This window comes from Lactuca serriola, chromosome 4 (assembly GCF_051521515.1).
Source record: "Lactuca serriola cultivar US96UC23 chromosome 4, Lser_US96UC23_V15, whole genome shotgun sequence".
Taxonomy (NCBI): domain Eukaryota; kingdom Viridiplantae; phylum Streptophyta; class Magnoliopsida; order Asterales; family Asteraceae; genus Lactuca; species Lactuca serriola.
In genome coordinates this window covers 346,997,472-347,285,829 of record NC_136411.1, presented here as the reverse complement: position 1 = coordinate 347,285,829, position 288,358 = coordinate 346,997,472, and the positions used below count along the sequence as shown (strand labels likewise).

The 288,358-nt window shown below is 37.6% G+C and overlaps 1 protein-coding gene and 1 non-coding gene across 2 annotated transcripts; one reads left to right on the top strand and one right to left on the bottom strand.

Annotated features, from left to right (window-relative positions):
* Positions 1-23,865: 23,865 nt before the first annotated feature.
* LOC145103421 (small nucleolar RNA R71) lies at positions 23,866-23,972 on the bottom strand. The gene has a single exon (XR_013706514.1). It is a non-coding gene; the product is annotated as a small nucleolar RNA R71 (small nucleolar RNA).
* A 126,607-nt stretch (positions 23,973-150,579) lies between these two features.
* On the top strand, positions 150,580-151,988 carry LOC145099659 (uncharacterized). The gene is made up of 3 exons (XM_079037193.1): positions 150,580-150,771; positions 150,858-151,032; positions 151,213-151,988. The coding sequence occupies exons 1-3, from the start codon at positions 150,580-150,582 to the stop codon at positions 151,986-151,988; spliced, it is 1,143 nt and encodes a 380-aa protein (XP_078893319.1).
* The last annotated feature ends 136,370 nt before the right edge of the window (positions 151,989-288,358 follow it).

Here is a 288,358-nt window from a genome sequence, read left to right as displayed (position 1 = left end):
CAAGAAGCGTCAAGTATAATTGAAAATTTAAAGTAACTAAACACTTATAAATTCCCAAATCTTAGTTACTTAGGAAAATGTAAATATGGGGCTAACCCATGAAATTACGCTTTGCACCTTGTTAAGTCGTTAGTGGAGCGTATGTGGTTAACCGACACACTAATTTGGACTGACAGTGCGTGGCAAAGGGTACCTTGATGTTAATCATAGATCAATGGAGCGTGTGTGGTTAACCGGCACATTGATTAGGTGGTTGTAACATTGGGTGTACCAAGCTAATTTGCATGGTTATTCACACCTAGTTTGTGATTCTCGGCATCCCAGTCACAAAATTGAAGGGAACAATCGATATTTAAACATGCCATTATGTTGTTCAATGAATCTCAAAGGAGAGTTTCAATTCACTTAAAACCTAAAATTCTTTTTCGTTTTTCGTGGTGGAAATTGGTAAATTGTCATTTACCTAACTTCAAATATTTTGCAGTTTAGATTACCGCATCCCTCTTCCAATTTGTAAAATATTGTGTGGGGTTCTAGCCTTAATATTTCATTTGGGTGTTATATTAAGGACTTAAATCAACTAAGTTTAATTTCTCCCATCGTATATGTGTAGTTCAGACAACTATGGTCTTCCCAAATCCTATGGAACATGCTTTCCTCTTGAAGATAGTGTCCCGCGGTTGGATCTTGGAAGTCATACTTCACTTCCTACACCTACTCCAATCAGTGTTATTCTCCTTAACCCAAAAGTTCAAAGGCTTGAAAAATTCAAGGTCACTCAAGCACTACTTGCAATGAAACATCAAGATGGAAGTCCGTTGTGTACTCACGTCTTGGAGATGAAGTCACATATTGACAGGATGAGAATATTGGGTGTCGTTGTCTTGAGAAAGTTAGTTGTTGACTGGGTTCTTCAATCACTTCCTGAGTCATATAGTGAGTTCATTAATGACTACTATGTGACAGACCACGACATTACCCTTGTTGATCTTACCTATTTGCTTGTTGCTACTGAATTAGCAGTGATTTGGCCCAATGGAAAACAAATTTGATTGGAAGATCTACTCCCCAAACTTCTATGGACATTGACAATCGAAACATTGAAAGTCCAGAAAAGATTTCTCTTTCTAAGGGAAAGAGAAACGCTAAGTCTGAGATTGTCACACCCTCGGACCAGACGGAGGAAACGTCCGGAGGCAGGTGACTTCATTGTGTAGTATCATAACAATTGAATATACATTAAACCGATCAATCCAAACATCATACATTGAGATAACAAACTTACATTGTTTACGTATTGTATTTGTTCTTCGAGTTACACAAAATATACATAAGTAGAAAACTTCAACTACAGCTAACTAGTCCTGCATCCGCGTCCCTTGTTATCTGCATACTAGATCCCTGAGAATACAAGTCGTTTTGAAAAGCGCCAATTAAAAAGTTGGTGAGTTTATAAGCATTTTTGTATAAAATTGTTTACACTTGTTTATATCATTCTCATTTTACTTTCAGAAAATCCGATATTTTCTATGAAATTGTTTGAAGTCTTTCCTTGAAAATCATGGTTATATGTGTCCATGACATTACTTTTGTTCATTGCTTATAAGGATTGATTTTGAAAAGTGTGATTTGTAAAAGCGAGTTGTGTCTGAGAATAGTTCTTTTGAATAGTAACAATCAATCGGTTCAAGAAAAATCCCTTATTTTCAAAAAGGAAATATGGTTGAAAATCTTGTTCCTCTTATCGAGTAAAATTGAGTGTGTGTTCTAGTTTATCATTATCGAAAATCGTAGGAAATCGTTTTCTCCATAAAATCCAGTATTTTCTGCTATAAAATATTCATAAGTTCTAGGTTATCGTTATCGAAATCGTTGAAAATCGTTTTCTCCAGAAAATCCTATATGTTCTGCTATAAAATGTTCGTAAGTTCTAGCTCCATCCATGCATATGTGTGGGTTAGTTTATCGTTATCAAAACCGTTTAAAAACGTTTTCGATAGACTCCTGTGCTTTTTAATTTGTAAAAATAGCAGTATTACGACTCTATACTTGTTAGCAGAAAGAATCAACATGGCAATTGCGGATATTCTACGCGATAAAAAAGGATAGTCAACACAACAAATGCGGACCATCACCTATCACGTGTATAACAGTCAACACAATGTGCCAAAGTTTATTTATGAGGAGTGCCTATTTTGTCGTTCCTTAGGCGCCCTCGGTTTGGAAAAGGCATTTGTCACCCTAGACTGGCATGTCTAGCTGTAGCGAACAACGAAGGTGCGGAGTGTCAACCCCGAATAGATGTATACACAAATTCTCGCTCTCCCTCCAGGAGACTCTGGCTATAACTCCTTACAGGACATAGACGTACACTAATATTTTTATATTTAGGTATTTTTGATATTTGTCTGACTTGAATATTAACAACCTTTTAAGCAATCGTTGGAGATCCATTATTTGTTAGATAAATAATGAAATTCGTACTCATTGAATAGGAATATCGTTCTCGTTCCATATCATTGATTGTGCTCGTTAACTGTGTGTTCATGTTCGTTCCTTTTCGTTTATTGAAAAACAAGTCATTTTAGTCAAGAGAAAAGTGTCAAGTTATATGTTGTATAAATTTATAACAGCCGGTTGTGACACACATTTTCTGTTTTATGACATATAGAACACTACTTATGTTGTTGGAGGTTTTACGACAGCGGTTTGTGACAAGGAAATATTTCTGTCATAAGGGCTCTATTTGTGTAATTTCTTGACGCAAACTTTTATGTTGAATATTTATAAAATACTCCCTGATAGTTTGCAAAATAGTCACAAAGTTTCTATTTTCAAAAAATCACTAGAAATGGTGTCCACTTAGTAAGGTCCCTTTTTATAACTTTTATCTATAGACATGAAAGCATAGATAAAGGGGTTAAGTTGGACACACTCAATAGTTGGGAGGCTCTTTTACACAAAGTATCCTCTATTCTTTATGAAACTGAGAAATCCTACGTTCATGATTATATTACTAAAATATTAATTTAATAATATTTCACACACACATACCAACATACGTATGTATGCAATCATTTAAGAGTTTAGGCAAGATTTGACTTGTACTCTCCCCCAAAAACATTAAAACATTGAAAAAGGTGGGGTATGAAGCTCACCTTAGTTGACTTGCTGGGTGATTTGTAGAGTTGAGGAGGAGTTTCCAAGTTCCAACACTTGAGAGTTTCTTTGAACTTAAAAATATCCTAAGAATTTTTGTGTAAATGTAATGAAATCTTCGAATAATGTGAAGAATTGTTGTTCAAAGAGGATAAGAATACTCACCAAAGAAATTTGGGAATTTCCTTTGAAGAGAAGAACTTGAAACTTCAAGGAGTTGAGAGCACTCTTAGAAGTTTGCTTGCTGGAGGTGAAAATGAGAAGTGTGAAAGTGGAAGAAGAGGAGTTCACGTATTCTAAGTGGAGGGATATGAGTGATATGACACTCGCTTGGAGGAATGGTGTACAAGACTTATATCCATGGGTATTTTTGTGTTTAACTGGGATTTGCTTGGGAAATGAGGAATTTCATCAAATCACAAAGTCAATCCCTTTGTCCTTTTCTTGATTTAGGATAAGGTTTCCTAAATCCCAAACATTTATTTTTATGAAAAATATGCTTAAAATAATTAATTTTAGCATAAATAAGGGTTTTAGGGGTCTCAGACTCAGTTAAGAAAAACACGAGTTTGGTGGGATTCCCGACCTCAAAATACCTTAAAATGATAAAAGATCCGAAATGGTCCAAAATCCGGAGTCATAAGGTGAAATTCAGAGTCATATGACGAATTTCGAAGTTGTAGATCAAATTCCAGAGGGGAGGGTACATCCTGCGAGGGTCCGAAGTGGTTGGCATGGAGGTTCTGGAGGCGTTGAACGAGTTCTGGAGGGGGTTCTCAGTTCCGGAGTCGGGTGTGAAATTGGCCGGTCCGGTCCGAGGATGCGAAGGCTAGCTAGGCAATTCCGAACTTAGGCTTAAGCGGAGCTTACACCATCCGGAATCACTTTAGAGGTTCCAAAGTAGCGAGTCCTCTTGGTTCCTTAGGAGGCATTACGGACCAAGAGGGTTCCGGACCAAGAGAGTCCCTTTTGGGGTTTCCTCTTCAGGTTTTGAGCTGTTTTCAACTGAGGAAGGTACTTAGGGAGATTTGAGAGAGATTTGAGATACGTGGAGAGATTTGGGAGAGATTTCACATACTTGGAGAGATTTGAGAGAGATTCACTATACTTGGAGAGATTTTGCATACTTAGAGAGATTTGGGAGAGATTTCACATAGTTGGAGAGATTTGGGAGAGATTCACTATACTTGGAGAGATTTGGGAGAGATTCACTATACTTGGTGAGATTTCACATACTTAGAGAGATTTGGGAGAGATTCACTATACTTGGAGAGATTTCACATACTTAGAGAGATTTGGGAGAGATTTGATATACTTGGAGAGATTTGGGAGAGATTCACTATACTTGGAGAGATTTGGTAGAGATTCACTATACTTGGAGAGATTTCGCATACTTAGAGAGATTTAAGAGAGATTTCACATACTTTGAGAGATTTGCATTTTAACACTATTCGGCTCCTTAGGAACTCATATTGAACAATTAGGTTTGTTAGCACAAGTCTCATAATAGTCCTTGCTTACTTGAGGACAAAATATCCTTAGCCAAAAAGGCTAATTGTGACATCATCCCCCCGTTAGAGGGAATTTTATCCTGAAATTCTTTCGAAAGATAGGGTCATAAAAGCGGAAATAGGTGAGAGTACTTTTGAGTTATTTGGCCTTTATGTTCCCCGGTGAATACCGACTCAAGCCTAGCGTTCCCTTGAACTTTCACCATTGGGATCTAGCTTTGTTTTGTATGCTTAACTTTTCTATCCATAATCACGATAGGTTGATAATTTTTTTTTGGAGGTTCTAGTCCACTAAACCTTGTCTAGTGGGACTGGGAGGGTTTTGTCTAATAGACACTTCCTAGGTTCGACACATGGAACACAGGACGTACGTCACTAATCTTGGAGGGTAATTAGAGTTTGTAGGCTACCGGACCGATCTGTGCGAGGATCTCAAATGGTCTGGTGCGTCGGGGAGTTAGTTTAGTTTCCTTTCAAATCAAGTCATCCTTCCCTTAGGAAAGATCTGTAAAAATACCTTGATCCCTTACTTGGGATTCCAAGGCTTTAACATGTTATAGCTCTTTTTGTCGGCGTTACGATGTTTGGGGTCATGTTCGGGTTTTGCCTATTCTTTTTGTGGTTTCTCGAATAACCTTGGGTCTTAGTGAGTGTGCTATTGGGCGCTTGTCCTCTTGTCAGTTAGGTGTCTCTCACCTCAGCCCAACAAAGGATGCTCTACATTTTCGGCCACGCGGGGCCTCGAAGGATACAACTCCCATGATCGGGTGGCAGTTGTTGGTATATGAGTACTCGTGTAGAGGCAGGTGAGTATCTCAAAATTTTCAATGCCCATTACATATGTTTCTCTTCGGGGTGCAGATTCTTGTTTACGTCGTTCTTGTCAAGTGGGATTTCTAGGGCTTCGGTGGTTCGACACTTATGATTGTTGAATACATGTGATGTAAATTGTCTGAAACTAGGTTCTTAGGGCAATTAGAGGCTATGGGTTATCAGGCCCTTTATTGGCGAGGTCTTTTGAATGGTCTTTTAGGGATCGAGATCTTGGTGCCTTAGAAGTAGAGTTTTCTAGGCCTTAAGAGTTGGTACTAGAGTCACCAAGGTTAAGTTTGTGTGATATAGCTGACCTCATAAGTCTTTGATTATCTTGGGAGTTTTCCACCTATGGTTTTGGTTGGTCGACCTTTGCTAGCTCCTTGCTGTTGGTTGAACATGTCTCCGATTCGGGGTAGGGAGTATCGATCCTTGAGGATGGGTTTTGTTTGGCTTAATCTTAGTCAGTGGTGCTTATGGTAATTTTGTCTTTCTCCCCTTATGAGTTGGACAGGTGCTTCCTGTGGTTAGGGACTGGGTCTGATGTTTCCTTTACATAATATGCCGATCTTATGATCAGGAACTATTTGATCTTGTGACCGTGCTAAGTGGTATCGGGTGTTTGGTCATTGAGGTGGTTCCAGGAGTCAGGGTGATTCTATCTCTTCGTAGCACATGGTTGAGGTTTTCTAAGAGATTTTGGGAATCTCTAGAGCTATGTTGAAAGCCTTTTGGATTCCTTTTTATTCCTTTTTCTCCTTGATTTTCAATCTTTTCTGGGTCTAGGGAAGGGCGTGGTATTTCTTACGCCAAAACTTAGGCGTCTGGTTGATAGGGATTTCGTCGTTATCGACTGAAAGAGTTTTGTTATTCGGTTGAGTAAGATGAAAGTCTTTTTGCAGAGCTCGAAGTTTATAAGGTGAGAATCAAGCCTATCTGTGTCAACTGATGACATTGGAATCCTTGTTGTTACATCGATTTGAGGAGGATTGGTTGTTAGGAATGATAGGGTGTTTTATGTTCTTGTTCTTACCGTTGCTAGTTTCATTTTCGTTGTTACCATTGGGTCTATCTCGTTTTTGCTTGTTAGTTGTTTTCGAGTTCGTATTATTATCGTTGCTTGTTTTTTTTTCACTGTTCCCATTGGGTCTATCTCGTTTCCGCTTGTTAGGTGTTCTAGTATTCGTGTTTTTGTCGTTGCTAGTTTCATTTTCGTTGTTACCATCGGGTCTATCTTGTTTCTTCTTGTAAGGTGTTCTAGTGTTCGTGTTCTTATCGTTGCTAGTTTCGTTTTCGCTGTCACCATTCGGTCCATCTTGTTTCTTCTTGTTCAGTGTTCTTGGCAACACGAGGGTGTTGTTATAAGGCAAGGGAATTCGCAATCCGAATTCTGCTAGGTCCTTCCACTATAGATGGATGTGACCTAACCGCACATACTTAGGATTTTTAAAGGTAACTGACTGTGGGGTTCTGTCCTAATTAACATTCAGACCAGGGACAGGAAAATGATGTGGGATCTCACGTTCTTAATTTATGGAATCCTAACTATATATGATATTAACGTTCTAATGGAACCATTCATGGTCCATTAGTAAGGATTCTCTAGCTTCTCCGTGATTTACAGTATTTGCTCTAACAAGAAAATAGCTTTTGGATTATACTTTTAATTGAAAAAAAACTTTTGTGATAGTTCGATGCTTAAGTTTATCGTGGAACATACCAAAAGCTGCGGTAGGGTTCCTTGTCGTAAACTCCTGTCTAATTGTCGACTCCTTCGTTATTCATCTCTGTTTGGCAATCTCTCTTTAGATGTCCTGTTGCACCGCACTTGTGACAAGCTGGACTTACTTCTGGGTTGAGAGTTGGGGTGACCATGGGGCCGGGGCCCTACAGTAGTAGGAGGTGTGTCCCATCTTATTTCACCTTTTGCAACATGTCTGGCAGGCTCCCCAACGATGGTATTTGCACTTGTTGCAAGGTGGATTGTTCCCAAGGTATGATTGTCTTGATGTGGGAGGAGTAGGGTTAGTAGGGGTAGGGAATAGTCCCACTTGTGGCCTTTTAGTAAGCCTCTAAGTCGAACTACCTCCTTTTTTGTTTCCGAACATTCGTTTTTTGTTCTTAGGTTTAGGTTTTTTAGTGCATGGGTGAGTTGTTCTTCGTTGGTTTCCTTGGTTGTTGTTACGGTTGAAGTCACCGACACTGATTCCAACTTCACTTGTGTCGTTGGCATTGAAGTATGCCATGACGGCTGCCACAACCGCTGTTATAGTGGCTTGGAAAGTGGCGGAGTCTATTCGTAGCACTGGCGCATGGTCGGGGTACTCGTTACCTTCATGAGAAGACATAACTCTATTGCACACGAAAAGTGAGCTTGTGAGTGCTCGTAGTTAGTTTCAAGTGAGTTTTCTCGTATATTCTTAAGGTACTGGTGTTAATCGGGTCAACGTGCATCCCCATGATGCACTTATGGTAGAGAGTGGAAACATGTATTGCCTGACGTAAGGTCCATCAAAATAGCATATAGCTAGCAATATGGTTAACGGATTCGGTTGTATGGATTCTTGGGGGACGTACTCGTCTTGGCTTACTATTACTTGTTGTGATTAAGTGCATTATGGACCTAGGGCGAGTAGTGTGGTGATCCACTTTTGGCACACAAAGTGCTTGGCCATTTCACTTATATTAAGGGTGCCCTTTTGTGTTCCTTACGCTGCAAAGGTTGTCCCAGCCTCCATTGCTATGAGTTGTGGTCTCCAAATGATCATTTCCTCTTTTAAAGAGTGTACATGGTCTTCATAGTTTTTCGGTCCTACTGGTGGGTTTCGTAAGGCATTTAGAATGGTGTTCTTGTTACTTGTGGGGGATCGAATTTACACTGTTGCACACTGGGCTTTGCTTATGGTCTTCATTACTCCATGACAGAGAGTTGGAAACCGGGAGTTAATTCAGGTTGCTTGTGGTCTAGACAGAGGTGATTCCTGATTCGTAAGGGTGTTGGCTATCAGAGTTCGGTCCACGTTGATTGTGGATCAGATTGTCTTTTGCGGAGATGCGCCCTGAGCTAGGTTGGGTGGTTACAGATCCGATAAAAGAAAGATGAAAGGGTCTCGGGTCTACTCTCATTTGGGTAAAGCTCATCAAGGGTTTCCTTCGTGCTTTTATCCTTGTCGGGTTCTTAGTTGGAATCCTCCCTTTCATGGTTCATCTCTTGGTATTCGTTAGGATCCATTTCTGGATTTTCCTCTTGGACTTCATTCGGTCTCTCCTTGCCATAACCGCAATTCACCATGATAGGGTAGTAGAAGTCTTGGCAAGGAAATTCAATTACATCTTTGGTGCAAGATTCGCAGCTCGAGATATACGGAGATAGTTTAGGTGTGAGGGGTTTATAGTATCCTAAAATACTCCTATAGTATTTTAAACTTGATGTTCGAATTCTATTATTCTCTTGTGTGCATAGTTGTTAGGTTTTATGTTTGTTGCAACACCACCATCACTCCCAAGCACATGTTGGTCATATCTCAAATAAATATAGTTTATCAGGCTATATTGATCCCAGATATGATTACATAACTGCCCAGGTTTGACTGTAGTGTTCAACCTTTAGTTACTTTTGGTTTCTTCTCGTTATGATATTGGATTAGTAATTATGTATACTTTTATAAAATACTTATCTTCTTAAAGTATACTTTTAGGCAGAGTTTGTTTTTCCCCATTGTATTTATAGTTTTATATCTCGTATGGCTAGATCTACCAGTTCACTATAAACAATGCTCTGATACCAGTCTGTCACACCCCCGGACCAGACGGCAGAAACGTCTGGAGGTGGGTGACTTCATTGTGCAGTATCATAACAATTGAATATACATGAAACCGAGCAATCCAAACATCATACATTGAGATAATAAACTTACATTGTTTACGTACTGTATTTGTTCTTCGAGTTAGACAAAAGATACATAAGTAGAAAACTTCAACTACAGCTAATTAGTCATGCATCTGCGTCCCTTGTTACCTGCTTACTAGATCCCTAAGAATACAAGTCGTTTTGAAAAGCGTCAACTAAAAGGTTGGTGAGTTCATAAGCATTTTTGTATAAAATCGTTTACACTTGTTTAGAATCGTTCTCATTGTACTTTCAAAAAATCCGATATTTTCTATGAAATCGTTTGAAGTCTTGCATTGAAGATCATGGATATATGTGCATGACATTACCTTTGTTCATTCCTTATAAGGAGTGATTTTCTAAAGTAGTGTGATTTGTAAAAGCGAGCTGTGTCCGAAAATAGTTCTTTTGAATACTAACAATCAACCGTTTCAAGAAAAATCCCTTATTTTCAAAAAGTAAATATGGTTGAAAATCTTGTTCCTCTTATCGAGTAAAATTTAGTGTGTGTGCTAGTTTATCGTTATCAAAAATCGTTTTCTCGAGAAAATCCTATATTTTCTGCTATAAAATATTCATAAGTTCTAGGTTATCGTTATCGAAATCGTAGAAAATCATTTTCTCCAGAAAATCCTATATTTTCTGCTATAAAATGTTCGTAAGTTCTAGTTCCATCCATGTATATGTGTGGGTTAATTTATCGTTATCAAAACTGTTTACAAACATTTTCCATAGAGTCCTATGCTTTTTAATTTGTAAAAATGGTTGTATTACAACTCTATACTTGTTAGGAGAAAGAATCAACATGGCAATTGCAGACACTCTACGCGATGAAAAAGGACAATCAACACAACAAATGCGGACCATCACCTATCACGTGTAGGACAGTCAGCACAACGTGCCAAAGTTTATTTATGAAGTTTTCCTTACAAAAATTTCTAGTTAATATAACATATTCGAGTGAGTCGTTATAACCATACTAATCTAACGGAGTTTGTCACCCTAGACTGGCCTTTCTAGCTGTAGCGAACAGTAAAGGTTCGGGGTGTCAACCCCGTATAAATCTATACACAAATTCTCGTTCTCCCTCCAGGAAACTGTCACACCTCAAAACCGTGAACGACAGAATACGTTCCGGGGTGGAGGACATCATGTACAGTATCATAACAATGGATAATAGTAAAGACAAGCAACAACATCCATTGCATTAATATAATAATTATAATACAAGCGTGTTTTGTATAGTTTGTTAGACACCAAAAGTATAATAAATAAATAAAAAAAAAGATGAGTCTTGTATGTGCTCCATCTTCTCAAAAGTTGTATCTGTACCTATCTACTGAAGACCTGAGAATACAAGTTATTTTGAAACCGAGTATCAGCATAAAGCTGGTGACTTCATAATTATTTAGTGTCATTGCTTGTATAAAAGTGTTTACAATCACGTAATATAATAGCTGTCATCGATGTTTGAAAATAGTATGTAAATGTTTTCCCAGTGAAACTATCAGTATGAAAATATAGTTTTAGACTTCATTCATGTAATGTAATTGGGAAAATAATGATTTACCCCAGCACTGTCATAGCCAACTGAATGTAATAAAAATCCAGGCTCCAGGTAGTATTAAATGTACAATACACCTCGGGGAGTCTGTTTCGCCTTTAATTTTTAAGGTGTTAATTAAAGGTCCGAATGTGAACTCGTATGTAACCATGCTGATTGACGATCGAATAAATGATGACCCTCCAGGTCACACGTAGTATGGTGACATTTTTTCACCCCTGGGCCTAGTCGGCTCGGACTGTAGCTCGCAATCGGGATGTTGGAGTGTCTGTCCCGTATAGATCTATACACATAATGCCCGCTCTCCCACCAAGAGACTCCGGTTACAAGTTGATAGCACAGTGAAGTGTCGTATCGACAAGTACTATGTCACATTCTGTTTTAGTATATTCTCTTGTATTAGTGTATAAGGTACTTTCTGGTATAATGTATAGAGTGTTCTCTTGTATAGTATATAGTATTCTCTTTGCATAGTATTTAGCATGTATTGACTCGTAACTGTACAAACTATCGTAAGTGTCATGGTAATAGCAGTAATGAGCGGTAATCCTTAACTATACCTATTATAGCTAAATAGAAATGTGAATTGCGTGCCTTTGATACACAAAGGTATTGAACCGAGGTGAAGACTTTTATATCCAACACAAATATACATAATATATAACTAAGAATTCAACGACAGTCGGACAGATAACAATATGCCCTAAGTCCACATCAAACAAGAACAGGAAGTAAGGTGAGATATCAGTACTAAGTGCTTCAAGTCTTACTTATATAAATATATTGGTGTAGATATGGTTTGGGAACAAAAGCAGTTTAAAAGAGTTCGAAAATAGTTTTATAACAATTTAACATGAAAAATGAGTTCGATAAACATTTAAAGCAGTTTTGTTGGCAAAGCAGTTAAAAGTATTGAAAATCCTCTTGGTTGCAAGTTATAAATCAAATGTGATTGATAATATAACTTGTTTATTTCACCTTGTATTCCCCTTAGTAAGACATTTAAAAACATTTAAAAGGTTGATTAAGGGGTATGAACTCACATATAGTGAGTAACTCGAATGAAAGATCACTATAGGATTGTTGGGTGTCAAATGGAGTCTTGAGCGCAAGTGAATCCTTTTTAACATATAATTACATATATGTGAATACATTAGTAGTTATCACCACTATTGATGATAGGGACATGTACTAAGGACATAAAACACTTAGAATTAATTGTTATCAACTCATACGGTTGCACATAAGGAGTGTATAGCGCTATATTGGAGTGTAAGGCCACAAAAGCATGGCTTTTGTATGTGTGCGGCCAGAGTGTGTGGCCAAATGTGTGTGCGGCCGCACACTCACTATGGAGTGTGTCAAAATCGTGGTTGCAAGCCTTTGGGACGTTCTAGTGAAGGTGTTTGGACCATTGCTTGGCTGGATTGGAAGTTTGAGGCCATTTTCGACCCTAAAAAAGGGTGTGTGCGGTTGCACATGTTGTGTGCAGCCGTACACACTCCTACAAACTTGACCAAATCGATTTTCCAAGGCTTTGTGATGATTTTAAGAAGGTGTTTTGGTCGATGTTAAGCTTGAGTGAGTGTATAAGCCCATTTTAGGGACAAAAGATGTGTGTGCGGTCACACATGATGCATGTGTGGCCGTACACACATGAAGATCATCTAAAATGATGATTTCATGGATCAAACTCAAGGCAAAGGCTTTCCAACGTGTTTTAGTAAAAGTTTAAGGGTGTTTACTTACTTGTTTTGATGATTGGAGAGGAAAACTTGAAGAACTCTTGAGAGAGAATGTTCCAACTTGTAGGAGCGTGAAAAAGGGTGTAAGGTTGACTTAGGTCCTTTATATAGGCTGGAGTGTGAGGCTAAGGGGGGTGTGCGGTTGGCTGTATGCGGTTAGTTGGCCGCACACTCGGGTTTGCAGCCGCACACACCTTGTTGGGTGTCTTTGGCCCGATTTTGTTATGCTACACACGTTCTCACCCTTCCTAAGACTTATATCTAGGTTATACTAAGCCTCAAGCACCCAAATAGACCCAAAACTTTATTATAAAATAGCAAAACGAGGCTATCTTTAATAAAAATTGAAGAATGCACAAGTTAGAAATTTTGGGATCATCCCCCCGTTTGAGGGAATTTCGTCCCGAAATTAGAGTTCTAGCAGCTAAGTTAATACAAATAACTAAGTAAAAAGATGAGGATATTTAAGTTTCATTTGGTCCTCGCGCTCCCAAGTGAACTCCGGTCCTCGCTTGGCGTTCCAGCGAACCTTCACTATCGGGATACAACTTTGTTTCGTTTGCTTGACCTCTCAGTCCATGATCTCTAATGGTTCCTCCACAAAATTAAGACTCTCGTTGATCTCGATCTCATCGAGCGGGTTTCCAAGAGTCTCGTCGGATAGACACTTTTTCAAGTTCGAGACGTGGAAAGTAGAATGTACGTTACTAAGCTCGTGCAGTAGATTTAGTTTGTAAGATATGGGGCCGATTCTAGCGAGAATCTCAAAAGGCCCTATGTATCTTGGGTTCAGCTTTCCATGCTTTCCGAAGCGTATCAAGCCCTTCCAGGGTGAGACTTTCAAATGGACTCGGTCTCCCACCTAAAATTCCAAAGGTTTCCTCCGTTTGTCTACGTAGCTTTTCTGTCGGTTTCTAGAGGCTTTCAATCGTTCACGAATCTGAACGATCTTCTCTGTCGTTTCCCAATTGATTATCGAACCTGTGAGAGTGCTGTCAGGAACTCGTCCTTTAGCTAATTGAGTGTCACCCACCTCATCCCAGCACAGAGGGGATCCGCACTTTCGGCCATTGAGTGCTTCAAATGGATTAGCCTTGATGTTCGTGTGATAACTGTTGTTGTAAGAGAATTCGACAAGGGGTAAATGGGTATCCCATGCCTTTCCAAAGTTGATCACACAGGCTCGCAGCATATCTTCCAAAGTTTGGATAGTCCTCTCACTTTTTCCGTCGGTTTGTGGGTGGTAGGCTGTACTCATGTCCTGCCTCGTTCCTAAGGAGCTTTGTAGTGACTGCCAGAACCTCGAAGTGAATCTACTATCTCTATCGGAGATAATAGATATAGGGACACCATGCAGTCGTACGATCTCCCTAACGTATATTCTTGTAAGCTTCTCCATCATATTCGGTTTCTTTGATGGGCAGGAAGTGTGCGGACTTGGTCAATCTGTCGACGATGACCCATATGGTATCAAGTCCACCCGTTGTCTTGGGTAGATTGGTTATCAAAATCCATAGTGATCCGCTCCCACATCCATTCAGGTATCTCCAGTTGCTGGAGTAGAACTGATGGTTTCTGGTATTCGACCTTGACCTTGGCGCAAGTAACGCATTTACTCACGAAGGTAGCGATCTCTGCTTTCATGTTAGGCCACGAGTATGATTTGTTGAGATCCAGATACATCTTATCTGAACCTGGGTGGACGGAATATCGAGTGTTGTGCACTTCCTTCATGACCAAGTCTCTGAAGCCACAGTGTCGTGGCGTCTAGATCCGGGTCATGAGATATAAGGCTCCGTCACCTTTAACTTCTAGGTTCTTATCCATACCTCGCAGGGATTCTCTCGCTACATTTTCGGGTTTCAAAGCTTCGAGATGAGCCTCCTTAGTTTGTGCAGATAGATGCGAGTGGATAGTGATTGTTAATGACTTGACTTTTCGACCAACATATACTTTCCGACTTAGGGCGTCTGCTACCACGTTCGCTTTACCCGGATGATAACGAATTTCACATTCGTAGTCATTGAGTAGCTCGACCCCACCGTCGCTGTCTCATGTTGAGCTCTTTTTGGTTGAATATGTGTTGGAGGCTTTTGTGGTTGGTGTATATTGTGCTCTTCGTACCGTACAGGTAGTGTCTCCAGATCTTTCGGGCGAACACAAACGCTCCTAATTTGAGATCTTGTGTGGTGTAGTTGACCTTGCGTGCCTTTAGTTGTCTTAAGGCATAGACGATGACCTTACCTCGTTGCATCAGAACACAGCCGAGCCCTTGGTTGGATGCATCATAGTATACCACGAAGTCGTCTATCCCTTTGGGGAGGGATAGTATCAGTGCGGTGCATCAGGCTCGCTTCAAGGTTTGAAATACCTTCTCTTGTTTCTCTCCCCAGTCAAAACCCATGCCTTTCTGGGTCAATGTTGTAAGGGGTTTCGCGATTCAAGAGAATTTCTGTATGAACCTGTGATAGTAGCCAGCGAGGCCTAGAAATTGACGAATTTTTGTAGGCATCTTTGGTGCTGACTAGTTGTCAATAGCTTTAATCTTGGATGGATCCATGTGGATTCCTTCTTCGCTAACCATGTATCCGAAGAATTCGACTCTTCGGATCCAAAATTCGCACTTAGAGAACTTCGCGTATAGCTTCTCCGATCGTAGGGTTTCCAGGACTTGTCGTAGATGATCGCTATGCTCCTCCTTACTTCGAGAGTAGATAAGTATGTCATCAATGAAGACGATGACGAACTGATCGAAGTAGGGACGGCACACCCTATACATTAAGTCCACGAATATTGCGGGTGCGTTGGTCAGTCCGAACGGCATCACTATGAACTCGTAGTGTCCGTAACGAGTTCGGAAGGCTGTTTTTAGGACATCCTCCTCAAGCACTCATAACTGGTGATACCCGGATCTTAGATCAATCTTGGAAAAGTAACTTGCCCCTTGCAGTTGGTTGAATAAATCGTCTATGCGAGGAAGAGGGTAACGATTTTTGACCGTCAGCTTGTTGAGTTCTCAATAATCGATGCACATACGGAACGATCCGTCTTTCTTCTTTACGAAGAAGACCGGTTCTCCCCAGGGTGAGAAGCTTGGTATTATAAAGCCCTTGCAGATCAGCTCGTTAAGTTGACCCAACAGTTCTTGCGTCTCAGCAGGCGCTAGACGATAGGGCGATTTGGCTACGGGGGTAGCTCTTGGAATTAAGTCGATCCTGAACTCGACCTGACGTTGGGGAGGTAAACCTGGTAGCTCTTCCGGAAAGACGTCGGGGAAGTCGCGTACTATGGGGAAGTCTTTTAGGTCTTTTGTTTTCCGGCTCGTATCGACGATGTGTGCAAGGAATGCACGATATTCCTTACGCATGTACTTCTGGGCTTGAATACTTGAGATGATACGAAAACTCATACTAGGTTTGTCTCCGTAGATTTTCAAGGTTTTGTTATTCGGTAGGTTTAGACGGATGGCTTTGTCGAAGCACATGATATCGGCATGATGGAGGCTCAACCAGCCCATGCCCACGATGACATCGAAACTCTTGATCGATACTAGTATGAGGTCTATTGGGAATGAGTGATGATCTAGTGTGAGGATACAACCTATGTAGATCTCGTTAGAACTCTCTGTCTTTCCATTATCCATTTCTATGACAAAGGTTTCTTTTAATGGTTGTAGGGATTGTTTAAGTAAGTGTTTTAAGTTTTGGTTTACGAAGCTTCTTTCTACCGTAATATCGAATAGGATGAAAGCATAAGAGTTATCATGAATGAACGTACCCATGACTACTGTGGGGTCTACTACTGCTTCATTGTGGCCAATAGCAAGTACTCTCCCTGCTCCTCCCGTATTCCCAGCTTTCAGAAAGTTTCTTTTGAAGAGCCCTGTCTTGCCACAACCATAGCAGGCTTGGCTCACTCTGGTGCTGGGAACTTGATTGATGGGTTTGGGCTGAGATCTGCAAAACCGGACGGTATGGCCCTTCGGGTCGCAGTTATTGCAGTGCATTTCACGGCAAGGGCCGTTATGATGGAAGGAGCACTTGGTGCACTTGGGTAGGATTCCAGCATATGTTTTTACTGGTATAGGGGCAGCAGGAGTAGTGGCAGCATGGACAGCGACCGTCTGTTGGTTCAGGGAAGAGGATTTAGTTGACTTGCCCATCTTTTGGTCCCATCGCTTCCTCTTGTTGTTGGATATCTTGGTTGGTGCAGTGGCAAACATTATGGTTGTTGATGGAGTGGAAGGAACTTCATGATCAATCAACCTCTGGGCCAATTCCTTGGCACTGTCAAAGGTCGTAGGGTGTGATGCTAAAATATTCCCTCGATACGGGGGCACTAAACCACAGATGTATAGTTCAATTTTCTTGCTCTCAGTAGGGACCATGTTAGGAAATAGAGTTACCAGGTCGCAGAACCTGGCTATATAAGTCATTATGTCGGTCCCCTTCATCTTGAGGTTCCAAAGTTCCTCCTCAAGTTTCTGAATTTCACCTCTAGGGCAGTACTCCCTTGTTAGAAGGTCCTTCAGTGTGTCCCAGTCCATGGCGTTGGCTGTTACTAAAGAGAGTGACTTGACATGGCCATTCGATGATGTCAGAGCCCTTTCAGTGAAGGTGCAAGCATCGAACTTAATCTTTCTTTCCTCGGGGCACGAGCACATCTCGAAGATGGCTTCAGTTCTTTCAATCCATTGGGAAAGTGCAATGATCCCTCCGCTCCCATTGAAGAATGTTGGTTTGCAGTTCATGAAATCCTTATATGTACACCCTTGTGTACGTGTGTGGATTTCACCATGTCTAGAGTTGGTGCCCATTACAGCTCCACTTGCATCACCAGAATTTATTTGGGCCATAGTTGCGGTCACAGTTGCGGTTACAGCTACCTGAAACATCACCGCATCGAACTGGGAGGAGGAGGGGGTGGCGGTGGAGTTTGAGTTGCAAGTCTGCCCCTAGTCGGACGAGGACGAGGCGGCATCCTTTACTGAAAATTTATGAAAAGTGATGATAACAGTAAGAATCGACTAAAAGTATGATGAGAGTGTTTCATGGACTAAATCGCCATAGTCCAATTGTCAGATAGATTCATAACACAGAGTAGAGAAACATAAGAGTATAGACTTTTCCAACAAGTTAGATAATTGCCAATATTACTGGTATTACTGATGTAAATAAGTTCGGGAAAAACGACCTAACAGTAGGTCTTACATTAAACCATAAGGAAAATGTTGACAGATTAGAAGTCTAGTTAGAGTACTTTCAAGTTTAGGAATGTTTACAGACAAGTGCTCTAAGAAGAATAGAAAAGAAAAGGCTATTCCATAAACAAAAGAGAAAGATGAGTTGACATCTTCTACTGGCGACGGGTATCTCTTGGGCGAACCCTAAGATCAGCAAGTTGGCGTACAACTTCCTGAAGATGTCATTCATGAGCCCTCTAACGCACTCAGAGTTCACTGACTTCGGCTCGGGAAGCATCTAGTTGTTGCTACAGAGCCTCGTTGGTCCTCCTAGTCCTATCCATGGCTTCTTCCAGTTGGCGGATACGGACAATATTAAGGTTAGAGTTGGCATCAATTTCCACGACTATACCGATGGCTGCATGACTTTGTTCAACGTTCCTAGCAATCCTACGGACCATGAAGGGTAGGGCTCGATCAGCCGAGCCACCCTCGCTTATGTTGTAGAAGCTTCGGTCTCCGTTGAAAGTTAAAGGCTGACCCTGTTCATCGCTCCATCGATTCAAGATTGTAGTGGGACCTTGAAATGTTGGACGGGGGTTGGGGTTTGGAGCTAGTGGGGGTAGGTTGTTGACTTCCGGTTCAGAGTCGGAGCTATCCAAAAGACCTTCTGCACGGTGATCATCCAAAGGGATCGGGTGATCATCTTCTGACTCTTCATCGAGCCATCCTCCAATGCCTTGGTTTGGATAGTATGGATGCCGGGAAGGTGGAAGCCAGCCATGCTATCTATGTGAGAATGGGGAAAGAAAAGTTAACAGACATACTAATCTAATATACTTATAAATGATCGTTATTATTCGACCCAATACTTGCATAATGCATACCAATTACATGTAACCGAGATAGGATAGACCTTCGAATAAGTGACCCTAACTCTAAATCCACAACCAAACAAGGAACGGGAAGTAAAGAAAAGATCACAGATTCTAAGTCTATAGCGTCTTAATCACATGTAACCGTAGAGTATCGACTTAGCAACTATTGCTCTACTAGCAGCGACCCTTTTTGTTCTCACATATGTAAATCACAGAAATGCAGAATACTCCTATAGTATTCTTGTTCTAATGTTCTTGTAGTAGTGTTGGTAAGTTTTTAGACTTGTTGCAACACCACAACCACTCTTAGGCACATGCTAGTCGCTCCTAGAAAAATGTAGTTGATCAGGCTACTTCCACTTAGATTTGACTATATGTCTCTAAGTCTAATTGTGCTATTCAACAATCTTAATACTTTTGTTCTGTTCTAATATGATGCTGACCCTTTGTATGAATGGATGTATATATGTACTTAGTTAAATATTTTATTATTTAAAAGCATATATTCTTGGTCAGAGTGGTTTAATCCTGATGTGTTTATAGTTCATATATCTTTTATGGGTTGATATACTTGATTCACTATAAACAATGTTCTGATACCAATCTGTCACACCCCAAAACCGAGAATGGCGGAATAAGTTATGGGGTGGAGGACGTCATGTACAGTATCATAACAATGCATAATAGTAAAGACAAGCAACAACATCCATTGCATTAATATAATAATTGTAATACAAGCGTCTTCTATACAGTTTGTTAGACACCAAAAGTATAATCAAAATAAAAGATGAGTCTTGTATGTGATCCATCTTCTCAGAAGTTGTATCTATACCTGTCTACTGAAGACCTGAGAATACTAGTTATTTTGAAAACGAGTATCAGCATAAAGCTGGTGAGTTCATAAGTATTTAGTGTCATTGCTTGTATAAAGTGTTTACAATCATGTAATATAATAGCTGTCATCGATGTTTAAAAATAGTATGATCCCTAGAAAATCCTATATTTTCCTGTAAAAGTAGTCTTCTACCAAGACCCGGTTAACTGTATGTTTGATCCTTTGAAAATGTAAAAGTTTTCCCAGTGAAACTATCCATATGAAAATATAGTTTTAGACTTCATTCATGTAAAGTAATTAGGAAAATAATGATTTACCCTAGCAGTGTCACTGCCGGCTGAATGTAATAAAAATGCAGACTCCAGGTAGTATTAAATGTATAATACACCTTGGGGAGTCTGTTTCGCCTTTAATTTTTAATGTGTTAATTAAAGGTCCAAATGTGAACTTGTATGTAACCATGCTGATTGACGATCAAATAACTGATGACCCTATAGGTCACACGTAGTATGGTGACATTCTGTCACCCTTGGGCCTAGTCGGCTCAGACTGTAGCTAGCAGTCGGGACGTGGGAGTGTCTGTCCTGTATAGATGTATACACATAATGTCCGCTCTCCCTACAGGAGACTCTGGTTACAAGGTGATAGCACAGTGAAGTGTCGTATCGAGAAGTAGTATGTCACATTCTGTTATAGTATATTTTCTTGTAATGGTGTATAAGGTACTTTCTGGTATAATGTATAGAGTGTTCTCTTGTATAGTATATAGTATTCTCTTTGCATAGTATTTTGCATGTATTGACTCGTAACTGTACAAACTATCGTAAGTGTCATGGAAATAGCAGTAATGAGCGGTAATCCTTAACTATACCTATTATGGTTAAATAGAAATGTTAATTGCATGCCCTCTATACACAAATGTATTGAATCGAAGTGAAGACTTTTATATCCAACACAAATATATAATAATATATAACTGTGAATTCAACGACAGTCGGACAGATAACAATATGCCCTAAGTCCACATCAAACAAGAACAGGAAGTAAGGTGAGCTATCAGTCCTAAGTCCTTCAAGTCTTACTTATATAAATATATTGGTGTAGATATGGGTTGGGAACAAAAGTAGTTTAAAAGAGTTCGGAAATAGTTTTATAACAATTCAATATGAAAAATGCGTTCGATAAACATTTAAAGCAGTTTTGTTGGCAAAGCAGTTAAAAGTATAGAAAATCCTCTTGGTTGCAAGTTATAAATCACATGTGATTGATACTATAACTTGTTTGATTCAACTTGTATGCCCTTCCCCCCCAATAAAACATTTAAAAACATTTAAAATGTTGATTAAGGGGTATGAACTCACCTGTAGTGAGTAACTCGAATGAAAGATCGCTATAGGATTTTTGGGTGTCTAATGGAGTCTTGAGCGCAAGTGAATCCTTTTTAACATATAATTACATATATGTGAATACATTAGTAGTTATCACCACTAATGATGATAGGGACATCTACTAAAGACATAAAACACTTAGAATTAAGTGTTATCAACTCAAACGGTTGAACATAAGGATTGTATAGCCCTATATTGGTGTGTAAGGCCACAAAAGCATGGCTTTTGTGTGTGTGCGGCCAGAGTGTGCGGCCAAATGCATGTGCAGCCGCACACTCACTACGGAGTGTCAAAATCGTGGTTCCAAGACTTTGGGACGTTCTAGTGAAGGTGTTTGGACCATTGCTTGGCCGGATTGGAAGTTTGAGGCCATTGTGGACCCTAAAAAGGGTGTGTGCGGTTGCACATGGTGTGTGCGGCCGTAAACACTCCTACAAACTTGACCAAATCGATTTTCCAAGGCTTTGTGATGATTCTAAGAAGGTGTTTTGGTCGATGTTAATCTCGAGTGAGTGTGTAAGCGCATTATAGTGCCAAAAGATGTGTGTGCGGTCACACATGATGCATGTGCGGCCGTACACACATGAAGATCATCTAAAATGATGATTTCATGGATCAAACTCGAGGCAAAGGCTTTCCAACATGTTTTAGTAAAGATTTAAGGGTGTGATATTGCCATATTTATACCTATTTTTAGGCAATATTTAAGTACATTTTTATTAATAAGTTGATAATATGTTTAGAATAATGGTACTTATGACTTTAAATTGTTATTTTCAGTCAATTAAAAGGATTTTCGAAGAGAGGGACCAAAAGTGACAATATGGAGAACATGGGAGACTTGAAAGACAAGAAAAGAATAAATCCACGATAGATACTAAATTCACAACGTGGCAAAGTCAGCCACGACGTGGCATGAGTGTTCTAGAAGATAGACACCGCGATGCGGAGGATTCCTTGCACGGTACGGATAGCTTGAAGCCCACGACGTGGCGCGGGTTTTTGGAGCTTACTTAAGTTATCCCGATTATTACGAAAAAGAGAACCTTTTGGCTGAAGGAAAGAGTTCCAGGAAACGAGTCAGAGCGAAAGAAGGGTTCTGGAAGAATGTTTTCAACACCAAAAAGAATAAAGGTTTATATTTTAGTTAATTAAGAACATGTCTTTTATTACTTTAAGTTGTGTTGGTTTATTAGTTGCTAGGATGAGCAGCTGAATCTAGCTACTCTTGTTTAGCTAGATGAAGCTTCAAACTTCTAAATAGTTCAACGTTTATGGATTAAGTTTAGTTGGTAAAAATTGCTTGTGTTTGATTTGTATAACCTAGCATGCTATTGTTTGCTTCTCTAATTGCTTGATTGCATGTTCTTTGTAGCTTAGTGACCAGTAACTGCATGAATTTGTTTACCTAATGATTTAGTGAACATTAAATTGTTAGATCTAGTATTGACCAATCTTAGTTAGTAATTTGAATAATTAAGCTTAGTTGTGCTAGAGAACGTGTATTGTGACCATAATTGCCTTTATACAACAAATCTTACGTAGTATATTTACATTCATAATTAGTTATGTGTTTAATTATGTGTGAACATACATGGTTTGACATGAATTAGTTAATTATTGGTAAGTTAGAACTAAATTACTAATATAACTAAAAACCAACTTAATAATCCGTAATCATTAGCTAGCCACAAGGAAGAAGTGGATTCAAACTAAAACAAGAGTGTGTTTTTACTTATTAAATTTGATTTAAGTTCATCTGATCTTGTAAAATCAGATAAAACCCTTTTAAACTTGTTAATAATTAGGTTAATTTAATAGTAAGTAAATTAATTAGAAACACCGTTCCCTGTGATCGACACCCGACTTACCCAAACTATATTGTAATCTGACAAGGTACACTGCCTATAAGTGCATAGATAGTTAAGTTTGTTAGGTTATAAATATTAAAATTACTTAGTACTTTTGTGCACATCAAGTTTTTGGCGCCGTTGCCGAGGAACGTCTTAGTTTTTCTTAGTTTTTACCTTATTTATTTGCATTAAATTAATCGATCCTTCTTGTGGAGCAAAAACCACAAAAAGTTAATTTTTCAGCAAAATAAATTTTTTTCTGTCAGTCACAGAGTCCACGACGTGGCGATATATCTGCCACGACCTGGACTATTAAAAAACGAAATTTTTAGTTGTTAGTTAGTTTTTCTTATTTTAGTTCAGTTTTACGTTTTTAGTCTAGCAAGTTGCAGGAGTTCATGACCAGAAGCTCAAACACACCCTTTGTGCCACCACTTGAAGATCCCGAGTCCGCAATTCACAAGAAAAAGACGCCCTTACAAGAACTGAAGTCACCTTTTTCTAGGAAGTCGGGAAAGAAGATCGGAGAGTCAAGTTCATCCTCGAGGCACAAGAGCAATCTTGAGCAATTGGATCATACGCCCGTCCAAACCGAGTCCGAAAGCGATACCGAGCCGAAATTTGAAGAGCACACAAGCGAACCCGAGAACGAGCCAAGGAACGAGATGGCAACAATTGAAGAGATGTCCATGGGAGCTTACAAGAAGCGGATCCGAGAAGATGTGGGTCCCGATTTTGTCCAACCCGCAATACCTGCCACTGCCACATTCGAGTTGAAGGGGCACATATTGACTGCACTGAAGGACATCCCATTCTTTGGGAAAGATCATGAGGATGCTTTTAAGCATCTAGATGAAGTCAACGACATTGCGGATTACTTTAATGTCCCAAATGTCAACAAAACACAGTCTTGCTTAGAATGCTTCCCATCACTTTCAAAGGAGCTGCTAAGGAGTGGTTAAAAGCACTCCCACTGGGTACAATTACCACTTGGGCTCAAATGCGTGAGCAATTCCTAGACCAGTTTTGCCTGCCATCCAAGATAGCCAAACTCAAGAAGGCAATAGCCAACTTTTAGCAACAGTCGGGGGCGTCATTATACGAAGCATGGGAGCGGTACAAGGGCTTGCTCAGAAATTGCCCTCAGCATGACCTAAATGTGCAGCAAGATATGTCAATCTTTTATGATGGGGTCAACGTTATGACAAGACAACTCCTTGATTCTCAAGGACCTTTAACAAAGAAAAATCCAAGGGAGGTCAAGGAGCTAATTGAAGAATTCGTGAAGCACTCTCGTGAATACCACAACCCTAGGCAAGATGGAATCAAAGGCGGTGGAGGAGCCCAAACTGAAGAAATAGCAGTTGTCATGGCCATGCTGAATAATATGGATCGAAGAATAACTCAAATGGACCAGTCGATACATGTCATAAGAGTGGGTTGCGAGAGATATAGTGGTCCACACTTGACCAAGGACTGCAATGTGGATGACTTTGGGAACAAAAAAGCTCAAGTGTGCTACTCTAGTGGGGATGAGTTTGATGAGGACTGGAGGAAACCGAAGAAGGAGTGGTTGCCATATGAAGAGTATAAGAAGAAAAAAGAAGAGAAGTATAGGCAGACAGGTCGAGGCTTTTATCAGAAGGAGCAGCCACCAGCCGAGAAGAAACCCAACCTAGAGACCATTTTGATGAAATTTATGGAAGCTTCGGAAAAGAGACACGATGCCACTGATTCTGCTATTATGGAAAAACAAACTCTGATAATGAATCAGCAAGCCTCCATCCATAACCTTGAAGAACAATTTGGTCAACTAGCCACTCTAGTTCAAGAATAATTGTCCCCGAAGAATCCCAAAGTAAAGGCCCAATCTCATGTAATGGTCATCGATACTGAAGAAGATGCAATCTCTAATTTCCTGGAGGCATTGGAAGAAGAACCACAACAGCCCGATCCAAAACCCAAAAAGTCAAAGTTCAAAAGTGGAAAAGTTGTTGAAACAGCTTCGCCACGACGTGGCGCATGCCTGATCAAAAATTCTTTGAACCTGTTCAAGCTTATCAGCCACCTTTGCCATTTCCAACCTGAGCTACACTTAGTCTGCTGGAGAAGGAGCATATAGAGTTTGCAAAGCATGTGAAGGGGATCCCGATTAATACTCCCTTTGTCGAGTCCTTATCCAGAACTCCCGAGAATCAGAAATTACTGCAAGATTTCATAGACACTCGAAGGCAATTAAAGAAGCAGTCAAAAGTGGTTCTAAGTGAACAAACCTCAAAAGCCGTGTTGAGAGAGACACCAGAAAAGATGGGGGAACCTGGACGCCTCACTCTTCCGTGAAAATTTGGAAATAAAATGAAGGTTAATGCTTTAGCCGATTCTGTGGCTAGCATTAATTTGATGCCTTTTTCATTTTATAAAAAATTGGAGATCCAGTAGATGAAGGCTACAAAATTGAAGATTCACATGGCGAATCGTTCAGTGACACAACCCCGAGGCATCGTGGAGGATATTTTGGTGAAAATTGGAAAATTTTGTTTTTCCAATAGACTTTGTAGTTTTGGATATGAAGGAAGATCCCGATGTTCCAATAATCCTTGGTCGTCCATTGCTTAACACTGTTGGAGCTCTGGCTGATATTCGCGAGTCTAAGCTCACTTGGAGGTTTGGAGATGAACAAGAAGTTTTTGGAATACAAGATGACTTCCAAAAGGATCAGGTTCAAGAAGAAGTGTTCACAATTAATGAAGATAATGGACTAGAAGAACTGGAAAAGCTTATGGAAGAAGAGATCAAGGCAGTTCATCAAGTCAAAAGAACAAAACCAAGGGCATCTGTTCCATATTTGATTGAAGTCATAGCTTACAAGATTCCACCTTCTTGGGTGAGCAAAGAGGATGAGGAGATGAAAAGTGATGAAGAGAATGTCACTTCAAGTGTGACAAAGCCGGTGGTGAAAGAGGAGGAGGATGTTATGAAGTGCAAGGAACAAACCAAGGGCACAAAATGCAAGCTTGAAGAAGAGGGAAAAGCTAAAAAGGAGAATTCAAAGAAGGCATATAAAAGGCGAGTTCAACCTTACAAGAGGCGATTCAAGGAAAAAAGATCTTGGTGGTGGACTCTCCAGAAGATTCAACATAGAAGGCACGGAGTCCAGCTCAAGACTCCAAGAAAAAGAAGCGATTCTCGGGAGGCAACCCGAGCTTGGTTTGCATTTTCTTTTCCTTCTTTTAGCTTTTAATTAGGATAGATATAAACTCATCATCAAATAACTGATACTTAGTAAAGAATTAGCTGTGGGGAATTTTAATTAATAAATGAGATACAAAGTAATTAGTTAAAATGTGAGATTTTATAAAATTTTGCAATCAGGCAGTTTCCACGACGTGGACTGATATAGCCACGTCGTGGTAAAAAATGAAAACACGGGACCAGATGAAAGTTTCAAAGTCCACGACGTGGGCATAGCCAGCCACGACGTGGCCTTTAAAATGTCAGGGGGGGCCATTTCCTTAAAACCCTTTGACCAATAATCCCCATTCCCATTTGATACTGCCGCACGAACGGGAACCAAATACCCCACAACCAATTTCTTAATCTACTTCCAATTTCCTTGCAAGTTCTTGTCAATTAACTCTACTTGGTATGTGTTCTATTCATTAATGTAGTTAGTTCTTACAATTTTAAATTTTTATGGTTAGGGTTTATTTGATTCACGAAATTGGTTGAAACTAGTTGTTGATTCTAAGTTGTATGTCCCTTAAATGTCCATAGGAAGAAACCGGAAGCACTAATTTTGGTAGAAATTGCATACAAAATGACCGATCCATAACTAGGGTCCGATTTCGGTGCATGACGTGGCGAGCCTGGCCACGTCGTGACTTCTAGCAAACAGATTAATATGTTTTAATGTTTTAGATGTTTGCTGCTTTGGTTTGATTGTGTATGCAGAAATGGGACCACGAAGAACTATTCCAAAGGAGGAAAACCCGATTGATGTGGCGAGCATACATCCCTTATATCAGTTTCCTCAAAACATTCCCCGACCATTGTTAACTACTTACGAGAATCGGCTGGGATGGCTGTACAATAGGGAATTTGCGACAACCCCAATTATCGATTGGAGATGGCTTGGTGGTGTGGGAATGGTTGCTGAGTTGGCACACTATTGGTCGAAAACATAAGAAGGGGACCAATTTTCTTTCACTTGTCATGGGTGGAGGAATTTGTTTGCCATCCAAGAACCCGTATACCGGGAATTATCGGTGGAGGTTTTCTCTACTGTATGCTTCAAGGAACGCACCATTGATTTTACCTACAACCGGGTACTTGTGTTTCGTTTGGGTGGTGTTTATAGAGAGTGTAGTCTTCGGGAATTCGCTTGGCGTATGGGGCTTTATACCGAAGTGGAGACTCAATCTCCGTTTTTCACACCGTTCTTGCTTGGATGTGTTCGGGATTTTAATCCCGGTGTTATGGATGTTCAGTTCTGGCGGGGCATTTCTAGCCATGAGTACAACACTCGTTACTCGAGTGAGTCCCAAATTCGGAATCCTGTTTTCCGATTTTTACATCGCCTGATCATTTTTTCAATAAATCACAAGCATCATGGTGATAAATTCCCCATTCAGAATTTGTTTTATTTATGGACTCTTATTACCCTGGGAGTTTGCTGTGATTTACCGTATATGTTGGCGAGGTTCATGGGGAAGATAGCGAACAATTCTAGGCCCGAGAGTCCGATTACGGGTGGGCATTTGGTTACTCGCCTTGCTAGGTCATATCATATTTTGACCCATGACTTTGTGAGGAATCTTACTCGATTCCCGGGCACTGATTTGACCATTCAAGTCTTGGGAGTTATACAGGCTGTAGTCAATGTTGGGGGTCGTTTTGTTATTCTGCCAATAGATGACGAGCAAGAGGAGGCGCAGCCAGGGCAGCAACCACCAGCCAGACCGCGGCGTCGGAATGTGCGAGCTAGAGGTGAGGTCAAGAGAGAGTGTGCTGCTTCACAGTATGTACAGGGAGTTCCCACCGACCCTTTTCAGAGTCGGGTGGGAACTTATTTGGATAATCTCCGAGGGCCTGCCATTTATCATACCCAGCTTACTGAGGGTATTTATTCGCATTTGGGTGTGACCCGACCACCTTCTATGCCTCCACAGTATCCTTATTTTCCGACATGGGAGGAGCTTTGGCGTCCGCAGAATGACGGGGCAGGACCAAGTGGAGCGCAGGACCAAGGAGATGACGATTGATTTTCTTTTTATTTTGTTTTGTTTTAAGTAGGTTTTTTTTATGTTTGAAGCTGGTTTGTAATGTAAAACTTTCTTGAACTATGATGTTACTCTTTTATTTCTTTTGGGTTGTTCCATTTTTCAGATTAGCATTGGAATTCTAAGGAGCATATAAGGTTAACTCTAGAGTCGTGTTTGTCGAGTCAAGGAAGCTTAGAGTCGTGAGTTGGAACCCACAATTCAAGATAAGTGTGGGGTACGTTAGTTAGAGAGAGGTTATAGTTGGGAAGTATATTTACATAGAAGCGTCTTAAACAATTTAGAAATTGGTCAAGTTGCTAGAGTGTATGAAAGAAATAAGGAATTTTCTGCTGATATCCAATTTCCACGACGTGGGAGCCTTACGCCACGTCGTGGCGCTCATGAACTTTGAAGAAACAGAGCAGCCTGTTGTTCACGCTTTTATCTCATATCACGACATGGCCAGATACCTGCCACAACGTGTCTCAGTTTATCCTTGCCCACATTTCTACATACTAACACCCGCTTAGAAGAATTAAAGTTCTGAGTCATGTTCGTGGTTTATTTACATATTCACCCAGTTCTATACCGAGTTTCTATTTTTGGAGGTCCATATTCAAGACACACATTCTCCACACTTTTGGAGATGCTCACGCTACTATCCCAGGGTTGTCTGTTCCTTTTTTCTCCCTTTTCTTTAATTTTGATTTGTTTTTATGAATACAATGAGGGCATTGTATGAAATAAGTGTGGGGTAGGGGTAGAAAAAGTAAATTGCTAGATAATCATAGAATTTGATAGTAAAAAAATTGAAAATTTGGAAATTGAAATTTTTAATAATTGAATCTAGTGATAATAATTTGAATTATAATTGCTAGTGTTATGTGGGATGATCCGATGAAAGTTCAAATGTTTAGTTCAGCCAATACACGTTATAGTGCATTTGTGGCCTCCCTTATTTTAGTGAAATCATGGAACAAAAACATAACCCCTCTTGGTTTGAGGGATGCAATATGTTTAGCAGCCTAAACCTGAAATGTATCCAGGAAAATTATTATCATTAACCGATAAAGGTTGAGGTTGACCGCCTCTGCTTAAGCATGTAGGTTTTGAGTGAAAAAAGTGAGGTACATGTAAAAAAAATAAAAATAATAATAAAAAAATAGAGAATTACGAGTAAAGTTTGAAGAATTTTGGAGCAAATAAAGTGAAGATTAAAAGATCAAAATTCCAAGAAATTCAAAAAGTTGAAGGTACCATAAATCAAATCAAATAAGGTGGTGAATTCAAAGAAATCAAAGATCAAACGTTAAAGAAGTGAAGAATTCCAAAAGAGCTCCATAGTGGTATCAATGATTGTAATTCTAGATTATGTATGCTTAGGTTGCTCAACTAAAAATACCTTGAGGATAAGGAGGTTTTCTACGGATGGGTTCGATGGGTTGCATAAAATGAGCATTGTTCGGAAAAAGTGGGCGAGTGTTTATGAAGATTGTGAGTATTTAAAGTATGGGGGGGTACTTTAGGAAAATTTTAGACACAAATGCATGCATTGAGGTCTTGGCATAATGGCTAAGCTAGAGTCGGATTGTTCTATGTGGTGTTAGTAATTAGAAGTTAAGTTAAAATTTGCTTAAGGGCAAGAAAAGCCTAAGTGTGGGGTATTTTGATATTGCCATATTTATATCTATTTTTAGGCAATATTTAAGTACATTTTTATTAATAAGTTGATAATATGTTTAGAATAATGGTACTTATGACTTTAAATTGTTATTTTCAGTCAATTAAAAAAGGATTTTTGAAGAGAGGGACCAAAAGTGACAATATGGAGAACATGGGAGACTTGAAAGACAAGAAAAGAATAAATCCACGATAGATATTGAATTCACGACGTGGCAAAGTCGGCCATGACGTGGCATGAGTGTTCTAGAAGATAGACATCGCGATGCGGAGGATTCCTTGCACGGTACGGATAGCTTGAAGCCCACGACGTGGTCTGGATAGCCACGACGTGGCGCGGGTTGTTGGAGCTTATTTAAGTTCTCCTGATTATTACGAAAAAGAGAACCTTTTGGCTGAAGGAAAGAGTTCCAGGAAACAATTCAGAGCGAAAGAAGGGTTCTGGAAGAATGTTTTCAACACCAAAAAGAATAAAGGTTTATATTTTAGTTAATTAAGAACATGTCTTTTATTACTTTAAGTTGTGTTGGTTTATTAGTTGCTAGGATGAGCAGCTGAATCTAGCTACTCTTGTTTAGCTAGATGAAGCTTCAAACTTCTGAATAGTTTAATGTTTATGGATTAAGTTTAGTTGGTAAAATTGCTTGTGTTTGATTTGTATAACCTAGCATGCTATTGTTTGCTTCTCTAATTGCTTGATTGCATGTTCTTTGTAGCTTAGTGACTAGTAACTACATGAATTTGTTTACCTAATGATAAAGTGAACATTAAATTGTTAGAGCTAGGATTGACCAATCTTAGTTAGTAATTAGAATAATTAAGCTTAGCTGTGCTAGAGAACGTGTATTGTGACCATAATTGCCTTTATACAACAAATCTTACATAGTAGATTTACATTCATAATTAGTTATGTGTTTAATTATGTGTGAACATACATGGTTTGACATGAATTAGTTAATTATTGGTAAGTTAGAACTAAATTACTAATATAACTAAAAACCAACTTAATAATCCGTAATCATCAGCTAGCCATAAGGAAGAAGTGGATTCAAACTAAAACAAGAATGTGTTTTTACTTATTGAATTTGATTTAAGTTCATCTGATCTTGTAAAATCAGATAAAACCCTTTTAAACTTGTTAATAATTAGGTTAATTTAATAGTAACTAAATTAATTAGAAACACCGTTCCCTGTGATCGACACCTGACTTACCCAAACTATACTGTAATCTAACTAGGTACACTGCCTATAAGTGCATAGATATTTAAGTTTGTTAGGTTATAAATATTAAAATTAGTGAGTACTTTTGTGCACATCAGGGTGTTTACTTACTTGTTTTCATGATTGGAGAGGAAAACTTGAAGAACTCTTGAAAGAGAACGTTCCAACTTGTAGGAGTGTGAAAAAGGGTGTAAGTTTGACTTAGGTCATTTATATAGGCTGGAGTGTGAGGCTAAGGGGGGTGTGCGGTTGGCTGTGTGCGGCTGGCTAGCCGCACACACCTTGTTGGGTGTGTTTGGCCCGATTTTGTGATGCTACACACGTTCTCACCCTTCCTAAGACTTATATCTAGGTTATACTAAGCCTCAAGCACCCAAATATACCCAAAATTTTATTATAAAATAGCAAAACGAGGCTATCTTTAATAAAAATCAAAGAATGCACAAGTTAGAAATTCTGGGTTGTCACAGAAACTCTGGCTATAACTCCTTACAGGACTTAGACCTAGACTAATATTTTTATATTTATGTACTTTTGAGATTTGTCTGACTAGAATATTAACGACCTTTTGAGAAATCGTTAGAGATCCATTATTTGTTAGATAAATAATGAAATTTGTACTCATTGAATAGAAATATCGTTCTCATTCCATATCGTTGATTGTTCTCGTTAACTGGGTGTTCGTGTTCGTTCCTTTCGTTTATTGAAATAACAAGTCATTTTAGTCAAGAGAAAAGTGTCAAGTTATAATTTATATAAATTTATAACTGCCGGTTATGACACACATTTTTTGTTTTATGACATATAGAACACTACTTATGTTGTTGGAGGTTTTACGACAGCGGTTTATGACATGCAAATATTTCTGTCATAATGTCTCTATTTGTGTAATTTCTTAACGCAAACTTTTATGTTGAATATTTATAACATACTTCCTGATAGTTTTGCAAAATAGTCATAAAGTTTCTATTTTCGAAAAATTACTAGAAATGGTGTCCACTTATTAAGGTCCATTTTTATAACTTTTATCTTTAGACATGAAAGCATAGATAAAGGGGTTAACTTGGACACACTCAATAGTTGGTGTTGGGTCAAAAATATGCTTTATACTTTGCTTTTCTGGGCAATTGTGTTTTTCTGTAATATTTTATGACTTTACGGTTAGGTTTATGGTCAGGGAGGTGTTTACGGCCGGCCGTAAACCCATTCACGGCCCATGTTCACCAAGCCCGTGTTTCTTATGTTTAAATATAGGTGTTAGGGTGTGAGGAATAGATTGATGAATGTGAGAAGAGAGAAGAAGAGAGCATTCTATATGTGTGAATCTTGTGTAAGGAACTTAATTCATATCATCAATACATTCAAGATTCATATTCTTCATCTTCTTTTTCTCTTGTATTTGATCTGACATCATTCGTTTGATTGGGATTCTGCACCATCAAACGGATCTGATTGATACACAAGTATTTTGGGGACTTACAATTGGTATCACAGCTTGGATTGTATCAGTCAATTTTGTCAGATCTGGAGCTTATTTGATCTTATTTTCGAAAGTTTTTTGCGTTTTTGGATAGATCTCTGAAAAATAAGGGGGGGTTTGTTCTTCGCGTTTTTCATAAAAAGGGTTTTTGATCGAGTTTTGGAGCAAAAATGGGCAAAAATCGTTGTTTTTGGTCGTAACCAGCGAGGGGGTGGCGGAGTTTATGGCCAACAGCTAGGGTTTCCGAAGTTTGCGGCCCGAGTTTGCAGTCCTCGGAGCTTGCAGTCCAAGATTACGACCCTTCGGCTTACGGTCCGAGGCCTCGGAGGTTACGGTCGTCGGTGAGCTTACGGTGCTAGAGTTTGCGGTCAGCAACGTGTTCGAGTGAGTCCGAAGTTCACGGCCAGCAGGAGTCCTCGCAAGCAATAGCCTCGACTTCGCATATCAAAAATAGGAAACGAATTAGGGGTGTCGGGGTTCGAACTCGAGACCTCTGATTCTTCAACCCAGCGCCTTAACCAACTCCTTTAGCTAGCTGGATGATAAATCCCTTCGTTTTTTAATTCAAAAGGTGTTCTTCTCTCGGTTCCACTTTCGCATTTTTGTGAATTTCAGCCCAAAATTCAAATTCTTTTAGTTTTAAATTCATTTTTCATCCAATATATAAAAAAAACAAATAATAATAATAAATTAAAAAAATAATAAGAATAATATATATATATATATATATATATATATATATATATATATATATATATATAGTTTTTTATTTTTGACTTTTATTTTTGATTTTTTTTCTTTTCTTAAATTTTGTCTTTGACTTCCAAGTTTGACTTTTGACTTTAAACTTTGAGTTTTTCGTTTAACTTTTAAATTTTCAAATTTAACTTTTAAGTTTGACTTTTCAAATTTGACTTTTCAGTTTGACTTTTTAAATTTGACTTTTTAAATTTGACTTTTAAGGTTGACTTTTGACGTTTATAGTCAAAGGGAATTTTTAATTTTTAGTTTGACGTTTAAGTTTTATTTTAGCTTCTAGCTGTGCTTTTAATGACTTTTAAGGTCAACGAGGGAAATAAAGACATGAAAGAGAGTTGTCAGTAGATGTTAAGGCATAACTTCAACATGTTCAATTATATCCCTGGAGAAACCCTAGAAGCTCAGTTGCAGCGATTTACTAGACTTACTACTGAGATGAATACATATGGGATCTTCTTGACTAAAGCTGAGATAAACAAAAGGCTGCTAAATTCACTTCCGAAGTCGTGGGATATGAACGTGGTTGTTATCAAGAAGACAAAAGATCTCAATCGTCTTAGTCTTGCTGTTGTTATTGAAGAACTTGACGTTTTGAAGTGTGGAAATACAATGAGTTCCATAAATGAAGTTTCATGTTCTCAATCATGTGAAGTTTCATGTACACTATCTAGTGAAGATACGATTAAATTTCTTCGGGAAAAAATTGATTTATTAAAAAGGGAAGTTGAGGACCTGAGATATGAAGGATATCAACTCAGGAAAGGACAGAAACCCCTGAAGGTTGAATTAGAAGAAAAAACCAAAGACTTTAGGAAGCTTCAGGAAGAGTATAGCAACAAGTGTGAAAATTATGACTATATTAAGAGACAACTTGCTGCTGTAACTGAAGAACTTGACACTTTGAAAATTAAGTGTTGAAAAACGGATGTTAGTTTCAAAAATTATACTGCGTCAAGTCAGACAGTCGAGTCCTTATTTGAAACCTAATTAAAATTGAAAGATAATAAAAACAAGGGTATAGGGTATGATAGTGTTCCTCAACCTTTCAATCATAACTACACATCCATCCCTATGACACAAGATGTAATTGACAAGGAGGCACATCTTCAATATGGCAAACCAGCTGGATTTGTGTCAGGAGGTATTCAGGTAGAAAATACTAATATTTTTACTTCATATGGAGGTAAAGTAGCAGAGGATGAGAACAAGGAGAACACCATTGAAAAAACTAACATCTCCTTGAGCTCTGAATCTGTTACTTCGAACTCAGCTGCTTCTGATCAACCTGCTGTTGAGAAATACAGGCCACCAATTCCAGTGAAACAGAGTGCCTGTCGCAAGTGTGCATGTGGGAACAATAAGAGACAATTAAGGCAAAGATACGCCACCAGGGGCGGGAAGAAATAGCTTCACAGTGAAGATAAAGACTTGTTTTCACTGTGGAACACCTGGACACATTGCCAGAAATTGTCCTAATCGCGCATACGTTCCTTACTACGCACAAGGATGGCAAAACGCGCCAAGTGGGAGATACTTCAAACGAAACCCTTCCAGGTCACGTTCAGACAATGGTGACTGGAACGCGCAGAAGGCCAAGAATCAAACCCACAAGGCCAAGAATCCGAATCCCAAGGGCAAGAAGGAAATGTCGGCCAAGAAGCCCAATCCAAGAGATGCTCCAGTGAAACAAAGACCGGTTAGGTCAAAGTCATCTCAACGGCCGACATCAAGATCAAAAGCAAGTGACGAGGCACCCATCTGATCCAACAAGAAATGGGTTAAACCCGACTACAAATGCGTACCAAACGTTCAATCTCCTAAATCAATTAATGATTCTAATATTTCTACATCTTCTGATTCGTGATAAGCAGGATATGTCATGGGAGAGAGTATCGTGTGTTGATAACAAAGGTCAACCCAGTTTCAAAATGGACCGGGTTCTAAAGACCAACTGATCTTGCTCTGTGTCGGAGCAGCTGTGGAGGCATATCATCAGGCTTCGATTTGTTGATAGTGGTTGTTCCAGGCACTTGATAGAAGGCATCTCTCAAATGTACAACATTCAGAACTTTGTTTGAGAGCATGTGTCCTTTGGGGGAAAGGAAGAAAGGAAGGGATCACACATCGGGTTAGTGCTTAATGACATGAAGAATTTTCGGATCTGTTCTGAGATTATGCGTGCTGTTCTCAGACCTTCTGAATGTAGATTCAATCGGTGAATTACGGTTTGCGTTTTCTTCTCTATACTCCTGAGTTTATCTTAAACTGATTCTTTTCAAAGATGATTTTTCATTTTCTTATAGTTTTTCGTTAGTAGGTAATGAGTTGGGAAGTAATATCAAGAATGTGATAATGGGCAGTCTAAAACATGCGTAAAGGACTGAATCTGAACTGTCTAGACTCTGTGTTCAATGTGATGGTAGTCACGAAGGATTTGACGGTGTGGATTAAGATATGATTGTTTGGACTGACCATACGGCGCTCGGGTAGATTGAGCAGTGAGATAAACACGAGAACCTACAGGATACACTAAATTAATATGCATCTAGAACTATGGTTCGACTTTCCCTTGATATACGGACTTATGTCCTTAATTTTTCTTCTGATAGGGCGACTGGGGGATTCTGATAAAATAGGTCTGTAGGAAATTGTTTTCTTGCTTTCTATCTATCAGTCATATGTTGCTTCCTCTGCGTGATTGGAAGAGGTCCGACCTGGACTGTAACATATGCAACTCTATTTCTACGCACCTCTTTATCTATGAAATTCTTTCTGTCTGTTATCCATATGCTGTCCCCTCTGCATGATCGGAAGATCCGACCTGGGACACAACATATGCAACATTCTACCTCTCAATCCCTCTATCCTAGTTAGCCATATGTTGTCCCCTATGAGTGATTGAAATACATCCGACCTGGGACACAACATATGCATATATCTCTAAATCTGACTTCCTCCTTAATAATTGTTTACTCACCTAAAGTAAGGAGTCCTTAGGAAGTTCTTGAAAACAAGGGTATATCGGGAAGTGGGGAACACATTCTAGTGCAACTAAAATTGAACTATTTAAGAGGTTGCCTGTAGATCTCGCTGCTTGATTTAAGTAGACAACAATACCCATGGTCGTCGTCATCTAAATGGTTTATTTAGAGAAGTTTGTCGATACTCTTCGTGTTTAAGTGGATCACAATACTGGCAATTGACCAGATCTATTCATGAAATTGAAGGTACTAATAAACAAGTTCAGGCTGTCTCACAACTTTGATCCCAAATATTTTTGTTTCTGTTAAATTTGTTCATAGTTTTCCTTTATGCACAAATTTAGGGGGAGAATTTAAAATAAATAAAATAAAAAACAACAACAACAACAAAATCAAACAAAAATCAGTAAATTCAATTCAAAATAAAAAAAATAGTGTTATATTCTGTTTTATTTCTTGTCAAGAAAATCAAAAATCCAAAAATATTTTTTTGGATTTAATTTGTGTGCTAAATTTTCTTTTAGTTTTGTTTTGTCTTGAAAAGTGAATTCAGGTGAAGATGAAACACATGGAGTTTGTGTTGAAGATTTCTGAGCCATGGCTTCATCCGTGATCATCGAAGAATTCTCATTCGAAGGAGCAAGAAATGAAGATTATTCTGTCCACATTCAATCTTTCAACCCCAGAAGCAAGGTGATGCTGAAATTGAAGATTATGTGACAGATTGCATTGAAGCCTCCTCAATCAGTCTGCTGCTATTGTTGTACCTGCTAAAGTGATCCAGAAGATTTGTTCTCTCTGATGTTCTCTCTGAATATTCTCAAGCTGAAAGCGCTATCTTTCAAGAATCAGTACATCAAGCCTCCTCACCCAATGTGCGTTCAAAGTTAAATCTTGAAGAAAAGTACAAGTGCTCAAAATGAAGTCATTCATTGAAGATTCATATGTTCATCTTGATGCTCTGTAGAAATTGAAGATAAATGTTGAAGCTAAGCTCTCGATGAAGATTGACAAGAAAAATCAGCTACTTTTTAGGGAGCGTGTTGGGTCAATTAAGAAAAGAAAGCTATAAACCAAGGGGGAGATTGTTGGGTCAAAAAATATGGTTTAAACTTTGCTTTTCTGGGCAATTGTGTTTTTCTATAATATTTTATGATTTTACAGTCAGGTTTACGGCCAGGGAGGTGTTTACGGCCATAAAACTTGTTTACGGCCCAGCCGTAAACCCATTCACGGCCCATGTTCGCCAAGCACATGTTTCTTATGTATAAATATAGGTGTTAGGGTGTGAGGAATATATTGATGAACTTGAGAAGAGAGAAGAAGAGAGCATTTTGTGTGTGTGAATCTTGTGTAAGGAACTTAATTCATATCATCAATACATTCAAGATTCATATTCTTCTTCTTCTTTTTCTTCTTCTCTTCTATTTGATCTGACATCATCCGTTTGATTGGGATTCTGCACCATCAAACGGATCTGATTAATACACAAGCATTTTGGGGACTTATAGTTGGGAGGCTCTTTTGCACAAAGTATCCTCTGTTCTTTATGAATTGAGAAATCCTACATTCATGAGTATATTACAAAAATATTAATTTAATAATATTTCACACGCACATACCAACATATGTATATAAGCAATCATTTAAGAGTTTAGGCAAGATTTGACTTGTACTCTCCCCCAAAAACATTAAAACATTGAAAAAGGTGGGGTATGAAGCTCACCTTAGTTGACTTGCTCAGTGATTTGTAGAGCTGAGGAGGAGTTTCCAAGCTCCAACACTTGAGAGTTTCTTTGAACTTAAAAATATCCTAAGAATTTTTGTGTAAATATAATGAAATCTAAGAATAATGTGAAGAATTGTTGTTCAAAGAGGATAAGAATACTCACCAAAAAAATTTGGGAATTTCCTTTGAAGAGAAGAACTTGAAACTTCAAGGAGTTGAGAGCACTCTTAGAAGTTTGCTGGAGGTGAAAATGAGAAGTGTGAAAGGGGAAGAAGAGGAGTTCACGTATTCTAAGTGGAGGGATATGAGTGATATGACACTTGCTTGGAGGACTGGTGTACAAGACTTATATCCACGGGTATTTTTGTGTTTAGCTGGGATTTGCTTTGGAAATGAGGAATTTCATCAAATCACAAAGTCAATACCTTTGTCCTTTTCTTGATTTAGGATAAGGTTTTCCTAAATCCCAAACATTTATTTTTATGAAAAATATGCTTAAAATAATTAATTTTAGCATAAAATAAGGGTTTTAGGGGTCTCAGTTAAATAAAAACACGAGTTTGCTGGGATTCCCGACCTCAAAATACCTTAAAATGATAAAGAGATACGAAATGGTCCAAAATCCGAAGTCATAAGGTGAAATCGGGAGTCAAATGATGAAATCTGAAGCTGTAGATCAAATTTCTGAGGGGAGGTACATCCTGCGAGGGTCCGAAGTGGTTGGCAAGGAGGTTCCGGAGGCGCTGAACGAGTTCCGGAGGCGGGTGCGAAATTGGCCGGTCCGGGCCGAGGATGCGAGGGCTAGCTAGGCAATTCCAAAGTCCGCCTTAAGCGGAGCTTACACCATCCGGAGTCACCTTAGAGGTTCCGAAGTAGCGAGTCCTCTTAGTTCCTTAGGAAGCATTCCGGACCAAGAGGGTTTCGGACCAAGAGGTTCCGGACCAAGAGGGTCCATTTTGGGGTTTCCTCTTCCGGTTTTGAATTGTTTTCGACTGAAGAAGGTACTTCGGGAGAATTGAGAGAGATTTGAGATACGTGGAGAGATTTCACATACTTGGAGAGATTTGGGACAGACTCACTATACTTGGAGAAATTTCACATACTTAGAGAGATTTGGGAGAGATTTCACATACTTGGAGAGAATTGGGAGAGATTCACTATACTTGGAGAGATTTGGAAAAGATTCACTATACTTAGAGAGATTTCGCATACATAGAGAGATTTGGGAGAGATTTCACATACTTGGAGAGATTTGGGAGAGATTCACTATACTTGGAGAGATGTGGGAAAGATTCACTATACTTGGAGAGATTTCGCATACTCAGAGAGATTTGGGAGATATTTCACATACTTGGAGAAATTTGGGAGAGATTTCACATACTTGGAGAGATTTAAGAGAGATTCACTATACTTAAAGAGATTTCAGATACTTAGAGAGATTTGGGAGAGATTCACTATTATTGGAGAGATTTGCATTCTAACACTATACGGCTCCTTAGGAACTCATATTGAGCACTTAGGTGTGTTAGCACAAGTCTCACAATAGTCCTAGCTTACTTGAGGATGAAATTTTGTTAGCCAAAAAGGCTAGTTGTAACAGAGATTATCCCGTGTACCATTCCCAAAGAGTCTATATGTTTTTATTGCCAAGAGAATGGGCATTGGTTGCAAAGCTGCCCTGACTACCTGAAAGATCTGAAAATAGGTAGAATCAAAAAGTTTGAATCTGCTTCAGGTAAGTTTAATGCCCAACTCTATTAAGTTCCTAATTGTTGATTCTTAATACATGATGTTACAAGGTTGCATTTTGATATTTTGTAGGATCATGCAAAGGGAAGGAAGCTTAAAGGAAAAGTATGCTGAATTTGATCGCGAAGATGGATTTCAATCACACGGTTCGAAGATCGGATTTTTGAGTTGCTGCTTAGGAGTTATGATAGATTTCTAGGAAACATGCAATAACATAGTTTTCATTTGTAATTACATTGTAAGGAAAAGTTTTTTCCGCATTTTATAAATAAATAAAATTTTGTTTTTTATTTTTTATCTCCTTACAACGGTATTAGTCAACATTGATGTTTGCGTGTTTCTATGTTAGCAATATGGAGTTGATTCTTTCATTTGTGGTAGTGTCAAAATTTACCAAATAAGGAAAGATTCTCATCATCAAGTTTCGATTGGACGGAAACTTGGAATCATGCAAGTTGTATTGTATGATGAATGAGAATTTTCATCTTTGGTAAATTAAGACTGATTCCTTATTCACATGTATATGTGAGTCAAGTGAAGGACTAGGGGATCGGGTACACTGGGTGTATGCTGGTCAGGATTCACCACAAGGATTGATAAGACTATTCGTCATGATTTACTAAAGTTTAGTGAACATGGTTATGGTTACAAGTTTAAGTATAATTCTGAAATATTGGAAAAGGTTCAATGTATGGCAGAACAAATGAGAAGAATCAAATTAGGCCGAAAGATAAAGGTGTCTCCAATCTGGAAGGATGGAAGAGTACTTTAGTATCATGTTTTATGATCATCTTAATGATTATGGAAAAACAATATCACAATTGATCCACTAAAGACATCTTAGTGCATTTGTATGGCTAAGAAGAGGAATCGCGAATTGTTGAAATGGTTAAATCCGGAAGATGAGTCATACTTTGCTCCCAAAACAAGTCTTAGAGTCTACTCCAAGATTGTAACCTTGAGTAACATAGTCTTAAGAAAGGTTTAAAACACTTATCAAATGTAGAGTAAAAGTTGTCCACTCTTGTACATTTGAAATTGGTGTGTTGTGATGTGTGAAGTGTTTGTCTTTATAAGAATCCACACTAACTCTTGAATATTTGTTTTATCAAGGAATGATTCACAAAAAGAGAATCTTATATGTCAAGAGGGCAGTGGGAGTCTTAAATATCTTGGAAAAGCTTCAAGAACTAATCAAGAATAAAACCTATTGTTTGTCACTAGCACACGACTTGAGGTTTATAACCTATCGTGTTGACAAATTCTTGTTTCTGTGCCCATTCCAGTTAAAGTTGACTATGCATGTGATATCTATGAGTTCTTAGTTGTTTTCATAACTACTTGGAAGAAATGGTAGGCCTTTGAGCTGCCAAGTGGCAAGAAATTAAGATTGAACAAGTTCAGTCCATATGAGTTTAGATTTGTCACTAATGTTGTCTTATGATTATGGTTATGACAAACTCACATGGATAGGAACACATACACCATAAAATCTATGTGTCATAAGGTTTCTCTCCGATTCATAAAAATGATGGTGAGGAAACGCTTTCACTAAGTAGATTTTAAGGAGATAGCAGTTGTGATATTTTCATTCTCAGATTTGATTATGATTACGACATCCCTTTTCATAATTCGAATTGTGAGGAATGGCATAAAGTCTAAACGTTAGAGACTTATTGCTATATGTTGGGATTAGGATGTTGCGTCGTGGGCTCGTTTCTTGTTAGCCCAGTTTTGTAACCGGTTTGGGCCTGTCCAACCGTCTATTATTTTATTCTAGGGTTTTAGTATTTAAGGTGCATGCATGCATCCTTAGTAGGTAACTCTTTTATTATTCTGATCATAGTATTGTAAACCCTAGCTCGCCACTATAGTGGAAGTTCTTAATCGAGCTCTGTTGAGGCGTGAATACATTTGAATCGTCAACATTATATTGATTCTATCTTGTGTTTATTGTCTTGTTCGATTTAGTTGTTTGTTCTTCATTGATTTACCAGTAAAAGATCTAAACAATCTAGAGATTATATCTCATAAATTGGTATCAGAGCAGGAGGCTATGTAATTCATACACATCTCTTCTATTAAAGAAGTTATTAGGGTTTTCCGCATTGATTGATATTAATTGAGCCGTCATTCCTCATTGGCGTATCTCATTAATTGTTGATCTTGCGCTAACAATAAATTACATGTCTGAACTTCAGCAGGTTATCGATCAAACATTATCACAATGTCTATGGATGATTCACAATCTAATCCGATCAATATCTCTAATAGTATTGGATTGACAACAAGGATTCCAATCTTGTATACCCAGGATTATGAAGTCTGGACGCACCACATCGAAGATTATGTAATTAGTTTAGAAGATAATGGGTACTTCATTTTGGAAGCAATCATAGTTGGTCCGTTTGCTCACTCAAAAACTTCAAAATTTGTCAAAACTCAAAAGGAGTACAATCAGCTCGTGAATGATGTGAAAGACATTCCTCAAGACGAGAAAGAGAAGTTTCAGTGCAACATTAAAGCTCTAAGAATGATTAGGTTTGGTTTAAATTCAGACACATTTTGATTGGTGAGTTCATGTGCTACAACGAAGGAGATATGAGATAGGCTAAAGGAATTATATTCTACTGATGAAGATCTGGAGCATTCGATTCATTCTCTATTACTTTCTGAATTTAGTGACTTCAAACAGAAAGAGAAACTTATTCAGGCGCTTGATCGGTTCAGTCATCTTCTTAGTAAGATGATAAAGCATGGGATTGAAAGGAATGTTATTGAGCAGAAGGTTACGTTCATGAATGGTCTTAGACCCGAATGGAAGGCAGTTGTGTGTACAGTGAAGGCACATGAACAATTCATATCCTATTCTCTAGCGAAGATAGTGGGAATTCTGAAGTCTCATGAAAGTGTTGTGTCAAAGGAAACGAATGTGGTTTCCAGCTTGGGTTCGTTAGCTCTAATTTCCAAGGGAAAAAGTGCAGCTGAAGAAGAAGAAGAATTAGATCTTGCTAACTATGATCTAACTGGTGAAGAATATGCTTTGATGGTTTCCAATCCGAGAAAGTTTATCAAAAGGAGGTTCCCTGCCAACAAGAACCGAAACTGGCAGGGAAGTTATAGTTTCGAAAAAGTGAAGGAGGAACCGAAGATGGTTTCTAAGACTGGAGAATCTAAGAAGGAGACAAAGATTGGTGGCGACTCATGTTTTGATTGCCATTACTGTGGAGGCAAGAACCATTTTGCCAAAGATTACATCCTGAAGAAGACATCAAGAAGGGTTGATGAAGATGATGAAGAAGCGAACCTCCTGAGAAAATTAGAGGAGATCGAGAAAAAGAAATCAACAACTAACAATAATACCATGAATGCTTTAATTTTGCAGGGTACCAGTGTTGATGATGAGTTTGGTGGAGTTTAGGTATGGTCCACAGATTCAGAGGACGAAGAACTTAGAAAGCCCACTCATGGCAAGGCTCTGCTGTTGAAAGAAGAAATGTTGAGGGAAGATGTGTGATGGTGATGGATGGTGTGTCACAGATGCGAGGATACACAATAGATGGTAGACTGAATGATGAGAAGGAGCGAGAGGACAGATGTTTCGCTGCGAAACCTATTAGTGCACAGATCAAAGATTGTGATGAGTTGATCAAGAAGGTACATAATATTCTCATTTCTCTGAAAACACCCATTACAAACTATGAAAAGGAACTAAATGGATTAAAACCTAAATTTTCTAATTTAAGTAGTAGTCTTACTCAAACTCGTGTCACAAACTCTAACCTGACTAATCAAATTAGCACGGTATCGTCGAATAGTGAGGAGAGGAGAATCTGGATTGAGCAAAAGGAGAAGGAATTAATTAGGTCTAGGGATGAGTCTATCTATTTGCAACGAGACAATATTAAGCTTTTAAAACAATGAAATTTTTTTTGTTTGATTGCTAAAAGACTATATTTTAATATCACTCAGTTACATCTCAATTGTGAAATAGGAAAGAAGATATATCGCATGATTTTGCCCTCCCTTGAGTTAAAGGAGGATGAAGTCGATGCCGAAGCTTACAACTGTGAAAATGTTGTATCCTATGATGAAATATCTCCTGCCTACAAAATTGGTCTTGAGTAAATAGAGTCCTACATAAAGTCAAAAGACCATAAGGACATGCTCAAAAATCTGTTAGATGAAAACGACAAACTAAAACTGAGAACCGAAACTGTACAAAAATTTGACTCGTTGAATGCCAAGTTAAGTTAAGAAAATAAAATTGATGTTGAAAATGCATCTGAACCTAATGAGGATGATAACATGACTAAAATATCTATAGAGGTTGAGGTGGACTGTTCTGAATTTGTCAAGAGCGAACCCGAAACAAATAAAAATCTCATTTCTGAAAACTCTGTTGAGTTCGCATGCTCATCAATAGACAAGACTAAATTCCTCAAAGCAAAAGTTGTTGTATATCAAAAGGTTCAAACCACTCCAAGTCAAGTTTACACAGTTCAAGGAGTCACACCGCAACAAACAGCCGAACTAACAGCATTTATAGAAGAAGACAATGTTGATGGGTGTGATGAGTTTTTCTTGTCAGCACCGATAGATAACGCCGATGAAACAGAAGGTCTATCTCAGAAAACATCATGGAGAGTAAAGAGTAGGTATGTGGCAAAACCACTTAATGAACCTACACGATATGATATGCAAAGCACAAGCGCTACCAAAATATCTTCAGGTGAACCATTCATGGCATCTAGTGAGACATGTTCGTTAAAGAGCGAAAGTCATGCTCAAGTACCGAAGAAAAAGGCCAACATTCACAAAAATCCAAAACAAGTGGCAGAACGAAAGCACCAACGTAACCTGAGATACAATAAGAATCTCACAGAAAGAAAACACTTTTGGCGACACCAGAATCCTCATTACGTTAGGTATGAAAAAACAAATAAGTCACAAGGAGAAACAAGAGCCAATTCCACTTCACAAAATCAGTCTCCCTTACATTGCAAGAACAACCAAAACAAGGATTTCAATTACTGTCATGAAAACAACCAAAGGCATGCATTCAATTCACAAAGTCACAACATCCGAAAGGAACGTTTCGGTCATTAGGCGATAAACAATCGAACGAATGGGTTCACTCCCCAAAGTAAAATAGACCGAAAGGGCAACTTCGGTCCCCGCGGCAACAACAGCCGAAAGGGGAGTTTCGGTCCTCAACATATAACCAGCCGAAAGAGGAGTTTCGTTCCTCAACATACAAGCAACCGAAAGTACAGGTTCGGTCCCAAGTCCACTTGTTAGAAGAACCGAAGGGAAGACAGTTTTCATTCTCAACCAAGGAAAAGCGATAGTCAATAGTCTAACCTTGCTTCTAAACCTCTTTCTTCTCATTCTCATTCTCATTCTCATTCTAATTCTCATTCATCTAAAGATTCAAAAGGGAAAGGAAAGCTTTTTCCAGAGGACGAAAGACGCCCGAAAGAGACCCAAAAGTATGCAGTCGTTAAAACCACAAATCCAACTTCTAAATCAAATGAATCCAAGTAAAATAAAATCAAAGTGTTTACCATAAAAAAAAGTTGAAACAACACTAATAAATCGAACTTATCTAGTTTATGTTTCTCTTACTATTCCATGTCCTGTAAAAAGGCTCACAAGGACCCAAGAAGCTTTGGATCCTAAATTTGCTTGATATTTTGCAGGTTATTCGTGACGAGCAGTTCGGCGAAGAATGGTACATTGACAGTGGTTGCTCGCGTCCATTGACAGGAAGAAGGGAAGAACTGAGAGAGTTTCGGTCCCTCAGGGATGCTGGAACGGTGAAATATGGAAATAATTCGTTTGGAATAATCAAAGGCTAAAGTATGATTAAAAATGATGATTTCTTGATAAGAAAGGTAGCATACATTAAAGGTTTGCAGCACAACCTCATCAGTGTCTCACAACTGGTGGTTGGTACCGGATTGAAAGTCTCCTTTGACGACGAAGGCTCAGAAATTGTTGAAAAGAAGTCAAATAATATTCTGTTGAAGTCGAAGAGAAAGGGAGAAATGTTCCCTCTAAATTTCAATCCAATTCGAGGGAAACCAACTATCTGCCTGCTAACGAAGGCACACTCAGACGAACGCTGGTTATGGCATCGTACGCTCTCACATCTCAATTTCAAAGATATCAACAAGTTGGTGCTTGGAGATCACGTTCGAGGCCTTCCAGTTCTCAAATTTCACAAAGAACATCTGTGTACAGCTTGTGAAATAAGAAAGCAAAATAGAAAAAGTCATCCTTCTATAATCAACACAATGGTGATAGAACCACTAGAGCTACTACACATCAATCTATGTGGACCTTCCTTAATCGAAAGCATTGGTGGAAACAAGTATATACTTGTTATTGTAGACGATTTCTCTCGTTTCACATGGGTATTTTTCTTGAAGCAAAAATCAGAGGCCACTCCCAAGCTCAAACTCTTTACACAGAAAGTAAAGGTTTAACTACGAAAAGTGTTTCGTAATGTGAGAAGCGACGATGGCTTGCAATTCAAGAAAACGGATTTTGAAGACTTTCTAGCAGAGCAGGGAACAACTCACAACTTTTCTGCTCTATATACTCCACAACATAATGGAATTGTTGAAAGGCGAAATCGTTCTCTGTGCGAAGCGGCCCGAACTACGCTGAACTTCGCTTCCTTGCCTTTGTATTTTTGGGCTGATGCTATTGCTACTGCTTGCTACACGTTGAATAGATCGTATCTGAACAAGCGCTTCTCAATCACTCCTTATGAGATCTTGAACAACCGGAAGCCAAATGTGAAGTTCTTTCACGTGTTCGGTTCAAGATGCTTCATTTTCAACTCAAGGGAGAACCGAAACAAGTTTGATGCAAAGGCCGATGAAGGGATCTTTTTGGGCTACTCCCTGAACTCAAAGGCGTATAGTGTTCTGAATAAATGTTCAAAGAAGATTGATGAAACATACTATGTCACTTTCGACGACAACTATGTCAAGAAGTTGAAGGTAACCGAAGGTGCGATGCAAGAAATCTTTCCAAAGTCCGGTCAAGTAACGGTGCCGATTTCAAATCTTTTCGAGCAATACATGCTGCTTTTCGATGAACCAGAGAGTGCTTTTAATTCTGAATCCACGGCTAAAGATAACCAGCTCGACAATCTGAACCGAATCATTGACGATGCTGCAAAGAAGATGGCAGAAGAACAACCGAAAGCAGCCGAAGAGCCTGACTCAAGCAAACCTGCCAGTGATAGTCCTTATATCCAGGGGAGGGTTCGTCTCCTCCAACTAATCAAGATTCATCTTTCCAGGGGGAGAATCCATCATTATTATCATCAAGTTCAACCGAAAGTCCAAACGAAGGGGAGTGTTCTGATCCAGATATTGAACTCATATCATCATTCGAGGGGGAGAATACAAATACTAATGATGATGATACTCTATCAGAAATTGAAGAAGAAATAAATGCAGAACTGGATCCCTCTTGTGATCCAAATTACCCTCCTTTCATCAAATGGACCAAAGATCATCCTAAAAGTCAAATTATTGGAGAAACATCTGAAAAGGTCTTAACTCGATCACAGCTGAAAGCGAAACAAGCTGCAATATTCTTTCGAGTAGAATTTTGCATGTTCAACTCCTTCGTCTCCAAAGTTGAACCGAGGACGGTGAATAAACCTCTTGATCATTACGATTGGGTTCAATCCATGCAAGATGAGCTGAACGAGTTTGAGAGAAACAAAGTTTGGTGACTCATTCCAACTCCAAAGGATGCTTCGGTTGTCGGTCTCAAGTGGGTTTTCAGGAATAAAAAGGACAAGGAAGGAAACGTGATTCGCAATAAGGATCAGTTGGTTGTGAAAGGCTACTGTCAAGAAGAAGGCATCGATTATGAAGAGTCCTTCGCTCCAGTTGCAAGATTAGAATCGATTCGAATCTTTCTTGCTTATGCTGCACACAAGAATTTTGAAGTATATCAAATGGACGTGAAGTGCACACTTCTCAATGTAGAACTTGAAGAAACGGTATATGTAGAGCAACCGCTAGGCTTCGTGAATGATAAGTATCCAGATCACTACTACATTCTGGACAAGGCAGTATATGGCCTGAAACAGGCTCCCAAAGCATGGTATGAAACCCTTACTCGATTCTTAAAAATGTCCAAATTTAAACAAGGTTCGGTTGACCCAACCTTCTTTCGTAAGAAAGAGGGTAACCACCTTTTGATAGTCCAAATTTATGTTGATGGTATCATCTTCGGCTCCACAATCCCAGCCTCATAGCTGAATTCAGGAAGTTTATGGAAACTAAATTTGAGATGAGCTCAATGGGTCCGATTAACTTTTTCCTTGGCTTGAATATTAGACAGGGACCGAAGGCATTTTTATCAATCAGGAAGCGTACACAAAGACATTACTTACCAGGTTTGGGATGTTGGGCGACTCAAAGGTGAAGGTTCCTATGGCGTTTGGCACCAAGCTGACACCATCATTGGAGAAACCGGTTGCTGACTTGACACTTCATCGTTAGATGATTGGGTCACTGATGTATCTTACACCAGCAGGCCATATATTATGTTCTCAGTCTGCTATTGTGCTCGATTCCAAGCTAACCCATGCGAACCTCACATGCTGGCAGTGAAGAACATCTTTCTCTATCTGAAGCGAACCACCTCTCTCGGTCTATGGTATCCAGCTAACATAGGATTTTTTGTCCAAGCATTCTTAGATGCTGACCTAGGAGTTGTGGATTGGATCATAAAATCAGTACTGGAGGATGACAATTTCTAGATGGCAAATTAGTAAGTTGGCAATCAAAGAAACAAACCTGTGTTTCTCTCCCCACAGCCGAAGCTGAATACATAGTCGCAAGATCATGCACATATCAAGTCGTTTGGATACAAATTCAACTTAGAGACTATGGGCTGAACATGAAGAAAATCCCACTATATTGCGGCTCAGAAAGTGCAATTAGGATTTGTCATAACCCAGTGCAACACTCAAAGACAAAGCACATAGCACTGCGGTATCCTTTTTATCAAAGATCATGTGGAAGATGGTAACATAGAGATTCATTACGTTAGAACCACTGATCAATTAGCAGACATCTTTACGAAGGCTTTACCTGAACCTAGTTTCAATAAGATCCTACATGGCCTAGGAATGATGGAAGCTGAATTTGTACCAAAATCGCCTTCGCTTCATTAAAGGCTGGAAGCGGAATAGAGCGAACGCTCGGTCTATTTCGGGTTCAGTTCACACGGGAACCGAAATGAACCGAACGCTCGGTCTATTTCGGGTTCGGTCCTACTGAACTCGGTTGGCTTTATTTTTCTCAAAGGAAATTTGGTTGTATTCTTTTGTGCACTCTTTTACATACTCATTTTTATGTTTTTCATTTCATTTTTTTTGTTTTCATAAAATCCAAAAATAATTTTCTTTTTGTTTTATTTTTTTTCTTTAGAAAATTTTCACAAAATACAAAAATATTTTTCATTTTATTTCACTTTTCTCATGTTTTTCTATGTATACAAGTTACTCTTGATGATGATGTTGACGAAGGTATAAAATACTTTTCTATGTCTTAGTTAAGTGTCCCTGGAAGCATGCTGCTGCATGTCGACCGAAGCCTCTATATTTTGAATGAAGCCTTCATGATGTGATATATACAAATCATGTTTTCCCAATTAGGCTGTTAAAATTCACTCTAATCATGAGCTATCTTACTCTTCTCATATTGAGCTTAGAGTTTTCTACTTTGTCCTTTTTTTATAGTAGAGGTGTATTCGGTTCCTTAACTATCTACAACATTTTTCTCCATCTCACTTCATATCATTCAAGTAACCCTTGAGACTCTCAGCAATTGCCACTGAGGTTTATGGTTACAAAATTTCCGTGTTTATGATCTTAGTCTCATGTTACTACGTACTAAGTGAAACCCAAAATTCAATACCCAAAATAAATTGACGTTGCACAATTACTATGTTCTAGCTTTCACCAATGAATTAACAAAATTACTCTATATGGTCTTACCTTGAAATCTCTTTTCATTTTGAACGATCCTTTTGAAAATGTCTATCACCAAGACTTTTCTTCCCCAAGGATACAGTTTTAATTTTTATTTGAGATTTCTTATTGCTTTTTCAACAATTCACTGAACACATGTCAAACCTACTTGTTCAATAGGCCACATTGGTCTCATAAGTACTTCATTCTCTTTCGGTCTTATATCAAGAACCGAAACTTTAATTGAAGCTAAAGCCTCCCTTCCAAACCTTATATATAAAAGATGCCTTTCATTGCTTCTTAAAAAGCACTTGATCGTATTTTAACGGGAAACCTCATAGACACTTTGAAGTCTGTCTTGACTTGAAAGGAAGAGATCCATGCCCAGGATCCACTGCTTTATGTCTTAATCGACATCGCAATATCCCACAAAGTTTGATTTATTTCTCTATCATTCACACTCTATGCACGAAAATCTTTGATTTTCCAAAAATCCGATTCTACTTTGTATAAGCTATTTTTCGTATAGCTTGGGCTCTAAAAGTGTTATGGTGGTTCTCAAACGAAATAATCAGGTTGACAAAGTTTCATGTTATTTATGTTGGTGACGTTTCAGATAAAGCAAAAAGGGGTGCGTCAGCAGTTATCCAAAAGTTTGGCGATTTGAAAAAGGCGATTTATATGGAAAGGCGCGTAAAAATGAAACGTTTTCTCTCTCATGTGTAATCATCAGGGTTGCCAACTGTTTAATCCCCACTGCATCAGGAACCGCTTCACAAAAGACAAGATTTTTGGTGTATTTTTCACTCACTACTCTCACGTATAAAAGGTTTCTTCCAATCAACTTTACTCTTTTACCGCTCTCAAATCTTCTAAAGCAACAGACGATTTCTTTCACTGTTCATCATCTTCTTCTCAAGCTACATCAATGGCGGAATCCTCTTCTGTTCAAGACACCTCTGTACACTCCACTTTTTGACCATCAAGCCTCAACAAAACCTCTTGGTTGACCTTACACCGTTCACCTATGAACCCTACATGCTGCAGGTTGTGGAATGCCTCAGATACTCTCCTCTTGTCGACGCTTTCTCAAAAGTGGAAGTGGATCCCATGTCCTATCTCTCTCATATCTACTCAACTACCCACTATGACAAAGTTGCGGAGAGAATCCACTTCAACATTCACAACGAGAAGCCCTCGATTTCCAAAAATTGATTTTGCACACTGCTACGTCTTGCTCATGAACCCACCATGGTAAACCCTGATTTAATCACAACTGGTCAACTGTTCTCAATGTTCTATAACATGGGGTACACTGAAACCCTAACCACAGTGACGAACTTCAAGAAATCATGCCTTCCCCTACAATGGAACGGCCTCTTCACTCTCTTGTTCAAAGGTCTCTTAGAACGCAATGTTGGATCAGACGGGGCGAGTAAATCGTTCATGACTATCCTTTATGGGTTGTACAATGGGGTGCAACTTGACTATGGTTTGATCCTATGGCAACTGCTTGTTCAAAGCTTAACCTCCTCTTCTTGCCATTCTGAAGTCTCGTGTGGAAGGTTCTGGTGTATTGTCATGAAGTGGGCGATGGATCGTTTTCATGTCACAATCATGGTGGACTCGCTTCTCTCCTCCATCGCAACATTCCATACAACGAAGATTATTGTCACTGATCCGTCAAAATTTTCATTTATTGGATCAATTCTGGCATCCATGTATGCTTGTGTGCCTGAGGTCAGTCAGGTCATTCAAGAGTACAAGAAGCTTCCTTCTTCGGGTCCAAGGGAACTCACACCTGCTATGATTCGCTCCATAGAGGACGCAAACAAGCAAACAAAGAGGGGAAAGAGACAAGAAAAGCAAAAAGAAGCAAGGGTTACCAAAGAAGCTAGGATGCAACCTACTCCAACCACATCTGAGAGCCCGAAGGCTTATCCTTCAATCTTCCAACGACTCAGACTCTGAGTATCTTCCTACAGGCCATAAACAACCTACTCCAACCGCATCTGAGAGCGAAAGCTCTGATGATGAGGTTTTGGTTCGTGGTGATACCCCACCTAGATCGCCTACACCTGAGGTACCCGTTCGCTCCCCGGTACCTTCTTCACCACCTGCTTCCATTCCTATTTCCTTACCTCCCACCTTCTCAGTTATCACATCACAACCCACTTCTACCATTCCCATCCCCACTCCTCTCTTTTCTGAAGCCACAACAACAACCACCACTAGAGTTCAAACCAATGTATCTGATACGGGGGTTCGGTCTTCAGTCCCTGAAACAACCAAACCGCTATCTCCCATACCTTCAACTGAAACCAATACTGTCCTTGGTGGAGAAGAAATGGAATTTGACTCTTTCTACTACAGCCCCTACCGAGTTCAAATTGATGAAGATGATGATGCTCCTGTTACCAAAAAGCACATCAAGGAGCTGAATGACAAACTCGACAATCTCCTGGTCTCTTCCTCCACTCACCATCCCTACTCTGAAGCTGCTATTCAGAGCATGGTTGACACTTTTGTCAAAGCTCATGACACATCTATTTCTAAAGCCACAGCTGCCATTACCGACTCAACCAAAGTTTATACAGATGCGACCGAAAAAGTCGATAAACTAATTCAAGACGCTAATATTTTTCTTGAGTCCTTACAGGGAGCAGCTGAGTTGAACACTTCTAAAGTGACCAACTCAATTACCAAACTCGAAGAAGCCTTTTCTGTTGAGAAGCAACACTTTGCCACTCTTCGCCAGGACATTCAAAAAGATAATGCTGACCTTTTATCCTATCTCACTGAATGTTTCATAAAACTTCAAGTTGATCTCGCCATGGATAACTCACTCATGGATGAACTTGCTCTCAAGACTACTCATCTTAAAACCAAAAATCTCCAACTTTCTCAGGTGAACAACGAGGTCAATCAACTTCGCTCTGAAAGGGTTGTCGTCAAAAGCTATGTCTCAGACGTATACGCCATTTTATCGAACGTCTTGGAGGCTTACGATCCTATCCTGACCATCTCGGTTAGACGCCATCTTGCTGAAAAATTTTGTCTTTCCCTTGGGATGTTGAGTCGCATCGAAGGTGTTTCTGAGACTGTGGTACCTCCGAAACATGGGGGAGAAGGACTAACATCTTCGTCTCAACCTCATCCTACTACCCAGCCGGAACAATAGAAGACTAAGCATGTTTCGGGTTCGGGCCTTAAGGATAAAGACAAGGTTAATGTGGATGACATGAGGAAGAGGAGACAATAGTTGAAGCTCTGAAGCGAAAGGAAAGGGAAAGGGAAATCGATCTCAATGCCAAGATTGTAAAGGAAGCTGAAGAGAATGAAAGAAGATCAAAGGAGGCTCATGATCTCCTAGAAAGCAAGAAAGCCCTATTTCCTTTCTGGACTCTAGAGAATCTAATCAAAGAAGCCATTGAATCTCCTAGCACTCATTGGCTTGAGCCGGTAGTGTCTTTGGATTGTGAAAACACATGGGACTCTCAGTTTGATATGCCTATCACCTGGAAGGCATTTTTTTTTCACTGCTTTCTTCCTATCGCAGAAGTACCACATCCAGACCCGAAGGTTGATCGTGAGCTAATAGACTACTATTTGGAGTTTGCTCAACCTCAATATCTCACTTGGAGCGTTCAAAAAATAGTTACAGTTCGGGTCCTTAAGCCTCAAGCAGCAGGTAAATTCATAAATGTCAAATTCAAGGCTACGAGTCGTTCGGCCATGTCTGAGCATACCTTCTCCCTTGCTGATCTACCTAATCTCAATCCTCATGAGTGGATTGTTCTGCACAACATTTTTCTCTTCAACCCAGTTTAGTATGAACCAATAATTGATCATCTGAAAAGATTGTTAGTCTGCTACATTCTGGAGGTAGCTAAGATGGATCAAGAGGTCGCTTCGGTTCTCAGAAAGAAGCCTACCACTTTGTCGGTTGGTTCTGCATGTGATGTCAACAAGATGAAAATGGGAAAGATTGACCCGGTCTTAAACTCTGCGATGTTCACCAAGCAGGATGGTAAGAAATGCCTTTTCTCTCTAACTCATAAACATCTCTTTACTACTTCGTGATTGGAGTATGTTCTGGGAATCATTCACAGATGTAAGCAAAATAGTGAAAGCGATAAGAAGTAATTCACATATATGATAAGATGGTATATCCACTTTCGCCATGTTCTTCTTGTTGTGATTCCATGCTTGTTCAAGGTAGTGAAGCGAGCAGCTGTCAATCTACCGAAGTGAAGGTCTCGCCCCAATTGACGCAAAAGGGGAGATTGTTGGGATTAGGATGTTGCGTCTTGGGCTCGTTTCTTGTTAGCCCAATTTTGTAACCGGTTTGGGCCTGTCCAACCGTCTATTATTTTATTCTAGGGTTTTAGTATTTAAGGTGCATGCATGCATCCTTAGGAGGTAACTCTTTTATTATTCTGATCATAGTATTATAAACCCTAGCTCGCCTCTACAGTGGAAGTTCTTAATCGAGCTCTGCTGAGGCGTGACTACATTTGAATCATCAACATTATATTGATTCTATCTTGTGTTCATTGTCTTGTTTGATTTAGTTGTTTTTTCTTCATTGATTCACCTGTAAAAGATCTAAACGATCTAGAGATTATATCTCATCACTATAATTCCTTAAATTGTTTAAACACACATGTGAGTTATCTAAGGAAAGGTGTATCATTTTGAGAAAGCCTAGATAAAGTCTTAGCAAAGCATCTCGTTTCAGAAATATGAACTTTGGTAATGAAAGTCACTAAGTATTGATTTCTAGAAGTCCAACTGATTTCTGAATACATGTGAAAGCTAGTGGGAGCATAAGTGTTATGCTCATAAAGATAATAATTATTATGCTAGTGGGAGCATAATTATTATGGAAAGTGTTGCAAATTGGCAATGTCAATTATAGAAAACATAAGTTTCAAATCGCAAAGTTTCAGGGTTTGAAAAGTTGTTTTGCTATAATTAAGGCAGAGGAATTTATACTTCATTTCAAATCTAAAAGCTTAGATTGTGAGATTTTAATCAAATTTAGTCAAATATATATGAATGTTATGTTGGAATGGTTCAACATAAGGGAATTCTATATATGGAAATGTTAATTGCATTCTCAAAATTTGATTATGATTATGACATCCTTTTTTATAATCAAAATTATGAGAACATGGCAAGTAGAAATATTATAGCAAAAGACTGATCAAGTATCATGTCTTTATGTTAGACATTGTGAATCATATCACATATGCTTTGGGTATAGGATCGATTGCATATGCTATAATATTCTTGTTTTCTAATTTTCTGAATGCCTAAGGCATTTAGAAAGGAAAAGGAACAAGAACCGGATATGAATAAAGTGGTTAAAAATTATTAAGTACAATCTAAGGTTCGCCAAAGATTGGTCTCTTAAGGATAGTTGGAAGTATAGTAATGGAGGGACCATATTCACATTATTATGAATAGACATGAGTCTATTAATAATGAGTTTTCCTATGGCAAATATGGAATGTTTCCATATTGGGAGTTGAAGAATAGATGAGAAAGTTAGAAACTTTTATGCAAGAAGGATGTTCAAAGGAATGTACTATGAATTTGAGACTTCATTTCCATGGAATTGTCTTGCAACAATCTCCAAGGGAATATTACAAAAGAATCATTGCATGATAGTTTAGGATCTAACACTTTCTAGCAGTGACAAAGAATTTGGAATTCTTACACTTGTAATAAGGATTTGGAATTTTGAAATAAGCATCATTGAAATGTTCTTCAATTGATCTATTTCACAAATTAAGGACCATAGACAAACATAGTGTGCATGCTTGGTGCATGGCGTAACTATCATTTAGACAAACATAGTGTGCATGCTTGGAGCATGGCATAACTATTGTTTTAATTCAAGTGTTAAGTTGATTATTCGAAACATTATATAATGAATAATGTGTAACATCCCAAAATTTAAGCCCAAAAATTTCATTTTTGATTAATTAATTCATAAAACATTCATGAGGAAATATTGTCTAAACACGTCATCTCAAAACCAAGTATCATGTCTGAAACCCACAACCATGAATAAATGACATATCAGAGTGCAATCCCAGAAAACACTGTGTGGAAATCATATGTGAGTGCGTGTGATGCCATGCTATGCCGCCGGCTCCTTCCCCTTGGATGAAGAGGTACCTGAAACCAAAAAAATTGGCACCGTAAGCACAAAGCTTAGTGAGTTCCCCCATCATACCACATACCATACAATACCATCAGTATCTTTCAACCGGGAATCCTCATCGATATCTTTCAACCGGTAATCATCATCGGTATCTTTCAACCGGTAATCATCATCGGTATCTTTCAACCGGTAACTGGGGACTATTCCACCCCCTACCACTAGCATACAATCGCAAGATATAAGCACGCATTCAGACATATCCGGGTACTGACCTACCCCTTGGTCCTACGGACCACTATCAGGGAATCTATCCCTACCATGCAACATATCATAGAGATACAACACATAACCAAACGCATACCAAACCAAGATAGATTATCACAAAGACAATTATCTTATAAATACTCCTCAATGGTGGGTCGGCATTGTGGCCTTAGACCCACCCCTACTGGAAGGTAACTCACCTCGTAGCTGCTGAACTGTGCGGGAATCCTCTGACTGCTGCCACTGCTGCTCCAGAAATCCTCCGGCTAAAATTCCCACAAAGCACTTAGTTAGAAACGGACATCTACCCTTTGGGTAAAATGACCATTTTATCCCTTGACCGAGTCAAAGTCAAAGTCAACTTTTCAGTTAACCTAACTCGCCAAGTTGACTCGTCAACTCGCCGAGTCCCTATCCTTCCATCAGACCTCACAACCGTCTCTACTCGTCGAGTTAGGGGATGACTCGACGAGTTTTCCTTCCAGAAGAATAACGACTGAATCCTAGACCGACTCGCCGAGTTGTATGAACAACACGTCGAGTTCATAATCAACTGATACTCATGTCCTGCCCTGACTCGCCAAGTTGTATGAACAACTCGTCGAGTTACTCATCATCCTATGGACACGTTCTGTCCTCGACTCGCCAAGTTGATGAAAAACTCACTGAGTTCCAAGGAGATTGCCTTGGACTCGCCGAGTCCGTTCATGCACTTGCCGAGTACCATGAATTCCCAAAACACTTTCCTTAGTCCAGAACGTTGGGTCACTCCCTGGGACTCGCTAAAACCCTTCCACACTCAACTAGTCCTTACGACCTCCACTGATATGGGACCAAAACTCTTGGACTCGCCGAGTCCAGGAATGGACTCGTCGAGTCTAACATATTCCTTACTAAGAACCTTGATTTCTGATGTACAACACTTAACCAAATGATAGATCCAGGCCCCTAAACTCTATCTAGCACGTAAAGTTACAGACTTTACGTGCATGCATGGGACATTAGAGCTTAAAAGGCTCTAGAATGGTTCTTTTGTTGCATGGGGTGTTCCTTGGTGCAAAAAGCAACCTAGATCTGACTTTTGGCTCATAAAATGACATACTACAGAAGCCCAAACCCCCAACTATGTTTGCAACCATGGTTGGCCACCAAAAATGGCTCATAAAAGCCCTAAATCACCCCAAAGAGGGATCTAACAAAAGAATGAGTAAGGTTCAGACTGTATACCTTCCAAATACTGCAAATGATGAACCAAACTCGAATCCTTCAGTCCCCTCTTGATCCTTCTATGCTCTTCCTTCTTCCTTGAGACCAAAACTCACAAGAATCACTCAAAAAGCCTTAGATCTTCACAAAAACGGCTAGGGTTTGCTATGAGGAGTGTTTGGGAGCATAAAGGGAAAAGGAGGTTGCATAAGGTCGCTTAAATAGGGTGCAAACCCCTGGATTAGGGTTTTGTCCAAACAGCGGCTACTTGCCGAGTCCGGGACTCGACTCGCCGAGTCCGCCACTTAAATCTCGCGCCTCATCCCGCTTCTACTCGGCGAGTTAGTCCTTCGACTCGCCGAGTCCAAGGCCAAAAATGAAAAAATAAGGAAGATTTGATAACAGAACACATACCTAGAACCAGGTGCTACATAATGAGTAATCAATATTACTCAAAAGGTTTTGGGCCATATAGGAATAATATTATTCTTGTGTTTCACTTTGCATGTTTGACTTCCCGAATAATTAGGTTATTCAAACCATCCACAGTCGATCATACTTTGGAAGTAGGTATTGACGCAAGACTGTCATGAATGGGTCTATAGTTTGTCTAGGACAAAGTGGTTGTAGTGTTCATGAGTGCTCCTGGAATAAGATTCAAGTATTGGATTCAACCCACGCTCATTTGAATCACTTCATGGATTTTATCAAGAGTGATCGTTAGACGATAATATCTTATATTCTTGAAACGGAGAGATGTGAGTTGTAGTTGCGAGTCGGTTGCACATTGACATATGTAAACGCACCAGTAACATGGATGTTATAAAACATATTGTTGTGTGTAATTTGGTGAGTAAATATAAGCAAACATTTGAGTCAAAGTTTATCCATTCCTGATACCTTTGTATAGATAAAAGCGATATCTGTGGGCCCCTCGATGATTTAGTGATGACATCAGGCCTGGACTGATTTGATTTGTTCAATTAGTCAGTCATCATAAATCGGAAATCAGGAAACAACAGATGGACAGAGAGAATGATTATAATCCATGTCTCAATCTATATGATATCAAGAATGGATGAATATATGATCCCTTATCTAATGGTCACATCATTGACTAGGTCAGAGTTCGACAACGGCTTTTAAGAGCTACGATTGGTAGTCGAGTTGCGGAGCCGTACTTGCAATAATAGTTATTAGAATTATATAAGTGGGAGACTGTTGGATTAGTGTCTAAGTCCATAACTATAATTGGTATGTACTTGACCCGAGAGTAGCATGGTCCATTTGGGTTGCATATCATCAGGACAATTTGATTGGATGGACTTTTGAGAAGAAGTTATTTATGGTTTATTAATATATTATAAGTTCTAATATATTGATATGAAATCATATTGTTTAATTAGTATTGATCAAGAATTAATTTGGAATTAATTTTGTGATCAATAGAGACTAATTAAATATAAGGGGTTGATTTGGTAAATCATTCATTCTTATAAAGTGGGCTTATGATCCATAGTTCTTCATGTTGGGCTAAACCCATGTGGTAACCCATGGAAACTCTATGGAGGTTTTAACCCATGGAAGATGAGGGATATGGAATGTCATTAGGGTTTACATGGTGCAACCCTAGTTTGCCACACTATATAAGAGACCCTAAGGCTACCAAAATTGTCACTTAAGTGGAATACTAGAGGGCTAGCCGATTTGTGTGTGCAAGAAATTTTTTCTCAAGTTATCCTTTGTTCTAGATGTGTTGTGATTCCATTTGAGGCATTTATATTATTGATGCTAAGCTCTTAAAGGATAAAGGTTCAAGGTTTCCAGCAAGCTACAAGAAAAGGTATGTTATCTAACTTGTTTTATTACCCAAGTATCAAGTTTTGTATGCTAGTTACGGTAATACCTTGGAAAGTTCAAGGTTGCATGTATAATAGAGAAAGCATAGATCCAAGGTATTTAGGGTTGCATGTACACCTTAGGAGTGTTAGAATGCTCAAAATCTTTCACATGCTACTATCTGGTCAAGTAAATACCAATTATAGTTATGGACTTAGACACTAAATCCAACAGAAGATCAACATTGGGGATGGGTACGCATTTCACAAAGAAATATTTTTCTTTCCAGGCACCATCGTTATTTTAGTTTTCTTTCAAAATGAGATTTGTTTTGTTGGATTTAACTTGAGAAAAGAAACGGAAAGATCCAAAAGTTGAAAGATCATGGATATGGGCTAGCTCATACAAACCCATGTTAAGATCCATGGATTGATTCAACAAATCAATATAGAAAAGAATCCTATGGATTACAGGCATAGTTTGGATCAAAGGAATTTTGGTGACCTCAAAGAATTTAGAAATGACACCAGAAAAAGGGTAAATCAGGCCTAAAGAAAAAAGTAACTTGAGACAACAATCTCAAGTAGGAGAAATGAAATACGATTGAAACAAAGCGTCAAAAGGATTGATGATGGTGCCAATGGGAAAAGCCCTGTTTGCTTTTAAGGATCCGATGTCATCATCGTTAACGGAACAAGTTTCTTCATAAGCCAAGATTTTCTATCAATAAATCCTCTTCAGAGGGACCGAGGATACTTGCGCGAGAACGGAATATCTTTTTTTCCGTGATCGGTCAAAAGGAAACAAGAAAAATAAGAGACAATAAGGCAAAAGATTTACCTTGGGCATGACTGATAACATTTGAGAGATGAGGTAGGAGAAGTAAAAATGGATCAAGAACCATATGCCCTATTTATTCGGGTCACAAAGGAGAGAGAAGTGATTTGACAGATAATCATGCCTAAGTAAATAGATAGAATTCTATCCATTAGAATTTTAATTTAATAATCTTTATCTCAATTTAATTAAATTATAGTCTTTAAATATTCGAAATTAATTCAAATATTTTGTTGGTATAATTTTGGGGCAAGTATTAGGGGTCAAGATCCTTAACATATTCAAGATCTTGAATCTTAAAGCAATGTCAGGATTCTGAAAGTATATATTAATGCGTCGGGATCGTTACCATCACTAGTATTATTTCCTAAGGAGATTAACAAATATATTTTCTTGTTTGTTATACACATGTGTAGAAATAGTCAACACATGTCGCATTTACGTTTAAGAATCATTCCAATCAAAGCTTAAAAAACGGATTCACCAAGTCAAGGGAACGTGAAAGGGCTTGTTTAACTGGATCCCGAGAATATCGGACATCTAGTTAGATATCCTAGGCCATAAATACACATGTATGAAACACACAACAGACACTTTGAGAGCTATTAAATCACTTCTACTCATACTTTCAAATACATTTTTGTATGTTACACTACACTTCAAAAGATTAAACTAGACAAGTGATCATTATCACCACCCAATGTTTTATGTCGGAGATCCTAACATGGATCAAGGTCTTTCCTTGTAAGATCACTTGTATCACTTTCATTTCGTATTCACATTCATACTAATTGCCACACCACAGTCTCTTATACAATTTGTTTAATATTCCATCGATCATTTTTTGACCAAAACAATTATCACCTCCTAATGGTTTATACCGGAGATCCTATCAAGGATCAATGGCTTTCCTTGTAAGATCACTTGTTTCATTTTAACTTTATTTTACACTCATATTGATTACAACACCACAATCTCTCATACAATTTGGTTGATACTTCATTTATTATTTTTCGACCAAAAAAGTATCCATGGAGAAAGTCACTCTAACATTCTTACACAACGATGAAAATTTGAAATAGAACATCATCAACATCAAATATAACCCTTTTTGTGGCCCATCTTTAACTTGAAGATCAAATCCCAACAAAAGAGGGACATGGAAACATAAAAATAGGTGAAGAGTTCATTAGCAATGGCATAGTCACTCCAAAATTGGAGCAATCTATCTAGAGGCTTGACAACAGTACCGATAAAACATAGATGTAATAAGGTGGATAGATTATTTACGTGATTCATGTGAGATCATAGGATCATGGCCATCGAATGTGTCAAGAAAAATCCACGAGATGGAGATTGGAATGCAAATTAATAGCAACGAGATTATGATATTGCATGTGTAGACGCCGATTTTTTTACGTTATCTTGCTCCAAAAGCTTGCTTACATAAAGTTTTCAACCCTCCAACAAATCCTGATTATTATGTTTAATAAGAATAAATTATACAAAAATCACTAAAAAATTCGCTATTTACACTCTTTTTTTTCAATTAAATCATCATATTTTATTTTACTTTTTTATTTTGGTACTCAGAAAATAATGTCCCCATTCCCTTTGAAACATATTATTTTGAACGATAAACTTGAACAATGCGTTTGAAAATTACCAAAAAGGCGTTTCATAAAACCTATTAATAATTTAAACACAGTTATATGAAAGATTGATAAAAGGAAAAAACATAATATAAAAGTTAGAAAAGAACTTATAAACAAAGAGCGGCAGCATTCTAAGGTTTGGTACCCTGGAATATGCTTCGTAACAACTTGAAGATGACACTTCTAATTACCAATAAAATATTTTATGTGATAATTATAACAATAGTCATTTTATAATGCGAAATTAACAAATTGATAATTGTTTTAGGAAATTATAAAAATAGCTATCAGATTTAAAACTAGATCAATTTCGAAACACCATTTTTGAATACAAAATTACAAATATTACGTTAGATTTTACAAATATTTGTGAAATTATATAAATTCAAAATAGATTATCTTTGTGAAAACATGAATACTTCTGTTTCGGTTAAGAACTCACTTCCCATGTTTAGCCCTCAATATGGTGTCGTGAATATTTTCCACCACAATGCCTTGTTATATGAAAATTGTTGGTTTGTTTTTCAAAGGGATAGAGTTTAGTTATTGATTTTATGTGTGTCTCTATGTCCTCTTTTCTCACCTCCCTTAGAGCCTATTGAAGAAAAATTCGAGACTGCCCTAAGCCCTACAGTTCCTTCGCTTACCGCCTAAGATGAATCTATTGCCTCCCCTCCCTCCACGAGTAGATATTTAGTATTGAATAGTATCAAACCCGCAATAGTCAAGAAGAAAAACTCAGGACTAGGAAAGAAAGGCAGAGACAGGGAAAGCTAGGGTGATTGCCCTATAGATGATTTCCTTTTTACGTCCCCATGCCCCCACACACAACTTGTTTAAACTGTATAGATTCAATCTTTATGACCGGTTATTTGAGGTAAGTCGAAAAAATGACTTGATAAGGTAATGTATTTCTCATTTTATCCACATTTATTCCTTCATTTTTTTTGCTCATTTAGTTCTTTATATTTTTTTGTTACAAAATAACTCATTTTTGTTTTTGTACACATTCAATTCTTATAACTGATTTTTTTTTATTTTTCTCATTACATCCTATATGGAACAATCATTAATGATGTGTTCGAGGTTGTTGATACGTTTGGCCACCACAGCCTCAGCTGCTTGGTTTCTTAGGTTTTGTGGTTTGTCTTACTTCTTGTGCTCTGAACATCATAACTTCTTCATACGATATCAGATTTTAACGATCTTTATATCCATGTGTTCGTATTTAAGTCTACTACAGTTTTCGTTTAAATTACTCTCGTTAAACTGTAATTTACTTTTAATAAAACTGCGAAAATAGTCTGTGCGGTATGCATTTATGCGGGTTGTGATCCAAACCACAACTTTTGAATGATTGTGCTTTTGACCATGTTTATATGTGGATTTGGTCTCCGTTCAACTTAAAATGACTACTATTCCCTTTTAATTTGTTTTTCCTATTTTCTTAAATAACTTTATCTTTTATTTTAATATTATTGTTATAATAAATAAAATGGGGCTCACCACCACCCAAACACCCCAATCCCAGTTCATTGAGTCATTTCCCTTTTCCTCTTTCGATTATCACCAACATAAGCCACTGCCACCACTTTCTTTGGTCACCATCAATTGTACCCCTCTTCGTCTCACTTTCTCAGGTTCGGAAGATTGAATAGCATGTATTTAATTTCACATTTCCTTCTTCTTCGGCATACGTCTCTTCTTCCAAATCAACCCAAAGATCTTGTACAGTTACAACTAAAAAGAACTCAAAAATCCAGTCAATCTTTAAATACGGTCTTTGCAATGGTTAATTTTACAATTTATTTTCCCCTAATTTATGTTTGTTTAACCCCACCTTTACATCACTCTGAAACCTAGAAAATCACTTTTTTAATCATCATCTGGTGAGAAAGAGACGTGCAAATTAGTTCTGAGGGGGTGGGTTGAAGTGATGCACATGTAGCCATGTTCCTTGATTATATTTCAAACATGTGATCGAAGGTTAGGGTTAAGAGATGCACCATAGCAAGAAAAAAATTATATCATCGTGTTTTCTACTACCGAACTCTGGAGGACCAAGACTTGAAACTCTCTTTTGAAGTCCTTAAAAGAATCTTTGTTGATTATCTATTCCCCACATCTTGCTAGCTTTTTGGTACAGGGACATGAGGAGCTCACTCAGGGAAGAAACAATTCAATGTTGTGTTTTCTTCCTGATAAGTCTTTTTCATAGTTTTTGTTAAATCAAGCATCACCAGATGTCACTCATAGCAAACAAGAAGCATAATGAGAAACAACATGTACAATTTGACAATGATATGAATGAATGTAAAGAGTCATTGAGATCCATGTTCTTAGAAATGGGCCTAACCTTCATCAATCAGTTAATCAAAACCTTCATTTGAGCTCTACGTTTACAAAGCCTTCTTATATTCTTACTATGATGGGTGAGCACAATGATGAATTAGATGTCTCTCCTATTAAAGTCATCAAAACTCTAGATAAGTTGAAGAGGTATTATCAATTTAAAATGTACACAAATTTGGTGTTGTAATTTTTCTTCATGTTCGATTTCTAGGAGGGAAGAGATTACATGACGAAGAAGGGAAAAGGGAAGAAGATGAAATAGGTTTGTTGTGGTGGTGGGCGCAATTGAATTAATAATTAAAAGGGTGGGAGTAGGTGGAGGGATTTTATTTTATTTTTGTATTAATGAAAATGATAAACAAATTAAAAGAAAAAAGAAAAAGAAATTAAAAGGGAAAACTAGATATTTCAACTTTTGTAGGGACCTAAATGAGTCAAATCGTCGAGTTCAAGGAAGAACTCAATGAGTCGGAGCGGGCTCCGTGTGGAAGAGTAAGTGACCGACTCGACGAGTCGACGAGTGGACTCGGCGAGATTGGTCTGGGTTGGGAAACCCTAATTTTGGGACTTAGTACCCTATTTAAGCGTCTTATTCTCTTCCCTAGGGTTCATTTACAGCCTCTCTCGTCCAGAATCCAAAACCCTAGCCACCCAACTCCATTGTTGAGCTAGTTCTTGCCTTGAGAGTGAATTGAAGCTTGGAGAAGGAAGAAGGACCTTGGTAGTGCAAGAAGAAGCTATCGATCCAGAGTTGGGGTACCATTTCAGACCATTTAGAGGTAAAAAGCTTATACCTTGACTGTTAATCATCTAAATCCCATTTCATGACCTAGACCTTCTTTCTAGCTTAGATTAAGTGTTTTGGCTTCTTAACACCATACATGCACATAAAGTTAGCAACTTTACGTGCAATGCTAGCATAAGGAGTCCAGATCTATGAGTTGGGGTATGGAGATGGACTGGAATCGGCAGAATAGAGATGTCACAAGATGGACTCGGCGAGTCAGTTCATGGACTCGACGAGTCGGGTCGCAAACCCAAACCCTTCTGTTTATAAGTCGGATCAATGAGTGGGGTTAGGGAGGATTCAGTCAGTCATGACTGATAATGGTCATGAAGATCCTAGCACTCGACGAGTTAAATGAGGAACACGGCGAGTCCAAGACAATCTTCTTAGTTATGAAGATGAACTCGACGAGTTGTTCAAACAACTCAGCGAGTCAAAGCCTAGACTTTCAAACGATGATGATGAACTCGACGAGTTCGAAGATGAACTCGGCGAGTCGGTTGAAGATGGTCCCAAAGTGTTAGTTGAAGGAGAACCCGTCAAGTTATTGCCAAACTCAACGAGTAGAGCCGGGGTTGTTTTGGAGATAGAGGGGCATGGACTCGGCGAGTTGGTAGAACAACCCTGCGAGTCAGGTCAACTGGAAAGTTGACTTTGACCAGGACCTTGACCAAAGTTGACTTAGTTGACCTCTGGAGGACATTTTAGGCTAAGTTCTATTATTTGGTGTTGGTAGCTCGGAGAGTTAGGAGAGCAGTGCTTCAGAGAATAGTCGAATAGCAGCGAGAGGATTATTAGCAAAGTTCAGCAGTAGAGGTGAGTTTTCCTTCCAATAGGAACGGGTCTACGGCCACAATGTCGGCCCGTTTAGAGAGCAGTAGTTTCGGACTTTGGTCCGATGCAGTAGTTCAGTATGCTTGATGTCTTTGTGATTCAGGCATGTTTATGTGTTAGTTAGTCCGGGCCTCAGTCCGATGTAGTATGCATTATATGTGCTTATGTTATATGCTATGATCATGTTATGTTATGTTCAGTTAGTCCAGACTTCGGTTCGATGCAGGGGTCAAGGCCCCAGTTAGTCCGGACATCGGTTCGATGCAGGGGGCAAGGCCCCAGATAGTCTGAACTTCGGTCCAATGCAGGGGGCAAGGCCCAAGTTAGTCCGGAATTCGGTCCGATGCAGGGGCAAGGCCCCAGTTAGTCCGGACTTCGGTCTGATGCAGTGGGCAAGGCTCAAGTTAGTCCGAATATTGGTCCAATGCAGGGGCAAGGCCCCGTTTAGTCCGAACCTCGGTCCGATGTAGTAGGCAAGGCCCAGTATGTGATTTATGATGGGTTTTAAGCAATACATCATTCCAATGGTGTACATGCAAACCCTAATAGTTTTTGGATCTAGTTTGTCTAATGAACATGCAATTGAATATCCAAAGCTATATACCCTAGATCTAGCATACAATTAATCATATTATCATAAAATAGGGTTTAGATCTTACCTTTTATTGTTATATAGCAATAACAATCAATCCTTGGCTTCAGAAAGCTTAATGCCTCAAATGTTGCACCTCTAATGGAGTTACAAACACCAAGAGCAACATGGATGAAGAGGAGAAGAGAGTAGGCAACCAAAAAAACGTCTACAAACCCTAGAGGGAGTCTTAGCCACGTTTTTGGGGCAATAGGGTTCCTTTATATATGTAGGCTATTAGGGTTTTCAACTAGGAAACCCTAATCTGATTGCTTAAGCCCTAAGCAGCCCATGGATTCCTTTAACATATCCCTTGGACGATTTCTAATGGGCATCCCTATAGAATTCGTCCAACCTATATATTATTAAGTAATCCATAGCCCAATTGTAATTATCTCATAATTACAAATCCAGTCCCCTAAGTTTAATTAATCTCTTTTAGCCACAAAATTAATTCTTGACTAATATTAATTACACAATATGATTTCTCCTTTAATATATTATTCTTATAATATATTAATAAATCATAATTAAACCTTTCTCTCCTTAATTCATCCTACATATTGTTATGGTGAAGGCAACCCAAAAGGATCATGCTCACAATCGGGTCAAGTACATACCAAAATAATTATGGACTTAGACACTAATCCAACAGTCTCCCACTTGGATAAGTCTAATAACTATTCTGTGTATAACTTCAGATCCTGATTAGCAATCGTAGCTTTCAAAAGCCGCTGTCAACTCTGATCTTATCAGAAGTGTGTCCTTTGATAAGGGATTATATATTCCTCCATTCTTGATATCGTATAGACATGAATTTTAATCATTCTCTCTATACGATTTCCCGACTTCCGATTTATGACGACTGACAACAGACTATAATTGAACACATCAACTTAGTCTCGGCTTGGCCAAGCGCTTATGTTCCATCACAAAATCATCGAGCGGCCCAAAGATATCGCTTTTATCCCACTTTGGGTAAAAGGAATGCATAAAATTTGACTCAAATGCTCGCTTGCATTCACTCATCGAATCACACACAACAATAAGTTTTATGACACCAAGTTACTGGTGCATTTACTTATTATCAATGTGCAACCGACCAGCAAATAACAACTCACACATCTTGGTTTTAAGAATATACAATATTATCAACTCACAATCACTCGTGATGGAATCCATGAAGTGATTCTTGTGAGCGTGGGTTTAATCCAATGCTCAAAATCATATTCATAAGCACTCATGAACGTTGCAGCAAACCTTTGCTATGTCTAATACACTTTAGACAATCTACAAACCAATTCCTGACAGTCTTCATTCATACCTACTTCCAACATATGAACGACTGTGGACCATTGGAATAATTTGATTATTCTGAAATAATTAATTATTCATGAAGTCAAAACATGCAAAGTAAAACACAAGAATAATACTAATCCTATATGGTCCCAAACCATTGAGTATAAATAAAACACCTTTTATTCATCACCATATTGATTACTGATTATTTGTTGTTTCTATTAATTAACTTATTACTTGAATTATTACTACACTTGTCCCATGCTCTCAGCATGCACACAATGTTTACCTACGATCCTTACTTTGTGAAATAGAACAAATGAACACGTTTCCAATCATACTCATTTCACAACTTCCAATCCTTATCACAAGTGTAAGAGTATCAAATTCTTGCCACTTATAGAATATGCTAGATTCTAACATTTTATGCAATGATCCTTTCGCAATGTCATAGCACAAAAGTCACAAAGACTATTTCCAATGAATTTACAAAGTCCTCTATTGGAGATTGTTACAAGACAATTCCATAGACGTGATGTCTCTCACTTAAAGTACATTCCTTTGAACATCCTTTTGCATAAAATTTTCTAATCCAGACATAGACTCTCAATATCCAACTCCCAATATGGAAAAATTTCCATATTTTCCATATGACAACTCATTTACAATAGAATCTTATCTATTCATAATAATGTCGATATGGTCCATCCAATACCATATTTTCAACTAGTCACAAGCAACCAATCTTCAGCGAACTTTGGATCGTCCTTCGATAATTGTTTAATTATTTTAGTCAAAACCGGTTCTAGTCCTTTTTCCCTCTTAATGTGCTAGACATTTGGAAAATTTTATAATGGTAAAATATTATAGCATTTGCAATCAATCCTATACCCGAAGCGTATGGGACACGATGCATACTGTCTTGCATAAAGATGTGATACTTTATCAATCTTATGCCATAATATTTTATGTGTCACGTTCTCACAATTCGAACTATGAAGAAGGATGTCATAATCATAATCGAAATTTGAGAACACACTATGTATCCTTGACTAAATTTATTAAAATTTCTCAATCTAAGCTTTAGATTTTGAAACGAAGTACAATATTCTCTCCCTTAATTATAGCAAAACAACTTTTCAACCCTTACGACTTTGCAAAGTATAACTCTTGTTTTCTATAATTAATATTGCTAACTTGCAATACTTGCCTTAATAATCATACAAGCATAACATTTATGCTCCCACTATCATGATGATCATTATCATATAAGCATAACACTTATGTTCCCACTAGCTTTGACATGTTTTTAGAAAACAACTGAACTTCCAGAAAACAATACCTATTGAATTTCTTAAGTTCATATTTCTAATACCTAATGCTTTGATAATCCTTTATCTAAGCTTCTTAAACTTATACACCTTTCCCTTAGATAGCTCATATGTGTGTCTAAACAATTCAGACTAATTGCCAAATCTCACAATTCGAATTATGGAAAGGGATACCGTAACCATAATTGAATTCGAGAATACCATTTTTCACAATTACTATTTTCTTAAAATCTCTCTTAGTGAAAGGATTTCCTCACAGTCATTTTCATGAAGGAGGTAATCTTATGACACTTAGATTTTATGTTGTATGAGTTCCTATCCATGTGAATTTGTCAAAACCAATGTTTGCGACAAATCCAAACTCATGTGGACTGAACCTTCTCAATCTTGATCTCTTGCCTTATGGTAACACGGGTGCCCACCATGTCTTCCAAGTAGTTAAGCAGCTCACCCTTTCCTATCAATGTACTTTTCATTGATCAAGGTGCTTGCCTTTTATGCGTTCAAATGAGAACTCATAGAACCCACATGCATAATTAACTCAATTGGAATGACACAGAAACAAAATAACGTCAACACGATAGGTTATAAACCTTAAGTCGTGTGCTAGTGATGATCGATAAGGTTTATTCTTGATTTGTTTTGAAACCTTTCAAGACCATTAAGACTCCCACTGACTCCATGACATATAATATTCTCTTTTCAATAAACATTTCTCGACAAATAAATATTCAAGAGGTAGTGTAGCTTTTATCAAGACAAAACACTTCACAAAATTGGTCCTAGTCGGTCTTTGTCTTATCCAAGACATCACAACTTTCCAATTTCAAATGTGCAAGAATAATAAAACCTTTTCCAAATTCCACATTTGATGAATTTTATTAACCTTCTTAAGACTTGTCACTCAATGTCACAATCTTAACTCTCAGACTTATTTTTGGAACGAAGTATGATTGACTTCTTGATTTAACCATTTCTTCAATTCTCGATTCCTCTTCTCAGACATACAATTATACTAAGGCTCACTTAGAGGATCAATTGAGATATGGTTCTTAATCATTAAGACCTATTATAAAACATAATAAAAGGTACTCTCCCTTATTCTTAGAATAGAGAAACTTTTATCTTTCTGCCTACTTGATTCTTCTTATTCATTCTGCTATTGATTGAAACTCTTTTAATCAACTTAGAATTACACTTAATCTTATAAGTATAATCATATTCACTAAACTTTAGTAAATCATGACGAATATCTCTGTCACTCTTGTGGTAGACTTGATCAACATACGACCTAGTGTACTCGATGTCCTAGTCTTTCAATTGACACTTTGTCAAAGAATTAGTCTAAATTTCCAAAATGTGAAAGTTTTTTCATTCATCATACAATACTCGTTGCATGATTCCATGTTTCTGTCCAATTGAAAATTGGGCGATGAGAAACTCTCCCTATTTGGTAAATTCTCGACATTTCCACAAATAACATAATTAAGAATCAAATCCATTATTGCAAATAATAGAACCATTCAAACATCAATTTTTCATACACACCATTGCAAGGATAAATAAATCAAAATTTATTTTATTGTGGAAAAATTTGTCATTACAATGCAATTCAATTGAAAACTATGTAATACATATTTCTTAGCAATCTATTCTAACTCCAAGTAGTAGCTCAAGAATCCAATCTTCAAGCAATGCGATCGAAATCCATTTCTTCACGATTAGATTCCGCTCACTTCTTCCCTTAAGCTTCCTCTCTTTTCTTCGATCCTACAAAACATCAAAATGTAATCTTATCACATCATGTATTAAGAATCTAGAATAGGAACTTAAAAGAGTTAGTTACTGGATTTTACCTGAAGTAGAGCCATACGTCTTGACTCTCCCATCTCTTAGATCTCTCAAGTAGTTAGGGTAGCTTCATCTCCAATGCCCCTTTTCTTGGCAATAAAAGCATATGGACTCCTTTGGCACAACACATCGGACAATCATAGACTTAGTTCTTTCTAGACTTCTGATGTCCATTGCAGTTTGGGAGTTTGACTTACCAGACAAATTTGCTTGACCAGCACGCCAAATCATTTCTGATTCAGCAGCTATAAGCAAATAGGTGAGATCAATGAGGTTCACGTCGTGATCCATCATATAGTACTCTCTAATGAACTCCCTATATGATTCAGGAAGTGACTAAAGAACCCAGTCAATAGCCAACTCTCCTAAAATCTCGACACCCAACATCCTTAACCTATCAATGTGTGACTTCATCTCTAAGACGTGTGCACACACAGGTTTCCCATCTTCGTGCTTAATTTCCAACAGGGCTTGAGTGAGCTTGAACTTTTCAAGCCTTTGAACTTGTGGGGTAAGGAGAACAATTGGAGGATTTGAAGCATGATCTCTTGTTCCTCGATCGAATCGTGGAATATCATCTTCATGTGGAAAGCTTGTTCCACGGAATTTGGGAAGACCATAGTTATCATACTTTGACATCTACAAAATGGGAGAAAAATCAAGTTAAGTTGATTAGAATCCTTGATGTGACACCCAAATGAAACATCGAGGCTAGGATTCAACACAATACTCTATAACCTAGAAGAGGGATGTCGTAATCTAGTTGCAGAATATTTGAAGGTAGGTAAATGACGATTTACCAATGTCCACCATGAAAAACGGAAAAAGGAAACTTAAGTTTCAAATGTATTGAAAACTCCTAGATCTTTTGAGATTCATTGAACTTTTCAATGGTATGTTTAAATCTCGATACGCCCTTCAATTTGTGACTGGGATGCCGAGGATCACAAAATAGGGTGTGAATAACCATACAAACTTACATGGTGCCCCCAATGTTACAGTCACCTATTCGATGTACCGGTTAACCACACACGCTCCACCGAACTATAACAAACAATGAGTCACCCTTTGCTACCTTTGCTTAGAACCATTTAGTGTGCCGGTTAACCACACATGCTCCACTAACCTCTTTGCAAGGGCACAAAGTGTAATTTCATGGACTTGCATCAATTCACTTTTGCCTAAAGTAACTAAGATTGGGGATTTTGTAAAACATTTAGTTACTTTATACTTCATTATACTTTTAATGGAAAGCGCTTTTGTCCTATCCTACGCATTCGGCTAACGACCCTCCACTAGTCAAGAGTGCGGTGGGTAAGAGTGGATACCCATTCAATCGCCATTTTATAGGCAATTTCCTTAAACACCCCTTATAGACCAGCTTCGTGAATGAGGCCTACTAACGGTAAGACTGACACTTTACTCATACATATATAATACTAGACATTTAATGTTATATATAGTATAGGGTGTATTTTACACTTTTAAAATACTAGGTTGTCTAATTTAATAAATTATACTTTTAATTTAATTAAATGTAAACCAAAACTTTATGGGTTTATTAAATCTCTTTTAACTATAGACTTTAATTAATTAATAAAACCGTAAGGGTGTAATTTGAACTTTTCAAAATACTAGGGTTTTAGAATTTAACATTTTCAAAATTAAACTTTTAATTAACTTTTAAATTCCAAAACTTGAGGGCAAGTTTTGAAACATTTCAAAACATCAGGGTTTAACTTATTTAAATTTCAAAAATAAAACTTTTAAGTTAAATTTAAACTATAAAACCTAAAGGGAGTAATTTGAAACTTTTCCAAACTTTATCAAGAATATTCTAGATCACAAAATTCAAATAAGACAATTAACAATTAATTGGTGGTTATCTAATTTGACCTAGTCGAAATTCTTGCAAGATAATTCATCAAATAACTCAAATAATTATATATTATCTTATACGGCAACAAATATTTGATTAATTGGTAATTATCTTTTATTTTGGTAAGGATATTCACCCAAAATCAATAAAAATCGGATTTTATTCATCAAAAACGTTTTTGGTAATAATCTTAAGCCAAAATAGCACAAAATCCCGAAATTAACTCTTTCTGATGAGTTGACTCCTCGAGTCAGGCATGGACTCGTCGAGTTCACCATGGACTTGGGGAGTTGAACCATGGACTCGGCGAGTCCAGCCCTCAGAAACCCTAATTTTCGATTTTTAAGCAAGAATAATCCATAACAGCATCAAATACATCAAACAAACAGCCTTGGATCTGATACCACTGATGGGTTTTGAGCAATACATCATTCGTATGGTGTACATGCAAACCCTAATAGCTTTTGGATCTAGTTTGTCTAATGAACATGCAATTGAATATCCAAAGCTATAAACCCTAGATCTAGCATACAATTAATCATATTAACATAAAATAGGGTTTAGATCTTACCTTTGATTGTTATATAGCAATAACAATCAATCCTTAGCTTTAGAAAGCTTAGTGCCTCAAATGTTGCACCTCTAATGGAGTCACAAACACCAAGAGCAACTTGGATGAAGAGGAGAAGAGAGGAGGCAGGCAAAAAAATGTCTACAAACCCTAGAGGGAGTCTTAGCCACGTTTTTGGGGCAATAGGGTTCCTTTATATAGGTAGGCTATTAGGGTTTTCAACTAGGAAACCCTAATCTAACTGCTTAAGCCCTAAGCAGCCCATGGATTCCTTTAACATATCCCTTGGACGATTTCTAATGGGCTTCCCCATAGAATTCGTCCAAACTATATATTATTAAGTAATCCATAGCCCAATTGTAATTAGCTCATAATTACAAATCCAGTCCCCTAAGTTTAATTAATCTCTTTTAGCTTCAAAATTAATTCTTAATTAATTCTTGACTAATATTAATTAATCAATATGATTTCTCCTTTAATATATTATTCTTATAATATATTAATAAATCATAATTAAACCTTTCTCTCCTTAATTCATCCTACATATTGCTATGGTGAAGGCAACCCAAAAGGATCATGCTCATAATCGGGTCAAGTATGTAGGGTCCGATGGGTCTTGCGTCTTGGGCTCGTTCTTTAGTCCATTTTTGTCTCCGGATTGGGCCTGTCCATCCGTGAGTTATTTCTAGGGTTTAGTATTTATAGATGCTTGCATGCATCTTAGCACGTAAGATTTGGAAGTCAATTATTTCATAGAGATTATCATCTTTATCGTTTGTAACCCTAATAGCCTCTACAACGGAAGTTCTTTGTCGAGCTCTGCTGAGGCTTGAATCTATTGAATCATTCGACACATTTTGATTCATTCTTGTGCTTGATATTTCTGTTTAACGTTTCTGTGATTAACCTATTCAAAGATCTAAATGATCAAAGAGTTTCTTAACTCTTCAATTGGTATCGGAGCAGGAGACTGTTGAATTCATACACATCTCTTCTGTGAAAGAAGTGATTAGGGTTTATTCCGCATTCATTGATATTTATTGAGCTGTCACTCCATTATTGACGTATCTCATTATTTAATCATCTTGCCCTAATATTATGTATTACAAGTCTGATCTTATAACAGGTTAAATGATCAAGCATGGACGATTCTCAATCTAATCCTATTAACATCTCAAACAGTATAGGATCTACAACCAATATTCTAATTCTCTACACCCAAGATTACGAGGTATGGACGCACCATTTTGAAGACTACGTCATTGGATCTGAAGATAATGGGTATCTGATATTGGAAGCTATTGTATTTGGCCCATTTGCTCATTCAGGAACATCTACAATCATTAAAACTCAAAAGGAGTACAATGATTTTTTGAAAGACGTGAGAGATGTTGCTCAGGACGAAAAGGAGAAGTTTCAATGCAACATTAAGGCATTGAGACTAATTCGATTCACTCTTCAATCTGACACGTTTAGATTGGTGAGTTCTTGTAGTACAGCAAAGGAAATATGGGATTGGCTGCGAGAGCTGTATTCCACATATGAAGATCTGGAGCACTCAATTCAGACTTTGCTTCTATCTGAATTTGGAGAATTCAAGCAGAATCCTGATGAAGTCGTTACGCAGACATTTGATCGCTTCAATCATCTTCTCAGCAAGATGATCAAACATGATATTGAAAGAAAGCTCATCGAATAGAAGGTCACTTTTCTGAATGGCCTAAGATCTGAATGGAGAGCTGTTGTGTCAACGGTTAAAGCACACGAGCAGTTCAAATCGTACTCGCTGGCAAAACTGGTGGAGATTCTGAAATCCCAGGAAAAGACAGTGCTACAAGAGAAAAGCGTGGTTTCAAATCTGCGGTCTCTGGCGCTTCTGTCCAAAGGCAAGAGTGTAGAAGAAAACGAAGAGGATCTAAATCTAGGAGATCACGATCTGACAGCCGAAGACTATGCTATGATGGTGTCAAATCCCAGAAGGTTCATCAAGAAAAAGTTTCCTACCAAAAAAAATCGTAATTGGCAGGGAAGCTACAGTTCTGAAAAGGTGAAAGATGAACCGAAGGTTGAGGAATCAAAAAAAGAAGCGAAGGGTGAAGCTGACTCTGGTGTCAGTTGCTTCTACTGTGGTGGGAAGAATCACTACGCAAAAGATTGCGTGCTGAAGAAGATGGCAGAGAAAGATGAAGAAGCAAGTCTTATGAAAAGACTGGAAGAGATAAAAAGGAAGAAAGCTGCTACTAATCCCTCTATGAATGCTCTTATTGTGCAGGGTTCGGTAGATGATGATGAGTTCGGTGGCGTGCAGGTGTGGTCGACTGACTCAGAAGATGAAATGAGAAAGCCTTCTCATGGAAAGGCTTATGTTGCAAAAAGTGGTGAAACTAATGGAAGATGTCTTATGGTGACCGATGTATCTCAGATGAGGGGATACAACATTGATGGTGGAAATGAAAAGGCCAAGGAGCGAGAGGACTTATGCTTTACAGCGAAACCTCTTAGTGTGCAGATCAGTGAACTTGATGAACTGATCAAGAAGGTACAGTCTATTTTTGTTTCATTTAAAATTCCAAAAAAATCATATGAAAAGGAATTAAATAACTTGAATTCGAGAATTTCAAATCTAGATAGTTGTTTAACGCAAACACGGGTCACAAATTCTAATCTAACTGACCAAATACGCAGGGTGTCATCCAAGAGTGAGGAGCGAAGGATGTGGATAGAGCAGAAAGAGTTGGAGCTGATTAAGTCTAGGGATGAAAGCATTTATTTGCAAAGAGACAATCTCAAATTGTTAAAACAAAGGAATGTTTTTTGTTTGATTGCCAAAAGGCTTTATGCTAACATTACTCAACTGCATCTAAATTGTGAAATAGGGCAGAAGATACATCGCATGATTTTACCCTTCCTTGAGTTTAAGGATGATGAAATTGAAGCCGAAGCATACAACTGTGAAAGTGTTGTATCTTCTGATGATGTTAATCCCACTTACATGTATGGTCTGCTCAAAATCGAATCCTTTATAAAGTCCAAGGACCATAAGGACATGCTTAAAAATCTTTTGGATGAAAATGATAAGTTGAAACTCAGGACCGAAACCATACAAAAATTCGATTCATTGAGTACCAATTTGAGTTCAGAAAATAAAATTGATGTTGAAAATGCATCTGAACTTAATGAGGGCGATGCTATGAGTGAAATTTCTGTAGATGATGAAGTTGACTGTTCCGAGTTCGTCAGGAGCGAAGCTGAAAACCACAAAAATCTAATTTCTGAAAATTCTGTGGAATTCGCTCGTTTGTCCAAAACTAAGTCCCCAATCCTTAAAGAAAAGGTCGTCGTGTTTCAGAAGGTTATAAGAACTCCCAATCAGGTGTATAAGGTCACAGGAGTAACCGAACATCAGACAGCCGAACCTACTGCCACAGTGAACAAAGATAATGCAGATGGCTGTGATGAGTTTTTCTAGTCAGCACCGATAGACAACGCAGACGAAATAGTTGGTCTGTCAGAGCGAACAACATGGAAGGCCAAATGTAGATATGTGCCCGAACCTCTGAATAAGCCTACCAACTTTGACGTACCAAGTTCCAGTGGCACAAAAGAGATTCCAGTGGAAGAAGTCACCTCAACAAGTGAAACATCTTCCATGAAAAGTGTACCTGTTGCTACGAAACTAAAGCAAAAGGTAAATATCCACAGACAACCGAAACAGGTGAGAAACCAAAAGCATCAAAGAAACTTGAGATACAAGAAAAATCTCTCAGAGCGAAAGCAGTTTTGGCGGTCCCAAAATCCTCACTACACTCACTTTGACAAAAATTCTATGTCAAAAGGAGAAGAAAACAAGAGTCAAAGGAACTTTGAATCTCCGATTCAAAAGAACCAGAGGAAGGCTTTCAGACCACAGGAAGAACAGAACCGAAAGGATAGGTTCGGTCCCGAACGCAACAATAACCGAAAAGCTAGTTTCGGTCCGCCAAACAACAACAAGCAAAGGCCAGATTTCAGCCCGTCAAGCTATTACAACAAAAAAAAACCAGTTTCAGGCCATCCACCTACAACACCAGAAAATCCAACTTTGGTTCATCATCAAACAGCAACCGAAGGTCCAGGTTCGGTCCCTCAAATGACCACAACCGAAAGAGTCATTTCGAACCTCAAGTCAGAAAAGATTCTCATTCTAATTTCTTTTCCTCTGATTCTTCTCGTTCTCAATCTTCTACTAAGCCCAATTCTGTTCCTGCACAAAATTCAAGATCATCAAAGGATTTGAAAGGAAAAAGGAAGTTTTCCTCAGCTAAGGAAGACCGAAAGCAAGCTAAAAGCCAAACACCAGAATCTGAATCTAAAACAACTGCAACTAATTCAGATAAAATCAAAGTGTTTACTATTAAAAGAAAAGATGAAACAACCTTAATAAAACGAACATATCGCGTTGATGTTTCTCTTACTATTCCTGTTTCTGTGAAAGGCTCACGTGGACCCAAGAAACTTTGGGCTCCTAAATCTGCTTGAATTTGCAGGTTATAAGTGATGAGCAGTTTGATGAAGAATGGTACATAGACAGTGGCTGCTCACGTCACATGACAGGAAGGAAGGAAGAGCTAAGGGAGTTTCGGTCACTTCAAAATGGTGGCAATGTCAAGTTCGGTAACAACTCTTTTGGAACAATAAAGGGTTATGGGATGATAACCAATGGAGAGTTCACAATAAGGAAGGTGGCGTATGTAGAAGGGTTGCAGCATAATCTCATAAGTGTATCTCAACTGGTGGGAGGTACCGGTCTCAAAGTCTCGTTCGACAACGAAGGTTTAGAAATTATAGAGAAGAAAACCAACAAAGTAATTCTCAAGTCAGATCGAAAAGGTGAAATGTTCCCTATAAATCTCAGACCAATCAAAGGGAATCCAGCCATATGTCTTTTGTCCAAAGCTCATTCAGACGAAAGTTGGTTGTGGCACTGAAGGCTTTCACATCTCAACTTCAAAGACATCAACAAGCTTGTCACCGGCGGTCATGTTCGAGGTCTTCCCTTGCTTAAGTTTGATCGAGAACACTTATGTGCTGCATGTGAAATGGGCAAACAGAGTCGTCAAATTCACCCAACCATCATAAACACCAAGGTTATTGAACCACTTGAGTTGCTTCACATCGACTTATATGGTCCGTCATCAATCGAGAGCATTGGCGGTAACAAGTATATTCTTGTTATTGTTGATGATTTCTCACGCTTTACTTGGGTGTTCTTTATAAAGACTGAAGATCTTTATCAAGCAAGTTGAAGTACAACTGAGGAAAGTTGTTCGAAACATCAGGAGCGATAATGGACTAGAATTCAAGAACAAAGACTTTGAGGATTTCTTGACTGAAAAAGGCACCAGTCATAATTTCTCAGCCCCTTATACACCTCAACAAAACGGAATTGTCGAAAGGCGAAACCGCTCCCTGTGCGAGGCGGCCCGAACTATGCTAAGTTTTGCTTCTCTTCCCTTATATTTATGGGTTGATGTTATTGCTGCAACATGTTTTACACAGAATAGGTCTTATCTCAACAAGCGTTTTTCTCTCACTCCTTATGAGATCATCAACAACAGGAAGCCGAATGTTAAGTTCTTTCACGTGTTCGGTTCCAGGTGTTTTATCTTCAACTCCAAAGAACATCGCAACAAGTTTGATGTCAAAGCTGATGAAGGAATCTTTCTAGGATATTCTCTTACCTCAAAGGCATACAGGGTTTTAAATAAACGTTCTAAAAGAATTGAAGAAACCTATTATGAGACGTTCGATGACAATTACGTCAAGAAGCTAAAGTCTACTGAAGAAACAATTGGAGAGATTTTCTCTCAAACAGGTCAAGTCACAGCCTCGATTGCTAATTTATTTGACCAGTTCGTAGACTTATTTGATGAACCTGAGAAAGCCACTCTCTCGGAAGCCAAGGCAGCAGACAACAAAATCAATCATCTGAAGCAAATTATCGAAGATGCAGCCAAACAAATGGGAGAAGGAGAACCAGTTCGAAACGAACCTCCTTAGAGCGGCACTTCGGTTGAGGGGGAGAATCAATTCTCTTCAAAACAACAGGACTCACATATTCAGGGGGAGAATCTGATCTTTGAAACACCCGAAAGTCCTGTAGCACCCGAAAGACCAACTACACCCGAAAGTTTTGTAGCACCCAAAGGTCCAAATCAACCTGAAGGTCCAAATGATTCATCATCTATCGGGGGGGGGGGGGGGGGGGAGAATTCTGACATGCTCTATGACGATGATACTCAATCAGAATTAGAAGAAATGGTAAATGCTGAACTGGATCCATCCTATGATCCAAGTTATCCTCCACTCACCAAATGGACCAGAGATCATCCTCCATCCCAAATAGTGGGTGACGCATCAGAGAAAGTTCTAACTCGCTCACAACTGAAGGCGAAACAAACTGCTTTACTCTCCAAAGTAGAGTTCTGCATGTTTAATTCCTTCGTGTCCAAAATTGAGCCAAAGACCATCAATATTGCTCTCGATCATTCTGATTGGGTTCAAGCAATGCAAGATGAACTCAATGAGTTTGAAAGAAATAAGGTCTGGCGTCTCATTCCAACACCGAAAGATGCCTCAGTTGTTGGTCTCAAATGGGTATTCAGAAACAAAATGGATAAGGAGGGTAATGTGATTCGAAATAAGGCTCGTCTTGTGGTAAAAGGATACTACCAGGAAGAAGGAATTGATTACGAAGAAACATTTGCTCCGGTAGCAAGGCTGGAATTTGTTCGAATATTTCTTGCCTATGCTGCACACAAAAACTTCGGAGGTCTACCAAATGGATGTGAAGTGTGCTTTTCTGAATGGAGAACTTGAAGAAACGGTTTACGTGGAGCAACCTCCTGGTTTCGTGAATGAAAAGCATCCAAATCACTGCTATATCCTAGATAAGGCAGTTTATGGTCTGAAACAAGCACCTAGGGCATGGTATGAAATGCTAACTAAGTTTTTAAAGATGTCTAAATTCAAACAAGGTTCGGTTGACCCAACCTTCTTTCATAAAAAGGAAGGTAACCACCTTATGATAGTTCAGATCTATGTCGATGATATCATCTTTGGCTCAACGAATCCTAGCTTAACAGTTGAATTCAGAAAGTTGATGGAGACAAAATTTGAAATGAGCTCAATGGGTCCAATTAACTTTTTCCTTGGTTTAAATATTAAACAGGGACCCGAAGGCATCTTTATTAACCAGGAAGCATATACCAAGACTCTTCTTGCTAAATTCGGCATGATGGGAGATTCAAAGGTCAAAATCCCTATGGCGTTCGGTACCAAGCTCACACCATCCTTGGAAAAACCGGCAGTTGACATAACGTTATACCGCCAAATGATTGGTTCCCTGATGTACCTCACAGCTAGCAGGCCTGATATAATGTTTTCTGTGTGCTATTGTTCCAGGTTTCAAGCGAATCCTCGTGAACCACACATGCTGGCAGTGAAAAATATACTCCGGTATTTGAAGCGAACTACCTCTCTCGGTCTCTGGTATCCCTCAAACTCAGGTTTCTTTTTTCAAGCCTACCCAGATGCAGACCTTGGAGGATGTGGTTTAGACAGGAAAAGCACTACAGGAGGCTGTCAATTCCTCGACGGGAAGTTGGTGAGCTAGCAATCTAAGAAACAAACATGTGTTTCTCTGTCTACAGCCGAAGCAGAGTACATTGCAGCCGCTTCTTGCACATCTCAAGTGATTTGGATCCAAAGCTAACTCTGGGATTATGGACTCAATATGAAAAAGATCCCACTATATTGTGACTCAGAAAGTGCAATTAGGATCTGTCATAGCCCAGTGCAACATTCCAAAACCAAACATATTGCATTGAGGTATCACTTCATTAAGGATCATGTGGAAGACGGAAACGTAGATATTCACTTTGTTCGAACCACTGATCAACTGGCTGACATCTTCACCAAAGCCCTTCCTAAAGCAAGTTTTAATAAAATTCTACAAGGACTAGGTATGATGGAATCGGAGTCAGTACCAAAAACACCTTCTCAATACTAAAAGTTGGAAGCGAAATAAACCGAACGTTCGGTCTATTTCGGGTTTGGTTCGCATGGATACCGAAATGAACCGAGCGCTCGGGTTCGGTCCTATTGAACTTGCATTCGCTTATCTCTAAAAGGTAGTTTCTTTGGTTGTAAACTATTTGTACACTTATTTTCCAAAATTTTTTTATTTCAAACATTTTTTTAAAACCGAAATGAACCGAGCGTTTGGTCCATTTCGGGTTCGGTTCCGAAATTTTTGTTTGTTTTGTTTTTGTTTTTATTTGATGTTTTTGTTTTTCTTTGAATCAAAATTTCATAAACTCCAAAAATATATATTTTTTTTGTTATCTTTACTTCTGTTCGTATTTACCGTTTGTGGATGATCGATGGGGCAGGTATCATTCTCTCACCTTTTACTAGCTAAGTGTCCTTAGAAGAATGTTGTTGCATGTTGTCCAAAGCCTCAACTGATTCTGAATAAAGCCTTACTTACTTGGTATATACAAACCTTGTCTTCCCAATTAGGCTATTATATTTATTCTAATCATGAGCTACCTTACTCTTTTCTCATATGAGATAAGAGTTTTCTGCTTGGTCACTCCTTTTATAGCAGAGGTACTTTGGTTTCTTTACACCATCTCAAATATTTTTCTCCATCATATTCGCTTCATACAAGTAACCCTTGAGACTCTCAGAAATTACCACTAAGGTTTATGGTTACACTATTTCTGTGTTTATGATCTTAGCTTCGTGCCACTACGTGCTAAGTGAAACCCACAATTCAATACCTACTATGCATTGACGGTGAACAATTAAATTTGCTCTAGTTTTCACTCATGAATTAACGAATTCACCCAAGTGGTTGTACCATGAAATCTCTAATTTTTCTTTTTGTGTGATTCTTATGAAATTGTTAAATACCATAACATTTCTTCCCCTAGAATCCAATTTTCATTTTTTTTGAGATTTCACCTAAAAGTACTTTCAACATGTCACTTCAATATTCTCCAAATCTACTTGTTCAACAGACCACATTGGTCTCACAAGTACTTCAGTCGATTTCTGTCTTATGTCAAGATCAGGAATTCTAAACTGAAGCGACAGCCTCCCAACTTAGCCTTATTAAAAGATTCCTTTCAACACTTCTTAATTAGTGCTTGATCGTAATTCAACGGGAAACCACACAAACACTTTAAGGTCTCTCTTGACTTTGAAGGAAGAGATTCGTGCCCGGGATCCACGGTTTCGTGTCTTTATTGACATCACAATTACCCACATATGTGTTGCTTTATTTCTTTCTCTTTGACACTCTATGCACGAAAATCTTTTTGTTTTTCCATAAATCTGGTTTCGTTAATTATAAGCAATTTTTTTAGCTCCGGGATTTAATGTTATAAACGAGATGTGGTTGTTACTGCTACATGTGCTTACCTTTATCTATGAAGACAACTCATATTAAAAGGATAAGTTGCTGACTCAGCCGAAAGTCTAATCGTTTTAGTATTTCAAACGGCGCTTGATGGGAAGGCGTGTGAATCGGAATCATTTTAGTATTTCAAACGGCGCTTGATGGGAAGGCGTGTGAAACGGAAGAGTTTTTCTCTCTCCTGCATAATCATAGGGGTTCTAAACTGTCACGCGTCAATCACCTAAGGAAACGCTTTGTTTTTTTTTAAGAAGATTTGGGGGCAAATTCTTCTCTCTTCTACCCATGGTATAAAGGGTACATCCTAAAGTCTTTTACCTCTTTACTGCACCAAATATTCAAAGAGCAAGAAATGATCACTTTCTCCCACTGTTCATCATCTTCCCCAAAAACTACTCTTCAATGGCGGACTCCTCTTCAGTTCATGCTACCTCCCACATTCTGCCTATCCGCCCTCAACAAAGCCTGATCATCGATCTCACTCCACAAGTCTACGATGCTTTCATATTCCCAATCGTGGAGTGTCTCAAGCACTCTCCACTGGCTCCAGCACTAACCAAGGTCGAACTCGTTCCAATGGAGTGTCTATCACAGATCTTCTCAACTGCTCACTATGACAAGTTTGTCGATCGAATTTTCTTCGACATTCTTGATACCAAGACCTCCATCTCCAAACAGCGATTTTGTTCGCTTCTAGGGTTTAAACCTGATGAGTCTAGGGTTAACCCTGAATCTATTCATGTGGGACAGTTGTTCTCCATGTTTTACAACATGGGTTACACCGAGATTCTTACCACTGTTACAAAGTTCAAGAAATCATGTTTGCCTTCTTAGTGGAATGGCTTCTTCACTGTGTTATTCAAAGGACTATCAGAACGAAGTGCAGGTTCCGATGGGGCGAGCCGTCTGTTTATGACAATTCTCTATGGGCTATACCACGACATCAATCTCGATTATGGATCGGTTTTATGGCAGCTGCTGATTCAAAGCCTTGTGTCTACTTCTCGCCATTCTGAGATCTCCTACGCTAGATTCTGGATGCTGGTCACAAAGTGGGCAATGGACAAGTATCATGTCCCTGTCGTTGCTGATTCTCCACTTTCCACGATTAGAAATTTCCACACAACGAAGATCATAGTGTCTGATTCCTACAAATTTCAGTTTGTTGGCTCAATCCCTGAGTCAATGTATGCGTGTGTTCCAAAGGACAGTCGCATCATCAGAACTTACAAGGAGTTCCTTCGTTCAGGCCCTAGAGATCTCACTCCTGAGATGATTCAATCGATCCACGACGCTGACAGGCCTGCTCCCAGGGGAAAGAAACAAGACAAGGGGAAAGAGAAGAAAGTTGTCAAAGGAGCGAAAGGTCCTTCTCCGAAGAAGCGAAAACCTTCCAAGGCGGCTCAATCACCTCCACCAAAGAAGAAGAAGACTCAGCCCAGGCGTAAACTGATTCTTGCTTCTTCCTCCAGTGAATCAGAGGATGAGAGTTCAGACTCAGAAGCGTCACTTCGAGGTAATACTCCTCCACGTTCGCCTTCCCCTGAGGTACCTATTCCATATAAACCTATCTCTCCTCCCCCAAATCTCTATCTCTATTTCCATTCCCCCCATAACCTCCACTACTCAAATTCCACCCACCTCTATCCCTATACCACCTCCTATTTTAACAGAACCCACCACAACAACCACCACTGGCGTACGAACCAACGTATCTGATACGGGGGCTCCTACTTCAGCACCAGAACCCACTCCCACTACAGAACACACTTCAATACCCGAACCTACTCCCACAGCTGAACCTTCACCTTCGCCTTCATCTCCCAATCACTCAGCTGATGACGAGACTTTTCTTGGAGGGGAAGACATGACGTTTGACTCGGTCTACTATAGTTCGTATCAAGTTCAAAGTGATGATGACGATGATGCTACAGTCACCAAGAAGCATCTCAAGGAACTTCATGAGAAAATCGATAGTCTCATCGCCTCCTCCTCCTCTTCCTCTCGGTCCACTATCTCAGAGGATGATATTCAGGGGCTACTTCATACATTCACCAAGGCTCATGAAGCCTCCATTAACTCTGCCACTGCCGCTATCGACGCCTCTACCAAGGCGTGTGCTGCTGCGACCGAAAAAGTCGAAAAACTATTTGTTGATGCTAATTCTCTTTTGCAGTCTTTACAGGGAGCCGCTGATTCCAATGCAGTGAAGCTTGACTCTCTTGTCGAGAAGTTGGCCACTTCATTTGCCTCCGAACTTCAGTCCTTTGCCAGTCTTCGTCAGTCTCTCAACGATGAAAATAAATCATTCCAGGCGACTGTTGAGGAGCGCTTGACAAAGCTGCAAGAAGATCTCGCTTCAGAGAACTCGGTGATGGATGCTCTTACTCGCAAGACTACTTCTCTCAAGGTCAAGAGTCTTCATCTTTTCCAATCAGAGAAGGAAGTTGCATCTCTCCGATTTGAGTGTGCGGTTATCTCATCGTGTGTTTCGGATGTCCACGCTGCCCTCTCCAACATCATCGAAGCACGTGATCCTATCCTGAACTACACTGTGAGGCGCACTATAGCTGAGAAGCTTGCTCCTGCCCTTTCCCTACTAAGCAAACTTGAAGGGCTTCTTGAGTTTGTGGCCCATCCGAAACAAGGGGGAGAAGATATGTCTCAACCGCCTCCTACTGCCACATCAATTAAAGCAACCGAATCTCCTCTAGCAGGTCAAGCCTCAGGTTCGGGTGTTAAAGACAAAGGGAAGAAGATTGCTGAAGACAGTGATGATGACAAAGAGAGCATCGTTGATCTCTTGAAGAAACAAGGCCGGGAAAAGGATGCTGACATGACCGCTCGCGTTGCCAGAGAGGCCGAGGCGAACGAACGAAAAATAAAGGAGGCTCATGATCTTCTTGAGAGTAGAAAAACTCTATTTCCTCCGTTGACTCTCGAGAAACTTATCAAAGAAGCAATTGAAACTCCTAGCATCCTGTGGCTCGAACCAGTTTTCCTTGGATCGGATCAATTCCGTCGACTCTCAGTTCGATATGCCACTAACCCGAAAGGCCTTCATTTTCCATGTTTTAGATCATGTTGCTGATGTCCCTCATCGTCACCCAAAGGCTGATAGGGAGCTTGTTGAATTCTATCTGAGGTCTGCTTAACCTCAGTATCAGACATGGAGTGCTCAGAAGATAATCAACGTTCGGGTCCTCAAACCGTTTCATGATGGGAATTTCACAAACGTTCGGTTCAAAGTGCTGAGGGGTTCTGCTAAAACTGAACATGCCATATCACTTGCTGATCTTCCCAACCTGAATCCACATGATTGGATTATTTTGCATAACATCCTCCTCACCAACGAAGCTGAGTATGGGCCAATCATCGATCACTTCAAAAGGATGCTTGTATGCTACATCATGGAGGTTGCCAAGATGGATCAGGAGATCGCAAGTATCTTCAAGAAAAAGCCTACCATCTCTACTGTTGGTTCTGCAAGTGATTTAAATATGATGCAAATGGGAAGAATCGACCCGAAGTGGAACTCTGTCATGTTCACAAGGAACGAAGGCCAAGAAAATGCCTGTTCGCCTTGGCAGATAAGCACCTATACACCACTACGTGCTTGGAACATGTTCTGGGGATCATTCATCGATGCAAGCAGAATTCAGCAGATGACAAAAAGTATTTTGACGACATGATCCAGTGGTACATTCGCTTCAAACAGACCATCCTTACTCTCATTCCACGTCTGTTTGAAACCACAAAGAAAGTTCCTGCAGCAAGACCCAGCAAGCCAAAGTAGAAGTCTCGCTCCAATTGATGCAAAGGGGGAGATTGTAGGGTCCGATGGGTGTTGCGTCTTGGGCTCGTTCTTTAGTCCATTTTTGTCTCTGGATTGGGCCTGTCCATCCGTGAGTTATTTCTAGGGTTTAGTATTTATAGATGCTTGCATGCATCTTAGTACGTAAGATTTGGAAGTCAATGATTTCATAGAGATTATCATCTTTATCGTTTGTAACCCTAATAGCCTCTACAGCGGAAGTTCTTTGTCGAGCTCTGCTGAGACTTGAATCTATTGAATCGTTCAACATATTTTGATTCATTCTTGTGCTTGATATTTCTATTTAACGTTTCTGTGATTAACCTGTTCAAAGATCTAAACGATCAAAGAGTTTCTTAACTCTTCAAAGTACATACCAAAATAATTATGGACTTAGACACTAATCCAACAATTTATATCTTATTGTATGGTATGTGGTAGTTTGGGGGAGCTCGCTAAGTTTCGTACTTATAGTTTTCAGTTTTGGTTTCAGGTACTTCCGGTAGCGGAGGGAAGAGCTCGGGATGATCGCATGACACACACCATAGTTAGTCAGCCTGGGATGTTTTACTCTGGTAATAAGAACATGTTTTGAATTAACACTCTGATTTTATGTTAAGAATTATGTTATGGATTGACAATTGTGGTTAAGTAACGTTTTAAAAGTGAAATTTTAGTTGTGATTTTTGGGTAGTTACAGACCTAATCCACATTTAAACATGCTCAAAAGGACCACCAATCCAAAAAAGTTATGCTTTGACCAAAACCCAGAAAAATACATACCACAAGGATTATTTTTGTAGTTTTTTCTATATTTTTACTTCCAGTCTTTATATACATGTGTTCTTTATGAATGTATATATGAAAGTTTTTTTTTAAATCATAAGTAAAAATATATTACTAAAGCAACATGAGATTTACTTGTTACACTGGTCTTTTTTTCGAGCATGGTATACATTAAGTCGAATTACCTATTAACCCAACATAGTAAAAGCATGAAAGCACAACGTATATTCAAGGGTCAGAACTTGTGCCCATAAAGTATTTAGTTTCCATTGGATGAGGGATAAACACTTTTTAGCAACATACTTAACTTTTTTGTTGTTCATGTACAAATGTCATTCACAACTTGAAGATAAGCAAATTGCCCATATCAAAAACATGCAAGAAGCAAGGGCAAAACCGTCCACCAGGGCCAAAAATCTCACCAACAGCTAGAAGAAAGCAAGAGCAAAGAATGAAATGCATCCTATGAACTATTAAGCAGTATCTCGAGATTTATAAAAATTGTCATCAACATAAGCATCCAAGAGCAGGAAGACTTTTGCTGATGGTTTGAATAATTTAGGTTCAATGTTGATTTTCATAGTTAGACGTAGCACCATGTACTTGAAACGTTCAACATACCAATATTTTCATGAATTTGAAATCAAAAGCTCATGAAAATTGGCGGAAAAATAAGAAACAATGAAAAATGGAATTTTTTTTTTATTTTTATGTTTTCCTTTGCCTTTTCACATTTATCAAATAACACGGACAACAAAGTATAAGAAATAATTTCAAACCTAAATTAAATCTTTCTCATCAGTTTTCTATCCTTCGACTCACAACCCATAAAAACTTACTCCGGTTTTCAACGATGAATTAGACCAGGAAAATTACTATGGATTGTGTACAAATCATCAAGAATATGAAGGGAGATATATGGGAATGGAGCCGATATAAGTGCCTCAAAATTGGGATTTCAAATTCGAACTTCACTGGCCTATTCAGTTGGCAGAAAGTGAGCAATCTAGTTTCAACTTATCTATTAATAATATTTATCTTTTCCTCCTTGACGTTTTGATTTTTGTTTACCGGATTCATTGCATAAAAGGTTAGTACATATTGCATTATGTGTTGTACCTCTTAAAATTCAGCATATATATATATATATATATATATATATATATATATATATATATATATATATATATATATATATATAGAGAGAGAGAGAGAGAGAGAGAGAGAGAGAGAGAGTGTGTGTGTGTGTAAGATGTGAGGGTCGTTTTCTAATTAGGTTCAAAGGAGTAGTGCATGTGGGTGATGCATTTGACTCATGCGTCTCAGTGATGCATTTGAGTCATGCATTTGGTTCATGCACTTCTATCGAGTCGGTAATTTCTGTCCATCATTTTTTTCTGTCATTTATGGTGTCGGACTCCTACTCTAAGCATTCTCCCTACGTCCATCGTCACTCGTGTTTTGGAGGATGTCGCATATGTTATTCTGCTGTTTCAGGCTTGTTACAGCTTGCTTTGTTTGTATGTTAGCTCTAATTTTCTTCTTTGTGTTGTTTCCTGCTTGATGTGTAGCACTTTGTTCAGCTTCTGGCTGACTTTTATTTATTCTATTATTGACTGTTTTGCTGTTAAGAAAAACGTATTTTTTCTTTTTATTTTTATTTCAATTACGTAAATAACTTTACTGCTTCTTTGGTCGAGTGGATCATAAATCTCCCTGTGATCCCTGTATTATGTAACTGTTGCGGACTACCATCTTACTAGTCTTTATTTAATAAAATCCTTTATTGATTATTTAAAAAATTTAAAAACTAAAATTGCATTTTAATAAAATATGATCTTAACCAGAATATAACAAAACATAATAGATTATTAAAAGGTACATAGATAATACATTTTTCCATAGAGTCGACATAGATAATATATTACAATTTTTTTTTTTACGTTGAGTAAAAAATTATTTTAATATTTTGATAAATGAAGTACTATTTAATTAATTACAGGCTGGAGTGAAAGAGAAGGAAGGAGCGAATGATGAGACCTCCAATAGGACGACCAACCTTGTCGTTATTTGCCATATCATCTTCATTTTATTTGCATGCGTTCCTTCATTTGTTCTTGTTTTTTATATATATTAAAATAAATTAAATACAATCATTGTCTTAGTTTTAGAGTAGTATGATTATACAAGTGACGAAAATGATTTACCGACTCGATTACACTATATATGAAATTAATTATACGGTTTCCCTATCGTACTTTTATTAGATTTTCATAATATAAAATAAGATTGTATTTGACTTAGGCTTAACAAACAATCCCTTTAGTTAGAGTTAGAAACTAAACAACTAGCTTATTTTTTGATATTTTTACAGGCTGTTTGGTAAGATCTGAATTTTTAAAAGGTCTGAATTTCTAAGAAAATTTGAATTTTTAAGGTCTGAATTTTTAACATGCTCTTTTGTTGCAATCTTTGAATTGTTGTACTGAATTATAAAATAACCATTTTACTCTTCTATATCATATATGTTAGGTTCTTGGTTTACTTTTCCCTCTAACAAACTACTATTGAAATTTCTAGATTTCAATATAAATAAAAAAATAAAAAGTTACAGATAAACTAATTTAATAGAAACAAAAAATACGACCACTATTTTCAACCCAAACTAAGAGCTCGACCAGTCAAGCACAAATCTTCAATCATAAGCATCCACAAAACCGAGTTTCTCTCGGGTATTTTAACAACCAATTGGTGTGCATAAAACAACAAATCCATTTATGTCATCTTCATGAATTTACATTTCCATATTCCAATCAAACGATCTCTGTATGAGTTTTAATTCAAAATCAAAAGGATTCCTGCAAGCAGTATCTATTAACCAGTTGACCACGCATGCAAAATCAAGAAATTTACACTTTAAATCAGTTAAAAGTAATTCATATCGATTCCAGCAAATATCAATTCCAGAAAACATTGCTTCCAAAAGACATCAATCCTAGAAAAAAAAAAGATTCCGACAAAGGAAAAAAAAACGATTCCTGCGAGCAGTATCTGTTAACCTATTCACGAAGTTGGAGTGCATCTTTGTCAGCCGGTGGCGGAGGGGAAGTCTGAGGCGACGTCGTTGGCAGAGGCAGAGGCAGTGGTCGACAGGTTGCAGATGGATGGCGGAGGGTTGAAATCGAAGATGCAGTGGGAGGGAGGCGTCGAAGAGAAGCGGGAAAGGAGAACTATCAGGGTGAATGTGGAATAGATATTTTCTTTTCATTTCCAGAGGCGCCTCTACATCTTAAAAATTAAGAGGTTGCCTCTTAATTTTGCAATTAAGAGACTACCAAACAAGGCCTTAGAGATGTAACAGAGGCAAACTGGATGAGGATTGCATCCCCCACACCCACCTCCAAAATTTCCCACTCCCCTGTCCCTGCTTCCGCCCCTGCCTCTCAAATTTCCAGCCTCCCCACCGCGTTCCCACACTCGAATCCCTTGATTTCTCACCGCCCCCTCCCCGATTGATTTTGAGATTTTTTTTATTGGACTAAATAAAGAAATTATTTTTTTGGGTTAAAGATAATTATTTATAATATAATTTTACACGTTAAAAACAGAAATATTATGATATCTCAAAAACGTTATACTAACAAATTAAAAACATAATTTTTTATTGATTTTTAGAAGTTCAAAATCATTGTTGTAATTTATTATATTTATATAATTAATATATACAAATAAATAATATATTAACAGGGCCCTCATGGGGGTTCTGGACGGGACTACGTATCCCCGCCCCCGTCCCCAATATTAAAATGGGGGTTAACATTGCCCCCGCATCCGCCCTTAGACCTAATTATTTTTACAAATATCCCTTATATGGGATAGGGGTCTTACGGGTTCGAGGTTCTACGAGACTTTTTGACATCTCTAAATATTTTTTTAGATTTTCTGGTTTGAATATTTTAAAATAATTTATGAGCTGGTTTTTAAAAAAAAAAAATTTAACTATTTGAAAAGTCTCTCTCTCTCTCTCTCTCTCTCTCTCTCTATATATATATATATATATATATATATATATATATATATATATATATATATGTGTGTGTGTGTGTGTGTGTGTGTATGTGTGTCTTTGTGTGTGTATATATATATATATATATATATATATATATATATATATATATATATATATATATATATAGTTAGGTTCAAATGTTTCTAACAAGTATTGTGTGCACATATGCACCAATCATAATTTAGCACAAATTCAATTTTTAAATAAATCAATAAGGGTAAATTAGTAATGTTGCATGTATATTAAATAAATTCCAAAATTAAAATCAAATCAAATCCTTATAAAATTGCAATCACTCTTAAAACCCTACAAAAAACCACCGATCGTCGCCACTTCTTCCCCTTCGTTGCCAGAAACATTAACCAAACTCAAATTGGGTTTTCACGCGCAACAGTCGATTTATCTATATAATACAATAATCACAGATGCAAGAACTCCTTTTTGCTTGCCCATAACCACATTCGTCGAGTAGTCATCCACTTCCCATCAAACTCAGATCCGCCGCCTCCATCAAAAGGTACAAACTTTTATTTACAATTTATATAAGATCTTAGTTTACAACCCAATTAACTAATCCCATTCGTCTCAATTAGCTACAATAATATATGGCAGTATCGGTATGATGTTACGTAATCTCAACCTGGAAACGGTCGAATCTTTAACGGAGGATTTTGATCCGACTACTGTGATCAGTAACCCTCTGTCGCCAATTGCTGATGATGCTTCCCACATAAACGGTGTAATTTTTCTGTCTTCTAACCGTTCGATGAAATGCCTATAAGACCCCATCTTTTTTTCATTGCAGTTTTAGGATTACATTCTATTAGAATAAATTATGAAGTTGAGAATAGTCATTTGACTTGATTAAGTTGTTCTATTATTTCAAATGGCATAAAATAAGTTTACATTTTACTATATTATAGGAAATTGCACGTTATCACACTGCGAATGGATCTTACTGATGGGTAAGCCATCCTGTCTTCCCTTTTATGGAGTTAATAAAATAGATGAATTAGAAATAGAATGTTGGTTTCTTTTTCATTTTAACTATAGTGGTTATGAGCTGGAGATGGAGGCTGAAGCTAAAGATTCTGAAGATGAAGCAGGAGGCATTTTAACTACAGTTGTATATTCTTGATAATACAAATTCTTTAAGAATATTTAAAACTATTCTGCAAGAATAGTTTATTTTGTAAGAATATTATTGTTGTATTCTGATAGAATTTTAGTTAATTATTTGTATGTTTAACGTGCAGTTGTTACAAGTATATCACTACAAATTACTTGGCAATGAATTTCTGATGGAAATGGCTTGAAGAATGGCTTGAAGACTTGATGGGAAAGGCTTGAAGAATGAATTAAAGAATGATCACACTCATTGTTTAAGAATGTTGTTATTTTTTAAGAATTATACTTGTTATTCTTTCAGAATGTTTTGTTATTATTCAATGAATCACAATCATACAATGTAATTATTTGGTATATTATTAGTTCAAGAATCGATTTTGTGTATTCTTTCAAAATGTATTTACTAGTTTATGGTTGGCATTATGTCATTCTGAGAAAATAAAACCGAAAAATATATTTACTAGTTTATAGTTAAAATTCTATAATTCTGACAGAATAAAATCGGATTTTTAATTTTAAATATTTAGATTTTTAAAAATAAAGGAATTAATTATCCCTAAAAATCTGAAAATTTCTTTTTTTTTAATATAGATTAATTGACTAAAATGTCCTTATGCTCAAATTTATGTGATTATATGATACATGTTATCCTATTCTACTATCATAGACCCTTAGATCATGACATTTGATTATATTTCATCCAATGGTCCAGATCTATGCATTCTGGCACACAATAGTTAGTAGAAACAAAATAACCTAACCATATATATATATATATATATATATATATATATATATATATATATATATATATATATATATATATATATATATATATATATATGTGAGAAAATTACAAAAATAACCAATTTCCTTAATTACTTTGCAGAAAATAGTCCAAAAAAAAACCATCATTACAAAAATAACTATACAAATCGCAGATGGATTAAGACCATCTGCGATTTCGCCCATTCATATGTGAAGGTACAAGTCGGTGAAGCATGGACGTGCATTAGGAGTTGTACATTCATAGATGGGTTTTTTTAGTTTTTATTTTTTTTTCCGATATAAATACCCTCACCATCACACTAAAATCGCAGGTGAACTAACTTAGTTCATCAACGATTTCCTCTACAATTCATCTGCGATTTCACACAATTTTAATTTTTTTTACTACGAAATTGATAAGGTTTGACTACAAAACAACCATATTATATATACAATTTTACAAAAAAAATTATCACTTTAGTTGTTATCTCTTTGGAAATTTTGTTTAAAACTTCTCTAATAAAATGAATAAATATTTGGTTTGCGTTGTAACCGGTGGGAGGTGGGAAGTTGTGGAAACAAATCTTGAATAAGTATGAGGGAGGTATTTCTGAATTCGCTTTGATATTTTCCGAGTATATTAGTTATAGTGATTTTATATCTTTGGTGAAAATGAAAACCGGTTTGTTAGATAAATATAAAATTAGTCTTCATTTCCATCATCTTGAATTGAATCATTATATAACCATAGTTGAGGACAATGATATTAGAATGTTGATCAACATAACCAAATCGGTTGGAGGAAGGGTTATGAAAGTGTTTGTGGTGGCTAATGAAGGTGATGCGGTTACGGAGGGTGACAAGAGTGGAAATGAGTCGGTTGCTAACTTATGCAGCGATAAAGGGTGCAACAATCCAATAGGTAGTTTCAAGACTCCTAGTGTACCTCAGTTTTAGAGTGTTGCTGAAAATGTTAATGTGAGGTATTTACATATTCACTATGTGGATCCTAAAAATTACAAGTAAGTTGGTGATGATGATGTTGGTACATATCTTAATGGCGTGGGTGGTTGTTATGTTGACGTTCCCCAACAAGAAGTTAAAGTTATGAATATGGTTGGAGTAGATAATAGTATAAAGAAAATTTAGAAAGATGAAAATCTACATGGTTACTCGGATTTTGTTGATGTTGCAGATGTAGTTTTAGATATAACCGAATTAGAAAGCAATTTTGATGGAGATGAGCTGGGTGATGAACGTAAAGACAAGTTTCCCGATAACCTTTTTTTATGCTATGCGCCATCTACCAACATGTCCAGTTGATGTTAATGAATATATGCCATCACAGATGGTAGACGTCAATCAAAAGATTGATTGTCTCTTTATATATAATAACAAAGACCTTCTAAAACGACGATTGGGAAAAAAATGTCTTTAAGAAGGTTTTCAAACGAACACAAGTAGATCGACCAAATCAAGGTATGAGGTTATGTGTGTTGAGAAAAATTGTTCTTGGTTACTAAGAGCAAAAGGAATTACAAATTTTGGAAGACTTTTCCAAGTGAATAAATTTGTTGACGTACACATGTTCTTCAATATGTTGCAACCTAATCATCGACAAGCAAACAAACATGTTTTTGGTGAATATATTGTTGATGTTTTGGTTGAAGATTATAGTAGAGTATATCAGGGACAAGATATTGTTAATGATATGAATGCTCAATTGAAAATCAGTATCTTATACCATCAGGATTGGTGTGCGAAACAATATGCATTGTTGTAGTTAAGGGGTAAGAAAGAATATTCTTTTAGCAAACGTTTGACTTATTTCCACAATTTTGTCAAACATAATCCCGTCACGGTGACACATATTCAAACAGATGGTGTTGATCGTTTTAAGTTCTTGTATGTTGCACCTGGTTGCTCGGTTCGTATTACTATAATTTATTGGTATTTTTTTTATTTTGATGTACTTAACTATAATTAGTATATTTGGATAGATATACAATGTATTGTAGGTACGCTCTTTTGTCAATAGTTGTAAGCCGACCCATGTAGTAGATGGAGCCCACCTACAAGGTGAGTTCAAAGGTACCATGTTACTAGCAGTTACTAAGGACGTACAAAACCAAATATTACTGGTTGCATAAGGTATATGCAAAAAAGAGCGTATAGATTCTTGGACATAGGCAATATGGAGGATCTTACAATTATATCTGATAGGTCTCCATCTATAGTGACATTTTTTGCCAACATTTCTCCTCACGCTCATCACGGAATATGTGGTGTTCATTTGTATTTCAACATAGTAGCTAGATACAGGAAGAGTAAGACAATTAAATGAATTTTTTTAAGAGGTTTGTAGAGCCTATAAAGTTGATGGTTTTAATATGGCCATGGACCTTAAGAAAAAGACAAAAGAACTAGTATGAGAATACTTACAAATTATAAATCTTGAAACTTCGTCTATGGCACATTTTAGAGGCGCCCGATACAATCTTATGTCGTCCAACAGTGCGGAGTCTATAAATGCATTATGTAGACATGCACATAAAGTGTTGATACTGATGTTGATTGACTTTTTTCGTGCAACAATGCGACAATGGTGGTTTCGAAGACGTAACTTTGAAGGTAGTAAGTTGTAATATTAATGTTTATGTTAAATGTTATTGATCTTAACTGTGTAATATTATCTATTCTTTTAGCGGAAGCAACAACAACACTCACCCCTTGGGCCGATGTTATTGTAAAACAAAATAAAATACTTTTAGTAATTGGTATGTTCTCATGATCTCAAGTAAGAAATGTGATATCAAAAAGGGGGGACAAAACATCATTGTTGATTTCCAACAAATGACATGTACATGTAGTCATTGGCAACTTGACAATATACCTTGTGGTCATGTCGTAAGTGTGCTAACAGTCAACAATTACCAATACTACTCGATGTATGCATTAAAAGCATACCATACCAAAACATTAAGGAAAACATATGAGGAATCAGTGAACCCTTTTACAAGGCCATCTGAATGGGAGATCCCCAATGGTTTGATGACTATTAGGAAACCTATAATGGATAAGTGTCAGCCAGGTAGGCCAAGAAACACATAACACATTCCATCCCAAGGCGAGGGTCCAATAAGAAAAAAATGTTCTAGATGCGGTCAAGCAGGACATACAAGAAACAATTGTTCTGGAAGGGCATCCGACAGTGGAGCAGGTCGCACGAGAATTCCTACTATGGATACAAAAATTAGTATTAGGGCTTCTGTGAGTTGTTCACAGAGCTATAACGCCAATTACGATCTAAAACTACCTTAAATTTAAGAGTTGTTAATATATTATGTATGGTAATGTTTTTATTAATTTTCTAAGATGTTGTTCTTATGCTTTTATAATTCAATTTAGTTTGAACATAATAAGAGCAATTGAAGTTTCTGTACATGAGTTTTAAAAATACTTAGAAATTAACAATAAAAAAACATATTAATCTAAAATAAAATACATATAGCAAACCCAAGACATGATAATCTTACAACAATTTTTTAACTAATTATTAACCATAGGGAACTGAAATGGGTACTTCTCTTTCTCTGTTGGTATATACTCATCCCTAATTCTCATTTTATCTTCGAAACAATCCTTTTGCACCCTAAGATGTATCTGATGGGTTTTGGTCATAAGAGCATCCTATGTGCTCATACAAACCCTAATGCTTGGATCTAGGTTTCTCTATTGTACATGCAATTTATCCAAGACTATAAAACCTAGATCTAGCATATGATAATCAATATAACATATAATTAGGGTTTAGATCATACCTTGATTGTTATGTATCAATAACAATCTCAAATCCTCCTTGTAATGACTTTAGAAAGCTTAGAGTCACAAATGTCACTCCTCTAATGGTTCACAAACACCAAGAGCAAGAGGATGAAGAAGAGAAGAGAAGGAGGCTGCCCAAAACGTGTGGAAACCCTAGAAGGAAGCTTGTCCACGTTTTTGAGGCATAAGGGCTCTATATATAGTGAGGCCATTAGGGTTATCTAACAAGGAAACCCTAATTTGGATGCTTAAGCCCTAAGCAACCCATGGACTCCTTTCCTTAAAGGCCTTGGACGATTTCTAATGGGTTTCTTCATAGAATTGGTCCAACCTTATAATATAAGGCAATCCATAGCCCAATTGCAATTATCTTATAATTACAATTCCAGTCCCTTAAGTTTAATTAATCTCTTTTAGCCACAAAATTAATTATCAATTAATTCTTGACTAATATTAATTAAACAATATGATTTCTCCTTTAATATATTATTCCCATAATATATTAATAAATCATATTTAATCCTTTCTCTGCATAATTCATCCTATCAAGTTGCTTTGGTGAAGGCAACCCAAAAGGACCATGCACCATCGGGTCAAGTACATACCAAAATAGTTATGGACTTAGACACTAATCCAACAGTCTTCCACTTGGATTAGTCTAATAACTATTTTGCGTATGACTTTAGATCATGATCTGCAATCGTAGCTTTCCAAAGCCGCTGTCAACTCTGATCCTATCAGATACGCGTTTCCTTTAGATAAGGGATCATATATTCCTCCATTCTAGATACGTATAAGACATGATTTCTAATCATTCTCTCTGTACCATTTCTTGACTTCCGATTTATGACGACTGACTAATTGAACAAATCAAATTAGCCCTAGCCCGGCCGAGCATTTACGTTAGTCATCACTAAATCATCGAGGGGACCAAAGATATCGCTTTTATCCTACTTTGGATAAAAGGAACGGATAAACTTTGATTCAATGCTCGCTTGCACTTACTCACCGAATCACACACAACAATATGTTTTATAACACCCAGTTACTGGTGTGTTTACATATTATCAATGTGTAAGCAATTCGCAAGATACAACTCACACATCTCAGTTTCAAGAATATAAGATGTTATCATATCACCAATCACTTGTGATACAATTCATGGAGTGATCCAAGTGTGCGTGGGTTTAATCCAATGCTCAAATCATATTCATAGGCACTCATGAACGTTGTAGCAAACATTTGCTTATATCTAAAGCTCTTTAGACAATCCACACACCAATTCACGATAGTCTCTATTCATACCTACTTCCAACATACGAACGACTGTGACCCGTTCGAATAATTTGATTGTACTAAACCAATTAAATTATTCACGAAGTCAAAACATGCAAAGTGAAACACAAGAATAATACTAATCCCATATGGCCTCAAACCTTTGAGCATAAATAAAACACCTTTTATTTATCACCATATCGATTACTCATTATTTGTTGTTTCGGGTAATCAAGTTCTTACTTGAATTATTACACTTGTCCCATGCTCTTATCATGCACACAATGTTTACTTATGGTTCTTACTTTATGAAATAAATCAAATGAACACATTTCCAATCATACTCATTTCATAACTCCAAATCCTTTTTCATAAGTGACATAATATCAAATTCTTGCCAGTTATAGAATATGTTAGATTCTGTCATTTTATGCAATGATCCTTTCGTAATGTCATAACACAAAAAGTCACAATGACTATTTCCAATGATATTACAAAGTCCTCTATCGGAGATTGTTACAATACAATTCCTTAGATATGATGTCTCTAACTCAAAGTACATTCCTTTGAACATCCTTTTGCCTAAAATTTCTAATCTAGACATAGACTCTTAACATCTAACTCCCAACATGGAAACCTTTCCATATTTGCCATATGACAAATCATTATCAATAGAATCTTATCCATTCATAATAATGTCGATATGGTCCATCCAATACTATACTTCCAACTACCCACAAGCGACCAATCATCGGCGAACTTTGGATTTTCCTTTGATAGTTGTTTAATTATCTTAGTCAAAACCGATTCTTGTCCTTTTTTCTTCTAAATGCGCTAGACATTTGGAAAAATTTTAGAATGGTCAAATATTATAGCATTTGCAATCAATCCTATACCTGAAGCGTATGGGACACGATGCATAATGTCTTACATAAAGGTTTGATACTTTATCAATCTTCTGCCATAATATTTTATGTGCTATGTTCTCAAAATTCGAACTATGAAGAGGAATGCCGTAATCATAATCGATTTTTTTAAGAACGCACTATGTTTCCTTGACTAAGTTATTAATATTCCACAATCTAAGCCTTTAGATTTGAAATGAAGCATAATATTCTCTCCCTTAATTATATCAAAACAAATTTACAACCCTTACGACTTTGCACGGTGTAACTCTTGTTTTTCTATAATTAATATTGCTAACTTGCAATACTTGCCTTAATAATCATACAATCATAACATTTATGCTCCCACTATCATGATGATTATTATAAACATAACACTTATGCTCCCACTAGCTTTGACATGAATTCAGAAACCAGCTTAACTTCCAAAAAAACAATACTTGTTGAATTCCTTAAGTTCATGTTTCTAATACCTAATGCTTTGATAATCCTTTATCAAGGCTTCTTGAACTTATACACCTTTGTCTTGGATAGCTTATATGTGTGTCTAACCAATTCAGACTAATTGTCAAATCTCACAATTCGAATCATGGAAAGGGATACCGTAACCATAATCAAATTTGAGAATGCAATTTTACAATTGCTATCTTTTTAAAATCTCTCTTAGTGAAAGCATTTTCTCACAGTCATTTTCATGAAGGAAAAAATCTTATGACACTTAGATTTTAATGGTGTATGTGTTCCTATGCATGTGAATTTGTCAAAACCAAGGTTTACGACAACTTCAAACTCATATGGACCGAACTTTCTTGATCTCGATTTCTTGCCTTATGGTAGCACAGCTGCCCACCATGTCTTCCAAGTAGTTAAGCAGCTCACCTTTTCCTATCAATGTACTTTTCATTGATCAAGGTGTCTGCCTTTTATGTGTTCAAATGAGAACTCATAGAACTCACATGCATAATTAACTTAATTGGAATGGCATAGAAACAAAATACTGTCAACACGATAGGTTGTAAACCTCAACTTGTGTGCTAGTGATGATCGATAAGGTTTATTTTGATTTCCTCTTGAAACCTTTCAAGACCATTAAGACTCCCACTGACTCCTTGACATATAATATTCTCTTGTCAATAAACATTTCTTGACAAACAAATATTCAAGAGTTAGTGTAGTTTTTATCAAAACACTTCATAAATTGGTCCTAGTTGGTCTTTGTCTTATCCAAGACATAACAACTTTCCACATTTGATGAATGTTATAAACCTTCTTAATACTTATCACTCAATTTCACAATCATAACTCTAAGGTTGTGTTTGTTTTTTTAAAAAAAACTCTTCTAACCTCTTAGTGCTGCGCGGCGCAGCACACGCGCAACACTTTTAAGCTCGCAGCAATTTGTTTTTTAAAAGGCTTCAGGCTTAAAAACCTCTTCCCGTCCTCTGCCCTAAACAGCATTGGGTTTACCTCTTATCACCGCTTCTAACCTAATCTAAACAAAAAAAAAAAAAATCGGCCAGCCGCATCCTCACGAGTTCGCTCTCCAGTCTCCATCGGCCAAGAACGGAAGAATGGAAGAACCAATCGGTAGTCGCTTGTTGCCACACACCTATCGCCGCCGTCACTCGCCGCTGCCGCTGCCGCTCGCCGCTCGTCTTCTCTGCTGCCAGTCGACCGCCGCTCAATAGGTTAGGGTTTTTTTTGCTTTTTTTTTTTTTATTTCGATTTGAGTATAAACATAATCCAAATATATGAATTGTGGAGAAGCATGGCTACGATTCCACTGTATGTTGAAATATTAAGCAGATTGATTTTTTTTTAACTTAATCCAAGTATTTGAACTTCAGTGAATGATTTTGGTGTCTTCTTTTAGATTAAAACAGTGAATGATTTTGGTGTAATTTACTGATATAAATTGATATGTTTGGTTATTTGATTGAAGTTTTAGCTATTATTTGCAAAAGAAATAAAAGTAGCAATTTGATTTGTCAATTGTGCAAACGAGTATTGTTTAGGATGAGATTGTTCTCTGCTTTATGAAGTGTACTTCTTTTAGATTAAAAAATACACTGCATACCTATTTCCTAAGGATCCACTAAATTAATGCTTTCAAAACAAGAAAAAAAGTATATATTTCTTGGTGTCGGATTTGAATATATATTTGTATGTTGATTTATGATTTATGATATAATGCTTTCAAATATGTTCCTCCTGTTTTTATTGTCAAAATTATGTTTTGGTTTATGAATTTTTGTGGTGGATTTGTATGAATGTTTGATAAAATCATAAATCTTTGTGGAAATCATAAATTTATATGTTGAATTCATAAACTTATATGCAAGTTTGTGCTTAGATCGTTGTTGGGATTTTTTAAACTTCTTTGTTGAATTGTTATCACGTGTATTTTTTGAATGAAGATTATGTTTATGCTTATATGCAAGTATGTGCTTAAATCGTTGAATATGCTAAACTTCTTTGTTGAATTGTTCTCACATGTATTTTTTGAATGAAGATTATGTTTATGCTTATATGCAAGTATGTGCTTAAATCGTTGAATATGCTAAAATTATTTGTTGAATTGTATCACTTGTATTTATTAAATGAAAATTATGTTTATGTTTATATGCAAGTTTGTGCTTAAATTGTTGTTTAATCTTTGTTGCTAAAGTATGTATTATATATATATATATATATATATATATATATATATATATATATATATATATATATATATATATTGTTATTAGCAATGGGAGATAAACATATATGGACCAATGAGCAAACAAAATTCTTATTGCTCACTTGTATTGAAGAAGTACAAACCGTTGGTAGAAAAGGTTTGAGTTTGTACAAACAATCATGGCACAAGTTAGGAACAACCATTAAGGAAAAGTATGGCGTGGATTTGAATCAACGACAATTAAAAAATGCCTATGACAACCTTAAAACCAAATACACGGGATGGTTATACTTAAAAAACAAAACCGGCAACCTTTACAATCCACAAACAAACACTTTTAACTTAACAAATGAGGAGTGGGAGGACTTTAAAAAGGTATATATATATATATATATATATATATATATATATATATATATATATATATATATATATATATATATACATACACACATATTTATATATATTTTGTTTATATAGTTTTCGTTTATTCTTATATTACTTTTGTTACATTGATTGAATTTAGGGACATCCGAAAGCCGCTTCTTTGAAAACTGTCCCATTATTGTTTCCAGAGCTTTGTGCAGAACTCTTCGATGGAAACAGTGCATCTGGTAATCTCAGTTATGCCACCTCCCAAACACCATCGGGACATGGATCGTCTTCCTTCCATGTTGCACCACTAAAGCTTATGGACGCCCCTTCCATTAACATAGATGAAGATGATTACTTTTCCAATCATACTAGTGAGCATTTTACTCAGCCACCACCTTCTGCTGCTGCACCTTCTGCTGATTCACCTTCTGCTGCTTCACCTTCTAGTTACCCCAACAAAAGGGCTAAACCCTCAACTCCTAGACCTCGGGCTCCTAGTGCCTCACCTGATCCACCTTCTTGTGCCTCGCCTAAACCTTCTATTACTGCTGATGATTTAGCACTGGAGATGCAAAAAGCTCTATGCTATTTGACTCAAGGGCCAACGATTCCCCAATGTTTAGAGAAGCTTGAGTTGCTCGAGTTAGATCCAGTAGACCCTCTACGATTTGCTGCGTATCATATTTTTGGAGGGACCATGAATATAAAAGAGATGTGGGTAAATTTGACTAATGATCCACAAATATTAAGAGGATGGATCGAGATGACAGCTACAAGCTTAGGAGTTTTAAAGGATGGGAAGATTGTCCGTTAAGTTTGTATGTTTGAGTTGTTTAGGTTTTAATTGCATCTTTTGGAGCTATATGGTTATGTTTTTTGGTTATTTGCTACTTGAATATTATTTGTAGTATTTGGTACTTGAATCTTATGTTATTTGGTATTTGACTTTTATGGTATTTATTTTTGGTACTTGAATCGTATGTTGTTTGGTACTTGAGATTTATGTTATGTTATGTTATTTAATCTTATGTTATTTTATTATCTTATGTTATGTTATGCTTTGTTGATTAATAGGTTTGTAATGGATCACGACAAAAAGATACTACTCATAATTCTAATGTACTTGTACGTCCGCTACTTTTGGAAGAGGGGTGTCAAACGACTGCGGGACAACGATTCAGAAATGATGGGACATGAATTTACGTTAGAGTTACTTCACCGTAATCCTCTACAATGTCTTGACGTTCTACGCATGTCCCGTGAATCATTTGTCCGGCTATGTGCTCATTTTAGAGTAAACTACGCGTTAAAGGACAACAAACATGTGTCGGTTGAGGAGAAGATGGCTATGTTTTTGATGATGATCAGTCATAACCAACGTTATGTGATTATCAAGCGGAGATTTCAACACTCAAAGCAAACAATTCATAAGTTTTTTCATGAAGTGTTGGACAAAATGTTGCTTTTTGCACATGACATTATAGTACCAAATTCTTTTAATCCGAATCCTAACATTCCGGGACATAATAGGAGGCTACGACGGGTGTTCAAGGGAGCAGTTGGTGCACTTGATGGCACTTTGATACATGTTGTTGTCCCTGCAAACAAACGGGATTTATATAGAAGTAGGGGAAAAGGCGATTGTTACCAAAACATATTGGCAATATGTGACTTCAACATGATGTTTACGTTTGTTGTGGCCGGTTGGGAAGGGATAGCACACGATTCTAGAATTTTATCAGAAGCATTAGCAAATCCACATGCACCATTCCCGCTTCCACCATCAGGTAAATTTATGGTTATTTAAATAGTTTTATCATAGTTTGAAAAATAAATGACTTTTTGTTGTTTTATTTTTATAGATAAATATTATCTTTGTGATGCCGCTTATGCAAACATTCGAGGTTTTATGGCACCATACCGTAATGTAAGGTATTGGCTTGGAGATTTTCGTCGAAGACGTGCATTAACGAATAAAGAAAAATTTAACCATGCACACGCAAAACTTCGGAATGTCATTGAGCGTGCTTTTGGTGTCTTGAAAGCACGATTCCCTATATTGAAGAGGATGGCACCATTCTCGTTGGTTACACAACGAAACATTACCCTAGCATGTTTTGCGCTTCATAATTTTATAAGAAGAGAGGGACTACGTGATGAGTTTTTTGCACGATATGATGAACCAAATGTCTCGGTTCGGAATAACAATGCAGTCGTTGATAATGATGAAGATGAGATTCCAACACATGGTACTGCAGCGGACCGTGAATATATGACCCAGTTACGGAATGAAATTGCCGAACAATTGATGCAAAATATGGAATGAGAATTATTAAAGTTTGGTTGTATGCATTTTAGTTAAAAATGTTATTGTAAGAATAATTTGGTTGTTTGAATTTTATTTCAATGTTTTAAGACTACAATTATTAAATTTTTGGTATTGAAAATACTATTTTTGGTTTATTAAATTACTTTATTTTAAATTTTTTAATATTTGCAGCAGTCTGCAGACGTTAAAAAAACAAACATGCTTCTCATTATAGTCTGCAGCACTGTGGTCCACCTCTTCTGCTGCAGAGGTCTGCTGAAGTGGTCTGCAGACTTCAGACAGTTTCACTTCGGAAAAACAAACAACACCTAAGACTTGTTTTGGAACGAAGTATGATTGACTTCTTGATTTAACCATTTCTTCAATTCTTGATTCCTCTTCATACAATTATACTAAGACTCACTTAGAGGATCAATTGAGATATGGTTCTTAATCATTAAGACCTATCATAAAGCGTAAAAGGTACTCTCCCTTTTTCTTAGAATGGAGAAACTTTTATCTTTCTGCCTACTTGATTCTTCTTATTCGTTCTGCTATTGATTTAAACATTTTTAATCAATTCAGAATAACACTTAATCTTATAAGTATAATCATATTTACTAAACCTTTAGCAAATCATGACGAATGTCTTTGTTATTCTTATGGAGGACTTTGATCAACACACAACTTTGTGTACTCGATCTCCTAGCCCTTCACTTGACACTTTGTCAATGAATTAGTCTAATTTCCAAATATAAAATTTCTCATTCATCGTGCAACGAAGTTGCGTGATTCCAAGTTTCTGTCCAGTTGAAAGTTAGGCGATGAGAAACTCTCCTTATTTGGTAAATTTTCGACATTTCCATAATTAAGAATCAAATCCATTATTGCAAATAATAGAAACATTCAAACATCAATTTTTTCATACACGCCATTGCAAGGATAAATAAATAATATAAAATCAAAATTTATTTTATTGCGGAAAAATTTGTCCTTACAATGCAATTCATTGAAAAACTATGCTAATACATATTTCTTAGCAATCTAATTCTAACTCTAACTAGTAGCTCAAGAATCTAATCTTCAAGTTATGCGATCGAAATCTGTTTCTTCATGGTTAGATTCTGCTCACTTCTTCCCTTAAGCTTCCTCTCCTTTCTTCGATCCTACAAAACATCAATTGTAATTTTATCACATTATGTATTAAGAATCTAGAAAAGGAGATTAAAAGAGTTAGTCAATGGATTTTAACTAAAGTAGAGCCATACGTTTTGACTCTCCCATCTCTTAGATCTCTTAGGTAAATAGGGCATCTTCGTCTCCAATGCCCCTTCTCTTGGCAATAAAAGCAAATTGACTCTTTTGGAACAGGACATGGAACTACTTCAGACATTGCTTTTCTATTATGATCAAACTTTTCGATCATAGCATGTCTTTCGTTGCCATTGTCTATATCCATAGAGGTCTTGAAGGCAGATTCACCAATCAACTTTGCTTTTCTATTGCGCCAAACCATTGCTGATTCAGCAGCAATAAGCATATATGTGAGATCTATAAGGGCCACGTCGCAGTTCATCATATAGTACTCTCTTACGAACTCACTATACGAGTTTGGAAGTGACTGAAGAACCCAATCAACAACCATCTCCTCACAGACAACGGATCCCAACATTCTTAACCTATCAATGTGTGACTTCATCCCTAGGACGTGTGCACACACCGACTTTCCCTCTTCATGTTTACTTGCCAAAAGGGCTTGAGTGAGCTTGAACTTTTCAAGCCTTCGAACTTGTGGGTTAGGGAGAATAATTGGAGGAGGTGGAGGAAGTGAAGCATGATTTCTTGTTCCTCGATCAAATCATGGAATATCATCTTCATGTGGAAAGCTTGTTCCACGGGATTTGGGAAAACCATAGTTGTCGTACTTTGACATCTACAAAACGGGAGAAAACAAATTCAAGTTAGTTGATTTATTTAGTCCTTAGTAAATCACCCAAATGAGATACTAAGGATAGGACCCAACACAATATGCTACAACCTAGAAAAGGGATGTCGTAATCTAGTTGTAGAATATTTGAAGGTAAGTGAATGACGATTCACTAATTTCCACCACGAAAAACGAAAAAGAAATTTAAGTTTTAAATTGATGAAAACTCCTAGATCCTTTGAGATTCATTGAACATTTCAATGGCATGTTTAAATCTCGATATGCCCCTCTTGTTTGTGACTGGGATGTCGAGGATCACAAAGAGGGTGTGAATAACCATGCAAACTTACATGGTGCCCTCACATGTTACAGTCACCTATTCGATGTGCCGGTAAACCACACACGCTCCACCGAACTATGACAAACATTGAGTCACCCTTTGCTACCTTTGCTTAGAACCATTTAGTGCACCGGTAAACCACACACGCTCCACTAACGTCTTCGCAAGGGCACAAAGTGTAATTTCATGGAATTGCATCAATTCACTTTTGCCTAAGTAACTAAGATTGGGAATTTGTAAAACATTTAGTTACTTTTGTACTTCATTATACTTATAATGGAAGGTTTTGTCCTATCCTAACCGTTCGGCTAACGACCCTTCACTAGTCAAGAGTGCGGTAGGTAAGAGTGGATACCCATTTAATCGCCATTTTATAGGCAATTTCCTTAAACACCCCTTATAGACCAGCTTCGTGAATGAGGCCTACTAACGGTAATACTGACTTTTACTCATACATATATATAATGTTACACTTTTAATGTTATATATAGTATAGGCTGTATTTTACACTTTTAAAATACTAGGTGGTCAAATTTAACGATTATACTTTAATTCAATTAAATATAAACCAAAACTTTTATGGATTTATTAATCCTCTGTTAATTATACACCTTAATTAATTAATAAAACCATAAGGGGGTGATATGAACTTTTCAAAACACTACTAGGGTTTTAGAATTTAACATTCCTAGATTAAACTTTTAATCAAAATTTAAATTCCAAAACTTGAGGACAAGTTTTGAAACATTTCAAAAACTTAAGGTTTAGAATTTAAATATACATCAAAATTAAACTTTTAATCAAATTTTAAATTCCAAAACTTGAGGGCAAGTTTTGAAACCTTTTCAAAACATTAGGGTTTCAACTATTTAAATTTCAAAACTAAACTTTTGAGTTTAAATTTAAACTATAAAACCTAAAGGGGAAAATTGAAACTTTTCATAACACAAGGATCAAATAACAAATAATATAAATTAAACAATTAATTTCATCATTATCTATATTTGACCTAATTTCAATTTCTTGCAAAAATAAGTTACGCAATTAATACAAATAATCAACTTTAATCATATAAGGAAGTCATTATCTAATTAATTGGTAATTATTTTTTGTTTAATCAAGGAGATACTAAAAAATATGAATAAAATCGGATTTTAATGACCTAAAACAGATAAGGCAATTATCCATGAGAAAAACAACATGAAATCCCGAAATCCCCTCTTTCTGACGCTCGAACTCGCCAAGTACCCATATGGACTTGCCGAGTAGGGGGCTACTCGCCGAGTCCACAATGGGACTCGCCGAGTCCATCAGGCAGTTTCACAAAAATCGAATTTTTCATCTTGAACAAACATACAAGGCATCAATACAATAGAAACCAATCATGTCTCTGATACCACTGATGGGTTTTGGTCATAAGAACATCCTATGTGCTCATACAAACCCTAATGTTTGGATCTAGGTTTCTCTATTGTACATGCAATTTATCCAAGACTATAAACCCTAGATCTAGCATATGATAATCAATATAACATATAATTAGGGTTTAGATCATACCTTGATTGTTATGTAGCAATAACAATCTCAAATCCTCCTTGTAATGACTTTAGAAAGCTTAGAGTCACAAATGTCACTCCTCTAATGGTTTACAAACACCAAGAGCAAGAGGATGAAGAAGAGAAGAGAAGGAGGCTGCCCAAAACGTGTGGAAACCCTAGAAGGGAGCTTGTCCACGTTTTTGAGGCATAAGGGCTCTATATATAGTGAGACCATTAGGGTTATCTAACAAGGAAACCCAAATTTGGATGCTTAAGCCCTAAGCAACCCATGGACTCCTTTCCTTAAAGGCCTTGGATGATTTCTAATGGGTTTCCCCATAGAATTGGTCCAACGTTATAATATAAGGCAATCCATAGCCCAATTGCAATTATCTTATAATTACAATTCCAGTCCCTTAAGTTTAATTAATCTCTTTTAACCACAAAATTAATTATCAATTAATTCTTGACTAATATTAATTAAACAATATGATTTCTCCTTTAATATATTATTCCCATAATATATTAATAAATCATATTTAATCCTTTCTCTGCATAATTCATCCTATCAAGTTGCTTTGGTGAAGGCAACCCAAAAGGACCATGCACCATCGGGTCAAGTACATACCAAAATAGTTATGGACTTAGACACTAATCCAACAGTATCATCTTTGTGTCCTTGTCAACAAGTTATTTTTCAGTCATTTTGATAGTCTTCTTAGTCTTTTCGATCCATTCTTCATGCTCTTTGATTTTCTTTTTATTAATCTCTATCCATTCTTGAGCTTGTTTGCATTCTGTTGCAATAAATTTGCGACATTCATTGAGAAGCCGGAACGAATCTTTATCCTATCTTTGTTGTTCTTCATCCCTTTTCAAAACTTGAAAAGTTTCATCTGACATATATAGGCCTTTCGAAGAGGGTGCAACAAAGGGGTCGAATAGATCACAGTAGTAACAATCTACTTCGTCGCTTGAGCAAATTTCAAACTTTAAGGATGAACTCATAATAAAGTTGAGATTATATATATTATTTTTAATAAGAAAACGATCATATATGTCATATTTATACATCCTGGCAATCTGTAAATCATATTCCAAAGGAAACCATTTCGTAGTCATGGATGGAATTTATAGATGATTGCTTGACATGATAAGTCACTGTAGTAACCTGCAAATCATACTCCAAGAGACAACCATTTTGTAGTCAAAGTTGGAAATGACTACACATAGATGATTGTTTGACATGATAAGTCATTGTAGTACACAGAGATTCCACTAGACTTTTCAAGTCCTTTTTAACTCCTTTTTTTAGTGTAAATAGATGTTTAATCTATACAAAATTAACACCCATATTCATAAATGTTGTCCAATGGAGCAACTTCTTCAAATGCGGTAGTTGCTTCCAATTCTTCATGACCATGGATGACAAGCGAAATGTTGGTCGTAACACGATGTTGGATTAGCATTTAGGAGGGTGAAATGCCACTGGGTCCTCCACATGCCTGCTAGGTGATGAATGGACCCGTGTAACAACTTTGGTCAACCATGAGATGGGAGAAGGACAACACCGACTACAATCAGATATTATCAGTAAATGGGTGGATGTAAAGGGCGAAGTCACATGGTTCAGTTGATGGTATAATTATGTTAAAAATACCAAAACTTATTATGCAGATATCGAAGAGCTTTTGGAATTTGTTAAATATTTTTACATTTTAGAGCATGAAGGTTGCGACTTCAAGTATGAGGATGTTTGGAATCTAGTAAAAAATAACCAGTATTTCATGTAGACGACTATGTTATTATGCAAATTTCATATTTGTAATGTTTTATGTATTTTTTTTTATGTGTAGTGCTTCATGGAATTGTTATTTGTAAGGTTTTATGATTAATGTTTTATGTATTGTTTTTTGTGTAATCAAGTATGAGGACGTTTGGAATCTCATTAAAAATAACCCAAGTTTTTTCATAAATAACATAAAACATACAAGGTACATCTAATACAGACGAAATACATATAAATAACCTAGTACAAACCTAAAAAAAGACATAAATATTAAATAAACGAGAGATATTTCAAAATATTCCAAGGGGCTTCATACTAAACTCCAATCTGTCACTTATTGATTTGTATTCCTCTTTAGCAGCTTCCAAGATGACCTCTTTAGTAGCTTTGAAATGGGCGTCGTAAATTTTGGTATACCGATCATTGAATAATAGAATTTCTATTTTCATTTCATACCATTTTGTTGTGATATCTAGGCTGTCACAATGGTTTTCTATAGCCGTTCGAGTTTCAGCATTGAAGATATAGGTTAAACAAGTCCAAAATATTGGATCATTCAACTTGCTGGTCTCGTACACATGAATATGTGCACGACTTAGAACCAAGTACTCCTCAGCGGTCCATGGTTTTGAAGTCATTTTGAGCAAAATAAAGAGAGTAAATTTTTAAAAGTATATGAAGAACTGATATATATTTAAGTCAAATGATTTTTTCACTGAAAGTAAATTTATAGTATGCTTTATGATAAATTGCAGGTTTTTAATGTCCGTCCAAAGCACATAAGTTTCTACAAAAATTGCAATCAAATTTTATAATTTGTCAGCAATTCATAGTCCAACTTAACTAAAGAAGGCAGTGTACTTATTGACAACACAAGAGACGACTGTTTGACTTGACAAGCCAATGCACTGACTAACAATACAAGACACAACTGATTGACTAGAAAACACAGATGGAGTTACAAAGGGGCCACTGTAAATAAGTGTTCCTATCCATATTAATTCTATCACCTTACAATTTTAGATTTCAAATATGGACCCACATGTACCACTAAGATGGAGCATCCAAGAGGAGGTTGCTTTAGTTCATGCTTAGATTGTAAATGTAGAGGAGGATTTTCCACAAGGTCCACCATAAGTTCATAATGGGTCGTTTTGGTCTCGTGTTTGTAATTTCTTTCACCATCAAATTGGTCGTACTCGATATCGAAGAAGAAGAGATGTCAAAGCCAAGTTTGTGGATTTGAAACAAAGGGTCAAGCATTTTCAATGTATTTATAACGAGATGGATAATGAACATCTGAATATGGATGAAGATATTATCATACAAGTAGCTATCGAGATATACCGTTTCGAATCAAACGATAGGGAGTTTACGTATGAGGAAGCATGGAATCTTTTAAAGAATGTCCCTCATTTTTAATAAGCATGTTATTTAAAGAATATTAGATGTAGAATGTTCCTTATATATGATGTTTGTTTTTGACGTGTGTCTAGTTAAAGAAGATTAGATGTAGAATGTTCCATTTAACTCAAATTTTTCAAAAGTAATCGTATCGAGACTATCATATAAATGGACTTCCATTGACTCCGGTCGTAGTTCCCCAAACAACTAATGATTTGGATAGGAATGAATCAACATATAAACTTGCACAAAGTTTAAAAATAATTACTTATTAATATTTCGATACAAAAAATGATACTAATAAATGTAATTTCAGTAAAACTAAAAATATAACCTATCCACATCCCACCAAGGAACATAAATATTGGATTTGGTGTCTAATCCCATAAATATAATTGGTATGTACTTGAATTTATAGTAGCACAATCCTTTTGGGTTGCCTTCATACTAGCAACTAGACAGGATGACCTATTGAGAAAGAGGAAGAATTTAATTTTGGGAATAATAAATTAATATATAAAATGATTTATTAATGTATTATGAAAATAATATATTAATTTGCAATCATGTTATTTAATTAATATTTAATCAAAAATTAATTTGGAATTAATTTTGGTATTAAAGGAATTAGTTAAAAGTACAGGGGCTATTTAGCAATTAATTAATAGTTGTGGTTTTGGGCTCTTGAACCACCCTAGAAGGGTTGGATGAAAACTTCTAGGGAGGCCCTAAAATTTTCATCCAAGGCCTTAGGATGAGGAGTCAATGGGCTGTTTAGGCCTTAAGCTAGAAATTAGGGTTTCCTCCAGCAAACCCTAGCTTTGGCTCTAAGCAACAACTATTTAAGGAGCCTCAACCCCTCTTGATTTCAGCCTATGCTTCCAAAACCCTAAAACGAGCCGAATCCTTGAGCTTCCTCCTCCTCTCTCCTCTCATCCTCTTGCTTAGTGTGTTTGTGAGCCATTAAAGGTGTTACACTTATGACACTTGCTATCAAGTCCTAGATCTTCTTGGATTTCATTGTTATTATAACATAACAACAAAAGTATGTATTTTAACCCTTGGATTTTCAATTTAAAAAATTGCAATTACCTCCGAGGGTTTCTTGTTTTGTGTTCAAAGCTTGTATGTCTAATAGAGAAAAACATAGATCTAACATATTAGGGTCGCATGCACACATTGGATTGTTTGCTATGCTAGAAACCCGTCAGTGGTATCAGACCTATTTGGTTTTTGTTTTCAATTAGATTTAATGTAATTGATTGAACTTGGCAAAATTAAGGTTTATGACAATGAAACCTTAGGCCTTGTGTTTTTTTTTTTTTTTTTTTTTTTTTTTTTTTTTTTTTTTTTTTTTTTTTTGCAAATTAGGGTTTCATAACCTTGTTTTTCGAAAATTTGCTAAGTGTTTTTAACCCTTTCCATAACCATAAAGTTTTCGAAAAGAAGGCAAAGATTAAAAGCCTTTCCTTCCACCCCGACTCATGATTTCGAAAATTAGGGCTATGGGTAGGGTTGTTATTTTTGGTAATTATCTTCTTAATTGCTTAATTAGATAATTAAAGATTTTTGATAAATCCCTCCCATATTTTCGAGATTTAGGGGAGAAGGGATTAGGTTAAATTAATTTGTTTAATTTTATGGATAATCCTTACTTGATTTAATAAATTAATTAAAGGATTAATTAATAGATAATTATTCAATTAAAGGTTTTTAAATATTAAAATTGGTTTTAATTTTCGAAATTTAAATAGATTTAAAAAACCTAGTATTTTGAAATGTTTAAAATACACCCTTATACTATATTTAAAATTAAAAGTTTAATATTTACTATACGTATAAGACAAGTTAGTCGAACCACTAGTACGCCTCATTCATGAAACCAATCTGTAAGGGGAGTTTAAGGAAGTGGCCTATAAAATGACCGTCATTGGATATCCATTCTTACCCGCCGCTCCCTTTATTGGTGGAGGGTCACACTTAATTCTCATAAAAAGTATAATGGAATAAATAAAGTAACTAAATATTTTTATTAAATTCCAAATCTTAGCTACTTTTGGAAAATGTGAATTTGATGCTAATCAATGAAATTACACATTGCAATTTATAAAATCGTTACTGGAGCGTGTGTGCTTAACTGGAACACTAATATGGAGTAATAAAGGGTGGCAATGGGTGTCTCGTAAATTATCATTGATTTATGGAGCGTGTGTGGTTAATCGACACATTAATTATTGATAAATGACATCGAGAGTGCCAAGCTAATTTGCATGGTTATTCACACCTTATTTGTGATCCTCGGTATCCCAGTCAAAAATGGAAAGGGCATAATCGAGATTAAACATGCCATTGTATAGTTCAATGAATCTCAAAAAGATATAGGAATTTCATTTATAACCTATTCATTTCTTGTGGTGAAGTTGGTAAATCATCATTTACCTACCTTTAAGTAATTTACAATTAGATTACGACATCCATCTTCTAAATTATGAATTAGTTAGTTGGATCCTAGCCTTAATATTTCATTTGGGTGTTATATTAAGGATTTTATTATCTAATCAAAACTTGTCCATCTTCTTTTTCATTTGTCAACTTCCAACAATGCTTCCATTTCCTCGAATAACAACAACTCCTCCAACCAATTCTCGCTCTTGAGCATCTACTCAAAAGTCACTTTTGATGGCTCCAATTATAATGATTGGATGTGTAACATCAAGATGGCTTTACGCTTCGAGGACAAGGAATATGTACTCGAAAAGAGCTTATCGAGATTGATGAAACAAATGCTACTCCTAACGAAATAGCTGAGTATAGGAGACATTGCAATGATGCTACCAAAGTGGCATGCATCATGTTGGCTACTATGACTCCTTAGCTGCAAAGGTTTTATGAGGCTTATTGGCTATATGACATGAACAAGGACTTGATGGAAAAGTACCATCAATGAACTCGTCAAGAGAGATACGAGATAGTAAAGTCCCTCGTAACCAACAAGATGAAGGATGGAGAGTCTGTCATGCCCACTTGCAATGCATGTAATGTTATGTGGATTGTTTGCTAAAAGTCAATTTAAACTTTGATGAGGAATTGGCTATTGACATAGTCTTGCACTCATTACCTTGTTGTTATGATCAGTTCATTATGACTTATCATTTGAACAAGGAGGAAACCACATTGAGTCAGCTTCAAAGCTTGTTGAGAACTGTTGAGAGTGGAATGAAGGGAAAGAGTATCGCCTCCACTCCTTCTGCTACGGCTCCTATCTTAGCCATTGGGCAAGGGAAGGGGAGAAGAGGAAAGCTCCTCTGAAACAGAATTCGAAGGGAATGTCCTAAACAGGGTCCTCAAGCAATGAACCAAAAGGAAAGACCAGTTCTGATGCTCGTCCTCCCTTTGATCCTAAGGAGGATACATGCTTTTACTGCCATGAAAAGGGGCATTGGAAACGAAGTTGCCTCAAGTACTTGCAAGACATAAAGGATGGCAAGGTTAAGCCAACCTCATCATGTATTTACACTATCATATTTAAAAACTTGTCACATTCTAATTCTTTGGTCTTTGATACATGATGTGGTTTTCACATTTTCTCTGACTTGCGGGGATTAAAAAGAAGTGTGGATGTGGAGCATGGGAAGATGAACCTGATTATGCAAAATAGGAGATCATCACCTGTTACCAAGATTGGTCTTTATTCGTTAGTGCTTAGTAGTGGGTTGTGTTTAGATTTTAACAATTGTTGTTATTCATCAGAAATGTCCAAAAATATTATTTCAGTTAATGGTTTATACAGACAAGGTTTTAGATATTGTTTTGGTAATGAGAATGGATCTATTTATGCTTATTATGATGGTGTATTTTATCTTGAAACATTACCTTGTGATGACATGTATGAAACCGTGATGGTTGTAGAAAATTTAGGTAATAGTGGTTTGTAAATTGATTCGTCTAATGGTTTAGACAAAGCATGCTTGTGGCATTTTCATCTAGCACATGTCAACAAGAAACACATTTCCAACTCCAAAAGGGTGAAGGATTGTTGGATTTCATACACACAGATGTGTGTGGGCCATTCAGATCCACCACAAGGGATGCAAATCAATTGTATGTGACTTTCATTGATTATTATAGCATATATGGATATATCTACTTAATCAAACATAAGTCAGAAACCTTTGAAAAGTTCAAAGAATTCAAACATGAAATCGAGAATCAATTGGGTAGGAAGATCAAGATGCTCAGATCTGATAGAGGTGGTGAGTATCTTACAATGGAGTTCCACGACTATCTCAAGGAATGTGAAATTGTTTCACAATTAACACCTCTTAGGACACCACAACTTAATGGTGTGGCTGAGAGGCATAATTGAACCTTGTTGGACATGGTTCGTTGCATGATGAGTCTAACTTCACTTCCAATATCATTCTAGGGGTATTCCTTAGAGACTGCTACTCAACAAAGAAGGTTTCCAAAACACATCACGAGATGTGGACAGGGAAGGTTCCCTCGTTGGCACATATCAAGGTTTGGGGTTGTGAAGCTTTCTTTTGAAGAGAGACTCACGACAAGCTTGAACCTTGAAGTGAGAGATGTATTTTCATCTACTACCCACAAAGTTCCTTTGGATAATTGTTCTACAAACCTAGTGAAAATGTGGTCTTCTTAGCGCGGAGGGAGTCTTTCGCAAGAGAGAGCTCATATGCAAAGAGGACAGTGGGATTATAATTGTTCTTGAAGAAATTCAAGAGTCAAACGATGAAGGAACCTCTAACACTAGCACTCAAACTGAGGAAGAAATTTATGTTGAACCAGTTGATGAGTCATTGCCTCTTAGGCTCTCTAGTAGAGTTAGCGCTCTGCGTATGTTGTGTGGTTTTCATATAACTGCAGAAGGTGATACATTTATCAGTGATAGCACACTGGTAAATTTGTATGAACCTGCTAACTACAAGGAAGCCATGGCGGGCCCTAAGACTGCCAAGTGGAAAGAGGCAATGGATAGTGAGATCAAGTCCATGTATGACAATCAAGTTGTCAAAAATATCCAATGGAAGGAATTTGTAGCAAATGAGTATGTTGGGCGTACTGAAGAGTATGTTGTGCGTACTCATGAGCGTGCTCTTGACGCGGATGCTACCCAGTAAGCTGGGTGTACCATATTGTACGCCGGAGGTACTGGGCTCAAACATGATACCCTAAACCGAATTGTCTAATCGGACAATTTGGATTGGACTATTTGGTTCGGATATTCAAATTTTTGGATTGATTTTCTGCTAAACCAAACTATTATTTTTGGATTCCGGATTGGTTTTGGTTTATAAAATAAAAATCGAATAGTCCAACAAACCGAATAACAACTTATTATTTATTTTTAGTATATATCTTTAATCATTTATAAATTTACTATTTTTTTTAATTATTAGAAAATTTTAACCAATATAGTACTTTAATATATACTTCTTATCAAAAGTTTTTTTATCAATGAAATATAAAACTATAACTAATTTTTCTTAATAGTTGTGTATAAGTTATAATTCATAGCTAAAATGTTTTATTTAGTTACTTTTAAAGTGTTAGCTAATATTTAAGTTATACATTAATGAAAATGTTTGGCCTCTTAAAAACCGAATTGTAAAAACCGATCCAACCGAACTGTAATTTGGTTGGATCGGATTGGATTTGATTTTAGTTTTAACTATTTAGATCCATGTTTTGAAAACCGGAATCCATTTGGATTTAATTGATTGGATCGGATCAAACCAATCCATCCAAAAGAACACCCCTACCGGAGATGCAGGAGTTATCCTCGTAGCTTCAGGAGCTGTTGGGGAAGGGATTCATCCGACCAAGTAGCTCGCCGTGGGGAGCGCCAATCTTTTTTGTCAACAAAAAGGATGGTTCACACTGGATGTGCATTGATTACCGGGAGTTGAACAAGTTGACGGTCAAGAACCGTTACCCACTACCAAGGATCGACGATCTGTTCGATCAGTTGCAGGGTGCGTCTTGGTTCTCCAAGATAGACTTGAGATCTGGATATCATCAGATGAGGGTGCATGATGAGGATATTCAAAAGACGACATTTAGGACTCGTTATGGGCACTACGAGTTCATGGTCATGCCTTTTGGGCTCACTAATGCACCAACAGCGTTCATGGATCTCTTGAACCGAGTATGTAGGCCGATGTTGGATCGATCAGTGATTGTGTTCATCGACGATATTCTAGTGTATTCGAGATCCAGAGAGCAACATGAGGAGCATCTGAGGGAGATTCTTGGGGTATTGAGATCGGAAAGGCTTTATGCCAAATTCTCCAAGTGTGATTTCTGGTTACGAGAGGTCTAGTTCTTGGGACATCTCGTTAATCAGAATGGGATATTGGTCGATCCGACCAAGATTGAGGCTGTTATGAGTTGGGAGGTGCTGAGATCCCCCACCGAGATTAGGAGTTTTCTAGGGTTGGCTGGCTATTATCGGAGATTTATCAGGGATTTCTCCAAGATTGTCGTTCCCCTCACCAGATTGACCCGGAAGGGCGTGGCTTTTTCTTGGGGTCCAGAGCAGCAGAACTCGTTTGAGACTCATCACTAGAGATTATGCGAAGCCCCGGTGTTATCCCTTCTGGAGGGAATGGAGGATTTTATGGTGTACTCTGACGCGTCTATATCGGGGTTGGGTGTGGTGCTTATGCAGAGAGGGCACGTGATAGCATATGCATCGAGGCAGCTGAAGCCTCATGAGACGAGGTATCCCACCCACGATTTGGAGTTGGGGCCAGTAGTGTTCGCCCTCAAGATATGGCGCCATTATTTGTATGGGGTTTGGTGTGCCATATACATGGACCACAAGAGTTTGAAGTATCTGATGGATCAGCCCAACCTGAACATGTGCCAGATGAGATGGTTGGATGTGGTAAAGGATTATGACTGTGAGATCCTGTACCACCCGGGCAAGGCTAACGTAGTAGCCGATACTCTGAGCCGCAAGGCGGAAAGAGCACCAATTCGAGATATATGCATGAGGATGACGGTGATGACTCCTATATTGGATACCATTCGAGAGGCCCAGGCAGAGGCTGTGAGACCGGAGAACCGCAAGAGAGAGCGAGTGATTGGGCAGGTGTCCGAGTTTGTTACTGATAGCTGAGGGCTTATGACCTTCCACGGTTGGATTTGGGTGTTGTTTATGGGCGGGGCACGTAACATATTGATGGAGGAGGCACACAAATCGAGATTCTCGATCCATCCCGGGGACATTAAGATGTACTTGGACCTGTAAAGAGATTATTAATGGCCCTGTATGAAGAGGGATGTTGCGTGAGTAGTAGAGAGGTGCTTGACCTGTCGCCGGGTTAAGGCCGCGCACCAGCGTCCGCATGGCAAGTTGCAATCATTAGAGGTTCCCCAGTGGAAGTGGGAACAAATTTCTATGGATTTCATCACCAAATTGCCGAGGACCGCGAGGGGTGTTGATGCAATTTGGGTGATTATGGATCGGCTGACGAAGAGCGCTCACTTCCTTGCTATCAGTGAGAGCTCTTCTACAGAGAGGCTCGCAGAGATATATGTGAGAGAGGTGGTGTCGCGGCATGGAGTGTCGATCTCGATTGTGTCAGACCGAGATGTATGTTTCACTTCCAGGTCCTGGAAGAAGTTCCATGAGGAGTTGGGTATGAGATTGCACTTCAATACCGCTTACCACCCACAGATGGATGGACAGAGTGTGCAGACAATTCAGACGATCGAGGACATGCTTTGAACTTGTGTTATGGACTTCGGTGTAAGTTGGGACACATACCTACCTTTGGATGAGTTTTCTTATAAGAACAACCACCATTCAAGTATTGGTATGCCTCCCTTTGAACTTTTATATGGGAGGAGGTATCGGACTCCCATATGTTGGGGAGAGGCAGGGATGCGAGTGATGGGTAGCACTTAGATAGTGCTTAAGAGGACTAAGCAAATACAGCAGGTCAGACAGAGGTTACTGACAGCCCAGAGCCGCCAGAGAAGTTATGCGGATAGGTGACGATCCGACCTCGATTTCCAGGTAGGAAAATTTGTACTCCTGAAGGTATCTCCTTGGAAAGGAGTGATCCGCTTCAGGAAGAGGGGAAACTGGGGCCCCGATACATTGGTCCTTTCAGGGTGACCGCTAGAGTGGGCAAGGTATTGTACCGTTTAGAGATACCTGCGGAGTTGAGCCAGATCCATGATACTTTCCACGTATCCCAATTGAGGAAGTGTATAGCCAATGAAACGACAGTAGTGCCGATAGAGGATATTCAGGTGGATGCGATCCTGAATTAGATTGAGAGGCTGATCGCGATCTAGGATCGGAAGATCAAGGTTCTAAGGAACAAGGAGGTGCCTCTGGTCCAGGTCCAGTGGCAACATTGGAGAGGGTCCGAGCTAACTTCGGAACCAGAGTCAAAGATGCGGGAGCAGCATCTAGAGTTATTTGCAGAGTGAGACTTCGAGGGCGAAGTCTGATTCTAGTGGGGGAGAATTGTAACACCCAAAAATCAAGTATAACTATTTAATCCCTCTTCTTTTCCAAGTTGTCAAAACTAGCCCATGGAAGGAGTTTGTAGCAAATGACTATGTTGGGCGTACTAAAGGGTACGTCGCACGTACTCATGAGCGTGCTCTTGACGCAGATGCTACCCAGTATGTTGGGCATACCATAGTGTATGCTGGGCGTACTAGGCTCAGACATGAAACCCTAAATGAGGAATGAGCACTATAAAAGGAACATTATGGCCTCCTTTTCAACCACCATTTTCAGAGAGTGAAACCCTAAAAGAGCCTACCCTCGTTTTCGAGCTTGTGTGTGTGTTTGAGCTTGATAAAGTGTACTTGTGAGATTTTGAAGAGAAGAAGGGCCATTGTAGAAGCTAGAGTTGAAGTGCAAGCCTTGGATCTGAGCTTTACAGAGGTTGGAGCGTCATTTGGAGGTAAAAAGCTCAAAGCTTTCTTAACCTTTTTGGATTTGTGCATTATGGACCATTTTTAGGGTTTTTGTCCCAAAGATGGTGACTTTATGAGTAAATGGTCTCCATAAGCCTTGATCAGCCCCATTTCAGTATTAAATGTGTTGTAGATCCATCAAAATCCAATCTTGATCGTTAATATTGAGTCATGCATGAGAATAGGGCTTAATGAGGAAATAGGATAAAATTTTGGAGTGATTGGTGAGCTTTACAGCCATGTAAAGGCTTAAAGGCTTCGACTTTATGGGTTAAGACGCATTAGAAGGACTAGATCTAGAATGTAAGCTTATGTCTTAATCAATTCAGACCAAAAACCATCAAGAGCATCAAATTGGGACTTATGTTGGGCGTAAATCCCAGAGCGCGTCGCGTAGGGGTTGAGATCCCCGATTCTGGATAGCCGGGGTACGCCCCGCGTACAGAGTTGGTACGCCCCGTGTACTGCCCTCTGTTGACTTTCGTTGACTTTTAGGGTTTGTCAACAGTTGGACATTTGGACCATTGGAAGGGTAAAATGGTCTTTTCCCCTTATAAGAGATTATAGGAAGGGATTAGTCTATCCTTTGAGAATTGTTGTTAATTAGAGGTAAATTACTTTATGTGATTAGGCGGAGGCTAGATCAGTATTTCGAGTTCGAGACTTTCCGAGATTACCCGAGGTGAGTCTTCTCACTATACATTACCTAGAATGGTATTTATGTGCAAACCGGAGGGTCTTATGTGTATGTGTGTGTTTGAGATTTATGTGCATTGTGTTATACGTATGCTATGTGTTATTTAGACCGGACCAAAGTGTCTAACGAATCATGAGGCCAGAGGGTCCTCGGTCAGACCAGACGAGAGGGTCCAACGAGCTAGACCGGACCGGAAGGTCCAACGAGTTACGGAACTGGAGGGTCCTGCTGAGACAGATTGACCGGAGGGTCTTACCGAGTTATAACCTTGAGTGGCTTATGTGTTGTATGTTGTATTTTGGGGAACTCACTAAGCATTTATGCTTACCGTGTTATGTTATATGTGTTTTAGGTACTAGTGAGGATCGCGGGAAGGCGCCGACATGATTTGTACACACTGATAGTGGATTTTGTATTTGAGATTCTGGGATATGTTTTACTGTGACAACATTTTATACACTTGAGTTTTGAGATGATTATATGAGATTTGTTATGTTTGGAAAATGAAACATTGTTTTGAATTTTTACGACGTTACACAAAGTAAATATTTGGATAAGGTGCTTAAGCGTTTTAGCATGGAGAATTCCAAGAAAGGATAGTTACCTATCCATAGCAATACCAAACTGAGTAAGACACAGAGTCCAAGTATCGATGCAGAGATAGTATAAATGACTCGAGTTCCATATGTTTCTGCCGTTGGATTGCTCATGTATGCTATGACATGTACTCAAATTGACATGGATTTTACTTTGAGCATGGTTAGTCGATATCAGGTAAATCCAAGTAAAGCTCATTGGATTGAGGCCAAGAAAATTCTTAAGTATCTACGAAGAAGTAAGAACTGGGTCCTTGTGCTTAGTGGTAGTGATGACGTAAGAGTTACTAGGTATAGTGACACCATCTTTCAGACAGACAGAGACAACTTTTGTTCTCAATCTGGTTGGGTGTTTACCCTTAATGGAGGAGCAGTGACTTGGAAAAGTTACAAGCAGGAAACAGTGGCGGATTCGACCTGTGAATCAGAGTGCATTGCAACAATCGAAGCATCGAAAGAGGCTATATGGTTGAAGAACTTCATTAGAGACCATGGAGTTGTGCCAGCCATAAAGGAATCAATGGGGATTTTCTGCGATAATGAAGGAGCGGTTGCCTTAACCAAGGAACCCAGAGATCATGGCAGATCTAGATATATCAACAGAAAATACCACTTTATCAGATATCGAGTAGAAGAAGGACACATCGTTATAAATAGGGTATCATCTGAAAGGAATCTTGTCGATCCCCTCACAAAGGGTCTTAGTAGGGTTAAGCACGTTCAACATGTGAGGAGCATTGGTCTGAAGGATGATATTATTTTTAGTGATTAGATAGACATATATTTAGAAACTTGTAACAAATAAATGTAATTGACATTTGTTGAGAAATAATAGAGATTTATTTATGAGTATCGTTTACTATCTTTTGTAAATTGTTTATCATTATGTTTCACTTTTACATGTTTTACTTCCAGAATAATTAGATTATTCAAATATCCACAGTCAATCATACTTCGGAAGTAATTAGTGAATTAAGGTTGTCATGAATTGGGTTGTAGATTCTCTAAGTGTTTAGATATAGATATGGATTGCTGCAACATTCATGAGTACTTCTGAAATGGGGATTTAAGTATTGGATTAAACCCACGCTCAGTGAATTACAATATGGAATTTATCACGAGTAATTCTGAGATGATAATATCGTATAATCTTTAAACAGAGACATATGAGTTGTGGTATATGATTTGGTTGTGCATTGATAATCCGTAAACGCGTCATTAACTCGATGATATAAAACTTATTGTTGTGCATGATTTGATGAGTAAATAGTGCAAACATATAAGTCAAAGTTTATATGTTCCTTTTTCCTTAAACAGGAAAAACGATATCTTGGGCCCCTCGATAATTTGGTGTTGACTTATGTGTCGGGCCCGGTCAGGACTTAATTGATGTGTTCAAGTGTTGTTCTTTGTCATTACAAATCAGAATTCAGGAAACAAACTGTTGGACAATGAGAATGATTCTGTTCCATGTCATTTGTCCACATTATATCTTGTATAACGGAGGGTTATATGATCACTTATCTTAGGAACATTACTGACTAGGTCAGAGTTTGACAACGACTTTAAGAGCTACAATTTGCTAATCAATTTTTGAATTTATACTTGCAATTATAGTTATTATACTTATCCAAGTGGGAGACTGTTGGATTAGGTGTCTAAGCCCATAACTATAATTGGTATGTACTTAAATTGATAGTAGCACAGTTCTTTTGGGTTGCATTCATACTAGCTACTAGACAAGATGACCTATTGAGAAAGAGGAAGAATTTATTATTTGGAATAATAAATTAATATACAAAATTATTTGTTAATGTATTATGAAAACAATATATTAATTAGAAATCATTTTATTTAATTAATATTTAATCAGAAATTAATTTGGAATTAATTTTAGGATTAAAGGAACTAATTAAAAGTACCGAGGCTATTTAGTAGTTAATTAATACTTGTGGTTTTGGGCTCTTGGACGAACCTAGAAGGGTTGGACGAAAACTTCTAGGGAGGCCCTAGAATTTTCGTCCAAGGCCTTAGGGATGGGGAGACCATGGGCTGCTTAGGCCTTAAGCTGGAAATTAGGGCTTCCTCCAGCAAACCCTATCTTTGGCTCTAAGTAACCAACAACTATTTAAGGAGCCTCAACCCCTCTGGATTTCGGCATATGCTTCCAAAACTCTAAGAAGAGTCGATCCTTGAGCTTCCTCTTCATCTCTCTTCTCATCCTCTTACTTAGTGTGTTTGTGAGCCATTAGAGGTGTTACACTTGTGACACTTGCTCTCCAGTCCATGATCTTCAAGGATTTCATTGTCAATTTCAAAAATTGCAGTTACCTCATAGGGTTTCTTGTTTTGTGTTCAATGCTTGTATGTTTAACATAGAAAACATAGATCCAACATATTAGGGTTGTATGCAAACAAAATTTTTTTGGAGGCATTATGGTATACCAGTTAGCTTCAAACTGTCTCTCCATCAAAAGTCTAATCCAAATCGTGATATACTGCGAAGGTTATGGTACTTTTGTTATAAATTAATAAATAAAAAATCATTTACAAGCATAAATTTATGTATACTTACTACTTCATCTAACCAGCCGTTATCTGTATGCCCAAACAATGAGCTCCAAATCTCTCTACCTAATACCAAATTGTAGAATCTGTGTTACACCTTATTCACGTGAAAAAATTCTTTTTCTTACACAACCTCACCACCTGCTACGTAAGGCTGCCGGTGAAAAACTGAAAAGTCATGATCAACAACGAATATTGGACGAGGAGGGGGTGTTGATCTGATAGCAACCTTCTTCTTTGTTATTCACTTTGGCTTTAGTGTCATGTGTACCTAAAACATTTATATAATTATTTTATTAATGTTTGACATAAAAAATTCTTTCCATATTAACTTTTAATGTATACCTGCGTGAAAGGACTACGCACAAAATGTGATGGATTACGAGGCTAGGGCTACCAGATGGTGTACCTTCATTATCATCCAAAACATCTTCATTAAAGTGATTTCCAGCCCCTACAGTTATTACATATTCATCTAACACCTACATTAATACGTTATAATTATTAATAAAATATACAAATTTATTAACAAACTATATCATAAATATAATGTATAATAACCTTTTAAAGTTCATTATCATCCAAAACATCATCATCGAAGTGATTTGATGTCCGACCCCTACGTCTGACACCTCTTCATCTAACACCTACATTAATACCTTTAAATTATTAATAAAATATACCTATTTATTAACAAATTATATCATAGATATAAGGTATCACTAACCTTTTCATCAAAAGAGTTAATTTGTTTGAAACTTTTCCAGTTCATCAAAATTTATGTTGTTCCATAAATTTTCCTCATTCACATCTTCCATGTTCACCTCTGTGCGTTGTCGGTTCAAATAATACAATTGTTCAAGTGCAATTAACGGATTGGCCAAGTCTTCTAAACTTGAGTTCTCACTTTGTCCTACTCTAGCTGAGATTGTCAACTAGACGATAGACTACAAGATGATTCGTCTTGCCTCCTAAAATGCTTCCATACTGGGGGTGGAACTGAAGGCGGTTCACTATACACATACTCTTGACAGGACATATAAAAAGAATATTTTATATCCTCATCGCTGGGTGCCATCCTATGTCTTGGTCTTCGTCCCTCCTAAAACAAAAACATATTTATAATGTTAGTAAAAGTCCAAAAAAAATATTTAAATATATAAAAAAATATAAAAACCTTTGTCACATAAAAAATCTTCTTCGCATCAACCCATTTCAATTTTTTAATGCACTCCAATGCTTCATCCGAGGTATATCTTTGTTCCTACACAACGCATAAGTACCTCAAACATATGGAAGCAACTCATAAATCCATATCTACAGTTTTTGAAATTATATTAATAATGATTAAAACAACTAAACTTCTTGTTAAATTTTATAAATATATAAATATGTATACCCTAAATGGTGTCGTAAATCCTGAGACCGAGTATTTGAAACTTTGACAAGGCTCAGGTAGTGATAAATATTTATTGATTTCATTCCACATATCCTCAAGATCATCGTAGGTGAACTCCTACAAATAACTACCCCAATCAAAGCTACATAATAAAACTTTTAATTAGAATAAACTTTGCCATAAAATACAAAAAACTTCAAATTCCACAAATAATACCTGTTACACACATCCAAATTTTCAGCCAAAAAAACTAGCTGTGTGGCACACGATCGTTTACTTATTTCCCCCAAAACCCTTCACACAAAGCTTATATGAGACATGCTCGCACAATATCGTCGTCGGTAGCTGCTAAGAAGGGCTGATTTAAAATGAAACTTTTCAAATCACTGATTTTCACCGAACTACTTGTCTGGTTTGGAAAGAGATGTTCCCGCAATAAACATCTTTTTGAACTACTAACTTTTTTTGACACTTTTTTTCTTATCATTTTTGCATAAAGTCCAAAATTAAATCTAGTTATCAAACAAAACTCTTCGGGGCCATAAATCATTTTACTATCTCCCATTTGAAAATACAACCGCTTTATGCCATCTTAAATACTATTGCGTCTGGCAGTATCTGATGAAGAACCATTTTATGAAATAGTAAGCCATCTTGAATACTACTACTTCTAAATGTTACTCATTGGGTGTTGTGATATGTCTCCGACTTGACTCCGTCTTCTTTGCCTACTGAAGAAGCAAGCCTGAGGATCACAATATAAGAGAAGAAATTCGTTAAGCTTAATCTAGGAGGGTCTCCCAGAACAAAGCTCCGATGGTCAAGTTAGTTTTTTTTATTGAAAGAAGAGAGATCTAATTTATTCAAGTGGAGGAGAGATGTAGAAGATTATCTTGGGTTTTGAGCAATCTAACACTTCCTAAGTGTGCATGCAACCCTAATAAACCTTGGATCTATGTTTGTCTAAATACATGCAAAATAATAATTTTCCAAGGTTCATAACCTATTTAACATGGCATGGGGTACTTTTAAACATAAAATAATTAGATGAGATTACATACCTTTTGATGATGAGTTTGATTCCTAAGGAGTTTGAGGGCCAAGCACCAATAGTGTGAATGCCTCAAATGGAATCACAAATCACCACAAACTCTTGGAAAACTTTAGAGAGTGTACACACACTTGTAATTTTTCGGCCACACACAAGCACACACACTAGTGACACTAGTAGCTATTTCATGCAACATAAGCATGCTTATATAGTGTACATGATTAGGGTGAAACCCTAATAACCCATGACCTTTCCTTTTCCAAGGATCCATGGGTTAAAAGCTCCATGGATCATCCATGGACTTCCACACAAGCCTAGCCCATTAACAAATGAGTGTTAGCCCACACTATATAAAACTAATAGCCCACAATCTAATTAGTCTTCCTTTTAATCTCTAAATTAATTCATAATTAATTTAAGACTAAGACTAATTAAATAACATGACTTCATATTAATATATTATAACTTATAATATATTAATAAACATATGTGTATAACTCTCATAAAATTATCCATAAATAGTTCGGGTGAAGTGCAACCCAAATGGACCATGCCGGGTCGGGTCAAGTATATACCAAATAAGTTATGGACTTAGACACCTTATCCAACAGACTCCCACTTGGATAAGTCTAATAACTATATTTGCGTATGTGACTTCAGGAACCAACCAGCAATCGTAGCTCTCGAAAAGTCTGTTGAACTATGAAGCGCCATTTTAGATAAGTGATCATATAATCCTCTGTTCTCATGATATCAACCGGACAAATACAAGGAACAACGTCGTACTTATTGTCCAGCAATTTGTTTCCCGATTTCCGATTTGTTTGACAAAGAACTTAATCGAACACATCAATTTAGTTCTGACCGGCCGGTACATAGGTCACAACAAAATCATCGAGGGGCCCAAATATCGCTTCTATTTCTAGAAGGAATAGATAAACTTTGACTCATATGCTTGTTCTACTACTTGTTGAATTGTACACAAAGGCACATTTTATAACATCAAGTTACCAATGCGTTTACGTGCAATCAATGCACAACCAACTCATAGGTAACAACTCATATCTCTAGGTTTGAAGATTTATATGATATTACCGTCTCACGATCACTCGAGATAAATTCCATGAAGTGATACAAGTGAGCATGGGTTTATTCCAATACTCATAACTTATGAGCACTCATGAATGTTGTAGCAACCATTGCTATGACTAAACCCATTTAGCCATCTACAAACTCGATTCATGACAGTCTTGATTCATACCTACTTCCAACATATGAACGACTGTGGAGTGTTTAAATAACTTAGTCATTCGGAAAGAATAACCTAGCTATTTTGGAAGTCAAAAATACAAAGTGAAACACAATAATAATCGAATCCAATATGGTCTTAGAACCCTTTTGAATATAAATAGAACCACCTTTTATTTATCACCATATTGATTACACATTATTCATTGTATAATGTTTCAACCAATCAACTTAAGACTTGAATAAAAACAACAGTCGTCCCATGCTCCTAGCATGTACACTTTGTTTTTCTAAACAATAGTTATGCCATACTCCAAGTATGCACACTATGTTTGTCTATGATCCTTACATTGTGATGTAGATCAATTGAACATGATTCCAATGATACTCATTTCACAATCCCAAATCCTTATTGTAAATGTGAGAATCCCCAATTCCTATCATTTACCAAAAAAAAAACTGTTAGATTTTAAACTTTTATGCAATGTTCCTCTTGTAATGATTATGCACAAAGTCACCAAAACCTTGTCACCAGTCATTACAGAGTATTCCAAAGAAGGTCAACTTCTATGGAACGAAAGTCTCATATTCAAAGTACATTGCTTTGAACATCCTTCTTACATTAAGGTTTTCTAATCTTACATAGATTGAATAACTTCCACCTATGGAGACATTTCCATAGTCCCATTTTGACTATCACTTCCGAACAAGAGTTACTTCTTTTCGGAATATGTCAATATGGTCCTTTCCGACAACTTACATCATACTTCAAACTTTCCATGAGCAACCAATCTTTGGCGAACCTCACATTGTCCTCGACAATTGCTTAATCACTTTATTCATATCCAGTTCTAGACTTTTCCCTTCTCAATGCCTTAAGCATTTGGAAGATTTAGAAAAGATGAATATTATAGCACATGCAATCGATCCTATATCCGAAGCATATGGGACACGATTCATGATGTTTGACATAAAGACATGATACTAGACCAGTCTTTTGCTACAATATTTTTTATTTGCCATGTTTTCAAAATTTAACTATGAAGAGGGATGCCGTAATCATAATCGAATTTTGAAAACGCAATATATATAGAATTTCTTCAAGTTGAACCATTCCAACATAAAATTCATATATATATATATATATATATATATATATATATATATATATATATATATATATATATATATATATATATATATATATTCTTCACTAAAGATGATTAAAATCTCAATCTAAGCTTTAGAATTGAAACGCAGTATAATTTCCTCTCCCTTAATTATAGCAAAACAACTTTTCAACCCCTGCAACTTCACGAATTGAAACTTTGTTTTCTATAGTTAACATTGCTAACTTGCAAAACTAAACGTAATAATCATGCTCCCACTAACATGATGATTATCAGCATAACACTTATGCTCCCACTAGCTCTGACATATTTCCAGAAATCTGTTGGACTTCTGAAATTTAGATTCATACACCCTTTCTTAGATAGCTCACATGTGTGTCTAAACAATTTTTAGAACTATGAAAAGGGATACCGTAATCATAATCTCAATTGCTTAGACATTTGCCATTTCTCACAAGTCCATGTTAGTGTGCCGGTTAACCACACACGCTCCACTAACGACTTTTGAAAATGCAAATAATACAATTGCTATCTACTTAAAATCTACTTAGTTAAAGTGTTTCCTCACCATCATTCTCATGAATCGGAGAGAAACCTTATGACGCTTAGATTTTATGGTGTATGAGTTCCTATCCATGTGAATTTGTCAAAACCATAATCACAAGATAAGGTTAGTGACAAATTCAGCCTTACATGGATTAAACTTGTTCAATCTTAGTTTCTTGTCACCTTGGCAGCACAAGGCCCACCAATGCTTCCAAGTTGAACTTTGATAACTCACATGCAAATTCAACTTATTTGAAGTAGGTACAAAAATAAGAATTATGTTAACACGATAGGTTGCAAACCTTAAGTCGTGTGCTAGTGATAAATTACAGGTTTTACTCTTGATTAAATCTTGAAACTCTTTCAGGATCTTTAAGGCTCCCACTGTCCCCTCGATATATAAGTTTCCCCAGTCAAGAACCATTCCTTGACAAAACAAATATTCAAGGGATAGTGTGGATTCTTATCAAGACTAACACTTCACACAATTGGTCTTAGTTGGTCTTTGTCTCATCCAAGACATCACAACTTACCAATCTCAAATGTACAAGAGTAGAAAACATTTTACTCTTACATTTGACTAGTGTTAATAAATCTTCCTTTATGTCACTTAAAGTTACAATCTTGGAGTATGACTTTAAGAACTGTTTTGGAACGAAGTATGACTCATCTTCTTGATTTTCACCAATCCAACAATTCATGACCTCTCTTCTTAGCCATAACAATGCACTAAGACGTCCTTAGAGTATGAATTTGTGATATGGTTTCATAATCATTAAGATGATCATGAAATATGATACTAAAGTACTCTCCCATCCTTTCAGATTTGAGAAACTTTTATCTTTCTGCCTAATTTGATTCTTCTCATTTGTTTTGTCATACATTGTAACCTTTCCAATGTTACAAAATTATAATTAACCTTATAAGTATAATCATATTTACTAATCTTTAGTAATTCATGACAAAACAATCTTTGTGGTGGACCTTGACCAGCGCACACCCAGTATACCTAATTCCTTAGTCCTTCAATTGACTCACATATACATGTGATCAAAGAATTAGTCTTAATTTTCAAAGATGAAAATTCTCATTCATCATACAATACAACTTGTATGATTCCAAGTTTCTGTCCAATTGAAACTTGGGTGATGAAAAACTTTCTTCATTTGGTAAATTCAGACACTACCACAAATGAAAGAATCAAATCCACTTTCCAATATTGCTATCACTGGAAACATATAAGCAACAATTTTCCACAGATGTCATTGTAAGGATATTTTTAAAATAAATAAAATTAAAAACCTTTTTTTCTTTTATTTTAAAACTTTGTGGAAAAACTTATCCTTACAATCCACATGAAAACCTTGTTGTTATCTATTATAAGCAATATATTATATATCTTAAGCAACAACTCAAAATTCTGATTACCAAACCATGCGATCCAAAACCCACCTTCGCAATCAGAATCAACATATACTTACTTTAGGCTTCCTATTTGATTCTTAAAACATCAGCATGTGACCCATTGACATTATGTAATAAGAATCTCCAAATAGTAACTTAATAGAGTTAGACAGTGGACTTTACTCGAAGTAGAGTCAAACCTCTTGACTTGATCAACCTTATGACCTTTCAGGTGAATAGGGCAGCTTCGCAACCAATGCCCCTTCCTTTGGCAACAAAACACATGGACCCTTTGGTAATGGCACATGAGACTATCTCAGACTTAGCCTTTCTCTTTACCATTTGGTCAATCGAGTTGACTATGGCCGATCCCTTTCCATTGGGAAGAGAAATCTTTTTTTCTAGATATCCAATGCTACCATTGTCAATGTCCATTTAAGACTTGGGAAGTTGTTCTTTTAATCAAATTTGCTTTACTGGTGTTCCAAATCATTGCTGATTCCACAACACCAAGAAAATAGATAACATCATTAAGGGTCATGTCATAGTCTATCTCATAGTAGTCCCAAAGAGACTCACTATGTTACTAAGAAAGTGATTGAACATCCAACTTTCACGAGACTTTGACACCCAACTATCCCGGCTTGTCAATATGTGACTTTATCTCCAAGATGTGAGCACACGTAGACTATGCTTGCCAATAGGGATTGAGTGACTTTAAACTTTTCAAGAACTTGTGGGTGAGGGAGAATAATTGGAGGAGGTGGAGGAAGTGAAGCATGATGTTGAGGGACACCATCTTCAAGAGATTTGGGAAGATCTTAGTTGTCTGAACCAGACATCTATAATGGGAGAAAATCAAGTTAGTTGATTCAAAGTCCTTAATATAACACCCAATATGAAATATTAAGGCTAGGACCCAACACAATATTTTATAATTTGGAAGAGGGATGCCATAATCCAAACTATAAAATATTTGAAGGTAGGCGAATGACGATTCACCAATTTCCACCATGAAACACGAAATAATTTATTAGGTTTTAATTGGATTTGAAATTGCTAGATCTTTTGAGATTCATTGAACTTTTCAATGGCATGTTTCAATCTCGAGTGTGTCCTCTCAAATTTTGTCACTGGGATGCCGAGGATCACAAAACAAGGTGTGAATAACCATACCAATTCACTTGGTACCCTTAATATTATCACCCAATCAATGTGCCGGTTAACCACAGACGCTCCATTGATCTATGACAAACATTAAGTAACCCTTCATGATCCTTACTAGTCCAAGTTAGTGTGCCGGTTAACCACACATGCTCCACCAACGACTTGGTAAGGTACAAAGTGTGAATTCCATGGGCTAGCACCAAATTCACATTTTTCCTAAAGTAACTAAGATTGGGAATTAAATAAAAAAATATTTAGTTACTTTATAATATTCATTATACTTTTAATGAGAATTTAAAGTCATTGTTCTACCCGTACGGCTAACGACCCTCCACCGATCAAGTCGCCATTTTATAGGCAACAACTTTATACCCACCTTATAGACCGGCTTCGTGAATGAGGCCTACTAACGGTAAAACGACTTGTTCTTATACATATATATAATAATTAACCATTAATGTTATAAATAGTATAGGTGTTGAATTTTAACTATTAAAACTCTAGGATGTGGAATTAAAGTTTGTGTAAGACTTTACAAATTCCAAAACTTGAGGGCAAGTTTTGAACAATTCATAAACTTTTGGATATTCATAACTTATGAGTTTTAATTAAGTGTTTAAAAGCTTTTAATGAAGAGTCTCTTGGAAATCCATAACTTGAGGACAAGTTATGGAGTCCATAAAACATTTATGGGAAAAACTCTTCAAGAAAATGTAACCTACAACTTCTTAAAAAACATTTAAAAGAAAAACTCTTGGAATTCCATAACTTGAGGACAAATTAAGAATTCCACTAAAACACATTAAGATCAAGAATTAAATAACAAACATTACAAATAATTCCTATGATCTAACAAAACTCATATGAACATGAACATCCACATCAACAATTTCAAGAATCATATGAACACATATAAACTTGAAATTTTGATTATAACTTTGAAATTGGTCCACCATCATCATTACCACATAAAAAACAGGTTTTATGAGTCCAAAACAGTTTAAGGTAATGATTCTAGACCAATTCCAGCACCAAAACTCGAAGATATGTTGTCTGGGGGTCCAACTCGTCGAGTGCATGAACCAACTCACCGAGTTGGATGAGTTTTGCCTTGGACTCGTCGAGTCCCTTCATGGACTCGGCGAGTCAGCTGTGCAGACAGCATAAAATCTTCGATTTTCAGCAATTTGCATCAAGTATTCAAGAAAACAAACCTGGGCTCTGATACCACTGTTGGGTTTTGAGCAATCTAACACTTCCTAAGTGTGCATGCAACCCTAATAAACCTTGGATCTATGTTTGTCTAAATACATGCAAAATAATAATTTTCCAAGGTTCATAACCAATCTAACATGGCATGGGGTACTTTTAAACATAAAAGAATTAGATGAGATTACATACCTTTTGATGATGAGTTTGATTCCTAAGGAGTTTGAGGGCCAAGCACCAATAGTGTGAATGCCTCAAATGGAATCACAAATCACCAAAAACTCTTGGAAAACTTTAGAGAGTGTACACACACTTGTAATTTTTCGGCCACACACAAGCACACACACTAGTGAAACTAGTAGCTATTTCATGCAACATAAGCATGCTTATATAGTGTACATGATTAGGGTGAAACCTTAATAACCCATGACCTTTCCTTTTCCAAGGATCCATGGGTTAAAAGCTCCATGGATCATCCATGGAATTCCACACAAGCCTAGCCCATTAACAAATGAGTGTTAGCCCACACTATATAAAACTAATAGCCCACAATCTAATTAGTCTTCCTTTCAATCTCTAAATTAATTCATAATTAATTTAAGACTAAGACTAATTAAATAACATGACTTCATATTAATATATTATAACTTATAATATATTAATAAACATATGTGTATAACTCTCATAATATTATCCATAAATAGTTCGGGTGAAGTGCAACCCAAATGGACCATGTCGGGTCGGGTCAAGTATATACCAAATAAGTTATAAACTTAGACACCTTATACAACAGATTATCAGTCCCATCTCTTAGAGGAGAATGAACCTTTTTAAACCTGTCTTTTGGGGAACAGATCCTTGACAACATCCATTACCTTTTCAGGTCCTACATATCATGGAGGTTTTTCATTGGTGGGATGTGCCCCATACATTGTTATTTGCTATTGGTGCAGTGTTGTCGGGAGGTGTGACTTAGAGCACTATCCTCGTCTCTATGGGAGCCGGAAGTACTCTTTTGTCTAGTAGGAGACGTGGGCCCCATTCTGGAGGGTTGTCCCTAATCAGTAGAATACGGGGATGAGTACGCAAGGATTCTTAGGTGATGGTCCAGGTCTGGCACTCATCCAGGTGACAATCCTTGATCAGGTTGCTTTCTGGTTGACACGTCTGTTACCCTTTGATGTATTCTTGGTGAGATACGTCAAAAAGTCCCCTAGGATTTGCTCGGGCTAGCTGACTTGTTCTAGTGTGGATTTGGGCAAGTGTTTGGTGAGAACGGTTCGTGACGCATTTTTGACTTGTTCTCCGTATATCAGCCATCTCGTTCTCCTTTGCCACTTTTTTTTCTTCTCCGATTCCAGATAGCCTTCACCAGATCCTGAACCGCCCCTACACCTGAGGAATTTGAGTCTCTTCAGTTCCAGTTTGGGTTTATGCCTATGCATGGAATTCAATTCCTTATAGAAGGGTCTACGATTTATCAACTACCGGTGGGGAAGGTTGGTATTCTGGTGGTGATTTTTGAGGCCAGATTCGTCTTCCTATTTCTGACTTATTCAACGAGGTTATGCGATAATATGGTTTCTCTATTCACGACTTGACCCCAAACACTGTGAACAAGATAGTTGGGTTTGAGTTGGGATGTCGGGCGTTGGGTGTCCTTCCCATATTTTGAGCATTCCAATCTTTTTTCAATTCTTTTACCCATTTGGGTGTTCACACCTTTTCCCAGAGTCGCAGTACACACGCCTTTATAGTTAATCAGAAGGCGCTTCGGAAGAACTGACAGGATCAGTGTTTGTTGGTTAATGGCGATTTGGTCGGATATGGCTATCCTCATGTGCCCATGACTTCAGATCGAGCACCCCAATTTTTGGGATCTAGTTTGTCAGTGGCTCACATGTTAAGTGGGATTTGTTTCAATGGTGAGGATTGGCCAGATTGTGTGTTGGCGGCGGCCGGACTTAGTCCTACTTGGCGGTCGCGTGGGATGATGCCTCAGTTTTTTTTGTAGAAAGTGACGGTAAGCGTTACCTTCCTACCCCCAATTCTTCCTATTTTTGTTTTATGTAAAACTTCTTTGCTAAAGTATAGTAGGGTTTACTTTGTTATTGTTTTAGGTAATGAGAAGCTTCTATATCTTGAACAAGTGTTGTCGGGGAATTTTAAAGGGGATCTTTGGTATCGCAAAAACCCTCTAGCGGAGACGCTCCTGGCTCCCGTCAGAGTCGGTCGGGTTTTTATGATCGGTGCCCTAACTGTTGACCCTGGGGCAAGGCCTGTTTCTCCGGTCCAAACAGGTCTGATGGGTTCCTCAATGAGCCCCTTGGTCGGAGAACTAGGCGCAACCAGCAGCCTAGTGTCTTCCAAACATCGTTTAACTGTTGTGGATGCTGCTCTTGCAGAGGATATTAGCGACAACGTCATCGGCATGTGTTCACGTCGAAGGCGCAACATTGATTCTTTACTTGCTAAGTCACTTGTTTTCAATGAAATTTTTATGGTGACATTCCACAACAAACATAGGTGGTAGATATGCATCACTCGGGAGGGGGTGGGGGGTCAGGTGCTATGGGCGTTTGTTCTGACCTTTCTCCTGTTTTTGTTGATGTCCTCACGGAGGCTAATGCTTCGCGTTTGAGGGATCTTGGTGTATAAATTCCTGAGTGGAATCTCACGTACAGTTCCCTTCTATCAGAACAGGGCCCCTTTTGAGAATGGTTTCGACACGTATTTCCTCTAGCTACCTTGGAGTCCCTTAATCTTCTTTCTTATTCTCAAATGGTGAATGATCTTCAGTATGCCGCTGCCCAGCTTACTCCTTACTTGGTGGCGGTTGCAGGTCGTCTTCTTTATGTGGGGGATGATTTAGCGGAATTAGTTGTCTTCAAATCAAAACGTGACGAGCTTATGGTGAAGGTTTGGGTTCTCGAGGAGCAGTGCAAGTTCGATGAACGCCTCCTCGTACTGTCTGTGGAGAAATCTGATGTTGAGGATCAACTGGAAATTCTAGACGGGGAGGTCAATTGTTTATCCCAGTAGGTCCAAATTTTGAGCTAGGATAACAAAGCATTGGTGGAGTGCTTGGTGTTGCGGGACGATCAACCGACAGATAAAATTTTAAGGTGGAAGATCCTAGAAGCTGATTTGGCTTGGATCCTTCACAAGGGGGTGGTTCGTGTGGTGGACCGTGTTGTCAAGAGCAGTGATTTAACGCTTGGGATCCGAAGCGTGAAGGTCGCATGTATGGCTGCTAGTATAGAGAGTGGGAAGCAGGTCACGCGAGGATGGCCGGCTAGCGGTGCTCTCGGCTTGTCTAACCCAAAAGCTATGGCACGATCTGTTGAAGTGATCCAAGCTACCATCTGGGATTTTTCCGAGATGAACTTTATGTCCTATCTCCGTTTGGGAGACCTCGGTCTCACTAACCTTCACTAACTATGTTCCGAGGAGGAGGAATTTGCTTCAAACGGTGGTGTCAAGGGTGCTGCCTTGGCTCGTCCCTGCCAGTGTTGACCTTTGTTGTATGTTTTTGTGTGTTTGTTGTTTTTTTATGTATTTCCTGAAGAAAAAAATTATATCTGCTCTATGGGGTCTTTAATGTTGTTTGTTTAAAGACTGATTGGTTTTTTGTAGCGTTCACCGGTTTTCGTGAGTCTTTCTTTTTATTTCGAATGGTGCCTCCCTAAATATTGTTTTGTGGGCCTTGGTCTTAGCTTTTGATAAAGTGGCCAATTGCCAGTCTTTTGTGGATGCTTAAAGTGAGTCGAGATCGTCACCTCCAGACTCTCTGTACTTATGTATGTTTAACTATGAGGGGAAGGTTATGGTCCTTCAAACCCTTCATATATGTCTGGTTCAAGAGCCGGGAGGCTTTGTTACTGTATGAATCGACATAATTATAGAGAAGGGTTATAATCTTCTCTGATTTATGGTTGCATGTTAGAGGTTTGTTTTTCTCAAATGATGTGGGTAATCAGCCCATATTTCCATTTGGTAAACACGTGCAACTTTTTCTCTCTGTTTATATATATATATATATATATATATATATATATATATATATATATATATATATATATATATATATATATATATATATATACCCGTGTGTGTGTATGTCGGTACATAAAGTTGGTGACTGTTATTTTATTCAGGGCTCATGAAATTTTATTAACCGGAATGTTTTGGTGACAACTGAAAGATAGTTGTGTCGACGCTTGGCCGAGGTGTGGTTTCTAGGCCAGTGGACCGGCACCACTACATCCCATATTTTTACGAATAAAAATGACACAGGTTGTGCGGATTCTATGTCCAAGGTATCGGCCTCCCATATTGTGCTTCTAGCATATATGCTCCGTCCGGATGTGCCCTACTACGTTGTATGGTCCTTCCCGGGCCACACTTAGCTTGCCAAGTGTCTCCGAGTGGCTAGATTCGTTCTTCCCTAGCACTTATTCTCCTATCTTGAAGTTCTTTACCCACAACCATTTGTTGTAATAGTTTTTGCACGGGCTTTGTAGGCTGCTTGTCGTAGTTGGGCGGCTTCGCATTTCTCATCAAGCATGTCCGGGTCTTGCCGTCGTTCTACCTCGTTCGTGTCTACGTCGAAACCAGTTACCCACAATGATTCACTTAGAATCTCGAGTGGTAGCACCGCCTCCGTGCCATATGTCAGGCTGAAGGGTGTCTCTCCCGTTCCTGACCTTGCAGTGGTACGATACGACCATAATATTGTGGGCAGTTCTTCCGTCCAGGCCCCCTTTGTTTTCATCAGGCGTTTCTTAAGCCCATTCACGAGGTATAGTGATGGTGGATCCGTTTCTCTTCGCATCATTCTTTGAAGGGACTACCCTCAAATTGGGTGTCTTTGTCGCTTACTAGGACTTTGGGAGTGTCGAACCGGGTTAGGATGTTCTTCCACATAAACTGGATCATCTGCATGTCCATGACTTGGCTAATGGCTCCACTTCTATCCATATTGTGAAGTAATTAGTTACAACCAGTAGGAACTTCAGTCCTCCTGGGGCGGCCAGGAACGGTCCTATAATGTCAATTCCCCATTGTTGAAAGGGTCATGGGTTGCTAATGCTGGTCAAGATTGTCGCTGGCTGGTTCTGGAACAGGGCGAATGCCTGGCATATCGGACATTTCTTGGTAACTTTGGCCGCATCTTTGTATACGTTTGGTCCAATATACGCCTAAACGAAGTATTTTTCCAGTGAGTGCATGTACCCCCGTTTGCTCCCACTTCACCTGAATTGCTTTCCTCCAAGAGGGCTTGTCCTACACCGTGCAAGATGCATCTGGGTCATGGTGCTAGATATCCTCTCTTGTAAAGTTACATGCGTTTTACTGTAAACTAGGGCCTTTAATATTTACCTGCCTGGCTTCTTCCGAGTCGTCCGGGAGGATCCCGTGATGTAGGTAGTCTAGCTACAGTTTTGTCCAGTCTAGTGATTCTGCGATGGCATTGACTTGCTTGTTGTCAATGCTCCTTTCCCCGACGACTTCTACCAATACTGTCTTAGTTAAGTGGTCGAAGGATGTCGAGGCTAACTTGCTGAGAGCATCAGCTCTTTCATTTTCCCCCTGGGTATTTGTTTAATTTCGAAACTTTTGAATGAGTGTGCCAGTTTCTGTGTTTTTTCCAAATATTTGCGTCCTTTGGTTTCGATCTGACTTCTTGTGCCAATCTGAGGCCCGCAAGGAGTTCTACGTACTCGGCCTCATTATTTGAAATCTGGAAGTCAAACCTTAAGGAATATGTTATTTCATCTCTCCTGGGAGTTTTGACAATTAGGCTCGTGCCTGACCCTTCCTTACTTGCTGCAACATCGGTGTGTAGCTCCCAGACACCTTTGCTCAACTCAAGCTCCAAGGGATCTACCGATGCAGCCTTTGGTATTTCTAGGGATGAACATCGAAACCGGCCCGGCCGGAACCGAAACCGGCCCAAGAACCAAACTTGGTAGAAAATAGGAACCTAACCAGACCGTCAGTTCTACCAGTTCTAGTTCTTGTTGTGTCTTTAATGTTGGAACCAATCCTCGAGAAATAGCAACATACGGTTCCGGTTTTTGCCAATTCTACCAGTTTTTGTCGGTTCTACCGGCTCCCGGTTCCAAAATTCCACAAAAATATCGTCCCAATCCCGGCCTGATTGGTTCTATTCGGTTCCGGTTCTGGTACCGGTTCTGCACGCTTCCCCGGTACAAATGCTTATCGCTATCTATTTCTCTAAGTATGTCTGGTATCTCTACTAAGAAGTCTGCCTGTGCCTTAATGTTGATTTGTGGGCGGTAGACTATGTCATGCTCCCCAGCACTATTGCCTATTTTGCCAATTGCCCTGACTTTTTAGGTTTTAACAGAATCTACTTTATTGGAAGGCTAGTTGGTACATTGATTTTGTTCCCTTCAAAGTAGCATTGGAGATACCTGGCTGTAACGATTAGAGCCAATACTAATTTCTCCAAAACCGGGTAGTTGATTCCAAGGCCTTGTGGTACCCTACTTTCGAAGTTTATGGAAAATGGTAGGGCCTTTTCGTCCGATCTGCTATAAATCTGCCTAGCGTTTTCAGGCTTTCCTTAATTTCCTGGACCCCTTTTACGTTGTGTGGGGCCCTGGAGTCAAGAAATTACTGAATCTTGGCCTAGTTTGGTGTAATCCCCACTTTAGTTATCTGGTAGCCCAGGAACTGGCCCTCTTCCACCCCGAAAGTGCATTTTCCTAGGTTGATTTTCATCTGTGCCTGCGCCAGGGTCTGGAGGGTCTCCTTGATGTCTCGGAGTAACGTTGTTTCGTTGTGGCTTTTAATGACCATGTCATCGACATAGACCTCCACATTTTTCCCAATTTGTTATGCGAAAACTTTGTCCATGAGGCGCTGGTATGTCGCACCGATTGGCATGGTCCATTTGGGTTGCATGGTATTGCAACACTTGGATATACTAAATGAGAGAAAGGACACTTAAGGATTATTAATATATATCAATGTTGTAAAAATCCCGATTGATCTCCGATTAATCCCTAGGCGCTACTTGACCGATTAGAGAGCGCCTAGCGATTAATCCATGCATACAAAATGACTAAAATAGTAGAACCCGATGAAATTTTAACACTTTGAAGAAGTTATATCTCAATAGAAACTATCTGAGGTATGATTAGTGTTGTATTTATCATATTAACCTATTTTGTTATGATATTAGTGGTATTTATGAACTTTTATATGATATTAGTCATATTCAATCTATCGAATTAGCAATTAACGGTCCCCGATTAATCCCCCGATTAATCTCCGCCTAGCCGATTAATCCCTTGACCCGAGTCCACCGACTAGCTAACGTCGAGCGATTTTTACAACCTTGATATATATTATAAGTTCTAATATATTAATAATATTATTTTATTAGTATTAATCAAAGAATTAATTTGGAATTAATTAAGTGATCAAAAAGAGATTAATTAAATATATGGGGTTGATTGTGTAAATCATCTATTAATGTATAGTGGGATAATTATCCATCGTTTGTATGGACTGGGCTAAAACCCATAAGGTCCTCCACGGATAGTCCATGGAGGTTACAAAACCATGGATCATGGCATATGGAAAGCCATGATAATTATGGTTTACATGGTGTAACCCTACTTGTGTCACAACTATATAAAGACCCCTTGTCTAGAAAAATTGGCACTATTACAAGCAAGTAAAGAGGTCTAGCCAATTTTGAGATGTTAGTGAACTTCTCTCAAGGTTATTCCAAGTGTTGTGGTGTTGTGTGAGACATTTGAGGCATCATACTTGAACATGTGCTAAATTTGACTATGCCATGGAATGTCGACGGCATGGCTTGCAGCTCGAAGAGTACCAGACATCCTAAGAATATGTTATTTTCTGCTGGGTGGCGTATTACGGAGAATTTGATGGTTTGTGTCCTGCTCTCTCTTCCTTCGTTGCTGACTAACATGAGTGGGAGGTGTATTGTTCTGAGAGGCCACATGTTATTTCCTTTGAAACCTACCAAGGGTCCGCCTGCTAGGGACTTCAAGTCCTCCTTCTAGGATTTTGGTAGTTGCCAAAAGCAATGTTCGTATAGAAAGTTCATGTTGCTCCCGTTTTCCATATAGACTCAGTGGATTTGTTTGTGACGTATACAAGCAGGTATAAAAAGTGGTTCTTTGGGATTCCAGTCGTGAGGTCTCAGGTCTTCCGATGAGAAGTTGTTGTTTTGGATTTTTTGAGGTCAACGTTGTTACATCATGGTTTGCCTAGTGTTGTTCACGCTACTTGCATGGTCAGTTGATCATGAGCACTCTTTCATGTTGTTGTTGCTTTTCTGACGTGGACATGTTTTTTCTGTAAGGGAAAGCGACGAGTGTCATGTACTCGATTAAAATTTTGTGACAACACCGGTCTTCCTTGTGTTTGACGCCAAGCGGCCAAGTTTGTTGGCTGCGGAGCCGGTGTCGTCATCTTGCGACGAGATATGCCTCGCGTTTACCATCCCAGACACGTAACACCGTATATCAGTTTGTGTAGCACCGAGTACACGTGTGAATGGCGCCAACTGTTGTGATATATCTCCGACTTGACTCCGTTTTCTTTGGCGACTAAAGAAGCAAGCCTTAGGATCATAGTACCAGAGAAGAAATCTGGTAAGCTTCGTCCGGAAGGGTTTCCGGGAACGAAGCTTCGAAGGTCAAGTTAGTTTTTTTCTTGAGAGAAGAGAGATCTAGTCTATTCAAGTAAAGGAGAGAATTTGAAGATTATCGGTCCCTTCTCTTGGAGGAGAAGGAACCTTTTCATACCTATCTTTGGGGGAACAGAATTTTCATCGTCCAACTCCCAACATAGAAACATTTCCATATTTTCATATGACAACTCATTTTAAATAGAATCTTATCTTTTCATAATAATGTCAATATGCTCCATGCATGACTATACTTCCAACTGTCCACAAGCGACCAATCCTTGGCGAACCTTAGATTGTCCTTGGCAGTTATATAATTTATTTTAGTCAAAACCAATTCTATTTCCTTTTTTCCTCTAAGTGCCCTAGGCATTTGGAAAATTTTTAGAATGGTCGAATATTACAGCATATGCAATTTATCCTATACCCGAAGCGTATGGGATATAATTCATATTGAAAAACGTGATACTTAACCAGTTTCTTACTATAATATCGTCATAATATTTCTATTTCCCGTGTTCTCAAAATTCGAACTATGAAGAGGGATGCCGGAATCATACTCGAACTTTGAGAATTCAAATAATAAATATACCCTTAACTAAATTCAATTAAAATTTCTCGATCTAAGCTTTTAGATTGGAAACGAAGTATAACATTCTCTACTTTAATTATAGCAAAAACAACTTTTCTACCTCTGCAACTTTGCAGAGTGAAACTTTTGTTTTTCTATAATTAATATTGCCAACTTGCAATACTTAAATAATAATCATGCTCCCACTAACATGATGATTTCCAGCATAACATTTATAAGTCCCTAATATGCATGTGTATCAGTCAGATCCATTTGATGGTGCGGAATCCCAATCAAACGGATGATGTCAGATCAAATAGAAGAGAAAGAGAAGAAGAATATTAAGAATCTTGATTGTGTTGATGATATGAATGAAATTCCTTACAATAGATTCTTTCACACCATATGCTCTCTCTTCCTCTCTCTCTTGGCCATACAATCTCTAGGGTTCATCAATCTCACATGCACTCCTCACCCTATATATATATGGACCTAAGGCCAAGTCCAAAATACAAATAATCCAATGCTCGGTCCAAACTACATTTAATCATATACTATTTTAGGCCCAAATAATAAAAACAATAAATTCTTAAAAAAGCAAAGTATAAACCATATTTTTGACCCAACAATCTCCCCCTTGGTTTATAGCTTTCTTTTCTTTTCTTAAATGACCCAACAAGCTCCCCCTAAAAAGTAGCTGGTTTTTCTTGTTAATCTTCATCGAGAGCTTGGCTTCAGCATTTATCTTCAATGAATGACTTCATCTTGAGCAGTTGGGCTTTTCTTCAGAGTTTGGCTTTGAACGCACAATGGGTGAGGAGGCATGATGTACTGATTCTTGAAAGATAGCGCTTTCAGCTTGAGAATCTTCAAAGAGAACATCAGAGAGAACAAATCTTCTGGATCACTTCAGCAGGTTTAAGATAGCAGCAGACTGATTGAGGAGGCTTCAATGCAATCCGTCACATAATCTTCAATTACAGCTTCACCTTGCTTCTGGGGTTGAAGGATTGAATGTTGAAAGAATAATTTTCATTTCTTGCTCCTTCAAATGCGAACTCTTCAATGCTCACGGACGAGGCTTTGGCTAAGAAATCTTCAACACAAACTCCATGAGTCTTATCTATTCCTGAAATCACTTTTCAAGACAAAACAAAACTAAAAGAAAACTTAGCACACAAATTATAATAGCAACAAAAATATTTTTGGATTTTTGATTTTTCTGAACAAGAAATAAAACAGAAATTACACTATTTTTGGATTTTAATTTTTCTGATTTTTCTTTGATTTTTGAATTTTTTTGATTTTTTTGATTTTCATTATTTTTAATTTTTAATTCTCCCCTAATATTTAAATTAGAAGAAACTATGACAAATATAACAAAAATAAAAATGATATCTAACTTTAAGAGTGATTTGGGATCAAAGTTTTTAGACAACCTTTATCCACTTGTCGGTATCTTCTATCTTCACGTCTTTGTCTGGTCGATCGTCGGTATTGTGGTCCACTTAAACACGAAAAATTGTGACAGATTCAGGACATACTATTTGTTACAAGACAAGGTGAACTTAAGTTCCTAAAAATTATATCTGATCCTAATTCCTTAAATACTATATCTTAAGGACCATTCATCTGACGACGACCAAGGATATTGTTATCCACCTAAATTGAGCAGCAAGATCTATAGACAATCTTTGAGTGTTCAATTTTAATTGTACTGGAACATGTTTCCCGCTACCAAATATACCCCAGCCATCAAGAACTTCCAGAGTACTCCTTACACCGGGTGAGCAGACAACCATTCAGAGAGAGGGTAGATTCAGAATTCTATTACTTATTACTTCAGAGGGGTTGAGAAGTAGAAGGTTGCATATGCTGTGTACCAGGTCGGATTAGAAGTCATGCAAAGGAGACAGCATATGGCTAACAGATAAGAGGTATTTCACATATATAACATGCAGAGAAATAGAGTTGCATATGTTGTATGCCAGGTCGGATTGGAAGTCACACAAAGGAGACAACATATGACTAACAGACGGATAGAAAGAAAATGATATTCTACAGACCTAATTTATCGGAATTTACCAGTAGCCCCATCCAACCGGAATTAAGGACAAAATCCGCACATCGAGGAAAAGTTAAACCACGGTTCCAAGTACGGGTTCAATTAATGTGAGGAGTAGATTCCCATATATTTCTCCCTGCTCAACCTATCCGAGCGTCGTATTGTCAGGCTGAATGGATCTAAGTAGGTCAAGATTTGTCAAGTCTATAAATTTCCTAAGTTCAACTCTGCCTAGTCATGTCCATTTAAAATTTTCCGTGCCTACCGACGCATCAAACCAGAGCATAGACCCTTCAACTTTGGGTACGTTACGCAAACTCAGGTTGCCTGTTATCACATGATCATATCACTTCCCAAAACATCTCCTTCAAGCACATTTCATAACCAACATCTTTTTTCTGATTTTCTACTATTTTTTGATTTAATTTTTTTTTTATAAATTTTCTAATTTTTGTTTTGATTTTATTTCTCCCTTTAAATTTGTGCATAGGAGAGAAACAAAAATAAATGTGTAAATTTAAACTATCCTAAAACAAAAATTAGTCTTTAAAGCGAATCAGCTTAAGAAAAACTCAGGAGTATAGAGAAGAAAACGCAAACCTTAATTCACCGGTTGAATCTGCATCCAGAAGGTCTGAGAACAGCACGCGTAATCTCAGAACAGATCCGAAAATTCTTTACGTCATTAAGCACCAACCCCATGAGTGATCCCTTCCTTTCTTCCCTTCCCGCAAAAGGACACATACTCTCAAGCAAGGTCAAAATGGTGCACATTTGAGAGATGTCCCCTATCATGTGCCTGGAAAAGCCACTACCAACAAACCGAAGTCTGGTGATATGCCTCCATAGCTGCTCCGACACAGAACGAGATTAGTTGGTCTTTGGAACCCACTCCATTTTGAAACTAGGTCGACCTTTGTCATCAATGCACGATAATCTCTCCCATGACATATCCTGCTTATCACAAACAGAAGGTGTAGAAACATTAGAAGCATTAGGAGATTTGGGAGATTGAACCTTTGGTACCCATTTGTAGTGTTAACCCATTTCTTTTTCGATCCGATGGGTGGCTCAGTACTTGCTTTTGATCTTGATGTCGGCCTTTGAGATGACTTTGATTTTGGCTTCACAAGAGCATCTCTTGGATTTGGCTTCTTGGCCGACATTCCCTTCTTGCCCTTGGGATTTTGATTCTTGTCCTTTGGGGTTTGATTCTTGCTCTTCTGCGCATTCCAGTCATCATTTTCTGAACGTGACCGTGAGGGGTTTCTTTTGAAGTATCTCCCTCTTGGCACGTTCTGCCAGCCTTGTGCATAGTAAGGAACGTATGTGCGATTTGGACAGTTTCGGGCAATGTGTCCAGGTGTTCCACAGTGAAAACATGTCTTTTTCTTCACTGTAAAGTTATTTCTTCCTACCCGTAGTGGCGTATCCTTGCCTTGTCTCTTGTTGTTCCCACATGCACACTTGCCACAAGAACTCTGTTGCGTTGGAATTGGTGGCCTGTATTTCTCAACGACAGGTTGATCAGAAGCAGTTGAGTTCGAAGCAACAGATTCAGAGTTCAAGGAGATGTTGGTTTTTTCAATGGTTTTCTCCATGTTCTCATCTTCTGCTACTTTACCTGCACATGAAGCATAAACATTAGTATTTTCAACATTAATAACTCCTCCTGACACAAATCCAGCTCTTTTGCCATATTGAAGATGTGGCTCCCTGTCAGTTTCATCCTGTGTCATAGGGATGGATGTGTAGTTATGATTATAAGGAGGAGGTACACTATCATACCCTAGACCCTTGTTTTGATTTTCTTTGAATTTTAATTGGGTTTCATATAAGGACTCGATTGTCTGACTTGACGCGGTATAATTTTTGAAACTGACATCTGTTTTTCCACACTTAATTTTTAAAGCGTCAAGTTCTTCAGTTACAGCAGCAAGTTGTCTCTTAATATAATCATAATTTTCACACTTGTTGCTATACTCTTCCTGAAGTTTCCTAAAGTCCTTGGTTTTTGCTTCTAATTCAGCCTTCAGGGGTTTCTGTCCTTTCCTGAGTTGATATCCTTCATATCTCAGGTCCTCAACTTCTCTTTTAAATAAATCAATTTGTTCCCGAAGAAATTTAATCGTAGCCTCACAAGCTGGAGTACATGTAACTTTAGTGACCGGAATGTTTTCAGAACTCATTGTTTCTCTACACTTCAAAGCATCAAGTTCTTGAATTACATCAGCAAGACTAAGATGATTGAGATCTTTTGTCTTCTTGATGATAGCCGCGTTCATATCCCACGATTTCGGAAGTGAATTTAGCAGCTTTTTGTTTATCTCGGACTTAGTCAAGAAGATCCCGACTATATTCATCTCAGTAGTAAGTGTAGTAAATCGCTGCAACTAAGTTTCGAGGGTTTCTCCAGGGATATAATCGAACATGTTGAAATTTTGTCTTAACATATCCTGACGACTCTCTTTCATGTTTTCAACTCCCTCGTAGACCTTAAAATCAATTAAAAAGCACAACTAAAACCCAAAATCAAACTTAAAAGTCAAACCCTTGGATTATAAACCTCAAAAGTCAACCTTAAAAGTCAAATTTAAAAAGTTAAACTCAAAAGTCAAACTTGAAAAGACAAACTTAAAAGTCAAACCCTTTGATAATAAACCTCAAAAGTCAACCTTAAAAGTCAAATTTAAAAAGTTAAACTCAAAAGTCAAACTTGAAAAGTCAAACTTAAAAGTCAAACTGAAAAACTAAATTTGAAAATTTAAAAGTTAAACGAAAAAGTCAAAGTTTAAAATCAAAGGTCAAACTTGGAAGTCAAAGTCAAAATTTAAGGTCAAAAGCTAAAAAATAAAAATCAAAAATTAAAATATAATTTTATTTATTAATTTTAATTTAGTTAATTTATTATTATTATTATTTTAAATTTATTATTATTATTATTATTATTATTATTATTATTATTATTATTATTATTATTATTATTATTATTATTTTAGTTTGGATGAAAAAGAAATTTAAAATTAAAAGGAATTGAGTTTTGGGTTAAAAGTGTCAAAATAGGAAAAATGGTGCGACAGGGAGTGTTTATGAATAAAAAATGAAAGACAAAATTGCAAAAATGGTCCCTGTGGTATGCAAAATTTTGGGGTTTTAGTCCAAACCACGAGTTTTTTGGATTCATGGTCCTTTTGGAGTGGTTTCCATGTGGTTTTGGTCCCTAGACTTAACTCCCGTTAAGTTGGATCTGTTAAGCCCCCTCACATGCCTCACACGTGAGGGTAATTTCATCATTTCATATATTAGGGACCATTTTTGCATAAACATTTTTTGGATTAATTGATATTTACCCCTCATTTACTTTCCCCAACATTCGTCAACTCCCCAACTCCCTCCTTCTTGCTTCTGCTCCATTGAACCTGCAAAAAACCCTCGTTGCTTATCCAAACAAGATAATCGACACTACACATACAAGGGCATACGTTTAATACGAAATGGTGTTCGTAATGTGGCACATCAGACCAAAACACGAAGTTGTTGATATATCAACTGTATATGGTAAGTTGCTCTGTTTCTTTAACTTTTATACTTTGCATTTTCTTATTGATTTAGAACAAAAAATGCAAAATTTTGACTTTGTTAATATGTACAATTTTGATTTTTAGCTGGTGCATCCACATGGTTTAGTATTAAGCTTCATCACGGTGGGAAATTTACTAAGTTACCTAATATAAAGTACATTGGAGGTGAAGTGCGTTATGTTGATTATGTGGACATTGATGAGTTTTATGTGCATGAACTTGATGCCATAATGCTTGACCTAGGTTACCCAGACCCACGGAATTCTGAATTCACTGATGAATCCCCAGTTATATACTACCATTTTAGGATACCCAATGGTGACTTTCAATTTGGTCTTAGAGCTTTAGGGAATGATCAGGATGTGATCAACCTTTCTAAATACATTGCACATAACAAGCTGATTGAAGTGTACACAGAGCATGGAAAGACAAATTTACTGACTTACTTCATGTCATCAAATGCAAAGGGTAAAGTTGTCATTGAGGAATTACCAGAAAATGATGACAAAGGGGCTGAAGTTGAGGGTCAAGTTCATGCAGATTCTCCAATGAAAAATGTGAACCATGGTAATGGTGAGCCTATTGGTGAGTTCATGTCTCTGATTCTTTTTGGGAGTAAGAATGATAGTTTCTCACCAGAGTATAGAAGGGGTAGGGTTGGGAATTCCAATATAGGTGAAAGTTCTTGTAGCAAGAGGCTTAATTTAGATTATATTGATGAGGGTGTTCACATTTCAAAGGAAAAGAATGATGATCAGGATGGTTCAACTGATGTTCAGGAGGCAACAACTTGTGCTCTTATTGATGAGATGGATGGTGTTAGGGAGGCTGCAACTATTGTTCAACAGGCATCAACTGTTGATGAAGGATGCTACAACACCCCCTGTTAATAATGCTGATGAACAATTGAATGAGTTATTTGATAACCTTGTGGAATATTTGATTAGGAGTGATGATGATAATGCAGAGTATGAAGGTGATGGAGAATCTGAAAAGGGTAATCAAGAGTATGAAGAGGATGATGAATCTCAAGAAAGTGATCCAAATTTTGAAGAGTATGATGAATCTGAAAATAGTTATCCAGGGTATGAAGAAGATGAGAGAGAAATAGAAGATGAAGATCATGTGGATGACATAATGGATGTTGACAACAATATACAAGATGTGGATGTGGACATGGGAGACTTCACTCTCAATGGTGAAAGTGATGTGGAAGATTCTTGTATAAATGTTGTTCATGGGCATGAACCTGAAGATATGGAAGTGATCAACAATGAGGAATTTGAATCTTTGGATGAAGGATCTGACCAAGATAGAGAGAGAAGAGCTCTTATCAAGAATCTGAGAAAAGAAAAAAGGTGCAGTCTTGGGGCAGTACATAAACAATCATTTTCAGTTGGAGATAAATTTAATAGTAAAAAAGAATTAAAGGAGGCAACTGATCTGCATGCACTAGAATCAAGAAGGAATCTTTTCTTTAAAAAAAATGACAATGTAAGGCTTAGGTCACAGTGTAGGGGAGTTGTACCTGTCACCAATAGAGGCCAAGTGGGTAGTCAGGCTACCACTTCAAAAAGAAAGGGTAAAGAATTAAAGACACAAAAAGTAACATGTGGTTGGTACATTCATGCATCTAGGTCAAATATTGAATCCAACTGGTTTATAAGGACCTTAAACCAAACTCACACATGTTTGCAAAAAAGGAAGCTCAGGGCTTGTACTGCTTCTTTAATCAGCAAAAAAATCTTTGATCAAGTTGAGGCGAATCCAGATATACCTTTGAGAGCCATATAAGATCACTTTCAAAAGACCTACCAAGTGGGTGTTACTATGGACAAGGTGTTCAGGGCAAAGGATAAGGAAAGAAAGCATATAACCGGGGACTACACAAAGCAGTATGAACTATTGAAGGACTATGTTCTCGAACTTTAAGCCACCAACCCAGACACCACAGTGAAAATAGATGTATGTTCTGAGCCTAACCCTGATTCCCCAACCAGGCAGTTTAGAAGAATTTATGTGTCTTTGGGTCCACTGAAAAAAGGGTTCAAGGCATGCCTTAGGGACTTATTAGGTTTTGATGGTGCCTTCATGAAAGGACCATTCCCTGGGCAGGTCCGTTCAGCAGTTGGTCTTGATTCCAATAATGGAATTTACCCATTAGAATATGGGATTGTTGAGTTTGAAAACACAGAAAGTTCGAAATGGTTTTTAGATAACCTTGGGGATGACTTGGATCTTGGAAGAAACTCAAATTTTACTTTCATAAGTGATAGGAAAAAGGTAAAGCTGGAAGTGGTTTTTATACATTTGGTCATTTAAAGTGTGATTTTAAATTAATTCTAATGATTGAGAATTGATTTTTGCAGGGTTTACATACTGCAGTTGAGCAATTATTTCCCAATGCTGAGCATAGATATTGTATCAGGCATATTCATGACAATATGACGAAAAGATGGAGGCAAACAAAGTACAGGGACCATTTATGGAGGTGTGCATCAGCTACCACCATTCCTGAGTTTGAACATTTGATGAAGGAGTTTAGTTAGTATGATAAGGAGGCATGTGAACGGTTGAAACAAATTCCTCCTAAACATTGGGCAAGGAGTCATTTTTCAGTTAAATCTATATATTCCAATTTGGTCCTTATGTCTTTCACTTAGTGAACTGTTTTACTTGTATGTGAATTGTATTAAATGTTTTTTAATGGTAATGTACACATAGGAAGAGCAGTTTCTGATGTGTTAATATCAAACATGTGTGAAGTGTTTAATGGGAATATAGAGAAAGGAAGGGATAAACCTGCCATTGGATGTTTAGAATACATAAGGGAGTATCTAGTGAAGAGGATATGCAATGTCATGAAGGAAATGAAAAAGGTGAAAGGTCCACTAACACCCACAACAACAGACATCCTAGGTGCAAGAAAAACAGTTGCTTCACAATACATTGCTAGGTGGAATGGGGCAGACAAGTATCAAGTCACAGGAGCTTTGCAGGATCAACATGTGGTTGATGTTAGGAACAAAACATGCACTTGCAGAAAATGGGAATTAATTGGAATTCCATGCAGACATGCAATTACAACTCTGAATGAGATGAGTAAAGACCCAGAGGTTGAGCTTGACATTTTAAAATGGGTTCACAAGGTGTATTTTCTAGAGACATGGAAAAAGGCTTATTCTTTTAAGGTGGAGCCAATTAAGGGTAGATCTATGTGGCCCAAAAGTGAATGTCCCACAAAGCTAATCCCTCCTCTACATCGCACTCAGGTGGGAAGCCCTAAGAAAAAGAGAAGACAAAGTAAGGGTGAAAGGTTAAGCAAAAAGAAGAAGGCAAGTCAAGGTGATGGAGTGAATGCTACACAAGAAGGAGGTTCCCAAAAACCAACAAATGATGGAGTGCAGAAGCTATCAAGGAAGCATATCAGTGTTACTTATAGCAAATGCAAGAACAAGGGACACAACTCTAGGACCTGTAAAGGGCAAGGTGGGAATTAGTCCAAGAAGTAATGTGTCATGCATGTATGGGGTTTTCTGTGATTTTGGTTGGTTATGAAAACTTGGTTGTTATGTTTACAATATTTTGTTGAAAACTTTTGGTTGGTTGTTATGAAAACTTTGTTGTTATCTTAGGTATGGTAATGTGTCCCTTTTGGTAATGTTTTGAATCTTTGGTTGTTATGTTTAGAAACTTTGGTTGTTATATTACAAGTCTTAATGAAATGTGCATTTTGGTTATGTATAATTGGTTCTAATATATACATTTTGGTAATACATTCATACCATTTCTATTCATATGTTAATTCTGATACATTCATACCATTTTGGTAAAACATTCATTACACTTGCATCATAAAATTATACATATATCATTATCATCATAAGTCACTACAAACATGATCACATAAAATTACAACAAAATGACCAAAACACCCTTCACAGTATACCCCTACCCTACACAAACCAAATACAGAAGAATACGATCACAAAGAAAAACCAACTTCCAAACATGTACATTTTCAGCTTCAAATTATCATCCTTCAATGCTTTGACATTTGCCACCAACATGTTGTTCCTGTATATCAGTCCATTGCATTGATCCTGTAGCATGTTCATACTTCTAACCAACTCATTGCACCGTTCCTGCACTGAATTCAAATTTCTTAGCAGACCAGGTATGATGGCTTTAGCCCTAGCACACATTGGGGGATCAAGCCACCCAATAAACCCACAAACGGAATCATTCATAGGGCATGCAAAAAATCTCCTTCCTGGATTCAGAGGGGTCCAAGATGTTTTCACCATAGCAACTTTTCCACAAAAACATAGCACCATTTTTGTTGTAGCAGAGCTCAAGAAGAAGAAGGGTAGAAGAAAAGAGACGTTGGGGAACATTGGAAAAGAAGATCACAGGAAGTGGGGGTATTTAAAAGGAATTAATCCAAAAAAACATTTATGCAAAAATGGTCCCTAATATATGAAATGACAAAATTACCCTCACGTGTGAGGCACGTGAGGGGGCTTAACAGATCCAACTTAACGGGAGTTAAGTCCAGGGACCAAAACCACATAGAAACCACTCCAAAAGGACCATGGATCCAAAAAACTCGTGGTTTGGACTAAAACCCCAAAATTTTGCATACCACAGGGACCATTTTTGCAACTTTTTCAAAATGAAAGGCTTGTAACAAGTTGTTCCTTGGTTCAACTGGTAAAGCGCCTTGTTGAATTTGGAGAAGACCCGTGTTCGATTCTTGGCAGCCCGAACTTCGTTTCCTATTTTTGATATGCGAAGGCGAGTATTCAGCTGCTATGCGAGGAGGAGGTCCAAGCTGCGAGGCCGTAAACCACCAAGGACGAGGCCACAGACCTCGGGTTGTGAACAGTTTCCGGCCGCAAACTCCGGCCGTGAACTCTGAAACCCCAGCCGCCGGCCGCAAACTCCAACCAAAAACACCGATTTTTCGACTTTGAAGCTCCAAAACTCGATCAAAAACCCTTTTTTATGAAAAACACGAAGAACAAACCCCCCCCCCCCCCTTATTTTTGCGAGATCTATCCAAAAACGCAAGAATATTTAGAAAATAAGATCAAATAATGCTCCAAATCTGACAAAATTGACTGGTATAACTTGGCTTTGATACTAATTGTAAGTCCCTAATCTGCCTGTGTATCAGTCAGATCCGTTTGATGGCGCGGAATTCCAATCAAACGGATGATGTCATATCAAATAGAAGAGAAGGAGAAGAAGAATATTAAGAATCTTCATTGTATTGATGATATGAATGAAATTCCTTACAATAGATTCTTTCACACAATATTCTCTCTCTTCCTCTCTCTCTCTTGGCCGTACAATCTCTAGGGTTCATCAATCTCACATGCAGTCCTCACCCTGTATATATATATGGACCTAAGGCCATGCCCTAAATACAAATAATCCAATGCTCAGTCCAAACTACAATTAATCCTATACTATTTTTGGCTCAAATAATAAAAACAATAAATGCTTAGAAAAGCAAAGTATAAACCATATTTTTGACCCAACAACAGCTCACATGTATGTCTAAACTAATTCAGAACTTATTTTACTAAGTCCCAAATGTTCAGACTATTGCCAAATCTCACAATTCGAACTACGAAGAGGGATGTCGTAATCATAATCGAATTTGAGAATGTAATTTACATAATCGCTATCTCCTTAAAATCTCTTTTAGTGAAAGCGTTTCCTCACAATCATTTTCATGAACGAGAGAAACCTTATGACACTTAGATTTTATGGTGTATGTGTTCCCGTCCATATGAATTTGTCATAACCATAATCAAAAGTTAATGTTTGTGACTAATTCAAATTCTTATGGACAGAACTTGTTCATTCTTAATTTCTTGCCATCAAGGGTCCCACCATTGCTTCCAAGTTATTTTACAGCTCACCTATGCTAGTCAATGTACTTTCATTGAACAAGGTGCTTGCATTATGCAGTCTATTGAGAACTCGTAGAACTCATATGTATAATCACTCAACTGGATTGGCACAGAAATAGAATTTTGTCAACATGATAGGTTACAATCCTCAAGTCGTGTGCTAGTATTTAATAATAGGTTTACTCTTGATTAGTTCTCAAAACTTTTCAAGATCATTTGGACTCCCACTGACCTCTTGAAATATAAGATTCTCTTATCAAGAAACATTTCTTGATAAACAAATATCCAAGAGTTGGTGTGTGTCTAGATCAAGACAAACATTACACACATTTGGTCTTAGTTGATCTTTGTCTTCTCCAAGACATCACAACCTACCAATTTCAAATGTGCAAGAGTAGGAGAAATAATTTTCTACTTCACATTTGATGAGTGTGTGTCACTCAATTTACAATCTTGGAGTATGATTCTAAGAATTGATTTTTGGAACGAAGTATGACTCATCCTTTTGATTTAACCATTTCAACAATTTCTGATTCCTCTTCTTAGACATACTAGTGCACTAAGATGTCCTTAGAGGATTAATTGTGATATGGTTCTTAATCATTAAGACGATCATAAAACTGATATAAAAGTACTCTCCCTTCTTCTTAGATTGGAGAAACTTTTATCTTTCCGCCTTTATTGATTTTTCTTATTCGTTCTGCCATTCATTGAAACCTTTCAATGATTCAGAATTACACTTAATCTTGTAAGTATAACCACATTTACTAGACCTTTTGGTAAATTATGACGAATAGTCTTATTGTTATTTGTGGTGGACTTGACTAGTGCACAACATTGCGTTCTAGTCCTTTAGTCCTTCACTTAACTCACATACATGTGTAATCAACGAATTTGTCTTAATTTCCTAAATACCAAGATTTCCATACATCACATGATTCAAATCATATGATTCCAAGTTTCTGTCTAATTGAAACTTGGGTGATGGGAATCTTCCCTTACTTAGAAAATTTCTGACACTACCATAAATAACATAACTAAGAATTACATTCATTTATAGAAATACATAAACATCAACTTTTCACAACGATTTCATTGCAAGGATATATATAAATAAATAACACAAATCAAAATTTTATTTTATTCATAGAAGCAGCGGAAAAACATGTCCTTACAGTGCAAAATCAACTGAAAAACTATGTAATCAAATATTCATAACAAATCTATTATAACTTCCTAAGCTCAAAATCTGATCTTCGAATCCATGCGATCGTGATTCATTTCTTCGTGATCAGACTCATCTTGCTCTTCCATCAAGCTTCCTCTCTTTTCTCTGATTCTGCATAACATTCAAATGTAATCTTATCACATTATGTATTAAGAATCAATGATCAGGAACTTAATGAAGTTAGATAGTGGATTTTACCTGAAGTAGAGTCATACTTCTTAACTCTCCCATCTCTTAGATCTCTCAGGTAGATTTTGAAGCTTCGTCTCCAATTCCCCTTCTCTTGGCAATAAAAGAAAATTGACTCTTTTGGAATAGCACACGGAACTACCTCAGACTTTTCCTTTTCTTATGATCAAACTTTTCGACCATGACATGCCATTCGTTGCCATTTCCTATGTCCATAGAGGTCTGGAAGGCAGATCCACCAATCAACTTTTCTTTTCCAGTGCGCTAAATCATCGCTGATTCAGCAGCAATAAGCAGATGGTGAGATCGATGAGGGTCACATCGTGGTCTATGATATAGTACTCTCTTACAAACTCACTATATGAGTCAGGAAGCGACTAAAGAACCCAGTCAACAGCTAGCTCCTCACAGACAATGACTCCCAACATTCTTAACCTATCAATGTGTGACTTCATCTCTAAGACGTGTGCACACACTTACTTTCCTTCTTCATGTTTGCTTGACAAAAGGGCTTGAGTGAGCTTGAACTTTTCAAGCCTTTAAACTTGTCGGTTAGGGATAACAATAGGAGGAGGTAGAGGAAGTGAAGCATGATTTCTTGTTCCTCGATCGAATCGTGGAATATCATCTTCATATGAAAGGCATGTTCCATGGGATTTGGGAAGACCATAGTTGTCATACTTTGACATCTACAAAATGGGAGAAAAATCAAGCTAGTTGATCGATTGAGTCCTTAATAAATCACCCAAATGAGATATTAAGGCTAGGACCCAATACAATATTCCACAACTTAGGAGAGGGATGTCGTAACCCAAATTGCAGAACATTTGAAGGTAAGTGAATGACAATTCACTAATTTTCCACCATGAAAAACAAAAAGGAGATTAAGTTTTAAGTGTATTGAAAACTCCTAGATCCTTTGAGATTCATTGAACCTTTCAATGGCATGTTTAAATCTCGATATGCCCCTCGATTTGTGACTGGGATGCCGAGGATCACAAAACAAGGTGTGAATAACCATGCAAACTTACATGGTGCCTGATAAGATATTAAATCAACTTAAAGATCGATTAGATCTTTGTAACAGGTAGTACGAAGAACATAAACAATAAACAAGACAAAGTTGAATCACAATATGTCGAATGATTGATTCAAACAATCCTCAGCAGAGCTCGACTAAGAACTTCCACTGTAGAGGATTTAGGGTTACAGAACGATAATGAAACTACTCTGATCGATCTATTCTTTTGTTACTATCGTTTCAGTCGTTAACCTAAGATGCATGCAAGCACCTATATTTATAATAAACCCTATCAAGCTCACGGTTGGACAGGCCCAAACCGGAGTTACAAAACTGGACTAACTAGCGAGCCCAATCGACGCAATACATAAAAAAACACGACCCAACAATCTCCCCCTTTGCGTCAAATTGGAGCGAGACTACTTCTTCTTCTTGCTTGGACCAGCAGCGGGAACTTTCTTCGTGGTATCAAACAAACGAGAGATTAGCGCAAGGATCGTCTGTCTGAACCGAATGTACCAATGTATCATGTCGTCGAAGTACTTGATATCATCCGCTGTGTTTTGCTTGCATCTGTGGATGATCCCCAACACATGCTCTAGTCAAGCAGTGGTGTACAGATGTTTATCAGCTAAGGCAAAAAGACATTTCTGTCCTTCGTTCCTAGTGAACATGACTGAATTCCGTCTCGGGTCAATTTTGCCCATCTGCATTTGGTTCAGATCACTGGCCGAGCCAACAGGAGATATTGTTGGTTTCTTCTTGAAGACGCTTGCTATCTCCTAATCCATCAGTGCAACTTCCATGATGTAGCACACGAGCATCCTTTTGAAATGGTCAATAATCGGACCGTATTCAGCTTCGTTGGTCAGAAGGATGTTGTGCAAGATTATCCAATCATGGGGATTGAGGTTCGCAAGATCTGCTAAAGAAATGGCATGTTTGGTTTTGGTAGATCCCCGAAGCACCTTGAACCGAACGTTGATGAAGTTCCCTTCACTGTACGGCTTCAAGACCCGAACGTTTATAATTTTCTGAGCGCTGCAAGTCTGATATGGAGGATGAGCAGCCTTCAGATAGAAATTAATCAAGTCCCGATCAACCCGTGGATGAGGATGAGGGAACTCTGAAACGTTGGCGAAGGCGTGAAAGATGAACGCCTTTCGGGTCAGAGGCATGTCGAATTGAGAGTCGACAGTGTTGGAACAATCAAGCAATATAACAGGTTGCAGCCACAAGATGCTTGGAGTGTCAATGGCCTCTTTTATCATCCTCTCGAGAGTCCAGACAGGAAAAAGAGTTTTCCTACTCTCAAGAAGGTCATGGGCTTCCTTCTGTTTTCTTTCTGCTTCTTCAGCTTCTTTAGCCACACGAGCACTAATATCAGCATCATCGACTCGACGTTTTCGCTTTAAAAGATCAGCGATAGTCTCTTTGTCTTCATCTTCATCTTCCTCAACAATCTTCTTGCCTTTATCTTTCACACCAGAACCGGAGGCTTGGCCTACTGGAGGAGGTTTGGTAGTGTGAGTTTCCTTTGAGGATGGAGGTGGTTGAGACATGGACTCCTTTTCTCCCCCTTGTTTCGGAATGGACACGAAATCAAGTAGCCCTTCAATTTTGCTTAGCAGGGCAAGGGCAGGAGCGAGCTTCTCTGCAAGGTCTCGCCTCACAGTGTAGTTCAGGATGGGATCATGTGCTTCAAGGATGTTGGATATGGCAGAGTGGACATCCGAAACACACGACTTAATCACCTCCCTTTCGGACCGAAGAGAATCAACCTCCTGTTGAGAGTTAGAGAGTTGAACACTCTTGACCTTCAGAGCGGTGGTCTTCCTGGCTAAAACATCCATCAACAAGTTCTCAGCAGCCAAATCGGCTTGGAGCTTTGAGAGACGCTCGTCAATAGTAGCACGAAATGCTGAGTTGTCGTCTGAGAGCGTTTGACGAAATGAAGCGAAGGACTTCAACTCAGTGGAGACAGACGTGGCCAACTGTTGAACAATCGGTTCCAACATAGTCTTAGCGGAATTTGCACTCTCCTGTAAAGACTTTAACATGGCAGAGGCATCAGAAAATAGTTTATCGACTTTTTCGGTCGCAGCCTGACAGGCTTTTGTTGAGGCATCAATGGCGGAGGTTGCAGAAGCGAGAGAATCTTGCTGAACCTTTGAGAAAGCATCAACAATCTTCTGAACTGTAGCTTCAGAAAGTGATGATTGAGACGTGGAAGAAGAGGCAATGAGCAAGTCAACCTTGTCATGGAGCTCCTTGAGATGTTTCTTTGTTACTGGAGCATCATCATAATCATCGCTCTGTACTTGAAACGGACTATAGTAGACCGAGTCAAACGTCATATTTTCCCCGCCAAGGAATGTTTCGTCTCCCTCGGAGGCGTGACTGGGAGATGGTGGCGGTGGAGAAGCTGGTGGTACAGTAGTATGGGTAGGTTCGGGTTGGGTTGTTTCGGGTGTAGGTGTGGGGGTAGGTTCGGGTGCGTTTGAGGTTTCGGTGGTGTTTGTGGTTTCGGGTACTGGTGTAGGTTCAGTTGCATCAGTATGAACCCCCGTATCGGATACGTTGGCTCTAACATCTGCAGTGGATGTTGTGGTTGCATCGGTGAATATTGGTGGTGGCATTGGGATTGAAGTGTTTGGAATGTGTGTAAAGGGGTTTATGGTGGGAATGGAAGTAGGAATAGTTTTAGTAGGAAAGGGAATTCGAGAAGGAGGGATTTGAATTTCAGGGGTAGGAGATCTGGGTGGAGTGTTGCCTCGTGGAGAGTCTTTAGAATCCGAACTTTCACCCTCAGACTCGCTAGAGGAGGAAGCGATAACCAGCTTTCTCCTGTGTTGGGTTTTTCGCCTCTTTTGTTGCGGAGACTAAGCAGCCTTTGTGGGTTTCCTCTTCTTAGGAGACGGGCCTTTAGCTCCTTTCGCCACCTGTTTCCCCTTATCAGCCTTCTTGCCTCTTGCAGCAGGCTTGTCGGCGTCATGAATAGACTTCAACATCTCTGGAGTGAGATCCCTCGAACCAGAATGCTTAAATTCTTTGTAAGTTCTGATAATCCGGCTATCAGCTGGAACGTCAGCATACATAGACTCCGGAATTGAACCGTTGAATGGAAACTTGGAAGCATCTGAGACAATGATCTGCATGGTATGAAATGTACCAATCGAAGACATCGGAGCACCAGCGACAATGGGGACGTGGTACTTGTCCATCACCCATTTCGTGATCAAGGTCCAAAACTGTGACAACCCGATATTTCAACTCTTTGTAATGACCTAAAAGGGTCAAGTATTGTAACCACTTTTGAGTAATAAAATTTACTTTCATAATAAAATGTACAAATAGTTCTATTTAAATTCCTTCTATGTTTAAATGTATTTAAACCATGATCGTACGTAAAAAGAACGCCCAAATCCGACTTCATATATTGAAGTTATGATTTTTCCAAGTTCAGCTTAGCAACAGACAGCTAAAAACTCGAATCGGAGATCGAGCGACTTTTAGCCGGAATGACCTAAACGAGAATCGAAGGTCTCGACAATGGTATTTCCCCCGTAAAAAGTCTGGCAAAAACCGACGTCAGATAAAGAAGTTATGAATTTTTGAAGAAATTCCTTAAACATGATGAGTTATAAAATAAATAATAAAATTAATTTCGGAATTTGCCAACGGAGTCTAAACGAAAGTTGTAGAGCATAGTCTCACCTATGCGTGGATATAAGGACCATCACAAACGGAGTTCGTATGAAGAAGATATGAATTTTTGAAGTTTATTAAATAAATTATATATTTATTTAATTCCCCGCAAAGCCGATCACTCAAGTTCCCGGTGCGGGTGTAGGACAGACTTGCTACGGTTGTGGCGAGGTGGGACACTACAAGAGGAACTGTCCTAAGGCAGCAGGCACCGGAGGTGTGGGACGAGTTTTGGCAATAGGCCACGACGAAGCTGTAGCTGACCCAACTATAGTTGCTGGTACGTTCCTTCTCGATAATTCATATGCATGCATATTATTCGATAGTGGAGCGGAGAGAAGCTTCGTGAGTCAAAACTTTATTCATTTACTTAAACCTAAACCTAGCAATTTAGAAAAATCATTCACTGTAGAGATGGCCAATGGAAAAACAGAAAACACTAACTGCATATACATGGGCTGTACGTTAACTTTAGACGGCCGTTCTTTCCCAATCAATCTCATGCCGGTCCAAATTAAAAGTTTCGACGTCATTGTTGGCATGGATTGGTTGAGTCTTCTTCGCGCCGACATCATGTGCTTTGAGAAAGCAGTCCGTCTTAATCTCCCTAACAACGAAACATTAGTTATCTACGGCGACAAATCTAGTACAAACCTTCGCATCATTTCGTGCATCCAAGCTCGAACGTGCTTGCGGAAGGATTGTCGAGCATTCCTAGCGCACATTGTTGATACAAGTCAAGAACTAAAGGACATCAAGAGCATCTCTGTAGTACGCGACTTTCCCGATATCTTTCCAGAAGAACTACCAGGATTACCACCGCAACGCCAAGTCGAGTTCAGAATCGACTTAGTTCTAGGAGCTACCCCAGTAGCGAAGTCGCCTTATCGTCTCGCACCAGCAGAGATGCAGGAACTTTCCAGTCAACTTAATGAACTCCTTCAAAAAGGATTCATAAGACCAAGTTTCTCACCTTGGGGAGCACCGATCTTGTTTGTAAAGAAGAAAGACGGATCGTTCCATATGTGCATCGACTATAGAGAACTGAACAAACTTACTGTCAAGAACCGCTACCCTCTACCCCGTATTGACGACCTATTCGATCAACTTCAAGGAGCGAACTTAGTAACATCCATCCAACCTTCCACGTCTCAAACTTGAAAAAGTGTCTGTCCGACGAGACTCTTGTTATTCCACTCGACGAGATCGAGATCAACGAGAGCCTCAACTTTGTGGAAGAACCAGTAGAAATCATGGACCGAGAGGTCAAACAAACAAAACAAAGTCGCATACCCATCATGAAGGTTCGCTGGAACGCCAAGCGGGGACCTGAATTCACATGGGAACACGAAGATCAGATGAAACAAAAGTACCCTCATCTTCACTAGTATCTTTACTACTTTAAATTTCGGGACGAAATTCTCTCTAACGGGGGGATGATGTGACAACCCGATATTTCAACTCTTTGTAATGACCTAAAAGGGTCAAGTATTGTAACCACTTTTGAGTGATAAAATTTACTTTCATAATAAAATGTACAAATAGTTCTATTTAAATTCCTTCTATGTTTAAATGTCTTTAAACCATGATCGTACGTAAAAAGAACACCCAAATCCGACTTCATATATTGAAGTTATGATTTTTCCAAGTTCAGCTTAGCAACAGACAGCTAAAAACTCGAATCGGAGATCGAGCGACTTTTGGCCGGAATGACCTAAACGAGAATCGAAGCTCTCGACAATGGTATTTCAACGGTAAAAAGTCTGGCAAAAACCGACGTCAGATAAAGAAGTTATGAATTTTTGAAGAAATTCCTTAAACACGATGAGTTATAAAATAAATAATAAAATTAATTTCGGAATTTGCCAACGGAGTCTAAACAAAAGTTGTAGAGCGTAGTCTCACCTACGCGTGGATATAAATACCATCGAAAAAGGAGTTCGTATGAAGAAGATATGAATTTTTGAAGTTTATTAAATAAATTATATATTTATTTAATTCAAAATTCAAGCATTATCCGAAGAGGAGTCAGCGTCCTCATCCGAGGTACGCGCTGCGTACCCCTGTACGCCCTGCGTACCCGAGGGACTTGGCCTCGGATCGTCCACGTCGCCCTATGCGAGGCTACCGACCCGTCCGACCCGCCCGTCCGACCGACCCGTCCGACCCGCCGTCCCATTCGACCCGCCAGACTGATCCGTCCCATCCGAAGCCGAGGCAGTCGAGGCTTCGGTCATGCATGACGTATGCATACGCGCTGCGTACGAGCGTATGCCCCGCGTACGAGGCTTCTCAGACCCTCCTATAAATAGCATGCGAGGGCTTCCAAGAAAAATGCTCATTTCTCTCCTTTCTTTCACAATATTGCCTCTTTTTCCATGCCCGTTCAAACCCGAAGCTCTGGTCTTTTTGCTCAAGTCCCGAGGGTCGATTTTACTCCCGAGATTCCCGAGAATCTCGAGAAAAATCCGTTTCCCGAGACGAAACTCTGCCCGGTTTTCCATCTCGCTATCTCCAAACTTTCAAGTGAGTTCATACCCCTTAATTTACCTTTTAAATATTCTATAAATTCTTTTATATGCTTTCAAGGGGGGGGGGGGATTACAAGTAAAACACACGAGTATTATCGTGTGTTACATAAAGAAGTCTTTTATATGCTTTTATATATCCAAATCACATGCGATTTACAAACTTTATAAGGAACTTTCATATATATAAAATATGTTAAAATAACATTCTATCTTTTGAAATATACATTGTTGTAATGCATGTATAAACTAAACTTTTCTTAGATTATATGTATACTTGTCTATCTTAGACTCTACTCCAAAAATCTATGCTTTCATAACAAATGATTCCTTTTCTAGGTATTTCTAAACAAACGAGACACACTTTTAGAAAACTATAATAGGTATAGTTTTACGAACAAATTTCTAACTCTTATGTACTAGAAACATGAATTTCAAGAAGTCACTTTTGTATACAAGAACAAACGTAACATTTTAACAAGTAGATCTGTTTTTATACCACGGTTTTGTGAGACACTAACTTCATGTACGTTCGAGCACACATTTCAAGTCCTGTATTATATACCAGAATCCCTTGGAGGGGGAGCATGGTGTTTGTGTATAGATCTATACGGGCTTGACAACCCGCGCCCTGACTGTTAGCTGCCGTCCACCGTTTGGGGTGACAAACGTCATAACATTCCAACGCCTGAAGAACGTTGTGTATAGGCATTCCGAGTCAATAGTATGGTTATAAAACTCACAAGGGGTATTAAAAATGCATTGATTTACAAGGTTTTCAAACTCATTGGTTATTTTACACTTACATACATTTTAGAAACAAACATTGGTCTTGAGTGAAGGCTACTTTTATACTAGTAGAAAATATAGGATTTTCTAAACACAAACAAACAAAGACAAAACATTTCATTTCATACAAACATTGTCATTTAAATACTTATGAAACTCACCAGCTTAAATGCTGATCTACTCTTTCAAAATTACTTGTATGTCCCAGGAAATCAGTAATTTCAGGTATTCATTATGCTTTTGATGAAGGGATGCTGCGGTGCCAATTTAATCTCGTATTTTGACATCATACTGTAATTGGTTTTGAACATGTAACTTTTGACAAATGTAAACTTTCAATTATATATATGATGGTTGTATTGCTTTCTTTACTATGTATTCATTTGTTACGTTACCACATGAAGTCATCCGCCCCCGAACGTTTCCGCCGTTCAGGTTTGGGGGTGTGACAAAAACCTAGCGTAAGAAACTTCTGAATGCCTTGAGGAAGAGGAGAGACTTTGGATGAGTTGTTGCCATAGAACAGACCCATAATCTACATTGATGCCATTGTAGATACCATACATGATTGACAGAAAGAGTCGAATGGCACCATCAGAGCCAGCACTCCTTTCAGAAAGGCCTTTGAATAAAACAGTGAACATCCCGTTCCACTGTGGAGGCAAGCACGACTTCTTGAATTTCGCGACTGAAGTAAGCACCTCCATATAACCCATGTTGTAGAACATATTGAACAAGTGCCCCATTGGAATCGTCTCATGATTAACCCTCGTAGAGTCAGCTTCAAACCCTAACAGGGAGCAAAATTGTTGCTTGGAAATTGATGCTTTGTGCTGAAAAACGTCAAAGAAGATTCTGTCAACCGCTTTGTCATAGTGAGCAGTCGCAAAGATTTGCGACAAGAACTCCATTGGAACTGATTCAACCCTTGTAAGTGCAGGAGCGATCGGAGAAAATCGCAAGCACTCGATTATGGGGAACATGAACGCATCGTAAGACTGAGGAGTTAAATCAATGATGAGGCTTTGTTGAGGGCGAATGGGAAGTATATGGGATGTTGCGTGAACAGAAGATGAATCTGCCATTGTTTGAAGAGAGTGAAGAAGATGATGAACAGGGAAGAATCAAGGAATTTTGGCTCTTTGGGAATTTTGATGGCGGTAAAGAGGTAAATGAAGGATTGTGTTGCCTTTTATACTGGGGTTTAAGGAGAGAGAAAGATCTTCCCAAATATTCGATTGAGAATGGAAGGGTTTTTCGGAGTTGACTGATACGTGACAGTTGGGGTTGCCGATGATCACGCATGAGAGAGAATGTCAGACCCCTAAGAACACGTCTCCCATCAAGCGCCGTTTGAATATAAACCGTTTCAAATTCACACGCGCTTCTGCGACGCCATTTGGAGATAAGACGTTTCCAATTCGCATGCGTTCCCTTTTTGCGCCGTTTGAAATCAAATCGATTAGACTCCCGCCTGAGTCAGCATGTCATCATCTTATCCGTTTAAATTGTAACGACATCTTTTGAACAATGCTCCCACGTGGATTAAAATGAACCACAACTTGTAATCAACCACCAATCCAATGAAAATGCCTTTAATTAATAGAACCGGAATTTTGGAAAATCAAAGATTTTCGTGCTAAGGGTGTAAAAGAAAAGAAATAAAGCAATACTTTTTAGGAAAATTTGTGATGTCAATAAAGACACGAAACAAATGATCCCGAGCATGAATCTCTTTCTTCAAAGTCAAGAGAGACCTTAAAGTGTTTGTTTGGTTTCCCGTTGGAATAACGATCAAACACTTATTAAGAAGTGTTGAAAGGCTTCTTTTAATTAGGCTTCTTAGGGTGGCTTTCGCTTTGATTCAACAGTCCTAATCTTGAAATAAGATAGAAAGTGAGCAAAGTACTTGTGAGACTGGTGTAGTCTGTTGAACAAGTAGGTTGGTAATAATTTTAAATTGGCTGGGAAATATAAAATCTCAACAAGAATTAAAAACTGGATCCCAAGGGAAGAAATGTTACGGTTTTTAACAATTTCATAGGAATCACACAAAAGAAAATTTTGAGATTTCATGAAGATACGTCCGTAGTGGCACGAATTTTGGGTATTGAATTTTGGGTTTCACTCAGCTCGTAGTGGCACGAAACTAAGATCATGAACGCAGTTATTGGGTAACCATAAACCTCAGTGGTAATTTCTGAGAGTCTCAAGGGTTACGTTTGTGAACTGAGTGGGATGGAGAAATGTAATGTAGATGGTGTAAGAAATCAAAAGTACCTCTGCTGTGAAAGATAGGACTAAGCAGAAAACTCTTATCTCTTGTGAGAAGAGAGTTAGGTAGCTCACGATTAGAATAAATGTGATAGCCTGATTGGGAAGACAAGGTTTGTGTATACCAAGTCATTAAGGCTATTATTCAGAATCAGATGAGGCTTTGGACACATACAGCAGCATGCTTCTAGGGACACTTAACTAATTTAACAATTTCCCCATAAACAAACACACATATAAAATTAAAGCCAAAAAGGAAATAAAGAACAAAATATTTTTGGAGTTTTTGAAATTATATATATTAAGAAAAATATTTTTGGAATTTTTGATAAATAATAGTGAAAGAAAAATAAATAAAAAAAATAAAAAAAATAAAAAAAAACAAGACTGAAAAAGAAAATAAAAAGTTAAAAAAAAAAAACTTTGGAACCAAACCTGAGCGTTCGGTCTATTTCGGGTGAGAAAAATTGAGAAACCGAAACCGAAGGTTCGGTCTATTTCGGTTACCAAAGAAAATAGATTTTCAAAAAGGCAATACTTTTGACAATAAGAAAAATGAATTTGGAACAATTGTACATGAAATTTACAACCAAGAAAACCACCTTTGATTGATGAGCGAAAAGCAGATTATCCATCCAAACCCGAGCGTTTTGTTCATTTCGGTACATGAGTACAAGACCCGAACCCGAATGTTCGGTCTATTTCGCTTCTTACTTTTGAGATTGAGAGGTGATTTGTGGTACTGACTCTGATTCCATCATGCCTAGCCCTTGTAGAATTTTGTTGAACGACGCTTCAGGAAGGGCTTTGGTGAAGACGTCAGCCAGTTGATCAGTGGTTCTAACAAAATGAATTTCAACGTTCCCATCTTCCACATGATCTTTAATGAAGTGATACCTCAGTGCTACGTGCTTGGTCTTGGAGTGTTGTACTGGGTTATGACAGATCCTAATTGCACTTTCAGAGTCACAATATAGTGGGATCTTTTTCATATTGAGTCCATAGTCCCGGAGTTGACTTTGGATCCAAATCACTTGAGAAGTGCAGGAGGCAGCTGCAATGTATTCTGCTTCAGCCGTAGACAAAGACACACAAGTTTGTTTCTTTGATTGCCAGCTAACCAACTTCCCATCGAGGAATTGGAAGCCTCCGGTGGTGCTTTTACTGTCTAGTCCACAACCTCCAAGGTCTGCATCTGAGTAGGCTTGAACGAAGAAGCCCGAGTTGGAAGGATACCATAGACCTAAAGAGGTAGTTTGCTTGAGATAACGAAGTATGTTCTTCACTGCAAGCATATGAGGTTCACGTGGATTCGCCTGAAATCTAGCACAGTAGCATACAGAGAACATTATATCAGGCCTGCTAGCAGTAAGATACATCAGAGAACCGATCATCTGGCGATATAGCATAATATCAACTGCTGGCTTATCCAAGGATGGAGTGAGCTTGGTGCCGAACGCCATTGGAACTTTAACCTTTGAATCTCCCATCATGCCAAATTTTGTCAGGAGAGTCTTTGTGTAAGCTTCCTGATTAATAAAGATGCCTTTGGGTCCCTGTCTAATATTTAAACCAAGGAAAAAGTTAATTGGATCCATTGAGCTCATTTCAAATTTAGTCTCCATCAGCTTTCTGAATTCAGCCGTTAAGCTAGGATTCGTTGAGCCAAAGATGATATCATCGACGTAAATTTGAACAATCATAAGGTGGTTACCTTCCTTCTTACGAAAGAAGGTTGGGTCAACCGAACCTTGTTTGAATTTGGACATCTTTAAAAACTTTGTTAGCGTTTCATACCAGGCTCTCGGAGCTTGTTTCAGTCCATATACGGCTTTGTCCAAAATATAACAATGATTAGGGTACCTTTCATTTACGAATCCGGGAGGTTGCTCCACGTACACTGTTTCTTCAAGTTCTCCATTTAGAAATGCACACTTAACATCCATTTGGTAGACTTCAAAGTTTTTGTGTGCAGCATAGGCAAGAAATATTCTAACGGATTCCAGCCTAGCTACAGGAGAAAAAGTTTCTTCATAGTCAATTCCTTCCTCCTGACAGTATCCTTTCACCACCAAACGTGCTTTGTTTTGTATCATGTTCCCTTCCTTGTCCATTTTGTTTCTGAATACCCATTTGAGACCAAGAACTGAGGCATCTTGAGGAGTTGGAATGAGGCGCCAAACTTTGTTCCTTTTGAATTCATTCAGTTCGTCTTGCATAGCTTGAACCCAATCGGAGTGATCAAGAGCAATGCTAACTGTCTTTGGTTCAACTTTTGATACGAAAGAGTTAAACATACAGAATTCTACTTTTGAAAATAAGGAAGTTTGTTTTGCCTTAAGTTGTGATTGGGTCAGAACTTTTTCAGAGACATTACCGACAACTTGAGAGACAGGATGATCTCTGGTCCATTTGACGAGAGTAGGGTAATTTGGATCATAAGATGGATCCAATTCAGCGTTTACCATCTCTTCTAGTTCGGATTGACTTTCATCGTCATAAAGCATATCAGCATTCTCCCCATCGACAGATAAGCTTTCAGGTATTTCTTGAGTATCTTGAGCTACAGAGGTTTCTGGTGGTGCTGAGCTTTCGGGTGTTGATGCACCTTCGGGTGGTGAGGCACTTTCGGTTGTTGAAGAGCTTTCGGGTGCAGCTTGAGAACTGTTCTCCCCCTCAACATGTGAGCTTGGCTGTGATGACGAAGATGGATCCTCCCCCTCAACTGAAGCATTCTGCTGTGGAGCTTTGTTGGAACTGGATACTCCTTCATTCATTCGCGTTGTAGCATCTTCGACAAGTTGCTTCAGATGATCTACCATGTTGTCAGCTGCGCTGGCTTCCGAGAGAATGACCTTCTCTGGTTCATCAAATAACTCGACGAACTTCTCAAATAGGTTTGCAATCGAGGCTGTGACTTGACCTGTTTGAGGAAAGATTTCTCCAGCTGTGTCTACGTTAGCTTTTAGCTTTTTGACATAGCTATCATCAAAAGTCACGTAATAAGTTTCTTCTATTTTCCTCGAGCGTTTGTTTAATACCCTGTATGCTTTAGAAGTGAGAGAATAGCCCAGAAAAATCCCTTCATCGACTTTGACATCAAACTTGTTGCGGTGTTCTTTAGAATTGAAGATGAAGCACCGAGAACCGAACACATGGAAAAATTTGACATTTGGCTTCCTGTTGTTGATGATCTCATAAGGAGTGAGAGTGAATCGCTTATTGAGATATGACCTGTTCTGTGTAAAACAAGCTGCAGAGATAGCATCAGCCCAAAAATATAAAGGTAAAGAAGCAAAACTTAGCATGGTTCGGGCCGCTTCATACAAAGATCGGTTTCGTCTTTCGACAATTCCGTTTTGTTGAGGTGTGTAGGGAGCTGAGAAGTTGTGACTAATTCCTTTTTCTGCCAAGAATTCTTTGAATTCTTTATTTTTGAACTCCAGCCCATTGTCGCTCCTGATGTTGCGAACGACTTTCTTCAGCTGTACTTCAACCTGCTTGATGAACATCTTTAGCTTGTGAGTCGCTTCAGATTTAAGCTTCAGAAAGAACACCCATATAAAACGCGAAAAGTCGTCAACAATAACAAGAATGTACTTGCTACTGCCGATGCTTTCGATAGATGATGAACCACACAAATCAATATGAAGTAACTCTAGTGGTTCAACAACTTTAGTGTTTATTATTGATGGATGACTTTGACGACTCTGCTTTCCCATTTCACATGAAGCACACAAATGTTCTCTATCATACTTGAGCAATGGAAGACCTCGAACATGACCTCCAGTGACAAGTTTGTTGATATCCTTAAAGTTGAGATGTGAGAGTCTTCGGTGCCACAGCCAGCTTTCGTCAGATTCTGCTTTGGATAACAGGCAGATAGTTGGATTCCCTTTGATGGGTTTGAGGTTCAGGGGAAACATTTCACCTTTGCGCTCCGACTTGAGAATAACTCTTTTCGTCTTCTTCTCAATTATTTCTGAACCCTCATCGTCGAATGAAACCTTGAGACCAGTACCTCCAACAAGCTGAGATACACTGATGAGGTTATGTTGTAGTCCTTCTACGTATGCAACCTTCCTAATCGTGAAATCACCATTTGTAATCATTCCATAGCCTTTTATGGTGCCGAAGGAGTTGTTCCCGAACTTGACATTTCCACCGTTTGAAAGAGACCTAAATTCCCTTAGTTCTTCCTTCCTTCCTGTCATGTGACGCGAGCAGCCACTGTCAATGTACTATTCTTCGTCAAACTGCTCATCACTGATAACCTGCAAAAATTAAGCAGATTTAGGAACCCAAAGTTTCTTAGGTCCACGTGAGCCTTTCACAGGAACAGGAATAGTAAGAGAGATGTCAACAAGATATGTTCTTTTTATTAGTGTTGTTTCATCTTTCTTTTTGATGGTGAAAACCTTAATTTTATTGGGATTTGTTGCTTTTGGTTTGGACTCTGGTTTAACTGACGAAACCTTCAATTTTCCTTTCTGGTCAGTTGATGATTTAGGTTTTTAAGAGTGAACATAATAGAATTTAGAATGTGGTTGAGAGGAATTAGAAGAATTGAAAGAATTAGAAGAGTTTGAATGAGAGAATTTAGATTGAGATGATTTCTTGACTTGAGATTCTAGGTGACCCTTTTGTTTTTGATCATCAGTGGGACCGAACCTTTGCTTTCGGTAGATAGTGTTCTCTGAACCGAACCTCTACTTTCGGTTGATATTGTTTTCTGAACCGAACCTCTGCTTTCGGTTGATGTTGTTCTCTGAACTGAACCTCTGCTTTCGGTTGATATTGTTCTCTTGTGATTTAACAGTACTTTTCTCTGACTTTAAATTTCTGTCACGATATGAGAAATAGGCATTTTGAGATTGCCAAAACTATTTTCTTTCAGAGAGATTCTTCTTGTATCTCTGATTTCTTTGCTGTTTTTGATTTCTCACCTGCTTCGGCTGATGATGGATATTCGCTTTTGGTTTTTGTTTTCCGTCAGCTGGTTCACTCCGAACTGATGATGTTTCGCTTAAAGGAGTGACTTCTTTTGTAGGAATTCCTTTTTCTTGAGGAACATCTTTTGTACCACTAGTACTTGGCACGTCGAAGCTATCAGGCTTGTTTAAAGGTTCTGGCACATATCTGCCTTTGGTTTTCCATGATGTCCTTTCTGACAGACCAACTGTTTCGTCAGCATTGTCGATAGGAGCTGACCAGAAGAACTCATCGCAGCCATCAGCATTATCTTTGTTTACAATGGTTGTGAGTTCACCTGTCTGATGTTCGGTTACACCTGTGACCTTATACACCTGATTTGGAGTGGTTCTAACCTTTTGGTATACAACAGCCTTTTCTTCAAGGATCGGGGACTTTTGTTCGGACAAACGAGCAAACTCCACAGAATTTTCTGAAATAAGATTCTTGTGGTTTTTGGGTTCTCTCTTGACAAATTCAGAACAGTCAACTACGTCCTCTACAGAAATTTCACTCATATCATCGTCATCATTGAGCTCAGATGCATTTTCAACATCAATTTTATTTTCTGAGCTCAAGTTGGTACTCAATGAGTCAAACTTTTGTATGGTTTCGGTCCTTAGTTTCAGTTTATCATTTTCATCCAAAAAGTTTTTCAGCATGTCCTTATGGTCCTTGGACTTTATGAAAGATTCGATTTTGTCTAGACCATACATATATGTCAGATTAACATCCTCAGACGAAACAACACTTTCACAATTATACACTTCAGCATCAATTTCATCCTCCTTAAACTCAAGGAAGGGCAAAATCATGCGATGAATTTTCTGTCCTATTTCACAGTCCAAATGAAGTTGAGTGATATTAGTATAAAGACTCTTAGCAATTAAACAAAAAACATTTCTCTGTTTTAAAAGCTTTAAATTGTCTCTTTGCAAATAAATGTTTTCATCCTTGGTTTTGATTAACTCCGACTCCTTCAGTTCGATCCACATCCTCCGTTCCTCACTCTTTGAAGACACTGTGCTTATTTGGTCAGTTAGGTTAGAATTGGTGACTCGTGTTTGAGTTAAACTGCTGTCTAGATGAGAGATTCTTGAATTAACATTTTTTAATTCTTTTTCATATGAAATTTGTGGGACTTTGAATGCATTAAAAATGGATTGTACCTTCTTGATTAACTCATCAAGTTCGTTGAACTGCACGCTGAGCGGTTTTGCTGTGAAGCACAAGTCCTCACGCTCCTTTGTGTCTTCATTCCCACCATCTGTGTTGTATCCCCTCATCTGAGATACATCAAACACCATCAAGCATTTTCCACCGCTACCCTCATCTTTTGCCACATAAGCCTTTCCATGAGAAGGCTTCCTTACTTCATCATCCTCAGAGTCGGTTGACCAGACCTCCACGCCACCGAACTCATCATTCGCTACCGAACCCTGCACAATTAAAGCATTCATAGAAGGGTTAGCAGTAGATTTCTTTCTCTTGATGTCTTCCAGCGTTTTCAACAACACTGCTTCTTCATCTTTCTCCTCATCCTTTTCTGCCATTTTCTTAAGAACACAATCTTTGGCATAGTGATTCTTTCCTCCATAATAATAGCAGCTCACTCCCGAATCTCCTTCAGCTTTCAGTTCCTTCTTTGGTTCTTCTGCCTTCGGTTCTTCCCTGACCTTTTCATAACTATAACTTCCCTGCCAATTTCAGTTCTTATTGGTGGGGAACCTTTTCTTGATGAACCTTTTTGGGTTTGACACCATCATTGCATAGTCGTTAGAGGTAAGGTCATAATCCTCTAGGTTGAGGTCTTCATCTTCCATCACAGCTTTGCTTTTGGACAGAAGGGCCAATGAACCCAAGCTTGAAACCACATTTTTCTCCTGTAACACGATCTTTTCTTGAGATTTCAGAATGCCTACCAGTTTCACCAAAGAGTAAGATTTGAATTGCTCATGCGCTTTAACTGTGGACACAACCGCTCTCCACTCAGATCTGAGACCGTTTAAAAAGGTAACCTTTTGTTCAATCAACTTCCTTTCAATATCATGTTTAATCATCTTACTGAGAAGATGATTGAAGCAATCGAATGTCTGAGTTACAATTTCTTCAGGACTCTGCTTGAATTCACCAAACTCGGATAGCAGCAAGGTTTGAACGGAATGCTCAAGATCCTCATCCGTAGAATACAATTCTCATAGCCTATCCCATATTTCTTTGGCAGTTGTGCATGAACTCACCAGCCTGAAAGTGTCAGATTGAAGAGCGAATCTGATTAATCTCAATGCTTTAATATTGCACTGAAATTTATCTTTTTCGTCTTGAGCAATATCTTTAACGTCTTTCAAAAGATCATTATACTCCTTCTGAGTTTTAATAATTCTTGAAGTTGCTGAATGAGCGAATGGTCCAAAAACGATTGCTTCCCAGATGAGATATCCATTGTCCTCAGATCCAATGACATAATCTTCAAAATGATGTGCCCAGACTTCGTAATCCTGAGTATAAAGAAAGGGAATCTTTGTCATTGATCCAATGCTGTTTGAGATGTTAATGGGATTGGATTGTGACTCGTCCATGCTTGATCGAATAACCTGTTTAAAAGATCAGACTTGTAATGTATTAAATTAGGGCAAAACAAATAAATGTTGAGTTACGTCAATTATGGGATGACGGCTCAATAAATATTGATTAATGCCGAATAACCCTAATCGCAACCTTTTTCACAGAAAAGATGTGTATGAATTACACAGCCTCCTGCTCTGATACCAATTGATAAGATATTAAATAAACTTAAAGATCGATTAGATCTTTGTAACAGGTAGTACGAAGAACATAAACAATAAACAAGACAAAGTTGAATCACAATATGTCGAATGATTGATTCAAACAATCCTCAGCAGAGCTCGACTAAGAACTTCCACTGTAGAGGTTTTAGGGTTACAGAACGATAATGAAACTACTCTGATCGATCTATTCTTTTGTTACTATCGTTTCAGTCGTTAACCTAAGATGCATGCAAGCACCTATATTTATAATAAACCCTATCAAGCTCACGGTTGGACAGGCCCAAACCGGAGTTACAAAACTGGACTAACTAGCGAGCCCAATCGACGCAATACATAACATAACACGACCCAACAGTGCCCCCAATGTTACAGTCACCTATTAAATGTGTCGGTTAACAACACACGCTCCACCGAACTATAACAAACATTGAGTCACCCTTTGCTACCTTTTCTTAGAACCATTTAGTATGCCGGTTAACCACACACGCTCTACTAACGTCTTCGCAAGGGTACAAAGTGTAATTTCATAGAATTGCATCAAATTCACTTTTTCCTAAAGTAACTAAGATTGGGAATTTTGTAAAAACATTTAGTCACTTTATACTTCATTATACTTTTAATGGAAAAGGGTTTGCCTTATCCTGCCCGTTCGGCTAATGACCCTCCACCAATCAAGGAAGCGGTGGGTGAGAGTGGACACCCATTAAACGGCCATTTTATAGGTCATAACCTTATACCCCCCCCCCCCCCCCCTTATAGATTGACTTCGTGAATAAGGCCTACTAACGGTAAGACTAGCAGTTTAAGTTATACATATATAATATTAGACTTTTAATGTTATATATAGTAAAAGGGTGAATTTTACACTTTTAAAATACTAGGTGGTCTAATTTTAATAAATTACACTTTTAATTTAATTTAATGTAAACCATATCACTATGGATTTATTAACTTTCTTTTAATTATACACTTAATTAATTTAATAAAACCATAAGGGTGCAATTTGAACTTTTTTCAAAAATTAGGGTTTTAGAATTTAGCATTTGAAAATTAAACTTTTAATTAAAATTTAAATTCCAAAACTTGAGGGCAAGTTATGAAACATTTCAAAACATTGGGGTTTAGAATTTAAATACTTCAAAATTAAACTTTTTAATCAAAATTTAAATTCCAAAACTTGAGGGCAAGTTTTGAAACATTTCAAAACTATCAAGATCAAAAATAAAATAAGGCAATTAAACAGTTAATTGGTGATTATCTAGTTTTTTGACCTAATCCAATTTTATGCAAGATAATTGACCAAATAATTGAAATAATTTAACATTTATCAAATAAGGTAACAATTATCTAATTAGATGACCAAAATCTTTTATTTTTGACAAAGATAATCATAATGAATCAATAAATTTCGTATATTATTAATTTGAAACAATTATGGAAATTATCCTAAGTCAAAATAGGCAAAAAAATTCGAAAATTCGTCTGTCTGACAGCCAGACTCGCCGAGTCACTCCCTGGACTCGCTGAGTTGGCCTGACTCCCCGAGTCCAGATACTGACTCGCCGATTCGGGTCAGGTAGAGGCTAGAAACTCGATATTTAGCAGATAAACAAGCATTTCATCACATCCAACAAAAACCAATCACGGCTCTGATACCACTGATGGGTTTTAGACAAAAGAACATCCTATGTGCTCATGCAAACCCTAAAGCCTGGATCTAGGTTTCTCTGTTGTACATGCAATTCATCCAAGACTCAAGAACCCTAATCTAGCATGTGAACTTCGAAAATATCATATAAGAACAGATCTAGATGATTACCTCGTTGATAATGGCTTGAATCTTCTTGTCTTGGAGCTTAGAGTCACAAGTGTCACTCTTCTAATGGCTTACAAACACCATAAGCAAGAGAATGACTTATGACAAGGAGGAGGAGACACCAAAAACGTCTAGGGTTCTCTTAGAAGTGTTAGCCACGTTTTTGGGGCCTTAGGGGTTCCTTATATAGGTAGGCTATTAGGGTTTTCAAGTAGGAAACCCTAATTTGACTGCTTATGCCCTAAGCAGCCCATGAACTCCCTTTAGAACACCCCTTGGACGATTTCTTTATGGGATTCCCATAGAATTCGTCCAACCTATGTTCCAAGGTGATCCATAGCCCAATTGCAATTATCTTATAGTTATAAATTCAGTCCCCTAAGTTTAATTAATGTCTTTTAGTCACAAAACTATTTCTTAATAAATTATTGACTAATATTAATTAAACAATATGAGTTCTCCTTTAATATATTATTCATATAATATATTAATAAATCATAATTATTCCTTTTTCTCCATAAATCATCCTATCAAGTTGCTTTGGTGAAGGCAACCCAAAAGGACCATGCACAATCGAGTCAAGTACATATCAAATATAGTTACAAGCTTAGACACTAATCCAACAATAATTCCTCTTGTAGATGCATCATCCTCTCCTAATTTGCCAAGTGTATAAGTTTTTCCAGTTCTTGTTTGACCGTAAGCCATAATTGTTCCATTATACCTATTCAACACAACCTGCACAGGTAAATACAAGAGCTTTGATGATGACATACATATATGAGAATATAGTGTTCAAAATATAGGCATCTGTCAAACAAGCATGATTGAGTTTTCAAAAGTCAAGCAATGTTCACATACCTCAACTACTGGTTTTGCTACTACTTCATGGACACGCTTTTGAGATGCTGATTCTATAAGTACTTCATTAAATATTATTTAAGTAATTCAAAGATAATTGGAATTGTTTGGATGTGAAGTTAGATTATCATTACTAAGTTGATATTTCCCCTTTTTTTTCATTGAGCATTATTCTCATAAATATATAGACATTGTTGTGAACTGTTGTTGTAATCATGAGATTCTTGATATTGTTAATGAAGATGTTTTATATCCCTTGTTGCAAGAGCTTGTTACCACTCCATTCTTCCGATATTTTAAGGTATTGTTTCCATTAATATTTGGCTACTTTGTAAGACTAGTGATGAATTGAAAATCCTAATGTGTTCACATCTTTCATAGGTTAACTTATGGCAAGGGAAAAATAGTCCAGAATTAAAGCAACAGATACATAAACAACTTAGAAACCTCAAGTTTCACTATCAACTATATCATATTCCCTTTAGCCAGAAAATATCCATATTTGATTGGTTTCTTTTATGTTATAACCTATATTAGAAAGAGAAAAATACTAAACTTCACATACTTATTTTTTAAGGAGTATTTCTTTCCTATAATGAAAAACATAACAAGTCTACTATGATTCACATGTAAATCATAAGTGAATCACATATGAATTATATGTGATTCACATGTAATTCACATATGAATCACATGCGATTCACGTGTAAACCACGTGTAATTCACATATGAATTACATGTGATTCACATGTAATTCACATATGAATCACATGCGATTCACGTGTAAATCACATGTAATTCACATATGAAGTACATATAAATCATATTTAATTCACATATGAATTACATGTGATTCACATTTAAATTACATTTGAATTACATGTGATTCACATGTAAATCACATATGAATTACATGTGATTTACATGTAATTCACATATGCATCACAAGCGATTCACGTGTAAATCACATATAAATTATATGTGATTCACATGTAAATCACATATAAATTACATGTGATTCACATGTAAATCACTAATTCACATATGAATTACATGTGATTCACATTTAAATCACATATGAATTGCATGTGATTCACATGTAAATCACATACAATTCACAAATGATTTAAATGTGATTCACATGTAATTCACATGTAATTCACATATGAATCACATGTAATTCATATATGAATTACATGTGATTCAAATGTAATTAATATTTTCTTTTTAATTTTCTTGTAGATTTGGAAGAAATTATGGTGAATATTGAAGAGGTGAGAAATGATAAATTGAAGAAAATATGAAAATATTGACATGAAGACATGAAAACGTTTTGAAATTTTGTACCATTTTTTTGTTTTTTTATATTTTATTTTGTATCGAATAAAATATTTATTGTATTGTATAGATTTGTAAATAACATGAGTTTTCTTAGGATTTTCTTACAAATATTATAGTATATGAAATATGTATATATGCATTTGTAAAAATATACATAAATGCATCTAAAATGTTGATTTTTTGGGTTAAAAAATTATAGTATTTTTAAATATTCCATTTTATTTTTTAATAGTTTTATTGATTTTTAAATGCTTTTAAAAAAATTGCAGTTTTTAAAAAAAATATTTTTTTTTCAAAAATTCATGTTATCTATAGAAAATTAAAAAATCGGCACTTTTTTTTTTAAATAAATTGAAAAATACTATTTTTAAAAAAAATCCAAAAATTTGATTTGTTATGTAAGTTTTTTAGACATTTCTATTAATATTTACAATAACACAAAAAATTAAACATTAAATGAGGTTGATAAGATTACGATCATGCCCTTAATGAATTTGTTTTGATCTAATGCACCACTTTTAGTTCTTGGCTTCTCGGGAAACATTAAGTTCTCAACCGATTTCACACACACACACACACACATATATATATATATATATATATATATATATATATATATATATATATATATATTAGTCGTTTACCCGCGCAAAGCGACAGGTGCAGATCAACAAAATGACATAAAAAATTATTTAAACAAAATAACGAACAGATAGAGATTTCTTATACCTGGGCTAGGATCAAACGTAAGACATTTTTGGCTCATTCGATTTTAGTAGAAAGAAAAACCAAAGGAGGAGACAGCGAGCATGAGAGAGAACCAATGTTTTACGGTCAATGGCTAGGCATTCATGATAGACGAATGCTAGATCAATGTGCCTATTACAGTTTATATAATATGCTTTATAACGTGTACATCGTATTAGACCAATTCAAATGGATATGAAGAACACTTGGTCAAACTTTGACCCATTCAAAATCTTATCATCATCTTACTTGACTTTTTCATTAATGTTGACCGGGTAATATTCAGTATTTATCGATTCAATTGGATATGAGGAACACTTGGTCAAACTTTGACCAATTCAAAATCTTATCATCATCTTATTTGACTTTTTCATAAATGTTGACTGGATAAGATTCAGTATCCTTTTAATGCATAAAGTCATTGTACATGATGCACTAATGGTTTGTACCTCTTAATTTTCAGCCTTTGACCAAATTTGCATAATAAGTAATAAAGATATATATATATATATATATATATATATATATATATATATATATATATATATATATATATATATATATATATGGTTAGGTTATTTTGTTTTCATTATCTATTGTGTGCATATATGACTGATTCTGGACCAATCATTTTTGTTATTTTAAGAAAGTAATTAATATATATTACATGTTGAAGATATAATAGGTATTAATTACTCTTCAGCATTTAATAAGTATTAATTACTTTATTAAAATAACTAAAATGATTGGTACAGAATCAATCATACAGACACACAATAGATAGTGAAAACATTTGAAGCTAACTATATATATATATATATATATATATATATATATATATATATATATATATATATATATAAGACACACAATAAATAGTGAAAACATTTGAAGCTAACTATATATATATATATATATATATATATATATATATATATATATATATATATATATATATATATATATAAAAGACACACAATAAATAGTGAAAACATTTGAAGCTAAATATATATATATATATATATATATATATATATATATATATATATATATATATATATATATATATTATTTTTTTATAACTTAACTCGTTAATTACAGTTAGTTTTCAACTAATCTATAGCATATCTTATATTATTCTCTATCTTTTACTTTTTCGTTGGATTTAAGTTATTGATAAGAGTCGTTCAACTTTGATATCTTGACAAATAGATAGATATTTGAATAATTTGAATGTAATATGCTATAAATAGCTAAAAATGTTAATAAAATGAACTAAATGGGAAAAAAGAAAACAAATAATGGGTTTCGTCTTCAGGCCAAACGAAGGAAAGAAAGAAGTGTGGCCAGGCTGGATTTTGCTTTTTCTAATCAGTCAAACCTCCCCACATTCCGCATCAACCGTTATTTCAACGGTCAATACATGTCTTTTTTATTTTTTATTATTTTCTCGCTTAATTAGATATTGAGTAAACTAAAATTTTGGATTATGTGGATGTCTTTAGGTTTAGTCCAGGTAAGTGGTATTGCAAAGTGTATCTTATTTGGTTATTTGGTTAAGGGAAAATAAAACAATGGTTTATTTCCCATTACCAGCATTAAGAAAAAAAATTATATTTTTCTATTTGTAAATAAAATCCCTACAGTTTTAGTTATCTTTTGGATATATATATATATATATATATATATATATATATATATATATATATATATATATATATATATATATATAGAGAGAGAGAGAGAGAGAGAGAGAGAGAGAGAGGTTGTTTTATGACATTATTTTTATCTTGTTCGTTTTAGATTCAAATGATAAATAATAATAATAATAATAAAAAATAATAAGTGATATCATTTATTTTTGTTGAGTAAATTACGGAAATCGACCCTATGATTTGGTCAAAATTGCAAATTTGATCCCTAACTTCTTTTTTGCAGTCAGATCGTCCATGTGGTTTGATTTTATTGCGTTTTTCGTCCCTTACGTACATAAAGTTAGGGATCAGACGTGCAATTTTGACCAAACCGTAGAAACGAAAATCGCAACAAAACCAAACCACAGGGACGATCCGAATGCAAAAAATACGTTAGGGATCAAACATGTAATTTTTATCAAACCATAGGGACGATTTCAGTAATTTACTCATTTTTGTTTGAGTAAATGACTATTGAGTAATTGATTATTTCTCATGTTTTATCATAGACAAGAGGTACCTTCATTTACTTTTGTTTTAATGTTCACATAAAAACAAAATAAATAAACGTCATGCAACAAAACAATTGATTATTTCTTTTGAAAAAACGGATATTTAGATTAATGTGTAAAGCAATGAGAATATAAAGTTTTTTCTGTATATAAAGGAAATGTAAGGATTTTTCTGAATGTTAATAAACAAATGATTATGTTATTTATGCATTTTACCTTTGCTTAACAAACTAAAGTTCTTTCTATTAAAATTTAAATAGAAAAACAGAAAATTCCTCTAATTGTTAATTTTTCAAGGTTTTTCAAAAAAAATTAAAAAAAGCCAAAAATTTTCATAAGCCACCTCCTGCAAAATCTAGGTGGTTTTTTTTATTCTTTTTTTTATTTTTTTCATAAAACGGTGTCATTTATGGCTACAAGAAATGACGTGGTCTTCTACAAATACCTTAAAAAAGACTACATTTTGTTAAAAAAAATATATATTGTTGTATCAAGTGCACTATGAAAACAGATACTGTATTCCGAAAATCAGAATTTATACTGCAAAAATCCATACAATATATATATATATATATATATATATATATATATATATATATATATATATATATATATAGAGAGAGAGAGAGAGAGAGAGAGAGAGAGATAGGTTGAAATGTTTTCACTATGTATTGTGAATAACTAAAATGAAACATTTGAACCTAACTTTATATAGGGTTAGATTATTTTGTTTTCACTATCTATTATGTGCATGTATGATTGATTCTGAACCAATCGTTATAGTTATTTTAAGAAAGTAATTAATGCATATTACATGTTGAAGATATAATGGATATTAATTACATCTTCAGCATTTAATATGCATTAATTATTTTCTTAAAATAACTAAAATGATTGGTCCATAATCAATCATACATGCACACAATAGATATTGAAAACATTTAAACCTAACTCTCTCTCTCTCTCTCTCTATATATATATATATATATATATATATATATATATATATATAATAATAATAATAATAATAATAATAATAATAATAATAATAATAATAATATTTTTGATGAAACCACTATGCAATTTTAGATCTCTTTGTCTAATTTTTTTAGAAAACTTTTAGATCTATTTTTGTTTGATTTCACTAACAATCTTTTCAAGTTATCCTTTCTAATATTGTTTACAAAACATGAGTTTAAACATTTCTGATAAGTATTTTAATGTTTTTGTATTTGTGGTTCATTCTTGGGTTATTAATGTATTTTGTCATAGTGTTTTGTACTAATAGTCTCATTTATTATTAGGTTGGGCCTGTCCATCCGTCATTGTGGTTTGCTAGGGGTAGACTATTTATTGTGCATGCATGTATCTTTAGGGTTATCGATTGGATTTCCCTACTAAGTTTTACATAAAATTTCATGTTGAACTCTTCTAAAGCTTTAATAATATTAAGCATTTGACACATCTTTGATCATTATTCTTGTTGTTTGATTCACTCTACTGTTTAGAATCCGTCGATCTTTAGTTTTATTATTTCCACAATTGGTATCAGAGCTAGAGATTGTGTAACTCATACGCTAATCTTTTGCCGAGTTTTGTTAGGGTTTGCATTTTTACTGGATCTGTCTTTTCGTGTTCATAGTTTCTATCTATTGTAGACGTCAGATCCAAGTCCTAGTTTTACCCTAAACTCGTTTATTGTTTTACACATCTGATTCTATACAATTTTTTGTGAATCTCTAAATCATGCAGTATGACGATCCCCATACTCTTTCTTTCAATCAATCCAGCAGCATCAGATCTACTACCAGAATCCCAATCCTCTTCCGAGAGGATTATGAAGTTTGGGCCTTACACTTCGAAGGCTATGTTCTAGGTCTTGAAGAACACGGCTCAACCATATGGCAATAAATGACACAAGAGACGTTTTCTCACACAGCAACCTTGAAATTATCAAAACTCAAGCTGAATACGATGCTCTTCTTGTTGAACACACAAATATTCCTCAGTATGAAAAGAATAGTTGTAGAGTAACATCAAGGCGTTGAGAATAATAAGGTTTATTTTTTTACTAGATACTTTTCATCTGGTGAGTGCATGCGAGACGACAAAGCAAATCTGGGATAGGTTAAAGGAGCTTTATTCAAGCGATGTCGACTTGGAACACTTAGTTCAAATGTTGCTTCTATCAGAGTTTGGTGCTTTTGTTCAAAAGCCAGAAGAAAAACTTGATCAAACATTTAATCGTTTTAATCCTCATTTGAGTAAGATGTTTAAACACAAAATCAAGCGTGAAATAATAGAGCAAAATGTCGCGTTTACGAATGGATTGAGATCGGAATGGAAAACAGTTGTATCCATAGTAAAAGCTCATGAACAGTTCAAGAGTTATACATTGGCGAAGCTTGTGGGAATTCTAAAATCCCATGAAGATGAATTGACGAAGGATGTGAAGCTTGTGTCTAGTATGGGGTCATTAGCCCTGGTTGCGAAGGGTAAAAATGTTGTTGAAGAAGATTCTGAATTCGACCTTTCGGATTGTGATCTTACAAAAGAAGAATACGCTTTGTTAGTGTCTAATCCTAAGAAGTTTGCTAAAAAGAACTTTGGATGTTTCAAGAACAATAATAGGATGGGAAACTATAGTTCAGACAAGCCAAAAGATGATAGCTTTAAGAACTCTCAAAAGGATGAAGAAAAACAAGAGAAGAAGTTGTTGGGAGATTATGGGTATAACTGCAATTACTGCCACGAAAATAATCATTTTACTAACGAATGTATGTTGAGAAGATTGAATGAGAAGAAGGATGTTGAAAAGGAGTGTTGGGAATGCGAAGCCTACTTTGATTGTGCAGGAAGGTAGCAACGACAATGGACGTGTTGAGGTATGGTCGAATGATTCGGAAGATGAGGAGGTTCGGAAACCCACTCACAGTGGGTGTTTTATTGCAAAGTCTAAAGCGCACGAGTATGAAGGAATATGTCTGATGGTTCAGAGCAGGGTCTCGGAACAGAGGGGATATGTGACTGACGACGGCCAGCCCTTTGAAAATTGTTTTGTTGCAAGGCATATTTCTGAACAAGTGAGTGAATGCGAGAAGGTCATCAGTAAAGTACACTGTATTCTTCAATCCCATAATATTCCAGTTACTCGTTACGAATCTGAATTAGAAGATTTAAATTATATTGTCTCTAATTTTAGTGATAGTTTAAAGAGAACACATCTAAGCAATTCTAACCTAAATGATCAAATCAGCAGGGTAACACATAAAAATGAAGAGAGAAGGATATGAATAGAGAAGTTGGAGTTAGAGCTAACTAGGACAAAGGATGATGTCATTTATCTTAAGAGAGACAATTTAGAACATTTGAAACAACGAAACATGTTCTGTTTAATTGCAAAGCATATATATTTCAATATCCCTCAACTGCATCTTGATTGTGAAATAGGTAAAAATATACACAAAATGATTTTACCCTTTCTCGAAGTGAAAGATGATGAAATCGATGAAGAGTGCTATAAGTGTGAATCTGTTGTGTCCTCTGATGATGTTTGCGATTCGTACAAAATTGCGCTTGATAAAATAGAAGCTTACGTTCATTCCAAAGAACATAAGAATATGTTAAAACAAATGTTGGATGATAAGGATAAAGAACAAATTAAATCTAACACTGTGCGAAAATTTGACTCGATGTGCACAAAGTTGAGTTCAGAAAATACTTTTGATGCTGAAAACGTTTATGAATTTGACGAAAGTAACATGAGTGAGATTTCTATAGAGGATGAGATAGATTGTTCGACATTTGTATAAAATGAGGTTGAACCAAAGAAAAAATTGATTTCTGAAAATCCAATTGAATATATTTGTTTTGTTGAAAATAAAGGTTCTGAAGTTTTAAAAACAAAAGCCACAATTTTTCTAAAAGTACAAACCTTCCCTAATAAATTTTTCGTAAAAATCGGACTAGATAAAACTGATACATCCGAAATGACATCCATTGTTAATAATGATAATGTTGATGGTTATGACAAATTTTTCTAGTCTGGACCAATAAACAACGCAGACGAAACAAAAGGTCTTTCCAAAATGACCTTATGGAAAACAAAAGGAAAATATGTTTCGAAACAACTGAATCGTGTTGACCTTCGTTACAATTAGGCAGGGCCAAGTTGCACAAAGAATGTGTCGAGTGAAACATCTTCCAAACATAATGACACTCAGGGGTGTCGCAGGGCTTTGCCGCAGGTCAGAAACGAGAGAAAATAGCTTAAAAGGTAAGATCGCTCAAGAGAGAAAGTGTATTAGGGTGTGGAGGTGAAAACATATATGAAGACGACTATTTATAGGAAAAAACCTTGTGGGTTGCGTACTCTAGGCATGCGCGTTGTGCGCTAGGGTCTGGGTGGCTCCATTGGGCTTCTGCCACGTGTCGCGTTACCGTCCGTCCAACATTCCTCCTTCTAGAAGGTGACTCGTGTCAAACACTTATGGATCCACATTTAAATTAATTGTTGGGCCACATTGACGTGTCCCTCGGAGGAAGCGGCTCCTGACCATGCCACGTGGTACCCTCTAGTGGTGCCACGTTTTCAGCGCGCGTCGTGCACTTCGCGTGCGCGATTTCTCGGATTTTTAAAAATAGAGTAACTTCTTCGTACGAGCTCGATTTTCAACTTTATTTGAATCCCCCGAAACCCTCAGCGAGATCTACAACTCTCATTTAGATTCCGTCAGTTAATTTTGATTTTTTTTTTAAAAAAATTATATTTAGCAGACTTAGACTATTATATTTCGTTAAAAGTTCATAACTTTCTCATATGTTATCCGTTATCGACTGTCTTTATTTCCCCATAACCATATGGACGATATCTTCCACTCTCATTAAGAATGTTTTTCCTAATAATCTATCAATCTCTGCTTCGGTTTCTAAGTGGTATACTGTTGCGCTGAAATTACGAAAAATCATAACTTTCTCTTACAAAGTCTGATTTGGAGCTTTTCTGTATGCACTCTCTCGATTTAATGACTACTATGAATTTTATTTAGGTCTCTTAGGTTAAAAAGTAATCTATCGAAAATTTACTTTTTACGATATGTAGAGTTGTGTCGTTTAATCGTGAAACTTCGAAGAAGCATAACTTCTTTATATGAAGCCGGATTTTAGTGTTCTTTATATGTATGTAACCCTTTTCTCATACACTATAAGTTTGTTTAAGCTTATTTTTTAACGCTAAATATGTCTTAATTGACTAGCCTGGATCTGCGGCCGTTACACTTCAAGACGATCTACAAGGGCAAAGGTTTCATTATAATCCAATCGCTATAATTGACAAAAACCTTTAGCAACCAATCTTTCTTTGTTTCTTCTGAAAATACCATCTTCATCCAACTTGTTTCTGAAAACCCAATGAGTGCCAATAATAGACTTCCCTTGAGGATGTGGAACCAACGTCTAAAGATGATGTTGTTTAAACTCGTTAAGCTTATCTTGCATTTCCATGGTCTAATTAACGTATTTTAGAGCATCAACAATCTTATTTGGTTTAATCATAGTTTGGTTTAATCATAGAAAAAAAATTGAAGAACACGCAAAAGTTACTGGTGGCCTTGATATGTGTAAGAATCCCTGAATTAACACTTTTAATAATCTGAGATTCAATATGATCATGAAGAAATCTATGATTTCCATTATCATTGTCATCATAATAACATTCTCCATTATTGGATGGATCACCAAGGACTGGTTCTTTAGTATTAGTTTGTTCTACAAAGTCCAAGTCTTGTTCTCCAGCATTAACTTGATCTTCAGAGTTGAAAGCTTGGCTATCAGTGTTAGAGGAATTATTGACAATAGGGTCAATATTAGGAACAATTGGCTTGGGAAGAGTGCCATATGGGCTAAGAATCATCTCATTAAGAATAGACACACGTTGATCAGTTCGGTCTTGTATATATGAATCTTCATCAAATGTAACATGGATAGATTCTTTAACTATTTTACTTGAAATATTGAACACCCTAAAAGCTTTAGCTTCACTAGAATATCCTAAGAAGAATCCTTCACCAGTCTTGGCTTCGAACTTAGAACACTGTTCCTTTGGATTCAAGATGTAACAAATAAAACCAAAAACCTTGAATTAGGAAATATCTGGCTTCTTTCCTTTCAACAGCTCATAAGCGGTTTTTGTTGGATTTAGTGTCTAAGCCTATAACTATAATTTGTATGTACTTGACTTGAGAGTAGCATGGTCCATTTGGGTTGCATGGCACCGGAACAATTTGTAAGGATGGACTTTTGAGAAGAGGATATTCATGATTTATTAATATATTATAAGTTCTAATATATTAATATGAAATCATATTATTTAATTAGTATTGATCAAGAATTAATTTTGTGATCAAAAGAGACTAATTAAATATAAGGGGTTGATTTGGTAAATCATTCATTCTTATGGTGTGGGCCAATGACCCATTATTCCTTATGTTGGGCTAAACCTATCTGACAACCCATGGATGATCCATGGAGGTTTAAACCCATGGAGCATGAGGAATATGGAACGTCATGCACATTAGGGTATACATGGTGTAACCCTAGTTTTGACACACTATATAAGAAACTCATGAGCTCCTAAAATCGGCATCCTAGTGTTCTTGGAAGAGCCATTGCTAATTTTTTAGTACAAGTATTCTCTTTCAAGTCCTCCATTGTTGGTGGTGTTGTGTGAAACATTTGAGGCATCACATTTGGGGTGGTAGGCTCTTAAAGGTCAAAGGATTCAAGCTACAAGAAAAGGTATGTGTTCTAACTAGTTTTTGTTATATTAGTACCCATGTTTGTATGCTAGTTAGGAAAATGCTTTGGAAAATCATTTTACATGTATAATTAGATAAAACATAGATCCAAAGCATTTAGGGTTGTATGTGAACCTTAAGGTTGTTAGGATACTCATAAACATTCAGTGGTATCAGAGCCTAGGATTTTTTTCTATTATATTTGATGTTATATTGATTTTCAAAGTGTAAAAAATCGTATTTTTGCCTTCTGTCCAGTGAACTAGTTGAGTCTGCCAGGTGACTTGCCGAGTCCCTTTGTTAAATGACCAACTCGATGAGTCCAGTTCATGTACTCACCGAGTTGGTGCTCTAGTGGACAAATTTTTGACTTTTGACCAGAAATTGGATTAGGATCATTACCCAAACTGTTTTTTGAACCATGAAACCTATTTTTCATAAGGTAATGATAATGATTATCAAATTAAAAGATACTTGTCAAAGTTTCAGGATTTATATTAGTTCATATGATTTCTTGAAAATTGTTGATGTGAATTATCTTTGCTTATGAGTTTGTCTAGATCATATATATTATTTGACACTTCTTGTTAGTTTAATTGTTGATTTAATTGCCTTTTAATGGATTCCATAACTTGTCCTCAAGTTACGGAAAACCAAAAGTCTTTTTCATAAAAGCCATTAAACTCATAAGTTAAGAAAATGAAAAGTCTTAAGTAGTGTCAAAACTTGTCCTCTAGTTTTGGAATTTGTAAATTCACGCTTAAGATACTTTAATTCCAAACCCTAAAAATTTAAAAGTTTAAAATTCAACGCTTATACTTTATAGTATTATAAGTTATATATATATATATATATATATATATATATATATATATATATATATATATATATATATATATATATATATATATATATATATAAGGACAAGTCATTCTTATCGTTAGTAGGCCTCATTCACCAAGCCGGTCTATAAGAGGGGTATAAGGTTACTGCCTATAAAAATGTCAGTTTAATGGGTGTCCACTCTCACCCACCGCTTCCTTGACTGGTGGAGGGTCATTAGCCGAACTAGTAGGATATGACTATAATTCTCATTAAAATTATAATGATAATAATAAAGTAACTAAATGTTTTATTAAATTCCCAATCTTAGTTACTTTAGAAAAATATGAAATTGATGCTAATCCATGAAAATTGCAATTCGCACCTTGCCAAGTCGTTAATGGAGAGTGTGTGGTTAACCGGCACATTAACTTGGACTAGTAAGGGTGGAAAAGGGTGGCTTGATGTTTATCAGAAGATCAATGGAGCGTGTGTGGTTAACCAGCACATTGATTGGGTGGTAAATGACAACGAGAGTATTAAGCACATTTTGCATGGTTATTCACACCTTGTTTGTGATCCTCGGTATCCCCATCACAAACCTGGAGGGCATAATTGAGATTTAAACATGCCATTGAATTATTCAATGAATCTCAAAGGATCTAGAAGTTTAAATCCAATTAAAACTTAATAATCAATTTCGTTTTTTATGGTGGAAATTGGTAAACCGTCATTTACCTACCTTCAAATATTTTGCAAGTTGGATTCTACATCCCTTTTCCAATTTGTAAAATATTGTGTTGGGTCCTAGCCTTAATATTTCATTTCCTCTTTATCTAATATAAACTTTGTCCTTCTTTCTTTTCAGATGTCTTCCGACACTGCTTCTGGCTCAAACCCTACTTTCTCCTTCTCTCTCATGAACTTGTGTGGGAGAGTCATCTATGATGGGCCCAACTTCAATGAATGGATTAGGAACATCATGATGGTCACTCACTATGAGGACAAGGAATATGTCCTTGACAAGGAGCTTAAGGAAATCGATGAGTCTTCTGCTACTCCAGAGGAGATCACTGAGTTTAGGGTTCATGAGAAGGATGCCACTAATGTGTCTTGTATCATGTTGGCCAGCATGACCGCTGAACTCCAAAAGTCCTATGAGGACTCCTACCCTTTTGAGATGCACCAGGACATGATGGCAAGATACCATCAGAGTGCTCGTCAAGAGAGGTATGAAATCATCTCTTCCATTCCTAAGGAAGCATAGTGTTTCTACTATCACGAGAAAGGGCACTGGAAGCGAAGCTGCCCCAAATACTTGCAGGATGTCAAGGATGGAAAGGCTAAACCTACCCATGCAGGTATTTATACTATTCTATCTATAAAATCATCACATTCTAACTCTTGGGTTCTTGACACAGGTTGTGGATTTCACATTTGTTCTGATGTGTAGGGCCTAAAACGAAGTAAGGATGTGGAGCATGGGAAGATAAACTTGATAATGGGGAATAGGAAGGTTTCACCTGTCACCAAGATTGGAGTTTACTCTTATTGCTTAGTAGTGAGGTAGAAATAGATTTGAATAATTGTGTCTACTCGTCTAAAATGGCAACAAATATTATTTCCTTTCATGGTTTGTACAAACAAGGCTATATTTTTTCATTTGATAATGAAATTGGTGCTATAAATATTTATTATAATTGTAACGCCCCGTCCTTGAAATATCTATGTATGGGTTCCCGAGAGCAAGGGTAAGGACGTTTCGGTCCTTGATGTGGATATAGAGTTCATCGGGAACGGGTTTAGAATAGTGGAGTTCGACATTTCGAAGATATTATCAATTATAGCCTAAATGGGAAAGTGGAAAAAGAAGGCCAAGTATGAAGAATGGGACACGCTGGGTACACCCAGCATAGGCTGGGTTACACCCAACGTAAGTGGGTAAATGAACGCGGGTTGTGGGGGCGTACTCCTAGCGTACGTCCAGAGTCTTTAAACCCTAATTTGAGGGTAAGCCACTCTAAAAGGAACATAATGGCTCAAACCCTAGCCTCATTATCAGTCTCCCCAACCTTAGAGAAACCATAGAACGCCTCTCCCTTCCTTTTTGTGAGATCTTGACCTTGGGAAGCTCATTTTGGAAACTTAAGCTTGGAAGAGGAATGGAAGGAGTTGTCAAAGAAGGAGTTGAGTGGCTAAAGCTTGTAGATCTGGAAAGACATCACATTCTGAGGCTCTTTTGAGGTAAAAAGTCTCTAGCTTGGCAATCATATTGTATAGATCTATGTGTTGTGAAGTTTTGACATCATTCTTGTCCCAAAAGTCCTCATCTTGATGCATGTTTCGAGTTGCTCGAGATTATCTGTCCTTTCAGACCTTAGGAGAGGTCTTGAGTGAGAAAAATGAGGTCCCAAGGGCTGTGGTTGTTCCATCTGTGAGATAAGTAGGTCTTAATGGATTAAGAGCTTTATGGACGTCCCAAGTAATAAAGTTTGAGACTTTATGAATCCTAGGCATATTTGGCCAAAGGATCTGAAGTTTGGGCTTAAGAGCTTAAGACATTAAGAAGTTATGTGGACTTGTTGAGCAGCGAGGTTACGCCCCGCGTAGCGGGTCAGTGCCCTGATCCCCAGTTGCGAATCAGTGTTGTACGCCCAGCGTACCAAGGAGGGTACGCCCAACGTACTCCCTCTGTTGGGTTTTCATTTTGGGCCTTAGGAGATTGGGTTGTTATTGGGCTATTGGATTTTGGGCCGTGACTGGACATTATGGATGGAGTATTGTGGACTCACTAATTATTATGGACCTTGGATCTAGGCCCATTTGGTGAGGTGGGCCCAATTTAGTAAATTGGGCCAATATTCGGCTTTGCTTCGGACTTTTGGTCTTTGGGCCATTAGTGGGCTTGAGAGCTTATCTAGTGATGGGCCTTTCATATTTTGATTGTGGGCCTTAGTCATGGGCCGGATTGAGTTAAGGGTAAATTGGTCAATTTACCCTTGGAAGGGTATTGTGCTTAGCCTAATGATTATTTTTGCTATGTTGCTTAGTTCAGGATTTTCGGTGAGGCGGTGATTCGGGAATCTGCTTCTTCAGTTTAGAGTTTCATCAGTTGCGAGGTGAGTTATCCTCACTATATCAACAGGGTCTAAGGCACCAAAGCCGGCCCTTTTATCGGACTGAGATCTGGGCATCGTTGTTATGTTATTACTTTGCTATGTTTGCATCCTGGTAGTTAGGATGGTAGGATGTTAGAGACCTGGTTAAGGTCGGCATCCTGATATATAGGATGATGCTATGCTAGTGACCGGTTATGTCGGTATCCTGGTTAGGAGGATGTTATGTTATGTGATCTGTTAGATCGGTTGATTGAATGTAAATTGTTATATGCTTGAATGTTTATGTGCACATGGTTGTTGGACTGGGGTTGGGTTGAGGTGGGTCCTGCTTTGTGCTGTAGGCCAACATACCCAGGGCGGACCGGTTATTCCGAAGGCCCAGCTAGTGGTCCGGATAGGCTGTAGGACCCAAGAGGGTGGACCAAACGTTCCTAGGCGCGGAGAGTGGACCAGACCGACTGAAGGCCCGGTGCGGGCAGACCAGTCATACTGTAGACTTAGAGAGTGGACCAGGTGGATTGAAGGCCCGGTGTGGTCGGACCAATCACACTGCAGACTCGATGTATATGGCTAGACTCGGAGGGTGGACCAGGTGGACTGTTGGCCGGTGCGGCGGACCAGTCACACAGTAGACCCGAAGTGCATGGCTGTTCTATGTTCTGATATGATATGGCATGTTATGCGTGTATGGTATATGTGGTTGGTATTTTGGGGGTATCTCTAAGCTTTCAGGCTTACAGTTGTGGTTTAATGTTTTTCAGGTTCTTCAGGAGACCGTGGCAAGGCAAAGGCGTGATCGTACCGCTCCTCATGATTATGTTTTATGATGTGATTCTGGGAAGACTCTGATAATAATTGTATTAAAAATCTTTTTGTAATAACATTAAGAAAATGGGTTGTTTTTGAAAAGTTAAAATTGGTTGTAATTTTATGTTCATTACAAGTTGGTATCAGAGCCTTGGTTTGAGCGAATTGGAGGAACATTCGTGTGAATCCAGTCTCAAATCAGGGAGAGTTTTTAAAAGAGAATTTAAAATGGTTTTCAAAATGAGTAAAAGGAGGATGCGGAGGTACGATCAGATGGAGCCAGTAAGTAACCCCAAAATACCATACATGATATTTGTTTTTGAGCTTTGATAAGAACAATATGCTAGTATTAGGCTAGAGATCTTCAGGATTTCATGATAATGTTGCCTGATTTATGATGCCTGCTAGCTTAGGGTTCCTTTGTGGGAGATTTCTGGTGTTCCTCTAGGAGTGAGGATTGAGCGCTTGTTATGAATGTTTTTCACTAGGGTGTTGTGGTAGTACTTCATACAAATATGGGTAGGCGTGGAAGGTAGTATAGGCCCGTACTACTGAAAGCACAGGACCCATACGCGTATCAGGGAAACCATAACCTCTAGGGTTGGGTTGGGAGTTGGTTCCCGGGATAGTGGGAAGTGTCTGAGATCTTGTGGTGTTTTTTTTCAGTATGGTGGTCACGAGGCATGCTGGGAGCGGATCCGGATCAGGAGAGGGAGAAGGAGAGGGAGGTCAGTACCGCCCGAGGTTATTGGTCAGATGAGCACAGGAGAGTTGGACACTAGGATTTGTGAGATCCTACATGATGAGGTTGTTGCGTTGTTCCGGGCCGAGTTGCCAGAACTATTCGGGTCGATCAAGACCGCCATGATTGAGTATTTTGATGAGCGCTATGCAGCTCTCACATAGACGGTTGCCGCGGCGGCTACATCAGCTGTAGCGGTGGCAGGGGTAGGAACTGGTAGAGGTTTCCAGTATCGGGACTTCGATAATACGAAGCCTCCTACCTTTGATGGAGTTCAGGACCCGATTGTTGCTATGAGGTGGTTGTCGGACGTGGAGGGGTGTTTCTTCACGTGTTCGTGCCTTGCCGATCAGAGGGTGAGGTGTGCTCTAAACCTGTTGAGGCTCGGGGCGAAGGATTGGTGGAGATTTACCATGGGGTCATATTCAGATGCGTAGAGGGCTGCGGTTTCATGGGATCAGTTCTGAGAGATGTTCAACACTCGTTATGTTCCACTGGTTCAGAGGCAGAGATTAGCTCAGGAGTTCCTGGAACTGAAGCAGGATTCGGAGTCGATGACAGAGATCACCAGGATGTTCACTAAGAGGGTGATGTTTTGCCCTGAGTTCGCTTTGGAGCAGACTTAGATGTACCGTTATCTGAGTATGCTCAAGAGGGATATCAGATAGTTTGTGTCTATGCAGAGGTGCGAGACCTTGTTGGAGTTGCAGGAGGCCGCCAGGCGGCGTGAGTTGGAGATTGAGTTGTAGTTGCGAGAGCAGAGGCAGGCACCGGTGCAGTCGTAGCCGGTGCCAAAACGGTCCAAGACCGTTGATTCTAGATTGGGAGGTCAGAGCAGCCACACTTGTGGGAAGTGTGGGAAGGGTCACACCGGAGTTTGTAGGTCCGGAGGTGCATGCCACAAGTGCGGAAAGGAAGGGCACTATGCGAGGGATTGTCGGCAGGCAGCCCCGGTTCGGGATTTGAGGATTTGTTATCTTTGTCATCAGGTTGGGCACTTGAGGGTCAACTGTCCACAGCTTGCTGTAGGACCGGTGCAGGCTCCAGCACCGGCCACATTGAGGATCACGGGTGGAGGTCAGGGTGGAGCGGAGCCCCCAAGGGCTCAGGGTTGTGCTTTTCAGCTTACAGCAGAGGAGGTCAGGGTAGTGCCGGATGCAGCTGCAGGTATGTTTCTTTCTTGATGTCTTGTTATCTTGTGATTATTGTGGAATATTGTTTATCTGCTAGTCTCATTGTGTGGTTTTCGGTATGGTTATGGGTTTAGTGTTGGGAATTTTGCTGGTTATCATTCATGAGGGTTATTAGTGGAAATCTGGTGTTTGGTCTGAATGTCGGGTAGCATCTGCAGTCTGAGGAGTGGTTAGCTGAAGATCGGGTTTCTTTCGATCCCGGGATGATTAGTGTTGATATGTGATTTTGTGAAGGTTGCTCATGCTAGTGGGAATCAGTTTGTGTGTAAGTGCTTGTGTTGTGTAGGGTTGTTGAGGGAGGTCGGTGATGGCGACCGGTGGTTGATAGTCAGTGCTCTAAGTGGGGGAGAATTGGAGAATTCTCCGGAAGATCGATGAGCACGAGAGGTTGTTTAGCTGCTTGGGATTCAACAGTGTTTCTGTCAGCCAATAGCGTAGGCTGGCATGAGTAAGTGGCAGGCGTGCGGGGCAGGATACAAACCTAGGGTGATTGATTGTGGAAGGCGTGGAATCGTGCCGGGATTGAGTATGTAGGATGGAGATAGAGTTCGGAACCCCTAGAGGGCTAGAACAGTATGCATGGGAGAGTTTCCCAGAGGGATAACTCGGAATGATGAATGCTAGTTGAGCGGTCTGGATAGACTGAAGGCCGGTAGGCATACCAGTCAGGCCGAAGGCTCGGAGAATGGTCCAGCTAGGCTGAAGGCCCTGGGGGAGGGTCCAGATCTGCTAAAGGTTCTGAGAGTGGTCCAGATTGGCTGAAGGCCTGGTAAGGCAGTCCAGTCATGCTGAAGACTCTGCATGTGTCATTAGATCGGTACGAGGAAATGGATTGAGTATGTCGCGATATGTTAGTGTTAGAAGGTCTGGCCCCAGGTATTGATCATGGTGGGTGGAAAGTAGAGCATGGACTTGAGAGTCCTTGCGAGCAGATCCAGAGCATGTGTGGTGCATAGGATAGCGGTTATGCTATAAGAGAATGGTGTAGTATTGAGTGAGCACCATGGCACTTGTGGCAGTGTCAAGGCAGCCAAGTGGATTTCCTTGGTAAGGGAAAGGAAAGGAATGTAGCTCCGAGAGGGAGTGTAAGTTCACGAAAGTGAAAGCAGTAGTGCAGAGTTAGGATTGGGGTGTTCCAATCATGGTTGATGAGCAGTGTGTCGGCGGCTGTGGTATGGAATCACATCCGGGTTGGATGTTTGCTGAGGATCGGAAGGAATGCAGGGATGGAATCTTGGATTTCCAGTTTGATTTTGATTTATGTGGTGGAAATTCATCCTGGGGGATGTTTGAAGGTGTCGTCAGTGTATCGGGTTTTCCCAACCCGAGGATGTTAGAACCAATCCGGCAAGGGTATGAGATTGCAGTGGAGAACTCATGGGAGTTGCTTTCAGACTGAAGGCTGTGTCCTTCTGTCAACCTGGAGTGGATAGAGTTGGACTCAGATCGGGATTCTGGTGGTTCATGGTTATTTCTAGCTCATATGGGTCGAGTGATTGTCATGATTAGGAGCAAGTGATGTATCATGGAGTGATACTCAATAATAAGTGTGGGTGAGGCCGGTGGCCGGTTTGAAGCGGTGGTCAGAACACCGCAAGAAAGGGAAAGTTGGGTTTTGAGTTTCGGTGGTTGTGTCTTGAGGAACCGGGTCTGGTTAATGCCAGGTGGTGCATTGCGAGAGTAGTTCTGGAGTTGAGCTGCAGCAGGCTTCGAGGACGAAGCCTAATTTAAGTGGGGGAGAATTGTAACACCCCGTTCTTGAAATATCTATGTATGGGTTCCAGAGAGCAAGGGTAAGGACGTTTCGGTCCTTGATGTGGATATAGAGTTCATCGGGAACAGGTTTAGAATAGTGGAGTTCGGCATTTCAAAGATATTATCAATTATAGCCTTAATGGGAAAATGGAAAAAGAAGGCCAAGTATGAAGAATGGGACACGTTGGGTACGCCCAACGTAAGTGGGTAAATGGACGCGGGTTGTAGGGGCGTACGTCCAGAGTCTTTAAACCCTAATTTGAGGGTAAGACACTATAAAAGGAACATAATGGCTCAAACCCTAGCCTCATTATCAGTCTCCCCAACCTCAGAGAAACCCTAGAACGCCTCTCCCTTCCTTTTTGTGAGATCTTGACGTTGGGAAGCTCATTTTGGAAGTTTAAGCTTGGAAGAGGAAAGGAGGGAGTTGTCAAAGAAGGAGTTGAGTGGCTGGAGCTTGTAGATCTGGAAAGACATCACATTCTGAGGCTCTTTTGAGGTAAAAAGTCTCTAGCTTGGTGTCACACCCCGAAAACCAAAGGCGGAAACGTTCCCAGGGTTGACTCCACGTTGAGTATCAATTCCAATGTACATAGTAATCACAGTAAACAACCATTACATTACATATATATGAAAGTTTACAATTGGTTCAAAAGTAAATTGTACAAAAGTTATACATATATCAAATGAACAAAAGAGACGAGTCTTCGGAGCACTCCGTCTTCACCAAAAGATATCACCGGGTACCTGTCTAACATGGACCTGAGAATACAAGCAGTTTGAAAATCAGCATAAAGCTGGTGAGTTCATAAGCGGTTTTGTTTTGTGAAAAAGTATCGGTTTCCTTTAGTTTTCTGAAAAGATTTGATATCCAAGAAAATCCCATATTTTCTTATGTGAAGTAGTTAAGTGATCTTTCGTTACAGTTCTGTTACAAGATATAAGTTAACCCCAGGAAAATCCCATATTTTCCTAATTGCAAGATTGATTGAATAACACATAGTATAGTTTAATATACAAAACTATAATTTAGACGAACTGTAAATAGAAAGTATTTTGAAAACCTTGGGACTAACATCTCGAACCAGTTAGTAGATAATTGGTTAAAGACCATGGGATCACTATCCCGAAAATAGATATAAGATAGCTTGATAAACCATGCGATAACTATCCCGAAACTAGATATATGATAGATTGATAAAATCATGGGATTATCATCCCGTATAAGATTTAGTTTCAAAACCATGGGATTACCATCCCGAATGAGATACAGACACAGGATCATGGGATTATCATCCCGAACGAGTTATAGACATAAAACCATGGGATTACCATCCCGAACGAGATATAGATACAAGACCATGGGATTATCATCCCGAACAAGATATAGATTCTAAACAAAATCCTAGCTGTGAATAAGTTTATATTAATACGTATTGTGAGTCGGGTAACCATGCTGATACGACAACGAGACCTCCTTGACGTTAGTCAGACGTCGAATGATATACAAAATTTGTCACCCCAGGCCCGCCTAACTGTAGCTAGCAGTTAAGGTGTGGGATTGTCAGTCCCGAATAGATCTATTCACAAATTCCTCGCTCTCCCTCCAGGAGACTCTGGTTACACTTCCGGAGAGGATTTACTTGATCATCCATAAAGGGTAGTGACTATCTCACAAGCTAGTATTAAACTATTCATAGGATTCTCATACGATAACAAACATACAAAGACTTTAAGACATGATACAGTGAAAATAGTTACATACAGGAAACTATCTGGCAATACTTTCAAATGATACGGAGATAAACTGAATCAGACATCGTTTATCTAATAACTTAATACAAATATCAGTACGTGATATAAAGAGAAACATAGAACCCCAAATTATTCCCATAATAATTTGATTAGTTTGATTATTTTCTTAACTAAAATCCATTTAGTTGAAATTGATAAATCATTCCTTATGCTCAACATAATACATAAGGAGTAAAAGAGTTTATAAGTTTGCCAGATATTATTTGAAATACATCAATGTTATGATTTGAAAACAGTTTTGGTTTGCTTGTATTCCCCCCTGAAAACAGTTAAAAAAAAGTGAAAAAGGCGTAGGGGTATGAACTCACCGAACGAGAAATGTGTCGATTTGGACGCTAAGAGTTGATCCAGGGCTTGTAAATACACGAAGTTCCTAATTATAATGAAAACATACACATTTGTATCTAATTAGGACTTAGCTTATTTATATGTTAGGCACACTTGCTTCAAGTCGCGAAAACACTCTGATACAAGTGTTTGGAGGGACCCGGGTGGCGTTTAGGGACACATATAGTTAGGATAATGAATTGGGACATCAAAGGAACACTTCATAAGGAGTTTACGGCCTCATAACCCTCTACCCATGAGTTTACGGCCGTAAACTCATGGTGGGGTGAGTTAAGGTCAAAAATAGCTTGAAACACTTAAGGGAATGTTTCTAGGTTTGGTTCTAAATGCTTGGAATGGATTTAAATCACCAAAATGATTAACTTATGGGAGTTTACGGCCTAGCATAGGCTCCTGGCCGTAAACTCCTTAATCCTCATGAAAATGGTGTTAAATGTTGTTAAAACAAATCACATGTGATTAATAGAATTATTCCAAGGCCTAACATGAGTTTTATGGGACATTTGAGGGGTGTTATGGAGTTTACGGCCCATGAGACCCCTCTCATGGCCGTAAACTCTTCTATAAAGTGATACAAAGTGTTTCAAGGTCTAAAACTTGCATAGAAGGGCTTCTAAAATTCATCTAAAGGCTTTAGGGGTGTTTAGTTAGCATTCTAACACCATAAATTATGGAGTTTACGGCCCAAGAACAAGCCTTGGCCGTAAACTCTTAGAAATCCCACAAATGATGTGTTTAAGACCCTTAAACTATTTTTGGTTGGTCCTTTGATTTATTCCAAGGCTTTTGGTGGTGTTGGATGGCTTTCTAACACCTTAGAATTGAATTTAAGCCAAGTTTTGAGGAGTTTATGGCCCAATCACATGCCTTAGCCGTAAACTCACCTAAATCCCCCAAAAATCATGTTTCAAGTGTCCAAATGCCAAAATCAATGTTCTATAATTCATATCTAAGTCATACTAGTGATTTGGAAGGGTTTAAGGGCATGAAAAACCCCATTTACATGAGTTTACGGCCCAAGCTTATGCCTTGGCCATAAAATCCTTCAAATGACTCAAAATCAAAGTTTTAAATGTTCTAAGTCCATATCTTGAAGTCCCTTAGCCATATCTAAAGTCCAAATGAGTTTAGGAAGGAGTTTAAGGGCTTAAAACCCTTCAAATTGGTGTTTACGGCCTAGGCAGCCTCCTGGGCCGTAAACTCACATATGATGTCCTATTTCATGATTAAATGTCAAATTTGGAAGCCAAATATGCTATAGATTAAGGCTAGGAAGGTACCTTAAGGATTTGAGGCCTTAAAATTGAGTTTTGGACCCTTAATCTTTGGATTTAGGAGAGAGGTTAGAGAGAGAGTAGAGAGAGAAGGAAAAAGCTTCAAATGAGAGGTTAAACACTTTTATATAGTTCCTAAAACTTGGACACGATGTAATTCTACCCGATACCGACCTTAAACGAAGCTTTAGGTCGCACCCGATTGAGTTTCCGTCACCCGACGAGGATATTTCTAAAACTTATGAAATAAATGTTTTGGGTTAAATTCATGAGTTCCTAAATGATTTGGACCCTCGTTGAATGATAATAAACATATAATTTTAGTTAACTAAACCCAAAAACAATATCGGGACATTTCGATCTCCGACGAGTTATACGGGTAGAATGGGTTTTTCGGCGATGAACAACTTCGGGTTGTTACATTATCCCCCCCCCCCCCCCCCCCCGTTAGAGGGAATTTCGTCCCGAAATTCAAAGAATAAGATATAGGTCATGGATTGGAATGAAACACGAATGAATTTGTTGCTTCGGATCTTCACTTTCTCAGGTGGAATCAGGTCTCTACTGGGCGTTCTAACGAATTCTCATTATCGGGACATGTCTTGGTTTCGCTTCTTGACTCTCTCTCAATTTACGATATCAATCTGCTTTCTCGTGGAAGTTCCAACCCTGAACGACTTCGGTTTCCTCAAAGGAATTACTAGGGTTTCGTTGGGCAGACGTTTCTAAAGATTCGAGACGTGATGGTCTAGATAGATGTTACCAAGCTCTAAGGTCATCCAAAACTTGAAGGTTGCAGGATCGATCTCTACGAAGATCGAGAGGTCTGATGTGAGACTAAACTAGACGCTCGAAAGAAACTCCCGGGAATCCTTCGGGATAGACATTTAGAGGAAAGAGCTGCTAACTTCCCGTTTCTCAATAATCACAGAAACGAGGGATGCATTGTAATTCACATTGGGAAAACTCTTGAGTTCTAAGGCATAGAATGATACGAAAGTTTGATGCCGAAGATCACGAGAGAAGGGTCGAGGAAAAATCTAGACGAGCGACCCTTTCGAAAGTAAAGATAACAACATGAATGAGACTTGGTCATTTCATGTTAAACATAGCATCAAAGTATTTTCATGGAAAGTTTCCCCCTTTATAAATCGAATGGAACAGAATAGTCCTCCGGACTGAGGATTCAATCTATAGGTACGAAGTTAGTGTTCTCTATCTCACTAGTTAGTCATCTCGACGGTACACGTTTCGATTTCATGCGAAGGATTGAGTTTAGAAAACATTCGAATAGATAGATAACAGGTTTCCCTTTTGTACCAAGTCGAAAAGAGTTGCAGGTATAAGAATTATCAAAGAGAGATATACCTGCGGCAGCAGAGGGATTTGTGGTTGTAGCTGTCTTGGGAAAATTCCTTTTGAAGTGCCCAGCTTCACCACAATTGTAACAGGCCGGACTAATTCCCACTCCGGATGATTGGTTCGTTGGCTTGGCTGGTTTTCTGCAGGTTCGCGCAAGATGGCCCTTATTGCCACAATTGTCGCAGATCCTTTCGTGACATGGACCAGGAATGCGGTGGTGGTAGTTACACTTACTACACCAAGGAAGGGTACCAGTGTATCCACTGGCGGGAGTTTGGGCTGTGGAACCGACAGCTGAAACAACAACAGGAGCAGTAGCAGCATGGACTGCTACCGTTTGCTGTTTCTTAGAAGACCCTTGCGTACTCTGAGCCTTCCTTTTGTTCCAGGATTTCTTTTTACTTCCGCCTCCACTAGTGACTGGCTCGGGGGTAGTAGCTTCTTCATCAGAGTTGTCTTCGTGATCTATCAGGATTTTCGCAAGACATTTGACACTGTCATAAGTGTCTGGCTTCGCAGCCAAGACATTCCCTTTTGTTGGCTGGGTCAACCCCCAGATGAACCTCTCTATCTTTTTACTCTCCGGGGTAACCATTCCCAGACAAAGTAACGCCAGATCGTCGAATCTTGAGGTATAAGCAGCTATGTCGGAACCCTTCATCTTAAGGTTCCAAAGTTCATGTTCTAGCTTCTGGAGTTCGCCCCGAGGGCAATACTCTGCGAGAAGAAGCTCCTTCATAGCTTCCCAGCCCATAGCATTGGCTACAGGTAAAGTTAAGGATTTGACTCGGCTATTCCACCAAGTCAGGGCTTTGTCTAGGAAGGTACAAGCGGCAAAATTGACTCTATCAGACTCCGAACAGCCACATATTTCAAAGATTGATTCGATTCTCTCGAACCATCGGGTCAAGGCAATGACACCCCCTATGCCATCTAAGAATGTTGGTTTTGCGTTCATGAAGTCTTTATAAGAACCCCCTTTTTGGTGTCCTTGGCTATCATCTGGGTTTTGGGTTTCACCTCCCGAACCCCTCGAGTTCAGTTGAGGTAAGAGAGCTAATATGGTAGCGGAAATGGTTGCCTGAAGTGTTTCCAAATCGATTTGAATAGGAGGTGGTGGCGGAGGAGGATTGCTGTTGTTCGTTGAGCTAGGTCTCTTTCTTGGAGGCATCTTGATCTAAAAAGATCAGGAAAGAGAGGATCATAAGTCCTCTGAATTGAATCAAGAGATATAAGACAGGAGATATCTCATCAAGGCAAATGTAGCATTATACTAAGCGATAAAGCAGAAAGGAGTTATCAAGATAGAACATTTTATCGCTAGAGGAATGATCAAGGAATAACGCGTATACGAGAATTTCGACAAAGGATCGGCTCGAGAAATACTCCCATAATATTTCATGGTTCGCTGCAGCGACAATTTGTTGTTTGGGATATTGGGTAAGTTTTAGGTATGCCGCATGCCACAGTCACTCCCAAGCACATGTTGGCCGTGTCTCGAATGAATATAGTTGGCCAGGCTATATTGACCCTAGACACGACTACATAACTGCCCAGGTTTAACCGCAGTGTACAACACCCATTGACTTATGTTTTGTTCTACTTGTAGTTACGGATTTCGACGACTCGGCATACTTAAATACTTTTGAAAATACTTATATTTTGTAGGATACTTTTAGTTCAGAGCACTTAGGCCCCTTAATGTTTATAGTTTTATACCATGTAAGTTTTGGTATACTCTGTTCACTATAAACAACAGCTCTGATACCAATCTGTCACACCCCGAAAACCAAAGGCGGAAACGTTCCCGGGGTTGACTCCACGTTGAGTATCAATTCCAATGTACATAGTAATCACAGTAAACAACCATTACATTACATATATATGAAAGTTTACAATTGGTTCAAAAGTAAATTGTACAAAAGTTATACATATATCATATGAACAAAAGAGACGAGTCTTCGGAGCACTCCGTCTTCACCAAAAGATATCACCAGGTACCTATCTAACTTGGACCTAAGAATACAAGCAGTTTGAAAATTAGCATAAAGCTGGTGAGTTCATAAGCGGTTTTGTTTTGTGAAAAAGTATCGGTTTCCTTTAGTTTTCTGAAAAGATTTGATATCCAAGAAAATCCCATATTTTCTTATGTGAAGTAGTTAAGTGATCTTTCGTTACAGTTCTGTTACAAGATATAAGTTAACCCCAGGAAAATCCCATATTTTCCTAATTGCAAGATTGATTGAATAACACATAGTATAGTTTAATATACAAAACTATAATTTAGACGAACTGTAAATAGAAAGTATTTTGAAAACCTTGGGACTAACATCCCGAACCAGTTAGTAGATAATTGGTTAAAGACCATGGGATCACTATCCCGAAAATAGATATAAGATAGCTTGATAAACCATGGGATAACTATCCCGAAACTAGATATATGATAGATTGATAAAATCATGGGATTATCATCCCGTATAAGATTTAGTTTCAAAACCATGGGATTACCATCCCGAACGAGATATAGACACAGGATCATGGGATTATCATCCCGAACGAGTTATAGACATAAAACCATGGGATTACCATCCCGAACGAGATATAGATACAAGACCATGGGATTATCATCCCGAACAAGATATAGATTCTAAACAAAATCCTAGCTGTGAATAAGTTTATATTAATACGTATTGTGAGTCGGGTAACCATGCTGATATGACAACGAGACCTCCTTGACGTTAGTCAGACGTCGAATGATATACAAAATTTTTCACCCCAGGCCCGCCTAACTGTAGCTAGCAGTTAAGGTGTGGGATTGTCAGTCCCGAATAGATCTATTCACAAATTCCTCGCTCTCCCTCCAGGAGACTCTGGTTACACTTCCGGAGAGGATTTACTTGATCATCCATAAAGGGTAGTGACTATCTCACAAGCTAGTATTAAACTATTCACAGGATTCTCATACGATAACAAACATACAAAGACTTTAAGACATGATACAGTGAAAATAGTTACATACAAGAAACTATCTGGCAATACATTCAAATGATACGGAGATAAACTGAATCAGACATCGTTTATCTAATAACTTAATACATATATCAGTACGTGATATAAAGAGAAACATAGAACCCTAAATTATTCCCATAATAATTTGATTAGTTTGATTATTTTCTTAACTAAAATCCATTTAGTTGAAATTGATAAATCATTCCTTATGCTCAACATAATACATAAGGAGTAAAAGAGTTTATAAGTTTGCCAGATATTATTTGAAATGCATCAATGTTATGATTTGAAAACAGTTTTGGTTTGCTTGTATTCCCCCCCTGAAAACAGTTAAAAAAAACAGTGAAAAAGGCGTAGGGGTATGAACTCACCGGACGAGAAATGTGTCGATTTGGACGCTAAGAGTTGATCCGGGGCTTGTAAATACACGAAGTTCCTAATTATAATGAAAAGATACACATTTGTATCTAATTAGGACTTAGCTTATTTCTATGTTAGGGACACTTGCTTCAAGTCGCGAAAAAACTCCGATACAAGTGTTTGGAGGGACCCGGGTGGCGTTTAGGGACACATATAGTTAGGATAATGAATTGGGACATCAAAGGAACACTCCATAAGGAGTTTACGGCCTCATAACCCTCTACCCATGAGTTACGGCCGTAAACTCATGGTGGGGTGAGTTAAGGTCAAAAATAGCTTGAAACACTTAAGGGAATATTTCTAGGTTTGGTTCTAAATGCTTGGAATGGATTTAAATCACCAAAATGATTAACTTATGGGAGTTTACGGCCTAGCATAGGCTCCTGGCCGTAAACTCCTTAATCCTCATGAAAATGGTGTTAAATGTTGTTAAAACAAATCACATGTGATTAATAGAATTATTCCAAGGCCTAACATGAGTTTTATGGGACATTTGAGGGGTGTTATGGAGTTTACGGCCCATGAGACCCCTCTCATGGCCGTAAACTCTTCTATAAAGTGATACAAAGTGTTTCAAGGTCTAAAACTTGCATAGAAGGGCTTCTAAAATTCATCTAAAGGCTTTAGGGGTGTTTAGTTAGCATTCTAACACCATAAATTATGGAGTTTACGGCCCAAGAACAAGCCTTGGCCGTAAACTCTTAGAAATCCCACAAATGATGTGTTTAAGACCCTTAAACTATTTTTGGTTGGTCCTTTGATTTATTCCAAGGCTTTTGGTGGTGTTGGATGGCTTTCTAACACCTTAGAATTGAATTTAAGCCAAGTTTTGAGGAGTTTACGGCCCAAGCACATGCCTTAGCCGTAAACTCACCTAAATCCCCCAAAAATCATGTTTCAAGTGTCCAAATGCTAAAACCAATGTTCTATAATTCATATCTAAGTCATACTAGTGATTTGGAAGGGTTTAAGGGCATGAAAAACCCCATTTACATGAGTTTACGGCCCAAGCTTATGCCTTGGCCATAAACTCCTTCAAATGACTCAAAATCAAAGTTTTAAATGTTCTAAGTCCATATCTTGAAGTGCCTTAGCCATTTCTAAAGTCCAAATGAGTTTAGGAAGGAGTTTAAGGGCTTAAAACCCTTCAAATTGGTGTTTACGGCCTAGGCAGCCTCCTGGTCCGTAAACTCACATATGATGTCCTATTTCATGATTAAATGTCAAATTTGGAAGCCAAATATGCTATAGATTAAGGCTAGGAAGGTACCTTAAGGATTTGAGGCCTTAAAATTGAGTTTTGGACCCTTAATCTTTGGATTTAGGAGAGAGGTTAGAGAGAGAGTAGAGAGAGAAGGAAAAAGCTTCAAATGAGAGGTTAAACACTTTTATATAGTTCCTAAAACTTGGACACGATGGAATTCTACCCGATACCGGCCTTAAACGAAGCTTTAGGTCGCACCCGATTGAGTTTCCGTCACCCGACGAGGATATTTCTAAAACTTATGAAATAAATGTTTTGGGTTAAATTCATGAGTTCCTAAATGATTTGGACCCTCGTTGAATGATAATAAACATATAATTTTAGTTAACTAAACCCAAAAACAATATCGGGACATTTCGATCTCCGACGAGTTATACGGGTAGAATGGGTTTTTCGGCGATGAACAACTTCGGGTTGTTACACTTGGCAATCATATTGTATAGATCTATGTGTTGTGAAGTTTTGACATCATTCTTGTCCCAAAAGTCCTCATCTTGATTCATGTTTCGATTTGGTCGAGATTATCTATCCTTTCAGACCTTAGGAGAGGTCTTGAGTGAGAAAAATGAGGTCCCAAGGGCTGTGGTTGTTCCATGTGTGAGATAAGTAGGTCTTAATGGATTAAGACCTTGGATTAAGAGCTTTATGGACGTCCCAAGTAATCAAGTTTGAGACTTTATGAATCCTAGGCATATTTGGCCTAAGGATCTGATGTTTGGGCTTAAGAGGTTAAGCCATTAAGAAGTTATGTGGACTTGTTGAGCAACGAGGTTACGCCCCGCGTAGCGGGTCAGTGCCCCGATCCCCAATTACAAATCAGCGTTGTACGCCCAGCATACTCCCTCTGTTGGGTTTTCATTTTAGGCCGTAGGAGATTGGGCTATTGGATTTTGGGCCGTGACTGGACATTATGGATGGAGTATTGTGGACTTACTAATTATTATGGACCTTGGATCTAGGCCCATTTGGTAAGGTGGGCCCAATTTAGTAAATTGGGCCAATATTGGGCTTTGCTTCGTAATTTTGGTCTTTGGTCCATTAGTGGGCTTGAGAGCTTATCTAGTGATGGGCCTTTCATATTTTGATTGTGGGCCTTAGTCATGGTATATAGGATGATGCTATGCTAGTGACCGGTTAGGTCGGTATCCTGGTTAGGAGGATGTTATGTTATGTGATCGGTTAGATCGGTTGATTGATTTTAAATTGTTATATGCTTGAATATTTATGTGCACATGGTTGTTGGACTGGGGTTGGGTATAGGCGGGTCACGCTTTGTGCTGTAGGCCAACATACCCAGGGCGGACCGGTTATCCCGAAGGCCCAGCAAGCAATCTGGATAGGCTGTAGGACCCAAGAGGGCGGACCAGACGTGCCGAGGCTCGGAGAGTGGACCAGACCGACTGAATGCCCAGTGCGGGCGGACCAGTCATACTGTAGACTCAGAGAGTGGACTAGGTGGATTGAAGGCCCGATGCGGACGGACCAATCACACTGCAGACTCGATATATATGGCTAGACTCGGAGGGTGGTCCAGGTGGACTGTTGGCCGGTGCGGCGGACCAGTCACACAGTAGACCCGAAGTGCATGGCTGTTCTGTGTTCTGATATGATATGGCATGTTATGCGTGTATGGTATATGTGGTTGGTATTTTGGGGGTATCTCACTAAGCTTTTGGGCTTACAGTTGTGGTTTAATGTTTTTCAGGTTCTTCAGGAGACCGTGGCAAGGCAAAGGCGTGATCGTACCGCTCCTCATGATTATGTTTTATGATGTGATTCTGGGAAGACTCTGATAATAATTGTACTGAAAACCTTTTTGTAATAGCATTAAGAAAATGGGTTGTTTTTGAAAAGATAAAATTGGTTGTAATTTTATGGTCGTTACAATAATGGTGTTTTTTATTTTAATGCATTACCTTGTATTGGTGTATATGAAACTGTGAATGTTGTAGACAACTTAGGAAATAATGTGTTGCATATTGATTCTTCCAATGAATTGGGTAAGGCGTCCTTATGGCATTGTCGTCTTAGAAATATCAACAAGAAGCGCATAGGCCAACTCCAAAAGGCTGGAGTTTTTGAGTCATTCGACTTAAGGTCAGATGAGACTTGCGAATCCTTTTTACTTGGAAAGATGACTAAATCACCCTTCACTCATACTTGTGAAAGGGGTGAAGGTTTCTTCGATATCATACACACTGATGTGTGTGGGTCCTTCAGAACCGCCACAAGGGATGCTAACCGCTTATATGTGACTTTTACTGACGATTACAGTAGATATGGCTATGTCTACTTAATCAAACATAAGTCATAAACCTTTGAGAAATTCAAAGAATTTAAACAAGAAATGGAGAATCGGCTGGGCAGAAAGATAAAGATACTCCGATCTGATCGAGGTGGTGAGTATCTTAATATCGACTTTCTTGATTATCTTAAGGAATGTGGAATTGTTTCACAATTGACGCCACCTAACACACCACAACTTAATGGTGTGGCTGAGAGGCCCAATCGAACCTTGTTGGACATGGTTCGTTTCATGATGAGTCGAGCTTCATTACCTATCTCATTTTGGGGGTATTCCTTAGAGACTGCTGCCCATATCCTTAATCTAGTCCCTACCAAGAAGGTTTCCAAAACCCCTCACGTGATCTGGACTAAGAAGGTTCCTACATTAGACCATATCAAGGTTTGGGGTTGCGAGGCTTTCGTGAGATGCGAGACTCACGATAGGCTCGAACCTCGAAGTAAGCCATGTATTTTCATCGGCTACCCATAGAAATCCTTTGGTTATCTCTTCTACTGACCGAGTCACAATGTTGTCTTCGTTGCGAGGAGAAGATCTTTCGTGAGAGAGAGCTCATATGCCAAGGAGACAATGGGAGGAAAATTGACCTTGAAGAAATTCAAGAGTCAAGCAGTGAAGGAACCTCAAACACTAATGGTTAACATGGTGAGGAAACTCCTGTTGAGCCGATTGACGAGTCTATACCTCTGAGGCGTTCCAGTAGAGTTAGGGCTCCACCTGAGTTTTAAGATTTCCATATTACTGCAGAAGGTGATACATTTATCAGTGATAGCACACTGGTAAATTTGGATGAACCTAACAACTACAAGGAAGACATGGCAGGCCCCGAGTCTGCTAAATGGAAAGAGGCTATGGATAGCAAGATTCAGTCCATGTATGACAATCAAGTTTGGAACTTGGTTGACAATGTACCGGGTCGTAAGACAGTCGGGTGCAAATGGATCTTCAAGAAGAAGACTGACATGGATGGAAAAGTACACACTTATAAGGCGTGACTGGTTGTGAAGGGATTTACTCAAACTCCGGGAGTTGATTATGATGAGACCTTCTCGCCAGTAGCGAAGATTTAATCTGTTAGGGTTATGCTAGCTATTTCTACATTTGATGATTATGAAAGATGGCAAATGGATGTCAAAACCACTTTCCTTAACGGAAAGTTGGCTAAGGATGTTTACATGAGTCAACCTGATGGTTTTGTCGATGTAAAGTACCCTAATAGAGTGTGTAAGCTTGAGAAATCCATTTATGGATTGAAACACGCATCTCACTGATGAAATCTTTGTTTCTATGAGAAAGTCAAAGAGTTTCGATTTTCGAGAAGCTAGGATGAGTCCTATGTATATGTCAAAGCTAGTGGGATCATAGTTAGCTTTCTGGTATTGTATGCGGATGATATACTACTCATAGGAAATGACATCCCAACCTTGTAGGAGGTTAAGTCCTGGCTTGGGAAGTGTTTCACTATGAAGGACCTCGGAGAAGCTGCCTATATTCTTGGGATAAGAATATTGAGAGACAAGGGTAAGAGACTAATTGGACTTAGTGAAAGTACCTACTTGGATAAGGTGTTGAAAAGATTTAGCATGCAGGATTCCAAGAAAGATGACTTACCGATGTAGATTAATGCCAAACTGAGTAAAACTCAGAGTCCAAGTATAGAGGCTGAGATAGTTGAGATGAGTCGAATACCATATGATTCCGCTGTTGGCTTGATCATGTATGCAATAACTTGTACTCGCCCTGATATGGCCTTTGCTTTGAGTATGGTCAGCAGATATCAAGGGAATCTGGGAAAGGCTCACCAGATTGCGGTAAAAAACATTCTCAAGTACTTGCAAAGGACTAAGGACTGGGTCTTTACCCTCGGTGGGAGTGATGACTTGAGGGTGGTGACGTATAGTGATGCCAGCTTTCAGACCGATGATGATAATTTCCGCTCTCAGTCGGGTTGGGTCTTTACCTTGAATGGAGGAGCAATCACTTGGAATAGTTCCAAGCAGGAGACAGTAGCTGATTCAACTTGCAAATCAGAATACATCGCAGCAAGCAAGGTGACAAATGAGGCAATATGGCTGAAGAACTTAATCGGAGACGTTGGAGTTGTACTAGCTATAAAGGAGCCTACGGAGATTTTTTGTGATAGCGAGTGTGTGGTTACCTTTGCCAAGGAACCAAGGGATCATGGCAGATCCAGGCACATCGACAGAAAATATAACTTCATAAGATATCGAATGGAAGAAGGACTCCTCGTGGCAAAGAGGGTATCGTCTGAGGAGAACCCAGCAGATCCCCTCACGAAGGGACTGAGTAGGGTTAAGCACTTATAGCATGCGAGGCACATAGGGCTGAAGGACGATATTAGTTTTAAAGGTTAGATAGCTTTCGAAACTTGTAATAGTTGAAATGTAATTGACATTTGATGCTTAAATAAAAGGTCTTTTTTATTTACTTGTATGGTATTGTATTATATCGATCATTTACTATTGTTTCACTTTGCATGTTTTGACTTCCAGAATAATTATATTATTCAAACTATCCATATTCGATCATACGTTGGATGTAGGTATTGAAGCATGACTGTCATGAATTTGGCTTGTAGATTTGTCTGAATTGTATTAGACATAGCAAAGTTTGTTGCAGCATTCATGAGTGATCATAAGGTCTGAGTATTGGATTAAACCCACACTCACTTGTATCACTTCATAGAGTTTATCTCGAGTGATTGTGAGACGATAACATCATATAAGTCTTCAACCAAGATATATGAGTTGTTGACTATGAGTTAGTTGTGCATTGATATTACAAAACTACATTAGTAACTTGATGCTATAAAACGTGCTGTTGTGTGCAATTTGATGAGTAGTTAGTACAAGCATATAAGTCGAAGTTTATATGTTCCTTTTAGTCCTTGGAGGATTAAAAGCCATATCTTGGGCCCCTCGATGATTTTGTTTTGACTTATGTGTCGGGCCCGACCAGAACTAAATTGATGTGTTCGATTATGTGTTGGGTCAAAAATATGGTTTATACTTTAGTTTTCTAGGAAATTGTATTTTTATGTCTAAGACCGTAAACAGCTTGGTGTTTACGGTTGTATATGTGTTTATGATTGTGTGTACGGCCATACACGGGTTTATGGTCGTAAACCCGTGTACGGCCAACTGTCTCATATATATAGGGTGAGGAGTGCATGAGCATTGTACGGCTGAAAGAAGAGTGGAGCTTTAGTGTGTGAAATCCAAGGTGTTTAAGAGAGATAAAATTAATCTTGTGTAAGGATCATCATTCCATATCATCAATACATTGAAGATTCATATTCTTCTTCTTCTTCTTCTACTTCTTCTCTATTTTGATCTGGCATCATCCAATTGATTGGGATTCCGCACCATCAATTGGATGTGATTGATACTTAAGCAGATTTTGGACTTACAAGTGGTATCAGAGCTTGGATTGTATCAATCAATTTTTGCAGATCTGGAGCTTATTTGATCCTATTTTTGAAGGTTTTCTGTGTTTTTGGATAGATCTTGGCAAAATAGAGGGGTTTGTTCTTTGCGTTTTTTATAAAAATGAGTTTTTGATCGAGTTTTGGAGCTACAAAGTCGAAAAAACGTTGTTTTTGGTCGTAACCAGCGAGGGGGTGAAGGTGTGTACGGCCAGCAACTAGGCTTTCCGAAGAGTTTGCGGTCGGAAACGATTTGTGGTCTGAGGGTTTACGGTCCGAGGTCTCGCGAGTTTACGATCCGAAGACACGTGTTCAGTTAGGGGGGTTTACGGCTCAGCAATTTATGGCCTCGGAGTTTACGGTTGGAGTTTACAGCCTCATCCTCGCATCACATCGCACCTCGTCTTCGCATCCCAACAACCTTACACACACATCAGCAAAAATAGGAGACGAAATTGAGGGTGTTGGGGATCGAACCCGGGTCTCTTGATTCCTCACCCCAGCACCTCTTCCAACACTTCTAGGTTGTGAGTTGATACTATCCTCCAAAATTTAATTCAAAAGGCTTCTTATTTCGATCCAAGTTTCGCAACTTTCTCACTTTTAACCCAAAAAAACCAATTTCTTTTATTTTTAAATTTCATTTTCAACCCAAAAATTCTAGTTTTTAATTTTTGATTTTTTACTTAAAATTTTGGCTTTGACTCTCAAGTTTGACCTTTGACTTTAAACTTTGACTTTTTCGTTTTACTTTCAAATTTTCAAATTTAATTTTTCGATTTGACTTTATGAGTTTGAATTTTAAGTTTGACTTTTAAGGTTGACTTTTGAGTATTTAGTCAAAGGGCATTTTTGATAAACAATGAGTTCTTCTAACACCAAAGTCAATGAGATTTCTTGTTCTCAAACATGCATTGATAATGTTAAAAATTTGCTTGAGCATATCGAATTATTACGCAGAGAGAACGAGGACCTAAAATACAAAGGATATCAACTTAGGAAAGGTCAAAAACCCTTAAAAGAACAATTAGAGACAAAAACCAAGGACTTACGAAAACTACAAGAAGAATATAGCAATAAATGTGGAAACTATAGATTTGTGATAGGACAACTTGCTGAGTTAACTTCCGAACTTGACACATTGAAAAATAAGTTTGAAAATGCAAATTTTAATTTTAGAAATTTTGGTGCGTCAAGTGAAGTAGTTGCATCTATGATGGAAAATAGTTTGAGATTTAAAAATAACCAGCAAAAGGGTTTAGGGTATGATAAAGTGCCTCATCCTTTTGATCACACCTATCAGTATAACCCTTTGACAAAAGAGGAAATAGACAAAAAGGCACATCTCAAATATGGCAAACCTGCTGTATTTATGTCGAGATGTGGTCCTCAGGTTACAAGTACTAATGTTTCTACTTCTTCTGCAGATCAACCACTAAGTCATTGCAAGCACACAGGCGAAGAGAGTGTGTCTGATAATAAAATTGTATCAAAGTCTGATAACTCAAATTTTTTCGATATATTTGATAATATCTATGATAATTCTGCCGTGGTTGTGCCAGAAAGTGTTGAGCTGAACGATTCTAATGTTTCTACTTCTTGTGCAGGTAAAGTAATAGAGGATGAGGACAAGGAGAACAGAACTAATTCTAGTTCTGCAAATTCTTATGATTATCAAAGAAATAACTCCTTGAACTCAATTTGTTGCTTCTAACTTAGTTGCTACTAATCAACCCGCTGTTGAGAAATACAGGCCACCAAAACAAGCAAAACTGACGGCTTGTTGCAAGTGTGCGTGTGGGAACAACCAGGAACAAGGCAAGGATACGCCACCAGGAGCAGGAAGAAAAAACTTCCCACAGAAGAAAAAGACATGTTTTCACTGTGGAACACCTGGACACATTGTCCGAAACTGTCTAAATCACGCATACGTTCCCTACTATGCACAAGGGTGGCAGAATGCGCCAAGAGGGAGATTTTTCAAAAGAAACCCATCAAGGTCACGTTCAGACAATGGCGACTGGAATGCGCAAAAGGCCAAGAATCAAAATCCCAAGGTGAAGAAGGGAATGCCAACCCAGAAGTCAAGTTCAAGAGATGCTCCTATGAAGCCAAGACCAGTTAGGTCAAAGTCATATCGACGATCGACTTCAAGTTCTAAAACAAGTGCCGGGGCACCCATCAGATCGAAAAAGAAATGGGTTAAACCCAACTACAAATGGGTTCCGAAGGTTCACTCTCCCAAATCTCCTAATGCTTCTAATATTTCTACATCTTTTGTTTGTGATAAGCAAGATATGTCGTGGGAGAGAGTTCCTTATGTTGATGACAAAGGTCAAACCAGTTTCAAAATGGATTGGGTTCCATAGACCAACTGATCCTGCTCTGTGCTGGAGCACCTATGGAGGCATATCATCAGACTTCGATCTGTTGGTAGTGGTTGTTCCAGGCACATGATATGATGCATCTAGCAACTGTACAACACTCAGAACTTTGTTTGAGAGTATGTGTCCTTTGCGTGAAAGGAAGAAAGGAGGGGATCACACATTCGGGTTTGTGCTTAACGATGTGAAGAATTTTCGGATCTATTATGAGATTATGCATGCTGTTCTCAGACCTTCTAGATGCAAATTTAATCGGTGACGGTTTGAGTTTTCTTCTCTACAATCCTAAGCTTATCTTAAACTGATTCATTTTGAAGACAATTTTTTATTTCCTTAGATGTCTTTCTTTAGTAGGTTGTTTTGGGAAGTGATATAAAGATAAAGTGATAACGGGTAGTCTAAAACATATGTAAGGGGATGAATCTGAATTGTCTAGACTCTGTGTTCAATATGTTGGTAGGCACGAAGGATTTGACAGCATGGATTTACATAGAATTGTTTGGACTGACCATACGATGCTCGGGTAGATTGAGCAGTGAGATAAACATGGGAACCCACGAGATACACTAAATTAATACGAATCTAGAACTGTGGCTTAACTTTTCCTTGATGTACAGACTTATGTACTTAATTTTGTTTCTGATAGGGCGACTAGGGTGTTTTGATAAAGTTGGTATGTAGGAAATTATTTTCTTGCTTTCTATCTGTCAGTCATATGTTGCTTCCTCTACGTGATTGGAAGAGATCTGACCTAGAATGCAACATATGCAACTCTATTTCTATGCACCTCCTTATCTATGAAATTATTTCTATCTATTAGTCATATGTTGTCTCCTCTATGTGATTGAAATGATCCGACCTGGAACATAGCATATGCAATTTTCAACCTCTCAATCCCTCTATCCTAGTTAGCCATATGTTGTCCCCTCTGCGTGATTGAAAGAGATCCGACCTGGGACAAAACATATGCACCTATTTCTAAATCAGAATTCCTCGTTAATAATTGTCTATTCACCTAAAGTAAGGAGTTCTTTGGAAGTTCTTGATAATCAGGGTATATCGGGAAGTGGGGAACACGTTATAGTGCAACTAAAATTGAACCATTTATAGGTTGTCTGTAGATCTCGCTGTTTAATTTAAGTGGACAACAATACCCGTGGTCGTCGTCAGCTAAATGGTATATTTGGAAAAGTTTGTCAATATCCTTCGTGTTTAAGTGGACCACAATACCGGCAATTGACCAGATCTATTCATGAAGTTGAAGGTACTGATAAACAAATTAAGACTGTCTCACAACTTTGATCCCAAATATTTTTTTTTGTTTTTGTTAAATTTGTTCATAGTTTTCCTCTACGCATAAATTTAGGGGGAGAATTAAAAAAAATTCAAAAAAACAAACAAAAATCAGAAAATTAAATATCCAAAAATAGTGATATTTTTCTTTTATTTCTTGTTCAGAAAAATCTAATATCCAAAAATATTTTTGTTTCTGTTTTTTTTAGAAAATATGAAAAATCCAAAAATATTGTGTGCTAACTTTGTTTTTAGTTGTGTGTTTATATCAATTTTTTTTCTTCAATAGTGAATTCAGATGTAGATGAGACTCAAGGAGACTGAATCGAAGTTTTCTGAGCCAAGGCTTCATCTGTGATCATCGAAGAGTTCTCATTCGAAGGAGCAAGAAATGAGACTATTCTTTCAACATTCAAATTTGCTACCCCAGAAGCAAGGTCAAGTTGATTTGAAGATTATGTGACATTTTGCATTGAAGCCTCCTCAATCAGTTTGCTGCTATCTATGTACCCGCTGAAGTGATCCAGAAGATTCGTTCTCTCTGATGTTCTCTCTGAAGATTCTCAAGCTGAAAGCGCCAATTTTCAAGAATCTCTACAAGAAGCCTCCTCACCCAATGTGCATTCAATGTCAAATTCTACAAGAAATCCCAACTGCTCAAGATGAAGTAGTTTATTGAAGATTCATATGTTCATCTTGATGCTGTGAAGAAATTGAAGATTAAGCTGAAGCCAAGCACCAAGTGAAGATTAACAAGAAAAACCAACTACTTTTTAGGGGGAGTTTGTTTTGTCAATTAGAAAAGAAAGCTATAAACCAAGGGGGAGATTGTTTGGTAAAAAATATGGTTTATATTTTACTTTTCTAGGAAAATGTATTTATATGTCTAGGAATGTAAATAGCTTGGTGTTTACGGCTGTATATGTGTTTACGGTTGTGTGTATGGCCAAATGTCTCATATATATAGGGTGAGGAGTGCATGAGGATTGTACGGCTGAGAGAAGAGCGGAGCTTTAGTGTGTGAAATCCTAGGTGTTTTAGAGAGAGAAAGTGAATCTTATGTAAGGAGCATCATTCCATATCATCAACGCATTGAAGATTCCTTCTTCTCTATTCTGATCTGGCATCATCCAATTGATTGGGATTCTGCACCATCAATTGGATCTGATTGACACTCATGCAAATTTGCGACTTACAATCAAACAAATCGGAGATCGAGAAACAAACTGCTGGATAATAAGTATGACGGTGTTCCATGTATTTTTTTGGCTGATATCTAGAGAACAAAGGATTATATGATCACTTATCTAAAATGGAACATTTCAGTTCAACAGAGGATTTTAAGAGCTACGATTGCTAGTCGGTGTTTTAAGTCGTACTTGCAGTTATAGTTATTAGACTTATCCAAGTGGGAGACTGTTGGATTTAGTGTCTATGCCCATAACTATAATTGGTATGTACTTGAACCGAGAGTAGCATGGTCCATTTGGTTTGCCTGGCACCAAAACAATTTGTAAGGATGGACTTTTAAGAAGAGGATATTCATGATTTATTAATATATTATAAGTTCTAACATATTAATATGAAATCATATTATTTAATTAGTATTATCAAGAATTAATTTTGTGATCAAAAGAGACTAATTAAATATAAGGGGTTGATTTGGTAAATCATTCATTCTTATGGTGTGGGCCGATGATACAAATTTCCTTATGTTGGGCTAAACCCATGTGAGAAACCATGGATGATCCATGGAGGTTTAAACCCATGGAGTATGAGGAATATGGAAGGTCATGCACATTAGGGTTTACATGGTGTAACCCTAGTTTTACCACACTATATAAGAAACCCATGAGCTCCTAAAATCGGCACCCTAGTTTTCTTGGAAGAGCCATAGCCGATTTTATAGTACAAGTATTCTCTCTCAACTCCTTGATTGTTGGTGGTGTTGTGTGATGCCTTTGAGGCATCACATTTGCGGTGCTAGGCTCTTAAATGTCCAAGGAATCAAGCTAAAAGAAAAGGTATGTGTTCTAACTAGTTTTTGTTATACTAGTACCAATGTTTGTATGATAGTTACGGAAATGCTTTGGAAAATCATTTTACATGTATAATTAGAGTAAACATAGATCAAAAGCATTTAGGGTTGTATGTGTTGGATAAGTTGTCTAAGTCCATAACTATTTTTTAGTGTAATTTTTGATTCTTGAAAGTGTTCATATTCATGCTCTTGTTCTTATGATGTTTAGATGATCATAGGAATTGTTTGTAACCTATGTGGTAGATTAATTCATGATCATTATGTGTTTTAATGGAGTCCATAACTTGTCCTCAAGTTATGGAAAACGAAAAGTCACTTTGTTAAAAGCCATTAAAAGAACACATGAGTTAGAAAAAAGTGAAGAGTCTTCATTTTAATACTATATTAACTCATAAGTTACAAGAAATGGAAAGTTTTGAAAGTTTACAAAACTTGCCCTCAAGTTTTGGAACAAGTAAAGTCTTGATTAAAACTTTAGTTCCAACCCTTAGAATTTTAAAAGTTAAAATTCAACCCTTATACTTTATAATATTATAAGTTAGTAATATATGTATGTATAAGATCAAGTTGTCTTACCGCTAGTATAACTCATTCACGAAGCCGGTATATAAGGGGGGTATAAGATTGTTGCCTATAAAATGGCAATTTAATGGGTGTCCACTCTCACCCACCGCTTCCTTGATTGGTGGAGGGTCGTTAGCCGAACGGGTAGGACAAGGACTTATAAATTCTCATTAAAAGTATAATGAATATATTAAAGTAACTAAATGCTTTTATTAAATTCCCAATCTTAGTTACTTTAGGAAAAATGTGAATAAGGTGCTAATCCATGAAATTGCACTTTACACTTTGTTTAAGTCGTTAGTGGAGCGTGTGTGGTTAACCGACACACTAACTTGAACTTAACAAGGTAGGTAAAGGGTGACTTAATGTTTATCATAGTATCGATGGAGCGTGTGTGGTTAACCAACACATCGATTGAGGGGTAATACTTTAAGGGTACCAAGTGATATGCATGTCACTTCACACCTCGTTTTGTGATCCTCGGCATCCCAATCACAAAACTTGGAGGGCACACTCGAGATTTAAACATGCCGTTGAAAAGTTCAATGAATCTCATAGAATCTATGAATTTCTAAGAACCAATTAAAAAACCTAATATCAATATTTCGTTTTTATGGTGGAAATTGGTGAATCGTCATTCACCTACCTTTCAAATATGTTATTACTTAGATTACGGCATACCTCTTCTAAGTATAATGTATTGTGATTGGGTCCTAGCCTTAATATTACATTTTGGTGTTTTATTAAGGACTATCTCAATATCTAAACTAAACTTTTCTTCTTTTCAAATGTCTGCAAACACTGCTGCTTCTGGCTCTAATCCTAATGACTCCTTTTCTCTAATGAACTTGTGTGGGAAAGTCACTTTTGATGGGTCTAATTTTAATGAATGGATTAGAAACATCCGAATGATTACCCGCTACGAGGACAAAGAATATGTTCTCGATAAGGAGCTTAAGGAGATTGATGAGACAATTGTTATTCCTCAAGAGATCGCTGACTTTAGGGCACATGAAAGGGATGCCACCAAGGTGGCATGCATCATGATGGCTACTAAGACACCCGATCTCCAAAATTCCTACGAGGACTTCTACCCTTTTGAAATGCACCAAGATTTGATGGAAAGATACCATCAAAGTGCAAGACAAGAGAGGTATGAAGTCATCTCCTCCATGATAACAACCTGAATGAAGGATGGTGAACCCATCACGGGCCACATGCAGAAAATGCAAAGATTTGTGGACCGGTTGTTGAAGCTCAATGTGAACTTCCCCGAGGAGCTTGCAATAGATATCATTTTGCACTCCTTACCATCGTGCTATGATCAATTCCGCATGACATATCACATTAACAAGGAAGAGGTCACTCTCAGCAAACTTCAAGGACTCTTAAATACCACGGAAAGTGGTCTTAAGGGTAAGGTGGTTGTTACTACTCCTACTTCTACCAACTCCGCCCCTGTCTTGGCAATCGGGAAAGGACGAGGGAAGAAGAGAAAGAGTTCTTCGAAGGGTACTAAGGCTAGGACCCTTGATGGCTCTTCTTCAAGTGGAAGCAAGAAAGGTTTCGTCACTCCTTCTTCTGACCCAAAATAGGCTGAATGCTTCTATTGCCATGAAAAGGCACATTGGAAGCGGAACTGCCCAAAGTACCAACAAGATGTGAAGGATGGGAAAGTTAAACCCAACCATGCAGGTATTTATACTATCCTATCTAATAACTCACCCCATTCTAACTCATGGGTCCTTGATACCGCTTGTGGTATTCATATATGTTCTGATTTGCAGGGACTAAGAAGAAGTGAGAATGTGGAGCAAGGAAGAATAAACTTAATCATGGGTAACAGGAAAGCTTCACCTGTCACCAAGATTGGAGTTTATACTTTATCGCTAAGTAGTGGGTTTAGTTTAGATTTGAATAAATGTTGTTATTCGTCAGAAATGGAAAGAAACATTATTTCCTTTCATGCATTGTATAAACAAGGTTTCACCTTTTCATTTGATAATGAAGTTGGTTGGATTAATGCTTTCTTTAATAATGTTCTTTATTTTAAAGCAGTACCTTGTGATGGCGTGTATGAAACTCTATTTGTGGTTGATAACTTAGGAAATAATGTATTGTGTATTGATTCTGTTAATAATAATAACTTGGATAAAACATCATTATGGCATTGTTGTCTTGGACATATAAGCAAGAAACGCATAGGCCAACTCCAAAAGGATGGAGTCTTGGAGTCATTTGACCTAAAGTCAGATGATAGTTGCGAATCATGCTTACTTGGAAAAATGACAAAGTCACCCTTCACAGGTTCTTGTGAGAGGGGTGACAGTTTGTTGGATCTTATACACATGGATGTGTGAGGGCCCTTCAAAGATGCCACAAGGGATGCTAATCATTATTGTTTGACTTTTACTGATGATTACAGTAGATATGGATATGTCTAATTAATCAATCATAAGTCTGAGACTTTCGAAAGGTTTAAGAAATTTAAACAGGAAGTTGAGAATCAATTGGGCAGGAACATTAAGATGCTTTGATCCGATCGAGGAGGTGAGTATCTTAGTTTAGAGATCCTCGATTATCTGAGGGAATGTGGGATTGTCTCACAATTGACACCTGCCAGGACACCGTAGTTGAATGGTGTGGCTGAGAGGCGCAATCGAACCTTGCTGGATATGGTCCGTTCCATGATGAGTCGAGCTTCGCTACCAATCTCATTATGGGGGTATGCCTTAGAGACTGCCGCCCATATCCTTAATCTAGTCCCTACAAAGAAATTTGCCAAAACACCTCACGAGATGTGGACTGGTAAAGTACCTAAACTATACCACATCAAGATTTGGGGTTGTGAGGCTTTCGTGAGATGTGAGACTCATGATAAGCTTGAACCCCGAAGCGAGAGGTGTATTTTCATCGGCTACCCATAGAAATCCTTTGGTTACGTCTTCTACAGACCCAGTGATAATGTGGTCTTTGTAGCAAGAAGAGGAGTCTTTCGTGAGAGAGAATTATAAACCAAGGAGATAGTGGGAGGCAAATTGATCTTGAAGAACTTCAAGTGTCAAGTGGTGAAGGAACTTCAAACCCTAGCCCTCAACTTGAGGAGGAAACTCCTGTTGAACTAATTGACGAGTCTGTACCTCTGAGGCGATCCATGAGAGTTAGGAATGCACCTGAGCATTACTATGGGTTCCATATTACTGCGGAAGGTGATACACTTATTAGTGATGAGACACTAGTAGGTCTGGATGAACCTAACAGTTACGCGGAAGCCATGGCAGGCCCCGAGTATTCTAAATGGAAAGAGGCAATGGACAACGAGATACAATCCATGTATGATAATCAAGTTTGGAACTTGGTTGAGAATGTACCAGGTTGTAAGACTGTAGGGTGCAAATGGATCTTCAAGAAGAAGACCGACATGGATGGTATTGTACACTCTTATAATGCACGACTGGTTGCAATGAGCTTCTCTCAAACTCCAGGATTGGATTATGATGAGACCTTTTCTCCAGTAGCCAAAATTAAGTCTATTAGGGTTATGTTAGTCATAGTTGCATTTCATGACTATGAAATATGGCAATTGGATGTCAAAACCGCTTTCCTTAATGGAAAGTTGACTGAAGATGTTTACATGAGTCAGTCAGAAGGTTTTGTCAACAACGAGTACCCTAATAGAGTGTGTAAGCTTGAGAAATCCATTTATGGATTAAAGCAAGCACCTCGTAGATGGAATCTTTGCTTTGATGAGAAAGTCAAGGAATTTGGCTTTTCTAGGAGTGAAGATGAATCTTGTGTGTATGTCAAGGCTAGTGGGAGTATAGTTAGCTTTTTGGTATTGCATGTGGATGACATACTACTCATAGAAAATGACATCCCAACTCTGCAGGAAGTCAAGTCTTGGCTTGGGAAGTGTTTCTCTATGAAGGACCTAGGAGAAGCTGCCTATATTCTAGGGATAAGGATTTTGAGAAACCGGAGTAAAAGACTAATTGTACTTAGTCAAAGTACCCACTTGGACAAGGTGCTGAAGAGATTCAGCATGCAAAATTCCAAGAAATGAGAGTTACCTATCCAGAGTAATGCCAGATTGAGTAAAGCTCAGAGCCCAAGTACCGAGGCTGAGATAGCAGAAATTAGTCAGGTACCTTATGCTTCGGCTGTAGGATCGATCATGTATGCTATGACGTGTACTCGACCTGATGTAGCCTTTGCCTTGAGCATGGTTAGCAAGTATCAGGGCAAGCCTGGCAAGGCACACTGGACTGTGGTAAAGAATATCCTCACGTACCTACGGAGGACTAAGGACTGGGTCCTTACCCTCGGCGGGAGTGATGACTTGAGAGTTGTAGGGTATAGTGATGCGGGCTTCCAGACTGATAGGGATAATTTCCGCTCTCAGTCGGGCTGGGTCTTTACCCTAAATGGAGGAGAAATCACTTGGAAGAGTTCCAAGCAGGAGACAGTGGCGAATCAGAGTATATAGCAGCGAGCGAAGCAGCAAATGAGGTAATATGGATGAATAACTTCATTGGAGAACTTGGAGTTGTACCAGCTATAAAGGAGCCTATAGAAATTTTCTGTGATAGTGAAAGTGCTGTTGACTTAGCTAAGGAATCAAGGGATCACGGGAGATCCAGACACATCGACAGAAAATATCCTTTTTATCAGACATCACATAGAAGAAGGTATCTCGTTGCAAAGAGGCTATCATCAGATGAGAACCCAGCAGATCCCCTAATGAACGGGACTGAGTAGGGCTAAGCATCTTCAACATGCTCGGAGCATAGGGCTAAAGGATGATATAAGTTTTAGTAGTTGAATAAATTATGAAATTTGTAAAGTGTAATTGACATTTGATGATAAATAATAGTTGGTTGTTTATTTATGAGTAAAGTGTTACTATCTTTTGTCAATAATTTACTATAATTTCTTTTGCATGTTTTGACTTCCAGAATATTATGTTGTGTTTCTACATATTATTCAAATCTCCACAGTCAGTCATATGTTGGAAGTAGATATGAAGTAAGACTGTCATGAAGTTGGTTGTAGGTGTCAAGGTTAAGGACAACACTTCATGAGTACTCATAAGTTATGAGTACTAGAATCAACCCACGCTCACTGGAATCACTTCATGGATTTTATCTAGAGTGATCGTGAGACGGTAATATCACATAAGTCTTCAAACCTAGAGATATGATTTGTTACTTATGAGTTGGTTATGCATTGATTGTACGTAAACGCATTGGTAACTCGATGTTATAAAACGTGCGTTTGTTTATAATTCAATGAGTAGTAGAACAAACATATGAGTCAAAGTTTATCTGTTCCTTCTTGGATTAGAAGCTGACATCTAGGCCCCTTGATGATTTTGTTTTCACCTATGTACCGGGCCCGGTCAGAACTAATTTGATGTGTTCAATTAAGTTCTTTGTCAAACAAATCAGAAATCGAGAAACAAACTGCTGGACAATAAGTATGACATGGTTCCATGTATTTGTCCGACTGATATCTAGAACAGACGATTATAAGATCACTTATCTTAAATGGCATATCAATATTTTCTCAGTTCTAAGAAACCTTGAAAGAGCTACGATTGCTGATCGGTTCCTGAAGTATTACAGTTATAGTTATTACACTTATCCAAGTGGGAGACTGTTGGATAAGGTGTCTATGTCCATAATTATTTCTGGTATGCACTTGACCCGACCAGGCATGGTCCATTTGGGTTGCATGGCATCATGCAATTGAATAAACTAAATCAGAGAAATAACACTTATGGTTTATTAATATATTATAATTTCTAATATATTAATAATATTATTTAATTAGTTTTGTTCAAGAATTAATTTAGGATTAATTAAGTGATCAAAAAATAACTAATTAGATATATGGGTAAATTATGTAAATCTTCCATATCTTATATAGTGGGCTAAGAGGCTCCATGGATTGTCAAGTTGGGTTCCACCGATAGGATGCTCCATGCATGCTCTATGGAGTTAACCCATGGATCAAGAAATGAAGAGTCATGTTACATTAGGGTTTACCTAATGCAACACACTATATAAGTAGTGTGTATGTCCCTAAAATCGGTTACACACACTAGAAGAAGAGGGCTTGGCCGATTTTGCAAGTGTTAGAGTTTTCTCTCAAGTTTGTTCATTGCATTTGGTGTTGTGTGAAGCATTTGAGGCATCACACTTTAGGTGCTAGGCTCACAAGGTTTTAAGGAACAGTTTCAACAACAAGGTATGTAGTTCTATCTTTCATTCAAAGAAAAATTGTTCCCCATGTATGCTAGATAGGAACATAACCTTGGATATCAACTTTGCATGATAATTAGACAAACATAGATCCAAGGTTATTAGGGTTGCATGTACACTTAGGAAGTGTTAGAATGCTCAAAACCCATCAGTATGTGCTTCTTAAGGTTGTTACGATGCTCATAACCCTTCAGTTTTACCATGGCGTTTCACAATAATGGACCAATTTTGTGTGTGATGGGATGTATTGACAACTTCAGTCTAGAAGGAAAGAAGAAGACAAGCGTCTACTACCATTGTTCGTCTAACTTCTATGAGCGTCCAATTTCATCTCTCAGTGACACCAGTTGGTTGAGGAGTCTAGAAAGTAGAAAAATTCTTAGTAATCCCTGCAGCATCAAAGAATTCTTCAAGGGTGAAGTTTCAAAACTTAGTGCCATGATCACTTCGAAGTTCTCTAACTTTAAGATAATACAGATCTTCACTATGCTTAAAAAAAGAAGATATCAGTAGCAACATGACTTTTCTTTCTCAAAAAGGTTAACCAGTTGAATATAGAGAATTCATCTACAATAATAAGAGTGAATTTCTTCCCAGTTCTAGACTTGATCGGGACATGTCCAAACAGATCCATATGCATAAGGTAAAAAGGTTTAGAGATGGAAGAGCAATATTTTGGCTTAAAAAATGATTTTGTCTGTTTCCCTTTTTCACAAGCTGAGCATAACATATACTTTTCGAACTTCATCTTATGGATACCTCTCACAAGTTGATCATTGGAGATCTCGGGGATATTCTTGATGATTAAATGAGTGAGTCTGTTGCACCACAATCAATTTAGATGAGATGGTGAACGAGAGAAGAAGCAACTTCTAAGGGAAATATCAACAGAGAGTATGTCCAGGACATAGATGTCATTTTGACGGTTTCCTATAAAAACAGTAACATTCTTTTGATCAAACACATTTCCTTCCTTCTTGTTAAAGTGAACTTATAATCAACATCACATAGTTGACTTGTTGAGATGAGGTTGTGTCGAAGACCTTTGACAAAATACATATTCTTGAAGACGACTGATCTACACTTGATTGTACCATAGCCTTTTGTAGCTCCCTAGTTGTTGTCTCCATAAGAAACAGAAGGGCCATCCTTTTTAACATAATCATTTGGGAGACACTTAAATCCTTTCATATGCCTTGAGCATCTACTATCTAAGAACCAGATGTGCTCCTGAACCTTCAGTGCTTTAGAACATAATTAATACTTACTGACCAATTTTTCAATGGGTCTTTTAAAAGTGTAGAAACTATTGCATTCATTATATGATCGATGATATTATCATTATGATTTGTGTTCTTATCAATAATGTACCTACAAATATTAAGAGAGGAGTTTGAACATTAATAACATCGTATGATTCCAGAAATGTGTTTTCTTTTAAAAAATAGCTTATAAGGATTAGAATCCGACTTATTTAATTTTAAAACTCTTTCTTTGTTTTTGGAACCACATGTTCCATATTTGATGTTTTTTAAAAGAAAGAAACACTAATGAAATTCTACACTTGATACATGGAAGAGGCATCTTTTGTGGCTTGAGAGATAGTAGTATCGAGAGAGCTAGAGTTACTTTCAGATTCTTTAGTATGAAGATCATCAAAGCAAGCAATTAAGCAGCTTTTCTTTTTCATCCTTGAGAACAGAAGACTTGATTACTTGAATGTATTGAAAAACATGCTCTGATACTACATGAAGGTTCGTTTGATCGGATAAAATCAAGATATAATGAAGAACAAGAGAACGAAAAGATTATCACAAAGAAGGTTTTTCAATATGAAGATTTCTCACCAAGAGAACGGGTGCACAAAACAATTGGCACAAAGCCGTCACAAAGACCTTTTTAGGGTTTTATCCTAATACATGATTACATATTAAACTATTCTAGAGAATCCCTTCAATCAAGGGATTGATTCTAATCTATTCAAAATATGGAATCTGATCCTTATCATGAAGATATTGGATCAGTTATCTCAAATACAATATAATATTATAAATATATACAACTGAAATACAACTATACAAATAGTTACATGTTAGCACATGTACTTTAAGCCTTGAGTCGATGTTGTTGTTGGCGCTGGTGCTCATGATTAACATGTGAGAGTATTTTGACTCATTGGATCATAGGGCTTGACCTTACAAAATTTGATCGTGTCGATTATACAAAATTTGGATTTTATAAAAAAAACATTATTAAAATGTGATATTAAATAAAAGTATACCATGGATTATTGGATGCATCAAATAACCTTGATATCAAATGTTTTTTTTAACTAAAATTATAAAAGTGTTAAAAGACCCGCTATTAAACTAAAACACATGCAATCCAATTTGAAAACTCTCACACATCACCTATATAAACTAGTGGTATAAGGTCGCCTAACCACTAGTGTTATCTTTTGATGGTTGAGGTGGATTCATGATTTCTATAACCTAGTTATAGATTGATTATACAAGTTCCTTAAACTGGATGATTTGTTCAGAAATATTTTGTGATAAAGGTCACCTAAGCAATAGATATCTGAGGCATAGATGGGATTAAACATGTACATTAACATAACTTATTAGCAATCCCATAATGCTAGAAATTATATATTAGAATATGATTGATACTCGATATCTACCATGTAAGATTCAATGAAGAGGATAAAGGACAACTACACATTTATTTGTTTTGTAACCTGGATCCTAGACTTTGATAAATAATGTTTTTGGAAACTAAACAGGTAGTAGTTATTGAAGATTAAATATTGAAACTACTAAATGAATTTTGTTGATGAAAACAAAATACAATCTCATGACCATGCATCATATTTCACTTGTTGATCTACATGAAATAATAAATTCGATGGGTAGAATTTCTATGAATAGCTTCGTACCTTGAAGGAAAATCTCAAGAGAGATAAGAAATTATACATTCTTGAAGGATGTGTTCATGAACAACCTGATTTAAACAGAAGACCTAAACAAGATACCTGGTGGAAGCATCGTTGTGATGTTAAAGATGCATCTGGCATCATACTTGGAATAATTATTTTCGATCTTTGGAAGGAATTAGTAAACATAGAAGCATTTCATATGTTTCGTCAGGTGAAGTAGATATTCCTAAGATGCATTTCTATTTGGTTTAATACAGTTCAAACACGTGAAGAATGCAAGACTGAAAAGGGTCACCCTATATGCTATAATATGCCATTAGTTCATGGAAAGGATACCTTTAGGCCCAATAAATCCATGAAGGCCCATAGAGATGGATGTTGTTTCTACTGTAGATAAACAAGAAAACAGAAGAGGAACCATCCCACTTATCATAGTAGGACAGGCAAAACTAGTCGTTCATGTATATACTATGTAGAAAATATATTTTTCATTCGACACTCACATCCTTGATACTCAATGTTAATCTAATATTTTTAGATGTTTATGGATATTCAAGAAGATTACGCAGCTAATAATATCAAGTTGGAACTTCACTCTTAGAGTTAAGTTTTATTATATATGCTTAAAACATATAATACTTGTATTGAAAATCAATGTTTGTTTTGTAACAATTTATGTTCTGAATTTAGCTTGTCTAAATATATGTCTTAGTTAATTGATTAGCTAATTAATTATTTACTTAATCGTTATAAAAATGATCACCTTCATATTCTGAAATGATTAAGATTATGTTTTGAGAACTAGATCTGTTAACAGAATAATATCGATGTTTTCTAAATAATAAGTTCTATAAGAAAACTATTTTCACTAAAATATGATTTGAAACAAACTTTTCTATGACATTGTTGTTTTGGTAAAAAAATTAACAAACTAATTTTGTAAAAAAATTAGTAAGTGTGGTGTGATGTTTGAAATAAGGTAAATAAAAATAAAACGCTTAAGAACTTTGAAATGTGTTGAAGATCTTGGTTGTGCCCAAGATCGTAGGTAGAAAACTATAATGTTCAGAAAAGTGTTTGATTGAAATGTAATATCTCATAATATGAATAAGGGTACTTCAAGACACAATAGCGTAAAAGAGAATTAATCAATAAGTTTGTATAATAAAGTTTAAGTTACTCAAAAATTATATAAATATACCAAGAGATACCTTTGCGATTTTAGAAATGTAAAAAGATGAACTAACTAATAAATAAAGGAATAGATTGTTTTCTATTGAACAACAACAACTAAATAAAATAAATGCAAGAACACAGTAGGTGAAGAGGAAATCCATTAACCATTTGGATCTATGGCATAAAATCTCAAGAAGTGCTGGAATCACCAATTTTAGAATTTATATTAAATTAAAATTAAGTTACAAGTGCTATCGGATATTAGAAATGAAGTGAATGTACTCAAGTGTCGAGAGAATCAGAGAATAAGTCATAGTGGAAGTGTGTTTGTATGTGTATGATTGTGTGTGAAAGTTGATCAACTAGTATTTATATACATAACAATAATAACCATAATTCTAATATTCTCGGGATTCTCTTTGATCTTTGCTTGACATGGATTTTATGAGAGTCTTCAATGTTCATGAGGCATTGACCACGTGTGGTTTGACATGGTTTATTCCTTTCCACTAAAGCTTTAAGTTTATACATAAGAGTTCACAAGAAACACGATGATAGTCCAAGATATTGATTATACCAAGTTCTTGGGCTTGCCCGGATGTTAGTGCAAGTTTGAAATCAAGGTTGTAAAAGTCGTTATACGGTGGTCGGGCGGTCGACTGGGGTTAATGGACTAATTAGTCTAGGCGGGGATTAATCGACACTTATGCGGATACCCTTAATTGTAATAGAATTTTTTTCTAAAAATTAAATATTACATATATGGTAAGAAAATATGTAAATAACCATAAAATTTGGCATATCCGGTGTCTAAATATTTAAATCATCATATATATTAATTTTTAGACTAACTGGGAATCTTTTTAAAAGTTTTAGTCATCAATCATCATAATTTAATCACCTAATATCATAAATTTGACTAAACATGGATTGTTTTTGAAAGTTTTAATTATCTGACTTTTTGACTGGTTGAGACTGCCTAGGACCGCCTATAGCCACCCAGGACTGACTCTGCCTAACTTAGTCGACTTCAATTAATCGTAGGTAGTATGAGGCCGGTAGTGCCTAGGCACCACCTAGGCTGATTTTTACATTAGTTTGTCAATATGTTGTCACCATACAAGCAGTCAACATGATCAACAATGATGTCAAGCAACAACGAGCACAAATCATAGCCATAGAAAGACGGTTCACTCTATTGAATGCATCGAATTTCATAGCTTCCAAGATTCCTCTTCCCGTAACAACAACACATACCTGCTTTCGTGTTGTTACTATTCTTATCATACTCCATTTGAATACATGTGAGGGCAAAAGAACTTCAGTTTCGTTCGTAAATCCTGTTGTCTTCTCAGTCTTTCTAGATGCCAATCACAGGACTGTGTGTTTTGCATAAACAAGAACTCAATAGCACAACCTTTCAATATACTGAAGCTTTTTATAGTGGTTGTTCTTTAGCATATAAAGAGATCACTAGTATACATTCTCATACATGTTGTCTGCCTTATGCTTTGTGTCACACTCACAGTTGTAACTAGACTCTTGTTTCTGTCTATGGATGGTCCTCATGAAAAGCATGTATTGACTTCTTGTCTAAAAAATATAATTTTCCAAAAATTTTAATTAAGTTTTATAATCGAAATAAATAAATTAATTAAATTAAATAAAAATAAAATCATTTTTAAGTACGATTTTCCAAAAGAAAAATAAAATAAAATTTAGTTGTATTTTCTAAAGAGTTTAATTAATTTTCTCTAAGTAAAATTTTCTTTTGTATATGTTTTTTAATTTATTTTATTTGTTTAACTTTTATCTCGTATATTTAATTTTGTGGTTATATATATATATATATATATATATATATATATATATATATATATATATATATATATATATATATATATATATATATATATAATCTTATTTTTCAAATCCACTAGTTAGTTTTTCTTGAAGTTAAACAATTTTTAGTTATTAATTTTGTTAGTTTCTATTTTCTTGTTAATTTTATTTAGTTTATTTACATTTTGTCTTTTATATTTATTTTGTTTCTCTTCAAATTATTCTTTTTATCTAAAAATCGAAAAACAAGTATGTGCAGGTGTTCTAAGTGAAGTGTTTCAAGTGTATATTCTCTATCTGGATGATAGAAATATAAGGGGGAGAATGCACAGATACGAATAATCAACAAAGGGGGAACAACAAAGACTAATACTATTATCTTGATATTAATTTGTGCAGCTCCAACTCTCAGGCACTGATTTGAAGTTAAATGAGAGATAGCATGCATGTTTGATCTAGTGATGTTTTTAGACAGTTTTAAATGGGTCTTGATGATGGTCTACCTAATGTGTCAATACATATTTGGTTCAAGATTTGACTGTGGCATTTCATAAGCCAAGTATGTAACTGTTGGCAATTCATTGTCCCTAGAAACATGTTGTTGTATGTTCTTAAATCTCTCTAAGTATATCATCAACGATACCATCTGCTAAGACGAAATTGAGTCATCAGAAAATTATAGAAAGGCTTAGGTGTTTATTCTCCTTATTAGTCATTTCTTACCTGACTCTGTCCCTAGAAGCATGCTTGTTGTATGCATCAAGTCTCATGTTCTGCTGAAACATTGAGGAAAAACCCAATGGCTTACCTTGATTGCATAGTTTTCAGCATAATAGATACTTGTTAGGTCTTTAAATGATAAAAGGTTACTCATGTCCCTGACCTCCTAGACTGAGGTATGACATGGTACCATTACAAATTGATGGTGAATCTTCGATTTTATACTGCAACTAACTTTATGATGCAAGGATTAAACCACTTCTTGCTGATGGGTTACCACTATCAATGATTAACGTTGATTTCACCTTAGTGTGATTGAGATATCCTACTTCTCTTCCACATTTCTTATTTATATAACTTAATGATTTATTACGCAATACCACACACTGATAAAAGTTCGAAATTTTGTGTCGTTGGTTAGTCTACATATCGTAGGCTATCACATGCGCCAATCCATTCTTGCCCTATCATTCTTCTTAAGAGTTTTATGATTCAGTTTCAAATGCCATACACTGATGAGAACTTGAAAACTCTGTGCCGATGGGTATATCATGTACCATGATGTATTACATGCACCTACCCACTCTCACCTTTTATTCTTCTAATATAAGAAGATAATGATTCAACTTTTAAAACCATACGCTGATGAGACTTCGCAATTCTATGTAAATGATCTACTATAGAAACAAGACAATTGTGTGATACACCTAATTTATCCTCTTACTTTGTTCTATGTTTTATTTTTATTTTAGGTTACTTGTTGTATCCTTAAAAAAAGGAAGGCAATGTTTATTGATGTTGTCAAAGGGGGGGGGGATATCTTGTTCTACTACATTCTTACTTGATCACTCATAGCAGACACTTTTGAATATTACACATCTAAGGAGGAGAAAAACTCAAATGTCGCTTATCTGAGGGGGAGCTAAATCTAATCGGGAGTTGATATTAACATTCTATCATCTCCATATAATCTATCATTCTGCGGCGACTCATAATATGTGAATTGTTTCCGATGTTCTTACTGCTTCTACTGCTGATAACCAAAATTAGGAAGTCATACTCTTTCATAGGGGGGGGGGGCATTCATTAAAGATGAAAAATACTTTGAAGAACAGTTTTGACATCATCAGATAGGGGAGACTGTAAGGCTATACATTATGATCTAATGAGTCAAACACATTATACGTTGACGTTCAGCTCCAACATCAGCACCAGCGGCAACGCTAGTCCCAGTTCTATCCGCATCAGCATGATTCCATGATCTTAGTGATCTTTGTATATTATGAAGATATCATTTAGGAAGGTATCATATATATATATATATATATATATATATATATATATATATATATATATATATATATATATGGAAGGTATCTTTGTATAGTAGGTAGTTATCTCTATAAATATATGATAGATAACAAATCTGATAGCTTGGTGATAAGGATTTCTTTATATGTAGGTTAAATACAATCCCTTTAATTAAGGGATTCACTAGATTAGTTTAGTATATATACTACATTAGGGTGAAACCCTACAGTATAACGGCTTGGTGTCGTTAAACGTCTTGGTGACTGTCTTTCTGACAAACCCGTTTTCTTTGTGAAGAGAAAACATCTTTCTTGGTGAAAAGAAAACTTTGGAGAACTTTTGTGTTATTTAATTTCTGTTGATTATTTTGCTTAGATTAGTTTCAATTTTCTTATTATACTTGAAATGTATCCGATCCATACAAACCTTCACGAAGAAAAAACTCTCGTTTTGCAATGTGATAATGCTGTAAATCTTGCATATTTTTACAAGATCATCCCATATTTAGACAACATGTTGGTGTCATAACTCTTAGAAAATCTTTGGGAAAATACCAATCTAAGAAAGCACATCAATGTCACAACGTTTAGTAAATCACTTGGGAAACCCTAATTCAAGGTAACACATTAATGTTATAAAGCTTGGTAAAATACTAGGGAAAATCCCAATTCGTATGTCAATGTTGTAAACCTTAGAATTTTTTTGGGAAGATCCCAAGTTGAGATAACATGTCAATGTTATAAACCTTATTTGTTTTCTGCGGAAAGATTCCAACTTGAGATAACATGTCAATGTTATAAACCTTATGTGTTTTCTTGGGAAGATCCCAACTTAAGATTGTTGGATAAGGTGTCTAAGTCCATAACTATTTCGGGTGTGTACTTGACCCGACCCGGCATGGTCCATTTGGGTTGCATGGCACCATGCAATTGGATAGACTAATTGAGAGAAATAACACTTGGAGATTATTAATATATTATAAGTTCTAATATATTAATAATATTATTTGATTAGTTTGATCAAAGAATTAATTTGAAATTAATTAAGTGATCAAAGGATAACTAATTAAATATATGGGTTGATTATGTAAATCATTCATATCTTGTATAGTGGGCTAAGAGGCTCCATGGATTATCAAGTTGGGTTCTACCCATAGGATGCTCCATAGGAGTTAAAAACCCATGGGTCATGGAAATGAAGAGTCATGACACATTAGGGTTTACATGGTGTAACCCTATATGTGTCAACACTATATAAGAGTCCCATTCTCCACCAAAATCGGCTACATATAAGAAACTAGAGGGCTTGGCTGATTTCAAGAAGTGTGTATTCTCTCAAGAGTCTTTCCAAGAGCATTTGGTGTTGTGTGAAGCATTTGAGGCATCACACTTGGGGTGCTAGGCTCACAAGGTTTCAAGGAACATAAGAAACAACAAGGTAAGTTATTCTATCTTTCGTTCAAGTTAAAATTGTTCCTCATGTATACTAGATAGGAATATAACCTTGGAAATACAACTTTGCATGATAATTAGACAAACATAGATCCAAGGTTATTAGGGTTGTATGTACACTTAGGAAGTGTTAGAATGCTCAAAACCCATGAGTGGTATCAGAGCCTAGGCTTGTTTGTTTGTTATTTGTGCTTAAAAGTTGAAAAAAGTCGAAAAACTTGCTGTCTGCCTGATGAACTCGCCGAGTCCATGGGGAGACTCGCCGAGTTCACTTGTATCTTCAACCTACTCGCCGAGTAGGTTCATGCACTCGGCGAGTAGGAGCCACAGAGTGCAGATTTTCGACTTTAGTTGCTGGAAATGGGCTAGAAACATTACCCTAAACTGTTTTGGTACTTGAAAACTTGTTTTAGATGGTGTAATGTCATTGCTAATCCATTTACAACAACTAGTTATCAAAATTACAAAGTTTTAAGTGTAGTTTGATTCATGAAAGTGCTTATGTTCATGTTCTTGATCTTATGATGTTTAGATGATCATAGGAATTATTTGTAACCTATGTGGTAGTTTAATTCTTGATCATAATGTGTTTTAATGGTATCCATAACTTGTCCTCAAGTTATGGAAAACCAAAAGTCACTTGAGTTAAAAACCATTAAAAGAACACAAGAGTTAGAAAAATGAAGAGTCTTCATTTTAATACTCTATTAAACTCATAAGTTACAAGAAATGAAAAGTTTTGAAAGTTTACAAAACTTGCCCTCAAGTTTTGGAACAAGTAAAGTCAAGTTAAAACTTTAGTTCCAACCCTTAGAATTTTAAAAGTTAAAATTCAACCCTTGTACTTATATTATTATGATTTAATAATTATATATATATATATATATATATATATATATATATGTATAAGAACAAAGTCGTCTTAACGATAGTATGCCTCATTCACGAAACCGGTCTATAAGGTGGGTATAAGGTTGTTGCCTATAAAATGGCAACTTAATGGGTGTCCACTCTCACCCACCGCTTGCTTGATCGGTGGAGGGTCGTTAGCCGAACGGGTAAGAAAAGGACTTATAAATTCTCATTAAAAGTATGATGAATATTATAAAGTAACTAAATGTTTTATTAAATTCCCAATCTTAGTTACCTTAGGAAAAATGTGAATAAGGTGCTAATCCATGAAATTACACTTTACACTTTGTTTAAGTCGTTGGTGGAGCGTGTGTGGTTAACCGGCACACTAACTTGAACTTAACAAGGTAGGTAAAGGGTGACTTAAGGTTTATTATAGTATCGATGGAGCGTGTGTGGTTTACCGTCACATCGATTGAGTGATAAACTTTAAGGGTACCAAGTGATTTGCATGGTTACTTCACACCTCGTTTTGTGATCCTTAGTATCCCAGTCACAAAACTTGGAGGGCATGCTCGAGATTGAAACATGCCTTTGAAAAGTTCAATTAATCTCAAAGAATCTAGGAATTTCTAAGAACCAATCAAAAACCTAATATTTAATATTTCGTTTTTCGTGGTCGAAATTGGTGAATCGTCATTCACCTACCTTTCAAATATGTTATAGCTTGGATTACGACATACCTCTTCCAAGTTATAATATATTGTGATTGGATCCTATCCTTAATATTACATTTGGGTGTTTTATTAAGGACTCTCTTAATATATAAACTAATCTTGTCCTCTTCTTTCAGATGTCTTCAAACAATGCTGCTTCTGGCTCTAACCCTAATAGCTCCTTTACCCTTATGAACTTGTGTGGGAAAGTCACTTTTGATGGGTCCAACTTCAATGAGTGGATCAGAAACATCAGGATGATTACCCGCTACGAGGACAAAGAATATGTCCTTGACAAGGAGCTTAAGGAGATTGATAAGACCACTGCAACTCCCCAGGAGATCGCTGACTTTCAGGCACATGAAAGGGATGCCACGAAAGTGGCATGCATCATGATCGCCACGATGACAGCGGAACTCCAAAAGTCTTATGAGGATTTCTACCCTTATGAAATGCACCAAGATTTGATGGAAAGATACCATCAAAGTGCACGACAAGAGAGGTATGAAATCATCTGCTCCATGATAACAGCCATGATGAAGGACGGGGAATCCGTCGCGAGCCACTTGCAGAAAATGAAAAGCTATGTGGATCGTTTGCTGAAGCTTAATGTGTACTTCCCTGAGGAGCTTGCAATAGATATCATTTTGCACTCCTTACCATCGTGCTATGATCAATTCCGCATGACATATCACATGAATAAGGAAGAGGTCACGCTCAGCAAACTTTAGGGACTTCTCAAGACCGCAGAAACAGGTCTTAAGGGGAAGTCGGTTGTTAACACTCCTACTCCAAACTCTAATCCAGTTTTGGCAATCGGAAAAAGTCGAGGGAAGAAGAGAAAGAGCTCTTTTAAGGGTACCAAGGCTCGGACCCTTGATGGCTCTTCTTCAAGTGGAACCAAGAAAGGTTTCATCACTCCTTCTTCTAACCCAAAAGAGGTTGAATGCTTCTATTGCCTTGAAAAATCACATTGGAAGCGGAACTGCCCAAAATATCAGCAAGATGTGAAGGATGGGAAAGTTAAACCTAACCATGCAGGTATTTACACTATCATTTCTAATAACTCACCCCATTCTAAATCTTGGGTCCTTGATACCGGTTGTGGTATTCATATTTGTTGTGACTTGCAGGGACTAAGAAGAAGTGAGAATGTGGAGCAAGGAAGAATAAACTTAGTCATGGGGAATAGAAAAGCTTTACCTGTTACCAAGATTGGAGTTTATACTTTATCGCTAAGTAGTGGGTTTAATTTAGATTTGAATAAATGTTGATATTCGCCAGGAATGGCAAGAAATATTATTTCCTTTCATGCTTTGTACAAACAAGGGTTTACCTTTTCGTTTAATAATGAAGTTGGTTCGATTGATGATTTCTTTAATAATGTTCTTTATTTTAAAGCATTACCTTGTGATGGTGTGTATGAAGCTGTATCTGTTATATATAACTTAGGAAATAACGTTTTGTGTATTGATTCTATTAATAATAATAACTTGGATAAAGCATCACTATGGCATTGTCGTCTTGGACATATAAGCAAGAAACGCATAGGCCAACTCCAAAAGGATGGAGTCTTGGAGTCATTTGACCTAAAGTCAGATGATAGTTGCGAATCATGCTTACTTGGAAAAATGACAAAGTCACCCTTCACAGGTTCTTGTGAGAGAGGTGAAGGTTTGTTGGACCTTGTACACACGGATGTGTGTAGACCATTCAAACATGCCACAAGGGATGCTAATCGTTATTATTTGACTTTTACTGATGATTACAGTAGATATGGATATGTCTACTTAATTAAGCATAAGTCAGAGACTTTCGAGAGGTGTAAGGAATTTAAACAGGAAGTCGAGAATCAATTGGGCAGGAACATTAAGATGCTTCGATCCGATCGTGGTGGTGAGTATCTTAGTTCAGAGTTCCTTGACTATCTAAGGGAATGTGGGATAGTCTCACAATTGACACCTCCCAGGACACCACAGTTGAATGGTGTGGCTGAGAGGCGTAATCGAACCTTGTTAGATATGGTTCGTTCCATGATGAGTCGAACTTCTCTACCAATCTCATTCTGGGGGTATGCCTTAGAGACTGCCGCCCATATCCTTAATCTAGTTCCTACAAAGAAAGTAGCCAAAACTCCTCACGAGATGTGGACTGGTAAAGTACCCAAACTAGACCACATCAAGATTTGGGGTTGTGAGGCTTTCGTGAGACGCGAGACTCATGATAAGCTCGAACCTCGAAGCGAGAGGTGTATTTTCATCGGCTACCCACAACAATCCTTTGGTTACCTCTTCTACAGACCTAGTGAAAATGTGGACTTTGTAGCTAGGAGGGCTTTCTTTAGAGAGAGAGTTCATAAGCCAAAGAAACAGTGGGAGGCAACTTGATCTTGAAGAAATTCTAGAGTCAACCGGTGAAGGAACTTCAAGCCCTAGCACTCAACTTGAGGAGGAAACTCCTGTTGAGCCAATTGACAAGTCTGTACCTCTGAGGCGTTCCATAAGGGTTAGGAATCCTCCTGAGCATTACTATGGATTCCATATTACTGCAGAAGGAGATACACTTATCAGTGATGAGACGCTGATAGGTCTGGATGAACCTAACAGTTACGCGGAAGCCATGGCAGGCCCTGAGTCAGCCAAGTAGAAAGAGGCGATGGACAGCGAAATACAGTCCATGTATGACAATCAACTTTGGAACTTGGTTGAGAATGTACCATGTCGTAAGACAGTAGGGTGCAAATGGGTCTTCAAGAAGAAGAGCGACATGGATGGTAATGTACACACATATAAGGCTAGACTGGTTACAAAGGGTTTCTCTCAAATTCCTGGAGTGGACTATGATGAGACCTTTTCTCCAGTAGCCAAGATTAAGTCTATTCGGGTTCTGTTGGCCATAGCTGCATTTCATGACTATGAAATATGGCAAATGGATGTCAAAACCGCTTTCCTTAATGGAAAGTTGGCTGAAGATGTTTACATGAGTCAGCCAGAGGGTTTTGTCAGCAACAAGTACCCTAATAGAGTGTGTAAGTTTGAGAAATCCATTTATGGATTGAAGCAAGCACCTCACAGATGGAATCTTTGCTTTGATGAAAAGGTCAAGGAATTTGGCTTTTCTAGGAGTGAAGATGAGTCTTGCGTGTATGTCAAGGCTAGTGGGAGTATAGTTAGCTTTTTGGTGTTGTATGTGGATGACATACTACTCATAGGAAATGACATCCCAACTCTGCAGGAAGTTAAATCCTGGCTTGGGAAGTGTTTCTCTATGAAGGACCTAGGAGAAGCTACCTATATTCTAGGGATAAGGATCTTGAGAGATCGGAGTAAAAGACTAATTGGACTTAGTCAGAGTACCTACTTGGATAAGGTGCTGAAGAGATTCAGCATGCAGGATTCCAAGAAAGGAGAGTTACCCATCCAGAGTAACACCAGATTGAGTAAGACACAAAGCCCTTGCACTGAGGCTGAGATAGCAGAAATGAGTCGAATACCTTATGCTTCGGCTGTAGAATCGATCATGTATGCTATGACGTGTACTCGACCTGATGTAGCCTTTGCCCTGAGCATGGTTAGCAGGTATCAGGCGAACCCTGGCAAGGCACACTGGACTGCGGTAAAGAACATCCTCAAGTACCTACGGAGGACTAAGGACTGGGTCCTTACCCTCGGTGGGAGTGATGACTTGAGAGTTGTAGGATGTATTGATGCTAGCTTCCAGACTGATAGGGATAATTTCCGCTCTTAGTCGGGCTGGGTCTTTACCCTAAATGGAGGAGCAACTTCTTGGAAGAGTTCCAAGCAAGAGACAGTGGCTGATTCAACTTGTGAATCAGAGTATATTGCAGCTAGCAAGGCGGAAAAGGAGGCGATATGGCTGAAGAACTTCATTGGAGACCTTGGAGTTGTACCAGCTATTAAAGAGCCAATGGAGATTTTCTGTGATAGTGAAAGTGCTGTTGCTTTAGCCAAGGAACCAAGGGATCACGGGAGATCCAGGCACATCGACATAAAATACTATTTTATCAGACATCGAATAGAAGGACTCCTCGTTGCAAAGAGGGTATCATCAGATGAGAATCCAACAGATCCCCTCACGAAGGGACTAACTCGGGTTAAGCATCTCCAGCATGCTCGGAGCATAGGGCTGAAGGATGATATTAGATTTAGTAGTTAGATAACCCAGAAATTTGTAAAGTGTAATTGACATTAGATGATGAATAAAAGGTGTTTTATTTATGAGTAAAGTGTTGCTATCCCTTGTCGATCGTTTACTATATTTCTTTTGCATGTTTTGACTTCCAGAATAATTTTGTTTGGTATAACACATTATTCAAACCTCCACAGTCGGTCATATGTCGGAAGTAGGTATGAATCAAGACTGTCATGATTGGTTGCAGAGATCTAAGTTGTTGGACAAGGCTACAACAATCATGAGTGCTCATAAGGTCTGAGCATTGGACTTAACCCACGCTCACTGGAATTACTTCATGGAATTCTATCTCGAGTGATCGTGAGACGGTAATATCATATAAGTCTTCAAACCTAGAGATATGATTTGTTACTTACAAGTTGGTTATGCAATGATTGTACGAAAATGCATTGGTAACTCGATGTTATAAAACGTGCTTTTGTGTGTAATTCAATGAGTGGTAGAACAAACATATGAGTCGAAGTTTATCTGTTCCTTCTTGGATTAGAAGCTGATATCTGGGCCCCTCGATGATTTTGTTTTGACCTATGTACCGGGCCCGGTCAGAACTAAGTTGATGTGTTCAATTATGTTCTTTGTCAAACAAATCGGAAATCGAGAAACAAACTGCTGGACAATAAGTAAGACATTGTTCCATGTATTTGTCCGGCTGATATCTAGAACAGAGGATTATATGATCCCTTATCTTAAATGGCGTACCATCATCTTCTCAGTTCCGAGAGACCTTGAAAGAGCTATGATTTCCGGTCGGTTCCTGAAGTACTGGAGTAATACTTATTAGACTTATCCAAGTGGGAGACTGTTGGATAAGGTGTCTAAGCCCATAACTATTTCGGGTGTGTACTTGACCCGACCCGACATGGTCCATTTGGGTTGCATGGCACCATGCAATTGGATAGACTAATTGAGAGAAATAACACTTGGAGATTATTAATATATTATAAGTTCTAATATATTAATAATATTATTTGATTAGTTTGATCAAAGAATTAATTTGAAATTAATTAAGTGATCAAAGGATAACTAATTAAATATATGGGTTGATTATGTAAATCATTCATATCTTGTATAGTGGGCTAAGAGGCTCCATGGATTATCAAGTTGTGTTCTACCCATAGGATGCTCCATGGATGCTCCATGGGAGTTACAAACCCATGGGTCATGGAAATGAAGAGTGATGACACATTAGGGTTTAGATGGTGTAACCCTAGATGTGTCAACACTATATAAGAGTCCCATTCTCCACCAAAATCGGCTACATATAAGAAACTAGAGGGCTTGGCCGATTTCAAGAAGTGTGTATTCTCTTAAGAGTCTTTCCAAGAGCATTTGGTGTTGTGTGAAGCATTTGAGGCATCGCACTTGGGGTGCTAGGCTCACAAGGTTTCAAGGAACATAAGCAACAACAAGGTAAGTTATTCTATCTTTCGTTCAAGTTAAAATTGTTCCCCATGTATGCTAGATAGGAATATAACCTTGGAAATACAACTTTGCATGATAATTAGACAAACATAGATCCAAGGTTATTAGGGTTGCATGTACACTTAGGAAGTGTTAGAATGCTCAAAACCCATCAAAGATAACATGTCAATGCTATTAACCTTAGATTTAAATTTTAGGATCTTAACTTATTTTAAAAAATAAGAGGGTTTCCATGTTAATGCAGCTTGAAATGATCCCCTCATTCACATCTCATAGTTAGATATTGTGCGTCCAAGGGAGGTGTAGAAACCATAAATCGTATGAAAGAGTAATTAACTCTTTAAACCTTAGAGTGGATTAAGTACCCTTATTCGAAGGAGAGATGATTGGTTTCTATTTATAGTAACTATGACATTTGTGAATTATAATCATGTGGATCTTAGAATGTTGTACCAAATTGGATCCTTGAATGTTAGCACCCTTGGGTGCCATGATCCTTGTATCTTCGAATGTCGGGATCCTCGTGTGTTAGGATCCTCGTTTATCAGAATTCTTATGCATATCAGGATCCTTATGTGTTAGGATCCTTGAATTCCCGCGTATAGCAAACGTTAGCATGGTGTGGGAATTAGCTTGGCTAATGCCCTTTTCGATGCGTAAGTTAGTAATGGTTTTCAGGGTAGTAAATAATGAAAATAAAGGGTTAAAGTTAAAGAATATGTGTACCTTGACTTTGTTGAGTTATCTCACTTACTTAAAATAGGCTTTAAGCTGTATAGCATTCCAGGATCTTGGCAAGACATTTCCATCGGGGGTAGCTAGCTAATATGCCCCTTTCCAGCTTTAACATCTATGAGATACAATCCTTCTCATTTAGGTGCCAATTTACCTGCACTGGGATCCTTAGTATTTTGGAAAGATTTCCTTAAAACCAAGTCTCTATCTGGAGTCTTCTGGCTTTAATATTCTTAATTTATGCTTTGATGATCCTTTGTTGATGGGCAGTGATGCGGATTTTGGCACCATCCCTGAGTTCATCAATACTATCAAGATCCTGGGCTAGGCACCTATCGTTGTTCTCTTGCTCTTGAAATAGATATATGGCCGTTAGGATCACCACTTCAGTGGGGATCATCAGTTCTACTCCGAACACAAAAGAGTATGGAGTTTGGCATGTGGCCACTTTGGAAGTGGTCCGATCTGCCCATAGGAAGAAAGTAACCTATTCTACCCATCTTCCTTTCTTTTCATCTAGCCTTTTCTTCAACTTATTGACTATGATTTTCTTGCTAGATTCTGCTTGACCGTTCGCTTAAGGATGAACAGGGGTCGACATTATCATTTTGATTCCTCCACTTGTGCAAAAGTTCCTAGTCTTCTTGCTTATAAATTGGGATCCATTGTCACATATAATTTTGGCAGGGATCCCGAACCTAGTTAGGATATTACATTTGATAAACAACACCACCTCCTTATCACTCACCTGAAAAAAAGCCTCAACCTCGATCGACTTCGAGAAATAGTCTATCATTACCAGCATGAAGACTTTTCCTCATGGTGCCTTAGGTACTTTTCGCACTATATCCATCCCCCATTTCATGAATGGCCAAGGGGAGATGATAGGATTTAGCGGTTCTGTTGGTCGGTGTAGGATGTTGCTATGTCTTTGACAAGCATCATATTTTTCAGCATATAAAAATCAATATTTCTACATGGTTGGCTAGTACTATCCTGTTCTCAACACCTTAGAGTACAAGGATCTGCCCCCAATGTGGTTGCCACAATCTCCTTCATGTATGTCTTTTAGGGCTTATGCAGCCTCGTGATCTTCTAAGAATCTTAGATATGGACTTGCCATGGATTTCCTGTATAACTAACCTTGGATCATCATAAAACGTGAGACCCTCATCTTGAATGACTTGTCACTTTTTCCTTCCTTCGGGATGGTACCATTTTTTAGACATTCCACAATAGGTTGAATCCAGGATTTTGAGGTTGGGGAAGGATCCTTGATACTAGGATCCTGATGACAAAGTTGAGGATAAGGATCTTTGATTGTAGCGATGCTGGTTGTCACCTCATCATTGTCGAGATCCTTTAGTATTTTGGTAGGATACTCAATTGTTGGGATCATCACGTTGATTATGTGATCCTCATTTCTGGTTGGATCCTAAGAGAAGATCCTAGATTAGCTAAAGCATCCTCTTCGGCATTGTCTTCTCAGGAACTTGGTTTAGGGTGAATGCTTCGAATTCAGATGCTAAAATTTTGAGGAACTGGATGTATAATGCTAGTCTTTCTCCTTTTAGTACATAGGATCCATTAAAATGGTTAGTTATTAATAGTGAGTCAATATATACCTAGAGATCCTCGATGTGACTGCCTGGTATTTAGCACCTTTGTTGGTTGCATCGAACTCACAATTGACTGCCTGGGGTAGGATGTCCCCTCTATGGCGACTTTAGTATGATCCATATTCTAGTTCCTCTTTGGTTTGATTCTCCATCTGTGAATAGTGTCCATTTCCCATGTTTTCTTCGTCTAGGAGTTCTTTAGCTTCTATCTCTACTCCGGCTTATAGATCATTGCTAAAGTCAGCCATAAAGTCTTCCAATAATTGGGACTTTATAGCAGATCTTAGATCATACTTTATGTCATATGTGCGAACAAGGATCTGATTGCACAAGGACAAGGTTTGAAAGCTGAAACCTTGACTTAATGCTTAAGATCAATGTCTACTACTAACTTAATGTTCCAAGCAAGTCTGGAAAGACCAGTCGAGACTGAATAAAGAAATTCAACAAAGTTTTCAAGTTATAAATGAAGTGAGTAATTGACGATCAAAGCAAAGATAATAAATGAACAAGAAGAATATTAGATATAAGTGATTTGATAGAGAAGATAATGTGAAGTAAATTCAAATAATATTATCCTTGGAAGAGACTAATTCGTATGATACGTTATATCAAGCTAAATGACAAAGTAAATAATAAAGATGGATAAACACATTCAGAAGTAATCTTCATCTAGGACTGATCCTCACTTCGCACCAAAAACCGATTTCGGACACTAATCTTCTCTTCAAACTGTAAACATATTCCGGACCATCTTCACATCGGAACAAAGCCAACTTTGCAACCCTCAAGAGATAGAATTTGCTATAGGTTCACTTTCAAGTTCTAACAATCTCCCCTAAGTGAACTTTAGCAATCTCAGTTTGCTTCTTCCTTCATTAAGGCATAGGCCCTGAATAACCATTCTTTAACCTCAATGTACCACTGCAAATGACTCATAAAATTTGCTTTGAAATGCTCAGGGTCTTCGGATTTTGATGCTTGACTTATGAATTTATTAAGAGCTTTAGTAGGAACTAGGTGTTTGTCAAGGACTCGGAAGAAGTCCTTATTTTTTTTATTTCTTTGCTTGTAGACAAACCGTAGTACTGGCTCATCGATGGGCCCTTCATCTAGTAACTCAACTTCTGGTAACACATAATCAATCTTGGCCAGGAAATTTTCTGTTTCGAATAGATATGCCAATTCATAGTCGCATCTGCAAAATTCAGCTACATAATCTTTAAGGAAGCTTAAGGTAGCTTGGTAAGCTCCCATGTTGAGATTGTTATCTTTATGGTTGTGGAGATTTGCAGCAATAGTCTGAATGTCGTTGGGGTTAATTGCAGGGAAATCAGCATCAGAGATGGTGCCTTGAGTTGGTTTTTTCCGGATGATGTGGAATCGGAATAGAACACAGTTGAGATCGTACTTGGTCAGAATCTTCCTTCCAAACCCTGAGATTTTAGTTATCCTTTTCCTAGACAACACTTCTTTTTGAGGAAGTGCATTCTTAGTGTAAAAGGTCTTCAATCTTTCTCGTTCAGTTCAGATGATCATTTGAGGATCATCATCAGGGTGTAGAGGAGCAAACTTGATGTAATATTTGCTGTAAGGATAGAGTGGAAGATAGAGTTGGTCGGAATCATTTTTTGGATTGTCATAGTACATGAATGGTACTATGTCCAAATCATGCATGAGTACTTCACGAAATAGAGGAGAGAGCCCCAACATCAGATTGGGATTGTCTTTCAGAGCTTGAATCCAAATGCTTTCCTCTAAAGCTTGATTGATCTCTTCTTGGGATCAACCTGATTTTGGCTTTGGTGGAAGTCTGGAGTTGTGAGCTTTATAACCTTCCGAAATGGGCTTCTTACCCGTTGTCCTGTTTTTTGTTGAGGATGGAAAGAACTTGTTGCATGTTCTCATCGATGACAAATTTCGGAGGAGAGGTTGGCAGAGGCTCTTCTGGAATATCATCTGGATTTCGGAGAGGAGAGCCTTCATCGATGGCAACAATTTTTTGAGCCGGAATTGGTGGCAGCATCAAAGTAATGGCTTCGAAGGCATCAGTAGTTAGTTTACTTTTGACCTTAGCCATTTCTATACTCTTGTGAAGAACTTTAGCCACAGTGCATGGCCATGATATTGTTGACCATATTATTTGTTCTTCATCCGTAAGCACCTTCGCATGAAACTTTCTTGGAGCTTGCAAGCCTAACACTCAATTCTATACAAAAACCTCATCATCTTCACTATCATCATCATCATCATGAGAACCTGAAAGAATTTACAGTGAGTCATCAGATTCATCTCGGAGTCTAAACTTCGAGACGGGTTTCCATGGGTGAGATCTTGAGTCTGGTCCTTCTCCCCCTTTTGCAACGGAGGGCCCGACAACCAATGCAAGTATATCTGACTCCTTGAGGTTCGAGAACTTATCAAACACCTTTTAGAAACTGATGTTGAGCTGGAGGGTGAGGGAATCATAGGCTTCAACAGTGGGAGCTTGAGCTTTGAGATGATCGAACAGGTAGGAGAGAATGGAGAGCATTTCATCGAACTTATGGTTTGGAACATCTACAATGTTCCAACTTTTTCAAAGGAGATTAATTAGGACTTGTTGCATGATCAGATTCATCTCATCCTTCTTCCGAATTTCCTTTTCTAAACGTTGGATTTGCTTTTCATGATGAACTTGATGAGTTCGTTTGAAGCATTGAGCATATCATCATGAACGCTCAACATCTTGGTGATGGTGTCAAGATAGTGATCAACTGAGGCATCATATTTTTGCTCAACCTCTTCGATAGTGTGCTTGAGTCGTAGCGAAATGAGCTAATCAAGCTGAGACTCACGTTTAGAAACAGTGGGTCTCGACTAGTTAGTTTCGGAAAGTTTAGAGAATTGCTTCAAGTTTGGAATCCAATCCGAAAACTTTTTCATCAAGCTTCGTGTTGTGTCCGGCCACTGAAGTTTCGATGGTATCAACCTTCTTCATTGTGTTAAAAACATTTTCCTGAATTTCAAGGAGAGAAAATGGATCAATGTAGTTTCCTGTAGAAGATCCGGTGTCCAGCGTGTAATCTTGAGGCTTGGCTTTGTTTGGTTTCGGATTCGCTGGAGGTTTGGAAGGACATGACTTGTTTGTACCAGTATCATCACGATGTTTGGGAGTTGAATCTATTTCAGCATCAGGAGTAAAGGAGGAGGATCCAAAATCGAAAGCTGATTTAGATGAGGATGGCTTGGACTGAAATCGAAATGAATGCAAGACAGGGATGCCGACAACATTGGCACTATCATCATTAAACATGACATCTCTGGAAAGTTCTTCATCCAGATATGAATGCATAAAGTCATGTTGTGGAGTCTTTGGAATTTCTCCGGAAGCAAACTCCAACTCGGTTATATCATCAACATGAGAAACAAATGGTAAGTTGCTTTGAACAGTTGTATTTCTCATCAAAATGAGAGTATCTTGAACCTGGGACCTGCTTGCCCTATACCCTTTCCGAGTACCAGTCTAATTGAGGCACCTGAGGTTGGAGGGACTGCTCTAGCCCTAGAGTGATTAGGGTCCAAAACAGAGGTTTCAGACAATGCTTGTGTAGAAGAAATTGGGATATCAAATGTGACACGTGGGTTTGTTCCAAGGGGAAAGGAACTTTGTTCAACACCGGAAACACCTTTTTGGGAATGTGAGGTAGGATTATGACCAAACTCCCCGTATGTGTGTGTCTGTGATTTTGAAACTTCGAGGGGTACCTCAGAAAAGTGGGTTAGTGGGGTGACCAGACGACCAGAGTCAGCCGAAAGAGCCAACTTTGGTTCTTTTTTCGGTTTTTGGCTTTAAAAGGAATGATTTTCGTTTTGTTGATTTCTTTATCTTCTTAACACTAGAGGAAACAGGTTTGGCCACTTCCGAAGTGGGATCAATGGGGACTGGGGTAGATTGTGTTGGGTTATACACAACCGAAGTCTCCAAGTGATGTTTTAAATCAATAGATCTGGAAGGTATAAGGGATGATTGATCCGGAATACGATAATGCTCAGTGTTCTAAAAGGTGCGCCATGGCGTGAGGCGTGGCTTCGTCGTTACGAAAAGCTTCATAACGTTGCTGTTAGGCGTAATGCGCGACAAGGCGTGATATGGCACGCCATTGTGCGTTATGGCGCGTGTTTTTTCGTTTGAGACACATTTTTTTTGCTTCATTATGTCTTTTCAAATCGGAGATACAAGTATTGTGGTTTTTGTTAACTTTTTGTTATTAGTTATTGATCTAACACTTCTAATAAGTAGTTATATTTAATATAAATTTATATTTATGTGGTAATATAATTTTAAATTAATACAAAATCGCCGCCTTACATCACGCCTCGAAAAACACCGTGGCTCGCCATGGCTCATTAAGCTTGAGGCTTGGCCTTGCCGCCACGCCACGCCTCACGCTATTTAGAACCTTGATAATGCTTAACAGTTTTGAAAGAAACATATACCACTTTCAGAATCATAGCGACTGGAATTGGTTCGGACCATTCACGGTAGATCTGTTGAATTGTTAGGGCCCAAAATAGCAAATTTCTGGAAATCTTGCCATAGAACTTAAGGAAGATCAACGACGTTGCTCTTTCCGGAGAAGATGTTGTAGATTTTTGGGATTAAAACCCTAACCGATATTTGATGAACAAGATGCGGAAAATAAGAACAAACACAAATATGAAGATTAGGTCGAATGATCACTCGATTTATTGAATTTTGAGGAACAAATTACACTTAAGAAATAAGAATCTAACTCTACAAGAAACCTCACAATGTGGAGGCTACATTTTGCCTCTCTCTTAACCCTAATTGTGAATAATACATGACTAGTTATAGGGAAAAGACAAGTCTTGGGCTTTTAACCTAGAATTCATCAAAGCGGCCCATTGCCATCATCCATGGAGTGCTTTGAAACCCTACAATCTCCCCCTCAAAGTATGGAATGGATGACAATGCTTTAACTTCCAAAAGAAGCATCTAGCGAATAAAAAAGATCTTGTAATGAGGAATATATGAAGCAATCCACGAATCATGATTCTTCAATAGTCTTCAAACACGGGCTCTAGGATATATAAATCAAGCACTAAAGTAATATCTTTAAACTTCATTTTCGAATGTAATCCCAAAGAATCTTCATGAAAACCAAACCCGCCATAAAAACACATTTCAGAACAAAGAAACCGAATCACTTCTTGTCTTTGAAGAGCTCCCCCTCCAAGTCACAATAATCTTCAAATAAGCTAATGATATAAGCCATCAAAAAATATCATGTAACAACCCAAACTTTAAGATTCATATTGCCACTTGATCGAGAAAATACTAGAAGTCGGAGATATAACAAGTCCTTAGCCGAGCTCGATGAAGAACTTCTACAGTAAAGGATACTTCTCTGTAAAAGCTTTAGCAGAGCTCGATGAAGAACTTCCACTGTAAAAGCTACCTTCATAATTCTACCACAAGCTTTATCAAAAATCTTTCAAATTTGAAAAGTTACAAATCCAATTTCGAATGGCCATATCAAATTCTCCACCGATTTATAATCAATAACATGATTATAAAGCCTTCAAATGGTCATGAGAATGATCTTGAATGGATAAAAAATTACTATGCTCCCCCGCAGCAAAATGATATAAACGATGAAGTATAAAATCTGAAAAAGTCGAGAAAATTTGACGTTATTGCGAAAAACGACTTTCCAAACCGTCAAGACTTGATGGAATCATTATTTTTTTGTTCACAAAAAATTTGTGCGTTAAAAAATTCAAAACTGTTCACCAGCCCTCACATTTGTAAACTTTTCTGAATATTGGGCAGAAACTGTCACTTGTTGAAAAACAGGGGCTGGAATGGTAATTCTGCATCAATATTCCCCTTTATTTGTAACAATTTCTGGGAATGGTCCAAAACTGCCAGGTCATGAAAAGTATAGAGACGAGATCATCAAATTCTTGAAGTTGCAGGCACCAAGTGTGAAACTTTGAGTTATCTTCTTCCCCATTTAGACTTTGACAGACGAATACAGTGACTCAAACAAATGTTCCCAAAAAAACCATAAATCTGATTCCGATTAACCAATAACTCTGATTTTATACTTTCGTTCCAAGCACCAAAATGCGAATCCGAGAATAGTAGTGCGAGTTTGAGACATTTGTAGTTCCAAATGGGGGTTCACAACGAGTCAGGAAAATGCGAATCAAATTTACGGGTTCGTTGCAAATCAACATCAACCACAAATCTTTGACCTCTCACAATGAATCAAGCGATTATAAACACGATGCGAACACAGGTTCACTGCGAATTTAACAATCATAGTTTCGATTCCAAGTCCGTTTGTTTCGAACATCACACATGCGACTGCGAATCCAAATTAAAAGGTAGTGAATCCGTTCGTAATTTTGACTTTTCGTTTGATTGTTGTTCTTCCCAATTGAGTACCAATTCCGAGACCCATTATACATGAGCAATAAGAACTGCGAACCATGAAGTTGCGATCGGATGAGAATACCACAATTTCAATTTTGACTTTCCTGCTTTGACTACCAAAATCAATTAACGCCAAAGAACAAAATCAATGTTTCTCAACTTAATCTCCGGGCTAAACAGGTCGACTTCCAAATCAAACATGACATTCAATCAGAAAAAAACGCCATATGTTCTTCGTCTGTATCTCAGCGGTTCGAAAAATATTATCAACATTGAAGAACAACTCTAGATCCAAAATCACAGCCGATTATACCAAGAAATGATTTAGAGAAATCATTATCAGTTGTCAACTAGAATCGATGTGAAGAACAAAATACCAGAACAAGAACAAAAACGACTAGCGATCCAAACATAAATCAATTTTGGAATATGATATAGATTAGATCGAAAATATAATCAAATAAGAGAATCAAAATCGATTTTGAGAATGGTTTTGTTCAGGAATTTCGACTCAAGAACATAAATCAATAATAGTGAGGCAAGAGCACAATATACGACATCAAAGAACGCTAAATCCGTGAACAGAGATTGATAATAGCGGACTCAAAACCATACAAACAGAAGTCGAATATATTGGGCTTAAGATCAGTGTTTCATCGAATGAATAAGAATAGGTCAAAAACAATTAGGCTTAATTAATGGACCTAGATTTGTGAAGCAATAGCCTTGGATTGAACAATCGATCAAATCCAATTAGAAAATACTAACAAAATATGAATGGGAATAAATTACCCAGATGAACAGTAGATGAACAATCCCTATGAACAGTAACTTGAACAGAATTTTGATTCGATACCGCCAAAACACCAATAATCTTCAATAAATGTGCGGAAAATCACCAAACCAAGAACCGATACTTCAAAAATTAATAGATCTTCAAAGACCCGCTCTGATACCACTTGTTGGGATTAAAACCCTAATCGAGATTTGATGAACAAGATGCGGAAAATAAGAACAAACACAAATATGAAGATTAGGTCGAATGATCACTCGATTTATTGAATTGTGAGGAACAAATTACACTTAAGAAATAAGAATCTAACTCTACAAGAAACCTCACAACGTGGCGGCTACATTTTGCCTCTCTCTTAACCCTAATTTTGAATAATACATGACTATTTATAGGGAAAAGACAAGTTTTGGGCTTTTAACCTAGAATTCATCAAAGGGGCCCATTACCATCATCCATGGAGTGCTTTTTGAAACCATACATAGATGACGTACAACCAGTCTTTGTTGATTGTGTCCGTACCTCCATGCTTTCCGGACAGTCCTCTGATGATGAACTACATCAGAACGGTCTAAATACCAAAAATGGAGGATTTCTTAAATTCCCTCGCCATGAACTCTTGGTCGTAACCTATGTGGTTCAAGAATTGTTGAAATTCGTCGGCGGTTGGTTCTTGAACTTTGAAGTCGGTGGGGTTTTCTTTAACTCCAATCGCTTTGAGGAAGGTGGATTTGGAGATTGGAACAATGCGATCTCCTGTGATTTTAGTTTCAAGAACATCATTAACAATCTTGATTCTTTCAAAGGCTGTGAGAAGAAGAGAAAGTGGAAGTGGAGCTTCTGGAATTTTGGTGAGTGGAATGGAGATGGGATGATGAGCAATAAACTCAATCATCACTCGAATGCGCTCATTAAATTCCATGGGATTGATAGAGAAGAGTTGCGTCGTGTCCCTAAGGAATGGATCAGGAGACAGGGAAGACGGTGATCCCTTCGATGACTTCTCTTTGGCGATGGTTTTGGTGATTTTGGAAGTGGATTGAGAGATTTTGTAGGGAGATGAGGACACCATTATTGCAGAAGGATGAGAGCTTGAAGAACACAAGAACATAATTCAGAATAAGAAGGCTAGAGAATTTTAGGGCTGGTTGTGCACGTAAAGAGGGAAAAGGAAGTTTAAAGGGGTTTTTATAGATGATGGAAACGGGTCGAGTTGAAGGAGTAATGATGAGATCTGGATTTGGAAATGGGTTGCATTAAATGTATTACCATTTTTAGGGAGAATTAACCTGAGGTGACAAAAGGCTTCAACAGATTAGTGTGAAAAATAGAAACCGTCACACGGCGATCGGATGTTTGCTTTATCGAAACGTGCAAACGTGGAGCGAATTTCGAGGATGAATAGATCAGTATCTTTGAAAAGTAATCGTAGAGAAAATGTTTCACCCAATAGACTTTTGAACTTCATCATGTTTGATTTAGGAACCATAGAGTTTCGAAAAGTTTTGAAACGAACTGTTTTTTAATCTGAGAAGACTGAGATTAAATTTTGTGATGCATTTCGGAATGAAGCATTTGAGCTTAAAAATGGTCCAAAGTAATTTTTGAAAAATCCAGAGACAAGTGTTTTAAAAAGATTCCGGAATAGAATTTTGAAAAGTACCAGAGCAAAATTTTAAAAGATTCCTGAAGAAAAATGTTAAAGGATTCCGGAATAAACATTTAGAAGAAATCCAGAGCAAGGTTTTGAGAAACATTTCTGGAATGAAATTTTTTAGCGAAATTCTGGATTGAGAATTTTGAAGATTCCAGAGCAAAATTTTGAAAATATTGGAGTATCATAGACAAGAGCTCAATATCGTTACTGAATTGAATTTTGGGATGAGCTTTTGAAGTATGTTACGAAATGAGATTGTTACCAGTGTGACTATATTGGTCTTGTACTTCAAACGACTAAGTTAGTTGTACAACTTAACACTGAGATAGAAGGTTAGATAAAGAGACACATAAAATGATCCTAATTATTTCAAGAGATAATAGTTTTGAGATGTGACAAAATTTTGTATCGGAACTAATTTACTTTCTGATGTTGCCATCAGAGTGTGCACACCTCTTGAAAGAATTCAGGATCGGCCATCATCATACCCATTTTGTTCAGAAAACCATTAAACTTGGTTCCGTCTAATGCCTTAGTAAAGACATCAGCAATTTCATCGTCAGATGGAACAAAAATGAGCTCAATGTTACCATTTAAAACATGATCTTTAATGAAATGATACCATATATCAATGTGTTTTTCCATGGATTGCTGAATTGGGTTGTAAGAAATAGCAATTGCACTTTGAGAATTGCAGTAGATCAAAATTCGTTGAAAGTGATAGCCATAGTCCAAAAGCTGAGATTTCATCCAGAGAACTTGAGAGGAACAAGTACAAGCAGCAATGTCTTCTGCTTCGGCTGTAGAGAAAGTAATGCAGTTCTGCTTCTTGGATGACCAGCTGACTAATCGACCTCCTAAAAATCGATAGCCACCAGATGTGCTTTTCAAATCCAATTGAATTCCGCCATAGTTTGAGTCTGAGTAAGCTTGAAGAAGAAAAATCTCATTTGCTGGATACCAAATTCTGAGACTTTTAGTTCCTTTAATATATCGTAATATTTGTTTCAAAGCCAAAAGATGAGACTTTTTTGGATTGATTTGAAATCTGGCACAAATACAAGTAGAAAACATGATGTCCGGACGACTTGTCGTGAGATAGAGTAAGGATCCAATCATTCCTCTATATTTCTTTTCATCAACTGCGACACCAGATGGGTCTGAAAAATATTTTGTGTCTGGAACCCATGGGTACTTTGGCTGAGGCACAGGTGTCCATTAAGTACTTTTTGAGAAGTTTCGAAACGTACTTCTCTTGCTGAATAAAAATTCCTCGGTTGTTTTGTTTGACTTGAAGACCAAGGAAGAAGCTTAATTCACGATTCATGCTCATTTGAAATCGATTGATCATTAGTTTGGCAAAGTCAGCAACCATTGATGAATCCGTAGACCCAAAAATGATATCATCAACGTATATTTAGACAAGCATGAGATGTTTTTCGTTTGATCTTCGGATCAGGGTAGGATTGAGAACACCTCGTTGAAAACCGAAACGCTTGAGAAAGTCTGTGAGAGTCTTGTACCAAGCACGAGGGGCTTTTTTGAGGCCATAAACAGCTTTCCAGAGCTTGTAGCAGTGATTCGGAAATGAGAGATTGACAAAACTGGGAGGCTGTTGAAGATATACTTTAGTATCCAGTTCACCAATTAGAAAAGCACTCTTAACGTACATTTGGTAAACCTTGAAGCCTTTTTGAGCACCATAAGCAAGGAAGATTCTAATAACTTCAAGACGTGAAACAGGAGCAAAGGTCTCGTCGTAGTCAAGTCCTTCGATCTGTGTAAATCCTTTGGCAATCAGTCTTGCGTTGTTCCGAATGATAACTCCAGCATCGTCTAGCTTGTTTCGGAACACCCATATCGTACAAAAAATTGGGTGATTCGGAGGAGGAGGGATGATAGTCCATACTTCATTTCTATCAAACTCAGCTAATTTTTCCAACGTGTTTGTAATCCAATAAGCACTTTCTAATGCTTCCTTAATGGATTTGGGTTCAACCATTGAGATAAATGCTGAAAAATAACATTAATTTAAAACACTTGTGGTAGAACGAGTTTGAACACCAGCATTTAGGTCTTTAATAACTTGGTTCGGAGGATGATCCTTAGTCGAAACATGTAAAATTGATAGCTCTTGAGCAGCTGAAGATTCAATGTTTACAATAGGGTTGGGTTGCTCCCCCTCAGTAGTTTAAACATGTGGATGATGCTCCCCCCTGAACTTTTGAATCGGATAGGTTGACATCATCATCAGGTGGGAAGTCAAAGAAATTTGCATCATCATCGTTGTTGATTGAATTTGAGTCAAACTCAGCAGCTGCATCAAGGAATCCATCCACATTTGATTCAAGGGATGGTTCACCATTCTCCCCCACAATGTGAGAAGGTTGAAACGGTTTGGAATCAAATGGAGGAAGACTAGGTGTTGGACCGGAAACACGTTGGGAGATCGGAGCTTCGGATGTGGTTTGTCTTGTTCGAGATTTCAAATCAAGAGCCGTTTCTGAGGGTCCGAACAAGGTCTAAAAATCAACTTAATAGATAGTTTGTTGGTTCGGACATCCTGGCTCTGGAGCATCAGACTCCATGATGTGAGTTATAACAATTGTTGGGCATGAATTCCGAGCAAAATTGTCATCAAAGGTAACATCAAAATTTTATTCCAGAACACGAGTTCGCCGATTAAGAAGTTGATAAGCCTTTGATCTAACAGAGTATCCAAGAAATATGGCTTCATCAGCTTTGGGTTGGAACTTGGTAAGTTGATCACGGTTATTCTTGATGAAGCATCTATATCTGAAGACATGAAGAAATGAGATACTTGGCTTCCGACCTTTCATGGCTTCATACGGTGTTTTGTTGCGTTGTCGATTGATGATACTTCTATTCTGAGTAAATCATGTTATAGAAACAGCTTAAGCCAAAAACTAGAGTGGAAGATTTGAAAAGTTGAGCATAGATCGAGCAGCTTCAACAAGTGTTCTGTTACATTGTTCGACTACACCGTTTTGTTGAGGAGTGTATGGAGCAGAGAAATTATGGTCGATACCCTTCTCGGTGAGGAAGTTTTCTATGGTGGAATTTGTGAATTCTGAACCATTGTTAATTCAGATTCTTCTTACTGCGATTTTGATGAGAACTTCAATTCTTTTAATGAAGTTGATGAGTGTAGAGGATGTTTCTGACTTGAGCCTTAGGAAGAAGACCCAGGTGAACCTAGTAAAGTCATCCACAATCACAAGAATGTACTTTTTGTGATGCAAACTCTCTACGGTTGAAGGTCTACACAGATCAATGTGTAGAACTTCTAACGGCTCCGAGATTGATTTTGCAATGATGACGGGATGACCCTTCTTTAACTGATTTCCAGACTCACATGCAACAAATAAATGATCATTTTCAAACTTGAGGAATGACAGTCCTCTCACCATTTCACTAGAACAAGATCATTCATATGCCTGAAATTCTGATGTGCAAGCCTTCGATGTCATAACCAACTAATGTCAGGAACGAATTTGGAGAGAAGGCAGAGATGACGTTAGCCAATAATCATATTGATGTCCAGAGGGTACATGTTATCGTTGCGATTAGACTTGATTAAACATTCTTTACAGTCTTCGGTCATGGCAAGCTGTGTTTCTTGCAAAATTCGACTCGCCAATTTGAATCAGTGAGTTGAGCTACACTTATCAAGTTATGCTTCAGGTCAGTTATCTAAGCTACATTTGAAATGGAAAATTTTCCATTGGTGAGGATGCCATAACCACGAATTTGATAGTTGGAGTTGTTGCCATATGTCACGTAACCATCATTGGGAGAAAGTTTGAGATCTCGCAGAAAGTCCTTCTGCCCCATCATGTGCATGGAGAAAGCACCTTCAATATACCATATTGTTTCTCTATCCGAAGCACAAAGTGCCTACAAAATCAGTGAGTGGTGGAGCTTTTAGGCTCCGAGTCAGGTTTTTGGACTAGAGTATGAACTTTCGACATGGAATGTGACCCACGAACAACAGTATGGTTATACCTAGATTCTTTGGGTAACAAACAAAAGGCCATGGTTCTTTCATCTATCCAGTATTCATACTCTATGACATGGTGTTTCGAAATGAATTTGATCGGACGTACATCTTCCGAAGCAGTGTGATTCACTATGTCATCCGGAGGCATGGAATTTTTATTTTCTAGACAAATTTCTGTTTTGAAGATTTTTGTAAATTAGTTTTCTTCGAAAATCTTTCTTTGATCAATGGTACATTTGATTTTGAAATGGATTGAGGTTTGAAAAATGTACCATCTGCTTTGGCTATAAAAACTGATGAAATAGTCCTTGAAGAGTCATTTCGGATTGGTTGAGTAGTTGAAACTTGCAATTCAGGAGTGTGATTTATGCCTTTTGTTGGTTCTGACTAACTAGGAAGATTGGATTGTCTTTTGAGAATCTTAACTTGAGCAAATGTGTTTTGATTCTGAGAGGAAGATTTGCTACTACTACTAGGTGTATTCCTATTGGAGTTCTCAAGAAACCTAGAATTTTGTCTTGACCTAACTTCCTTCTTAACGGCTTTTTTGCTTCCTGTTTTGGTTTAATGACATCTTTTGTTATCAAGGAGGGTTTCTTTCTTTGGTCAGATGTTGAATTGGTTGTTTGACCATTTTAAGGATTGCTAAACTTGGGCTTGATGGGCACCAAGGTGGTTTTGGATGTTACTAAAGAATTTGATTCACAAGAATCAGAGGAGACATTGCTTGAGGTTTCAATGTTATCATCTAAGGATGTTATGCAAACCAAGAAGTAACGGTTTCAGTTGTCACAAGAACTATTTCCTCAACAATACAGATGTTTGGAGGACTGTGTTTTAGAACATGATCTATAAATTTTGAAACACTATAGTGGAATTTCGTGGTCTAATTCGGGTTCAGGTTTGTCAGAGGTGAATGTTGGAACCTGAAAGTGAACCTCTAGCAATCCTAAACCCTTTCGCCAATTCAGAAGTCAAGCTATAGTTCCGAAATGGAGTTTGCTCCGGAATTCATTGGTATCCGGACCTGAAGACAAGATGGTGAAGAGAAGATTGAGAGTTAAGACATTCCGAAATGGATTTAGTGTCCAGAATGTTTTGTTGTTCCAAAATCCATATTTTGTCTTTGATGCATTTATTGTATTTGTCTTTTGTTTGATTTAACTAGTCGTCATCTTTTGTCAACTCGGATATTCAGAGTGTTAGATATAACTCTTTTATCCAGTCCTATCTATGTAATTGGTTAGTACCATGTACTTCATTCTCCTATTTATAGGAGCATTCAATGTTATATCAACAGACGGATTATTCAAACTCTTTAAGCATTATTCCTTCTACTCCACTTTTTACAACATTCTCTTTGTTCTTCATTTATTAACTTTACTTTGATCTTTATTTTCATTATTCATTTATGGCTTGATCATTTGTTGAATGCATTGACTCGGACTTGACTGGTCTATCCAGACTTGACTGGAACATCCGTTAGCAAGCAGACATTGATCTTAAAGTATTAACTCAGGGTTTGAGTTTTTCAAACTTTGTGCCTACGCATCAGATCTATTTGTTCTCTCAATTGGTATTAGAGCTTGAGTGGTTGTCCTTTGAATCCATAAGATTAGATTATAGTTGGTTTGAAATCACCTTGGTATTTCAACCATTTATGTGTTAAGCATAAAAGTTCTTTTATATACCATTTTTGCTTGAAGATATCTTAACTTCAATGGCTTCTTCTAATTCTCAACAAATGATTTCAATGCAAATCGCAAATAGCGTGGGTGGCCCTACTCGTGCCCCACTGCTAGTTGAGGAAGAATATGATCACTTGAAAGTTAAGATGGAAAGATTTTTACTAGTTAAAGAGAAAGGTGAAGCTATTTGGAGATCCATCAAAGAAGGCCCTCATGTTCCTATAAGAGCAGTTGTAAGAGATGTTGCTGCTCAGCTTATAGGTCAAGATGAGACACGTCCAGCTCCTCTGACAGCTGATGATATTAAGAAGTTGCATGCTGACCAAGTTGCCTTCTTGAAAATGGTGTGTGGTGTTACTCTTTCATTATTGAACACATTAAGTTGTGTAAATCAGCAAAAGAAATTTGGGACACTCTTCAAGATCTGATAGAAGGTTCTAAAAACATGAAAGACCAGTGTCTCATTTTGGTTGTCAATGACTTTGACAACTTCACTACCACTCCTGGTGAATCATTGGCCTTAGCCTCTAACCGATATAGAATCGTAGCTAACAACATGACAATGCATGGGATTGTCCGAACTCCCTTGGAATATAATCTCAAGTTCATTAATAGCCTCGGTAAAGGATGGGGAAATGTGAAATCTTGTCTCAAAAGTAATGGCTCCTTGAAAAAGTTAAAGCTTTATCAAATTTTTTGATGAACTTCTAGGAAATGAATCTAATGTTGCTCAGACCATAAGGGAACTCTCCGGAGATCCTCTAGCTCTTGTCAGTTCCTATGAACCAACCATTCTGAAGCCTTCCACCCTGGATCCTTTCAATCTCACTGTTCCATTTGTTCAATCTTCCTTACCCATCTTACCCACACAAAATTTTCCCGTTGAAGATTCTGAAGCCATAGATTCTGAACTCCGTTTCCAACAGGAACTTTCTCTACCCTCCATGAAATACAAACATCATTTCCACCATCTTACAAACTATACCAAAACCGATTCCATGCTCCTCGCCAAAATAATCCTCAACCCTACTCTCCTCAGGAATCTCAACCAACTTCGTAAAATCCTCCCTCATACAAACCGAACATCTCAAATCTGAACTCTACTTCGGAAAAAGACTGCTTGGCTGAAGCTCTGCAAAAACCAAAGATCAAGGACTCTGCATATTATGCCCGAAGAGCTCAAGAGATAGCAGAAACTGAAAAAGATTTTGTAACAACCATATCAAGAGATGTAGAAGGATATTGGTCATCCGGAGATGATAATGACATGATGACTGGAAGAAACATGTGCTTGATGGCAAGACAAACCATTGAATGTGATGAATACAAGTCCTCTGGGTTAGAAGATGAAGATGATGTTGCTGAAGCACACTACTGCTACATGGCCACCAACGATCCACCTGGTTAAAGCATCGTTTAGTAGGTAAAATCTGTGATTACTGATAATTATTTTGATGTTTCTCTTTGTGAACCTTACCTAACGCAGATCCAAACAAATATTAGCACCATTCATAAAGCCTATGAGTCTGCCATAGAAGCCAGTGAGAAGAAGGAGTGTGAATTAAATCGTCTTAGGTTACGTTTTGAGGATAAGAAGTTGAAAATCAAGTATTTAGTGTTGGATATGGTGTCTAAGTCCATAACTATATTTAGTATGTACTCGATCCGATTTGGCATGGTTCATTTGGGTTGCATCTTCATCTCAACTATTGGATAGACAAAATGAGAAAAGGGCAATTACAATTTGTTAATATATTATAAGATCTAATATATTAATATGAAATCATATTATTTAATTATTATTGATCAAGAATTAATTTGGAATTAATTTTGTGATAAAAAAGAGACTAATTAAATATATGGAGATTGATTTGTAAATCATTCATTCTTATATCGTGGGCTTATGGTCCATGATTCACTAGATAGGGCTAGGACCCATTGGGCGCTCCATGGATGCTCCATGGAGGTTAAAACCCATGGATCATGGAGGAAATGAAAAGTCATACACATTAGGGTTTAACCCTACATGTGACACACTATATAATGAACCCCATGCTAAGCAAAATCAATACTAGTGCAAGACAAGGAGGGCTAGGCAATTTTGTGATCAAAGTGTTCTTCTCTCAAGTTATTCCAAGAGTTGTGGTGTTGTGTGAAACATTTGAGGCATCACACTTCAGGTGCTAGGCTCACAAAGTCTTAAGGAATCCCAACAACTACAATGGTATGTCCTTCTACTAGTTTTATATTAAATGTACCCCATGCCATGCTATTTAGGATGTAAACCTTGGAAAATTCTTATTTGCATGATTATTAGAGAAAACATAGATCCAAGGTTTATATGGTTGCATGTACACCTTAGGAGTGTTAGAATGCTCAAAACCCATCAGTGGTATCAGAAATTAGGCTTGTTTTCTTTCTATTTGATGCAAACTGGTTGAAAAAGTCGAGAATTCTGCAATCTGGACAGTGAACTCGATGACTCCAAGGAAAAATGCATCCTACTTTTCGAGTAGGTTCTAACACTCGACGAGTAGGAGACTCTGTGTGAAGAATTTCGAGTTTTGCTGCTGGAAATAGACTAGAATCATTACCCTAAACTGTTTTGGACTTATAAAACCTGTTTTTGATGTGGTAATGATTATACTAATCTATTTTCAATGGTTATTATGAAATTTTCAAGTTTTTATATGTGTATATATGATTCTTGAAATTGTTGAAATGAATGTTCATGCTTATGAGTTTTAGTAAGATCATAGGAATTATGTGCAAATTATTTGATGATGTAATTCTTGATCTAAATGTTATTGATGAAATCTATAATTTGTCCTCAAGTTATGGATTACCAAAAGTCATTTCTTTAAATAGTCATTAAAGAACCATAGGTTACATAATTGAAGAGTGTTTCTAATAAATAGTTTGATGGGCTCCATAACTTTTCCTCAAGTTATGGATGTTCAAGAGTCTCTTCATTAAAGTTTTTTTTAAAACCTTAATAAACTCATAAGTTATGAAAATCCAAAAGTTTTTTGAATTGTTTAAAACTTTCCCTCAAGTTTTGGAATTTGTAAAATCTCATACACACTTTAATTCCAAACCTTAGAGTTTTAAAAGTTAAAATTCAACCCTTATACTTTATAGTATTATAAGTTTATAATATATATATATATATATATATATATATATATATATATATATATATATATATATATATATATGTGTGTGTGTGTGTGTGTGTGTATGTATATGTATAAGAGTAAGTCAGTTTTACCGTTAGTAGGCCTCATTCATGAAGCCGGTCTATAAGGGGATATAAGGTTGTTGCCTATAAAATGGCAGCCTAATGGGTGTCCACTCTCACTCACCGCTTCCTTGACTGGTGGAGGGTCGTTAGACGAACGGGTAAGACAAGGACTATAATTCACCCTTCATTAAAAGTATAATGATAAATACTAAGTAACTAAACACTTATAAATTCCCAATCTTAGTTACTTAGGAAAATGTGAATTTGATGCTAACCCATGAAATTACACTTTATACCTTACCAATTCATTGGTGGAGCGTGTTTTGGTAACCGGCACACTAACATGGAGTAGTAAGAGTAGCAAAGTGTGACTTAATGTTTATCATAGATCGGTGGAGCATGTGTGGGTAACCGGAACATTGATTAGGTGATAAACATTAAGGGTACCAAGTAAATTTGCATGGTTATTCACACCTTTTTTGTGATCCTCGACATCCTAGTCACAAACTTGAGAGGGCAAAATTGAGATTTAAACATGCCATTGAAAAGTTCAATGAATCTCAAAAGATCTAGGAGTTTCAATCCAATTAAAACCTAATTCCTATTTCATTTTTCATGGTGGAAATTGGTGAATCGTCATTCGCCTACCTTCAAATATTTTATAGCTTGGATTACGGCATGCCTCTTCTAAGTTATAAAATAGTTTGTTGGGTCCTTGGTCATTCCCCTGTTTGGATATTCTTATTACATGATGTGACTAGGTCACATGTTGAAGTTTTAAGAATCAAAGAAAAGAGGAAGCTTAAAGGAAGAATATGCTAATTCTAATCACGAAGATGGATTTCGATCGCATGGTTTGGTGATCAGAATTTTGAGTTGTTGCTTAATCGTTATGATAGATTGCTTAGGAATATATAACAACATTGTTTTCAAATGCATTTGCATTGTAAGGATAAGTTTTTCCGTAAGTTTTAAAATAAAAGAAAAGTTTTGATTTTATTTATTTTAAGTATTCTTAGAATGGTATTTAGGAAAAAATGATGTTTATATGATTCCATTGATAGCAACGTTGGGAAATGGATTTGATGCTTTCATTTGTGGTAGTGTCATAATTTACCAAATAAGGAAAGATTCTCATCACCCAAGTTCCAGTTAGATAGAAACTTGGAATCATGCAAGTTGTATTGTATGATGAATGCAATTTTTTTCATCTTTGGAAAATTAAGACTAATTCCTTGTTCATATGTATATGTGAGTTAAGTGAAGGACTAAGGGTCAATTATACATTCTTGTGCACTGTTCAAGTCCACCACAAAGATTGATAAGACTATTCGTCATGATTTACTAAAGTTTAGTAAATATGGTTATACAAGTTTAAGTATAGTTCTGAAACATTGGAAAAGTTTCAATGTATGGTAGGACAAATGAGAAGAATCAAATTAGGCAGAAAGATAAAAGTTTCTCCATTCTAAAAAGATGGGAGAGTACTTTAGTATCATGTTTTATGATCATCTTAGTGATATAGAAACCATATCACAATTGATCCTCTAAGGACATCTTAGTGCATGCCTAAGAATAGGAATCATGAATTTTTGAAATGGTTAAATCAAGAATATGAGTCATAATTCATTCCAAAACAATTCTTAGATTCATACTCCAAGATTGTAACATGAGTGACATATCTTAAAGAAGGTTTATATCACTTTTCAAATGTAGAGTAAAATTTTTTCTACTCTTGTATATTTGAAATTAGTAAGTTGTGATGTTTTGGATTAAACAAAGACCAACTAAGGCCAATTGTGTGAAGTGTTTGTCTTGATAAGAATCCACACTATCTCATGAATATTTGCTTTGTCAAGTAATGAGAGTCTTATATGTCAAGAGGATAGTGGGAGTCTTAAAGATCCTGAAAAAGTTTCTAGAACTAATCAAGAATAAAACCTATAGTTTATCACTAGCACACAACTTGAGGTTTGTAACCTATCGCATCGACATATTCAGATTTCTGTGCCCATTCAAGTAAAGTTAACTACGCATCTCAGTTCTACAAGTTCTCAATTATTTACATAACTACTTGGAAGAAATGGTAGGCCCTTGTGCTGTCAGATGGCAAGAAGTTGAGATTGAACAAGTTCAATCCATGTAAGTTTGGATTTGTCACTAACCTATTCTTGTGGTTATGATTTGACAAATTCACATGGATAGGAACACATACACCATAAAATCTAATTGTCATAAGGTTTCTCTCCGATTCATGAAAATGATGGTGAGGAAACGCTTTCACTAAGTAGATTTCAAGTAGATAGCAATTGTGATATTTGCATTCTCAAAGTCATTAGTGGAGCGTGTGTGGGTAATCGGCACACTAACATGGACTTGTGAAAATGGCAAAAGTTCTAAAAATTATGATTATGGCATCCCTCTTCCTAATTGTTTAGACACACATGTAAGTTATCTAAGGAAAGGTGTATGATTTTGAGAAGACATGATAAAGTTTTATCAAAGCAACTCGTATCAGAAATCTGAACTTTGGAAAGAAATTCAATAAGGTATTGATTTCAAGAAGTCCAGCTAATTTCTGAGTACATGTTAAAGCTAGTGGGAGCATAATTAATTATGATAAGAATTGCAAGTTAGCAATATTAATTATAGAAAACAAAAGTTTCAATTGGGAAAAGTTGTTGTGTTATAATTAAGGGAGAGGAAATTATACTTCATTTCAATTCTAAAAGTATAGATTGAGATTTTAATCATCTTTAGTCAAGGATATATATATATATATATATATATATATATATATATATATATATATATATATATATATATATATATATATATATGAATTTTATGTTGGAATGGTTCAACTTAAGGAAATTCTATATATATTGCGTTCTCAAAATTCAATTATGATTACGACATCCCTCTTCACAGTCGAATTATGAAAACATGGCAAATAAAAAAATATTGTAGCAAAAGGCTGGTCTAGGATCAAGTCTTTATGTGATACACCATGAATCATGTCCCATATACTTCGGGTATAGGACCGATTACATGTGTTATAATATTCATCCGTTCTAAATTTTCCAAATGCCTAGGGCATTAAGAGGGAAAATGGACTAGAAATGGATATGACTAAAATAATTACGCAATTGTCGAGGAAAATCTAAGGTTTACCAAAGATTGGTTACTCGGGGATAGTTAGAAGTATAGTGTTAATTTTGAAAGGACCATGTTGACATATTCTGAAAAGAGGCAACTCTTTTTCAGAAGCAATTGTCAAAGTGGGAATGTGGAAATGTTCTGAAAAGAGGCAACTATTGTTTAGAAGTGATAGTCAAAATGGGAATGTGGAAATGTCTCCATAGGTGGAAGTTATTCAATCCGTATAAGATCAGAAAACTTAATGCAAGAAGGATGTTCAAACGAATGTACTTTGAATATGAGACTTTGGTTCCGTGGAATTGATCTCCATTGGAATACTTTGTGTTGTCTGTTGACAAGTCTTTGTGACTTTGTGCATAATCATTACAAGAGGATCAGTGCATATAAGTTTAGAATCTAACAAATTTCGGTAAATGGTAGGAATTTGGAATTCTTACATATACGATAAGAATTTGGATTGTGAAATCTGCATCATTCGACTCATGTTCAAGTGGTCTATTTTACAAAGTAAGAATCATAGACAAACACAGTGTGAATACTTAGAGTATGGCAGAACTATTGTTTAGACAAACATAGTGTGCATGCTTGGAGCATGGAATGACTATTGTTTTAATTCAAGTATTAGGTTGATAAATCGAACCACCATATGATGAATAATGTGTAATCAATATGGTGTTTAAATAAAAGGATGTTTTATTTACTCTCAAAGGTTCTTGGGCCATATAGGATTAGTATTATTCTCGTGTTTCACTTTGCATGTTTTGACTTCCTAAATAACTAGGTTATTAAAACTCTCCACAATCAGTCATATGTTGGAAGTAGATATGAATCAAAACTGTCAACAATTGGGCTTGTAGATGTCTAAGATGTTATAAATAGCAAAAGTTGCTACAACATTCATGAGTGCTCATAAGTTCTGAGTATTGGATTCAACCCACGCTCACTTGAATCACTTCATGGAATTTGTCTCGAGTGATCGTGAGTTGGTAACATCATATAAGTCTTCAAACCTAGAGATATGAGTTGTTGACTATGAGTTGGTTATACATTGATTGTACGAAAACGCATTGCTAACTCGATATTATAAAATGTGCCTTTTTGTATGATTCAAGAAGTAATAGAACAAGCATATGAATTAAAGTTTATATGTTCCTTCTATTACTTGGAGGATTAGAAGCGATATATGGGCCCCTCGATGATTTTGTATTGACATATGTACCGGGCCCGGTCAGAACCAAATTGATGTGTTCAGTTTAGAACTATGTCAAACAAATCAGAAATCTAGAAACAAACTGCTAGACAATAAGTATCACATTGTTCCATGTATTTGTCTGACTGATATCTAGAACCGAGGATTGTATGATCACTTATCTTAAAAGGCGCATCATTATCTCAGTTCCACGAGACTTTGAAAGAGCTATGATTGCTGGTTGGTTCCTGAAGTCATACCTGTAACTATAGTTATTAGACTTATCCAAGTGGGAGACTGTTGGGTACGGTGTCTAAGTCCATAACTATATTTAGTATGTACTTGACCCGATTTGTCATAGTCCATTTGGGTTGCATCTTCATCTCAAATGTTGGATAGACAAAATGAGAAAAGGACACTTACGATTTGTTAATATATTATAAGTTCTAATATATTAATATGAAATCATATTATTTATTTATTATTGATCAAGAATTAATTTGGAATTAATTTTGTGATAAAAAAGAGACTAATTAAATATATGGGGATTGATTTGTAAATCATTCATTCTTATATCGTGGGCTTATGGTCCATGATTCACTAGATTGGGCTAGGACCCATTGGATGACCCATGGATGCTCCATGGAGGTTAAAACCCATGTATCATGAAGGAAATGAAAAGTCATGTACATTATGGTTTAACACTACATGTGACACACTATATAATGAACCCCATGGTAAGCAAAATCGGCACTAGTGCAAGACAATGAGGGCTAGGCGATTTTATGATCAAAGTGTTCTTCTCTCAAGTTATTCCAAGAGTTGTGGTGTTGTGTGAAACATTTGAGGCATCACACTTGAGGTGCTAGGCTCACATAGTCCTAAGGAATCCAAGCAACTACAAAGGTATGTCATTCTACTAGTTTTATATTAAATGTACCCCATGCCATGCTAGTTAGGATGTAAACCCTGGAAAATTCTTATTTGTATGAATATTAGAGAAAACATAGATCCAAGGTTTCCAGGGTTGCATGTACACCATAGGAGTGTTAGAATGCTCAAAACCCATCATTTAGAGCATGAGCTTGTAATGTCAAAAGATGAATGTATCATTTTAAAAGAAAATTTTGAAATCACCAATTCTGAAAGAAACATTTGAATTTCTAATAACAAATGTCTCAATGCAAAAACAGATTCCTTGCATAATTTCATGGACATACTTGAATTAAATCAATGAATGACTCATAACTTTCGTCATCCGTGGTCAAAAGCTCCTGGTCTCGAAAGTGAGTTTCCGAAACCAATAGCTAGTCCCTTGAAGGAGTTTCAAAATCCGACCTTTATGGGAGATGTTCCGAACCATCAACATTCGGATGTACCTGTCTCTCTCTTGTTACCCCTTCATGAGACTAATGACAAGTTCACATCCTTGATTCCAAACTTTCAACCCATAGTTGTTAAGAGTCCTGATTCCACGCAATTTCCGCCTCTGATAAACTTGGACCTGAATCGAACCTCTAGTACTCAGAAGTTTGTTGCTCAAAATTCGAACCTCAGCCCTCCCAACAACTATGTTGTTGAGGAAATCTTTCCGGAATCAACTTCGTCTGAACCATTAATGTGCGTTTGGGCATCCTTAGATAGTGAAGTCGATGAGATAATCTCACGTGCTTCTGAACCACAGGTAATTTCAAAAACAAATTTTGATCCCATTAAGGCTGTGTTCAACAATCCTTCAGTAGGACAAACTTCAAAATCCTCATCTTAAGCAAAAAGAAAGCCAATGTTGAATAGGAAGGATATAATAGACCCAAAAAGAGTGTATCTCGAAATTCTTACTCATCAACCCATAGTCAAAACTCCTTCATTCTCAATAAGATACTCAAAAGATCTTCAAATCCTTCTAATCCTGTGGAACAAAAGAAGGCAACTAATTCCACTCAGAAAGAGTCAAAAGTAAACCCCACATATGTCTGAAATACCTCTTCTCGGACTTCTTCATCTGCTTTTATTGCAAAATCTGATGGCACAAATTTTAGACCTCAACTTTCACAATCGAATGTGTCATCAAACAAACAGAAACATGTCAAGAAAATAAATTTTGCAAAGTCTTCAAAACAAAACCTTGATTCGAAATAAAAAGGTCCGTGACTCCAGATAAGAAAGTGACTCCCACTGCTTCGGATACACCCGGTCTTAAGAGTGCCATTTCAAACCCTCAAGTCAGTGAATATGACTACTAGATAGATGAAAAGACACTAAACTTTTTTTTGTTTCCTATTAACTCGAAAGGTATTTCCAGGAAACATAAAGTTGTTTCAAAGTCACAATCAAAGTCCAAACCCATGCCTATGTCCCTAAACCTAACTCGGAGGATGAAAGCTCCACCAATCACTTTTGCAGGCACTTTGTGTTTTGCAGCAAGAAACAATATGGTATATTGATAGTGCTTACTCCATGCACATGACGGGGCAGAAGATTTTCTATGGGATCTCAAGCTTTCTCCAAATGTTGGTTACGTGACGTATGGAAACAACTCCAACTCCCAAATTTGTGGTTATGGAATTCTCACCAATGGAAATTTCTCTATCTCAAATGTGGCTTATGTAGCTGATCTGAAACATAATTTGATAAGTATTGCTCATCTCACTGATTCAAATTGACGTGTTGAATTTTGTAAGAAGCATAGTTATGTAATGATTGAAGACCGAAAAGAGTGTTTAATCAAGTCAAATCGCAGCAAGAACATGTACCCACTCGACATCAACATGATTATTGGCAAACCGCAACTCTGTCTTCTCTCTAAATCTGTTTCAGTTGTTAGTTGGTTATGGCACCGAAGGCTCGCTCATATGAACTGTCGGTACATGCATGATCTTGTATCCGGTGAATTCGTAATAGTTTTACCACTTCTTAAATTTGAAAATGAGCATTTGTGTGCTTCTTGTGAGTATGGAAAGCAATTGAAGAAGGGTCATCCTGTTATCAATTTTAGAACCATTGGAGCTCCAACACATTGATCTTTGTGGACCATCCATTGTAGAGAGTCTTCATCATAAGAAATACATTCTTGTGATTGTTGATGACTTTACATGGTTCACTTGGGTCTTCTTCCTAAGGCTGAAATCAGAAACAACCTCCGAGATCATCAATTTTATCAAAGGAATAGAAGTTCTCATCAAAATCCCAGTTAGAAGAATCCGAAGTGACAATGGCTCGGAATTCACTAACTCCACCATTGAGAAATTTCTCACCGAGAAAGGAATTGACGACAACTTCTCAGCTCCGTACACTCCACAACAGAATGGTGTAGTTGAAAGACATAATAGAACACTTGTTGAAGCTGCTCGATCCATGCTAAACTTCGCAAATATACCACTCTATCTATGGGCTGAAGCCGTGTCAACTGCATGCTTTACTCAAAATAGAAGTATCATCAATTGACGCCTCAACATGACACCGTATGAAGCAATGAATGATCGGAAGCCAAGTATTTTGTTTCTCCATGTCTTCGGATGTTGATGTTTCATCAAAAATAATAGTGATCAACTTACAAAGTTCCAACCCAAAGCTGATTAAACAATATTTCTTGGGTGCTCTTCAAAGTCAAAGGCGTATTGATGACAACTTCATTCAGAATTCTGCTCCCCTACATGTTATAAATCACATTATGGAATTCGATGCTCCAACCTCAGAATGTCCATATGTTTAGATAATTCATGGAGTTGATTTTGAAACTCTATTTGGACCTTCCAAAACAACACTTGAATCAGAATCTTGATCAAGTCAACCTTCCTTATCCCTTCCCACTTCATAACCTGTTTCCGGTCCTTTACCGTCTCTTTCTTCATTTTATTATGAAGCCTTTCAACCTTTTCAGGTTGAGGGGGAGAATGGTCAACCCTCACTTGAATCATATGTACAAGGATTCCTAGATGCAGTTACTGACTTTGATGACTCCAATGCTATCAACATTGATGACAATGAAAATTTCTTTGAGTTTCCTTCTGATGATGATGTCAACCTCTCCGGCTCAGAAGTTCAGGGGTAGCATCACCCTCAAATTCAAACCATTTAGGAGGAGCAACTCAATCCTACTGTTGATATTGGATCATCTGCTACATAAGAACTTCGAAGGTTACATACTTGGACCAAGGATCACCCTCCAAACCAAGTTATTGGAAACCCCAATTCTGGTGTTCAAACTCGATCTGCTACAAGCAAAATGAATTTTATTTCTCGACATTTATCTCCATTGTTGAACCCAAATCCATCAACAACGCATTAGAGCATGCTAACTAGATTACAGCCATGCAAGAGAATTGGCAGAATTCGATAGAAATGAAGTATGGACTCTCGTGCCTCCTCCTACAGATCACCCTAATGTTGGTACTAGATAGGTGTTAAGTTAGATGACGTGGGAGTTATTATTCAAAATAAAAGCAAGTTTGGTGGCTAAAGGATTTACTCAGATCGAAGGCCTCGACTACGATGAGACTTTTGCTCATGTTGCACATCTTGAAGCCATCAGAATCTTTCTTGCTTATGATGCTCACAAAGGCTTCAAGGTTTACCAAATGGACATTAAGAGTGCTTTTCTTAATGGTGAACTTGATACCGAGGTATATCTTCAACAGCCTCCTAGTTATGTTAATCTTTCATTTCCAAACTACTACTACAAACTCAGGAAGGTAGTTTATAGCCTCAAGCAAGCTCCGCGCACATGGTACGAGACCCTCACTGACTTCCTCAAGCGTTCTAGTTTCCAAAGAGGTATTCTAGTTCCTACCCTGTTTCAAAGATCAAATGGAAAGCACCTCATGCTGGTTCAAATTTATGTGGATGACATCATTTTTGGGTCTACGGATTCATCAATGGTTTCTGACTTTGAAAAACTAATGATCAATCGATTCCACATGAGCATGAATCGGGAGTTAAGGTTTTTTCTTGGTCTCCAAGTCAAACAGACTAATAGAGGAATTTTCATTCACCAAGAGAAGTACACTTCAGAACTCCTCAAAAAATACTCAATGGCCACCTGTTCCTCAGCCAAGGTACCAATGGGCTTTGGACACAAAATCCTTGCCGACCATTAAAGAGTAGTGGTTTATGAAAAAAAGTATAGAGGAATGATCGGATCTCTGCTCTATCTCACAGAAAGTCATCTGGACATCATTTTTGAAACATGTTTGTGTGCCAGATTTCAAGTCAATCTAAAGTTGTCCCATCTCTTGGTTGTGAAACAAATTTTTCGATACCTCAAAGGTACAAAGAGTCTCGGAATCTGGTACCCAGCAAATGAGAGCTTCCTACTTCAAGCACATTAAAATTCAAAATATGGTGGTCTTCAACTTGATAGAAAAATCACATCAGGTGGCTGTCAATTTTTAGGAGGACGTTTGGTTAGTTGGTCATCCAAGAAGCAGAATTGTATTGCTCTCTCTACAACCGAAGCAGAATACATTGTTGCTGCCAGCTATACCTCTCAAGTTCTATGGATGAAGTCTCAACTTTTGGATTATGGTTACCATTTTAGAGCATTCCTATCTACTTTGATTCTCAAAGTGCCATTGCAATTTCACACAATGCAATTCAGCACTCCATGACGATGCATGTCGATATTCGGTACCATTTCATAAAAAATCATGTTTTAAATGGCAATATTGAACTCATTTGTGTTCCATATGATGATGAAATTGCTGATGTCTTTACTAAGGCATTAGACGAAACCAAATTAAATGGTTTTCTGAACAAGATGGGTATGATGATGTCTAATCCTCAGTTCTTTCAAGATACTTGCTCTCTCTGATGGTAACATCAGTTAGAAAAATTGGTTCCAAACTCAAAACTTCTTTTATCTTGGAACTATTGTCTCTCGGAATACACAAGATCATTTTACTTGTCTTTATCTCTAACCACCACATGATCTTTAGTTGTACATTTCATTTTATCACTTGATGTTTGCAGTCCACATAGTCACAATGATCAAATTTTCTCCTTGGAGCTTACTTCACAAAGTCAACCCGGAATTCAAATCCGGAAAGGTATTGCATTCTATACTTCAAAGTTTTCACTTCGGAAGTTTGTCAAACTTTGTTCTGGAATGTCTTGCAAATCTTTTTCCGGAAAGTCTCTCAATTTTCACTCCGGAACTCAAAATTTATCCTTTTGGAATTTTGCTCTGGAATTTCAAAATTTACTTCGGATTTTTCAAATTTTTACTCCAAAGTCTCAAACAATTTTTGACTCCAGAATTTCAGAAATTTAGTCCGGAATGATCCCATTTTGGACCATTTCATTAACTTCTCACAATCCGGAACTCAACCTTTTATTCTCCGGATCTCAAACTGTCCGGAATCGATCATTTGGAAACCCAAGAGTCAATATGATGAACCGTCTTCCTTGTAACAGTAACTTTTTTGAGGATCCTTATCTTCCTTGAAATTTGTGCCACGATCGCACGTCTCCGAAAGCAACCATCAAATCGTCATTTCATTTTTCCTTTATAAGCTCTAAAACATCCCTACCTTTCCTTTCCCAAGTCAACTCACTACCAAAAACGGTTATTCATTTAATGCTACCAGGTTTGGCTTCGGATCCTCATCATTACCTTTTTTAACCTGACCCGTTTCACTTACATATATAAACTCTCCTAAACCCTCTTTTACTTCTTTATGCGCTCAAACTCTCCAAAACTTCAAAATTCTCTGTGTTCATCGTGTTCTTGAAGCTCTCATAACATCTCTTCAATGGCATCCCAATCTTCAACTCAACAACCACCTGCCATTGCTTCATCGCCAAAGAAGATTGCACCCAAGAATAAATCATCCAATGGTTCATCCTTATCACAATCATTTGAACCGTTTCTTAGGGATACGACGCAACTTTTTTCAACAGATCCTCTGGATTTTGATGAACCCATTATGGTAATGATCGAGTTCATACCAAATCATCCCATATCCACCCCTTTCACCAAAATCCCAGACCCCCCTCCACTACCACTCAGTCTCTTACACACCGCTTTCACCATAATCAAAATCAAAAATGGTGTTCTTGAAACCAAAATCATGGGTGATAGGATCGTACCCATCCACAAATCAACATTTCTCAAAGCTATTGGTGTAAAAGTAAACCCCAAGGGTTTTAAGGTACAAGAACCCACTTCAGATGAATTTCAACTATTCTTGAACCATATTTGGTACTATTAGGACCACAAGGAAAAGGACTTCAAGATATCAGTCGTTTCCGGACTATGGACTGTGCTGATGCACTTCATTATTCGAGGGCTGTATGGGAAGCATGGTGGTACGGACACCTTAAGCAAGGGCTGCCTGTATTTGGTTTACAGTATCTACTCCGGACACGACAATGTTGTTGACCTTCTGGAGGTACTAGGGCAGGACATCCTGATATTCACAATCAAAAGGAAGACCAACGAGATCTCAAGCCCTAGATTCTGGAACCTGACAATTTAGCAGCTTTACAAGGAACGATCAGAACCCATTCTGATAGGCACCATTCCGAAGGAGGTATATCTCACCTTTAAAACTGTCAAACATTATAGAATTCCAGACCAATCTTCTTTTCGCCCGGTTAGACGATTCTATTTATTTGAAACATCATTTAGAGACTTCGGTTGTGTTTGACCCACCACAACCTGTCCCAGTCTCTGTTGAGCCCATTTCGGAAGAGGCCAATCCTTCCGTGTCCGGAACAAAAATAAAAAAGTCTGCCAAAAGGAAGACTTCTCCTTGAAAGCCAAAGCCTAAAAAGAAAACCAAAGTCAGCTCCTCCTCTCAACAGGAAGGTGCTCATGACATTTAGGCTGATTCTGACCTTCCGAACACCCCTCCCATCCACTCATCTAAGGTACTCCTCGATGTTTCAAAAACACATGCACACACTCACAGGGAGTCTGCACATAATCCACCCTGACCTTCTCAAAAATGTGATACCGGTGTTGAACAAAGTTCCTTGCCCCTAGAACAAACCCATGTGTCAAATTTGATATCCCACTTTTCCATCATGAACACACTTCGGAACCCATGTTCCGAACCCCAAGCATTCTGAGGCTGGAGTTGTCCCTCCAACCTCAGGTGCCTCAACTGGTCTGATATACGGTAAGGGTACAGGACGACCAAGAACTAATGATCCTTTATGGGAAGACTTTATGAATAGGGCACACTCTAGGCATCCGAAACATACAAGATCCCAAGTTGAAGTCACTCTTATCTCCATGCGGAACTGGGTTATTCATAGCAACCTTCCTTATGTTGCTCCTACATATGAGTTTGTTGATCTTGAGTTCACATCCGGAGAAACCCCAAATTCTCATCCTCATGCTTCCAATCCTTCAGCTTCGAATGATGAAATTTCCGAAGAGGTGCTGCTGACCACAGATGCTTCACTTAAAGCCATCTTCATCCAAGCCTACTTTTGATTTAGGATCCTCATCCGCCACTCAACATGAATCAGAATCAAAACAAAAGTTGCATGATGATGCTGTCATAAACAAACCTGATCCTTCTGTCACTCTAATCAATCTCGCATCTCTGAAACCCAATCCTCAACCTTCCAGCTCAAATAACAGATCCTCAGCAGGAAATCATATTGATCCTTTTGCTCTTTTGGATATTTAATCCAATGTTTTAGAAACAATGAAGAAGGTCACCACTCTCGAGACTTATGTGGCTGAGCTCAACACCAAGATTGATACAAAGGTGTCCGGACTGGATTCCAAGCTAGATGCCATTCTCCAGTCCTTATCTAATCAATTCGGACCTTCCGTGGCTGAAAGAGAACCACAACTGGATAACTGATCTCCATCCGGCTCAAACACTCAATTGAAGAAGTTGAAGCTAAATATGATGCTTCAGTTAAGCACTATCTTGACACCATCACCACAGTGCTACCAATGATCTCATCAGGCAGACCCACATTCGCCATGAAAAGCAGATTCAGAGGCTGGAGAAGGAAATCAAGAGAAAGGATGAAATGAACCTAATCATCCAGCAAGTCCTCATCAAATTGCTCTGCTCCACTTGGAACATTGTTGACATTCAGAATCGCAAGTTTGATGAGATGCCTGCTATCCTTGGACATCTATTTGATCATCTCTACTCCCAAGCGCCCACTTCCAAAGCTTATGATTCTCTTACCCATCAACTCAACACCAGTCTTCAAAAGGTGTTTAACAAATTTGATGATTTGCAGGACTCTTTGATGATTGCACCGGTTCATAAGGCCACCGATGCAAGAGGGGGAGAATGTTCGAGTCAACCGTGGAAGCCTACCTCAATTTTTCAACTCTGAGATGAAGAGCTTGTTTCCGATGATGAAGTCCAAGTTCTTTCCGAACTTCTAGGAAGCAATGATGATGATGATGATGATGGCAGTGATGAAGAACAATATGTCTCAAAGGGAGTACTTGCTCTTGAAGCCCCTCGGAAGCTTTTCCCAAATCCAATGACTGAGCAAGAGCAAAGAGTTTAGTCTGCTATTTTGTGGCCATCTTCTTTGCCTGACGTTCTTCAAAGGGGAATCCAAATGGCCAAGGCCAAAACCTTCCTTACCGCTCAAGCTTCAGAGCCACTCCTTCTATGCTGCCACAATTTCCGTAGCCAAAAATTGCTCAAATAGATGAAGGATCTCCTCTCCAGACCCCAGATGATATTCCAGGAGAACCTCTTCCATCCTCCCCTCCCAAGATCACTATGGATGAGAACATTATGCATGTGATCTCTATCCTAAACAAAATCAAAGACAAAGGCAAGAAGCCTATCACGGAATCTAGACCTCCACCAAAACGAAAACTTGGATGGTCTCAGGAGGAAATTAACAAGGCTTTAGAGGATAGCATCTGGATCCAAGCGCTCGAAGACAATCCTGACCGATGCGTGGTATTTCTCCTCTCTATAGTGAAGGTATTCGTAAGTATGTCGATATAGTACCCATTTTTACTATGACATTCCTTCCGACAATTCCAAACAGATTGATCTTCCTCTCTCTCCCTTTAGCAAGTTTTACATCAAATTCGCTCCACTCCATCCCAATGACAATCCGAAGGTCACCACCCAGACAGGGCGAGAAAGGTTAAAAGCTTTCTATGACAAGAATGCACTTCCCCTAAAGTAAATATGGACGAGGAAGAGGATTACAAATATTTCTGGGTACATAAGTAAGGTCCTCACCAAATTCAAACTCAATTGTCCGCTATTCCGGTACCATGTTTCCAGAAACAAACCATCTTACAAAACCATCACCGATGTTGACTTTCTGGCACTGAATCTGAATGATATTCTCACTTTAGCTGCTCACTTCGGAGGACTCCAAAATGATGATATCAGAATGGGTGCTCACCATGCTACTTTGAGCTTCCTTAAAGATTATGTCGCGGAATTTTGTCAACGCGACTATGAGTTGGCTTATCTATTCGGAACAGAAGATTTTGTTGCGAAGATCGATTTTGTGCCTCTGAAAGTTGAACTGTTGGCCGAAGGCCCTATTGATGATCCGGTTCTAGGGTTTGTGTACAAAACGAATAAGACAAACAAAAAGGACTTTTTCCGATTCATTGACAAACACTTAGTTCCAACAAAAGCTCTCAAAAAGTTCATCAGCAGAACTTCCAAATCTGAAGCTCTGGAACATGTAAAAGCAAAGTTTGTGAGTCAGCTGACCGGGTATATCAAAGTCTGAGAATGGTTATTCCGAGCCTACACGTTCATCAAATAAGACGTGATCTAAGCTGACTTGATTGCTATGTTCACTTAGGGGAGATTGTTGGAACCTAAAAGTGAACCTCTAGCAATCCTAAACCCTTTCGCCAATTCAGAAGTCAAGCTATAGTTCCGAAATGGTGTTTGCTCCGGAATTCATTGGTGTTCGGACCTGAACACAAGATGGTGAAGAAAAGATTGAGAGTGAAGGCATTCCAGAATGGACTTAGTGTCTGGAATATTTTGTTGTTCCGGAATCCATATTTTGTATTTGATGCATTTATTGTATTTGTCTTTTGTTTGATTTAACTAGTCATAGGACTATATCTTTTGTCAACTTGGATATTCAGAGTGTTAGATGTAACTCTTTTATCCAGTCCTATGTATGTAATTAGTTAGTACCATGTACTTCATTCTCCTATTTATAGGAGCATTCAATGTTAAATCAACAGACGGATTATTCAAACTCTTTAATCATTTATTAACTTTACTTTGATCTTTAGTCTCATTCTTCATTTATGGTTTGATCATTTGTTGAATGCACTAACTCAGACTTGACTGGTCAATCCAGACTTGACTGGAACATCCATTAGCAAGCAGACATTAATCTTAAAGTATTAACACAAGGTTTGAGTTTTTCAAACCTTGTCCCTACGCATCAGATCTATTTGTTCTCTCAGTGGAAGAATCTGGACACTTGAAAACAATGGGTTGAAACTCAGGAATCAGAGATGCAAATTTTTCAGTAGTCTCAGGAAGGGGCGACAAGGGAGAAACAGGGGTATCCAATTGTTGATGATTTGGAACATATCCCATAAATGTCAGGTTTTCCAGCTCCTTCATGGGACTAGCTATAGGTTTCGGAAACTCGCTTCTAAGACCAGGAGCTTTTGATCAAGGATGACCAAATTTGTGACTCGTTCGTTGATTTGCTTCAACCATGTAAATGGAATTATGCAAAGCATCTCTTTTGGCATTGAGACGTTTGTTATTGGAAATTAAAATATTTCTTTTAGAATAAGTGATTTCACATTTTTCTTTAAGAATGATACATTCATCTTTTGAAATTACAAGCTTACATTCTAAAGACTCTATTTTTTAACTTCTTATCCTTGAAACGTAACCTAATACGACTCAATTCATTGTCCTTCTTCTCACTGGCTTCTATGGAAGATTCATATGCTCTAGAGATGGTGTTCATGTCTGTTTGGATCTGGGTTAGATAAGATTCACAAAGAGATAAATCAAAATTGTTGTCAGTAATCATGGATTTTACATACTAAACGATGCTTCGTCCTGGTGGATCGTTTGTTGCCATGTAGCAGTAGTTTGGTTCAGCAATCTCATCTTCTTCTTCTGACCCAGATGACCAATAGCCTTCATCACATTCAGTTATTTGTCTTGCCATTAAACACATGTTTCTTCCAGTAACCATATCATCACCATCTCCAGAGGACCAATATCCTTCCACATATCTTGATTCAGGTGTAACAAAAGCCTTATCACTTTCTACCATCTCTTGAGCTTTACGTGCATAGTAAGCTGAATCCTTGATTTTGGGTTTTTGTGGAACTTCAACCAGACAGCCTTTTGTAAAGTGATTTGCATGACCACATTTATGACACATGGTTTTTGGTTTGTCCAATTTTGGAGCCTATTGTGGTTCAGGAATGGAACTTGGTTTAGAGATGCTTGGTTTGTAAGCTGGTGGATTTTCTGGAGTAGGTTGAGATTCTGGGGTGCAAAAGGGTTGAGGATTATTTTGGTGAGGAGCATGAAAACGACTATGGTACAGTTTGTGAGAGGGATTAAAAGGACATTTGTATTTCATAGATAACATGCAAACTCCTGTTGAAAACGGAGTTCAGAGTCCATAGCTTCGGAATCAAGATTACAATCAACAAGGTAGTTAGAAGTAGGTAAAAACAGGTGGTGATGTTGGAGCAATAGATTTGAAGGGTTCCGAAGTGGATGGGTTCGGAATAGGAGATTCAAAAGAGCTGACAAGAGCAAGTGGATCTCCGGAAAGTTCTCTTAAGGTCTGAGCAACATTGGATTCATGACCTTGAAGTTTATAAATAGTTGGTAAAGCTTCAGCTCCTTCAGAGATTCGTTGCTCTGAAGACAAGATTTCACATTTCCACAACCTTTACCATGAGTTGAGCAGCAACATCTCTAATAGTTGTTCTAACTGGAACATGAGGACCTTCTTTGACAGATCTCTACATAGCTTCACCTTTCTCTTTTCCCAGTAAAAATCTTTCCATTCTGACTTTCCAATGATCATATTCTTCAACAACTAGCAGTGGGGCACGAGTACGGCAGCCCATGCTATTTTCTATTTTCAATGAATGCATTTTTTGAGTATTAGAAGCAGCCATTGAAGTTAAGATATCTTCAAGCAAAAGTGGTATATAGAAGAACTATTATCCTGAACACCGAAATGATTGAAATACCAAGGTAATTTCAAACCAACTATAATCTGATCTTATGGATTCAAAGCACAACCAATCAAGCTCTGATACCAATTGTGAGAACAAGGATCTGATTACGGAGGGACAAGGTTTGAAAACTCAAACCTTGAATTAATGCTTAAGATCAATGTCTGCTACTAACTTAATGTTCCAGTCAAGTATGGAAAGACCAATTGAGACTGAATAAAGAAATTCAACAAAGTGTTCAAGTTATAAATGAAGTGAGTAATTGATGATCAAAGAAAAGACAATAAATGAAAAAGAAGAATATTAGATATAAGTGATTTGATAAAGAAGATAATGTGAAGGAAATTCAAATAATACTATCTTTGGAAGAACAATCTGTCACTTGATCTTGTCATTGAAAGCTCCTTAAATAGGAGAATAGGATACATAGTACTGACCCATAAGTATACATAGGACCGGATAATATAGTTGCTCTTGACACTCAGATTATCAACAATAACAAAAGAGACTAAGTCCTATGATACGTTACATCAAGCTAAAGGACAAAGTAAATAATAAAGACAATTAAACACATTTGGAAGTAATCATCATTTAGGACTGACCCTCACTTCGCACCTCAAACCGATTCCGGACACCAATCTTCTCTTCATTGTGTAAATATATTCCGGACCATCTTCACATCGGAACAAAGCCAACTTCGGAACACTCAAGAGATAGAAATTGCTATAGGTTCACTTTCAGGTTCTAACAATTCCTAATATGGTAAATAGTTCTTACATATATAGGGTGTGTTTTGAAATAGTGTCTTAATTTAGTAGAAGTCGTACTAATACAAGTATAAGTTTTTCAAGATGAGAGTACGTGGTCTCGGGATCTAAGAGACTTTTACTTACATAGTACATGGGATGTTGGCCCCTGTTAAGATCCTTAGCTAAGACTACACTCACCGCGTTTGAGGATACTGAAAGGCAGAGAATAATTGGTTCCCCATCTAACGGTTTTACGAATAGGGGTACTGAACATAGGTATTTTTTAAGTTCTTGGAAAGCATCTTCGTGATCCTTAGTCTACTTGAACCTTTTATTTTTCTACAAGAAATCATAAGAAGGTTTGCATCTTTCTGAGGACCTTCATATGAACCTGTTTAAGGTTGCTGCTCTTCCTATTAGTCTTTGAATATCCTTTATTGAGGATAGGGATCCTAGATCAATGATTGCTTTGATTTTCTCAGGACTTTCTTTCTTCTTTTGGTCACCATGCACCCAAGGAACTTGGCTGGCCTCATTCCAAAGTGACATTTGGCGGGGTTAAGCTTCATGTTATACTCATCCAGTATGTCTAAGGCTTCTTCAAGATCCTTAAGATGGTCTTCATCTTTCTTTGACTTTACCACCATGTCGTCTGTTTTGGTAAAAAGTTACACAAGTATAAATCAACCAAATTGAATGTGAGGTTGTGATGTTCGAATTATGCGATAGAGAAAGGTAAAGTGAATGACATGATTGTTTACAAGGAAATCATTTGATCCTTGCTAGGATCTCTAGAACAAAACATTGGGAGGTGATAATGATCACCTGCCTTGATGGTTTTATCAATATAAAATGATGATTATAGAGAGTATTTCAGTAAGAATAAGTGAAAAAGTTTGTAGAGTAAGCTAAGAGTAAGTAGTGTGTGTCAAATGTGAGATACATGTGTCAATTTATAGTCTAAAATAGCTAACAAGATGTTCGATATTCCCAGGATCCTCTATGACCAGCTTTGTGAACGTTGTTGGACGTGGTATTCCGGTTCTTTAACATAGTTGAGATGACTATTTGTTAAGAATAAGTCTTCTCTTGACTATTTCTACACATGTGTTAATTAAGAACAAAATATAACTATTATAAATGTTAGTAAATAATAATAACGGTAATAGTCAGGATCCTGAGATAGTTATGGATCCTGAATATCTGATGAGGTTTAAGGATCCTGATGTTTTGAGGATCCTGGCCCTAACAATTACCACCAAGTTATTCCTGAAAATGTAGGAGTTAATTTCGAGAATATTAAAGGGATAACTTAAATTAAAAATTAAAAAGAGGAGATAAAGAAGTGTTTAAAAATTGTCCCTTAATGGATAAGTTTTATCCATCTCGAGGTAACCGAGAAGCTGTCAAATCATCTTTTTTATCTTTTCTTTGCTATAAATATGGGGTTCCGGTAATTTCTTCTTTATTCTCTTCAGTCGTCATTATCTTATTGCGAAGGTAAATTTTCCTCTTACTTGTTTTCTTCTGTTCCTCCAGTTTTCTTCTTCATGGTTAAGAAAATTAGTCGTCCTCGAGCTAGTGTTGTTACTTCTCCTGAGAATGACTTCAGTGATCATGCAATCTTATCTTATGATGAGGTTTGCTCCTTCAACTTTGAGGATATGGAATCATTGAAAGACATTGGGGATTTTCCTTCTGATGTAGTTTTTCGACCTCTAAAGGCCACTGCACAATCGGATTTTGTTTCTCCGACGTGGGTTTTCTTTCTTGAATACTCATTTACTCTAGGTTTAACTTATCCTTTTACTGGTATCATTCTTGATTTCTTTTCGACTACCGAAATTTCTTATATCCAAGCTATATTTGTTGTTTGGAGGATCCTATTTTGAATTGCTCGCTTGAATCAATCCAAGAATATGGACATCGGGTTACCTGAGCTGGCGCTCATTAAGACAAACAAACCCAACATCATTCTGAAATCTAAACAAAATGATGGTGCTTGGAAGGAAAAACACTTCTTCATGAGACGTGATTCGATTCCCGATGGGGATTTCCTTCCAAAAAGATGGATTAAAAGGGGTATGATTTGAATTTAGATTTTAAGGATCTTGAAATTTATTTCCCTTATTTTGTTTGTTTTTATGCAGCATTCAAATTTGAGGAGCTTGTTCCTGCTATTGGTGATTCCGAGGACAAGGTTTCCAAATTTATTGCACTTCCTGCACTTGAAAGGTCATTCGGGTTCGAACATTCCAATCTCTAAGAGGGTTCTTCTACTACTGCTTCTATGGCTACTGATAACATTATTTAGCTTGGATACTTCTTTTAGATTGATAAGGACCCTAAGTTGATAGGGATCTTTGGCAAGTTCCAAGACTACTCGGTCCAAGGCTCTCTTTGGTTTGGCATATCTTCAAGACGATATGACCAATGGTTTGATCAAGGTTAAGAAAGAAAAAGGTCTCAATCTTCTTCCTCCCAAGAGATCTCATGTAGACCCTACAGTTAAGGCTTCAAGATCCTGGAAGCAGAAGCCTTCTTAAGTCGTGTATTTTGGTTTAGAGAATCTAGGCATTGAGGATGCTCTTAGGAAGTTGACTACTCTTACTCAAGCCGTAAGTTTTTCTTTCATTCTTTTTTAATTTTCTATTTCTTATTGTCACTAGATCTTTTTCAGGTATCCGACCATATCTTTGCCGATTTGAGGCTCCAGGCCGAGAGAGTTAAGCAAACTCTTCAGGAACAGGAAAAGATGTGGAAGGCGATCAATGAGGATCTTCTAAAGTGAGTGGAACTTTTGAGTAAGGAGAAGGTTGAAAAAGAGTGTGAGCATGCTGCGGAGATTGAGGAGGTGATTGTTGTGTTGCGATAGCTATTTGGGAATATAAGATCAAGCTTGCTGAAGATCTTAAAAATTTGGGATCCTAAAATGTGGTTGGTTGGTGTGATGCATTAACCCAGCTAACTGGCATGCCTACTCCTCGCACTAAGGATCCTGCATCGCAACCGTTGGTGGGAGGAGAGAAAGATGGGGCCAATGATGATCAAACTAAGGTCTAGGCCTGCAAGAATATAAATGAAGTAGTTTTTTCTTTCTGTAATACATTTGGCTTTTGCCTTAATAGGTTGGTGTGCAACCCCTTTTGAATGTAATGGTCGTGTTTTCTTTTTATATCTCTCTCTTGATTTCTCTACATGACTGTTACGATACTAGGATCCTTAAATAATTAGGATCCCGAAAAACTTGGTTCCTACAAAAAATCTTGAGACAAAATTCCTTTAGTGAATTTTTTTAGTATACTTGAATTCTGATAACCAAATAATTTTATCTTAGGATCCTAGAAAGTTCAGGTTCCTTAAACTTTACTTAGATTTTCTTGAGGATAAGGATAGATGGAACCTGATTGTCTTCAAGTTTTTCCTTAAGCTTCATAAGCTTTTCAATCTTATAATTTACTAAGGATAAATCTCAATTTTGGAAAGAACTTAGGATCATTGTTGACTTCCGATGATAAGGTTCTTACGGATGAGGATCCATACTGATGAGGATCCTAAAGGATGAGAATCCTTAAGGATGAGGATCCTCAATGATGAGGATCCTTAATGATAAGGATCTTTGATGATGAGGATCCTTAATCATTAGATCATATGGGGGAATTCCCTTCTTAAGATAACCAGTTTAGGTTATAACCCTTGACAAAATTCTTGGGTAACATCATAAGTTCAACATGTTAATGTTATGTACCGGGGAGAATCCTAACTTGAGACATATTTCATGGGAAAGATCCCTACTTATGATAACATGAAAATGTTATGATTTGTGTGTATTTTTTGGGGGGAAATCCTAATGTGTGATAAGACGAAGATGTTATAAACCTTATGTAATTTCTATGATAATATCCCAAGTTTAGAAAACAGGAAAATGTTTCAAACCTTAAGGATCTTAACTTATGTTCAAAGATAAGAGGTTTGCCAAGCCACTGCATCGTGAAATGATCCCAGTATTCATATCCCATAGTTAGATATTGTGCATTCAAGCGAGGTGTATAAACATTAGTTCGTGTGAAAGAAGTAATTAGCTCTTTAAACCTTTGAGGGGATTAAGTACCCTTAGGTGTAGGAGAGATGATCATTCTCTAGCTTGCGTATATGATAGTTTAAAGATCATACAGTTGATATAGTGGAATTGTCTAAGTGTTAAGATGTTGAGATCTTTGTGTGTCAATATCCTTATGTTTCAGGATCTTCAAGCTTGAAGGGTCCTCATGTTTCAAGATCATTGCTTACATAGATCCTTAGATATACGTTGTTCTACAGAGAAAATGTTAGCTAGGGGTGGGCATTAGTCTAATTAACGCCCCTTCGATGCTTAAGTTAGTAATGTATTCGAGGAGAAAATAAGTAATGATGAAAACTTTAACGTAAATAACATGTGCACCTTGAAGATCAATCGATCTTGTTTACATGTAGTATGCTTTGAGATGTATAGCATTCCAGGATATTGGAAAAATGTCTCCTTCGAGTGTTGTTAGCCAATATGCTCTTTTTTCCTGCTTCAGCATCTATGAGATACGGTCCTTCCCACTTAGGAGCTAATTTACCTACACTAGGATCCTTGGTGTTTTGGAATATTTTCCTTAATACCAAGTCTCCTATTTTGAATCTTCTGACTTTTATGTCATTGTTTCCTTGATTTTGGAGCAAGTATCTTGCTATCAGGTTCACTACTTCAGTAGGGATCATTGATTCTTTTCCAAACACCAAGGAGTAGGGGGTCTGACCCGTGGCTACTTTAGAAGTAGTCCTATCTGCCCATAGGACGAAAGGAAGCTCTTCTGCCCATCTTCCTTTCTTTTTATCTAGCCTTTTCTTCAGGTTGTTTACTATGATTTTATTGCTAGATTTTGCTTGACCATTAGCTTGGGGATGAATAGGAGTGGGTATTATCATTTCGATCCCCCAACTTGTGCAAAAGTATCTTGTCCTTTTGCTTATGAATTGGGATCCATTGTCGCATATGATTTCAGCGGGGATCCCGAACCTAGTTAAGATATTACGTTTAATAAATGAGACTATCTCTTTGTCTCTAACCCGAACGAAGCCTCCAGCTTCGATCCACTTCGAGAAGTAATCAATCATCACCAACATGAAGACTTTTCCTCCTGGAGCTATCAGTAATTTTCCTACTATATACATTCCCCATTTCATGAATGGCCATGGAGAGATAATAGGATGTAGAGGTTATGTCGGTTGATGTAGGATTTTGCTACATCTTTGGAAAGCATTACATTTTGAGTATGCAAAAAAGAAACTTTCTTCATGGTTGGCCAGTAGTATCCTATTCTCAATACCTTGGAGCATAAGGATCTGACCCCAGTGTGATTGCCATAGTCTCCTGCATTTATGTCCTTCAAGACTTCTACAACTTCACGATCTTCCAAGCATCTGAGATATAGACTTGCCATAGACTTTTTATAGAATGTAACTTGGATTATTATGAATCTTGAGACTCTTGTTATGAATGCTCTTTCGTTTTTTTCTTCTATTGGGATCATACCATTTTGGAGATAATCCATAATGGGTTGGATCCATGATGGCAGACTTCTTCGAGGATCCTGTTCTTCGAGACCCCTTCGAGGAGGGATCTAAGGTTCAGGATCTTCGATGGCTACTATATTTATTGGTTGTTCAGGATCATCAGGTTTTTCGGAAAGGGCTTCTATAGCTGGAGTTATTATGTAGGTTATATGGCTCTTCATTTCTGTTGGGATCCTTAGGGAGGATCCTAACTTGACTAATGCATATGCTTCTGTATTTTCTTCTCTGGGAACTTGGGTTAGGCTAAAGTTTTCAAAATCAGAGGCTAATTTTTTGAGGATCTCAAGGTATGATGCTAATTTTTCACCTTTCACTACATAAGATCCATTGAAGTGGTTAGTTAATAATAAAGAATCAACAAATACCTGAAGATCCTTTATTTGAAGATCCTTAGCCAATTATAGTCCCATGATGAGTGCTTCGTATTCCGCTTCATTGTCGGTTGCGTTGAATTCGCAACTAATTGCCTGGGGTAGGATGGGCCCCTGTGGTGATTTTAGTACGATCCCTATCCCGACTCCTTTTTAGTTTGGAGCTCCATCTGTGAATAGTGTCTATTTTCCAAAGTGTTCCTCTTTTAAGATTTGTTTAGCTTCAATGTCTACTTTGTTTTGTAGATCATCACTAAAGTTAGCCACAAAGTCTGCTAATGCTTGTGACTTTATGGCAGATCTTGGCTCATATTTGATGTCAAAAGTGCTTAACTTCAATGACCATTTTGCCATCCTTCCTGACATCTTTAGTCTTCTCATCACATTCTTAATAGGATAATTAGTTTTCACATGTATAGTATGTGTCTTTAAATAATGTCTTAACTTAGTGGAAGCAGCTACTAATGCAAGAATTAATTTTTCGAGATGAGAATACATAGTCTCAGCATCCAGAGGACTTTTACTTACATAATAGATGGGATGTTGGTCTCCATTAAGATCCTTGGCTAGGATAGCACTTACCGCACTTGAGGATACCGCGAGGTAGAGGAGAAGTGATTCACCATCTATAGGCTTCACCAGCAGTGGAATGGAACTAAGTATCTTTTGAGTTCTTGAAAATCTTCTTCGTGTTCTTCGGTCCATTCAAACTTCTTGTTCTTTTACAACATATCATAGAAGATCTTACACCTTTCTGAGGATCTTGAAATGAACCTGTTGAGTGTCGTTACTCTTCCGGTTAGCCTTTGGATGTCTTTTGTTGAAGATGGAGATTTCAGCTTCATGATTTCTTTGATCTGCTCTGGTCTTGCTTCTATTCCTCTCTTGGCTACCATATACCCAAGGAACTTGCCCAACTTCATCCCAAAGTGGCTTTTAAATGGATTCGACTTCGTGTTGTATTTGTCTAGAATGTCGAAGGCTTCTTTGATATCCCTGAGATGATATTCAACTTTCATGGACTTCACCACCATGTCGCCAATGTAAACCACCATGGTGTCCACTAGCTTATCTTTAAACATCCGGTTCACCAGTATTTGATATGTTGCACCTGCATTTTTAAGACCAAAAGGCATTGCAGTGTAACAATATGTACATTTTGGTGTTATAAATGTTATAGGTTCTTGATCGGATGGTTCCATCTTGATTTGTTGGAATCCTAACAAAGCATCCTAGAAGGTTAAGAGTTTGCATACAGCCGTTGCATCTTTCATGGAGTCAATGTGTGGTAGAGGGAAAGTTGTTGGGTTTTATGTTCTATAACACTCCTATGGTGCACATACAACCCTAATGCTTTGCATCTAAGTTTTCTTTAGTTATACATGCAACAAAAATTATCCAAATCATGAAACCTATAACTAGCATACAACTTGGATACTTGAAACATAAAAAACTAGTTAGTAGAATACATCTTAGTTGTAGCATGTAGAATTTGGCCTTTCAAGAGCTTAGCACCTCAAGTGTGATGCCTCAAATGGATCACAAAACACCATGAAAAAATGGTGGACTTTGAGAGATGGGTTAGGAGCACACAAAACGACTAAGGTTCTTCTTTGAACTCTTGGGGTGGCCATTTTGGAGCTAAGGGGTTACACTTATAGTGTGGAATTCCTTGGGTCACTAGTAAACCCCAATCCACACACTTATGCTTGTGATCCAATAACTCAAATGGACTAAATCTTCATGGACTCTCACATAAACTTAACCCATCATGGATCAATGGCCCAAAACATATGTATCTCTGATTTACATAATCAGTCCCCGTTGATTTAATTAGTGCCTTTTGATCACTAAATTAATTCCAAATTAATTCTTGATCAATACTAATTAAATAATATGATTTCTCAATTAATATATTATGCTTATAATATATTAATAAATCACAAATAAGCTCTTTCACAAATATCCATCCTATCAAATTGTTTCAGTGAATGCAACCCAAAATAGACCATACTACTATCGGGTCAAGTACATACCAATTACAGTTATTGTCTAGACACCTAATCCAACAATCTCCTACTTGGATAGGTCTAATAACTATTATTGCAAGTACGGATCGATTTATAATCTGATTAGCAATTGTGGCTATCAAAAGTTGTTGTCGAACTCTGACGCGTCCATTAAATAAGGGATCAAATATTCCTCCATTCTAGATATCGTATGGACATGAGACATGGATTATAATCATTCTCTTTGTACATGTGTTGTTTCCCGATTTCCGATTTATGACGATTGACTAATTAAACATATCAAATCAGTCCAGGCTTGGCCAAGCACTTCTGGTGTCATTACTAAATCATCGAGGGGCCTACATATATCGCTTTTATCCCTCTTAGGGTAAATGGAACGGATAAACTTTGACTCATATGCTTCCTCTATTTACTAATCATATCACACACAATAATATGTTTTATAACACCAAGTTACTTGTTCATTTACATATCATCAATGTACAACCGACTTGTAAACTGCAACCATATCTCTCCGTTTCAAGAATATAAGATATTATCGTCTCACAATCAATCGTGATAAAATCCATGAAGTGATTCATGTGATCGTGGGTTTAATATAATACCCAAATCTTATTACAGGAGTACTCATGAACACTGCAGCAAACTTTGCTATGTCTAAACACTTTAGACATTCTACAGACGGATTCATGACAGTCTTACCTCATTACCAACTTCTAAAGTATGATTGATTGTGGATGTTTGATTAATCTTACTATTCGGGAGGTCAAAACTGCAAAGCAAAACACAAGAATAATTTAATCCAATATGGTTTCAAAACTTTTGAATATAAATAAAACACTTATTATTTAATCACCATATTGATTATACATTATTCATTGTATAATGTTTTGATTAAACAACTTAATACTTGAATTAAAACAATAGTTCTCCCATACTCCAAGCATGCACACTATGTTTGCCTATGGTCCTTTCTTTGTGAAATAGACACATATTCAATGAAACTCATTACATAATTTGAAATCTTTATCATAAGTGTAAGATTCTAAACTATCATGCTATGATTCCTTTTGTAACATCGAGGTACAAAAGTTACAGAGACTTTGCCAACGATATTACAAGGTATTCTTTTGGAGATTGTCACAAAACAATTCCATGGAAGCGAAGTCTCAAATTCAAAGTACATTCCTTTGAACATCCTTCTTGCATCAAAGTTTCTAACTTACTCATAGATTCTTAATATCCAACTCCCATTATGGAAACTTTTCCATAATTGCCTTACAACTATCCATTCTTAATAGAATCCTATCTATTCAGAATTATATCAATATGGTCCATTCATTACTATACTTCCAACTA

Bases quoted from the DNA above. Each gene is read 5' to 3' on its own strand.
- LOC145099659 (XM_079037193.1), top strand. From the start codon at position 150,580: ATGAAAGGACCATTCCCTGGGCAGGTCCGTTCAGCAGTTGGTCTTGAT. The intron at 150,772-150,857 runs GTAAAGCTGGAA...TGATTTTTGCAG, and splicing joins TCATAAGTGATAGGAAAAAG to GGTTTACATACTGCAGTTGA. The intron at 151,033-151,212 runs GTTAGTATGATA...ATGTACACATAG, and splicing joins ACATTTGATGAAGGAGTTTA to GAAGAGCAGTTTCTGATGTG.